Source organism: Delphinapterus leucas, chromosome 6, assembly GCF_059928025.1.
Source record: "Delphinapterus leucas isolate spDelLeu-1000000601 "Yukka" chromosome 6, BTC_Dleu_Yukka2, whole genome shotgun sequence".
Classification (NCBI taxonomy): Eukaryota; Metazoa; Chordata; class Mammalia; order Artiodactyla; family Monodontidae; genus Delphinapterus; species Delphinapterus leucas.
This window is the reverse complement of record NC_143134.1, coordinates 124,408,677-124,677,452: the sequence shown is the minus strand read 5'-3', so window position 1 is coordinate 124,677,452 and position 268,776 is coordinate 124,408,677. Positions and strand designations below refer to the sequence as shown.

Genomic DNA, 268,776 nt, shown 5'->3' with positions numbered 1-268,776 from the left:
ATGAGTTACTGGGGCGCATAGTGTTCCCCTGTACTCCGGCACATCCTGTGCTGTGACCGGCACGTGCGTTATCTCCTCAGGTGCCACATCGCGGTGGCCGGCCATGCGCTCTTGGGAGTGGCAGATGCTTCTGGGTCCATAGAGCTACTCCGCCTGGTGCGATCCGAGGTCAGTGACTGGGGCCAGGCTTAGTGGAGGGTGGAAGGAACCTGGATGGAGGGGGTTTGGGAGGGAGGCTGTGCTGATACAAACATTTTTCTAGGGTAGTTTCTGTTCAACGGTGAACTTTACCATAAAACATTCCAAGGTAGCACACGGTCTATTTTGAGTTATTGGGTTCTGTATCTAACTCCAAGGGGAGGACACCTTGTGTGTCATCAGCGGGGCTGTCAGTGGACCTGAAAGTCCTGTAAGGAAAGCCTGGGCCAGCATCCTGGGTTGATGGTGCTGGGGCTAAGAAGAGCAGCGCATTTACTGGGTAAAAGTGGTGTTTCTCATTGATAATCAGGGGAGCACGTGGTTCCTACATGTATTTTCCCAAGCATCTGACAGTGATCCTGTACCGTGCATTTGTAAAATGACCACGTGTTGGGGGAGGGAGGGGACAGGGAAGGCATATAGTGGGTTGAAGGAAACAGCCCACAAGACCGTGCCCTGTGTGTGGGGGGACCCACTCTAATGTAGGTGCTGCAAGTGGGACTGGAGCAGAGGTCCAGCTGGCCTTGCATTCACAGCACCTGAGGGCTTGTATAGCAAGGTCCTTGCTTCAGGCCAGCTGAGAGCAGCAGCCCTGTCTTAGGAAAGAGAGAAGAAATATCTGAGGAGGATATCTAGAACCAGAGCTGGAGGCAAGAACAGGTAAACCCAAGAGAGGATACAGCTGCTGGAACCCTGTTGATGGAGTTGAGCGCTGTCTAGGTTGCTTAGATAGTAAAACTTAGACCTCAGAAAAGAGAAACAGCATTTTAATGGCAAGCTGTGGCTTCTGAAAGAGAATCAGAGGAAAGTTCTCCTTATCTCTGTCCCTGGAGGCCTGGGCAGTGGGGAACCCGCACCAGCAGTGCTCCCTGGAGCCTGCAGTAGTCTCCAGGAGGGCTTGGACAGCGACGGGTCTGAGAAGCAGAGACCTGCTTCCCCTGGGGTCACATGTGTGGGAAAGTCCTCCTTCAGGTGTGAGTGCTTCTGGAGGGCCTGGGCCGTCTGCAGTGTCCTCAGGTTCTTTTTTTTTTTTTTTTTTTTTAATTTATTTTTTGGCTGCGTTGGGTCTTCGTTGCTGCGAGCGCGCTTCTCGTTGTGGTGGCTTGTCTTTATTGCAGAGCGAGGGCTTTAGGTGCGCAGGCTCAGTAGTTGTGGCGCACGGGCTTAGTTGCTCCACGGCATGTGGGATCTTCCCGGACCAGGGCTCGAACCTGTGTCCCTTGCATTGGCAGGTGGATTCTTAACCACTCTGCCACCAGGGAAGCCCCTGTCCTCAGGTTCTGCTGTGAGTGAGTGACTGACACACTTTGTTCACCGAGTAGATGAGGGAAGCATGGCATACCCAAGCCAGGAGAATAGTCTCCTCAGGGTTCCGGGGCTGTTCCTCTCTGATGGCGTTCTTTTCTCTCCAGCAGAACTCTCACACACTACAGCCGTTCTCCCACTTTGCCCTGGAAAAGCAGTGTCTGGCCTTGTCCTTGGACTGGTCCACTGGGAAAGCCGGAAGGTGAGGGCAGGGGTGACGGGCCTGAGTCTTTCCTCTGAGGGTCCCTTCGTATTTTCATGCAAGAGAGAAGGAAAGCCCCTTGTGCTAGCCTTGATTGCGGCTCCCCAAGCCTGGGAGAATCACTGCCAGTCCTCACCTAAAAAGAGTGTTTTCATCAGGGGAAGCTGACCCTGGTGTATTTTGACAAGCTACTGGCAGCTTCGGTCTCTGCCCAGGCAAGCCTCTTAAGAAGCGTATCCCCGTACCAGGTCCTGGAGAGCCTCTCTGTGACAGGTCTTGGGGCCATAAAGCGTCACTGGTTGGGAGCCAGAAGAGGTGATGAGTTTGGGTCAGTGGATGTATTTCAGCCAGATTTCCCCACTGCTTCCCTGTGTCCAGGGCCAGTGACCAGCCCTTGAAGATCATTGGCAGCGACTCCAGCGGGCAGCTCCATCTCCTGCAGGCGCACCAGGCAGGGCCAGGAATGCAGGCTGTGGGCACGTGGCAGGCCCATCACTTGGAGGCCTGGGTTGCTGCTTTCGATTACTGGCAGACGGAAGTCGTGTATTCAGGTCGGTACTCCTCCGCTGGGCGCCCCTCTCTGGAGATTTGCTGAGGAGGCACGGGCCAAGGGTGTGATTCTGGCCACGTTGGGATCTCAAAGACTGTTTTGGAGAGTCTGTTTTCTGGGGCAAAAGCTGTAGTTGGTGCTCACTTAGCTGCTCCTCGGAGAGTGAAGTGCAGTTTGCTGCAGGCACTGCAGGGTCTTGGGTGGCAGTGCCCCCGTGTTGGAGCCGCCCCCGGGAGCCGCCGCCCCCGCCCTCGCTCTGAGTGTTGGATGCTTCTTCTCACACTCGGAAATCCAGTCGGAACTCCTTGCTCTCCACCTGGTACTTTGGGTCCAGTAGTGACTTGTCATGCATTTCAGGCTTGTCTGTTCCCTTTTGGAGTAGTTGATCTTCCTAGGGAAAGGGAAGCGTGAGAGAGAGAGGGTTGACTTCCTGGTACTGAGAGCGGTGTGTATGCAGCGGGATGCTGACGTGGGAACGAGGTCGTTCAGGTCAGCTCCTTTCACGCTCACGGCAGGGGAGGGCATGGGTCTCTGAGAGAAGACAGAAGAGGAGCTGCTGAATTTGCAGAGGCAAGAAACCATCTGCACCCGTATCCCTTTCTGCGTCCAGTTGCTGGTACTGTTCTGAGCTCCAGGGCGAGACGGGGAGGCCAGGGCTGCAGGGCTGTGCTGCTGGCCTGTCAGGATGCTGGGCCCCCAGAAGCTCCTGCTGAGGCCCTGAGGGACAGCTGTGGTGCCCAGTCCAGGGAGCACATCAGCCTCGTCTTGGCCTCTCAGCGGTGTTCACATGCCCGACCCCTCGCTCCCCGCACATTCTTTTCCCTGGGTCATCAACACCATGCCATCTGGACTCTCCCCTTCTTTCTCTGGCTTCTCTTCCTTCTGCTTTGTGGGCTCCTTTCCCTCCGCACCAAAGGGTTCACCGTCCTCTGACCTCTGTGTGGATCTTCCTCTCGCTCCGCATTGCTGCTCTCCTGACTTCAGTTACTGTGTCTCTTCCACAAACACTGTGTTTAACCAGACCTTGTTTCCTGAGCTTTTCTGCATTGTCTTGCCAGCACTGCAGCGCTCATCACTCCGCGGGTCTCCAGCTGAGCCCCATACTCCCTGTGTTGCCCTGTCACATACCTGCGCCTGCCTGATGTCCCGGCCCCAGGACAAGGTCTGCTCACCCAAATCACACATCTGTGTCTGCTCACTGCTCCTCTGAGTCTGTGTCTTGTTGGTTTTCTCTTTTTCTTTTCAAAAATTAATCAATCAATTGATTAATTTTTTAGGCCACGCTGTGCAGCCTACGGGATCTTAATTCCCTGACCAGGGATCGAACCTGAGCCCGCTGCATTGGTAGCGTAGATTCTTAACCACTGGGCTGCCAGGGAAGTCCCGCTCATCCTGATTATGATTTTGTGTTTAATGCTTCTTTTCCCCTGAGAGAGGATCCTTTCTGGAGTTTTTGCTGTCACACCCTTGAACAGACTCAGGGAGAACGATAAAGATTTAATTTTTTGAGCTCTCATTTGTAGATTAGTTCTTCTATCTTGAGGCTTAGCTAATTCACAGCAAGGGTGTAGTAGGACAGTGATTTAATAATTCAACACCAATTCATTCATCCAACAAGCATCTACTGAGCACCTACTACGTGCCAAGCACTGTCCTAGGGGTTCAGGAGGCATCCGTGAGCAAGAGACAACAGTCCCTGCTTTCATCGCACTTCCGTCGCTTGTGGGGAGATGGACAGTGAACGCTAGGCATACTATGTGCTGCAGGTGGCACGGGCTTTGGGAAGAAGAAAGCTAGGACCGGCTGAGGGCATCAGGTGCTGCAAGCAGGTGCAGGTTGTCGCACTATAGAGACTGGTGTGTTCAGAGTAGCGAGTGGCCAGTACGGCCAGAATGACATGAGTGAGCAGTAGGATAGAGAAGGCAAGGTCAGGAGTCACAGAGACAGGGCACAGGGCCTTGCAGGCCGCAGGGGGGCCTTGGGCTTTTGCTCGGAGTAGAATGAAGCCATTGTAGGATATTGAACAGAGGAATGACATTTTCCGACTTACATTTTAAAATTTAAGAGGATCTGGGACTTCCCTGGTTAAGAACCTGCCTGCCGATGCAGGGGACACGGGTTCGAGCCCTGGTCCGGGAAGATCCCACATGCCGCAGAACAGCTAAGCCCGTGTGCCATAACTACTGAGCCCGTGCACCTAGAGCCCCTGCTCCGCAACAAGAGAGGCCACCACAATGAGAAGCCTGCGCACTGCAGTGAAGAGTAGCCCCCGCTCGCCGCAACTAGAGAAAGCCTGCACACAGCAATGAAGACCCAACGCAGCCAAAAAAATAATAATAATAATAAATAAATTTTTAAAATAAATTTAAAAAAAATTTAAGAGGATCCCTTCAGCTAATATGTTGAGTATAGATTGCAAGGGGGTGAGGGTATAGGCTGGAGACCTGCCATGCAGGTGAGGTATGAGTGACTCAGGCTAAGGTGGGAGCAGTGGAGAGGAGGAGAAGTGGGAAGACTGCTTGGTGTGTAGGTCGATCAATAGGATTTCCTGGTGGAGCAAATGTGGAGTGTGAGAGAAAGAGGAGAGACCGCTGTGTAAAGAAGCCACACCGGTTCTCTTCACAGGTTTGCCACAGAATGGCAGCTTGTATTTGAGACTCACACACAGGCTCAGTGCCTGGATGGACTGACTCTGCTGACCCACCTTGTCATAGATCATGTTCATCCCACATCCGTTTTGTCTGATATAGGGATTTGTAGTGTGCTCAGTAAGTACCTGTGGGTGGGTGGATGGATGGTGGATGGATGGTGGATGGATGGTGGATGGATGGTGGATGGGTGGGTGGATGGGTGGGTGGTGGATGGATGGGTGGTGGATGGGTGGGTGAATGGATGGTGGATGGGTGCGTGGGTGGTGGATGGGTGGGTGGGTGGTGGGTGGGTGGTGGATGGGTGGGTAGGTGGTGGATGGATGGTGGATGGGTGGGTGGGTGGGTGGATGGTGGATGGGTGGGTGGGTGGGTGGTAGATGATGGACGGATGGAGTTTCAGGCAGACGTGGTTGTTCTTTTGCTCCTTTTTGTCCTCTCTGTAGGTCTTCCTCTTCAGTGTTTCTTCCCTTTTCCCTCGAGATACCATGACATTCTATCTTGATGTTGCTTTTCTTCAAAGACTGGTTGTGGGTCAGAGCACCGGCTCCCTTGTTCTTTCTATCCTTTCAGTTTCCCCCAAACAAGCACAGGGCTCTTTTACTGTAAGGTTACAAAGGGCATTTCTCTTTAAAACACATGGCGGTGTGTCAAAGGTTCCAGAACCTTACAGAGCCTCCCTGTCTGATGCCTCCTGCACGCAGGTCTGTTCGGAGCACTTCGACGGGGCCACTCTGGTTCCTGGCATCAGGAGCCCGAAGGGTTGAGTCTTGTGTGACCTGGTCATTCTGCCCCCATAGGTCTGCCCTTTTCCTACGGGTGTAGCCTCTGTCTTTCCCTTCTTCCCTGCAGGTGTCTGAAGACACGGTTACAGCACAGGGGTGACTGTTTCTGGGGCTCCCCTGCCTGTGGCAGCCTGAAACCTGAGAAAAGCCACCCGTGGGAATTTCCTCACAGACATAAACCCAGTCCCTGAGAAACGGCCATCAGTGCCCTTCCTCATCAGTGGCTGTTTCTGTTTCCATGCAGGTGGGGACGACGGCCTTCTGAAAGGCTGGGACACCAGGACCCCTGGCACATCCGTGTTCACAAGCAGGAGGTACGTCACCGAGGGGCCAGTGCTCGGCGTGAGGGGCCAGCCCTCCCTGCCCGCAGGCGGAGCAGCGCTGCCGGGCTTCTGCTCAGGCTCACCCTTCGCTCTCAGACACTCCATGGGCGTGTGCAGCATCCAGAGCAGCCCCCATTGCGAGAACATCTTGGCCACGGGAAGGTGAGCCCCCTAGGGTCCGTGCACATGGGTTCCTCCTGCACCGTCGCTTCCTTCCCTCCTGTTGGCCACTGTGATGCTCGACTGGGCCAACTCTCCACCCAGAGCGCGGGCGTCGGGGTTTGGGAAAGGAACCGGGTCCTGGAGGGGAAGTGGGCCGGGTCTTCCGGGAGGTGACCCCTGCTGCCCCGGGGCCTTGCTTTCCTGCACGCTCTCTGCGGTCGATGGGTTTTAGCTACGACGAGCACGTTCTTCTCTGGGACACTCGGAGCATGAAGGAGCCGTTGGCGGACATGCCCGTGCAGGGCGGGGTGTGGAGGCTCAAGTGGCACCCTTTCCACTCCCACCTGCTCCTGGCAGCGTGTATGCATGGTGGCTTTACGATCTTCAGCTGCCAAAAGGCCATAGGTGAGTGGGGGGCCTGGGGCGGGGCTCCCAGTTTCCTGCCTCCTTTTGCTCCACCAAGCTCTTCTGCAGCCTCCACGCGTTCCCAGGGTCTCCCCCTAGGCCTTGCCATGATTTGTAAGTCTGCCGACTTCAGAATCTCGGTTTCAAGCCTGCTGCTCTCTAACCGTGGTTCTTCCCTGACCACCTCAATTATTTTGGTACCTTCTGCATTCAGCAGTCTGCTGGCCCTATCGGGACCTCTCCACCAGAGGTGTTAACCACTGGTTGCTTTCATAACCATCCTTGTCCCACCTTCTGCCAAGTCTTCCTGCTTGCGGACAGCGTAGGCTCCATGGCCTTGTGTTCCAAACATCGTTAAACTCTTCCCCTTGCTCCTTCCTCATACTCTCTGGGCAGAATCCCGCACTGGTAAGCCCCAGTCTGCTCATGCCTGAGCCACAGAACGTGGCTGGAGGGAAACAGCCACGCAGCGTGATCTCACCTCAAGTTTATGCTACTGTGGGTCCCTTGTCAGGCAAACCTTGACCTTTCTGTAGCCAGTGATTCTTCACTGTCAGGACTGTTCCACGTTTTCTTTTCTTAAACCCCCACCCCCTGCGCTCCCCGCCTCACGCATCCCTCGTGATCTCCCGTCCCCCTCCTCTGTACAAACAAGGGATTATAGGCGCCTCCCATCATGGTTCCAAGGTCAGTGTCCCCTGTACTGGCTGTTCTCAAGGGCTTCGTCTTCTGAATCTTCAGTCCTCCGTCTACTGCGTCATTTCTGTTTATCACATGAATGTGCTCTGACAGTTCTCGCTGTAAAACAAGTTGCAAACTTTCTTCTTTCTAAGCATAGGATTTACAGTGATCAGTTACCCTCTAGGCTCTGCTTTCACTGCATCCCATCAGTTGCTGTTTTTGCTTGCTTGTTTTTGTTTTTTTTTTAATTTTTTTTTTTTGGCTGCATTTGTTGCTGCGTGCGGCCTTTCTCTAGTTGCGGCAAGTGGGGGCTACCCTTCGTTGCAGTGCGCGGGCTTCTCATTGCGTTGGCTTCTCTTGTTGCGGAGCACAGGCTCTAGGCATGCAGGCTTCAGTAGTTGCAGCACGCGGGCTCAGTATTTGTGGCACATGGGCCCTAGGGTGCATGGGCTCAGTAGTTGTGGTGCATGGGCTCAAGAGCGCAGGCTCAGTAGTTGTGGCACATGGGCTTAGCTGCTCCACGGCATGTGGGATCTTCCCGGACCAGGGCTCGAACCCGGGTCCCCTGCACTGGCAGACGGATTCCCAACCACTGCACCACCAGGGAAGCCCTATTCCTGGCCTTGATAGGGTCCCTGCTGTTTCCCATTTGGTTTGATGATATATAAGGACTAATGTGTGTGCTTAGTATTCATCAATCCATGTTTTCATGAGTATTTTTTTAAATCAGGAATTGTTGATTTTTTTGTTAAATGCTTTTATAATATCTATTGAACTGTATTATTTTTCTCCTTATATATATTAATATGGTAAATTTTGTTTATGGATTTCCTAATATGGAATATATTCCTGGAGTAAATCCCACTTGCTTATGGTTTTGTTTTATTTTAGTTGTCAAAAACTTTCTTTGAGGTATAGTTGATTTACAGTATTTTGTTTTATGTATACAATATACTGGTTAACAGTTTTTAAAGGTTATATTCTGTTTATAGTTATTATAAAATATTGATTATATTCCCTGTGCTGTACAATATATCCTTTTCTTGTTTTTGTTTTGTTTTTTTGGCCATAGCATGTGGGATCTTAGTTTCTCAACCAGGGATCGAACCCATGCCCCCTGCAGTGGAAGCACAGAGTCCTTACCCACTGGACTGCCAGGGAAGTCCCTGTACAATGTATCCTTGTAGTGTATTTATTTTATACATAATAGTTTGTACCTTTAAATCCCCTACCTCTATCTTGCCCCTCCCCCCTCCCTCCCCTTACTGGTAACCACTAGTTTGTTCTCTACATCTGTTTCTTTTTTGTTATATTCACTAGTTGTTTTATAGTTTAGATTCTACATATAAGTGATATCATATAGTATTTGTTTTTCTTTGACCTATTTCACTAAGCATAATACCCTTCAGGTCCATCCATGTTGCAGATGGCAAAATTTCATTCTTTTTTATGGCTGAGTAATATTCCGCTGTATATATACATCACATCTTATTTATCCATTCATTTGTTGATGGACTCTAGGTTGCTTCCACATCTTGGCAGTTGTAAATAATGCTGCTGTGAGCATTGGGGTGCGTATATCTTTTTGAATTTTTTCATTTTCTTCAGATAGGTACCCAGCAGTGGCATTGCCAGATCATACAGTAGTTAGTTTTATTTTGTTTCTTGAGGAACCTCCATACTGTTTTCCACAGTGGCTGCACCAATTTACACTCCCACCAACAGTGTAGGAGGGTTCCCTTTTCTCCACATCCTCACTGACATTTGCTATTTGTGGTCTTTTGATGATGGCCATTCCGACAGGTGTGAGGTTATATCTCATTGGGGTTTTTATTGGCGTTTCTCTGATGATTGGTTATGTTGAGCGTCCTTCCACGTGCCTTTCGGCCATCTGTGTGTCTTTGGAAGGTGTGTTGTTTTTCCAGCGCGGTACTGGGCTCTGGCGGCACCTTACTGGGGACTTGCATTAACGTGCAAAGGAGACACAGACTTTCTTCTGTGCTATTTAGCAGCATTATGTTTGGTTCATGTGAGAATCAAAACCAAAAGTGTGAACATTTTTCTTCATTTTCTCTTGAACAATTTATATGCCATTTGGATTATCTTTTCATTCAAGATTTGGTAAAAAAAAAAAAAAATCTCCTGTGAGACTATCTGGGCCTGATATATTTTTGAATGATGGTTCTGTGTTAACTTTCTCTATATTTTTCTATGGAAGTTGGTTGTTTATGCTATATGTCTCTACTGGGGTCAATTTTGTTTTCTTTTTTCTTTTTTTTTTTTGGCCACGCCAGGCGGCATGCAGGATCTTCCACGCCCCCTGCAGTGGAAGTGTGAAGTCTTAACCACTGGACCACCAGGGAAGGCCTGGGGTCAATTTTGGTGAACCGTATTTTCCTAGGCAGCTATTCATTTCATCTACATTTTGAAATTTATTTGCCCAAAGATGTGTAAAGTTACTTTGATTTAAAAAAAAAAATTTCTTCTCTAATAGTTATTTCCCCTTTACCATGTTTTACTTTGTATACTTATGCAAGTATACAATATTTTTTATGTCTTTTTCCTTAATTAGGTTAGTTAGTAGCATGTATATTTTACTACTTTTAAAGAAGCAGGGTTTTACTTTTTTATTATAGTCTGGTGGTTTCTGTTCTCTACCTCATCAACCTCTCCTTTTATCTTTGTTGTTTCTCTCCTTGTGCCTCCTGTGTTCTTTTTCTAGCATTTTGAGTTGGGACTACAATTCACTTATCTTTATTACTTTGTATTGAGTGTTTTTATGTCTGAATTTTTCTCTGATTTAAGCACATTGTTAGGTTCTGATATGTAGTAATTTCACTTTCATTTTTATGAAGAAATTCTATGACTTGAGTTTGTATTTCCCCTTTTACCCAAGTGTGGTTTAGTAGAAGGTTCTAAAATTTGTAGGTGGAAGCAATTTTTCGTATTTTGACCACATTATTAAGTTTGTTTTATTGCGCTGTGATCAGAGTGTTGCTTGTACTGTTTCTACTTTATAGTACTTTTCGACTTCTTGTTGCCCAGTGTGGTAGTTCAGTTCATGCTACACATGCACCTGAGTAGTGGATGTGCTGTTGCTGTGTGGTGTTACTGTGTGGTAGGAAGGCTGCTGTGTCCACCTGGGCCACGAGCGGGTGCTGCCACTGGTTGGATGTACGGCTACAGTGCGCCTTTATTGTCCCAGTGACCCTCGCCTTCCGGTACCCCAGCGTGCACACCATGGAGCGGGAGGTCTCCTGGAAGCTTCCTTCGGTGGTGGTGCCAGGGTGCCTCTCTGCTCTCAGGGTAAGCTTGGTGTCCAGCTTCTCTGCTCTCAGGGTAAGCTTAGTGTCCAGCTCCTCTCTGGAGCCACCTCTGCTCAGGCAAAGCCCTGGGTTACGGAGGAGGATCTCCAGGGCCCTGGTTGTATCGTTGGTGTGTTTCCTGATGCCAGCTGCAGGCTTTCCGCATCACTGCTTATTCTAGTCGTGATTCAGATTCCGATCACAATTCAGAGTGCAGTGGCACTGATCCCTGCACTTGGGAGGTGGCAGTGGCATCCAGGCTAAGTGAAGACTGAATGGCCGGCCACTGGGCCTTCCGGCTGGTGACAGTTTTCTAAGCCCGCATCCCCAGCTCACTGGCCACTAGTTTTCTGAGGCTGCTCTTGCCAGCCTCGGCCTTGCCCTGGACCCTTGACCATCTCAGGTTTGGTGACACCTCATCATTTCTTTTTCTGGTTGCATATTACTTTCACACTTTCTCAGCCATGTTCTGTCCAGAATAAGGCCGGGCCTTTGCCCGTCCTGCCCTCTGTCTTCAGAGTTGCCATAGCAACTCACCATAAGGAAAGCTGCTCACGCTTCAACTCTTCAGTGAGTTACTCCCTTTCCAAGCTCAAGTCCAAACTCTCTAATGCAGCACGCCGAGCTCTGCATCACGGGACCCTTCTGACGTGTCGCCAGTTCCTGATGACACGTCAGCCACGTCCACTCGTGTGGTTCCTCACACACGCCAGGGTCTTTCCACCTCTGTGCTTTACACGTACTGTTCCCTTTATTTCTTCTCATACACCCCTTTCGCTCCGTTTGGCTCACTCGTTTGTCCTTTGCTTTTAAGTCTTAACGAGAAGCTTCTGCTGAGTCCTAAGGGTTCAGGTTTGGGTTCGGGTTAGGGTTAGCTCTGTAGGGTTATGGCACAGGTTAGGGTTAGGGTACAGGTTAGGTTATGGGTTAGGGTTAGGGTATGTGTTAGGGTTAGGGTATGGGTTAGGGTTAGGGTACACGTTAGGGTTAGCTCTGTAGGGTTAGGGTACGGGTTAGCTCTGTAGTGCAGGCTGACTCCTCTCTCAGGAACACAGAGTGCATTCCCTGCAGGATGATGGTCTGTGCTTCTCTGCTTGTCTGTCCGCGTCTTGATAGTCCTCTGCGTGACACACAGTGGTTGCTCTTGGCACATCGTCTCGCTTTGAGGGTGGGTAGGGCCAGGGTGGGGATGATGAGATCAACCCTGGGTAAGTTTCCCATGTCCTCCTGTCTCACTCCAGAGGAGAATCAGGAAGTGTTCCCAGTCACTCTGTCCTACACCTTGCCCAACTCGCTGGTGTATGGAGTCGACTGGTCCTGGCTCTACTTCCGCCGCTTGCCGCAGACCCATCCGTCATTCTGCTTGGGGTCCTCTCCTGGCAGCGACCCAGGAGCCAAAACAGCAGACCCAGTCTATACCCTCAAAGTTGCGGCCCAGTCGCCAGCACCCTGTTTTGAGCGTCTAGCTGATGCTGATGGAGAGGGTGGTACCAAACACCAGAGTGGAGGCAAGCTGAAGAGTCCTCTCCAGCCCTTTGCAGAGGAGAAGAGCGGCGGCCGGCTGCATGCCTCGGGGATCGAGATCTGTGACTGTGACCAGTACCTGGAGGCAGCCACCTCTGACGCCAGCCTTCTAGCCACTTGCTCCTTTTATGATCATGTTCTTCACCTCTGGAAGTGGGAGAACAGCTGAGCTAGGGAAGTTACTTGGTTTGACATCATAAAGACCATTTCCACCAATAAAACCAAGAGTATGTCTTTATCTTTTCTGAGAATGAAGTGTCCTCAGACCATCTCACTGAGATTCTGGCTGCATGCAGGTTTTCTGTATAGGGCTCAGTGCATCTCATGGAATCTCCAGGTAGGCAGTCAGAAAAGCTGCTGGCCTCTTAAATAAGCCTTATCTGCTGGGGCCCTTCAAAATGGTGATTCTGTGGCAGCAGGGGGCAGGGTGTGGGTGGGGCATGGTTCCCAGCTCTGTCTTGTCAGTTTCCTGTGTTTCTGACTTTCAGTTCTTCATACTTATTTAAGCAACTGTTTGTATTAACTAAAAGGAGTGGCTTTTTTTTCTTAAGCTACTTTAAAACACCAGAAGTAGTTTTATATGAACATTAAAAAAACTCATGTCATGGCACCAGAAGTGCTTGTATAGCCTCCTGTGCAGAGAAGCAAAAGGAAGTGTATAAACGTTCTGAGTTGCTTTAGCATGTCATAAACTTGAAATACGTTGTCACATGCTGAATTAGTCATACTTCCTCACTGCGGCTTCAGTAAACCAAGTAGCTTCCAAACCTGGACACGGTTTAACTCCAGAAACATAACTGGGTTTGTGACTGATCTGACTCCCACAGATCAGTTCCTCCTTGTCTCTCTGGAAGGAACAGATGTTGAAGTATAGGCCACTGTGGAATTTGTCAGCTCCTCAGCATCCACTAATAAATACAACAGATAGGTGTTCCGAGTTAGAAAACACAAACCTCTATCCTTTGCTTTCTTATTTTCTGATGGTACAACACTGTGTGCCAGTACAGGTCAGAATGTGTTAATGTTGAACCCTCCTCCAGAGTTTATTTTAGGATATTTCACTTAAGGGTCAGTTAAATATGAAACAGAATTAGAATCTGAGGGATTATGCACTGAAACAGGAAAACACAAGGAGGAAGGAGACTATAGATTACTAGGGAAATACGAGTTTGGCATCAACTTCCTGTGTGGTCTTATCTTTAGGTTTACCCCAAGGGGGGGCTGTCTCACCTGACTCCCCAAAATAAGCTGCTTTGGAACCCGTAAGTATTCTCATTGGTGGTTCCTTGGGGTGAATTTTGGGGGATGAATTAACCAGTGCTATCATGTGGCTGGATCTGCCTTGTGAATTCTCTTTCTCCTGCAAGCTAAGCCACGTGTTCTTGCCTACTTCCCAGAACCTGTTGGTTGGGGTTCTGGTTTGGCTGGAACCTCAGAACGTCGCCTCGGTCACTACGCCCTAGCCTGTTACGTGGCACACTTTCCTTTTCAAAATGACCAGCTGCTCCGAACAACACTGTAGGGTAGCCAAGGTCTTTAATAGAAGCGAAACGAGGGCAACGCCTCCCCACCCGCCACCCGGGAGCTAGGCTCAGCGAGGAGGATAGGTCGAAGTCCTCAGTCGCAGGCACACCCGACCGCCGCCGACGACGACTGCTCCTAGCGCGGGAAGTTCTTGGGGTACAGCTGGAAGAGCTTGCCTTCCTGCGTGGGCTCAAAGCCGTACTTGTCCAGGCGCTCAGGGTCGAAAGTCCCGGCCTTGAAGTCCTTCTCGATAGCAGGTGCCGCTGTCTCCAGAAAGAGCTGCTTGGCCGTCAGGGGAACGTCTGTGCCCTCCGGGGCGCGGTAGTTCACGTACGGCTTGAGCTTGAAGCCGGCCAGATCGGGGACCACCAGCTCCGGGACCATTTCCTTGACCTGCACGAGCTTGCCGTCGCGGCCCCGGAAGCCGATGCCCTTGGCGCCGCGGCTCTTGTAGAAGGTGCGCGGGCCCCGCTTGCTGGTCCATTTGCTCATTCGGTCGGCGCCCCGCACCAGGGCGCGAGCCGCCCCGCTCAGGAGGCCCATGCCGGGGCCCGAACGACGCGAACGCTCTCCGACTCCCGCGCACAGCCACGCGAACCCCGGCACCCCAGCGCTCCGCTTCCGGCGACCACTGCAGCTTCCGACACCCCCTGGCCCCCCGCGCCAGAGCAAGAGCAGCTCCGAATGGCTGCGACGCGTCCAATGTGCAGCCTTGGCCCTGCGGGGGGGCGGGACCTGTGGGGGCCTGGCCAATGCTCGGGGAGATCCCGCGTCCGGGCGGGCCGTCAGGAGCGCGGCCGTGGGGGGCGGAGCTTCGAGGCGCAGGGCCGGACGCCGTGAGTGCGGACGTTAGGGGCGGGGCTTCGGGAGGAGCGACGGGAGTACCGGGTGTCGGGGGCGGGGCGTCAGGGTGGAGTGACGGGAGGGCGGGCGTCGGGAGCGCGCGATCCTGGTGAGTCGCCGCCGAGCGCCCCGAAGTGGCAGGCCTGGGGGTCCGGTTCTGTGAGCAGAGGTAGCCATCCCCTCCCCCATGCATCGTCGGGACGTACACTGCCCCACAGGGCTGTCGCCGGCGACGCACCTCAACCCAACTGCCCCCAACCGGACGCCTCCCAACCCTACTGCCCCCAGCCACGACTGACCTCAACCCAACGCCCCTCATCTCGACGCCCCCCAACCCGACTGCCCTCAACCCCGACTGCCCCCAACCCCGATGCCCCTGCAGCTGAACGCCCCCCAACCTGACTGCCCTCAACCCGACGGCCCCATAATCACTGCTCTCCAGCCCTGCGCCCTAACTTCCACGCCCCCCTAACCACCATCTTCCTAACCTCGATGACCCCAACCGCGCCGCCCCCGGCCCCCCAGTTCTCCTGCGCTCTGTCTCCTTCCCTCCCGTCCCCTGCGCTGTGGAGCACGTGCAGCAGCTGAAGGCGGTTTGGTTGTGTAGCAGGTGCTGGGGGCTTGAGCTCTGTCGCCTGTAAGCCTGGGAGGCGTGGGGAGACCGCCCTGGTCAGGGCTGGGCCGCAGAGCTGGGGTCAAGGCGCTGCTGGTCCTTGAGGAGACATCTGAGAAGAAAGGGTTTCCCACGGGGCCGGCAGGGACCTTTGACCAGTGAGCAGATGCAGGTGACCCTGCACCTACCTTCTGCTCCCTGACTTCTCCCGGTGGGATTTCGGAAGACAACCCTCTCTTACTGTTGCCCTTCCAAGGGACCTGGGAGCCACAGGGTGAAGGCCCTAGACGGGGCTCCTCCCTGCGGCACAGAGGCCAGGTGAGCAGAGCTGGTCCTCAAGTTCACCACACCCCAGACCAAGACACCCACCTCCAGGGCTCAGCCGCACTGCGGGGGAAATCCTGTGCACAGGCCACTAGGGAGGGTCTGGCTCACAGCCTGTAGTGGCCACGCACCCCTCCCCAGGTGCTGGAAATCCCTGCTGCACTAGGCCTTTGCCCGGCTGCCCACACTGGCCCTTGACTGGCTGGGGGAGGAGCCCGGGACTTGGTTGCAGTTCTAGGTTCCTGGGCAGCCACGTGAGGGCTATTTACAAGAGGGAAGGGGCTCCGATTGCTTGTGAAAAGAGCTTCTCTCCATGGAGAACACAGTTTTTCATCAGGGTTTTCCTGTCAATAGAAACATAATTTAACGTGGGCAGGAACCTGGGGAAGGGCTGGGAGGCACTGCTTTGCACATGAGCATGAGGTGGTGGAACGTGTGCCCTCCTTGGAACCAGTCTCTCTTCTTTTGTTTCACTTTTAGCCATGGAGCAAGAGGGGGACGCCGGCCCAGAGGTGCAGAACCTGAGGATTCCAGTGAGGAATCAGCCTTAAAATTCCCAGTTATGGCCGCTTCTGGACAAGGAGAAAGGGTCCTTTTAACATCTGTCCCGCAGCAACTCCTTGAAGCCTGCTGCATGTGGGGGTGGTGTGTGGGGCCTGTTTTCCCCTTGTCAGGGCTGAGGCCCTCCCTCCTCTTCCCCAAGGTCACTCTTGTGAGTTCCTGCTTCCCCTTAGGAAGTCTGCTTGCTTTGTCTTAGGGCCTTTTACCCGTGGAACATATATATCCACATTACAAGGGCCTTTATCTCTAAACCAGAAATGTAGATGCATTAAAACAACCGTGAAAAGCTGGAAAGTCTGAGATGCCTAACCACAAGAGACTGTATAAATAGGCCTGGGGCATCCCCGTGACCCTTCCTGTGGACAGCCCTGGCTGCCCCCCAGGGGGTGGCTGAGCTCGGAGAGACACACTTAGGAGGAGGGTGCTCATCTGCTGCCTGGTGGATGTCGTCTTTAGCCAAGCACGCAGTCTGGGCCAGGGGGGCCTGGACGCCTCACTGTGAAGCAGAAGCTCCCACTGCTTCCATCTGCCTCCTGAGCTGAGTTCAAAGGGTTGAGCTTTCTGAATCACTTCCTTATTCTGTCTCGATGCGACATTCTGCTTTTGAAATGCTTTTCTGAGCGCGTTGATTTCCTTGGGTTTTCTGGCATCGATGCTGTGTGTGATCCTGGCTCTGAAGGATCAGGCAAGCTGCTTTAGTCCTTGGCACTTGTGTAGAAACTTGAAAGGATTAACAAGTCCCCCCACCACTCCCCCAAACCCATCCTGTTCCTGGCTGCTTGGAAGGAGGTATGTGGGTACCGGGAGGAATGGAGCGTAGCTACTTGTTTGGCTGGTTTCTTCAGCTTTGGGGGGAATCTGCCAGCATCCTGTGTATGGGCGGCCCCAGCCGTCTGCCCACTCACCATTCCACACTCACTGTTCTCTCTTTTTTAAAATTTATTTATTTATTTTTGGCTGCGTTGGGTCTTCATTGCTGTGCCCGGGCTTTCTCTAGTTGTGGCGAACAGGGGCTACTCTTCGTCGCGGTGCGTGGGATTCTCATTGTGGTGGTTTCTCTTGTTGCAGAGCACGGGCTCTAGGCGTGCGGGCTTCAGTAGTTGTGGCATGTGGGCTAAGTAGTTGTGACTCGCAGGCTTCAGTAGTTGTGGCACACGGGCTTAGTAGTTGTGGCTCACGGGCTCTAGAGCGCAGGCTCAGTAGCTGTGGTGCACTGGCTTAGTCGCTCTGCAGCATGTAGGATCTTCCTGGACCAGGGCTCAAACCCGTGTCCCCTGCACTGGCAGGCAGATTCTTAACCACTGCACCACCAGGGAAGTCCCTCACTGTTCTCTCTTACCTTCCTTTCTCTCTCCCTGGGGTCTGGGCTTCTGAAGCCCCTTGTTAACTCCCTCCCTGGGAGCCCTTCTCTGCTGTGAGCTGGTATTTAATGCTCTCAAAATACAGTTGGCTCCTTAGGGTTTCCCAGCACTGCTGCTGTGTGGGCTTCTGTCTGCCCCGAGGCCAGCAGCACGTGGTTCTGTTGGTGACGAGAGGGCACTGAGAGGTGGCCTTTGTACCCACTGTGGCCAGCCGGGCTTGCTCCTCTGGATTTGCATCCTGAGGAGCAGGAAAGCTGAGGATTTAGGATTCAGATGCGTTAATGATGCCTGGAGCATTTGTTGTCAACACAGCACAGCTGCTGGCCCTGCCCAGCCATGCTGTGGGTGGCGCTGCTCCAGAGCAAGTGGGCTCAGGGGACCTCAGCGTCCTGGAAGGTCGCTTCTTTCTGGAGGTCTCCAGGGCTGCTGACTTGTCCCTGACCCACAGCTCTGTTGTCACTCCCTGGGGAGCCAGGGCCGTGCCCATCCTGGCCCTTCCCGACTGCAGCCTTCCCCCCTAGGCGTGCTTCTACCTGGCCACCCTTCGGTCCTGGGGTCTGCAGCTGACGGAGCAGCATTCCCAGTCCACCAGGTGACCACCTCACTGCCCCCGGCTAATGGGCGGGCCCCAGAATCAGTGGCCTATTGCACCCTTGGCTGCCCTGGGTCCTTTGTGTCCAGCCTGTGTCTGGGCTTGGGAGGGGCCTCATGGCACCTTGCTGACGGGTGCTCTATCTGTGACCTCACCCAGCTAGCTGGTGGGTGTTGCAACTGAAATCCTCCTGGCCCTGGCCCTGGACCTCATTGGCATGACCATCTTTTTTTTTTTTCCTTGCGGTACACGGGCCTCTCACTGTTGTGGCCTCTCCCGTTGCGGAGCACAGGCTCCCGACGCGCAGGCTCAGCGGCCATGACTCACGGGCCCAGCCGCTCCGCGGCATGTGGGATCTTCCCGGACCGGGGCACGAACCCGTGTCCCCTGCATCGGCAGGCGGACTCTCAACCACTGTGCCACCAGGGAAGCCCGATGACCATTTTTTGTGTATAGAAGGGTTAACTGATTCCGTGAGTATCTTGCTTCAGACTTTAGCCCTAGGGGGATGGGGAGGAGGGCTTGAAAGGGTGGGGGAGGCTCGGGTGGTGGCTTTTGTTGGAAACTGCTGGCCTGTCCACGAGGCTGAGCTCGTCGGATCCATGCAATTCGAGTCTGTTCTGAACTTCCTTGGATCACATTTCCAAGAAGAGTGAAGTCCCGCTTCCTCTGCAAGGGTCTGTCGCAGCCCTGGGACGAGGTGCTGTGTCACTGGGGGCGGGGCGGGGCCAGGCAGGGGCAGGACAGCTCAGTGTGTACACGTGGCCGCCTCGCGGGTCCCAGCCGTGCTCAGGCAGTCCCTTGGCTCCCCTTGCAGGACAAGGGCAGCCCACTCCTCAGTACAGGTTCCAGAAGAGAGACAAAGCGATGCTATACGGCAGGAACATCATGAGGAAGGTAGCTCGCGCTGCAGGCCCAGGCCTCCTCCCCCTCAGAGGTGTCGGCACCGCAGGCCTGTGCCTGGGGGCTGTGCAGCGGCTCTGGGGCTCGGGGAGGGTCTGGGGAGGGCATGGCTGGGCGGAAGCATTTGGGAAGGAGGCCCCGTCACCCTGTGAGGTGGACGTGAACTGGAAGGGAGGACAGAAGCCCCCCGCCTGGAGCATCCCTGACGTGTGGCGGGCGGAGGTTCCTGGCTCCGGTGCTGAGATTGCTGGTCCAACCAGGATTTGGGGCCAGGCTCTGCGAGGGGGAAACGGCAAGGCCTCGCTTGCCAGTGTCAAGACCCACCTTGGGAGGAGCAGCCGCGTCCAGCCCGTCCAGCAGCCCGGCCCCTGCGCCCTTCTCCCCCTGAGGGCAGGAGGTCTCAGCAGACTGCCTGAGGCTGCCTGTGCTTCAAATGCACGCTTGAAGCGTTTGCTGGTATTTAAAAATATCTTCTCTTTGTTACTTTCCTCTAGTTACACAATCGATTCGTGTTCTTCGTGGGTAAGCTTGAGCTGTCGATGGGGAGTCACGTGGGTGTCCTCACGTGGCTCTTCCTCCTCAGTGTCAGGCGCTGTGGGAGGCCGGTCGGTTGGGGCTGCTCTGTCTGGCGGGCGGGCGGGCAGGCGCACAGGGACAGTGGGCGGGCCCCCCGCAGGCTCGTGCAGGGCCACGTGGAGTGACTCCCGGCAGGTCTCAAAGGCACTCAGGCGTGTGTGGTTGGGTGGGGGGCTGTCCACTGGTGACCCTGCCGAGGACTGGGCAGTGGCAAGCTGGACCTGGGCTAAGGACAGGAACGTGGTCCAGTGAGGCCAGGACGCCTGGGAGGGAAGGAGGGGTTGTGGTGACCGCCCACCGACAACCCCAGCTGGCACCGTGGGGCAGATGCAGCTCGGGAGCTAGGGGACAGCAGGGGGCAGTGGCTGCCCGAGGAGGCTGGCCGGTGCCCGGCTAGGAGCCGGGCCCTCCGCGCTCCCCGGCGCCGCTGTTTGGGGCAGTCCGGTGGGCCTCGACTGTGGGGGAGGGTGAAGAGCCTTCCAGACTGGGAGGACTGTGCAGGCACTCAGGTTGTTGTGTGTGCCAGCGTGACAGGTGTGGGGTGGAGAGCGTCAGCCTTCTAGGCAGAGAGGACGCAGGGCTGAGGACTCAGAGCTCTCAGAGCATGGGCTGTCTGGGGACATGGCCACGCGGTATCGCTATCATCAGCGCCAAGGATGGTTCCCTGTGTCCTGGGCAGGTGAGCAGGGTGGGGCCGGGCCGGGATGCTGGTGTCGGGCTGTGGGCAGGCCAGGTCCTGAGGGCTGGGACCGACCCTGAGGCTGAGAGCTGGATCCACCGGCTGCAGGGTCCAGACGTGGCCTCCCCCTTTCACTCTGCAGGTGACCACACTCCCCCACGCGCTTGTGGGGAACACAGCTGCCCCCCCGCAGTGGGTGATGAAGAGGACCAAGGTGCTATCTTTGGCCAAGAGGTACTGGGGGTGCCCTTCAGACTAGTCACGTCTCAGCTGCCCTCCCCAGTGGGCGCTGGGGAGGCCGCGGACGTTGCGCCGCCCGTGGCTTCCCTGCCATGGAGTTCACAGCGCAAACACCGTCTGCGTCTGAACCCCTTTGGGCTTCTGCTCCAGGTGCATGTCTCTCTGCTTTGTAGCATCCTGCGTTTCAAGAAGGAATACCCCACCCTGCAGCCAAAGGAGCCCCCGCCCTCCCTGCTGGAGGCCGACCTCACGGAGTTCGATGTGAAGAATTCTCACCTGCCGTCAGGAGTTTTGTACATGCTGAAAAATGTTCAGTAAGAGAGAAGTGGACACGGGAGGCCCGCCATGTGCCTGCGGCTGTGCCCCGGGGACTGGCTGTCACCTGGCCTCCGAGGTGTCCTTTCCCTGTGGCCACCGTTGGTTGTGGCGACAAAAATAATGAATAAACAACCTATAATAGGAATAAGAAGAGTTTTATTTGAGCCAAACTGAGGACTAGAGCCTGGAAGACAACCTCTCAGATAACTCTGAGGAACTTCCCCAGAGAAGCATAGTTTTTGGCAGTTTTATGTCTTGTCAGAACAAAGAACATTAAGCTAGTCAGGGATACATTCCTTCAAGGTTTCAAAAAAAACAGATCAGCAGGTACATGGTGAGTCAGTATGGCCTCGGCACCTGGGAAGGGAGTCTTATCGTTGAAGGAGAACGAGCATTGGCACCCTAGAAAGGGAGGCATTTAATCTTTATTTTTTACGTGGACGTTTTGTTGTTCTTGTTGTTGTTTAATATTTATCTATTTAATTTATTTGTTTTTGGCTGCGTTGGGTCTTTGTTGCTGCGTGCGGGCTTTCTCTAGTTGCAGTGAGCGGGGGCTGCTCTTCATTGCAGTGCGCGGGCTTCTCATTGCGGTGGCTTCTCTTGTTGCAGAGCACAGGCTCTAGGCGCACGGGCTTCAGTAGTTGTGGCACACAGGCTCAGTAGTTGTGGCTCGCTGGCTCTAGAGCGCAGGCTCAGTAGTTGTGGCGCACGGGCTTAGTTGCTCCGAGGCATGTGGGATCTTCCCGGACCAGGGCTCGAACCCGAGTCCGTGTCCCCTGCATCGGCAGGCGGACTCTCAACCACTGTGCCACCAGGGAAGCCCCGGATGTTCTTTACTTCTGGCCAATGTGTCCTTTAATAATTAAGCAGACGTACAATATGTGTTTGATCAGCCACAACAGGCTATTCTATCTAGTGAGCATGAAGTGGGAGTTAACTCATGTGTAAGCCAGAATGCCCGCCCCAGACCCCAACATGTGAACCCTGCTTTCATCAGTTGGGAAGTCTTCTTGCCATCGGTGCCCTCCCAGTGGTGAGTGGAGCCTCCTCGCCGGTTCTTTCATGTGTCTGTCTGCTTATCAGAGTGTTCACCTTCAGGGCGACATGGAGCGAGTGTGGGAAGCGTGTGGCTGGATGGAAAATTGCAAGTCTGGTTCCCCATTTCTCCCTGGAAGCCCCGACTCCTCTTTCCAGCGCTTCACTACCTGCCCTCGTTTATGCATCTGGTTCAAATTCATGCTCATGGCCTGAGAGTTCTCTGAGCTCATGGAACAGTAGCTGATGGAAATTCCTGAAGCTTAAGCTTCTGTCCTGCTGGTGCTTGTGCTATGGGCTCTGCAGCTCTTGAAAGCTCGCTCTGTGGTCTGGCCGGCAGGGACTGTGGCCTGTGTCCCTTCTCCCCTCCTTCCTGTAGGTGTCCCATGTGCACTGTTTCTTATAGGGTCCTGGGTCACTTTGAGAAGCCACTTATCCTGGAACTTTGCAAACACATGGTGTTTGTGTAGCTTCTGGAAGGGGAGTACGTCTTCCGGCCAGGGGAGCCAGATACCAGCATCTATTTAGTGCAGGACGGGCGGCTGGAGGTCTGCATCCAGGATTCGGTGAGAGCCCTTGGGTGGGGCAGGGCTGGGGTCTGTTGTGTTTTCACTTAGAGGTCTGCCCTCTTTAACATTTGTTAAGTTTTCCATTGAAAAGTTAGTACCAATTTTTATTTTATTATATTTTATTTTATGTAGGTAGGAGATTCATATTTTATTTCTCCAGTGGCATTTTTACAGTTGAATATAAATTAAAGGCCTGCTTGCCCACCAAAGCCAGGTTCTTTAGGTGGTTCAGTCAAAGAGGTAAGACCTCTGGCCGTGGCTCCCATGAGAAGCGTCCACTCCTTAGCCCAGGTTTTGGGATTTTGCCAGCCTTGAGTTCATCAATAATTTCTTCAGTATCCTTAGGTGTCAGATCCTCATAGTAGTTGTCATTTCTTTGAACCATTGGTGCATTTACACAGGCCCCTAAATATTCCATTTCTATAAGAGTGAAAAGTTTGTCAAGTGTAGTCTCCCTGACCTTTATTCCAAGCTTTTTCTGAGTGGCCTCCAGTATGCTGTCAGAGTTTCAAAGCATGCAAGGATAGTAGTGCAAACTTGAATATGATTCTTTCCAACCGGTTTTTGATTATACATTGTATAAAAAGCTGCTTCTTCATATATTCTCATTGGCGGTACTTGTAACTTTCTGCAGCCTTGTTCATAGCAGAGATGGGCAGCCATCCATTCTGCCTTTGGGCTGAATCCAGGACTGGAAGTACAGCTGCTGCTTTGTGCCCTTATGGGTAGTTTTTTTACAGTTGCCTCTATCCTCTTGTACTCTTCCAGTGTGAAATCAAGTGGAGTATCTGGATTATTCTCAGGAGTGTCTCTGTGCACAGATAAGCCTCCTCCAGCTCCATTTTGCACCACCGTCTTATGCAAATTTCCTTGTATGTCTTCTCCCCTGAGCGGCGAGGCCACCTGTGTAGGCCAGCACACCGCGGAGAGAAACGTGGTGAGCCAAACTATGGGCCTTCGGAGTGCAAAATTTAAATTTTTTGTTCTTTGGAGGAAAAGGCACATTGGACCACAGCTGCCCTTGACGCAGGTGTGTCAGCTTCTGCTGTACAGGGGCTGCGCGTGGTGGCTCACCTCGGCATTTCCCCAGACACATTGCAAGCACTTTTTAAAAATTAATTTATTTATTTATTTTTGGCTGTGTTGGATCTTTGTTGCTGTGCGTGGGCTTTCTCTAGTTGCAGCGAGCAGGGGCTACTCTTTGTTGCGGTGCGTGGGCTTCTCACTGCTGTGGCTTCTCTTGTTGCAGAGCACAGGCTCTAGGTGCGCAGGGTTCAGTAGTTGTGGCTCGCGGACTCTAGAGCGGAGGCTCAGTAGTTGTGGCGCACGGGCTTCGTTGCTCCGTGGCATGTGGGATCTTCCCGGACCAGGGCTCGAACCCGTGTCCCCTGCGTTGGCAGGCGGACTCTCAACCACTGCGCCACCAGGGAAGCCCACATCACAAGCATCTTGCCGTGTCTCTCCCACTGTCTTGGAACCCCTCAGTGGTTGGGTATTGATCTATGATGATCATTAGCACCCTTGCCTTATTTTTGGGTTTCAGGCTGTAAATAGTTTTAACTCTAAGAAAATAATTCAGCTGGAAGCTACCTCTTTGTTTCCTGCCTTTGTTGACTTATATGCTTGAGTCACAGTTGCCAGGGCCACCTATAGACCCGGACTCCTGAGGGCTTGTGGGTTTATTTGCCTGCTGGTGGGTGACGCAGCCTCCCACCGCAGACACAGTGAACCCTGGACTTCACAAGGTCGCCCCCACCCTGGCCACGTGAAGTTCCCGCCTGCCGGGCCCTGGGTGGGCCCTGACCTCGCACAGCTCCTGCATGGTCTTTGGGCTGCTAGACCACAGTGTCGTCAGGGTACAGGTCTCACGTGTGTCGCTTTGTCTGCGGGTGACCTGGTGGGACAATTAGAAAAGGCGTGGCTTTCGTCCAGTCTCCTCGGGGCGGAGCCTCCATGTCATCCACCTGGCAGGCCTTCACCAAGAGGGCCGGAGCCTTTGGGCCAGATGGAAGGGCTCCTGGACAGTGAGACCAGTGCCAGGTTTGAAGAAGCTCACAGCGGTTCCCTGGGTCACACTGAGGTGAAGTTCCCATACTAAATCACCAGCATCACATGGTTTTCTTTTTCTTTTAATCCAGTGGAAAAATATGTCAAAATGCTATTATTTATACTGGTGGCTAGGGTTTGCATTTCCCTAATGACTAAAGATGTTGAGCACCTTTTCATGTGTTCATTGGCCTGTTGTGAACCTTTTTCATTTGATGTAGAAATGATCACTTTCAAAAGCTTTGATTTAGAGCTATTGTTAATTTGTAATTGTGATAATTGTATCATTGTTGTGATATTTTAGAGATACGAGTTCAACTATTAATGGATAAAATGCTATGTTTGGGATTGTCTTCAAAATTTTGGGGGTATGTGTGTGAAATAAGATGGGTGGAGCTGGGTGATGGGAAGGGAGGGTCCACTGTACTCTTCTCTCTACTTTCGTGTATCTTTGAAATTTTCCATAATAAAATGTGGTTTGTAAAATTAGCTCCAGTTGGGCTTCCCTGGTGGCGCAGTGGTTGAGAGTCCACCTGCCGATGCAGGGGACACGGGTTCGTGCCCCAGTCTGGGAAGATCCCACGTGCCGCGGAGCGGCTGGGCCCGTGAGCCATGGCCGCTGAGCCTGCGCGTCCGGAGCCTATGCTCCGCAACGGGAGAGGCCACAGCGGTGAGAGGCCCGCGTACCGCAAAAAACAAACAAACAAACAAAATGAGCTCCAGTTAATAGTTTGATGCTAGATCAGTTGTATATAAACCAGACTTCTTTTCAGCTTCTGTTTTGGACCACTCTGCTCAAACTACGTCTTGTCTCACGTCCTAAAATTTGGACAGTTTCACTTGCATCTTCCATGGGTCTTTGACACCAGAGTCCTGGGGGTAAGAGAGGGTCTCCAAGTTAGCTTGCAGGTGGAGGGCTGGCTGGCAGGGGCTGGGGACACCGGTTGCTGTAGCATGAGGTCTCAGGGCCTGCTCTTTGCGTAGTCAGCCCAGAGCTGTCGGCTGTAGATGGCCAGGAAGTAGCCGGCAGCTGAGGCTTGCAGAGGCAGCGCCTGGTGTCGGAATCACCTCATCACTGCTTTCACCTTGCTCTCCGAGATACTTAGGGTTACTGAAGCTGACAGCGGCTTCTCTTTTCGAAAGTGATCCGTACTGCATGCAAGAGCCACAGAAGCAGGCTTCCTGTACAGTACATCCTCTCCCATCTTGCAAACTTTAGCAAATTAAAAAACTTTTAACTCACTTTACTTGTGCAAAAGCCCTTAAAAGTAAATTACAGGTATTTTGACATTCCAACCTTAGATACTTGAGTCTGCAACTCTAAAAATTTAGAATATAACCAAAATAGCATTATTATATTTAAAAGGTAATTCTTCCTGGATATCATGTAAAGCAGCCCATGTCCAGCGGGCCAGGCACTCAGCATCACGTGATGACCCTCGGCTCTGGGGAAGGCCCTCGTGGCCTGCCTGCGGGCAGTCGTGGCTTCCCGGTGCTGCCCCGTGTTTCCCGCCTGGGGATGAGAGGAGATGCCGTCCTGGGCAAGGTCCCAGGCCACGTGCCCCGCACCTGCCTGCAACCAGACAGCAGCCGCATCACCTTCCACTGCCTAGAGTGGTTTACAGCTGCGGCAGTCTTGACACCGTGGGTCTGAGGCAGCGGCCCCCAACCTTTCTGGTACCAGGGACTGGTTTCGTGGAAGGCAATTTTTCCATGGACTGGGGAGTTTTGGGGGGATGGTTCAGGCGGTAATGCGAGCACGGGGAGCGGCAGATGAAGCCTCACTTGCGCTAGCCCGCCGCTCACCTGCTGCTGTGTGGCCTGGCTCCTAACAGGCTGCGGACCGCTACTGGTCCGGGGGCTGGGGACCCCTGGTCTAAGGTGCTTGCTTGGCGTCATGGTTTAAAGTGTGTGGTTGAGGTCTCTGTTCTTTCTCTGCCCCCAGGTTGTGACTCGCTGATTCACCTCTTGGGCGAGAAGATCCTGGGCAGCCTCCAGCAGGGAACTGCGACGGCTGGGTGCCTGGGCCTGCAACCTGGGAGCCCCACCCACCCTGCTCAGAGCCCCGCCCAGAGCCTCTACTTAGGTTGAAACCCCCCTCACAGTGTTAGAACTTTTGCTTTCAGCCGTCAAACACGTTTAAAACTATTCCCTCATCCTGGTGTTCCAAGCTTCCTCCTGGTATCATTTCCCTTCTGTCTGAAGACGTTCCTTTAATAATAGTCCTTTTAGCGCAGGTCTGCTGGCTACAGATTCTCTTAATTTTCCTTCATCTAAGACTGTCTTTACTTCACCTTCTTCCTGAAGGATACTTTTTGCTGGATGTGCAATTCTGGCTTGACAGTCCTTTTATTTCAGCACTTTAAACATTTTGTACCACTTCCTTCTGGTCTTCGTTGCTTCTAATGAGAAATCCAGACATTCAAATTGTTCCCAAGTAGGTAGTGCATCATTTCTGTCTGGCTGTATTCGGGATTTTCCTTTGCCTTTACTGTTTGGAAATTTGATTTTGGAGTGCTTGACATGAATTTCTTTGGGTTTATCTTGTTTGGGGTTCGCTCATCTTGAATCTGTAGGTATATATATATTTTTTAACTAAATTTGGAAAGGTTTCATCCTTTATTTCTTCAGATAGTCTCTCAGCCCTGTATTCTTTCTCCTCTTCTGGAAATTCACAGAAGCAAATGTTAGACCTTTTGTTATTGTCCCAGTGTCTCTGGGACACTGTTCGTTTTTTAATCTTTTTTCTCCATCTGATGTTCAGATTGAGTACTTTCTTTCTTTTTTTTTTTTTTTTTTGCGGTACACGGGCCTCTCAGTGTTGTGGCCTCTCCCATTGCAGAGCAACAGGCTCCGGAAGCGCAGGCTCAGCGGCCATGGCTCATGGGCCCAGCCGCTCCGTGGCATGTGGGATCTTCCTGGACTGGGGCAGGAACCCGTGTCCCCTGCATCAGCAGGCAGACTCTCAACCACTGCGCCACCAGGGAAGCCCAAGTACTCTCTTTTGATATGTCTTCAAGCTCACTGGCTCTTTCCTCTGTCTTCTTGATTCTGCTCCTAAGGCCACCCAGAGAATTTTTAATTTCAGTTATTATATTTCTGCATTTGCTTCAAGACAGTCCATGACAGCTGTCTCTGTCTGGTTATGATCACTGCTTTATTGCCTCGTCAAGGACTTCCAAATTCTGTGGCATGTTGTCTTTTTTTTTTTAATTTATTTTTGGCCGCGTTGGGTCTTTGTTGCTGTGCGCTGGCTTTCTCTAGTTGAGGCAAGCGGGGGCTACTCTTCGTAGTGGTGTGCGGGCTTCTCATTGCAGTGGCTTCTCTTGTTGAGGAGCACGGGCTCTAGGTGTGCAGCTTCAGTAGTTGTGGCTTGCGGGCTCAGTAGTTGTGGCACACAGGCTCTAGAGCACAGGGTCAGTAGTTGTGGTGCACAGGCTTAGTTGCTCCGCAGCACGTGGGATCTTCCTGGACCAGGGCTCGAACCCATGTCCCCTGAGTTGGCACACGGATTCTTAACCACTGCGCCACCAGGGAAGCCCACATGTTGTCGTTTTTGTCTGTTAATTGTCTTCTCCTGTTCAAGTTGAGATTTTCCTGGCTCTTGGTATGCCTGGTAATTTTGGATTGCATCCTGTATTTCGAGTATTATGTTATGAGAGCCTGGTTCCCATTTAAATCTTCTATTTTTGCAGACTGTCAATGTGCTTATATTCACAGAGCATGTCCTGGCCCTCTTCCTTGGGCTGTGTTTGAATGTTAATTTAATTCTCAAGGCCTTTGCAGTACTGCTCTGGTCTGCTGTGCTTGTGTGCTACCCAGAGCCAGTGTGCAGCCTGGATGGTATGCCACACTGGATTCTGTTCTCAGAGCCTCTGCTGTGCGATCCTGGCCAGTTTCATGTATGGGCTGCTTGGGGGTGAAGCCAGGACTTCATACTAGATCTAGAGGACTCCCTTCTCCATCTCCCCTCTCTAGTGCAGGGAATGGAGAGCTGGGGGCTCCACCCCACTGTGTCTGTCGCCCCATGCAGGAACTTGGGGCCCTGGAAAGCCTCCCTGGAGGCAGCACCCAGTGCGGAGGGGGAGGCATGGACCCCACTTGGCTGTAGCTGGGACGGGGCAGTGGCACTGCTACCCTTGTGGCATTAGTAGCGTGGTCTTCCCACAAGTCCTGGCTCGTCTGCACTCCTCTTCACGCCCCTCTGGGTCTCCTGAGAACTGTGTCCAGAGCCTCCGTGTAACTGGTGGCAGCGGTTAGGTGCGATATGCCGGCTCCACCTCCTTCTTGGTCAGAACCAGAACCTTCCACGTGCCTTTCTTAAAGGCTAAAAGAAAACTGTCAGAAGCTGGCAATAGAATCCCCCTCTGGTTCTACCTCAGACGGAGGGTTCTAACGTCAGAGGTCACTGGGAAAGAGCGAGAGGAAGGGGATTCCCCACAGAGAAGCTGCCAGAAAACCGGTGAAAAGGGGCCCCCTGCTGCCTCGCATGCAGCTGCCAACTGGCTCACAGCCCTCACTTTCTTGCCCTGCCCCCAGGTTAGCTCTTAGGGGCCCCTCTCTCTGCCTTCTGCAGCCCCCTCTCTGGCTTCTGGGTCAGGCCTTGCAGGAACCCACGCTCTATGCCTCAGGACCCACCGCTCCTCCCCAGGGACGAGACCAGCAGACTCAGAAATGGATGCCCTTTCGGCGGAGCTGGACCCTCCTGCGTGGCCGGTGCCTGCACCTGGCACCTGGCCATGCCCTTCCTGGTCGGGAAGGTCTGTGCAGGAGCTGGGCTGGCACAGCGGCCAACCAGGGGGGCCAGGAAGAGAGCCCTCAATGTGTTGGGGCCCCAGAAGACTGGGGTCTGGCTGGGACGTGGGCGGCAGGAGGGGTGAGGCTGCCCGTTCAGCCACGTCCATGAAAACAGGAGGTGCCACTTGCCAAGCAGTAACTTTGTGTTGGGAATGAACTTCAGCCGGGGACGCTCGGACCGAGGCTGATGAGCTCGTGGGTCCACGTGCACGCTGCCTCCGTCCCTGCTGCTGTGGGGCTTCCTGGCCTCACGTCTAGAGAAGGGGAAGCCTGTGGCCTCAGGGACAGGCACCCCAGGACCCAGCCCTGACCAACCCTGGGTTGTATTGTGCCTCACCCCGGGGTCTGGAAACCCCACGCAGACGAGGTGGCAGAAGGATGTCGATCTCCTAAACCTCAGACTGTTTACTGTCTGGAGCAGTCAGTGGAAGAACTCCAGGAAGGGGGGCAGGTCAGAGGATGGGCCCTCCCCTGGCCAATCCTTTCGACTCTTTGCGTTTTCTCTGGGCCTCACGGCCTTCTCTGCATCCGTGCGTCCGTCTCCCCTTCAGCGGGCCGGTCCTGGTGTGTATGAAACGCAAGGGCGCCACAGTGTGGTTGGTAATTTCAGCGGGAAAGGCGGGGCTCTGGCTGTGGGGACTCGGGGCCGACCCCGGTGCCTGTTCCATCTGCCGAGGCCTCTCGTGCCTTGGTGTCACCTAGAAACATCCAGGGACACCGAGACTGTGCGAGTGGCAGCCCGATTCCTCAGGCCAACGCACGCCCCTGTGCTCTGCAGGTCACCAGTTTGGGCTACATGCTGTAGGGAGCAAGTGGGACTCGGGGAACCCTGCCAGCAACCTCTCCACAGTGGCCGTCATGCCCGTGTCAGAGGATGTGCCCCTCACCGCCTTCACCCTGGAGCTCAAGCATGCCCTTAGCGCCATTGGTAAGCCCTGCCCAAAGGCACCTGAGGTCCGGTTGGACCCCCTCCTCCTGCCTCTCATCCTTCCAGGTTCTCCTGAAAGAGCACTTAGTGTTGCTCGCAAGGCTAAACCCTGGGCAGGGGGTGGAGAGGGGTGCAGTGCTGGGGAGAGGACCGTCACAGTGAGACGGGCGCCTCTGGACAGTCTTGATGGGCAAACCCTATCTCACAGGAGCTGGTGTGAGTCACACCGCACTGCTCCTCCCAGCTGAACTCTGGGGCCTCCAGGGGCACAGAGAACCCTGAACCGCCCCCCGCCAGCGGGAGCCCATCTTGGGGTGTGAGCCTGGGGTGGGTGCATGCAGCTGCTCCACTACTCGGAGGGGACACCGCAATGGCTGGGGCAGCTGACTGGCCACGTGGAGAACACCCGCAGCTGGGGTCAGGCAGCTTAGGTCATGTTCCCAAGTTCCACGGCTGTTAAGTTTGGGGGCTCAAGAACAAGAAACTGAAATTCCTGAGAACCCTTAGAAATTCCCCAAATCATAAAGTATTCCATATTGTTAACACTTTATGTATATGTTTTTATAATTGTGAGCGACCATAGTAAGAGACAATAAGTCAATTTTCTGAGATAGGGCTATCCTAAAGGTTTCAGGGGTGTCTTCAAAAATGATATAACAATAGGTGCAATGAATGTTACATTACTATTATGGAACAATACGTTGTGACGAGTATGTATCTTAATATGGCGAAAACGTCCGCTATCTGAAACAGACACTTGATAGTAGAAGTCATTAAATAAATGCCAAATGAAAATGATTTATGAAATTGAAGATACTACTATAAATATTTAATATGTAAAAGTTATTCTCCAAGGGAAAATTTAAATCACAGAAAGCATTAATTTGGATTCATCTTGGTCTTTGTTTTATAACAAATATTCTGGATGTAGAAAACATCATACATTTTTCAGTGACGTCGGTCAGACTGTCCAGGGCGCACCCAAAAGATCTGCAGTTGCACAGTGGAGATGTGTTGATTCATAAAAGCTTATTCCCTTTTTTAAAAAACAAACAAACAAACAAACCTTTTATTTTGAAATAATTACAGATTCACAGGAAGTTGTAAAAATAGTAAAGCGAGAGCCACACACCACCCCCTGCCCCAGGTTGCAGCGCAGCATCCAGACCAGGAAGTTAGCGTCCGTGTGGTGCGCTGATGTGACATTCATGTGTGTCCACGCAAATTTCTATTTCTTCGAGGAACTGGGGATCTTGACAGGGATTGCACTGAACTGTTGGTGGCTTTGGGTGGCACTGACATCCTAGCAGTGTTAAGTGAAAGCAGGCATCCTGCCTCGTTCCTGATCTTAGGGGGAAGCTTTCAGTCCTTCGCCTTCAAGTAGGATGTTAGCGGTCAGTTCTTCATGTATGGCCTTCACTATGTTGAGGAGGTTTCTTTCTATTCATAATTTGTTGAGTGTTTATATCATAAAAAGATGTTGAATTTTGTCAGTGCTTTTTCTGCATCAGTTGAGATGATCATACTTCCCCCCCTTTGTTCTGTTAATGTGATTTATTACACTGATTGATATTCATATGCTGAGTCATTCTTGCATTCCAGGAGTAAATCCCACTCGGTGTGGTATGTAATCCTCTTAATACCCTGCTGAGTTTGGTCAGCTCCTGTTTCCTGAGGATTTTGCATTGTCAAAGGTGCTCGTCTGTAGTTTCTCCTGGCGTCTTGGTCCCACACAGACTTTGGTACTGGTGGGGCGGGGCGGTGCTGGCCCCATGGAATGAGTTAGGAAGTGTTCCCTCCGAGTCAATATTTTTGGAAGAGTTTGAGGAGGATTGGTGTTAATTTTTCTTTAAGTATTTGGTAAAATTCCCTAGTGAAGCCACCTCATGCAGGGCTTTTTTTTTTTTAAACTGGTTCAGTTTTCTTACTGGTTATAGGTCTATTCAGATGTCCTGTTTCTTCATGGTTCAGTCATGGTAGGTTGTGCGTTTCTAGGAATTTGTCCATTTCATCCAGATGATCCAGTTCGTTAGTATGCAGTTGCTCACTGTACTCTCTTGTATTACTTTTTATTTCTGTAAAATAGCTAATGTCCTACTGTTATTTCTGCATTTAGTAAGTTGAGTCTTTTCTCTTTTTTTCTTTATTCCTCTAGCTAAAGGTTTGCCAATTTTATTGATTCTTTCAAAGAACCAACTATTGGTTTCATCGATTTTCTGTTTTCCTATTTTATTTATCTCTGTTCTGATCTTTATTATTTCCTTATTTCTGCTAGCGCTGGGTTTAGTTTGAGATTCTTTTTCCGGTTACTTAAGGTACAAAGCCAGTTGTTGATCAGAGATCTTTCTTCTTCCTCAAAGGAGGCATGTGTAGCTGTAAACTTCCCTCCTAGCTATGCTTTCACTGTGTCCAGTACATCCAGGAATGTTGTTATTTTTGTTTTCATTTCTTTCAAGATATTTTCTCATTTCTCTTGTGATTTCTTTGACCCATTGGTTGTTTATGCATGTGTTGTTTAATTTCCATATATTTTTGAATTTTCCAGCTTCATACCATTGTGATCAGAAAAGATACTTTGTGTAAATCCAATTTTTAAAAAAATTTTTATCGGAGCATAGTGCTTTACAATGTTGTGTTAGTTTCCACTGTACAGCAAAGTGAATCAGATACATATATCCGCTCTTTTTTGGATTTCCTTCCCATTTAGGTCACCACAGAGCATTGAATGGCGTTCCCTTGCTATACAGTAGGTTCTCATTAGTTATCTATTTTATTTTATTTTTTTAAAGAAAGATTCCATTTTCTCTCATTTTTTTTTTAATTAATTATATTTTAATTTGGTTGCGCCAGATCTTAGTTGTGGCAGGCGGGCTCCTTAGTTGTGGCCTGAGGGCTCCTTAGTTGTGGCGTGCATGTGGGATCTAGTTTCCTGACCAGGGATTGAACCCAGGCCCCCTGCATTGGGAGCGTGGAGTCTTAACCACGGAGTCTAACCACTGCGCCATCAAGGAAGTCCCAGTTATCTATTTTATACACAGTATCAATAGTGTATATATATCAATCCCAATCTCCCAATTCATCCCACCCCCCGCACCCCCGCCTTGATATCCATATGTTTGTTCTCTACATCTGTAAATCCAATCTTTTTGGGGTTTTTTTAAGTCTTTATTGAATTTATTACAATATTGCTTCTGTTTTATGGTTTTGGCTTTTTAGCCCCAAGACATGTGGGATCTCATCTCCCTGACCAGGGATCGAACCCGCATCCCCTGCATTGCAAGGAGAAGTCTTAACCACTGGACCACCAGGGAAGTCCCTGGTGCATTTTGGTGAGTGTGCAGTGGTATCTTGTTTGGGCCTGAATTTGCATTTCCCAACAACTAAGAAGTTTGTTTGTTTACTGGCCATTGGGATACCTTCTTTCGCAAGTGCCTGTCAAGTTGCCCACCCTTTTTATTGGTTTGTTATCTTTTCCTTGTTGATGGGCAATCTGGATACAGTCGCTTTATTGGATGAAAGTGTTGCAGATATCTTTCCCTCTGTGGCTTGTTTTTTTTATTCTTTTAATGATATCTTTTGACAAACATAAGTTGTTAATTCTAATATAGACCAATTTATTTATCAATTTTTTCCTATATTGTTACTGCTTTTTGTGTTTTATTGAAGAAATTTCATGCTGCCCCCAAATCATGAAGAGGTTCTTCTAAAAACCTTAGGGTTTTACCTTGCGAGTTTACAGTTCATTGGAGATTGATTTTGGTGATGATACGAGGTAGAGTCAGGATTCCTTTTTCTATAGGATCTTCAGCTGCCCCAGAGCCCTCGCTTAGAAGGACTGGACTCTGCCCTGCAGTGCTCTTTTGCTGACAGTCAGGTGACCACATTTGTGAAGCGTGTTTTTAGAGTGAGGATCTAGGCCAATGGTCCTTTTCTTCCACCTGTGAAGGTGTCAGTCCACTTCCTCTGGCTTCCAGAGCTTGGGAGAGAGGCTGTGTGACAGCCAGGCTGGCAGTGACTATCCAGGCCAGATGCGCCCTGGAGCAGCAGCCGTGCCCCACGGAGCCGACACATAAGTGCCTAGGCGTCAGCCTGTGTCCACACACTGCCCTGGACCTGCCCATGGCCTGGGCCCTAAGCAGACCCTCCCAGGGACGGAATGGTCACCACAGTCCTGACTGCCTGGGGCTGCAGCCCGCACCTCGAGAGCCCAGAGCGCCACCTCCGGGGGGCTCCACACTTTCCCGAGGGCCTCCTCCGAGCCTTCCGAGTCCAGGCAGGCGGGCCCAGAGCAGGAGACGTGCCCTGAGGGCAGATAGAGCCCAGCCTGCGGTCCACTGAGGACCTCAGGGCTGCGCTCCGCTGTGTTCCTGCAGCCAGACACGGCCTGCCTGTCCCGCCTCGTCCTAGACGCCCAAGAGGCGGATGGGGTGAGCCACTGCAGTGCCCAGGAGTGCCGGCCCTCGCAGGCACGTGAGGCATCAGCCCCGAGAGGACGCCCTCTCTCTGTCAGACCCACGGGGGGTGACCAACTCGAGCTTGAAACTCTTCCCGGCCTGGCCTGACCTGGCCTGACCCCCAGAGCAGGACTGCAGCCCCCAGGGGGACCAGCGCCCTTTGCCCCGAGCCCCCAGAGGAGTTGCTTCCCCGCATCAACGGGCTTCTGCCATTTGAGTCAGAGCTGCACAGACGCACAGGTCAGTCCAGCACCCACATCACAGGGCACCACCCTGTGAAATGCACCCTTATGCTTGTGCCTCCAAGAAAGCAGGTGCTGCCAGTTAAACACAAGGCGGTGACTCTTGTCTCTCCCCTTCTGATTACAAGCCCTCAGAGAAGCGAGGGTGTAAGCGAGGGTGTAAGAAGGAAGCCATGGGGAAGAGCCCGGCCTCTCCTGCAGCAGCGGGACTTCTGCATCCTCGGGGCGGTCCAGCAGCCTTCCTGACACTGAGGGCCGCTGGCCTCTCAGCTTTTGTCCCTGCCCCTGGCGGCCCTCTCACATATTCTGACGCTGGCCGTCCTGGCTGAGAGCAACTGTGTCTGTGTGGACAGCAGCTCTAAGACCCTGTAGATGCAGGAAGCACGCTGATCCCTGGTGATAGACACTGGTGAACCGCACCTGACTGGAGCCCAGCCAGCCGGGCTGCCTTGGATTTGGGAGACTGCCTAATCTCACACCTTACAAGCTTGTGCTTCCCTGCCCCCACGCATACACAGTCTCAGTGCTGCAGAGATTCAACCCCTTCATGTGTAGAGGAGGAGACTGAGGTTCAGAGAGGCCGCCCCTCCCTGTACTTGCTGCAGCCCTTCCACCGCCACACCTGCAGCCTCACCTGCCCAGAGGGTCTGCTTCAGGGCCACAGGCACTTCCTCATGAGTGGTGAAAGGCTTATTGCTTTCCAGAAGAGCAAACTTCCAGGAGAAGGAAGGGCCTCGCTTGTCCTCCAGTGTGAGCTGCCGGCACAGTTTTCTGTATTTGGTGGTTGTGTTTTCAGGCCCTGCCCTGCTGCTGACCAGCGGCAACGTAAAACAGCGCCTTGGCTCTGCTGCTCTGGACAGGTACGCCGGCCTCTGTGTCGGAACAGCCTGGCCGAGCTTGGCTTCCTGCTCTCAGTGGGTCCCAGCCCGGCCTTGAAATGTGCCCCGGCGTCTGCACCCCTCTGTCTGTGCCTTCCAGTATCCACGAGCACCGGCTGTCCAGCTGGCTGAGGCAGCAGGAGGACATCCACCGGATCGTGCTCTACCAGGCGGACAGCACGCTCACACCCGGGACCCAGCGGTGTATCCGGCAGCCCGACTTCATCCTTATCGTGGGCCTGGGCGAGGTGAGCCGGCCTGCGTGAGTGGGGCAGTGGGCGGGGCCTCAGCAGGTGGGGTCCGTGGCCAGGGCTTGAGGGGAGGGGCCGGCCGGCTGCTGGGTTGGGCCAGGCAGTGGGCGTGGTCAAAGGGCTGCAGGCTGGGCAGGTCTTGGCGGGAGGGGGGCCCCACTCTCTCCTCCGACCCCTTGTTTCTCTCTTGTCCTCTGAATGAAGTATTTCAACAACTCAGGAAGGGATGGATAATAAGAGCAGACACCCAGGTATTTGCTCTACACATTTTGGAAACATTTTGTCGTGTTTACCTGTGATGGTGGTTTTAGCAGGGGCAGGCAGGTACCCCGAAGTGGCCAGTGGCCACTTTACAAGGCAGAGGCTCTTGTAAAGTCAGAGCCTCTGTCCGTGTTTCACGTTTTTACTATGTGTGTATATGGCACTGGTTTTTTTATATAAATAGTGCTCGAGTTTATACCATCTTGAAATTTCCTTTTTACTCAACACTTACACTTTTGAATTTTATCCATATTGTTTCACTCGTCTTATGGCTGTTTAGTTTCTATTTGTGAATGCCCCACCATCTGTCTCTTCTCAGCCAACGGACTGTGAAGTTACTTCACTACGCCCGTGTGCAGGGGTGTCTTCAGGGCACCACTGGAATTGCTGCCGAGCGGCAGAGGCTGTGTGTCTTCAGGTTCAGAGAGCTGCCAGACTGCACTCCTGTTGTGCACGTGATGTGGGCGAGGTCTGGGGCTCCATGCTCCCTGCTCTGCACTGTCAGTCCCCTGTGTTCCCAACTTCCTGGGTGTGAAGTGGAGTCTGTTGTCCCTTCGCTTTGTGTTCCCCACCTCCTTCCTCTGCCCCGTCGTCTGTTCTCATTTCACGCTTCCACCCCGGTCCTGGGACAGCTACAAACTCGTCATCTCCGATGTGGGTTCCTGTTCTTACCAGGAGTGATGCTCCCTTGTGGGGGAGTGTTTGCAAAAGAAGGTTGCAGTGTGTGCGCCGCCTCCTTTCCTGCAGGCCCCCGGAGCTCCCTCATGCCCCCGCACCCCCTGGGTCACAGCTTCACAGAGGAAGGGCCAAGCACGCCACAGCCGGGTCGGTCTTCAGAACCAGGGTACCATCCGCCAAGGCCAAGACCTGTGTTGGGCTGGGGCGTGAGGCGTGGTCCCGTCCAGCCTGGGACGTCTGTGGACAGCCCCGCGCTGGCCTTTGGCTCTGTCCTGCTCGAGCCTGTGGCCTCTGCTGGGCTGCCTGACGCGGGGCTCCGCTCTCCCTTAGCTGGAGCGGGTGCTGGAGAGCGCGGCTGTGCGTGCCCAGAAGCGCCGGGAGGACGGTCCTGTGCCGGCCCGCACTGTGCAGCGGCTCAACGTGGGGGCTGCTGCTCCGGCCACCTCCACCCCTGCTGCCCTCGCTGCGTCTTCCCAGGAGGAGCCTGCCCGAGCTGGTGAGGCCCGGGGCGGCTGGGGGCCCCGCCGACCTGCTTCGGGCCCTTTCCCTCTGACTCTGCTCTGAGCCCGCTGGCTCTGATGGGGGCGCTGGCTCTCCACGAGCTCTCCCGCTCCTGTGAACTCACACCTGCTTGAGCTTGGTCTTCGGATTCCCGGGGCCACAGGGTGGCACGCCCCCCGGATCGGGGAGCACCTACGGGGGGCCAGAACCCCAGAGCGAGGGGCCTGAGGTTCCCACCTCCAGCTGAGGCCTCGGAGAGCCCGGTGGCCTCAGGTTGGCACTGCTTCCTCCTTTGGACAGAAAAGCACACAAATCCTGAGGCGCCTCCTCCTCAGGGGTCCCCAGCCCTGGCGGCTGCGTGCGGGCCGTGGTGGGAGCGCAGGGGCCGCCGGCTGGCCACAGCCCACCCAGCCCCGCAGCTTGGTGGAGGCACCCTGCCAGCGGCGTCAGTGCCCAGGTGTCCAAGCCCCGAGCGCCCTCCACCTCGGGGCTGTGGGCTTCGGCTGGGCCCGTCGGTATGTGGCCCAGCTGCCCGCACTGCCCGCCCCACCCCAAGAGCCCTCCCAGGTGAGCCCGGGCGCCGAGGTGACGACTGGGTCGGGATCAGACCCACCGGCCGTGTCCAGGAGGAGCTTTGGGTCAGGAGTGGGGTATAACAGCCAGGCCACGTCGGGTGTGCGAACTCGGCCCGGCCCCCCGCGTCTGCCGGCCTCTCTCGCAGGTGGAGCCGTCCGAGCGGGTCTGCCAGAGGCCCCCGGACCGGCGCTCGGACTTCTCCGGCCTGGCGCGGGTGCTGACCGGCAACGCTGTCACCTTGGTACCCGGGGGAGGGGAGCCAGGTGAGTCCCGCCCCTTCCCGCGGGCCACGAGTCGGTACGTGTCCGCCTGCGCTGATCCTCCCCGGGCTGCGCTGGCGCACGTGTCCGGCAGTGTCTCCCACGGGCCGGTGTCCCCTCCCTCCACAAAGACAGTGGAAGAGAATGTATTTCTCGTTCCGATTGTCTCCTCTTCTGAAAACTACATTCTGACCCTTTGCCAGTCTTTCCACTGGGCTACGGGAGAGTTTCTTTCCATTTTAATGCACACTTTATGGAACAGTGATCTGCTCTGCTCGCGACCGTCGTGAAGCAGCCTTTAGTTTCTTGGGCTGGTGGGTTCCTTTAAGGACTTTTAACCCAAAGCACTTGTACCCCAAGTTGTCCTGACGCTTGCTGCCGTTCTCCTGACCTTGGTTAAAGAGAAAAATACACGTGGGGGCAGAAACGGAGGGGCAGGTGTGTGGTGAGGGTGTGACAGGCCAAGGGCCCCGGGTGAACCGGTCGGCGCGAGGAGGGGCAAGGCTGCACCTCCTGCAGCATCTGTGCTGGACCCCCGCCCCTCTGAGGGCCAGGTCCCAGGGCCAGGGGTGCCCTGTGGGGTGGATACACTCACACCCCTGGCCTCGGAGGACGTCAGGCCAGTCGCTGGGCTGGCGGGCTTGTGCCGCTTCCCCGGCACTGCAGCGAGGCTCCCTGAGTGCCAGGCCTGGGTGCCAGCCCTGCTTACCACGCTGGCCACCTGTCCCCAGGGCCTGACAGAGGAGCCTGGCTCGCCACCTGCCTTGGCCCGAGGATGTCCCTTCCAGAGGGAGCTGGAGTCACTGTGTGTGCACTCTGCAGAGTCGGGGCTGTGCTCGCACCCGGCCCCTCCACTCCTTGGCTAATCGTAGCTGGAGAGGGTCAGAGAAATGATGCAGGTGAGCCTCAAAACTGCTTGTCTGGCCGGATTCACGCTCCTTACTTCCCCACTGTTGGAGACTCGGAGGCTCCAAGTTCTCGCCTGAGACCCTTACAGCCAGGAAAGTGGGGTGGGCACGGGAGGGGCTGCCCTTCTGGAGACCCCGCCTCCTCACCCCCAGCCTCCTCACTGGCCTCCTGTGCCTTCAGCGCACGTTGTGGCCTCTCTCCGAGGGCTGCGCTGCAGGGGAGGGATCCCGCGGTCCGCAGGCAGCGGGCCGGGGTGGAACGCCTGCACGTGTTGACCCTGGCACCCTGAGTGCGGCCTGGCCTGGGTGGTGAAGTAATGAGTACCCTGCTCGTTTATTTTGGGTGATTTGGGGGCATCGTGTAGTGCCATGTTTTTACCTGAAAGCTGAGCCAGTGGGCCTAGAAAATCAGGTGATTTACCCAAAGTTGCCAGGATGGGGGTAGCACTCAGGCTGCTTTCTGCAGGGCTGGGACAGTGAGGTGCCCTGGAGCAGCTGGCTTGCAGCAGCGTTTTTAATGAAAATTTAGTTAAAGTAATACTTAGTTTAAAAGCCACGTGGCCATTCTGTAAGGCCGTATGGTATTTGTATAACACACAGCAGTCCTCTGCCCCACCAACAAATCCAGAGATATCCCACAGACAATATCCCATAGACAGTCCCTTCCAACTTTTCTTCAGCTGTTTCCTCATTTACGTTTCTTTTTTTTTTTATCGAAGCATAGTTGATTTACAATGTTGTATTGGTTTTAGGTGCGCGGGAAAGTGATTCAGTTTTTTGTGTGTGTGTGCGTGCGTGTGTGCGCCTGCGTGCGTGTGTGTGCATGTGCATGTGTGTATGTGTCTGTCTGTGTATATAGTGTACATATGTTGTTTTTCATATTCTTTTCCATTATGGGTTATTACAGGGTATTGAATATAGTGCCCTGTGCTATGCAGTAGGACCCTGTTGTTTATCTGTTTTTTCATTTTTTTCAGTTTTAGATGATTAAGTTCCTAACCGCCCCCATATATGCACAGGGTCCAAGTCTGTTTGTCTGTCTCTGTCTCGTATCCTCCATCTAGCCCCCTCCTCAGCACAGGATCCCAGTGTGGTCCCCTCCCTAGTCGGCCATTGCTCACTGTTTGCCTTACAGCGAGGTGGGTCTCTTTGGAGCTAAGCCTTACCCTACTGTACGTACGGCAGTGTCTCCCTCCTCAGAGTAATAATTGCTCAGTAGTTCACCGCAGGTGCTGCTGGAGACGCAGCCCCCTCAGTGTGCTCAGACCACCAAGCCATCTCTGCTGAACTCACTCTGGAGCGGCCTCCTCTCAGCTCTGCGGGTTGCTCCCCAGTCATGCTGCTGGGATGTTGCCTTGGAGTTTCCCTTCACCGTGATCCTGGGAACTGCCTTTGTCTCTCTCCTGTGTCCAGCTCCACTTCTGGATACCATGTCTTCCTCTTTCTTGATACATTCCTGATTTTGATAGAGTTCTCTTAAGTTTCCTTAAGAGAAGCTGCATGGGAGGGAAGAGTTTCAACGCCACGCTTAGCAGAAAGTTCCCTCATTCTGCTCTCACACTCGCATGACAGTTTGGTTATGAACTCTAGATGGAAGTACTTTTCCCTGAGAACTTTACGGTGTGGTTCCATCACCTTTTTAGCTTCCGGTATTGCTGCTCTGAAGTTCAGTGTCGTGTTCTTCACGAAGCCTGTTCCTTCTGGATCCTGTAGGAGACTCTCTTCACTCTTGTGTTTCTGGAGGTACTTGAGGATGTGCCTGGGTGTCTTTTCCCCCGTTAGGCTGGGCAGACTCCCAGTGGGCCCTTTCAAATTCGGAAATTCATCACCTTCAACCCTGGGAGTGTTGGATAAGGCCCACACCCGCTGGTCCCTGCTCCCTCTTCTGGATCACAATGCAGATGACCCCTCATCCTCTCGTGCTCCCATCTTTTCTTTTCTCTCCCAAGTTTCCATCTTTGTCTTTTTGTTCTACTTTCTGGGTGATTTTTCTCAGGTGTATCTTCTAATCGATCTTTTTCTGCTAAGATGTTTCTAACGTCTGAGTGCTTTCCGCAGTTTTTTTCTGTTTGTTCTAGAAGTGCAGTTTGAATTTCTCTGAGAATAATAATGCTTGCTCGCTCGGTTTTCCGTTCCGTTCCGTGCCGGCCTGTGTCGGCTTGGTCCCGTGAACTCCGTGTCTCTGAGGCTGTCTGTGTGCGCTGACCGCACCCGTGGCGTCGCCGCATGGGCCCCTGTGGGCCCCTGTATTCCTCCTCCTATCAACAGACACTTGGGTTATTTTCCGGGTTTGGTTACTGTGCACAAAACGGCTACAAGCATTCTTGTACAGATCTTTCCTGTGCACATATGTGCTCTTCTCTTGGGCTAATACCTAGGAGTGGAATTACCTGTCCACGGGGTAGTTGAACAGTTTTACACCCCCACTGGCAGTTTTGAGAGTTCGGGCTGCCCACATCTCTGTCGCCCCTGGTATCGTCCGGGATGTAAGTTGTGGCCACACCCCTGGTGGGAGGCCATGCCTCACTGTGAGTCTGATCTGCATCCCTGGACTCAGGTTCCAGGTGCCTCTTGGTCATCAGGTTCCACACGCCTCTCTCACAGGTGGCTTGCCCTCTACTATTTAGTTAGAGGAGTTATTTATATACTCTGAATACGAGTCTTTTTTTTAACTTTCTTTTTTTAAATTAATTAATTTTATTTTTGGCCGCGTTGGGTCTTCGTTGCTGCGCGCGGGCTTTCTCTAGTTGTGGTGGGTGGGGGCTACTCTTCGTTATGGTGCGTGGGCTTCTCATTGAGGTGGCTTCTCTTGTTGCAGAGCACGGGCTCTAGGCGCGCGGGTTTCAGTAGTTGTGGCACACGGGCTCAGTAGTTGTGGTGCACGGGCTTAGTTGCTCCACGGCATGTTGGATCTTCCCGGACCAGGACTCAAACTCGTGTCCCCTGCCTTGGCAGGCAGATTCTTAACCACTGTGCCACCAGGGAAGTCCCTGAATACAAGTCTTTTGCCAGATATATTTATTACTAATATTGTCTTCAGTCTTTGACTTTTGTTTTTGTTGTAATGGCATGTAATGGCATTTTTTGATGAGCACGTTTTAACTCTGATGAAGTGTGATTTCCCAGTTTTTTACAGTTTTTTAATTTCTGGTGCTCTGGGGGCTCTTGCCTAGGCTACATCTTCTCGAAGCTTGTACATCTGGGCCTGCAGTCCACCCACACTTGTTTGCTGTGAGTGGCGGGGTGTGAGGTGAGGGTATTCTACGTGGTTACCTAGTTGAAGACTTTCCCTCCCTGCTGAGCTGCTGAGGCGTCCGAGTCAAGCACCAGACACCTGCCCAGGTGGGAGCTGCACGGAGGCACGTGTTCTGTCCTAGCCACACCACTGCACTGTCTCTGTTACTCTAGCTTTATGGGAAAGCATCAGGCAGTGTAATTCCTTCAAATTCTTTTTCTTGAAGTTGTTTGGATTGTCCTAGGTCCTCTGCATTTCTGTGTAAATTTTAGAGTCAGCTAAGTATTTTATGGGTTTTTTTGCTATTGTAAATGGTATGTTTTTTTTTTTTAATAAATTTATTTATTTTGGCTGCGTTGGGTCTTCATTGCTGGGCACGGGCTTTCTCTAGTTGCGGCGAGCGGGGGCCACTCTTCATTGCGGTGTGCGGGCTTCTCATTGTGGTGGCCTCTCTTGTTGCAGAGCACGGGCTCTAGGCACGCGGGCTTCAGTAGTTGTGGCACGCGGGCTCAGTAGTTGTGGATCGTGGGCTCAGTAGTTGTGGCTCGCGGGCTCTAGAGTGCAGGCTCAGTAGTTGTGGCACACGGGCTTAGTTGCTCCACGGCATGTGGGATCTTCCCGGACCAGGGCTCGAACCAGTATCCCCTGCAATGGCAGGTGGATTCTTAACCACTGTGCCACCAGGGAAGCCCTAAATGGTATGTTTTAAATTTCATTTAAAATTGTTTGTTGCCAGTATGTAGAAATACAAATGATATTTGTAAATTGATGTCATGACTTACAACCTTGCTAAATTCACTTCTTCCAGTACCTTTTTTTGTAGTTTTTTTACATTTTGTTCTCCTGAGAATAAAGACAGTATTTCCTCTTTCTTTCCAAAATACATAAATGCCTTTGTTTCTTTTTCTTGCCTGTTGCACTGGTTAGAGCTTCCAGCACAGAGCTGAGCAGAGGTGGTGAGTGTTGGGGAAAGCATTCCCTTTAAGCGTTAAGTGCCATCTCTGCCATCTAGGCTCTTGGGTTTTGTAGATGCCCTTTATCAGACTGAGGAAGTTTCCTTCTATTCTTAGTTTGCCGAGTTTTTATCACGGGTGTTTGTTTTTTGGGTCTGTCGGATTGTGTGATTCTGCTCCTTTATCCTGTTAATATGGTGAATCACACTGAGTGATTTTAAAGTAACATCAAACATCACCTTCTTGGGATGGGCTCATCTGCCTGTGGCATGTGGCCCTGTTTCTGTGTCACCTGACCCCTTGGGTCTGAGCAAGGTGGGCCGTGCTTGTCCTTTCTGGAAATGTAGGCAGGTTTGTTTGCCGCCTTCAAAACTGAATTGGAAGGTGCTACTGCTTTCCCTGTTCTCTGGAAGGTTCCAGGTGGCTTGTGTTGTTTTTCCTCATATGTTTAGTACAGTTCACTAGTAAAACCATCCGGACATGAAATTTTGTGAGGATTTGAAAATTAAAGATTCAGTTGTTTTGATGGTTATTGAACTCTTCAGGTTTTCCACTTCTAGCGTTGGGTCTGGTAAGTTATGTTGGTCTAGGGATGTGTCCATTTTATCTGATTTTTCCTACTTAAGGCATGAAGCTCACACTAGCTTCTTACCTTTTTAATTGGAGCATCTGTCCAGATGTTCCCTTTCTCAGTCCTGATATTGGTTATTAAGACCTTCTGTCTCCCTCCTCCTCCCTCTTTCTCTCCCTCTCCGTCTCTGTCTCTTTCTCCCTCCCCCTCCACTCCTCGACGCTGTCTGCCTCTCTCTGTCCCCCGCTTTTTACTTTTATGGACCAGTCTTACCTGAATTCGTCCTTTCGAGGATCCTCTCTATAGTGTGTTTGTCTTCTGGTTCATTAATTTCTGCTCTTTATTTTTTCCTCAATTTTACTCTTTTGATTTAAACTGTTCTTTCTTTCCTAACTTACGGGCCAGCAGACATTGTCTGTGAAGGGCCAGATGGTAAGTCCGTGACCTCGGCAGCCAGTGCGGGGCAGGGGAGGTCAGCTCTATGTGTGCTGACCCTTTGGAGGCAACGTGCCTTTTTGTTCTCAGTCTGGTCTAAAGTTTTCTTCATCTTGAGTTTTCAACAATGTAGGAATTTTTTTTTTTAAATTTATGCTCAACATTTAGAACGCTCCTCGAACCCGAGGCTCAGTGTCGATCATCAGTTCTAGAACTTGGGTGTTGCTTCTGTCCACTTCCACTGTCTGTCCCTCCTCCTGGCTACAGTCACACGCTCTCTTCCGCTCATACATGCTATTTCTGGTTGTGTGGCGGACATCACACACGAACAGTGGCCAGAGTGGTCTCAGCCCGCGCTGCTTTCCGATGGTGGCTCGTCCGGCCCTGGGGGCTGCGCTGGGGGCCTCCACCTGCCTCCCCACCCGCCCAAGTCTGTTCAAAGCCTGTTGTTTCGGCTTCACAGCCTCCCAGACGCCAGCGGGTGGAGGAGGCTGAGTGCTGGCTGCCTCTCGAGAGCGTCCCACTCCCTCTCTGAGTTGGCATCTTTGCCCCTCTCTCCGTGGCGTGTGCACTGAGGGGTGGGGTGGAACGGGACGGCCGTCCCCGGGGTCCTGGCAGCCTGGCGGCGCTGACTGCCTGCTCCATCCTCCTGTTGGCGTAGAGGCTGTGCCCAGGTGGGCATCATCCAGGCCCTAACAGAGGGCAGCATCCCTGCGCACGTGCTCGGACGTCCACCAGGGCCTTCACAGGCGCCCTGTGCTCTGAGGAGTGGAACTACAGCCAGATACGGATCCGGGCCAAGCAGTGGGCTGAGGTGAGGGGCCCTGCAGGACCGGGGACGCAGGAGGGCATCGAGACGGACGTGGCTCTGCAGGGCTCTGGCCTCAGAGCATGGCTTGTTGGGGCAGGGAGGGCACAGAGAAGCAAGGGCGTCAGTGTTGTGGGATGGGCTCTGGTTCATGCCTGGTCTTGAGTTGTAAAGGTGACTGAGGAGAGGTTAGTGCACCCACAGTTCCCCGCATTTCCACGCCCACCCCACAGGGCCATGGGGGCACCAGTGCCGGTAGGCAGGCAGGGGGCAAGGCCTAGGTCGGGGCCCTTATTGGGGTTTCTGTGGGAAGGGCAAGGCGGGGCAGGGCACACAGCTTAAGATCTGCCTGTTCGAATAATTCCGGTGGGTTTCTGGGCATAGCTGCCTGGCTCCTGGCCCTGGGTGATTCAGGCTTGGGGTGTGCGTTAGACACAGGTAGTCGGGTGTGGGCTCTGGAAGGGCTGGGTGAGCCCAGGTCTGTCTCTCTCCCCCGGTGTGCGGGACCCCAAATGCCAGAGCATCAGGGACACAGAAAGTAAGAAATATATGTCGTTGGTACAGTTGGCCCTGCGGTGAACGGACGCCAGGGAACAGTCCAGGATCTGGGGACCCACCCGGGGCAGGCGGGCTGCAGTCTGCCCTTCTCAGGGCTCTGCTCGTTTTTTGTGGAGCAGAATGGAGCCCTGGCTGAAACCAAGAGTGGGCTCAGAAGTGTTGGCATTCTCATTTTTAAAAGAAAAGATGGGCCTCCTCTGAGCAGAAGCTCTCAGAGCAGGCCATCTGCCCGATCCACAGATCCCCAAGGCGCCCAGTCTCCCTGGGGGCTGCGGGCTGCTCGGCTCCGGTCACTAAGGACAGCCTCCGAGGGCAGTGGCCGCGGGGGACGGTGCTCTAGCCTCAGCAAGGGTCTGCGTGCAGGTCGGGCAGGGCTCTCCCACGGGTGTGGGAACAGCCAGGGGGCTTCGGGCGTCATGTCCTGCCACCCTGAGTTTGCGCTGGGCCAAGGGAGCCCACTGGGCAGCCACCCTGTGGGCCATGGGGGATGGACCTCCCAGGCTGCTCTGTGGTCCCACCCGTTGGCACGTGGAGGGGGCACGGTGGGGTGGCTGCGGTGCTGGGCAAGGGCCTCCTCGGGAGTGAGGGCCTTGCTGCCCGCAGAGGACACCGGGGATGTCCCAGGCTGTCCTGGTTCCCTGTCCTCCAGGGGCACGTGTGTGCCTTCTGCTCGTCCACGAGTCTCAGTGAGAGCGGCTGGGGGCGCGTGACTCACCCCCAGCTGGGGGCCCACGCCCACTTACAGCCCATCCCAGCGTCTGTCCACACAGAGGCAAGGAGGACCCTTCCTCTCCATCCCTGACCCCTGAGGAGTCAGGCATTCTTGGTCCTGTGCCCTGTGCTCACAGGTCTCACTGGCCCCCATCCTCACTGAGGAAGGATGGGCCTCGGTCCTACCAGAGATCATGGGGCTTTGGCAGTGAGGGCCCGTGGTAGGGCTGCTGCTTCCCAGGATCAGAGGGGTGGAGCGTCTGCCGCGGTGGAGTGTGAAGGCCAAGCCCAGGCCAGCCGGAGGGGCAGTGGTGGACGCTCAGCTGGCCCTGGTCCTGGATGGGCCTTGTCCCAGTGAGCCTTGAGCCGTCCCCGCTGAGCGGGCGGTGAGGGCCCAGCTGGCCAGGCCTGCCCGGGGTCAGCAGGCGTTCCTCTGGGACCTCCAGGCCCTGCCATTCAGGCCACAGTGTTTGCTCCCCACAGGCTTCTATTCGCAGAAAGCGCACGTGAGTGCCCAGGTCCCTGCTCCCTTCTCCTGACGCAGGCTCTTGGTGGTCCCTCGGGGTCGCCTGCTGCCGGTGCCCAGAGAGGGAGGCGGGGAGTGAGCCCCTTCTCCTCTGCAGAGGCCTCACACGTGCCCCCGTGTGCCACCCCCCAGGATGTGATGTCGATGGTAAAGACCATGCTGGACCTGACCTACCCCATCCCCTCCGTGTTCGTGTTCCCGGGGGCTGGCTTCAGCAGAAGCATCGGCAGTGTCTTCAAGGACAGGCAGATCGAGGTGCACCCCCTGGCAGGGACCACCTGGGGAGCCCCAGCAGAGCCCACGGCCTCAGCCTGCCTGGGTCTGGACACCCTGGGCCCACAGGGTCAAGGGCTGGCAGCCGGGGGTGGTTCCTCTGAGTCCCGTTCCCCTCACAGGACCTGTGGGTCCCCTACTTCACCATCACCACAGACATCACAGCCTCTGCCATGCGGGTCCACACAGATGGTGAGCACCTCCTCCCGGGGTGCAGGCTCCCCAGCGGGGAGGGGCGTTAAGGGGCCAGTTCCAGGCCAGGCCCAGGGAAGCCCCAGGATCTCCCAGAGGAGGCAAGAGGCTCGGGGAGATGTGAACAGAGATGACTGCTCTGGGCCTGAAGGCTGAAGAGTGCGCAGGGAGAGGTAGAGATGGGACGGGGGCAGAGGGGCAGACTGAGGGCCTACGTGGGTCACAGCTGCGTGTGGGTCGGAGCAGAATGCTGAGGAGAGAGCCCATCTGTGGGTGGGCGGCTGAGGCCCTTCTCCAGGCCAGAGTGTTTTGGGAGCCCCTTGAAAATGTGTCTGCTTAGAAGTGAGTGGGGTGGCAGGGCTGGCAGAAGCTCACGGCAAGGGGAGATGTGGGCAGGCCCAGAGCAAGCCCGGCCCCCCTGGGCTCCGTCTGAGGGGGAGGATGTCCAGGAAGGGTGTCATCTGCCCGGGCCTGGTGCTCTCTGCCGGAGGCCAGACGTGCAGGGCTCAGGACCTATGTCGGCGAGGCTCTGAGCCGAGGGTCCAGGGCAGGAACTCACCCTGGGCAGCGAAAGGCTCCTTTCCTCTCCCCCGATCCCTCTGGACCCCCTCCCAGGCTCACTGTGGAGGTACGTGCGTGCCAGCATGTCCCCGTCGGGCTACATGCCCCCGCTCTGCGACCCCAAAGATGGACACCTGCTGATGGACGGGGGCTACATCAACAACCTCCCAGGTACTGTGGCGGATGGGGGCGGCCGCCCAGCCCCGCCTCAGCCCCACCGCTCCTGCGCGCTGGGGGTTATAGGCGTGCGCACGCTCGGCGCTGCGTGCTCCCAGCAGATGGCTCTATTTGTCGGCTCAGCAGTGCTCAGAACCAGGCCAGGTAGAGGGGCCGGCCGCAATTAGGGCCCGTCTGTGCCCACAGTCAGAACTAACAGCCTGCAGGTGTCGGGTCTGCTGTGGGCAAGGCCCCTCCTGGGGCACACCTGTCACCTGTTGGACAGCTCTGTGCGCTTGGCCGATCCCCTCCGCAGGCCCAGGTGTGAGGGTGGAGAGGAGGCCCTCCCCACCCTCCAAACCCTCACCCCCGTCCCTCCACTCTCAGCGCCTCTCAGGCAGCTCTGCCCCCAGCCCTGGCTCCACCCCAACTTCCCCCAGCTCTGACCCGTCACCCCAGCCAGGCTCCCGCCTGGGGCTCTGCATACCTGTCCCCATTGGTGACCAGGCCACCTCCTCCCCAGCAGATGTGGCCAGGTCAATGGGGGCAAAGGTGGTGATTGCCATTGACATGGGCAGCCAGGATGAGACAGACCTCACCAACTACGGGGATGCGCTCTCCAGGTGGTGGCTGCTGTGGAAGCGCTGGAATCCCTTGGCCACGAAGGTCAAGGTGGGGGCCCAGCCCTGCCTACCCCAGCTGCTCCTCCCCACATCCTGGCGCCTGTGTCCCTGAGACCCTGAGATGGGCAGGGAGGGGGTGCACCTTCCAGGCTCTGGGTCCAGGAGGGTGGTGGTCGGTCACTCACCATCCCTGCCCCCCTGGGACCAGCCCTGGGAAAGGAGCCAGGCCTAAAGGCTCCACACACCCCAGGACCCCTGGCTGGGGCCCAGCCTCCCCCCAGGCCTAGCAGAAATTACCTCCCCTTGGGGGGAGGGAAGGGGAAGGAAGGGCCAGGGCAGGAGACTCAGTGGCTGTGCCCAGATGGAGGCCAGGGGCCACGCAGGGACAGGAGAGCCACACTCAGGGGCTGTGACACAGCAGGTGTTGAACATGGTGGAGATCCAGACGCGTCTGGCCTACGTGTGCTGCGTCCGGCAGCTGGAGATGAAGAGCAGCGACTACTGCGAGGACCTGCGCCCCCCCCCCAACAGCTACGGCACCCTGGACTTCAGCAAGTTCGACGAGATCTGCGTGAGTGTCCAGGCCGGCTGCCCCTCCCAGGCCTCCCTGCTCTCGCGTCCCGGTCACGGGGTTCCCGGTGTGTGTGCAGGAGGTGGGGTACCAGCACGGCCGGACAGTTTTTGACATCTGGGGTCGCAGTGGCGTGCTGGAGAACATGCTGCAGGATCAGTAGGGGACGAGCAAGGTGAAGGCGTGCGATGTGAGTGCCTGAGTTGGCACCCCTCCTTCCTCTTCCACTCCTGTGACCCGTCCTCTGCTGTCCAGTCCAAAAGAGAGGCAGGGCTCCCTGCAGCCAGCAGCACGTTGGCACACCCTCTCAACTGCTCAGGCCTGCAGGTTCCCCTGCCCTGCCCCAGGGGCCAGAAGACAAGGGCAAGGGCAGTGGCCCTGGGGGCTGTCTCTTGGCCTCTGCCCCCCTTTGACTCTCCACCCTTGAAGTGCTCACGTGGGAGAGGATGTCACTGTGGGTGGGGTCTGCTCAGGACTCTGCCTGTCATCCGTGCCCCACCGGCACTCCAGGGCTAGGACCACAGAGGGTCATAGAGAGCGTGGGGCTGGCTGCGGTCAGGGGCTTCGCCAGATGTCTCCTTCGCCTCTGCCCCCAATGTGCTCACCTGCCCCAACGCCTCCTTCATGGACCTCGCTGAGATCGTATCACGTATCGAGCCTGCCAAGGGGGCTGCAGCACGTGGTGAGTTGGACCCCGGGCCATATGCCCACACAGCTGAGGATGGTAGTGGCAATGTCCCCTCCTGACCCTTGACACTCTCAGTAAGCCACCCTGGCCACCAGGCTCCCTCTAGCAGCCCCTGGCCCCGGTAGGCTGCATATGGGGACCCATGCCAGCCCCTGCCCCTGCTCTCAAGAGGATACCTGCATGGCCCTGCTCTCTGCCCAGATGAGTCTGACCACCAGACCGAATACAAGGAGGTGCTGCTGGGCGGCCCCAGCCGACCTGGGCTCCGACTCAGTGAGCTGCCCGGACACCCTGTGCTCCCCAGCTGAGCTGCCAGCTCCAAGGGCTCCAAAGCAGGCCAGCTGCTCCCTCCCTGCTGCCCTCCTGGCTTGCCCCCACCTTGACCTTGACCGTGTGTGCGGTTTGCTTCCAGGAGGACAAGCCCTCGCTTTGGCATCGGCACTCCCGTCTGGCTTCCCCTGAACCATCCCAGGACTCCTCGTCCCCCCTGGCCCTCTGACCAAGATGGGTAGAGGTCTCTGCTCTGATGCACCCTGCAGCCAGCATCTCCTGTGGGTGGGTTTCAGAGAACCAGCTGGCACAGCTCCTGCAGCTCTTCCCCAGCCTGCCAGGGAGACCCTGGGGCCCTGGACCCTGGGGCCCAGGGCCCTGCCAGCCGGTGTTGGAGTGTCTGGGGCCTCTCTGCGCTGGCCGCTCCTGGTGGGGCACTGGGTCCTGGCATCCCCTGCACACACAGCAGTCCTGGGGGGCTGTGCCGGCCCCTGCGGGCCCCCTGAGGCCTCTGAGATGTCAGAGCCCCTGATGCTTCTGCTTAGCCTGTCAATAAAGGTAGATCTGATTGTGTGGGACATGTGGTCCCTGTGCCGAGGTCCCCCGGGGCAGGGGGCAGCACCAAGATGGGCAGCCCCACAGTCCTGAGGCTGCAGGGCGGAGTGGTCACCATGCGGGGACCCCAGGACCCCAAGCCAGGCAGGCAGGACACCCAAGGTCTGGGGTGCAGCTGGGATCACCCCAAACCAAGGATGAGGCCCTCCCGAGCTCTCAGGCATTGTTTCCATTCTGTACACACAAGAGTCTTCCCTAAGATGATGCCCACACCTTACTTTTCAGATCATTAAATAGCGCCAGGGGGGTCCTTTTGTACAAAAAAGGAGACCTGTCAGCTCTATGACTTTGGAGTCCACGATCCCTGCAGGTCTCGGAGCAGGGCACATGGGTCTGCGAGAGCAGGGAGACCCTTGACCGGAGGGCCCAGGACCCTGAGATCGGGGGACCGAAGGCCTCAGTTTCCCAGCTCCAGAGGCAGTTTTGAGAGGGCGGAGAGATGGTTGGTCCCGCCCCCTGCCGCCCAACCCGGCCCCCTGGCCCCCCGCCCCCCCACCTACTGCCGGCGTGGTGGGCGAGGGTTCAGCGTAGTCCTTTCTAGGCCCCGCCCGGCTCTGACGTTACAGTGGGCGGAGCCTTCCTCGCCCTGCCTTGGCTGTGGACGGCCCGGCCCCGGCCCTGACGTAACGGGGGCGGCCCCGCCGAGCCCCGCCCCTTCCCTGACGTCGCGGTGGGCGGAGCGCCACCCCCGGGCCTGGCAGTGCTGTTCGGTGCGGCGGGGCGCGCGGAGGGATCGGCGCGGCCATGCGGAAACCGAACCCGAGCCCGAGCCCGAGCCTGAGCCCGAGCCCGAGCCCGAGCCCGAGCCCGATCTCCGGCGCGGCGCGGCTCCCCCGACGGAGGCGACGGGCGCGGGGCGCGCTCTGAGGCCTGGGGATGCGCCGCCGCCTCGACCATGGGCGCCGTCGCCTCCCGGAGGAGGGCGCTGCGGAGCGAGGCCATGTCCTCGGTGGCGGCCAAAGTGCGGTGAGTGCGGCGGACCGATCGCCGGGGCCAGCGCCGCCCCCGCCCCCGCAGCGTGATCGCAGCCGGCGCCCCAACCCCACCTCCGTGCGGCTCCCTTCCCTGAGGCTGCGGTGGGCGAGCTGCACGACCTCACGACCCTCACACACACTGGGTGGCAGGGGCTGGATGGAAAGCAGACCTGGGCCCAGGTCTGGCCAAGGTGCACCGACACCCAAGGGTCCGCGACCTGCCAGCCCTGGGCATTCTGAGGTGGGATGGGAGTGCTTGCTGGGGGTGACCCCTGAGCCCTCCCTTGCTAGCGCCGAGGGCCTGGGTGGGGTGGGGACGCCAGGGTGGGTGGTGTGCACTGACGGCGCACCCCGCTGTCCACCCCTCAGAGCAGCCCGAGCGTTTGGCGAGTACCTGTCCCAGAGTCACCCCGAGAATCGAAACGGTGCAGGTAAGGGCACGTGAGGCAGTGCCGTGACGGGGTCCACCCACAGCCCCCCAACCTAGGCGAGAGGATGCTGTCTCCTGTCCAGGTCAGGCCCAGCCCCTGCGTACTGTGGGGTGTGAGCAGGCAGCTAGTGCCCTGCTGGGCTGGCTTCCTCACGCCCCCTGCCCCGCCTGGCCCAGAGCTCCAGGAGGAGCTCCGAGTCACTCATCACCATGGCACCCACCCAGCTTGGGCTGTTGGCATGGCAACAGGCCTCCTGGCACCCCCAGGACTGGCACCACTGTCTCTGGGGGCCAGCTGGTGGGGAGGAGGGGAGAAGTTGGCACTGGGCACATGGGCGTGGTGGCAGGCTGGGAGGTGGCCTGCTTGTTTCTGGGCCCCCCCCATCACCCACAGGTAGCACAGCCTGTCGCCCACACGCACGTAAGAGGGGCTTGGGGCCCCGATAGGCGTGAGACGTGAACCTCTAGGGGGAGTGCGCAGCTCAGAAATACCTCTTCTGAAGTCATCAGGGCCCACGGTTCGTTCAGCGGGCCAGGCACCCGCTGGGTATTCTCATTCCCTGCCTTCAGAACACCCGGAGACTGGGAGGGCAGGGCCAGCTGGCCGCAAGCTCACCTGGTGCCTCTCCCCCAGACCACCTGCTGGCTGACGCCTACTCTGGCCACGACGGGTCCCCCGAGATGCAGCCTGCCCCCCAGAACAAGCGCCGCCTCTCTCTCATTTCCAACGGCCGCTATGAGGGCAGCCTCCCGGAGGAGGCCGTCAGTGGGAAGCCGGCCGGCGAGGGCCCCCAGCCCCGTGTGTATACCATCTCCGGGGAGCCGGCCCTGCTCCCCAGCCCGGAGGCCGAGGCCATCGAGCTGGCTGTGGTGAAGGGGCGGCAGCAGCGGGAGCAGCACCCCCGCCACCATAGCCAGCCCCTGCGCACCAGCCCGGGCGGCAGTCGTGAGGACGTCAGCAGACCCTGCCAGAGCTGGGCGGGCAGCCGCCAGGGCTCCAGGGAATGTCCTGGATGTGCCCAGCTCGCCCCCAGTCCTTCCCCTCAGGCCTTTGGGCTGGACCAACCGCCTCTGCCTGAGGCCGCCAGCCGCCGCAAGAAGCTGGAGAGGATGTACAGCGTTGACCGTGTGTCTGGTGAGGGGGCTCGCTGGGGGCCTGGGCAGCTTCAGGCAGGATGCTGGTGCTGGGGTCGGCCAGCATCGAGCACTGTGAGGCTTGGGCAGAGCAGGGTGCCCAGGTCACGGCCTGCAGGTGGCGACCTGCCGCCACATCCCGTGCCCCACCTCAGGCCTCACGGTTGGCTTTAGCCTTGCCAGCACCAAGTCACCGGAGGAGTGCTTCCCCGAGGAGGGGGCCTGGGAGGGTCTTAAGGGTTGAGCAGGTAGAAAACCTGGCTGAACGGGAAGATCGGGCTGCCTCCAGGGAGTCCTGGGGAACAGTCCCTGCCCTGGGGCCTACTCACCAAGGGAGGCGCATGATTGCCTGGGGCCCAGCCAGCTAGTGGGGCTCGCCCCAGGATGGTCGAGCTGTGCCGGTGGCTGCGGAGCCCCGGAGGCCTGCTGTCGGCAAGAGGCCTCCCTGGGACATTCAAGTGGCCCCACGCTTCCTGGCTCTGAGGTTGTCATCTCCTGAGAGCAGAATTCTACCTAGCAGACCTGGCACGCCCTCTCAGGGCACCTCTTGGGCCTCCATATCAGCAACCCAGCTGGCCTCAGGGCACAGGCCTGGGGTGTGGGCAGTTCACCTCCACGACCTCATGTTCCTCTGATGCGCCCAGGCCAGGGGCTGGGACGGGGGTCAGGGAAGAGAGTAGAGCGACCCACTCTGTCTAGTGGCTGTAGGGGCCCTGGGAAGGGGCGGTCTCCACCTCGCCCTCCGAGAAGGGTCTGGGAGAGGGGAGGTCCAACCAAGTGGACGCCAGAGTGGGCCGCAGAGAAGGCCCTGGAGACCCCAAGGAGAGGCTGCAGCCATTGTCCCTGCCCTTCCCCTCCTGCTTAAATGGAGACAAAATCAATCCTTTCCCTGGGCACCCTGGAGGCAGGCTGTGCTCTCAAAAGAACACTCGTCAGCTGTGGGTAGCAGAGGGAGAGCCAAGCAAAGACAAGCGTCACCAAGCTGCTGAGCTGTTGTGCCTTGAAGAGCTGAGCGGACACCCAAGGCTGCTGGCCCTGCGCCGGCCTCCCGACCTGGGAGGCGGCTGGGGAGCCCTGGCGCTTCTCCTCCACCGTCTGTGGCAGAAGCATCCCCTTCCCCGACAGGGGGGTAAAGGCTTCAGGAACCCCTGAGCCAGCCTAGTCACTGCTCCTTTGGTCTCTTCCAGATGACATCCCCATCCGTACCTGGTTCCCCAAGGAAAACCTCTTCAGTTTCCAGACAGCAACCACAACTATGCAAGCGTGAGTCACGTCTGATGTGTGCCGGGCCCAGGCCGGGCGCCGTCTTCCTGGTGCTCAGGAATTACTGCCGGATCCTCTCCCGTCCTGAGCCCACCTGCCTCTGAGCCCACCTGCGTGGCTGCTTCTGAGCAGCCCCGTGTGCCGTGTACCGCCAGCTCTGCCTGAATGTGTCAGTCTGAAGGAAGGCAGGCCTGGCTGCTCTGAACGCCCACTGCCCCTCCCCTGCCCCATCCCTTCCCCACTGCCCTGTCCCTCAGTCCTCCAGTCCGTCCATCCTGTCCTGCGGGGACCTGGCTGGGGGCTGCAGCTGATGCAGTCAGCAGCAGAGGTGGTTCGCTGCCCTGTGTCACCCAGCTCCGCCTTCACACACGCACACGCCCCAAACAGCGGCCTACTTGTGTTTCATGTGTTGCAAGCGATCACAACTTAGTCCCCTGGGGGCGTGCTCTTGACCTTCGCACAGCTGGGTGTTCTGTCAGGGCTTCCTTTCAGGGAGGGACTCTGCTGCAGTGTCCCCGATACCGAAGAAGCTGCCTCCTGCGTATGCTACCCTGGGGAGCGCACCACCGCCCTTGGGCTGGATGGGGGCCGCTACCTTCGCTGCTTGACCCAGGGTCAGCAGGGCACAGTCAGGCCTCTGTGCAGCCTGACAAGGTCACAGCATCTGGTGGCCTGGGCCACGGTGACTTCCGCGTCTGCTGCCCTTGCAAGGGCTGGCCTGCGGCATAGCCGGCACCCTGCTGGTGCCTGTGTGCCTGTGAGGGATCCTCCAGGTCAATGACAAGAAAGGAACTAACTGAAGGGCGGTTGGGGGTCTGAGGGTCTCTGCTCACTGTGTCTTCTCTCTCACGCTGCCCCTTCCCGCCTCGACTCTAGCATCTCGTAAGTACCGTGTGGACCTCGAGCCTGAGGGCATGGCGGTTGTCCCTGGGGGACTCTCCCACCCCCAAGTAGGTTGGGGCAGGCCAGGGACCTGGGCCTTGACCATGAGGGCGTGCTGGGTCCCAGCGAGCGCCAAGGCTACAGCAGGGCCTGCGGAACTGGGCCGAGGACAGGGCGAGGCAGGCCAGGACCTTCTGCCTGGCCCAGCGCCCTGGATGCCCTGCTGGGCCCTGTGCTCGAGGCTCTGTCCCCACGTCTCTGTCCCTCTTGCCTGCGGCCAAGGGCAGTGCTGACTCGTGGCGGTTTCCCAGGGTGTTCAGGGGCTACGCGGAGAGGAAGCGCCGGAAACGGGAGAATGATTCCGCGTCTGTAATCCAGAGGTAGGGCCTGCCAGCCACTCGCCACCAGGGTCCGTCTCTTGTCTGTCCTGGTCTAGCCTGGGCCCACCCAGCTCAGCAGACCTGATGGGGGAAGGGCGGTGGCGAACACTGGCCTGGCCCTGCTCTGGGGACGCGGCAGGCAGGAAAGGTCAAGTGGCCTGAGCCCCTAGGCCTGTGTTTTGGGGGTACAGTGACAGCTGAACTGCAGCCAGCTGGCCCCCCTGTGCCTTCTTCTGGCCCTTGAAGCCCGGAGCAGTGGGGTCAGCAGCCAGGCTTACCCTCCCTAAACCCCACCCACCTCAGAGATGTGTCCAGGAAGCTTGTCTGTCCATCTTGGAAGTTGGGCTTTGGCAGGGCACAAAGTTTGGGGTGAAGGAGACCTGCTTCTGAGGTGGCCCAGGGACACAGCGGCAGGGGAGGGGGCAGCTGCCAGCCCCAAACCCACCTCACGCTTGGGGACAGTTGTGCTGCCCTGGCCACCGTGTGCAGGAAGCAGGAGCCCTTGACCACGGGGGTAGGGAGGCTCTCGGGGTTCAGAGTACCTGGGCGCAAGGAGAGAAGGGAAGCGTGGGCAGCGAAGGTGGGAGACCCGAGTGCACAGGGTCGCCTGCACAGGGTCGCCGAGGGAGCTGTCCTGGGAGGGGGTGGGGCTGCAGGAGGAGGCTGGCTTATCGTGCCTTTGTACTGGCAGCAAAGGGGGAGCCCGGGAGGAGTCTCAGGAGGAGAGGGACTGGGTGGGATTTGCCTGTGGGAGAGCTGGGGGCGCCGGGAGGGCAAGGGGCAATGTTGGGACGGTGGCCAGCAAGCAGTGGGGAGGGGAGCGCGTGGGACGGGGCGCCACCCTCGCGGCGCTCACCAGCCCCCGGTGCTTCCGCCCCCAGGAACTTCCGCAAACACCTGCGCATGGTCGGCAGCCGGCGGGTGAAGGCCCAGAGTAAGGCCCGGGAGCGGGGCGGGCGGGCGGGCGGGCGGGGGCGCGCTGTTCTTGGCCGGCTGGGGCTTTGCGTGCTGCTCTCTGCGCCTCAAAGGCCCGCGTCCCCAGGCCCCGCTGCAGCCCCGCGGGCACCTTCCCACTCCCAGGCTCCGCCCCAGGACAGGGCCCTGCCCCTGCACTCAGACTCCGCCCATGTCCACCTAGCACTGTCCTTGTCCGCCGTCGACCGTCCGCACTCCCCACTCCCGCCCCTCCCGCCGCAGTGGCGTCCTCCACTCTCCGGACCCCCTCACGGTCCCCACGTCCTCCCCAGCCAGCCCCTGTCCCTGTCCACCTCGTGTGGCTGCAGACCCCGCCCCTAACGGGTTCTGCTTTCGCTGCAGCGTTCGCCGAGCGGCGCGAGCGGAGCTTCAGCCGGTCCTGGAGCGACCCCACCCCCATGAAAGCCGACACCTCCCACGACTCCCGAGACAGTAGGTGCCCGGCGGCGCAGGCCAGCACACCTCTCCCAGAGGCTCCCCTAGGCCCCCAGTCCTGCGCTCCCACCCCGGGGGAGCAGCTAGGCTTCTGCGCCTTTGCTGAGCCTCAGTTTACCAGACTGAGGGGGGGCGCTCTGGCGCCTCCGATTTTCTGGGTAGGGGTAACTAAGGGCTGCGGCTCGCTGGCTGCCCTGGCCTGGTGCCGCCCTCATGCCCGAAGCCTGAGGAGCAGTGCCAGACTCCTCCTTGGCCCAGGCGACAGGCACGCCTGTCTGGAGCTGACCCTTGCCCTCCGGCTCCCACTGGCCTTGCACCAGGGTCCACCGCCTTCCAGCCGCCAGCCTTGCCAGGCTGCTGGGGTCCTCAGCTTGGCTCTCTCACCCACCCTGGGTTTCTCCCTGACCTGGAGGGCCCTCTGGGACATGGCTTGCTGGCTCTGGCCTCCACGCATCTCTGGGGGTTGCAGCCGGGACAGGAGGCGCTGCAGCTGACCCTCAGGCCCGGTGGCACATCCTGCCCTACAGGTAGTGACCTGCAGAGCTCGCATTGCACCTTGGGTGAGGCCTTTGAGGACCTGGACTGGGAGACGGAGAGGGGCCTGGAGGCTGTAGCCTGTGACACTGAGGGCTTCGTGCCACCCAAGGTCATGGTGAGGCCCCACACAGCTGTTGCAGGCTGCTCAGCAGTGGGGAGGGGGGTCTCAGGGGGGCTCCTGCTGCCCACTGGCTCCCAGGCGGCCAGGGCACTGAGTGGCCCTCTTGTTGTTTCCAGCTCATCTCCTCTAAAGTGCCCAAAGCTGAGTACATCCCCACCATCCTCCGCAGGGACGACCCCTCCATCATTCCCATCCTCTACGTGAGTGCCTGCCCAGCCCCCGTCGCGGTGTTGGGTGGGGGGTGCTGCCTGAAAAGGGCTCTGACGTGGGGCTGGCTTCCATCTGTCCCAGGACCACGAGCACGCCACCTTCGAGGACATTCTGGGTAAGTACTCTGCCCCCCCTGCCCTCTGGTCTGGAGGCTGCTGGGGGCGGCACTCACACCTCTGCCTCCTGCAGAGGAGATAGAGAAGAAGCTGAACGTCTACCACAAGGGGGCCAAAATCTGGAAGATGCTGATTTTCTGCCAGGTAGGGCTCAGCCCTTCCTGCCCAGGGGTGGGGGGTGGAGGGTGCCACCTCCCTGGGCATGCACGTTTGCATCTGCACGTGTTGAGGGCAGCGGTGGTTGGACACCGGTGCGCGGCCCCGTCTGCTAACTGCAGTCTCTCACAGGGCGGCCCAGGACACCTGTACTTGCTCAAGAACAAGGTGGCCACCTTTGCCAAAGTGGAGAAGGAAGAGGACATGATCCAGTGAGCTGGGGGGAGCTGGGAGGCTGGGGGGCTGGATGCAGCACCTGCTGGGGCACCGTGTCCCCGCAGTGCCTCCTGTGATGCCCCCTCACACCTGGGGGTCGGGCTGGAGGCCACCTGTGACCACCCCTCCCCCGCCAGCTTCTGGAAACGGTTGAGCCACTTGATGAGCAAAGTGAACCCGGAGCCGAACGTCATCCACGTCATGGGCTGCTACGTCCTGGGGAACCCCAACGGGGAGAAGGTATGGGGCCCAGACCCCAGACCTGTGAAGGGTTGATAGAACCCCCATTTCTCTCCAGATTCCCTTTCCCTTCTCATCCTCCCAGAGAAACCCCCATGCCTGGGCCTAACCAGCTGGGGGCGTCCTGTCCCCCACCCCCCATTGTCCTCATCCCTCCCTCTTCCCCTGCCCTGAGCTCATGGCCCACCCCCTCTTTTCAGCTGTTCCAGAACCTCAGGACCCTCATGACCCCTTACAGGGTCACCTTCGAGTCCCCCCTGGAGCTGTCAGCCCAAGGTGAGTTTGCCGGGCCGGCCCCCAGTTGTGGGGCGGGTTCCGGGGGGGTGGCCTGAGCCCCGGCCTCGCCCCCAGTTGTGGGGCGGGTTCCGGGGGCGTGGCCTGAGCCCCGGCCTCGCCCCTCCTGCCTCAGGGAAGCAGATGATCGAGACCTACTTTGACTTCCGGCTGTACCGCCTGTGGAAAAGCCGCCAGCACTCGAAGCTGCTGGACTTCGAGGACGTTCTGTGAGGGGCGGGCCCACCACCCGGCCGCTTCCTCGGACCAGCGATGGCGGCTGGGCCGCTGTGTGCTGCCCAGTACCGTGTGGGTCCTGGTCTTCACGGCCACTTCAGGGCACCCTCAGACGTCGCTCAGGTTCCCTCCCAGGGGTCTGGTCCTCAAGGCATCACGGGTCAAAGAGGTCCCAGCCCCCGCGCCTGGGAGGAGCCACCGCGGCCGGTGGATGTTGACCGGGTCTAGGTCTCGGCTGGAGGCTGCAGCTCTGGGGCGGTTCCTGTGCAGGGTCATGGAAATAAGTGCAATTTTCTACAACCTCTGAGACGATTCAGAGGGAAGCAGCATCACTGGTTAACTAGTTAAGTGCTACGTTACTAGTAACGGCGTAGTCCACCCGGCTCAGCGTGTGTTCAGGACCTTGTCTGCCCCAGCGCCCCAGCCCTGCCGTATCTGATCACCAGCACCAGGGCGGCCCGCCTGCCCGGCCTGGCTCCGTCCCTGGCCGAGTCCCTGATCGTCTGTGCTTGCACTGCTCTCGCCACCCCGCTTACCTGGCCTCGGCTGCGCCGGCTCGGCAGGGGTGCCTGGGCAGCAGCTGGGGGGCACACCTTCCTTTCTTTCAGAGCGGGCCCTGCCTGCTCCCCGGCCTCCCAGGCCCGCCCAGCTCCCTGCTGCTGTCCAGCTCAGCTTTTGGCGGCCGAGTTCTGAAGGCCTCTCCTAGTGCAGAGCCCTGGGGTCTTGGCGGGGCCTGCTGGGGCTGGGTCCTGGTGGGTGAGAACCCTGCTGCACTCCACGTAGGGGCCTGGACCCTGCAGCCGGGGCCTGAGAGCTGGGCAGCCGGTGTGCTGTGGGCTTGAAGCCTGGCCCGTGGCCCAGGGGGTGAGCTCTCTTGTACATAGCTGGGGCTCGGGGGCTGGCCCCCCTTTGCAGAGCCTGGTCACCTGGCTGTGCCCCCAGCCAAGGGGGGGCAGGGGCTGAAAAATGTACGACTTTCCTTAGAGTGACCATTAAATCTGATTCTCTGCTGCGGCTGCCGCGTGGGTCTCCTCTCCCAGCACCCACCGTCCACTGCCTCCCTGGGCCCAGAAGATTCTGGGCCCGCTGGTCTGAGGTTGTTGCTGTGGTGGCCGCCTGCACATCCTGGCCTGGAGCAAGGGGGCTGGAGCTGCTAGGCCTGCCCTGCCAAGGGCACACTCTGCGAGAGGTCTGGGGATGGGGCTCCCAGGGCTCCGGGGAAGTGTCTGGGAAAAGAGCAGGTCCTTGACACGGCTGCAGGATGTGGTCCTGCAGAGGACCAGGTGAGGTCGGGAGATGCGGGCAGAGACACTCTCCTCCTGTAGCCTCTGCCCCACTCCCGGGCACAGAGCGGAGGGCCATTCCCTCCCTCAGGCCATTCTCTGCATGTGGTCAGCAGTGTGGCCACAGGGGGAGGCTAGGAGGTGACCACAGGACCAGCTGGCCATCACTAGCCTTAGTCATCCCCAGATGTGCCCATTGCCACCACCCTCCCCTCCAGTGGCCAAGGTGCTTTGGGGTCCAGCCAGGCTTGGCTACCCTGGTGGCTCCTGGTCCAGTTGCCTGTGGGCAGATCAGCAGGTGCCAGATGGGTGCATCCAGGGCCACCAAGGGCTGGGGAGGGCGGGGGGCTGCCAGGGGATGGCATGGGTGAAGGCTGGGAGGCCTGGGGTTCTGGGGGCCTGGAGGCTGGCAGCCTGGCATCAGGGGGTGCTGCCAGGAGAATTCATGTCCGGAAGAAAGCCCACGCGGGCCACGAGGATAGCTCCCGGCGTGACCCATCTGCTCTCACCGTGTGCTTCGAAGGCACGATTACCGTGTGACCTGCAGGCCTGACCCCGGGACTGCCTGAAGCTTTGTTGCGTGGCCCTGCCCCTCCCCCAGACTCTGACGGGGGACCCTGTAGTCGAGGGACTGGGGCTGCGGAAGCAAGTGGGCTTGCCCCACAGTCTTCTGGGTCAGCTGCTGTGGGTAAGGGCTGGTGAGGTCCGCCTGTGGGAGGCTTGAGGTCTTGCATCTGGTTCACAAGGTTCCTTCCCTCACACCCCGTAACCACCAACCAGCGTGTTGGAGAAAAGACATGAAGCCCAGTACAAATGAGGAAGGCGTTTTGGGAAAAGAGCAAAACCGAGGGGAGGGGTGGCAGACTCGGAGGCAGGCTGGGTGGGGGCGGGGCAAGCTCAGGTCTCTGTGGCCTTCCCCGCACACCCAGCCAGCTGGGAAACCGGGGCAGCAGCCAGCGAGGGCTGGGGGAGGAGTATTGGCAACTAGTGTGCGAGGAAAAGGGTTAAGGTCCTTAGCATGCAAGGAGTTTTAATGTATTGACAAGAAAGAGACAAAAGCCAGCAGAGAAAAGTGAGTAAAGGGCTGAACTGACAACTCAGAGGAGAAAATCAAGTGGCCGATGAAAAGCCAGTGAAGGGAAAGAGGTGCTTGCTGCCTGTTTGTTTGGCAAAAATTTAAAGGGTATGAGTCACCCTGTGCTGGTGACTGTGTGGGGAGGAGATCATGTGAATTGCCATAGCCTTATTGGAAAACAGTCTGGCAATAGCTCTTAAAATATAACTGGTAAACACTGAACCAGCACCTCCCACTGGGGCCTTCTGCGTGGATGTCCATGTCCCACAGTTCATGCCATTAACTGGGGCAAGGCCAGATCATGTGGACAGCTATCCTGGAAGAGGCAGATTGTTTAAAAGGCTTGTTGAGGGAGAAGTATGGTTGGGCCTGCAAGAGGCCCGAATACTCTCTGTTTAAACTGATGAGGTCAAGCTCACAGTGATGAGGTGTGTTCCGCTCACCCACTGTGACACACACGCTTTTATAATGTCTGATGTCCAGTCCTCACCTCCTGGTGACAACGTGCACAGAGGTGGCCCCGGCCTGCCCTGTCTACCTGTGCTGCTCTCTCCAAGCCTTGCAGTGTGCACGCCCCAGCCTACGTGGCCAGGCTCACCCCCTCAACCCCAAACATCCACCCCCCGTTACCCCCTGCCCTGGATGTGTGCCCTAGAGGGACAGACCCCACCCTGGGGAAGACAGACTCAGGGCACATCTGCCTTGTCTAGAACCTTCCATCACCATTAGGACGAAACTCAGATCCACTGTTTGCCCTACTGTCCGGAAGGGACACGTTGTGCCTACAGCTCCTTTAGTAGGTCTGTGTGGGGGGAAGAGAGTCGCACTTGAATTCCCAGGGAGGGATCTCCAGAGACCAGGATTAGGAGGGAGATCATCAAAGCCACTGTGGAGGCACCCTCCTGCTGGTCCCACCCCACGCAGCTGTCACCCAGACAGGGCCAGGGTCTTTCTGGGGACCCCAGGAAGGCAGTCGTGGACTAGACATGCTGTATTCATTGGACATCGCTCAAGGGCCAGGAAGGGAGACCCTGGAGGGGGCTGGGAACTAGGGACCTGGAAAGGTCAGGAAAACCACCTGCAAAGGTGTTTATGAGCCCCTGGACCTGCTCCCAGGCCTGTGTGGACCTGACCCAACCAGCGCCCTCAACAGTGGGCCAGCCCATTCCCAGACCCACCACTGGGGGTGCAGCTAAAACCCCAGCATTCTCCATAGGATGGAGGCAAGACCCCAGTCTCACAGAGTGGTATTCAAAATACTAGAAACCAGAAGAACTATGGCACTTGCAGAACCATGAAGATCTTGACCAGCAGGTACAAGCCACCAGCAGGTACCAAGGATATAAAGACACAGGTGTTGAAATTATCTGACAAAGACTTGGTAGAGCTGTTGTAAAGATGCTCACATGAGCTGTTGATCTAAAATAATAAAACAGCCAGTTACTTTACCAGCAATATGGGTTTATTCGGGAACAGTAAAGAACTGGAATTCAGGACAAGCAGTCTAAGGTGAACCACAAGCAAGTGCAGAGAACAAGGGAGCAGAAACTCTTTTATGGAGGAGAAGGCGGGGTTGGGAGGGGCTGTTCTAAACAAAGTGTCAGTTGGAGGAAACGGAGTTCGCAGTGTGGTGGCTTTTCATTGGCTGAACTGTGATGGTCTCTCATTGGCTGGGCTGTTGCTGGGCGGGGAGAAAATCTTCCTTCCTCCTGCTGGGTAGTAAGTAGTAATCTTCCTGTTGGGCCTGCAATTGAGGCTGCACGGTAGGCCGTGGGTGCTCCCCCTTCTGGCCTCCTGTTAAATAAGGTTTCTGTTTATTAATTTTCACATTTCTCCTTTTTGATCAAGATTTTTCTCTGAAAGCATTGCTTATCAAAAATCAGTTTTTTGGGCTTCCCTGGTGGCGCAGTGATTGGGGGTCCGCCTGCTGATGCAGGGGACACGGGTTCGTGCCCCTGGTCCGGGAGGATCCCACGTGCCGCGGAGCGGCTGGGCCTGTGAGCCATGGCCGCTGAGCCTGCGCGTCCGGAGCCTGTGCTCCGCAACGGAAGAGGCCACAGCAGTGAGAGGCCCGCGTACCGCAACAACAGCAACAACAACAAAAAGATCAGTTTTTTATGGATTCAGTGATTTTTTGTCCATCATTGCCAGGGAGGACCTTTCCTGGGTACCGTGTCCCTCGTGGAAGGGAGAGTGCACAGATTGGAAACCTCTTGAGGTCACATTCACGTAACAAGGAGGGGTAGGAGGGAGATCTCAGGAATTTCCCATCTGAAGTCTGTGTCTTAGAATAGCGAATACAGCAAGGGAACAGTCAACGCAGAAAGAAATAAGCACTTTGAGAAGGCACAGTGCAGGAATAAACATGAAGCCGTAGCCGATAAATTTTCCCCCAAATAGCAAAACTTCAAGGACTTTTTATTTATTTATTAAAATTGAAGTATAGTTGATTGACAGTGTTGGGTTATCAAAGACTTATTCGTTTGAAACTAAATGTTTGTCAATAATACAGCCTGTAGGTTACAAATTTAGACCATGAATTTGGATAAGGATCCGGAGTCAGTTAATAGTCCAGATGAAAGAGAGAGACTAGTGTGAATTTGAAACCTAACAGGCCTGGTTCTGATATCTGGTCAGATGTCGTCTTCTTCAATTCGGGGAAATCTTTACTTTCAGGTCCCCAGTCGGCGTGCAGCTTCATTCAGGCATGAGTCACCTGAATCCAGGGGTCTATTCCTCAGAGTTTGACAGCACAAGGGTGGGTTAGCAGTGCCTGGTTCGGGCCTTTCCAGTGAGGGTGAGGGGGGTCCTTACTCATGGGTCTTTTTCAACAAAGTCTCTGGGTTGCAGGTGCAATGCTCAAGCTCTTCGTCTCCCGGGAGCGTGCTGTGAAAAGATCGCTCTTCCAGGGCATGATTATTTTCAACAGAAGCAATCAGGCCTCTATAATATTGAAGTATGACTCCGTTTACCAGCAGTGGATGAAAAGAGGCAGGTCTCAGGTGCATCCGAGGTCTGGTGACTGTCTCAGGGGTGAGAGTTTATGAGTTCCAAAGGGAGTGGTCTGAGATTTAGAAGGATAAATGGCAATGCTTTTGGCCACGGTAGTTGGAGAGTCTCTGTAAGTTTTGCCAGTCGGGTTTTAATAGTGCGATTAGTACATTCGAGTAACCCTGTGGATTGGGGATGGTAAGACAGTGAGAGTGTAAAACCGGCCAAACTCCAGACTAGTCGAAGTACCAGACTAGTAAAGGGGGTTCCCGGGTCACTGTGAAGGACTACCCAGGGAAGGGGATTAGGGATTACCCAGGGAAGGATAATCTTTTCTAACAAAATGTCAGCCTTGGAAGAAGCAGTGGCCTGTCTACAGGGGAAAACTCTGGTCCAGTGAGAAAACATACAGCTCATGACTAAACATGTTTGTATCTGTGAGGTGGGGAAGCTGTATGAAATCCATCTGCCGAACCTCCAGTGGTCCGTGAGGCAGTTCAGTGTCTGGGAGCAGTGCGAACGGGTTTCCCTGGATCGTGTTTTGTTTCTCGTGGAGGTGTTTTTGGCCCCACCGTGTGGCACGTGGGATCTTAGCTCCCCAACCAGGAATCGAACCCTCACCCCCTGCATTGGAAACGCGGAGTCCTAACCACCAGACTGCCAGGGAAGTCCCTGCCTGGATTGTATTTGGACAGGTGAGACAGGTGGGACAAGCCAGGTGGACACTTTCTGCAGCCTTATGAATGTTTCCCCACCGATGTTGGTTCGTGAAGGCTCTCATTTTGTCAGTGGACCTATGGTTTAATGCATGTCCAATAGTGAGAAGTGAGAACCTTAGAATTTCTGGTGGAGGCTGGATTGTTATTTGGCCCAAGCTAGAGTTCTTTTTATCGAACCAACAGTCACTAGATTTCCAATATTGTTTTTCCTTTTCTGGGGCCAATTGTTATGCATTTCTAGTCAATTTTTCCAGATTGTCGTCTTGGGGAGCATGCCTTTGGACCGTGAAAGAAGTGTGGCCATTGGTTCCTTTGAGAGCAGTGGTTTTGGAGGAAATATCGGTGACGTGGCTTCCTTTAGCCTCTGGGGGGTCGAGTGTGGAATGCCCAGGGATCTTAATAACCGTCAGGGCGGCCGCGAGAGTATGGTATCTGTTAGATTTGGACATAGGAGCCATTTTTAATCTTTTCCCCATTAGAGGTAAGGAACCTCGTTGTTTCCATCAGCATCCCAAGGTCTTGGGCTGCCCCAAAGACATACTGACGGTGTAAATATGGTGGTTTTGCCCTTGGCTGAAGCGCAAGCTGAGTGAGAGCATATAGTTCAGCCTGTTGGGCCAAAGTAGCCAAAAAGTAAAGGTGTTGCCTTGGTGACTTCGGAGGGGATGTAACAGCACACCCAGCACAGTGTTTACCGCTGTCATCTTCAACAGGAACCGTCAGTAAACCACGGGAAATCCGCCCTGGTTAGAGGAGCCCCCTGTAAAGCGGCATGGGGCATCAGCAGGTGATCTGTCAGTGTGAGGCAGTCATGAGGTTGTCAGAAAGGGAGAGAGCAGAACAGCAGTGGCAAGGTTGCTACAACGGGGAGAGCTGTGCGAGGAGCTGTTAGCAGGGTTTCATGGGAGGTGGGGTGACTAACTGGAAAGCGTTGAGTGTGTGAGAATTTGGGAGGCTTCTACCGCGTGGGGTGCAAAGGTGGTGAAAACTCTTTCTCTGGTGATGATTCTTTCTCTGGTGGCCTTGACTGGAAGGGCAGTGGCAGGAGTGGCTCTGAGACAAGGGGGTATCCCCATGCCACAAGTCCAGCTGTCGGCTGTAATACTCAATGGGTCAATGGCAGTCCCCGTGTTTTGGGGCAAGTATTCCAAGGGCGTTCCCATCCTTCTCATACACAAAGAGGCAAAAGAGAAGCTGATAATTAGGACGTCAAGGGCAGATGGTCTTGTTAAGCTTTTCTTCAAGGTCTCAAAGGCTGTGGCATCTTGATCTTCCCAAATAATAGTGTCAGTTTTGATCTTTTTTAATAGAGCATATAGGGCCTTTCCTGATGGTGCAGTGGATAAGACTCCGTGCTCCCAATGCAGGGGGCCCGGGTTCGATCCCTGGTCAGGGAACTAGATCCCACATGCATGCTGCAAGTAAGAGTTCACATGCCACAACTAAGGAGCCCGCCTGCCACAACTAAGACCCGGTGCAACCAAAAAAAAAAAAAAAAATAGAGCATATAGGGGCTGGGCCATAAGGGAGAAATTTGGAATCCAATTTCGACTGTAGCCAGCTAACCCAAGAAAAACCTCATAATTGGGGCTTAGTTTTAGATTTGGGGATGTTCAGGATGCCATAAAGAGTACACAAATCCAAGTGTCACCCTTGTTCCGAGATCATGTGCCCTAAATATCGATCCTGAGTTTGAGCAACTCAATTTTTCCTTGGAGACTTTATGTCCCTTTAAGGCCAAATGTTTTAACAGGTGGATGCTGTCTTCCTGTGAAGAGGTTTGAGGAAGCGAGCAGAGCAGCTTATCGTCTGTGTAATTGGCCCTTGAAGAACACGGGTGTTTGGGGCATCCACCCCCGTACAGCTGAAAATCCACGCGTAACTTTACAGTCAGCTCTCTGCATCTACGTTTCTGTCTCCATGGATTCAACCAACTGCCAGTTGCACAGTGCAGTAGTACTGTAGTATTTATTGGGAAAAAATGCATATAAATGGACCTGCTCAGTTCTAACCCATGTTGTTCAAAGGTCAACTGTATATCGTAGCAAAGTCAAGCCTGCAAAAAACTTTGTCATCCAAGTCAGCTTTCAAGATTTGTGGAAAGTAAGAGGGATTTTTGTAAAACCTGGGGCATTGCTGTCCAGGTATATTGTTATCCTTCCCAGGTGAAGGCAAAAAGGTACTGACTGGCTTTATCAACTGGAATGCTGAAGCATGCGCTGCATGGATCACCTATAGTGAAATTTTTGCTTTCAGTAGGAATGGATGCTAGTAGAGTATGGAGGTTAAGAACAACAGGGTGTCGAGGGGCAGCAACGTTGATTATTGCCTGCAGGTCCTGGACAGACCTCCATCCTCAGCCATTGGGCTTTCTCACAGGTTATATTTAATAGTATTACAGAGACTAGCACAAGGGGTAGTGAGGCTCTGAGCCTTGGAATCCTCTTACGGGCTTTATACCTTGAAGGGCTTCTTTCCTCCTAGGGTATTGATTAGTTCTGGAGAGAGGTTTCGAGGGACCTATTTGAGTGTCAATGGGAAGAGCACTGGGGATTTTGCCAATATCAGTTGGAGACGTTTTGCCCATAAGGAGGATGGTAGCTGACTCAGTAGGGACAAATGATCAGCGTCTCCCGAATCAGCTCCAGGACCGTCAGAGACAAAGCAAAGAGGGTCACTTAACTCACCTGGTTGGCTATTTTGACTGTTACTGTGAGATTCTAGAATTATTTCCCTTTTGGGAGAAAGAAATTCCAGCATATTTGCTGAGCTGCCTTGGCCCAATAACTGAATAGGGGTGGAGAGACTAAGGAGGGAAGTGTGGGTATCTCTCAGGGGCCTAAACGAAAAGGAACAGGTTCAGAGACAGGACCCTGTTGAGGTTCATCAGAGACCCCCACTATTTGGATCACTTTCGAGCTCCGAGGCAGGGGCTGCTTTACCGCCGTTGAACTGAGAGTGTGGCTCTGGTGCCAGAAGAGATTGATTCCCAATCTGGAGAGTTGTTTTTCTGAGCTGGTGAAGAGGGAGGGTTGGGAAGAACCCCTGTGGTTCCTCAGAGGCCCGTTGGTGGTGGTCAGGAGGGCGTTGGAAAGGCTGGTTAGAGGGCTGAAGACACTTGAAGCACTTACACTTGTGACAATCTTTTTCCCAAAGTCCTGGCTTTTTGCGATAATAGCAGGAACTAGGAGGGTTTGGGTTTTGTTTAGGGACCTTCATTTGCTGGAGTTGAAATTAATCTTTTTTTTTAAAAATTAATCTTTTAAGTGACTCATCTAGGGTGTGAGTGAGCTGATTTGCCAAATTAACTAAATCTGGAGTGGACATAGCTTCCCATTCCATCCTGGTCCTTTTGACTAAAAGGAAAGATCTTCATTCAGCCCATTAATAAACAGAGTTAAAGGCTACCCTAATGGACTCAACACCTGAAGGAAGACCAGGTTTTTTTTTTTTTAAACTATCTGAAGTTGATTGTGATAGTCATGAGCAGGTTCATCCGATTTTTGTGTGCAAGCCTGAATTTTGTTCACAACAACAGGCTAAGGACAGGCTACTATAATTGCTTGGGGGAGTCCTCCAGCAGGTGTTCTCGCCTCTTGCCAAAAGTTGGGGGTTGTTTCTCTAAATCCCTTTCAGGATGTTTCCATCAGGAAAGTTTCATCCAATGTTTGGCTTGACCCCCATCCGCAAGCATATAGATCTGGGGAAACCAGGCTGGTATGTTTGGATAATGATGTTAAATTCTTCGGCAAACCTGTGGGGTTCCTCACTGACTTTAGGACACTCTTTTAGGGCTCTCAATTTGGCCTTAGTCTAGGGAACATAAACTTGGGTTTTGTTGGAATCTTCAGAAGACTTAAGTTTAAAGGGGCAGGTCCTGAACTAATGGTTACCGGGGGGAAGGATGGGGGAGAAGGATAGATTGGGAGTTTGGGATTGACATGTACACACTGCTATATTTAAAATAGATAAACAACGAGGACCTACTGTATAGCACAGGGAACTCTTCTCAATGTTCTGTAATAACTTAAATGGGAAAAGAATTTGAAAATGAATAGATACATATATATGTATAACTGAATCACTTTGCTGTACACCTGAAACTAACACAACATTGTTAATCAACTGTGCTCCAATATAAAATAAAATTTTAAAGAATAAATAAAGAGGCAGATTCTAACAGGTTCAGAGGAGGAAGTTGGGAGAGGTTTAGGGAAGCACAGTGAGAGAATTAGAATGAGACAGCAGAGCGCAGAAGAAAAGAGGAAGATAGCGTGGGGGGGGGTGGGGGGGTGCTGAGCACAGGGGCTGCTTTGTCCAGAGACAGGGGATGGGGGCCAGGGGGAGAGTCCTCAGAAGCCATTTTTTCTTCAATTGTTTGTTTGCCTCAGTTAATTTAAAAATTGTATTTTGCTAAGTGGCAATTTCAGAATCTTGATAATGTTTAGAAGCCACAAAATACCAATCAAAATAGGAATCCCGGGCTTCCCTGGTGGCGCAGTGGTTGGGAGTCCGCCTGCCGATGCAGGGGACACGGGTTCGTGCCCCAGTCCGGGAAGATCCCACATGCCCCAGAGCGGCTGGGCCCGTGAGCCATGGCCGCTGAGCCTGTGCGTCCAGAGCCTGTGCTTCGCAACGGGAGAGGCCACAACAGTGAGAGGCCTGCATACCGCAAAAAAAAAAAAAAAAAAAGGAATCCCATTTAGCTTTGAAATTTTTTAGAGCCATGGCTGTCCAATTCATCTTTAAGAAAAGTAAGCTTGGAAAATTTAAAAGTTCCCCATAATGACCATCAGTGTTATAAATTACTTTGGGTTAAGTTGGTCCATTTAATTAGAAATGTGCATGAGAGGGAATTCTCTGGTAGTCCAGTGGTTAGGACTCTGTGCTCTCACTGCCAAGGGCCTGGGTTCAATCACTGGTCAGGGAACTAAAATCCCACAAGCCACACATGGTACGGCCAAAAAAAACCCCCCAAACCACAAACAGACAAAAAAAGAAATGTGCCTAAGGAAGGACCACAGTTTTTAAACATAAAACTGGTTGAAGGGGGTGGAGGGGGCACTGTCAAAACATTTAGATTGCTGGGATCCCTTTTCTTAGAGTTGTTTCTCTAGAGCAAAGGAAATAAATTTTTAAGCAGCACAGTTCCTATAGGAATAACCCAGGTCCAAAGGAACTGGACCAAAGGCTTAGCAGTGCAGTTTCAGTAGGAACAGCCGTATTTCAAGAGACAGGCCAAACAAGCACTCTCAGAAAGGACAAAGCCTGTAAAGAAAGGATGAAGTCTTCCAAAAAAAGCAGATCTCAAATAAAGCCTGGAGAGCCTCAAAACACAAAAAGAGTGGGGTTTGAACCCTGGAGAAAATTTAACCCTCAAACTCCAGGGTCAGCAAGGAAGTAGTGAGCTCAATAGGCTCTGCAAGTCCACAGCTGTTTGCTCACTGCCTTGGCATTCTTAGGGGTCTGCTCTGGATCCCTCTTCTGACACCAAGTAATGTTGACCTAAATCAATGAAACCATCAGTTATATTACCAGCAAAAACGGTTTATTTGAGAACAGCAAAGAATTGCAATTCAAGGTACACAATCTGTGGTGTACCACAGGTAAGTTAGGAGAACAAAGGAGAGGAACTTTCTTTTATAGAGGAGAAGGAGGAGTTGGGAGGGGCTGTTCTAAACAAAGAGTCCTTTGGAGGAAACTGGGAGTTGGACGTACAGTGACTTTTCATTGGCTGAGCTGTGCTGGTGAAGGAAAACTAAGAGAATTTGTAGGCAGCAGACCTGCTCTAAAGGGACAGTTAAGGGAAATTCTTCAGACAGAAATCAAATGATACCAGAAGGAAACTTGGAACACCAGGATTAAGGAAGAGCAACAGAAGTGATACATATCATAGACTATTCTCCTCTCAAGTTCTTTAAAATATGTTGGACAATGAAAGCAAAATTTACAGCATTGTCTAGGGGGGATTTCAATGTCAGTGTGATGTATAAGACAACTATAACGTGAAAGGTGGGGAGAAAAGAGACCAACGTGGTCTCCAACTGAAGTGGTAAATACTGATTACAAACAGACTGTAGAAAGTGATGTATGTATTTTGAATTCCCTAGAAAAACCAGTAAAATTTTATACAAAACAGATATAGTCAAAATCATAAGAGAAAAATTTTAATGGCATATGAAAAAAAATGTTCAAATAACACAAAAGAAGGCAGGAAAGGGGAAAGGAGGAATGAAGAAAAAAAAACACCAAAATAATAAAATGCTAGACCTAAATTCAAAGTACCGTTTTGAATTGAATTGCCAAATACCAATTGAATTAACAAATTCAAATTATCCATATTACACTAGGTGTAAATGGATTTCCCTCATAGCCTAAGAAAGTGCAAGGGTTTTAGGAACTGAGAACCAGAGACAGATGAAGACCAAATATATATTTCTCATTATAAATCACAATATCTAAATCTGTTTACAAGAAACTTACTTCAAATATAATGATAAAGTAGATTAAAGTAAAAGGATGAAAGATGATATGCCATGCAAATACTAATCAAAAGAAGACAGGAGTGAGTGGTTTTGTTAATATCACACAACATAAACTTTAGAGCAAAGCGGATTACCGGGGATAAAGAGGGACATTGCATATTGAAAAAAGGGACAATTCTTCAAGAAGCCATAGCAATTCTAAAGGTAGGCACCTGAAAACAGAGCTTTAATAGAAAAAATTTTGGAAGCAAAAATTGACAACTGAAAGTAGAAATAGACAAATCCACAATTACAGTTGGAGTCAGCAGTACTTCTCTCTCAGTAACAGATAAAACTAGTAGACAGAAGATCAGCAAGGATATAAAATAAGTGAACAATGCTATCAACCAACGGGACATAATGATGTTTACAGCACACTCCACACAACAGCAACAGAATGTATATTCTTCTCAAGTGCAGATGGAACATTCACCAAAATAAAGCATAGCTTGATCTGAAAAAACAAACCTTAGCAAATTTAAGATAATCAAAAACATACAAAGCATGTTGTCTGACTATAATAGAATTAGAGTAGAAATCAATATGAGAAAAATGTCAGGAAAATCTTTAATCACTTGGGAATTAAACACCACAATCCTAAATAATCCACGGATCAAAGAGGAAGTCTTAAGGGAAACTTAAAATATTTTGAACTGAATGAAATTAAAATACAGCATGTAAGAAACATGAGAGATGCAGCTAAAGCAGTGCTTAGAGGGAAAGTTATAGTACAAATGCTTACATTAGAAAAGAAGAAAGGTCTCAAGTCAATAATCTAAATTTCCATCTCAAGAAATTAGAAAATGATGAGCAATATAGACCCAAGTCATGCAGAAGAAGGGAAATAAATATAAGAGCAAAAATCAAAAGAATGTGGAAACCAAAAAACAATAGAAAAAAATTGTGAAAAAGCTGATTCTTTGGAATGATCAATAAAATTGATAAACCTCTAGCAACACTGGCAAAAAAAAAAAAAAAAGTGCAGACACAAATTACCAGTATCAGGAACGAAAGAGGTCTGTCACTACAGACATCACAAAAGGATAGGAAAGGAATGCTCTGAATAACTCTGTTGACATAAATTCAATAGCTGGAGTGCCATGGACCAAATCCTCAAAAGCCACAAGCTACCAAAATTCACTCAGCATGAACTAGATAGCCTGAATAGCCCTATTACTACTAAAGAAATTAAATCTATAGTTAAATATCTTCTGAAAAAGAAAGTCTCATAGTTTCACTGGCAAATTACACTAAACATTTAAAGAAGAAATACAAAGTCTACAAATCCCTTCCAGGAAATAAAAGGGGAAGGACAACTTCCCAACTCGTTTACCAGCCCAGCATCACCCCAGTACTGAAACCAGCACTAAAAAGAAAACAACAAACCCTTGTGAACATAGCTGCAAAAACCCTCAACAGATAGAATTATTCTTATTCTCTGAAGTAGTTCTGTTCTATGAAGTCACTGCAAACTCCAAGTTAGCCAACACCGAACCACTGCTCCCCAGGGGAGATAGAGGCTCAGGTTCCTGAAAGCACAAAAGCACAAAAAACATGGCACGAAACAGACCGTGAAAAGGATGCTTGTTTACAGCAAGAGCTGAAACAAGAAAGCAGTGTCACCTTGCTCAACCTCAGCTGAGGACGTGCACATCGAGTCATTCAAACTTTTTGCTGCTCAGCTCATGTCCACAGATGACCACGGAAGTGCTACAAGTATTGATTTGGGAATTACAAAACAATTTTGAGGTTAGTAAGCAAAATTGCAAATACAAAATCCACAAATAATGAGACCTGACTGTGTTAACAAATAAAATCCAGTGAGATATAAAGAAAACAATGCACCACAACCAAGTGAAGCTTATCCTGAGAATGTATGGCTGGTTCAGTATTTAGGAAAATCAGTCAGTGTATATCACCACACTGAGTGTCCAAAGAAGAAACATCACATGAACATATTAAAGGATGAAGACAAAGCACGTGACAAAATACAGCGCTCATTCGTGACGAAAACTCTAGCAAACTAGAGGGAACTTCCGCACCCTGACCAAGGGCACCGCGTAACACCTACAACTAACACCGTGCTTCATGGTGGACGACAATTCAGCCTGGGAACAAGGCTCAGGTGTGCAGTCATCACCATACTTCATGCACCTGGGAGTCTTTGCCAGGGCAGTAGGTGAGAAGGAAGAAGAGGCACACACGAGAGGAGGAGATGCCGCTGTCCTGTTTACAGACCACACGACTGTCTGCGTCAGAAACTCCAGGGAATCTACACAGGCTCCTGGGGCTAATAGGTGGGCTTAGCATGGTGGTGGGTACAAGGTCAACCACAAAGACCAATTGCATCTACTTACCACCAATGAACAATTGAAAACTGAATTTTTAAAAGTACCATTTACAATAGCTCCCCACAAAAATGAAATACCTAGGTATAAATCTAACAAAACATGTACTGGATCGTTGTTCTGAACACTAGAAAAATGCTGACGAAAAGAATTTTAAGACCTAAACACTAACTAGAGAGAAGAGAAATTGTGTTCAGGGATTGGAAGCCTCAAAATTGTAAAGATATCAATTCTCCACAAGCTGATTATATAACGCCAATAAAAGTTTCAGGAGAATTTTTTTGTACATAAAGAGGGGCTGACTATAAAATTTATATGGAAGTGCATAGGAACTAGAATAGCTAAAACAATTTTGAAAAAGAAGATTGAAGTTGGAGGACTCGTACTGCACAATATTAAGGTCTACTCTGTGGGGACTTCCCTGGCGGTGCAGTGGTTAGGAATCCGCCTGCCAATGTAGGAGACACGGGTTTGAGCCCTGGTCCGGGAAGATCCCACATGCCACAGAGCAACTAAGGCCGTGCACCACAACTACTGAGCCTGCGCTCTAGAGCCTGTGCTCGGCAACAAGAGAAGCCACCGCAAAGAGAAGCCCACGCACCACAACGAAGAGTGGCCCCCGCTCGCCGCAACTAGAGAAAGTCCGTGCGCAGCAATGAAGACCCAACACAGCCAAAAATGAATAAGTAAATAAATAAATTTATTTAAAAAAAAAAAAAAAAGACTTACTATATGGCTGCATAATCAAGACAGAATTGGGGACAGAATTCCAATAGAATGTCCAGAAATGAGCCCTCACAAATATGGCCAATCATACAGAGGTGCAGAGGGTTCCACAGAGAAAGGATGGTCCTTTCTTTTTTTAAAAACTAGTTAATTATTTTTTTGACTGCATTGGGTCTTCATTGCTGCGTACAGGCTTTTCTCTAGTTGTGGTGAGCAGGGGCTACTCTTCGCTGCAGTGTGTGGGCTTCTCATTGCGGTGGCTTCTCTTGCTGTGGAGCACGGGCTCTAGGCGCATGGGCTTCTGTAGCTGTGGCACGTGGGCTCAGTAGCTGTGGCTCGCGGACTTAGTTGCTCCGAGGCATGTGGGATCCTCCCGGACCAGGGCTCGAACCCGTGTCCCCTGCGTTGGCAGGCAGATTCTCAACCACTGGGCCACCAGGGAAGCCCCCATCCTTTTTTTTTTTTTTAATTTTATTGAAGTATAGTTGATTTACAATGTTGTGTTAATTTCTCCTGCACAGCAAAGTGACTCAGTTATGTACACACACGCACACACACACACACATTCTCTTTCACATTCTTTTCTGTGATGGTTTATCACAGGATATTGAATAGAGTTCCTTGTGTTATGCAGTAGGACCTTGTTGTTTATCCATCTTGTATATAATAGTTTGCATCTGCTAACCCCAAACTCCCATTCCTTCCCTTCCCTACTCCCCCTCCCCCTTGGCAACTGCAAGTCTGTTCTCTATGTCTGTGAGCCAGTCTCTGTTTCATAGATAGGTTGGTTTGTATCATATTTTAGATTCCACATGTAAGTGATATCATACGGTGTTTGTCTTTCTCTTTCTGACTTACTTCGCTCAGTATGATAATCTCTAGGTCCAACCATGTTGCTGCCAAGGGCATTATTTCCTTCTTTTTTGATGGCTGAGTCATATTCCATTGTATATATGTACCACATCTTCTTTGGAAAGGATGGTCTTTTCAACACCCAGTGCCGGTGCCTTGGCCGTCCACATGCAGAGGAGGTGGACTTGACCAAGCCACACATCTTACAAAGAATAATTCAAAATGCTTCATAGATCAAGTTACATCATGAAACTAAGAGACTTGAGGAGAAAGAATTCTTCAGGACCAGGGGTTAGGCAAAAAGTTCTTAGTAACAACACAAAAAGACCATCCACAAAAAAACACACGGATAAATTTGGCTTCATCAAGAATTTTAAAATTTGCTCTGTGAAATACACTGTTCAGGTAAGATACGGACTGAGAGAAAATACTTGCAAATCTCATCCAGGAGAAGGGGCTGCACCTAGAATATATAAAGAATTCTCCAAACTCAGCAGGAATAAGTCAAACAATCCAACCAAAAGATGTGCCACGTGACCAGAGAGGACACACGTGTGCAAAAAGTGCGTGGGGAGGCTCTCGGCATCCTCAGCCCTTGGTGCAAACTGAAGCCACAGGGAGGCTGGACCGGCATCGGCCAGACCGGCTGAAATGGAAAGTTGTGACGCGGACACTGGAAGGACGCAGAGAGACCGGCTCTCTCACGCTAGAGAACATCTGCGCAGTTTTGCATCGAGTTAAACCCAGCAGTCTGTCTCCGGGGTGGGAGCGAAAGCACAGGTCCGGCGAAGCCTCGTGCATGAATGTCCACGGCAGCTTTTCACAGTCGGAGAGCGGGAACCCCGATGCCTCCAGCACCGGGGGTTCAGCAAACGGTTCATCAGAGCAGCCGGTCTCCACGTGGGCATGGGGGAGATGCTGGGCCTCAGGTCTCAAGCTGAGGGGAAGAAGCCAGGCTCAATTCATCTCTGAGACCCCCTCCCGAGGACAAAACCTCAGCGAGGAGAGCCAGTGGGGTGGGGGGGCCGGGGCTGGGCTGGGCGGTTCTGGTTGCGGTGGCCGGGGTCACACAAATAGACCCGTGTGCACAAAAAGGGGCAATTTCACCGCACGCCTGCTAACCACCAAACCACTTGACTGGGGCTGACTCTCGCCCGCCTCATGGGACCACAGCTGGCCCTGACTCCGGGCCTTTGCTCTGGCCGAGCCCTCGGCCTTGGGCCCTTTCCAGTCACCTGACTCCGCTGACCTGCCCCTCGCCTGAGCACTGGCACCGTCCTCCCGCTGGGGAAGGGCGGGGTCGGAGGGCAAAGTCTGAGCAGCCTCGGAGGGGACCACCCTGGGCGGGGCTGGTGACCCCAGGTGGGGGCAGGCAGCAGCGGCTCGTCACCTGCCTGACAGCGGACCCGGACTCAGGGGAGCGGTGACCAGCGTCGGGTGGCAGGCAGAGGCGGGACGGCACCTGGCAGGTGCCTGAGAGGCGACAGACGGGCCAGCTTCCACGCTGCTGCCACTGCTTACCCACCAGCCCAGGTGAGGGGCCGTCTTGGTCTGGGGGTGCTGACCGGTCCTGAGGGCGTGCTCTGTGTGGAGTCTACCCAGCTTCTCTGCCCACCCACTGGGGGCTCAGGCTGGGGGCTCAGGGTGCTACACGCCCTGGAGGGGTGTTTGAGGGGGGATACCGGTGTCCCTGGCCCTGCCTGTAACTGGTCTGTCTCTGTGAGTGGCCTGTGGCCAGTGTGCGTTTGGGGACACAGGCTGGGTCCCGTCCGGCCTGGCCTGGCGGCGGCTCGAGCAGATCACCCGTCCTCTCTGAGCCTCGCTCTTCCCTCCTTAAAATGGGATCATGACGCAGACGGGCCGCCTGGAGCCCAGGGCCCTGCATTCGCCCTGAGAGGCGGACGCCCCCTGGGAACAGCCGCATTCCTGCGGGGATACTGATGCCGCACAAAGTCCATGAGCCTCAAAGCTCTGCAGGCCTCAGACCATTTCCTTTGGACAGTGGTGGCAACTGGCCCGAGGTCCCTGGTGACCTCGTGTGCGTGGGTCCCCGCTCAGGGACGTTTGGGGGCTGGAGAGGGCCCTGCAGAGGCCTCAGTCACTGAGCTGGTGCCGTGGCCCGGTGCAAACCACATTCCTGGGTCAGCCTGGGCCGGCTGCGAGGGATCGTCATGGGGCCAAGTGAAAAGGTTCAGATCAGAGTAGCCCGAGGTTGGGTTTTTAAACAGAAACCAGATGAATCTGTTCAGAACCCCTCAGCCTTCAGGTCCTTCAGTAGAGAAACCGTGCTTCCCGGGACTCGCTGACCTGCTTGGCAGCAATTAGACATCCAGGCAGTCGGTCAGCTGTCCCCACCGAGTTCAGGCCTGACCCCAGGACTCTTAGAAAACTGTCCTGGGAGAGGCCTGGGGTGAGGGCTGCAGGTAGGTGGGAGAGGTGGGGCCCTGGGTTCCCGGAGTTCACTGTGGATCTGGGGCTCCTTATCCTGCGGGGGACGGGAGAGGAGCTGGGGTCCTGGGAGGGTGCGGGCAGTGGGGCTGGCAGATCACACGGGGGTGGCTCCGCTGGGCCCCGGCGTGGCACTAGAAAGGGGGTCTCCGGGACCTCCTCATTGCTGTGGGTTGCAGCCTAGCCTGTCGCCAGACAGGGCGTCCCGGTGCCCGGCCCCTACCGGCCCCTGTGGCGCTGTGACACCACGCGTAGCCCGGCTCTCCGGCGTGGTCTGTAGTCCTGCCCGTCGACCCAGCCGCGGTGGGCTGTCTGAGCCCCGGGGAGGGTGCTTACTGCTGCCAACCCCACAGGTGCCAGTACCGCCCCCATGGGGCTGACATGGAGGGAACGGGCCTTCACAGCCCTGCTGGGGGCTGCAGCGGTCTCAGGCCTCACCACGCTCATTCTCTTCCTGGTGGAGGCCACCAACGTCCTCCTGCCCGCAGACACCAAGGTGTGCCCCCAGACCTCGCCCAGGGGAGGCTGGGCTGGGCCGTGGCGGCCCCTACGCCCTCCTGACCCTGGTATCACTCCCAGTTCGGGATCGTGTTCGACGCTGGGTCCTCCCACACGTCACTCTTGGTGTATCAGTGGCCGGCAAACAAGGAGAATGACACAGGTGTGGTCAGCCAGGCCCTGGCCTGCCGGGCGAAAGGTCAGTGGGCAGTTCCATCAGCGGTGGACGGGTGCTGGGAGCTGCCAGCCGCTGCCCGGCTGGGGTTCCCAGCTGGGTGGAGGTTTGGGAAGTGGCACAGGCTGGAGCTGGGCAGTAGCAAATCAGCCTAAAGAAAAGGGGCTCAGAGAGGTTCAGTGAGTTGCCCCAGGGGGCCCAGCCGGTCAGTGGGAGCCAGGCCAGGGCTCTGGATCTGTCCTGCCTGAGCCCGCAGAGACCCGAAACAAACCCTTCCAGCTCCTGGGGCTCCAGACGTGGCATCCCTCCAACCTCTCCCTCGGACTTCACGTGGCCTCTCCCCTGTGTGTCTCAAATCTCCCTCTTCTGTCTCTTGTAAGGATGCCAGTGGTTGGTTTCAGGGCCCACCTGGGGAATCCAGGGTGATCTCATCTTAAGATCCTTAACTTAATGACATCTGCAAAGACCCTTTTTCCAGATACGGTCCCATCCGCAGGCTCCGAGGGTCATGATGCATCTTTGGGGGCTGCTTTTCAGCTCAGCTTCCTTCGGGGCCTGGAGCCTCGTCCTGTGGTGTTGTGTTTCAGGGCCTGGCATCTCTTCCTACGCCTCTGACCCTGCACAGGCTGGCGAGAGCCTGCAGGGCTGCCTGGAGGAGGCGCTGGCACTGATCCCAAAGGCCAAGCATCAGCAAACGCCCATGTTCCTGGGGGCCACAGGTGGCATGAGGCTGCTCAGGTGCGGGGGCTGGCGTGGGCCCGCACACGTCCCTGGGGTGCAGTGTGAGAGCTGTGGTCCCTGCTCAGGCGGGATGGAGGAGGGGTGGCTTCTGCCAGCTCCAGCGGCCTGTCTTCTCCGCGCAGCCGGAAGAACAGCTCTCAGGCGGAGGACGTCTTCGCAGCGGTCAGCCAGGCCCTGAGCCGGTCTCCCGTGGCCTTCTGGGGCGCTGAGCTCCTGGCTGGGCAGGACGAAGGGGCCTTAGGTTGGGTCACCATCAACTACGTCCTGGGCCTGCTGGTGCAGGTGCCACAGACGGCCCCAGGGTCGGAGGGGCACCCGGGGGGGTCATCGTGGCCGGCCCCAGGGTGGGAGGGGCACTCGGGGGGGTCATCGCAGCCCCAGGACTCAGTGCCCCCTGTCTGTGGTCAGTACTCCTTCTCTGGAGAATGGATCCAGCCTCTGGAGGGGACGTTGGTGGGCGCCCTGGACATGGGTGGGGCCTCCACCCAGATCACCTTTGTGCCTGGAGGCCCCATCCTGGACACCACCACCCAGGCCACCTTCCGCCTCTATGGCACAGAACACAGCGTCTACACCCACAGCTACCTCTGCTTCGGGCACGACCAGATGCTGAACCGGCTCCTGGCCGGGCTGGTGCAGGTGGGCTGCTCTGCGGGGAGGGCGGGGCGCCCTGCCAGGCGGGTGCTCAGAGGTGCCCCCACCCTCCCCGCAGAGCAGCCCGAGCCTCCTGGTGCGTCACCCCTGCTACCACAGCGGCTACCGGGGCACGCTGGCCCTGGCCCCCCTGTACGGGTCGCCCTGCGTCCAGGCCGCAGCCCCCCGAGACCTCGGCCAGAACCTCACTGTGGAGGGGACGGGGAACCCCGGGGCCTGTGTCGCCGCCATCCGGGGTCTCTTCAACTTCTCCAGCTGCGACGGCCGAGGAGACTGCGCCTTCGACAGGGTCTACCAGCCCCCCGTGCGGGGACAGTTCTACGTGAGCCCCCGCGGCCTGCCCTCGGGGCCAAGCTTCCCCTCGGGGCCCCCGACCCCAGGGGGACCTTGGGGAGCCTGGGACCCCAGGTGGGGTGGGGTGGGGCGGGGCGGGGCGGAACCTGGCTCATCCTGGGCCCCCCGCCTTGCGCCCTGCCCGGGCACTTCACCCCCCTCCCCCAGGCCTTCTCCAACTTCTACCACACCTTCCACTTCCTGAACCTCACCTCCAGGCCGCCGCTGGCCACGGCCAATGCCACCATCTGGGAGTTCTGCCAGAGGCCCTGGAAGCTGGTGGGTGGATGCGGGCCGCCCGCCCCCCACCTGGGCCCCAGCTCCCTGGGCTGCAGACTCCACCGAGCGGGGACCCCGTCCCAGGCAGTGTGGCCGGGGGGCTGGGGAGCTCCAGGCAGGAGACTCAGGGGCACGCCTCGGAGGGGGGCCAGCCTTGGGGGCCCAGGAGGCCAGGAGGCCTCATGGGGCTCCTGGCCTCCCGGGCCCCCAGGTGGAGGCGAGCTCGCCCGGGCAGGACGGCCAGCTGCGCGACTACTGTGCCTCGGGCCTGTACATCCTCACGCTCCTGCTCGAGGGCTACGGGTTCAGCCAGGAGACCTGGGGCGGCATCGAGTTCCGCAAGCAGGTGACGGCTCAGGGCGAGAGCGGGTTGGGGCTTCGGACCGCTGCCCGCAGCCTGACCGGCCGTGTGGCCCGCAGGCCGGTGGCACCGACATCGGCTGGACGCTGGGCTACATGCTGAACCTGACCGGCCTGATCCCAGCCGAGGCGCCCGCCCAGTGGCGGGCACAGAGCTATGGCGTCTGGGTGGCCGGAGTCGTCTTTTTGGTGCTGACCCTCACGGCCATTCTCGGGGCCACTGTGGTGCAGCTCTGGCTCCGGGACTAGGCTGGCTGCCACCTGGTGCTGGAAGGCAGAGGCCTGAGCTGGCCAGAGCCTTCCTGAGCCCCAACCCCAAAGGCTCGCCCTGTGGGCTCTGGCCCCACGGTCACATGGCCCCCTTTTGCCGTTGGGGTCATTCTGGCCACGGAGGCTGTGCCGTGGCCCCGACCATGGCCTTCAGGTGCCAGCGCCCCAGCGGGTTTCCCATGTTGCACGAGGGCTGGGCCATCGCGACCCCTGCAGCCCTCAGGGCTGTGTGACTGCAGACCTACGGGTTCAGGGCCAGGCCAAGCCTGGGAGTAGGGGTGACTGCTGGAGGTAGAGGGGGCCCGGCTCTTTGGGAGGGGCCGGCAGCGGGCCCTGGCCTCTCCAGGAGCTGGCAGAGCCAGTGTACAGGCGCTGTGGGCTTTTCCCAGAGCGGCCAGCCCACACCCTCAGAAGCCTCAGTCAGGTCCCCTCAGTGGCCAAGCCCAGAAGACGGACCACACCTTGGTGGGGGCAGATCGCCTTTATTAAACCCTCCTTGCCACGGACTTCTTAGCGCCAAGCTCCTCATGTGCGCCGGCCGGCCGGGACCACGAAGCACTTGGGGAAAATCCCGACGCGGCCGTCACAGTGGCCCTCCAGCCACGCCTGGTCCACTGCAGGGGGCGTCAGGGCATCACCACACCTGCTCGCAGACACCGCGTCTGCCCCGGGGCCCCGGCAGGGCGATGGGGGGCGGGGGCAGTGCCAGCTCTACCTTCGCACAAGACGTCCACCGTGTCTCCGGGCTGCAGGGCCAGGTCCTCGGGCCCCTGGGCAGAGTAGCCGTGCCGGGCCACCACCTGGTAGAGGACAGGCCGGCCGCCCACTCCCTGCGGCAGCGGGGAGGGCTGTAGGGTAAGCTCGGAACGGAGAGAAGGGCTGGACATCCCCGCCCCGGGCCGCCTCCTGCCCCGGCTCACCTGGCACCGTAGCCGCAGCTCCCCAGAGCCGGCAGCCGCGCCCCGCCAGGCCCTCTGCAGTGCCTCCTCCCCGGTGAGGGGCACCCAGCCCCTGCTGTCACTAGGGTCTCGGTAACTGCAAAGAGATGCCTCAGAGTGGGCAGCGCGGGCAGGGGCTTTAGGGAGGGTGCTGACCTCTGACCTCAAAAGCCTCTCCCAGGGCCGGGACTAATAGGTGCTCAGCTTGGAGCCCTCCCACCCGGCTTTCCAGCTCACCTGAGCTGCCCACTCTGGGCCTGGGGAGGGAGGGCCTGGCTCATCAGGGCCCGCAGGCTGGACAGGTCAGCTCCTCTTGGGGCCCTCAGGGCCAGGGTGAAGGTACACTGCACTGTGAAGGTCACCAAGGACTCGGGGCCCCCTGCAGCCACACCCTGGGTCCAAGCAGAAAGGTGGTTGGTCTCCAAGGACCCAGATCTGTGTGCCCAGGACTGCCAGGGTGGGCTTCAGGCCAGGGGGCAGGGCAGGGACCGAGAGGGTGGGAGGGGGCTGGGGCTCTGGACTTGTGAGGCTTCTTTAGCTGGGGTCCCTAGAGGCATTCGGAGGATGGGGTCTGGCCTTGGAGCCCCACATCCCTGGGGGGTGGAGGGTGACATGAGAGCCAGTGCCTCTTACCCCAGCGCCTGCAGGATCCTCAGAGGAGCCAGGGCCCGGCCCCCCAGCCACCACCAGCCCTGCGGAGCGGGGAGGCGTCAGGGACTCCGGTGGCTACCGACCCCCAGAGTAGAACATGTCGGAGTAGAGGGGATGCTAGCACCACAGGCAGCCCCAAGGCCACCAGGTTCCTCCGGAGGACAAAGGGGCTGCTCCCAGCCCCGCCCAGATACCTGCCTGGGGCTCCCTCCACAAAGTGCCCTCCCACTACCGGCTGCTCAGGGCGCCTCACCTGGAGGGACCCACTGGCCAACTTGCTCCACGTGAGGCTTCTGCAAGGAAAGCCACAGGCTGGGGCTCTGCCGGGCCGGGGTGGGGTTGAGGCCGGGGTGGGGCCCTGAGGGTAGAGGTAGCTTTCCCTGGGCCTGGAGCTCGTCGGGGGCGGTGCCCAGACACTGTCCAAGCAGAGCCAGTGGTGAGGAGCATGGCCTGCAAGACAGCCTGGCCAGGCAGGAAGCCACAAATCTAACGGCATTGGAGGTGAATCCGGGGCATGAACCAGGTCCCTATAGGCCTGGAGACTACAGACAGGCCACCTTGCACTCTGGGCACCAATCCGTCTTCCCCTGGCCCACCAGGAGGTGGCAGCTCCAGCTGGGGTTCCCGGTGACCCTGGGGGCTGGGGACCGAAGCCAGGGACCCGCTGGACTTCACCCTGTGTTGGGACCCTAAGCAGTGGGTGTGCTGAGGGGCGGCAGAAACCCCCGAGGGCCCCAGTCCTGGCCACACCGACCAGCTGACTCAGATGCTGATTTCAGGTGGGATCTGAAAGTTGGACTAAGTTTGTAAACGGAGTGTTTAGATTCTTATCAGACTTGTCAGCTGTTTAAAGCAATTAGGGAGCTGCTGCCCACTGTCAGGAGGGTCAAGTGCTCGAACACCCAGTGTGTGAACTTAGGGCCACGGGGTTTCGTCAAGCACCGCTGTGACGGATGGCTTTCAAGGGCACCAACTGTCCACCGAGTTGGCTGGGCATCAGTGAAAGAGGAAGTGAAGTGACCGTCTCGTCTCAAACTGAGTCCTTTCATAAACTGAATGTAAAAGTTAACCACCTTCTCTGTGCTGGGCGGCCTCCCGGCACACCTGCCCAGCACACCTGCCCAGGAGAACCCTGTGCCCCTCCCTTCCTCGGCCTCACCCAGTGCCTGGGGCATCTCGGAGAGTCCCATGTCCAAGAAGGAAGGCCGGGGGCCCCAGCTGAGGGGTGGGAGCCTCATGGCTATGATGCACGGGCTGCAGGCCTCTCCCGGGCCCAGGGTGGGGAGCAGACACCCAGGCTCCTGTCTATGCACATGTGAGCAGCAGTGTGTCCCTGACCCATGGCGTCCGGTCACTGTGGCTGGCTCCCGCCAAGTCCCTGGGCTGCCTGAGGAAGCCAAATCTCCATCCCCCAGCAGGTGATGAGGCCACCTGCCCTGCCCTGAGACCCTTGCAGGGCCCAGCTGTGGCTGGTCCTGAAGCTCAGCCTGGGGCAGGGGTCCTCCAAATACTATGGCCCCTGCCTGCCCTGCCCGGGCTCACCCACCTGCTCATCATTGGTGACCAGTGTGCTATGGTCAGCCCGCCCAGCCTGGCCAGAGGTGACCTCCATCTCCGCATCAAGGGGCGTCCTGGGGCCACAGCGGGTACCAGGTCTGGAGGGGCCTGTGTCACGGGCCCTGGAGGGAAGGGGGAGGGGTCCTCGTTCTCAGGTCTCACCCAGCCAGCACAGAGGTCGAGGTCCTCCATGAAAGGTGGGCCTAGGAGAGCCCTGAGCTGGAAACAAACAGCACCCCAGTCGGACCACCACCTGTGAGGCTGCATCTGGCGGGGCCGGCAGGGCTGCTCCCGTCGGCCTGCAGCCCAGCCTGCACCCCACCCCGGTGCCTCTGGTGCCCACCCCCAGGCCTGAGCAGAGCTTCAGTGAGGGGCAGGCAGGCTCTTTCCTCAGGAGCAGAACAGGCTCAGGACAAACGGGGGCACAGGGAGGGCTGAGCAAGGCGGGACCCCTCGCCCTGCACCGGGGCTCCAGCCAGTCCAGAAAGGGGACACAGCCACCTGGCCCCTGGCCCAGAGTGGCCACACTGGGCCTGCAAAGGGGCTTTGCCGACAGGGGAAGAAGAGTGGGGGGCCACGGCCCCTTCCTACCGTTCGGCAGCCCCAGGCCTGGCTTCACCACGCGCGTAGAGAGCCTGTGGGCACACAGTGACCCCCTCCTCAGGATGCAGACCCCACGGAGCGTCGGGGGCTGGGGGGCAAGGCTGCACAGTTTTCACTGGCTCTCTCCCGGGATGGGACGCCCCCCACGTTTAGATCAGAAGGACGTTGAGAAGCCCGCGGGGAGGGTTTAAGGCATCCTTAAGAGTAATGGGTCTAGAAGGCCCCACCTGCAAAACGTCAGAGGAGAAGTCAGGTGGCTGGAAGGCTGCCCACCCACCTGTGGCTGCTGAGGCCGGGCATCCCCGTGCGGGCCATCAGGGATGGCGGAGGCCACCACCTGCGGAGGGACAGCAAGGGGCCGGCCGAGTCAGGGGTGCCCAGCCCTCGCTGCCCATTCTGAACCCCGAAGTCTCCCATCTGCCCGGGGGGTGCTGCCCAAGCCTGGCCCAAAGACGTTGGATCACGTGGTGGGGGCAGGGAGGTGGGAAGAATATGTTTGAAGAAGGAAAACATCTGTGCTGATCATTTTAACTTATTTTTTGTACAACCTTTAAAATATTCTTGTTTCTTAGAAGCAGTCATCTCCTGTGATAACAGGACTCCAAGTTGATGGATTAATGCAGCTCAGAGCCCCCTCCTCCACGCAGCCCTCCAGCAAAGACGCACGGCACCTAGCCCTCGGGTGACCGGGGGGGTGTCAGGCCTGGCTGACGGCCACCAGCTGGAAAGCAGAGTGCATCTTCCTTTGTGCACAGGGAGCCTCCTTTCCCACCTTTGGGGCGAGCTGCTCCCTGTCATGCTGTGACTTTGCTGCCCTGCCCTGACCCAGGGTGGGCAGAGATGGCCCAGGCCAGCCTGCCTCGGGCCTCCCCAGGGTCTTGCTCTCTGAGGCAGAGATGTAGGGAGGACACAGAAACACAAAACCCAGGAGATGCTGAGGCCAGAAGAGCGAGTCGAAGGCGGAGGTAGGCAGGGCCGGCACCACCTTGGGGGTCCTCAGCAGCTTCTGCTGGGCTCCACTGCCAGGTTCCAAGATCCAGATCTGTGAGCCCCATTTGGAAACACTGCTGCCCACCCCAGGAGCCTTGTGTCCTCTGTCCACCCACCAAGGCCTCGATGACCCCGGGTGTCCCCGTGAACTCAGCCTGGAAGCTCGGGACACGGTGTGAGCTCAGCAGGGGCCTGGCTGCCCGCCGCTCTGCGGCCTGCTGGGTGCTGCTGGCCCCTGAGCCCCTGGGGCCTGAGAAGCGAGAAGCTACCCCTCCCTTACCTTGGCCTTGCCCAAGAAATCCACAGGCTCCAGGTGCTCCAGGTGCCGCCTGTGCGGCCGGAAGACCTCACCCCTGGGGACCTGCCGAGGCTGCAGGGGGGCCTGTTTCTGGAGGGGGGTCCGGACAATGCAGACCTGAGCACTGGGCCAGGCCTGAGGCTGCAGGAGCCTCAAAGCGGAAGGGACGGCTTGGCCCTGTCACCTACTTCCCATAGCCCATGGGAAGTCCAGCCCACACCTGGGCACATAGGCTGCCTCCCTCCAGAAGTTTCTTCAGTCAGTCTTGGGGGCCGGACAGATGTGAGCCCCAAACTGCAGGCTATGGGCCGGGCAAGCCACCTGAGTCAGCTTAGGAGTCTGGCTCTGCTTACCTGCCCTCACCTGCCCCTCACCTACCCCCACCTTTCCCCTCACCTTCCCCCTCACCTCCCCTCACCTGCCCCCCACCTGCCCCCTCACATGCCCCTCACCTGCCCCCTCCCCTCCCCTCCCCTGCCCACCTGCCCCCACACCTCCCCTCACCTGCCCCTCACCTGCCCCTCACCTGCCCCCTCACCTGCCCCCCGCCTGCCCCCTCACCTCCCCTCACCTGCCCCCCACCTGCCCCCTCACCTCTCCTCACCTGCCCCCCACCTGCCCCCTCACCTCTCCTCACCTCCCCTCACCTGCCCCTCACCTCCCCCACCTGCCCCTCATCTGCCCCCTCACCTCCCCCCTCACCTGCCCCTCACCTGCCCTCACCTTCCCCCTCACCTGCCCCCTCACCTGCCCCTCACCTGCCTCCTCACCTCCCCTCACCTTCCCCCTCACCTGCCCCCTCACCTCCCCTCACCTGCCCCTCACCTACTCCCTCACCTACCCCTCACCTGCACTTGGCCCAGGGCGATGTCCAGGTCATCGCGGGCCCCTTCCGGCCCCTTGGTGATGGCTTCCTCTAGGCTGTGGGTGGCCTCTGCCCAGAGCCCCAGCTGGCTCTGCACTGCAGCCACGCTGAAGAGCACCTGAGAGTGAGGCGGGGGTGACGGCAGGTCCAGGACGCCCCCCAGCCCCACCCCCACCAGCTCTGCCCCCAGCCCCACCGCCTGGTCCCACACCTGGCTCTGCCCCGGGGCCGGCTCTGCCCCGCAGGCCTCATTCCCCAGACCCCCAGCCGGAGCGGATCAGCCCTCCCTGCTTCTCTGCTCTGAATGTCAGGCGGACCTCCCATCTCTGGAAGCAGCCTCTCGGCCTTCGCAGCCCCGTCCTGCACTTGGCCTGACCCCCTCCTCCCCGTGCTGCCCTGCTTACTGAACCCCCAGGAGTCTGGGGTGCTGTCTGAGGAAGGCCTCTCTCCGCCCGCCCCTCCCTCCGTGTGGAAGGACGTTTTGGGCTGGATGTGTTGGGAAACAGCAGCAAGTGGCCACGCTCCCGGGAGCCGAGGGCAGAGGGTGCGGATCACTCACCCGCGGCAGCCTCTGTCCCCGCAGTCCGCGGGGACACCGCGCTCCCAGAGCCGCTGTCACATGGCCTGCTGGGGTCACGGCCGGCCGACTCCCACAGCCCGCCTTGCACACAGTGCCCTGGGCCGGGGCCACCCCGGCGGGACGTCCCCCGCGGCTGGCTTACTGGGACACGGGTGGTTCCCAGGGGCTCTGAGGCAGCACGTTTCTGGGAGCGCATGGGCGCTCCTCCTAAGCCCCTCCATCAGTGCCCACCCCGCCCCAGGAGGCCAGGAACGGCGCCAAGCGAGAACCCCAGGGCGGGGATGCCAGGGGCCCACAGCCAGGCCTGCTTCGGCCCAGCCCCTGCCCAGCCTGTCACCTCTCGCTGACCTCTGACCCTCCCCTGCACCCCCCAGTGGGATTTGGGGGCCCCTCTGGCCAGAGGGAGCACCTGAGTCAACACGGCCCCAGCTGTGACAGTGACAAGACAGCGGGACCCAGAGGATGGGGTCTTCAGGACGAGCGGCCTGGAAGGACCACCTGGGCCGCCTGCCCACAGACAGCACCCCCAGCGCCCAGCCGCGTCCCGCTCCCCGCACGCCCACCTCCCAGGCCTGCAGCTTGAACCGCAGGCCCAGCTGGGTGTAGTCGATGGCGGCGTTGCCCCTCAGCTGTGCCAGGGTCCGCTGGAAGTCGGACAGGGCCTCCCGGAACCTGTGGGCGGCAGGGGAGCCTGGCGTGGAGCCCCTCAGCCGCCAGAGGGCAGGGGGCGGAGCTTCGCCCAGCCCCACGCTGCCCCAGCTCCTGCTGCAGTGGTGGAGGCCGTGGTGGTCACCCATGTCTCAACACAGGGGGTCCACACACAGACGGGCTGAGCAGCACGTGGGGCTCCAGCTCTGTCCTCTGGGCGCCTCGCTCCCCTGCCCGTACCCCAGACCCTCTCCCAAACCTCGGTGTGCAGAGTGCCCTGGGCGTGTCCTGCCTGCTTCTCGGGCCCCACCCCACGGGCCTCCCCATGCAGAGCCCCGCTGGAAGCTCCCCAGCCCCCACCAGAATCCCCATCGCCCCCAGGAAGGCTCCTGGGTCGATGAGAAGAGGAGGTCTCCCCCAGAGCCCACCTGCCCCCAGTGGGACCTTCTGTGGGGGCCGGGCCTGTCCTGCAGCCCGGATCCCTTCTCTGGGAAGGGCCCGGCGCCGAGGGCCGGGTGGCTAGGGAGGACCCCCATCACTTCCATGTCCTGGGACGCACCACTCCTCCAGCCCTGCCCTCGGTTTCCACGTGGGCAGAACGGGCATAATCGTGCTGTCCCGGCTACAGCAGGGATGTAGGAGCGAAGGAGGGGAAGCCGGCACAAGCACTCTGTGATCCCCTGAACCCCGTAAAGAGCCTGGGTCACGGTGTGGCCCTACGCTGCTTCTGCCGCCACACGACCACAGCATCCTGTTCCTGGGCTCCCCTGGGGCCACCCAGGGGGGGTGAGTAAGAGGAGATGACCCGTGGGCAGAGAGGAACACAGGAAAGGGCTCTGCAGAGCCAAAGGGCCATCAGACAAATAACAGGGCACTTCTGTGCTCACCTCCCCAGCTGGAAGTTGGCCACTCCTCGCTGGAAGAAGCCGACAGCCATGCAGGCATCCTTGGTCACTGCCTGGTCAAATGCCTGGGGACAAAAATGCCCATGGAACACCCAGGTCTGTAACCCCGTCACTCCTGTGTCACAGATGCGGTCCAGGCGGATGCCCAGCAATGGATCAAGGAATCGTGTTGGCCCCCATCATGGCCACCTGCAGGAGAAGGTCTCCCGCGCCCACCCAGGGGGCCTCTGAGTCTGAGGCTGGGCGCACACGTCACGGCCACAACCCAAAGCCGCCTGGGCTCCCAAGGTGCCCTGCGATGCACTCAGGGGCAGTTCGGTGGCAGCACAAACCAACCTGTTTACCATGAGGACAAGGAAACATTCCATCGCGTTAATAATAGTTACCTTCGGGGGAGGGAGTTATACAAGGTTTTTGTCTTTTTTAAATCCTAGTTTTGGTAGTTCGTACAAATTGACGCACTTCTCATCTATTAGAATCAGAAAGAGCAAAAACACAAAAGTCTTAACATGTGTGTAAAACACAGCTCTTCCCGAAACTAGACTCAGAAATGACATCATCAGTTCCCAAGGAGGACAGCAGCCACCAGTTAAACACAAGCAAGAGGGGGCATACAGCAGCTATCAAGTTAAATCCAGGCACCTGGATCGGTGTCATGGCCAAGTGGGGGGCTTGTTGAAGTGAGTTTGACCCGAGGTTGAGGGTCCGCACACAGTACTGATGTGGCCCCTCAGCACTAGGGAAACCCGTTTGTTGTCCTGCCACACAGAGCAGCGAAATCGAAGCTTCCGTAGGGCAACAGATTGCATTCCCAGCTACACCCTTCTCACCCTGTCCAGGTCCTCGGAGACAACCAGTTTTATTAATTGTAGCCGTTCCATCTGCTTTTAAAAAAATTTCCAAAAAACATGCCTCTGCTACTCCGTCTGCGGTTAGGGTGGAGGAGAATTTAACACTCACACCCCTCTGCGCAGAACTTTTGTCCCCTCCCTCTGGTTAAATCACAGTTTAGAGGAAGTGGTGACTGGATTGGCCTCACACTGCTGATTCCATGGTGTCCGGTGATCGCACCCCCCTTGTTGGATAACATTTTAACACTGACATTGCTGCTGAGATAACTGTAGATTCATACACAGATGTGAAGAATGACAGGGTAGGTCCCTTGAACACGTTTTCGGCAGCTGTCACTGATGGCCTGAACAACGCGGGCACCTGGCTCTTTCCGAGGGGGATTCGGTGTGCTCCTGGCTTTTTGTTGTCACCCGTGAAACGTGCACCACCGTAATAAACCTGGGGGCTTGAAGGGCAGAGAGTGGCCTTGCCGGCCCCTCGGCGGAGGCACGTGTGTGTGTGTGCGCCCATGTGTACCCCCAGCTCTTGGTTCTGCTTTGGGGAGTGGGTGGGAGACAGGTGAGCGCTCAGATCTGGGGTTTGGGCAGCAACCAGAGACCTTATCTCCTGGTCATCACCACAGGTGTCTGCAGAAGGCCCAGCCCAAACCCTACACCCTGGGTGCCCCTTCCCAGCCCCATCCAGCTTCGAGCCTGTTTGCGGGTATGTTAGCACCTCGGCCAAGAGCACCTGAGCCAGTGTTCATCCCGGCCGTTCCCCAAAACTGCAGAGCCTGGCACATGGTCACCACACAGTGGAGGCAGTGCCAGAGCCCTGCACCCCCATCCCGGCCCTGACTCAGCTCCGCTGGGGTCCCCTGCCCACACAGGCCTCCCCTGCTTAGGTGTTCACTGAGGCGGACCTGGGGAGACATCCTCAGGTGGCCATCAGGGAGGAAGGGCAGGGGTCCTGGGCTCACCCCTGCAGCTGGGACTTTATCCCACCCCTCATCGACCCCCCCAGGGCCAGAGGGCAGCGTCCCCCAGGGGTGGGGTATCTGCGACCAACCCCGGGGGTGCAGGCTGTCGGGCCCCTGGCTCACCCGCAGCGCGGCTTCCGGGTCCCCGGCTAGCAGGTGCACGCAGCCCACGTTGAAGCTCATCCTGGCGGGCGGCTCCGGGACGCTCGAGAAGAGGCGCAGGGCGTAGTCCCAGTCCCCACGCGCCACGGCCTGCGCGCCCCGGTGCCAGTCGCGCACCAGGTCCCCGAGCGAGGGCATGACGACGTGAACACCAGCCCGGCCCCGGCGGAAGTCGGAGATTCCTGGCCGGAGCGCGGCGGGCGCGGCTGGCGGCGTTGGGGGTCCAGTCACGGGTCCGGCGGGGTGGCTGGGGGCCGAGGACCGCGGAGCAGGGGCCCCGGGATCCGGAGACCGGCGTGGGGCTGCGGGGGCCCTCTGAGGAGGACGGGAGGGTCGGGGACCGACACCGGCGCCAGGTACTCGGTGAGGGGCGGGGCGGGCCGGGGAACGCCAGGTGGGCCAGGCCTCCTGAGGCCCACGGCGCCCCCTGGCGGCAGAGCGGCCCCACCCCGTCAGCCCCGCCCCCGGACTGACCACGCCCCCAAACGGTGTCCTGGAGGCTCTCCCAAGCCGGCCCCGCCCCACCGGCCTGACCAAGACCCTAGCCTGCCTCCCGGCTCCTCCCCGGACCCAGCCCCGCCCCTCCGGACTAACCGCGCCCCCAAACAGAGGCCCGGCTCCTCCCCCCGAGTCAACCCCGCCCCTCTGGACTTCCGCCTGGAGGTCCTCCTGCTCGCGCTTCCCGGCCCGCCGCCCACAGGTCGCCAGGCCTCGTCGGCCTTGGTGCGCTGGGGAAAGCCGTCCGGGCCCGCTGCCGACGCCGTGGCCGCGGCCGGGCCAAGGTTCCGGGAGGACCCCGCTGACTCAGGTAAGCGACCCCGGGGCGCGGGCCGAGCGTGCGAGGGGCGGGGGCTGTGGAGCACGTCCTGGGCCGTGCACTGGCCACAGTTGGTGCCCCTGGGGCCTCCCGCGCCCGCGGCCGGTGCTGGGCATGGGCATAGCTGGGAGGGTTCCGGGGGTGGGTCACTCTGGCTGGGCACAGCCAGTCTAGGACCCTGGGTCGGAGCCGGAGGGTAGGCCCGAGGCTCACGTGAGGAAGCAAGTCGTGGTCCTCCCCAGCGACCCTCTCGGGACGTCCGTCAGGGCGTCCTTCCGCCCAGGGAGACCCTTCCACTCTCCGTCGTTCCCTCAGCCGGCAGGCTGGTCCAGCCCCCACCTCCCGTGGCTGGCACTGCCCCTGTGTGGGCAGGTGGGCCCCACGTGGTGCGGCCCGGGAGACCCTGGACGCCAAGCATAGAGCCCCTGTGTACCCCGCCCCCCCCAAGTCTCTGGTTGACCTTAAAGATAAAACAGCCAGTTATTTTATCAGCAAAATGGGTTTATTCAGGAACAGCAGAGAATTACAACTCAGGACAAGAGGGCTACAGCGAAAACTATAGGCAAGACCAGCTAATAAAGGAGAGAAATGTTACTTGACAGAGAAAAAGGAGGAAGTTGGGAGGGGCCGCTTGCAAGGAGAGCCCATTGGAGGAAACGGGGTTCAGGGTGGTGACGCTTCCCATTGGCTGGGCTGCCGCCGGCGGGGAGAAAACCTGCCTTTTCCTCTGGGTCGATGTGAGGTACATGTCTGCCTGTTTGGGGTCTGCAGACACGATGAGTGGTGGTGTGTGAGAGCTCCCCCTTCCAGCCTTCCCGACTCCATTTTAATGAGGTTCCCTTCATTCAGTTTCACACCGTGAACACCAGAAGGTCCTCCTTCCTCCTTCACGGAGAAAGAAGAAGCCTCTAGAGACGGTGCCCCTGCAGATGGAGTGAGGTGGTGCCTGCCCACAGGGTCCTGGGGCTCCATCCCCAGGAGAGGCCGGGAGCCGCTCCTTAAAGTCGGGGGACCCCTACAGGTGCCTGGACCTCTCCCTTCTCAGCACACGCCCCACGGACACCCCTATTTATGTCTTATTTGCTGCCATGATCTTAGCACCTGTGTTAGGTTTTTTCAGAGAGAGTGATTGTTTTTTAAGGAATTAGGTCACGCACTAGTGGGAGCTGGCAAGTCCAGAATTTTCAGCCCGGGGGTGGGCGCGGGCGGTGACAGGCTGGAGACCCAGGGAAGAGTCTAGAGGCAGACATCCCTGTTCCTCAGGGGACCTCAGTCTTTTCTCTTAAGGCCTTCAACTGATTGGACAAGGCCCACCCACATCATGGAGAGTCTCTGCTTTACCAGTGTTGTTCTGTCTACTGACTTCAAGGTTAATTTCATCTGAAAAATACTTTCACAGCAACACGTGACTGTACTTGACCAAATATCTGGGCACCATGGCCTTGTCGCGTTGACCCATAAAATTAACCATCACAGCACCCAACCCTAGAAACACTCCCGTAGATGGGCTCTGCCCTTTTCCGTACTCGGGAGAGCACCCTCCAGGGTCCAGGGGAGGCTTGTGTCTCGGGAGATGTCGGAGCCCGGAGCCCAGCAGTAACACAGAGACCCAACTGCCTCTGACGCTGGACTCCTCCTTCCTCAGTTGGGCCTGTGACTCTGCTCAGTTATGGCTGAGTCTCCTCCCTGTGTGGCCCTGGGCCAGCTCCCTGTGCCTTACCTGTGCAGGCTTCTTTACCTGAGGACCAGGGACGGTGAGGACGACCCAGCAGGGCTGCTGTGAGAAGGGCCTGCCATGATGCTTGAGAAGTGCTCAAAAGGTGTCCTGGGCCGCTGTGCCCCCGAGGACCCTGCTTCCTCACCAGTGTGGGCTCTGAGGTTCCCAAACTGCTGGCCTGGAGGTGGGCAGGGCCCGCACCACACACATGCTCCCTCCTCCCCGAATTCCCGTGTGGACGCTCCCTTCCTCTGACCAGACCTCCCACCCCCCAGCCTCCCCGCAGCCCTGCCCGGTCCAGCCTCAGGATTCCTGCCTCCCTCGCAGCCCCAGAAGGTCCCTGAGCTCAGCTGCCCCCTCCCACCGGCCCACCTGGGGCTCTCCGTCGCTGCAGCCCTCACCCCCACCCCGTCCGTCCTTGCAGCTCACGCCCTCCCCCTGACGAGCCCCGCCCACCGGGGGGCCTCTGGTCCCCGGTCCCTTTGTCCGGGCTGGAGGAGCTTGGCCACCGACTGGTCTCTGTCCCCCTTGACCGTGAGCCTCAGGGGGGGTCACGCGGGCCCCGTGCGGGCACTTGCTCCTCCCCCGGCCCAGCTCCTTCCTCATCCTCTCCTCGGGCCCCACCTCTGCCCCATCCTGCCTCCCAGCCCAGGACCCCCTGGCTCCCAGAGGAAAAGCGGCAGCTGGAAGGTGGTCCCCGCCTCCTCCCTGGGAACGCGCCCGTTCCCGCGGGGCCCACCTGGGCCTGGCGCTGCCCCCTCCTCATCCCCACGTGTCTTCCTGGGGTGCTCCCTCTAGGTATAATTTCCCCCCTCGAAACAGATGTTTGTCTTCGCATCTTGAACAAAACGCTCCCCTCCTGCGCCCACACCATTTCTTTGTTCCCCTTTGCAGCAAGACTCCTTGAAAGGATTGCCAGTACTCAGCGTCTCTGTTACCTTTGCTGGGTGCTTTTTAGAAACTACGGTATGATTCACATATCATAAAGTTCATTTTTAAAGTGTACGATTCAGTGTTTTTGTCACATTGACAGAGTTGTGCCGCCATCGCCACTAACTCATCCCCCACTGCAGTCACTCCCTGTCACGCCTCCCCCAGCCCCGGGCAACCGGTGGTCCAGTCTCTGTGGATTTGCCTCTTTTGGACAATTCATATAAGTGGAATCATAACGCATTTGATCTGTGTCTGGCTTCTCTCCCTTGGCATCATGGTTTGGAGGATCATTCACGTTGTAGCATGTGTCAGTTCTTCAGTCCTTTTAAGGCAGAATCACATGCTGTTGTGTGGATGGACCGATTTTGTTGGTCCGCTGATGGGCATTAGGGTTTTGCTTCCAGTGTTTGGCTCTTGTGAATCACACTTGTGTGCACGTGTTTGTGTGGCCGTGTGTTTTCCATTCTCTTGGGAGCCGGGTCAGGTGGTCACCGTGTGTAGCTTTTTGACTGTTTTCCCATCGTGTTTTTTACTCTGAATCCTGCTCCAGGCGGCCTTCCCACCAGGGTTCCACCCAAGCACTTGTCAGGGTCTCTGGTGGCTTCCTTGCGGCTCGTCCGCCTGTCGGTGCCTGGCCGGCCCTGCCTCTGTGCACTCGCCACCCGGGGTCCCGTTGTTTGAATTACTCTCTGGGTGTTGTGTGTGCCCACTACTCTTCAACTTTTCTATTTCCATAATAAAAAGATGAAAAAGTACCGTCCCTGTGCCCACCAGTGTACACGGATCACTATTGCGGCTCTGCTCCTAATAGCCCAGAACTGGAAACAGCCTAGATGCCCTTCAGGGGGCGCTGGCCAAACAGACTGCGTCCACACTGAGGGAGCCCACTCAGCAAAAAGGATGAGCCCTGGGCACACACAGCAACTTGTGCGCACCTCAAGGGAGTGTGCCGAGTGAACACAGACCTGGAAAGGCCAGACTGTGTGGTTCCATCTATGCAACTTGCTTGAAATGACAAATGATGTGAATGGTGATCAGATCAGCGTCCTCAGGAGTCACTAACAGATCAGCGACTTGGGGCAGCTGTGAAGGCAACAGGAGGGCTCCATGGGGCTGGAGCGTTCTGGTTTTCCACTGAATCAACACAAGGTCCTGGTTGTGATTTGGGGTATATGTGTATGGGTATACGGGACACCTATTATTATTTCTTACAAGTATATGTATATCTACAGTTATCTCAAAATAAAATGTTTAATTTTTTAAAATCCTTAAGAAGATTTCAATTACAAGTTTTTCTATTTTACAGATAGCTTGAAAATTGGAGTGATTAAATGACCTCTAAGATTCTTCCAGCTCTAAGATTCAGTACTTTAGAGGTTGTTTAGAAAAACTTCCTTGTATCTGAGCTAAAATCTATTGCCCAGGGGACTTCCCCGGTGGTCCAGTGGTAAAGAATCCGCCTTCCAATACAGGGGACACAGGTTCGAGCCCTGGTGGGGGAACTAAGATCCCACGTGCTGTGGAGCAACTAAGCCCGTGCGCCACAACTACTGAGCCCGTGCACCACAACTACTGAGCTTGTACGGCCACAACTACAGAGTCCATGGACCACAACTAGAGAGAGAAAACCCACACGCCACAACTAGAGAGAAGCCTGCGCGCCACAAGGAAGACCCCACGTGGCCAAAAATATAAATAAATAAACTCTATTCCCCAGTAGCTGTGGAGGTGCCTGGGGCGGCTGTGGCCCAGAGAGCCCCAAGCCAGCCTTGGTCAGGACACTGGCCGCTGCCGCAGGTGAGAACTTCCCAGGATCCTCCTTCGTGGGGGTGGGGCTGCTGAGATTGGTAGGATCCCGTGATTCGTAAATCAGTAGAGGCCGGCACAGGGGCCGTGTCCTGAGTGAGGACAAGACTCAGTGGCCAGCTTGGCGCTGGAACTTACTTCCAGAAGAGTTCAGTAACTGGTTGGTTCTGGAGCACAGATGTCAATCAGATGGGCAGGAGCTGGGTACTTGGGAATTGGTTTTCGCCCAGTACAAAGAATTTTTGTCTTCTTTTTAAACAATGGGCACGTCCAAGAAAAAACAAAGTGCCACGTAAGATTTTCCCTCAGGAAATAAAAACAGGCTCAGATGCGATAGGGGCACTTGGTGTCCGAGGCCAGCCGTGTGGGTCTGGGTCCCCCCGGGCTGTGTCCATCGCACAAGGCCACGGAGAGCCTCCCAACTCAGAGCTCGGTGATCACGCTTCTCCCCAGGGCTCAGCCGGGGCACTGGGTGGGTCATCAGACCCACCGCTTCAGGTGTTTACAGGCTGCCAACGTGAACACGTTTGCCAAGGACCCTGCCCCCGCCCCCACCAAGAGGTCTTAAAGAAGAAAAGTGCGAATGACAAGGAAGGGCGGCCTTCGGACAAGGGCCCCTCCAGCCAGGGCAGCCCACACTCCAGGGAAGCCACGCACACAGCAAGTGGTTCCAGGTGAATCTCCCTGGAGGGTCAGAGTTGAAAGGAGGATGTAAAACAGGAGACTTTCAGTTCTGTCCTGTAGGATCCCGTGGCAAAGGGCTGCATCCTACGGGGGGCTGGGTGTCTGGGTGCATCGGACCTGGAAGCACCTGGGCACCCGTCTCTGCTTTCGCGGACGGGGACCCCCTGCGGTTTCAGACCAGAGACTGTGCTGCTGGTCCCTGAGCTAATGTCCACTCGCAGCCCCCTGCACGGCTCCCGGCGTCCTGCCCCGGGACGGCTACCCTGCAGGCCGGGGCCTGTCCCTGAGCAAGGGGAAGCCAGACGCTAGAAACTTCGAGCAGACCGGCAGCGACGAGCCTGTAATACAGAACCAGAGCTTGTGAAGGAGAGCTCATCGCGTGGAGTAATCGCCGGAGCCAGCGAGCGCTGCGGCTCCCAAACCCCAGGGGTGAGGGCCAGTCCGGGGGGCTTCCACCTTCCAAGGAAGGAGGGCCAGCCGGAGGGAAGAGGGACGTCTGGGCTATCACGACAAAAGGCAGGTCCAAGAAGCCTGCGTTTAACCAGAAGGCATTCATCTGCAGTGGGGAAGGAAACCATGCCCCCGAAGTCAAAACCAAGAAACAAAAGGCAGTAGAGGGAGTTAATAAAGAGAAAAGCTTGGAAGGAAATCATGCCATTTGCAGCAACATGGATGGACCTAGAGATGATCCGCGAAGTGAAGTAAGTCAGGCAGAGAGGCGAGTATCATGTGGTCTCACTTATATGTGGAATCTGAAGGATGCAAATGAACTTACTTACAAAACAGAAACAGACTCACAGACACAGAAAACAAACTTGTGTTTACCAAAGGGGGAAGGTGGGGGGAGGGGTAAATTAGGGGTTTCGGATTAACATATACACACTACTGTATTTAAGATAGATAAGCAACAAGGCCCTACTGTATAGCACAGGGAACTATATTCAATGTCTTATGATAACCTGTAATAGAAGAGAATCTGAAAAAATATATATATATAACTCAAAAAAAGGAGAAAGCTTAATTAAATAATTAAATCAGGAGGTACAAAACCAAAAACCAGTTCTTTGTGTTTTTGTTTTGTTTTGTTTTGGCACACCAAGCGGCTTGTGGGATCTTAGTTCCCTGACCAAGGATCCATCCCAGGCCCTCGGCAGTGAAAGCAACGAGTCCTAACCACTGGACCGCCAGGGAATTCCCCAAAATCTAGTTCTTTGAAAAGACCAATGAACTAAACTTTTGATAAAACTAATTAAGGGAAAACAAAAGAGAAGTAAAAACTTGCTGAACGTTCATGAAAGGTGAGAACCACACACGTAAACAAGATTTACACCGAACGCCCTGATGTTATGGTAATAAATGTGAAAACCTCCTCAAGAAATCAAGGCCTCCTATCAGAACGGGCCTGGGGGAAGCAGGAGACTGGAGCAGGCAATGAGCAGAGAGCAGATGGACTCAGAAGTTCCCGCCGTCTGGGACGTGGGCCCCCGGGCTCCCCACCAGTCCTGGCTGCAGCCCCAGGACCCTGAGTCAGGACCACTGGCCGCCGCTTGAGACAGCACATGTGTCTGGTGGTCACGGACAGCCAGCGACTCAAGCGGCCGGCTCTGCAGCTCAGACCCCCGGGCATCCGGGTGGGCGGGTGGCTGGCATCCCCTGTAACTTAAGATTCCATATAGTTTATTTTAACTTTTAAGAATAACATCTGTGGTTTGATTTCTTTTTCATGAATACAAAGCAGAGTGTGTTCATTGTATAATATTTAGAAAACGCAAAAAGTAAAAGAGAAAACCCAGAGGACTGGCGGGTGCCCCCCGGTGCCGAGTGGGTTGAGGCCCACGGGCCTTTGTCCCGACATGGCCGCTTTGGTGACACACAGCTTCGTGACACACTGGAAGGATTTGTCCCCGTGACATTAAATATTTAATGTAAAATGTGGTTTTTAAGTAGCCATTCGTCATTCCTCCGATTTCTACCTCGTTTTTGGTCGTCAGGAGGCCCTCAGTCAGAGCAGGCAGGGAGCAGGAAAGCCCACCCGAATGGCGGTGACCCCTGACCTCTACCCCCTGCCCCCACTGCAGTCTGGCACCCAGTGAGAACGGGTCCCGAAGAGCCTTCTGGCCGAGACTCCCAGGGCTGGTTCCTTTGTGCTGCAGGAGAAACGCGACTCAGTGTGACACCGTCGCAGTGACCCTTGGTGTTTAAAGTTGGCGACCTTAATTTTTAAAGAAAGGAACAATCGTTAAGTCAAATCAGTAAGTTAAAAATCACACCTCTGGCATGGAGGGACTAAGAGATCGACCAGTGTTGGCAAGAACTCGGGGGGGTGGGGGGTAGCGTCCTGAGGCAGCTACCCTGGAAGAGTCCGCGGGTTCCCCGAGAGTTAAACACCAGCCACGTCCGGCCCGGCGCTCCCTGCCCACAGGCGTGCCCGCGGCCGGGTCCACACCATGGCACGTTACCCAGCTGAGATGCTGCAGCGTGGATGAACCTCGATAATGTCGTGCTTAGTGGAAGGAGCCAGACAAGAAAGGACGTGTATTACGGCTCCGTGTGCACGAAGCGTCCTAAACAGGCAAAGCCACAGGGACAGGAGCAGGGTCATGGGTGCAGGAGGGCGGGGGGCCAGGGTGGGTGACTGCTGGCGGGGATGGGCGATCTTTTGGGGTGATGACAGGCTCTGGATTAGGGGTGATGGTTACACATGCCTGAATATACTAGAAACACTGAATTGTATACTTTAAAAGGTTCAATCCCATGGTATGTGAATTACACCTCAATAAAGCTTTAAAAAAATCACTGAGATGATCGCACAGAAGTTTAATTCAGTTTGAATGGCTTTCGAGTTAGCACTGTTATTTAACTGAAGCGGCCTGAGTGGCCACATCTGCAGGGCCCAGGCTTTGCACCCCCATGTCTCTGGGGATCCTGGGTGGCTCTGCGTTTGGGACCGGGGGCAGCAGGGTATGTCTCCCCGTAGCTGTTGTGGGGAGTGGCAGCTGGGGGTCCGGTGTCCCCTCGTCCTGCCCCGAGGGCCCGGGATTGCAGTGGAGAGGTGTCCGGCCGCCTGCAGGGCCGCTCTCCTATGTGGTCAGCTGCTTTTCTCAGTCAAGACCAGTGTGTCCAGCAGAAATACGTGAGCCACACGTGTGGTTTTAAATTTTCTATAAAAAGAAAGGCGAAATTAACTTTAGTGATATATTTTATTTAACCCTGGCATACGCAACATGTTACTATTCCGACACGTACTGGATACACAGAAGTCAGTACTGAGACCCTTTCTGCTGTCGCCCCGTGTGCGTTCTGCGCTTACAGCACGTGGGGAAATGGGGCCGGGAGGCCGCCCTTATCACCCTCCACCACCCCACCTGCCCCACGATGGAGGGCAGAGGGCATACCTGGGGGGACACGCAGCCAGCGCTCCCATAGTTGTGGAAAACGACACAGAAAAATGACAAAGGAAGCATGATCTGGCGCCCAAACCAGAATGCTGCTGACCTCTCTAACGGTCGCGCCGTCACTCCCCGTGGTGCTGAGAGAATGCATCGTGTTCTGTGCTCTCCTGGGCCAGGTGGGCAGATGGACAGATGGACGGGAGGCATGGGCCTGGGCCAGCAATGTGATTCTTTGTGGGGTCCTTCAGCTCTCCTTTCTGGGCTGTTTGAAGGGCAGCTTCGGGTCAGGAACAGTGAATCGTCCACTCCTCGCTGCCCTTCCCACGTCCTCTGGGCTCCCGCAGGGTCTCAGGCTTTGCCGCCCCTGCCCCGCCCGCTCACAACGCTGCTTTGAGAAGGGGCGACCGGCCTGAAGAACGTGCCCCCAGCCCAGCTCATGACCAAGCTGGGCTCCTGCCTGGCTTGGCCTCCTTTGGACCTGAGGGGTCTCTGGGCACAGTCGGGCCGGGTGGGGGGACGTGCCCACGAGCACCCACTCTGTACTCCCCTTCTGCTTCTCAGTGGGGCTGGGCTGTGGTGGACGTGGGGGCACTCTGTCTGGAGGCGGCAGCATCCCTGGGAGGGTGGCCCTGCTGAGGTGTCCTCTTTCCCCTACTGGGCCTGCTGGATCCCCTTGGGCCTGGCTGAGGGGGGCCATCCAGGAGGCATCTGCGTTGGGCCAGGTTGGTCAGTGTGCCAAGCAGGAGGCTGGTGGACATGGGGCAGGCACATCTGGGGACCCTGATCACCCCAGAACCTGTAGCAGGCCAGGCCATCTCCCAGGTAGCTCTTAGGTAGGTTGCTAAGTAGCTCTCAGGTAGGGTCCCAGGTAGCTCTCAGGTAGGGTCCCAGGTAGGTTTACAGGTAGGCTTTTAGGTAGACGCCCGGGAGGCTCCCAGGTAGGTCCCAGCCCTCAGGAGGAGGCAATCCGACCTGCAAGGTGTGTCTCTCTGGGAACTCCCCTGCACCCTTCCTTGGGTTTGAGTCTGTTTCTAGGTGGGTTTGCTGCTGGGCTGGGGGCTTCCTGCTCAGGTAGGGAGTGGAGCTGGGGAAGCAGGAGCCTCTGGGGTGAGTGGAGATCTGGTTGTGTGCCAGGGCTCCTTGCAGGGATTTGGCTCAGCTTAGCCCCTTTCAGCAAAAGTCACAACGCTAAACAAGTTGTATTTGGTGACTCTGATTTAAAGAAAGTTTGAAAACTGCCAGGTGGCGCTCACCGCGGGGCCTCCGGGAACTCCTGTCCCTGGGAAGGCCTGTTTGCCTCGGCACGCGCCGCAGACCCAGCACCACGATTCCGGCTAAAGACCATTTGGGCTCCAGGCAGACTTTTTTCATTTTAAAGTGAGGTCAATTTTTAAAGTCTGCAGTGGGGTGAACTTGAACTTGGTCGTTGTCAGCAGTTTTCAGTCTCAGAAGCACATTGGCCTTAGTTGCTGCGGCTCGTTGTAGATTGATTTCAGATTCCAGGGCTCAGGGACAGACCAGAGCTGAGTTTCGATGGCCTCAGTCCTTTCCCAAGGAGGGTCTGGCTCTGTCCACCTGACCTGGGGCCGGCCTGAGACCCCAGCCAATCACCTGCCTCCGAGTGGCCAGGCGCTGGCCACTGTGCCCCTGAGAGAAAGGGGGAAAGTGTTGCCAACAGGGAGGTGGAAACCCGCCTGCAGCAGGGCTTGAGATTGCAGGGATTTCCCCTAATGGAGAGGATTAGAGAAAAACACCCTCCCGTAAAAGAGCCAGTGGTCATTTGCTCCCTTCCTGGGCTGACCAGCAAAGTGGACGGCTGCAGCGGGAAGGAGGCCATCAGGGCGGTGAGCTCAGGGACAGCAACCCGAGCGGCCCGGGTAGAAAGAGCCTGACCGCCAGGGAGTGGGCGCACTGCTGGGCTGGGGCTCCTCCTGCGGGGGCCTGACGCAGCAGGGTGGGCAGGACGTTCACCCCGCAGAAATAAAGTCTCCGCCTTCTCAAGGAGGAACGTCCCTCAGGCCGCCCTGTGCTGGGAGGAACGAGGAGGGCAGGAGACCCTTTCAGAAGCCCCCGGCGCCCTTTGGGGTTTATTTAAACAACCCAATTGCTCTTAACCCCTCACGTGGGAGGTGGGTGCTTGGCCCCGTGTTCTCGGTTGGGAGACGGGAAAGGGTGCCGAGCCAGAACGCTGCACCCGGCAGAGCCCCGGCCCCTACCCCGGCCTTGCGTAGGGATGCAGGCCCCAGCCCCGCCAGGAGCTCGCTGGCCCGGCGTTCGCTGCTTGTTTGGCGGGCTGGCTGGTGGTTGGATGGATCTGGATACGGCTGTGTGCCGCGAATGGCCAGGGGCTCCAGAGGCGGCCAGCAACGGTGTTGACCCCGTGGAGCCAGCCCAGCAGGACGAGCGCTCAGCCTTGCTGAGGCCTCAGTGATGCTGTGAGCTGACCCCACGGGGACTGGGCCTGGGTGAGGCCTGACTGTTGGGCTGAAGGACAGGAAGACAGGGGAAGAAACAGGCCGGGCTCCCGGCACCTCCCCGGGGAGGGGCCCACAGGGCCTGGGCCATTTGCAGCTCCCCCTGTTGGGAACCCTCCGCCGGCCCAAGGGTCACCCCCTGCCCCGGCCAGATGGGCCCCGGAGAGGCGGGGGGTGGTCACGGAGGCCCGTCAGCGGGCCGTGGAGTTGGACCACCCCTCAGCGCCCACTGCTGCTCTGGGACCCCCAGCAAAGGGCCCACAGAAGAGGGACAGACATTGGACCCGTCAGAGACTGTGACCGGGCGGGCTTCGCGGGACAGCGGCCATGAGGGGCGTGAGTGGCACCTCTGCTTCGTGCGGGACAATCACGCAGGGACAGTGCTCCTCCCTTCGGAGTGCCCTGGCTGGGGCCTTGGTGTGGACGGGACAGCTGCGGTCACGCGCCCTGGGACAGCACCGCCAGCAGAAGGGCCCAGAGACCAGCTCGGGGTGCTGCACTCCCTTTCCTGGCGGGAACTCGGCAGCTGGGAGGACGGTGCGCCCCACCGGCCACCCAAAGAGGGTGTGCGGTGGGGATGGGTCTCTGTTTAGAGACACAGCCTCCTGGAGTGGCAGGCCCCCCCGGGGTTGGGTCAGACTTGGGGTGGGAGGTGGGAAGGACCATCTGGGGTTAGGTCCCGGCAAGGGGCAGGGTGCCTGTGCACAGGGGCCGGATTACCTGCCCCACTCGAGGTCCATTAAAATGACAGTAAAGACATTAGGAAAACCAAAAGTGCTTGAAGGCAGAGAGGAGGGAAGAGGGGCGCAGGCTGGGAAAGCAGAGCCCACGGCTGAGGGCTGGCCGAGCCTGGCTGCAGAGCCAGGGAGGCTCCAGGCTGGAAACAGGGCCTTGGGGAGGTCTGCGTGGGTGGGGACTGAGACCCTAGGTGGGGAAGGGAGGATTCCTTCCCTACAGACAGACAGACTGGTCTTCCAGGCCCCTGTTACCCACACTGACGTCCAGGAGGACGTTTCCCAGGACTGAAGGACATGAGCACGCCTAGGGCGTCCTGCCCCATCCGTCTGTCCTGCTGACACCTGGATGCTGGTCAGGCGTCAGGTGGTTCAGAGCTCTCAGCACCAACGTCAGCAGCTGGAAGGACCGTCACCATCACATACCTGGGGACGGCCTCTCACCTGCAGCCCGTGCACAGCCAGCCTTCCAGCCGAGGCTTAGTGCCCAGCGAAGACATTTCCAGACAAACAAAGACCGGCCAAATGCCCCTCCCTTGAGTTCTTCTCACGAAACTCGTGGAGAATGTGTTCCTCTAGCACCAGGAGGAAAACTGAGAAACATGAAGGCTTACAAATCAGGAAGTGCCGGATGCACCAGGAGAGAAGATGGGGAGGGAGTCCTAGTGCAGCAGCTGTGCCGCTGGGCTAGAGAGCAGCCATCCGGATTGAGACGGGCGGGCGGAGGCTCGAGAAGGGGTGTCTCTGGGAGCAAGTGGCAGACTTCCAGGCTTGTCTGAACATCCTGGGGAGGTGTTAGGATGCTGTCAGAGTCCTGTTAATGATGGCCTTGCAGGAAATCCAGCAGGGAAGAAGTCGCGTTATTTTTTCTTTAATCTTTCCCCCCGTTCTTTAGATAGGATAATTTCTGTTGATCTGTCTTCAGACTCACTGACTCTGTAATCTGCCGTCTCCAGTCTGCGGCCAAGCCCAGTCAGTGGGTTTTGCATTTCAGTTATTATACTTTTTATTGTAGAACTGCCATTTAGTTCTCTTATGTAGTTTCATGTAATTTCCATTTGTACCTCTTTGTTTACTCATTTAAGACCATATTTCCCTTTAACTTTTTGAACATGTTTTTCACTCATTCTTTGAACAGTTACAATAGTTGTGTTAAAGTCTTTGCTAAATTCAGTCTCTGAGCTGCCTTGGAGTTGCTTTCCATTATGTGCTGTTCTGTATTTCTCTCCCCTTGAGTGTGGGTCATATTTTCCTCTTATTTGCAGGCCTTGTGACTTTTATATTATGTACTGAACATTGTAAATGTTACACTGTAGAGACTGGATTGTTACCTTCCGCTGAAGAATGTTGACCTTTGTTCTAGTGAACAGTTCATTTCTAGCTGATTACCTTGAACTGGGGGGCACGGCTTGACATTTTGTTAGGGTGGATCTTTATCTTGGTGGGACTCAACATACAGAGTGTTCCATGGATTTTTTTATTTCTTTTTTTTACTGGCTGCATTGGGTCTTCGTTGCCGCGCGGGGGCTTTCTCTAGTTGCGGCGAGCGGGGGCTACCCTTCCTTGCAGTGCGTGGGCTTCTCATCGCGGTGGCTTCTCTTGTTGCGGAGCACGGGCTTTAGGCACGCAGGTTTCAGTAGTTATGGCATGTGGGCTCAGTAGTTGTGGCGTGCAGGCTCAGTAGTTGTGGCACACGAGCTTAGTTGGCTCCGTGGCATGTGGGATCTTCCCGGAGCAGGGCTCGAACCCGTGCTCCCTGCATTGGCAGGCAGATTCTTAACCACTGTGCCACCAGGGAAGCCCTGTTCCATGGATTTTATTGGGGCTTGGTTTTAGATTTTGGCAGAGTTGGTCTGGGGCAGGGCTAACTCGCCACCGTCGCTGGGCTGGAGCCCAGAGTGTGCAGCATTGCTTGACTGTTAGTGCCCCTGTCGAACTCTCGGCCTGGGGACAGCTGCCTCTGAGAGCCCTGGGGATCCTGCATTGCTCACCTGCACTTCTGGCCCTGAATGACCCCTCCAGCTGGTGCCCTGGCTCGCAGATGCGCGGCCTCCTTCTCCACCGGAGGGATGCTCTGCTCACCAGGTTCCGGGTCATGATCTTAGCTGGGAGGTCGCCCCCAGCTGGGAGCCGGCCCATCCCTGGGCCCCCCAGCCTGGGCATCACCCGTCGTGCACAGCCTATTGTCCAGAAGTCGGCCGCCTAAAACGTGTCTGGTGGACGTTGTCTGCAGTGGGAGGGCCGGCCCGACACCAGTCAGTCTGCATGGCCACAGCACAAGTTTGGAGCAAACTGAACAAGGCAGGAAAGTTTCCGGAGTTCACCCAGCTCAGCCCTGCTCTGCTCCTGTCTCCTGCAGATAGCATGTCAGCAGAAGACGCTCGGAGAGCTGTTTCGGGGCTGTCGGGGTTTGGGGGGCTGGGGCATGACAGTGAATTCTCACCTTGAGCTTGGTCGGTCAGGTGTAAGACTGGACACTCAGGAAGCAACCGTATCAGCGTGTTAGTGAGAAATGTGAATGTAAATGTCCAAAAGAATAGCTAAAAGCGTGTGGGAGTTGGGGAGGAGAAAGCCCCAAGGGCTCTCCCCTCCAGGCCTGTGTCAGGACTCAGGTTTACACAGGAGATGCCGTGTGTGTCACCGTGACATAAATCACACTGCAAATGAGGAAAAACTAGACCATCTCCGTAAATGTGGAAAAGTGTCTTGTATAAAATACACATTGGCAGGACCCTGTTGGCCGCCCGGGAATGGTACCACTTTGTTGCCAGCCTGGATGATTTGGAGCTGGGTGTGCCCGTGTGGGCTGGCTCAGGGGTCCTCATGGTGGGTCCACCCCTGAGGTTAGTGCTAAGTGTCCTGGGTCCAGCCGAGGAAGCCGAGGCCACCTGAGCCCCCCCGCCCCAACCCCAAGCACAGAAGTGGGCCCTGCGTGGCTGCCTGTCAGGGCCCGTTCCCTTCTGTGTGGAACCTGCAGCCTAACTGTCCCTCTCCACTGGTCCCTTGAGCAGCTCCCTGCCTTCCCCTGAGGATGGACGCCGGAGACCCCGCCGGAGAGCCTGCTACTGGTGACACTGCTGGTGACCCAGCTGGTGGTGAGTGTGTCCCCATGGGTGAGTCTGCACCCCGCACGGCCCAGGTCCAGCCTGGCTGCACTTGTCAGGGCTGGGCATGGGGTGGGTGTGGGGGGGGTCTGTGTACAGGTGCATGCTTGTGCACCGGGCGGGGACCCCAGGTGGGAGGCGTCCAGGCGATGTGGCTTTCTGGGGGCCTGGGACGTGTGGAGCGGCCTCAGTTGTGGACAGGAGCAGGCAGGTGGCTGCTACCACGGCCTTCCTGTCCTGAGGGCCGCGGGCGGGCACCTCCCTTTGCCCTGGGAAATGTGGCCTCGTGGTCCTGCAGTGGACCGCCTCCTGGCCACTTGCTTCATGTCTGACACCAAGGGTTGGCCATGACTGGACGGACACTTTAGGGGGCCCACACTGAAGTGTGGGTAAAGCTGGGTGCAGGGGGCTGGTGGGAACGGCGGGGTTCTCTCTGGAGCCTGGCTCTGCGCCCCACACTAAGTGCGGACACAAGGCATCTTATCAGTCCTGCCAAGAAGGAGAGAGGACGAGGGGGCTGGGAGGTGTCTGAAGAGTGAGGACCCCCAGACTGGCACTTCCAGCTTGGGAGCCCCGGGATCCCACATGGTCCCTGGCCCCAAGAGAGCGGAGGCTCTGCCTTCCGTTTCTCCTCCGGGAGCCCCGAACTCCTCGCGGTGGTGTCTGTGGGCTCCGAGAGGCTTTCTTTCTGAGTGTCTCCTGCGTTTGGTGAGTGTTGTGGGCAGGGCAGACGTGGGGTCACGTGAAGCCTGATCTCGCCCCACCAAGGACAGGTGGTGACGTGGAAGAGGAGACCAAGGCTGGAGAAGGAGGAGCTCCTCCCAGGCCGGGATCGGGTGTCCGGTTGGAGAGTGGGGCGCCCCTCCCTGATGGCCCCTGGCATCCTGGGGGGCCGTCCCTGTGCCGGGCTGGGGTCCTCTGGTGGGCACAGGGGTGGGAGGGAGAGCCCCCAGTAAGTAAGCAAAGTGTTGCCCCTTCTTGCAGGTGGTGGGGAACCTGGGGCCTCTTCCCAACCTCTGCTCACCCACCCCAGGGTCCTGAGAGGCTTGTGGAGTCGACCCCCATCTCCTGTGGGGTCCTCCGCAGGTGCACACAGCCTGCTCCAAGCAGAGTCTCCAGGGGGATGCCCAGGCACCCTCAGCCGCCCACAATGGGCTCGTTTTCTGCTCAAAATTCCCCAGACCTTCAGACCGTGCTTTTCCCCACCTGTCCCCAACGTGCAGAGTCTTCAGGACCTGACACCACCCTGCTATGACTGGGGATCAGACACAGCCCCTGGCCTGCTGTGAGTGACCGCAGGCCAGGGAAGCCCTCTTCAGTGGGCATCTCTCCACCAGGGTCTGGGTACCTCCCCCAGGGTGCTTCTGGCGCCTCTGCTGGTTTTGCCAAGAGCAGGACCCTCCTCACCTGCAGCCCCCGGACTCTGACACCCGAGGCCCCAGGGCCTCGGCTTGTCCTGGACCATCTGGATGCCACCCTCCCCCGCCTGTCCTGATGCTGGGGGCAAGAGGGGAAGGGACAGGCCGGGGAAGACCTGTGGCCCTTCCCTCCCGTCCTCCCCTCTCCTGGGAACAAGAAAACATTCCCCAACTGAGAAGTCAACTGGGCTCAAAAATTGGTTTTCTCCTGAAATCTTGGCCTTTGGATGAGCAAGTGTAGCTGAATCAGAAAAGCTGCGGGCTGAAGTCCAGCAGGTCCCAGGATCTCGGGCAGCAGTGGATCCCCCTTCCTTGGGAAATTCGAAAGTCAGGCAGACAGAGCTGAATCACTTCTCAGCATGGAGGGAGGGGCAGGCGCGACCCGCCAGGAAGCCCCGTCCCTGCCCCGCCACCCCTCACAGGCTCGTGCAGTACCCGGAACCTCCAGGCCTGGCCCTCCCTGTGTTAGGGCTGGGGTGGGGGGTCCCCCAGCCCTTGGGGCTGTGGAACCATCCTTGGGCTGTGACCTGAGGGAGGCTGTGAAAACAGGCGACACAGCACCCACCTTCCTGGCTGTGTGACCATGGGCAAGTTACATACCTTTCTGTTTCCTTACCTGAGAAAAATAGTTGTTGCCCTATACTTAGCTCCATCTGTGAATGAAAGACTGCCGGCGTGTGGGCTGTGGAGGCGTTAGCTGTGATCCTCTTTAGTCTTTGACCCAGTGGAATTTATTTTGCTGTGAGAGGTGAGGAATGGGTCCAGTCCATCCTGGAGGACCACTGGGACACCCAGCAACACTGAGCTCCCCATGTGTGGAGTCTCCCCGGCTTTCTGCTCTGTTCACCTGCTGCCTCACGCTATTTGGTGGCGGTGGTTTTATGACCTGCTGCATCCGGCAGGACTAAACCTCTCGTTGCTTCTCTCTCGTTTCTTGTTTATTTTCCATATAGACGTCAGAATAGCTTGCTTGCTTCTACAGAAATCCGTTGCTGTTTTTACTAGATTTCATTACATTTATGGTTGGCCAAAGAGGCATCTGACACCATCTCATCCCAGTATCAGGCAGGACTGGGGGCTCACAACGCCTTCCCACAAGGTGGGGTCTGCTTCTGCCCTTGAGTGGTGCTTCCCGAGGCCTTGCCCTGGGAGCCGGGCTCGGGTGTGTGCCTGAGGCCCTGGGGAGGAGCCCGTCTAAATTCCTGACCCACAGAATCTGGGATCGTGAGAGAAGAACCACTTGTTTGGGGCCCGTTGCCTTTCTCTCTATTCTTCTGTCTTCAGCAGTGCTTTTTTTTTTTTTTTTAATTTATTTATGTATTTTTGGCTGTGCTGGGTCTTCATTGCTGCGTGCGGGCTTTCTCTAGTTGCGGCGAGCGGGGGTTACTCTTCTCTGTGGTGCACGGGCTTCTCATTGTGGTGGCTTCTCTTGTTGCGGAGCATGGGCTCCAGGCGCACAGGCTTCAGTAGTAGCAGCACGCGGGCTCCGTAGTTGTGGATCGCGGGCTCTAGAGTGCAGGCTCAGTCGTTGTGGCGCACGGGCTTAGGTGCTCTGCGGCATGTGGGATCTTCCCGGACCAGGGCCCGAACCCGTGTTCCCTGCATTGGGACTGGATTCTTAACCCCTGCGCCACCAGGGAAGTCCCAAAGTTTGATTCTTGAGCTTGAGTTTCAGTGTCCTCTGGACGCACTGCTGCCCGCCCGCCCTCACCCACGTGCTCCTGGGGCGGTGTCAGGGGGCAGGTACCAGGCCAGAGGCCACCTGCCCTGCCGCCCCTGACCTGCCGTCTGGCCACCCCTGGCCAGCAGGTCCAGGATATCAGGGTGGCCCAGTCCCGGGCCCAGGGTGGGGAGGTGGCAGCGGTGGCCAGGCTGCAGCCACGGCTGATGTCCACCCTGTGTACAGAAGGCCCCCGTGCCCGCCCTCCTAGCTCAGCCCGGCCTCCTGTGGTGCATCCCTGTGTCAAGGGAGTGGGACTGGCCCACTCTCGGCTGGCAGGGTGGCCCCAGGCCGGGCATCCCGTGCTCGATGAGTCCTCCTTGTGCCGGCCTTTGGTGCCTGCTGCACTCAGGCCCGGGCCCACATTCACACCGGCCCCGGGGCCCCTCCAGCTCCAACTTGGGCTTCCCGGGTGTCTGCCCATGGCCACGGAAGCTGGTGACCTTGTCTGCGCGTGCAAGTCTGGCCTTGGCACGTCCAGCAGTCACTATAGAGTGTCCCTCAAGGCCTGGGCCACGGCCTTGAACAGGGCCAACATGGTCACCGCCGGGAGCTGGCAGCATCGGGAGGGGACAGACAGCAAACCCGCATCCCACGTGCAGTGTCAGGTGAGGGGGCCAGGCCGGCGGGTCAGCGGTGCTTGGGCAGCGGCTTGAAGGCCGAGGGTGTGAGTGACCGAGGGTGCAGCCTGGCCTGTGGCTTGGACCCAAAAGGGCACTGGGCCTGGGGGAGCCGTGAACAGAGAGCAGCCTGGCCCAGCCTGACCCTGTCAGACTTTCCTCGCACTGGGCGTGGTCTGCAGGGCCCGGTGGGGAAGAGGGAGACCTTTGGCTGGCGCCTGCTAGACCCTTTCTTTTGGTAGGAATTCTTGACTTAACCGTGTCCCGAGGTCATCAAGGTATTGTGCAGGTGCCCTGCAGAGGCTCTGTTGATCTGTCTTCACAGTGAGACCTACAGCCCCTGGTGGGTTTTCTGTAGTGTGAGATGGGGGTGACATCCCAGTGTTTTCAATAAGGTTATACCGTTTCCCACACTGGCCGCACACCCTGGCCCATGCAGGCCCAGTTCCGGCTCCAAGTCCCCCCTCCCTGGGCCACGCGCTCAGCCTTAAGCCCTGTGGCTCTGGTCTGGGTGGGGCGGTCCTCTGGTTTCCCTGTGGTTAAGGTAGTCCCCCCGCACCCGCGCACACTGCTACTGTTTGGGCTAGAGTGCGGGGTCTGCTGATTAATTCGGGGAGAATTGACAACTTTGCATATTACTGATTGTACGGTATAGCCCGTCCTGAATCAGGTCTTTTAATTTTGTTCTCAGTGACGTTTTTTTTTTAATTTATTTATTTTTGGCTGTGTTGGGTCTTCGTCACTGCACGCGGGCTTTCTCTAGTTGCGGCGAGCGGGGGCTCCTCTTTGTTGCGATGTGCGGGCTTCTCATCGCGGTGGCTTCTCTTGTTGCGGAGCACGGGCTCTAGGCGCGCGGGCTTCAGTAGTTGTGGCTTGCGGGCTCAGTACTTGTGGCTTGTGGGCTCAGTAGTTGTGGCATACGAGCTCAGCAGTTGTGGCTCGCAGGCTCTAGAGCACAGGCTCAGTAGTTTAGGCGCACGGGCTTAGTTGCTCCGCAGCATGTGGGATCTTCCCAGACCAGGGCTCGAACCCGTGTCCCCTGCACTGGCAGGCGGGTTCTTAACCACTGTGCCACCAGGGAAGCCCCTCTCAGTGACATTTTATATTTTTTGCATGAACTTCTTTTGTTACATTTATCCCAAGAAATTTGAAATTTCTTATGTTACTGTACCTGATATTTTTTAAATGTACATTTCTGTCTGTCGCTAGTATGGAGGGAACAGTGGACTTTTTTTTTTTTTGGCCGCACCAAAGTGGCTTGAGGGATCTTAGTTCCCCAACCAGGGATTGAACCCGGGCCCCCTGCAATGGAAGTGCAGAGCCCTAACCACTGGACCACCAGGGAAGCCCCAACAATGGATTTCTTAATACTGGCCTTGTGTTCACCATCCATGCTGAAATAAGTCCATTGAGTAATTCTAATACTTGTCTTTAGATTCTTCATTGCTTTCTAAAAACATGAATCATTTGTTCAGTGCATAACGACGTTTTGGGGTATTGTTTTTACTTTTAAAGACTTTATTTTTTAGAGCAGTTTTCGGTTCACAGCAAAATGGAGAAGAACGTGGAGATTTCCCATCTACCCCTGCCCCTCCCACACGCACCACCTCCCCCATTATCACCATCCCCACCAGATGGGGCACTTGTGACGAGTGAGGGATCTGCCTGGACACGCCATCATCACCCGAATTCTGTAGTCTACCTTGGGGCTCACTCCCGGCGTTGTGCGTTCTGGGGGCTTGGACGGTGCAGAGTGGCGTGTTATCTGCCGCTGAAGGTTCACAGAGTCGTTTCACTGCCCTGAACGCCCCACGCTCTCCTGTTCATCCTCCCTCCCCCAAGCCCCCGGCAACTCCTCATCTTCATACTGACCCCGTAGCTCTGCCTTTTCCAGAGCGTCAGAGTTGGAATCATACTACGAACGTAGTCTGCAGCCTTTCCCGATTGGCTTCTCTCACTTAGTAATTGGCATTTAAGTTTCCTCCCTGTCTTTTCATGGCTTGATGGCTCATGTCTTTTTAGTGCTGAATAATATTCCATTGTCTGGAGGGACCAGAGTTTATTGGTCAGAGTGCTGATGCTTTTATTTTTTCCTTTCTAAGTTCTGTGGCCTTAATTTTTCCCTCTTGCTGCTCTGCACCGGCGTCGAATACACAGTGGGCATCCTCCTGGTGTTTGCGTCTTAGGGGAAAGCTTTCAGCATTGAGTTCTGTGTTCGCTGAGGGTTTTTTATAGGTGCCTTTTGTCTGGCTAAGGAAGTTCCTTCTCTTCTAGTTTGCTGAGTTATTTCTTAAATTATAACTAGAACTCTCCCTTAAGAGATGCTTGTTCTGCCTCTATTGAGAGCATCATGTGACTTCCGTCCTTTATTTCACTAGCGAACCAGGCTGATGGACCTTCAGTTGTCCAGCCAGCCTTGCTTTCTGGGACGGACCCTCCTGTGGTGTACACGGGCGTCTCTCCCGGGTCCCTGAGCCCGTGTGCTCGGGGGCTGTCCCCCAGGGTGTGGCTCAGGTCCCCAGCCTTTCCCTCCATCCCGCCTCCTGCATGGAGCCAGCAGGTTGCTGTCGTCCCCCTGATTCTTGGGTAGGTTCGCAGGTGAAGCCACCTGGGCTCCTGATCCCCCAGATTTGGCCGGGAGAGTCTGTTAGTGGCCTCCCCTGCCCCAGTGTGTGCACTGATGGTCAGGTCCTGACTCTGACGCCTGACCCCGACCCACACCATGTGAGGGCATGGCTGGGGTCCTGACCCCTGACCCTGACCCCCACCATATGCGAGGTGTGGCCGAGGTCCTGGCTAAGTGCCAGGGGCTTCTCCCACCCCTGGGCTGGGGTCGGGGACACACCGGGAGCCCAGACCCCCCTTGGCTGCTTTCCTTCCGGTCCTCCCTGGGCTCTGGGCCTTGGCGCCTGCTGGTTCTGAACAAAAGGGCCAGAAGGCTAAGACTCCGCGCTCCCAATGCAGGGGGCCCGGGTTCGATCCCTGGTCAGGGAGCTAGATCCCGCATGCATGCCGCAACTAAGACCCGGCGCAGCCAGGTAAATAAATACATACATACAGTGTGGTCATTCAGCTTAAAAAAAAAAAAAGAACCGGAAGGTTTGTCTGTAATTTCTCAGCGGGGCTGGAAAGGTTACAGCGCCTGGGCCTTTGAAGCAGAACTTGCAAGGCAAGGAGGGGCTGGGCCTCAAGCCTCGGGCTGCCAGGGAGCGGGGGTGGGGGAGTGGGTTAGGCCAGGGAGGTGCTGCTGAGGCTGGCAGGGCTGCAGTGAGGCGCTGGGGAGGAGGGAGCCCCGCCTGGAGTGCAGGGAGCGTGAGGCCCAGGGGCGGGCCCGCAGCCAGGGGGCGCTGGTGGCCATGGGCACCTCGGAGCTGGGTCCCTGGTCCCCTGGCCTCAGAAACAGCTTTCTTTCCCAAGCCAAGAGCTGGCAGCAGCGACCTTTCCAGGCCAGCCAGCTCTCCTTGGCACTGGCCTTGGATCTCGCCTGAGGGCGCCGGCCCTTTTCCAGCAGGAGGGTGACCCCGACCTCCCCTGTCCCGGCCAGCACTGGGCTGAGTGGCACCTGTGTCATGACTCCATGCCCCGTTCTGCAGCAGGGACAGCGGCTTCAGGGAGCAGCGGCCATGGGGGTGGGGAAGCTTTGGGGAGTGGCCAGCCTGCATGGGGCTCACCCGGGGCTGGGACAGGGCGGAGGGGAGACGGGGGAGACAGAGGCCGGAACCACCGCGGGGCCTCGGCAGGGGCCAGAGGCCAGACATGGTGGGCGGTGGATGGGTTTGTGGGCGGCATACCCCGCTGGGCGGGCCTTGCCCGTGGGGGGCCAGGTCAGTACTGCCGACTTAGCCCCGGCGGCCGACGCCCCTTCCCCACTCACACGGCCACTCTGAACCCATCGCGGCTTAAATCTGAGGCCAGGCTCCCTGAGCTGTCAGGGGAAGCCCACCCCGGTGGGCACTGCGGGAAGCAGCCCTGCTGGGTGGCCGGGCCACGGTCCTGGGGAAGGGGCAGAGAGGGCACAAGGGGCCGTGGGCGCTGGGCGGCATCTGCGGGAGCCCCCAGGCCTCGGCTCCCACCTGCCCCTCAGCCCCTCCTCGGCCCTTGTCTTGTCCCTTCAGGCCGGGACCCGCTGCTGTTCCTGCAAACTCTGCAGACGCTGTGGTCCACTCGGGAGCTGGGACAGGTGAGTACTCGGGGTGTGGGCACCGGGCCGCCAGCCTCGGCAGGCTGCCGTGTCCAAATGTTCTGGGGGGTGCATGGGATTGGAGCCGTGGGACAAGGCCTGCTGGACGCTCAGAGCAGGCAGGGAGGGCCTGTGCCCACCACCAGCTTCCGGGCAGTGCGGGGCACCTGCCGGGCCTCGCCCGCTGCCCCCTCTCCCAGAGGGGCAGCAGGACAGCCCGCCTGGACAGCGGGGGGGATGCGTGTGGTCCGGCGGGAGGAGCTCTGGCGGGGAGGCTGCCAGGGTCTTCCACGGCCACTTGGGGGTCCTGCAGTGGCAGCTGCCACTGCCCAGACAGTGTCCCGCCGTGACCTGTGCCAGGAGGACAACTCTGCCTCGTGGCCCCCGGGGGTGGTGCAGTTACTGGCCCTCGGCCGCTCCTTCTCTGCACTTTGCTCCCTTGAGGCATCGAAAGGGCGAGGGAGGCTGCCCTGGCTCCTGGGGAGGACGGGCCCACGCGTGGCTGGAGGGAGAGGGCCACATCCTCTAGTGCCAGCCTGGCCTCCAGCTGCCCGCCGAGGGTGGGCAGGGCACCCAGACCTGGGGCAGGCTGGTCGGGCAGGCGTCCGGAGCAGGTAAACTCCAGGCTTCCACAGCGCTTCGTGGTGGAGGAGGGCCAGCAGCCGGCCTCCTCTCTGGACAGGCCTGGGCTCCCCGCACGGCTGGGCAGATAACGGCCCATCCACTGCCTGCGCTTAGGCCTGAAAGCAGCCATCTCTAGCCATCAGCTGGAGAATCCAGAGTTTTTGCAAAAGCCAAACGTTTTTTGATTTTCCAGTTTCGTGCCCTGTGGCTTGAGGGTGAGACTCAGGCAACAGGGCTGTGGTGCTGTCCAGCCTTCCAGTTGGGAGCGGGCTCATTGCGAGGTGGTATCCTCTGCCCTGGTGTCACGGTGAGCCGGCTTTTGAGCTCGGCTCGACCCTCCATCCCTGTTCACTGAAGGCAGGAGCCAGAGGCCTACAGAGCCTGAGGATGAGCCGGGCGCTGCCCCGGGGGCGGCGGGGCGCGGGTGGGGGGCCTGCAAATGAAGCCTGGGGGCTGTCTCCCTAATGGTTGTTCCTGGGCAGAGTGTCTGTCTCTGGATTTATTTCTCTGGGAAGCGTCCGCTTCCTCCACGTCACCACGGTTTCGGCCGGAGGTCCCTCCCGGTTCCTGACCCCCACGTCTCCCGGCAGCGCTGCCCCTCCCCCGGCCTTGTGCCTCTTTCCCGGGGCTGATCTCAGCCTTCAGGTAGCCGGACGCCCAAGGCATCGGTTTCCAGGAGTCTTGGTTTCCGATGCTGCATTTAACGCCGCACCTTCCCCCCGAGTTCTGTTCGTCACCAGTTTGATGTGTAGGGGTCCATCGTCCTTCCTGTTTTCTGATTTTCGCTGTGTCTCCTTCGACTAACCTGTTGTTCATTTCCAGAGAAACACAGGGCTGTGTCTTGATGTCGGTTAGCTGTTTGTTTCTGGCTGTGAAGGAGCCCGGTCCATCTGTTTTGGTTTTTGCACAGGACAGGCTTGTTTTGTGGTTAGTTATATAAACACTCTGAGTTCCCTACTTGGCGAAAGCTCCCGCCTGGAGGGGACGCACGTTTGCTCACCAGAGCTTGTCCCGGGTTCCTGTGAGCAGCCGGCACCACGCTGTGCAGTGTCCAAGCTCGGACGTGTGTGATAACCAAGGGGCCAGCAGCTGGAGATGCGGTGGCTCAAGCCCTGAGGACGAGGGTGCAGATGAGCCAGAGTGTCCTGGGGGCCAAGAGAGCAGCAGAGGGACCCAGGGGGCGGCCGCATGAGAGCAGCTGGAGCCCAGCAGAGCACGTGGAGTTTTCAGGGACTGGACAGGACAGGGAATCTGGAGATGAAGGGGAGGCCAGAGGGCAGGAGGGAAGGAGAGAGGAGGTCAGCCAGGGTCTCAGAGCCAGGGGTCCGGAGGATCGTCGACATGGACGCTGAGCCCACCACGCCAAGGGCAGGGGTAGCACGGGAGGGCGACACGGGGCCAGACGTAAACCCCTGGGGCCCAACCCTGGTGCGTGAGTTCCACCCCAGGGCTGCAGCTACCGCTCAGGGCCACTTGCGTCTTATTCTTTACTTATTTATTGATTATTGTTTTCTTTTATAATTCTAGACATATTTGTATTCTATTTTCATCCCCAAACCGATATCTTACTGTTCTTTACTCTTAGAGCTTTGATCACCCTGCTTGCGGTCACCACTCATGGTGAATTGTTCCTTGTGTGTCCTGTTGTTTTTCATTGTGAGCTCACCTTAGTGCAGCTTTTTCCCTCTGGTGGCTGAGGGCCAGGTCCCCAGGGCCGTCCCCAGGACCAACCTCCTGAGCACACGTGGAAATAAATCCAAATCCAAAGGCCAGAGCTGGGTCCTTCTAGACCTTTCCTTTTCCCAAGCAAGGGGTGTGGTGCTGATGGAGACCCCGCCCCCTCCTCGGGCAATGCTGGACGGTGGCCCCCAGGCTCTGTGGGAACCGCAGCCCCCTGCTGGTGCCCTTCAGACCCCTGAGAGGTGTGTGTGGCCTTGCCTATCCATCCTGGAGGGTGACAGCTGTCCTCAGGGTCTGTTTGAGGCCATCTCAGGTGAGTTCCAACAGCCACAGCGAGGGCAGCCCCTTCCAGAGAGCCCTTGGGTGCGAGGGCTTCGGCCCCCTGAGCTCACACTTGACGCCTGCAGGTCCACCCTGGGCCGGACCCCAGCAGGTCCTCGGTCAAGGGAGCTGCAGTGACCTGAACCACTGGAGCGGGCAGGGCGTGGCGGGCTGGCCGTGCACAGGGCCCTGCTGGTCACGCAGAGGACGCCCAGCTGCTCTAGAGACGGTGGTGAGATGCATGTTGTCCCCCTGGACGTGGGTGTTGGGGACACACCTGTTCTTGTCTCTGTCTTGCAGCTCTTACGTGTCCCCCAGAGCTTCCCAGCACAGGAGGTAGAAAAGTAAACAAAAGGCATTTTTCAGTTGGGGTTTTTTCCTTTTTTCTGTCTCCTGTTGCTTGCTGGGCCCTGCTGACCTGTCACCATCTCTGAAGGGCCAGCGCCATGTCCCATGCGTGCCACGCGGGTGGTCAGGGCACAGAGGAGCTCCGCCCAGGGTCTGGCCTGGGGAGCAAGCCCCAGCCTTTGCAGGACCATTGGCCTGGACGGTCCCTGTGCCCGGCCTGGGTGCAGCAGACCAGGAAGGTGTGGGCGGCTCCGTGTGGGTGGGGGAGGCCAGCAGGAGGACTCACCACAGCGAGGCCTTGTGTCTCCACAGCTCCGGGAGGAAGCCCAGAGGGGATTCGCCACCCTGGAGGACCCGCTCGCCGCCCTCCTGGACATGCTGGACAGCAGCCGGGGCTGGCGGGGGAAGGGCCCCTCCCTGGAGGCCTGGGTCGCCCGTGAGCTGAAGCGCTGCTTGCAGGCACAGCTGTGCCCGGGGCCGGCCCGGGTGAGCCCTGCCCGCGGCCCACAGCCTGCCCCTTCCCAGCCCGTCCCGGCCTCGGCACGGGGTTCCCACGCGCACCTGGCCTGTGGAGGTCGCCCACGGTGGTCGGGGGCTCTCGGCCTCCCGAGAGCCACACGCCGGGCCGACCTCGGCTCCCTTGCCTGTGCCCCTGCCAGCCAGCCCCTGCTCACCCACAGCATCCATCCACTGGCTCTGGGCTGCCAGGTGCTGGCCGCACGGGGCCTGCCCAAGCACCAACCCCCCACCCGCATCAGGCCCCGCGACTCCGGTTGCCGCCTCCACTGAAGCTGGGTCTGGGGCCTCCAGGGCAGCCCAGGGCTGAAGCAGCTGCAGGCCCGTGCGGTCAAGCTCCTTGCCGAGAGCCCCCCCGGCCTCGTGGAGCCGCTGGTCAGCATCTTCCAGCTGCAGGATGCAGACCGGAGCCCCCTTCTGGCTCACGTCCACCGGCTGCACCAGGAGGGCAAGTTCAAAGAAGTGAGTGAGACCCTCCCTGTGGCTCTGGGCCTCTCGTCCACGGGCTGGGCCTCCACGTGGGTCAGCGGGGTGGGAAGGAGCCAGGCTGGGGCTCGAGGCGCCGAGCCCAGAAGTGTCCCCTCTGCCCTCCAGCGTGGGGGGCCTTGCAGGGGGCCTCATGTCTGGTGTGCAGGCTTTTGGGGACCAGCTGCCCTGGGGACCATGTCAGGTTCGTGCCTGGCGTGGCAGCCCTGGGAGCCCCTCGCGCTGACCGACTGAGAAAGAGGCTGGGTACAGCCGCCCACACCCTGCCTGGTCTGCACCACGCTCAGGGCCCTTCCTCCCCAGGTGCCCGCCGGCCTCTCCCCCTCGGTCAGCGGCGTGGGGACGCCCAGCTCTGGCCCAGAAGCCCGCGTGGCTGCGGCCCAGCTCCCTTTGTTAACTCCCAGAATTGCTCTCCGGGGGGCTGAGAAGTGCAGGTGTGGGAGAAGCTAGCCGCAGTCTCTGTGCCCCGGGCCCAGATCGGACCCGGGGCCCGCTTCTGTCTTCTCCTGCCCCAGCCCAGACTCACCCAAAGGTCACTTGGTCCTGTGCTGGCCTGGCCTGGGGGCGGGGGAGCCGAGGCCCCTTGGGGCCCAGCTGCTGCTCCATGAGGACAGACCCTCCCTGCGTGGGGGGCCCTGAAGCCACCACCACGCCAGGCCGGGGGACTGGCCACTGTGCTCTAGTCCTGGTCGGTAACAGAGCACGTGGCCGGGCATCTGTAGGCTGCGCTCGGCCTGCCGGACCTGTCGTGCGGCCCTGCCCCAGAGCCGGGGGCCACACTCTGGGTGGTGCCCACCCCTGCCTGTTTGCTGGGTCCCTCGGACTGGGTCGGGCCAGTGGTGGTGACCCTGTGAGGGTCTGCGTCCCGAGGGCCCTGCTGGCTCCCACCCCAGGGACCGGCCCCGGCACACCTGTGGTTTTCAGAAGATCGGTTGTGGGGCATCGTGCCGGCTTGGGGCGCAGACTCTCAGCCACGTCAGTCAGGAGTCCCCAGCGTGTGCGACGCATGTGGGTTGGGGGCCGCCCGAGGGGGAGGGCGTTTTGCTCCCTTGTCGTGGGCAGGGCTGGGCCAGGAGCGCAAACGTGGGGCTTAGTGGCTGCAGGTCTCTGGGTGGGAACTGGGGGCTTTGGGAAGCTTGGTGGGTTTGCTGAGTGTCCTTCGTGAGCAGCAGCGGTCCTCGTTGAAGCCTAGAAGGTTCTGAAATGCAGAGGGAGCTCTGGGGTCCTGGCCCAGTGTTCACGGCGGATGACCCGTCTGCGGCTGAGGTCGGGAGCGGCGGGGCCCACGGGCGAACAGCAAGGGGACGCTGTCAGCGAAGCTCTGAGCTGTGCTGCAGGCGCAGGGGGCCCGGGGCTCCGCGCACCCCGAGATGCGAGACACGCGATGCCCTTGCAGGGCAGGGGAGGTGGGGCAGCCCTGGGCGCCCGGCTCAGAGGTGCCCTCTCCCTGGGTGGTGAGTCCAGCACCCAGGGCCCAGAGGCTCCCTCCGGGCTCACCTCCCCCGCTGCCTCGTGGGGCCCAAAGGTTCTGGTGCCAGGGTGCCAACAGGTGTGGGGTGCGGCCGGCACCCAGGCGGGTCCCAGGCCCACCCCACACGGGGCCCTCTTCCCGGTGAGGAGGCCCGTCAGAACGGAGGTGTGCGGCCCAGGCCCAGGTGGAGGATATGCTGCGCGGCCACGATGGCGGCGCAGGGACCGGGCGCCCGGCTGCTCGGGGCTTGGCCGGGGCTGAACGGGCGCCGAGGCAGAAGGCGGGCTGGTGTGTCGCGTCTCCTGTTACGCTCAGGCCTTTCAAAGAGCGTCTGGGCGGCCGAATGCGCCTCCCTCGCGCTCTGAGGCAAGACTTGCACACAAAGGGGGCTCTTGTCCCGCACAGGCCCCTCGTGCGAAGAAAGGCCATTGTCCCCGAGCGGGGCGGCCCGGCAGGCAGTGCACGCTCCAGTGCCCACCGCCGCGCCGCCGAGGGGCCGCCTTCAGGCCTGTCCGCTCGGATTAGCGGGGACTCACGACTTAATGCGCTGCGATATTTCATGTCGAGGGCGGCGGCCGGCCCCAGCCGCGTGAATGCCTGCTTTTGTCTGCTGCATTATTTTATTTACATTTTTTAAACAGCTTATCAAGGTAAAAAGATAGCTTTGCTTTAAAGAAAAAAAAAAAAAAAAAGCCCCTTGGCTCCAGGCCCACGCTGAGCCGCCGAGGATGGAAGGCCCGTCCCGGGGCCCGGCTGCCGGGTCTGGGCACCTGCCCAGCCCCCCTGCTGGCCGAGCGGGCAGTCGGGCGTCCGTGCAGGGCTCTTCCCGCTGCCACCGCCCCAGCCCCTCTGGTCTTCTTAGTTACTTTCCCCCAAAGCGGCAGCTCTGGGGTCCGTCTGGTCAGAGGTCCCTGCAGCCCCGCCCTGACCCGGCCGCAGGGCAGCCCTCTTCTCGGTGGCTGGCTCTCAGCCTCCTGGGTGGAGGTCAGGGAGGCCCGCAAGGTGCCAGGTGGGCCCAGCCCTGGGCAGGGTCCATCTGCAGGTCCCGGCCACTACCCTCCTCCCATTGGGCCTGCTTCCCGGCCTGGATCTGGAGCCAGTTGCAGGCACCTGGGCCAGGAGGCGATCTTCCTGCATCCGCGGGACCCCCCACGTGGCCACGTGACCGGTGGTAAGCCGTGGGCAGCCTGGCCTGCTGGCCCCTCAGCAGAAGCTCAGACTGAGAAGTGACCAGAATCCAGTTCTCAGCCAGGCCCAATAGATCCAAGGTGGAGTCCAGGCCCGGGGCTTCCTAGAGGAGGTTCTGCTGCCAGGTAACCGTGGCCGCCCCCGATGGAGTTAGGGCGCCCTCCCGTGGCCGGGTGAGGCCAAACGGTCCCCCTCCTCGTCTTGTGCTCCCCCCAGCCTCCAGGCTACAGAGCTCCCCAGGGCTGCGGGGGCAGGATGAGGGCACTTCCCAGACTGTCCCTGGGGGTGTCCATGGCCTTCCATCCCTGGATGCTCTGGCCACACCCCTCAGTGTCCACGCAGGCTGCCTGGCCAAAAGAGGGCAGCCTGGGTGCACAGAGGCTCCAGCCTGGCCTGGATAGAGGCTGGCTGCCCTGGAGGAAGCAGGCAGAGAGAAGGGGACCCAAACCCTCTGACAGTGTCGTCCTGTGGCCAGGGCTGTGCACCCCTCACGGGGAGGGGGGCGGGGGGGGGCCTGTTGAGGAGCTGGATCCTCAGACGATGGAGGGCGACAGCCCAGCAGAGTGGTGAGAAGCAAGGGGCTCACCTCGCTGCCCCCTCCCCTCCCCACTCCCAGGTCACTGCCCAGGGCCTGATCTGGGGGGTGGGAGGGTCCCAGGCCCCAGTCGTCCCTCCCACGGCCCCTTCTCCAACCGTGGCATGGCCCGATCAAGCCCAGGTCCAGATGTTGGCCCTTCAGTAGCCTGGAAGCCAGGCAAGGGTCCAGCAGATGCAGGACACTGGGGACGGGGTTCTGACCACCCCAGGTTCTGAATAAAGTGTGTGAGGCCGCCAGTGTGTGCACTCTGGCCTTCTTGGATGAGGGTCCGGATCTCCCTCAAATTCTCGGGGGTTTCCCATCCAGAAGAGGTCAGTGCCATCCTGTGAGGCTGGAGTGGTGCCCAGGAAGGCCCCCACGTGGTGGCACCTGCACCCCGCCCGCAGCCCTGGGCCCCTCCCCCAAGCCCTGCACCCTCTCCTCAACCCTGGCTCCTTCCCTGGCCCCGCCCCAGCCCCTCCCCCATTTCTGCTTTATCCCCCTCGCCCAAGCCCTGCACCCCCCTTCCCCTGGCCCTGGGCCCCCTGGGGCCTGGCCGAGGCTGAGCTCCTGGACACCGGCCAGGCCGCGGGGCGCCGGGTCAGTGCCGCGCAGGGAGAGGCCCCCCAGCCCCGCGCCCCCGCCGCGCGGTCCAGGCCTCCACCGGAGCAGCCTTTCCCAGGCCGCTATTTTGGGCCTTCTGTGAGCTGCAGGGGGCGGGGCCGGGCTGCCTGGCTAGTTATTTTTGCTCATAATGGGAGCACGATGTATGGAAATTATTAATAGCAGAGCGGCCTGCGCTACGTGCGGGCGCCCAGGGCCGCGCCGTTTCCTCTGCTGAGTCGGGGGAGGGTCACGCGCCCCGTGTAGGGCAGGCCGCCCAGCGTGCCCACTGCCCCATATGAGGGGCTGCCTGGGGGGGTGGGGGGATTCAGAGCCTCTTGCTCTGTGGCTCCTGGGGCAGCTCTCTGCATGCCCCCAATGCACGACCACGCCGGTCCCGCTGCCATGGACCTGGAGCGAGCCTGCCCCATCCGACGACTCCTAGTCACTGGGGCACGTGGTGTGGCTTGTGGAAAGGGTTCAGAGGCCTGAAGGAGCCCCGCGTGTCAGGGCCGCCGCAGTCCCTCGGGCCTCCCGGGCGCACAGAGTGCCCTCGCTGTGGGCACTGTGAATGGTGGGAGGGGATGCTCCCGGGAGGAGTGGGGCAGCAAGAGCAGACGTGGGGAGAGCGGTGTGCACCGTGTCCAGGCCCCATGGCTAGGTGATTGGGGCTTCTGTCCCTCCCTCTGCGTCCTCCACCCTCTCGTCGGCAAGCCAGGACCCAGGCCACCTGGCTCAGCTCGCACTTTGCGGCCCCGACCAGGCCGCACCCCAGTCTGGAGGGCACAGGGGTCGTTCCGCCCACCCCACCGCGTGCGGGGCCTGGCTCAGCACAGGGGGGCTTGTAGGCCGGAGCACTGCCTGGTTTCCGGCCGCTTGGCTGGGGGCCACATGGCTGGAACTGGACCGGCCCCGTGGCTGTGCCTGCAGCGACTGGGCGGTGACGGGGTGGGAGTGGGGGCTGCAGAAGGGCGGGAGCCCCTACCTGTGGCACCTCCTGTCCCCCCCAGGCCCAGTGTCATCCGGTCCCTCTGTTTCCCAGGCCATCGTGCTGGGCGCAAAGCTGCGGCTGCAGGCAGATCTTGATGTTGAGAAGGTAAGGATCATTCTCATGCAAACTGCGTAGCTTCCAGCTCCAGGGCTCCAGAAACATGGTGTAGGGAGGGTCCCTCCCACTGAGCCCTGAGCTTTGCTCCCCACACGGCTGGGCCCAGGGCGCTGGAGGGCAGGGGTCACATGTGAAGGGTCCAGGACTAGGGGAAGGGAGGGGCCAGCAAGGGCCTGTGCGTGGTCAGCAGGCATTGGTGTAACGTGCTCAGAAAGTGGCCGATCGCCAGGAGCTCACCAGGCATTCCGTCTCTGCTCTGGGGTGGCTGGAAGGGTTCTCAGGAATGGGGGCTCCCACAAGGACCGCCCACCTGGAGCCCTGGTTTAGCAGATGGGCCTCCGTCCAATCTGGGCTCCAGACAGCCTGCCCTATGTGACCACCTGGGGGAGGGGAAGGCAGGTGAGGAGGGGTCTTCCACAGGGGCCACTGGGAGGGGGCTTTGTCGAGACCTGGTTCTTTCAAGGGGAGTGGCCCGTATGTCCCAGTGCCCAACACCACGGCCAGGGGCTCCCTTGTGGCCTCCCTGAGGGCTCAGGCAGTTTGGGGGTCTTGTGAGCTTGCGCCAGGCCACGTGCTGGTGCCGTCTTGCCCGTGACGGGCATTTCTCGGCCAGCAGGGCCATGGCCGGTAGTTGGTCGCCATCCTGCCCACCCCACCCTGCTCGGTGAAGACAAGGGGACAATGGGGCCCCTCCAGGAGCCCCCTTGTGTCTTGGAGCCTCTCATCCTTCCCGATGGAGATGGGGTGACCACAGAGCCCCCCAGGGACGGGGCCCAGGGAGCGGCGGGGCCTGTGTGTGTGTGTGCAGGGGCCCGAGCATGGGGCGCAGGCCGTGAGCCGGGCGTGGGGCTTCGCGAGGTCCTCAGACACTTGGTTGGGCCCCCAAGCTCCCCGGGGGAGGCAAGTTGCATGGACCAGCCTCCAGGCCCCTTGGTTCTGATGCTCTGGCCACTCCCTGCACTGGGCTGGAAGTGAGTCCGGGGTCTTGGGTGCGGTGGAGCTGCGGCCTGAAGGTGTGTTTCCCCGTAGATGTGCATCCCCCTGCTCCTCCAGGACAAGGCAGACCTTGTGGAACGCTACGTGGATGGCTTTCCCGACCTCCAGCGGAGGCTGCTGGCCCTCATGGACTCCTGGTGCCAGCCCGGCTTTGACATCAGAGTCGTCGCCAGGTGAACCCCACGGGGGCCCGGGGTGGGGTGGGGGCAGGGACTTGGCAGGGGCAGTAGGCACGTGGGAAAGTCACCCCACACCGCCTCTCCAGGTGAGCCCCGGCCAGGTGGGCAAGAGACCTGCTTCAGGAGCCAGGAGGCCGGGTTTAATGCTCTGAGACGAGCACAAATAATTCTCCACGGGGACTCCTTCCTTACGCAGTTCTGCAAGTCATATCTCTTATCCATTCACTGGTTCCTTCGTTTCTTCCTTCATGTAATAAATGTTTGTGGAGCGCCTGCTGTGAACCCTGTCCCAGCAGTTACAGAGAAGAGGCAGCATGCCAACAGGGAGCCCACGTGTGTGCGTGTGCGTGTGACCCCAGGGCGTCCCCTGAGCATGGGCATCTGGAAGGAGAAGGGCTTCCTCCCACCTCCCTGGGGTGGCTGAGGGGAAGTGCACTGCGACTGCCAAGGCTCCTTGGCCACCTGTCCCTCAGCAGGCAGCGGGGCTGGGCGCCCTGTCCGTGCGCCCTGCAGCCCGGACCCTCTCACTTGAGAGTCAGGCCTTGGGCTCTGGCGGCAGGCCTCCCTGGACCCTCCCTCCCCTGGAGCTGGGTGTTTTCCTCGTCCCTAAAATGGGACTAATTCTGTCTCAAAGGGCTGTCGTGACTTCACACCCTACGAAGTGAACAAAGCAGCAGGCCAGGCACACGTTGTGTTGCTGCCACTGCTTTTATTATGCACTAAAAAGGAGAGAGAAATATAGGTGGAGCAGTACGGACGGGGAAGGGGGGAGACACACGGGTGGAGAGTGGGGGGCCCGTGAGTTCGATTTAACACGGATATTTAATGGTTTTTTTAAATGTCCTCATGCTGTGCTCTGAAAGGGCTCAGAAGCGATGACCTCCCGTAGCGGTGAGCACACCTAGCAACCAGATCTTGGTTTCTAGATGCCATTCTCCACTCAAAGGAACAAAGGCTCCTTGGGGAGTAGACTGAGAATGGAAACAATAATAGAGCATAAAAATACCTTGGATTTTTAAAAATGCACGAGTCGGGGCTTCCCTGGTGGCGCAGTGGTTGAGAATCCGCCTGCCAATGCAGGGGACACGGGTTTGAGCCCTGGTCAGAGAAGATCCCACGTGCCGCAGAGCAACTCACCCCGTGCGCCACAACTACTGAGCCTGTGCTCCAGAGCCTGCGAGCCACAACTACTGAGCCCATGTGCCACAACTACTGAGGCCCGCGTGCCTAGAGCTCCGTGCTGTGCAACAAGAGAAGCCCGTGCACCATAACGAAGAGTAGCCCCTGCTCACTGCAACTAAAGAAAGCCTGTGTGCAGCAACGAAGACCCAACGCAGCCATAAATAAATAAATAAATATTTTTAAAAATGCATGAGTCTGGAGTGATGCTCAAAGGCAGGGAGCAAAACTCTTTTACAGGGTATGTCAGCTAATAAATGGAAAGGAATGATAAAGTTAGAAATCACCATTTTGTAACTTCCAATAAAATAATTGATTTAGGCACAGATCATAAAGAGATGCTAAGAAAGAAAGAGATAAATACAAATTACCCATATCAGGAATGAAAAGTAGAACGTCACTACAGACCTTACAGACTTTAAAATGGTAATAAACGTTGTTTACAACTTGATGCAAATACATTTAACAGTTTAGATGTAACAGACCAAATTCTTGCAAAACACAACTTACAAAACTGAAAAAATAGAAAATTTGAATAGTCCTACATCTATTAAATAAATTGCATCTGTAGTTTAAAACTTTACCACAAAGAAAACTATGGATTTAGATGGCTTCACAAGTGAATTCCTTCAAGTGTTTAAGGAAGAGATCGTACCAATCTTACACAAATTCTTCCAGAGAATGTAAAAAGAAAGAGCACATCCCAACTTTTTTTTCTTTTTTTTGGCTGCGTTGGGTCTTCGTTGCTGCACAGGGGCTTTCTCTAGTTGCAGCGAGTGGGGGCTACTCTTCATTGCAGTGTGCAGGCTTCTCATTGCGGTGGCTTCTCTTATTGCAGAGCACAGGCTCTAGGCATGCGGGCTTCAGTAGTTGAGGCACGTGGGCTCGGTGGTTGTGGCACATGGGCTCTAGGTGTGCAGGCTTCAGTGGTTGCAGCACGTGGGCTCAGTAGTTGCGGCTTGCGGGCTCTAGGGCGCAGGCTCAGTAGTTGTGGCACGCGGGCTTAGTTGCCCCGAGGCCTGTGGGATCTTCCCGGACCAGGGATGGAACACATGTCCCCTTCATTGGCAGGCGGATTCGTAACCACTGGACCACCAGGGAAGTCCCCAACTTGTTTTATTCAGCTAGTTTAAGGCTTGATACCAAAACTCGAAAAAGACATTAGGAGAAAGGAAAATTAAAGTGCAGTGTATCTCATGAACATAGGTGCAAAAATACTAAACAAAATATTAGCAATCAAATCAACTAATATATTAAAGAGTTAAGAAAATGAGAAGACAAGCTCAAAGTGCGAGAAAATATTAGCAAAGACACATCTGATAAAGGACTGTTATCCAAAACATAGAAAGTTACCTTAAAACTCAGCAGTAGGAAAACAAACAACCATGGGCTTCCCTGGTGGCGCAGTGGTTAAGAATCTGCCTGCCAATGCAAGGGACACAGGTTTGAGCCCTGGTCCGGGAAGATCCCACGTGCTGCGGAGCAACTAAGCCCATGCACCACAACCACTGAGCCTGCGCTCTAGAGCCCACGAGCCACAACTACTGAGCCCGTGAGCCACAACTACTGAAGTTGCACACATAGAGCCTGTGCTCCACAACAAGAGAAACCACCCCAGTGAGAAGCCCGCGCACCGCAACAAAGAGTAGCCCCCATTCCCGGCAACTGGAGAAAGCCCGTGCGCAGTAACGAAAACCCAACGCAGACAAAAATAAATAAATTAAATAAATTTTTTTAGAAAAGAAAGCAAACCAACAACCTGATTTTAAAAACGGACCAAAGATCCAGATACCTCAGCAGAGAAGATACACGAATGACAGATAAGCACATGAAAGGATGCTCTACATCGTATGTCCTCGGGGAAATGCAAATTAAAACGAGATATCATGACACCCCTATTAGAATGGACAGAATCCAGAACACTGACATCGCCAAATGCTGGCGAGGATGTGAAGCAACAAGAACTCTCGTCACTGCTGGTGGGAATACGAAGTGCTACAGCCACTTTGAAGGACAGTCTAGTGCTTTCTTACAAAACTAAACACATTCTTGCCATGTGACCAAGCCATCGCACCACTTGGTATTTACCCAAAGACATTGAAAACCTCTGTCCACACAAAAACCTGCACTTGAGTGTTTACAGCAACTCTATTTATAGTTGCCGAAACTTGGAAGGAACCAAGATGTCCTCCAGTAGTTGGATGGATAAATAAACTGTGGTCCATCCAGACAATGGAATATTATTCAGAGCTAGAAAGACATGAGCCATCAAGCCGTGAAAAGACAGGGAGGAAACTTAGATGCAAATTACAAAGTGAGAGAAGCCAATCTGAAAAGGCTACTGCTGTGAGATTCCAGCTATATGACATTCTGGAAAAGGCCAAGCTATAGAGACAATAAAAGGATCAGGGATTATGGGGAGGGAGGAACGACTAGGAGAGCACCGAGGATTCTTAGGGCAATGAAACTACTCTGTATGTCACTGTAATCGTGGGTACCTAGGCATCTGTCAAAGCGCATAGAATGTACGACACCAAGAGTGGCCCCAAGGTAAACCATGGACTGTGTGTGGGTGAGGATGACGTGTCCAGGTGGGTTGATCACTGTGACAAGTGGACCATCTGGTGGGGATGCTGACAGTGTGTGTCATGGTCTGCTCAGCTTTGCTGTGAACCTAAAACTGCCCTAAAAAAAGTAAACTCGATTTTTTCAAAAGTTTATACACCATGATCTAGTGGGATTATTTAAGGAACGCGAGGTTGGTAAAACATTTAAAAATCCATCGGCATTCACCCTGTCAACAGATTAGATAACAAAACTATGTAAGCATCTCAACGTATATAAAAATTATAAAATTCAAACCTTATTTATGATAAAAACTCTCAGCAAACTACAAATATAAGGAAACTTCCTTTATCTGATAAAGGATAGTACTGAAAAGAAAACTACAGCAAGCATCATTTTTCTCTAAGTTTTCTTAAAGTATGATTACTATATAATGAACTCTGTGTTCGGAGTGTGTAATTTTGTAACTTTTGATGTATGTATGTGTCCACGAAACCATCACCACAATCCAGGTGCTGAGCACAACCCCCCCCCACCCCCCACCACCCCCTGAGGACCGCTGATCTGCTTTGTGTTACTGTAGATTCCTTTTCATTTTCTAGTACATTATGTAAGTGGAGTTATGTCGTCTGGCTTCTGTCCCCCAGCACAATTATTCTGAGATTCATCCACGTTATTTCATTTCTTAGTGCTGAGTGGTGTTGCCGTGTGTAGCTGCACTATGGTTTGCTTATCCATTCACTCATCGATGGATATTTGGGTGTTTCCAGGTTTTGTCTGTTACACACACCGCTGCTGTGAACATTCGTGCCCAAGGCTTTGCGTGGACGTATGTCTTCATTTCTCTTGGGTGAACACCCTGGAGTGTGATGCCTGGGTCATGTGACGCGTGTGGATTAATTTTTTGAGAAACCATCAAACTTTTCCAGGGCGGCTGCACGTTTCCCATTCCCTCCAGCAGCAGGCGAGAATCGCCAGCCCCACATCCTCGCTGGCCCACGGCCTGGTCAGCCTGTAACGTCCGCGGTTCTAATGGGCATGGAGTGGTATCTTTTTGTGCTTTTGATTTGCAGTCCCTAATGACTAAGGGTGTGAAGTGTATTTTCATTTGCTTATTTGCCATCTGTGTGTCTTCTTTGGTGAATTAGCTGCTCCATCTTTTACACTTTTTTTTTAAAAAAATATTTTATTTATTTATTTAATTTGGCTGCACCGGTCTTATTTGTGGCAGGCGGGCGCCTTAGTTGTGGCATGCAAACTCTTAGTTGCGGCATGCATGTGGGATCTAGTTCCCTGACCAGGAATCGAACCCAGGCCCCCTGCATTGGGAGCTCGCAGTTTAACCACTGCACCACCAGGGAAGTCCCTACACACTTTTTAATTAGGTTGACTGTTTTCATTACTGAGTTTTGAGAGATTTAGAAATATAATCTGGGTTAAAGGCCCTTAACAGACATGTTATTTGCAGACGTTTCACCCTGTGGTGCAGCTTCTCATTCTTTTAATGATCTTTCAAAGAACAAAAGTTCTTAATTTGTTGAAGTCCAGTTTATAAATTAAAAAAATTTTTGCGTCATGCTTTTAGTATCATAGCTAAGAAATCTTTGCCTAACTCTAGGGCACAAACATTTTCTCCTGTTTACTTCTAGAAGTTTTATAATTTTAGGTTTTACATTTCAATCTATGGCCCATTTTTGGAGAATTTTCATATGGGGTGCTAGGTGTGGATTGAAGTTTTTTTGTTTTTTTTTTTAACAGCTGATGTCTAATTGTTCCAGCAGCATTTGTTGTAAAAGACTGTCCTTTCCCACAGAGTTGACTTTGTGCCTCTGTCAGGTGTCCATATATGTGTGGGTCTCTCTGTCCTCTTCTGCTCTGTCTGTGGCACATGTTCTGACCGCCGTAGCCTCACAGCAAGTCCTGAGTCAGACAGGGTTAGCCCTCCAATGCTGTTCTTCTGTGTCAAAGTTGTTTTTAATTATTCTGGGCCCTTTGCACTTGTATATGAATTTTAGAATCAATTTGACGATTTCTATCCCCCAGAAAAGCCCCCTGCGCAGGGGAACACAGCCAGGGCTCTGAGACCTCTGGCCAGTCTATCTGGAGCTTAGAGGAAGCAGAAAATCACTTAAAAACAAACACGAAAGCTGTAATTGAGGCCTGTAGAGAGTTTCTGTGTCTGAAATAAACAGAGCTATACAGAGGGCGCCTTTGGAATACAGAACAGACTTGTCAGTTAAAAACGTGATGGCAGAATGAAAGTCTCAATAAAAGGTTTGGAAGATAAACTTGAAGATATCTTCCCAATGTCATACAAAATAAATGAACAAAGAAGGAAAAGCAGAGAGGAAAGTTTTTTTTTAAAAAAATGGCAGATTCTGTCAAGAAGACCCAACATCCAAATAATGGGAATTCCAGAAAGAAAGAAGGGAAAACATGGAGGAATTCACTCCAGACCCAGTCCTGGGTGGATGGAGAGAGACCCACACTGAGGACCAGGACCCTAAACCCTCAGAAAGAGCAGGAGTCAGACCGGTTCCAGGAGCAGTGCCGGCGCAGGCTTCAGCCCAGCCAGACGCAGTCCAGTGTGAGGCCTAGGGCACCGTCTCCAGGTCCACGCCTCGCCCCTGGGAGGCGCCTGCAGAGCCACTTTGCCCTGGCCTAGGGACAGGAGAGGTGCAGGGCCACCAGGACAGTGATGGACAGGGGTCTGGGAGCAGCCAGTGGCGGGGAGAGGGGCGCAGGGTGATGTGGGCTCTGTCCACAGGACAGGAGGCTAAGGAAGCAATCAGACCAGCAAGGATTAACCCGCAGAGAAGAGGAGGCTGTGGCTTAGCCGCCAGTCATATTTGCACCATCGTGATATTGTAGAAGCTGCTTGTGCCCAATTAACTGGAACCGTGGGTGCTGTTGTTTGGGGAGAGGAGCCTTCTGTGGTGAGACATCGTACAAAACACCTAAAACTGAATCATCGAGAGGCCACAATACAAAGTGGTTCTTGGAAACATGGGGCAAACGTAGACCACCTCAAAATTGTCGTGCGGGTGACTGGCGGCAGGAGGGGCGTACTGACGTGCTGCCTTTCTCTGAGCCTTGTAAGAAGACTTGGCTTTTGAACTGTGCACGTGTATGACATTGATGAAAGGTAAAATCTTGAGATGCGTTAATCGAGAGAAAGCGTTGCTGGGCATGAGCCGTGTCTCTCTCCTGCAGAAGGTACCCGCAGACGACCTTGAGGCTGGAGAGGCTGAGCCCCAGAGCGCTGGGTCGGCAGGTCCTGCGGCTGCTGGAGCAGCATGGCCTGGACCCTGGTGAGTGGGGCCCCCACGCCCTGCGCTGGGGCAGGTGCCAGGCTGGTGCCGCCGGGGGTTCAGGCGGACCAGGGTCTACCGACCCCCAGCTCCCTTCCCGTCTCCTCCCTGCTTCCCCTCAGCACCTGCCCACCTGGGGTGCCCCTGGGAGTCTGGGCCCCGTGGGTGAGGACCACCGAGGCTGCGCCTACACCGTGCTCCCTGCCCCCTCCCCCTTGGTGATCACGGGCACCCTCTCAGAGGAGCAGTCTTACTGACAGTGTTTTATAGCTTCACTGTATGAGATTGTGGAAATTCTTCTCACTTCCTGGCCCGTGAGAGTGTTGATCAGGAACGGATGTGGAATTCTATCAAATACTCTTTTTGCACCTGTTGGGCGGATGCTATGCTTTTCCCCCTTTGGTCTGTCTGTGGGGTGGATTAGGTTGATTGACTATATAACGTTAAATGAATCTTGGATCCCTGCCATGGCCCCGTCTCTGCCGGGTTGTGTTGCCACTTACGTAGACTGCTAGGTCTCGTTTGCCAACTGAAGCTGGATTCAGACTTCGCCTTCCTGAAATGTCTGTTTCTGGCTTTGTGTACGAGGTTAAGCTGGCCTCTGAACACGCAGTGGATGACGGCCTGTCCTTTCTTTTCACTGAGGGTGTTTGTCTAAGATTGGAATTCTTTCTTCCTGAGAAGTTGAGGGGAAATGGCCTGTGAACCTGGATTGCTTTTCACTGTGGAAACATGACTATTGATTTGTCAGCTGTGGGGGGTTTTTTCAGGGAGTTTGTCTGTTTCACTTACGGTTCCAAAGGTCCTGTCATAAGGTATTCCTAAGACTCCTTCTTTTTTATGGCTGAGTAATGTTCCATTTTATATTTACACCTCAGCTTCTTTGTCCACTCATCTGTCGATGACACTCAGGTTGTTTCCATGTCCGGGCTGTTGTGGATAATGCTGCAGTGAATGTAGGGGTGCAGGTATCTCTTTGAGAGAGTGATTTCATAGACTCTGAATACCTACACAGAAGTGGAATTGCTGGATTGTATGGTAGTTCCATTTTTAATTTTTTGAGGAACCTCTACAGTGTTTTCCAGAGTGGCTGCAATGATTTACGTTCCCACCAGCAATGTCCTAAGGTTCCCTTTTCTCCACATCCTCGCCAGCATTTGTTATTTGTTGGTTTTTGGATGACGGCCATTCTGACAGGTGTGAGGTGATGTCTCATTGTGGTTTTGATTTGCATTTCCCTGATTAGTGATGTTGAGCATCTTTTCATGTGCCTGTTGGCCATCTGTGTGTCTTCTTTGGGAAGACATCTCTTCAGTTCCCCTGCCTATTATTAGTATTATTATTTTTTTGTGGTACGCAGGCCTCTTACTGTTGTGGCCTCTCCCGTTGCGGAGCACAGGCTCAGCGGCCATGGCTCACGGGCCCAGCCGCTCCGTGGCATGTGGGATCCTCCCAGACCGTGGCACGAACCCGTGTCCCCTGCATCGGCAGGCGGACTCTCAACCACTGCACCACCAGGGAAGCCCTCCCCTGCCTACTTTTTAATTCAGATTATTTGGGGGTTTTTGCTACTAAGTTTTATGAGTTCTTTATATATTTTGGATATTAACCCCTTATCTGTACGTGGTTTGGAAACATTTTCTCCCACTCCGAAGGTTGCCCTTTCATTTTGTTGATCGTTCCCTTGCTGTGCAGGTTTTGTTTGATGTCGCACATATGTTGATTTTTGCTTTCATTGCCCTGCTTTTGGTTTTTTGATCCTGTCTGTTGTATGCCCTGCTCATCCCACTAAACTGAATCTTTCCCTTCTTTCTTCCTGAATATATTCCCCAAGTTTCAATATGTATTATTTTTATTTTTGTCCAGCTCAAGACACTTTAAATTCCTATTATAATTTTTTTTTTTTACCCATGAACTAACTAGAAGTATGTTTCATTTCTTTTTTTGTTTGTTTTCTTGGTTGTGCTGGCTCCTTAGTTGCTGCATATGGGCTCCTTAGTTGAGGCTCGAGAGCTCCTTAGTTGCGGCATGGCAGACTCCTTAGTTGTGGCATGCAAACTCTTAGTTGTGGCGTGCATGTGGGATCTAGTTCCCTGACCAGAGATCGAACCCAGGCCCCCTGCATTGGGGGTGAGGAGTCTTAACCACTGCACCACCAGGGAAGTCCCTAGAAGTGTGTTTTTAATTTCCAAGCTATGACATTTTTGGTTATCTTTCTGGTATGGTCTGTTAATCTCATTGTGATCAGGGACCATGGTTGGTATGATGTCAGTCCTTTGACTGGGTTGAAATGTGTTGTTGGGAAGAGATCTAACTTCTCCCCTCTGAAAGTAATCTCTCTTTTTCTCTGGATACCTTTAGACTCTTCTCTTTGTCTTTGGTGTTCTGCAGTTTCACTGTGAGGAGCCTAGTTATAGATTTCTTTTTATTTGTCTTGCTTGGGATTTATTGGGCTTTTGAATCTGTGGATCTGTGTCTTCAACCTGCTCTGGAATTTTTTCGGTCATTACCTCTTTCGGATATTGTCTCCTTCCCCTGTCTTCCCTCTGTTCTCTTCCTGGGACTCTGAATGAGTCCCCGTATCTTCCATGTATTTTACCTTTCTTACATACTTTTCATCCATTTTCTTCCGGATATTGTCTCCTTCCCCTGTCTTCCCTCTGTTCTCTTCCTGGGACTCTGAATGAGTCCCCGTATCTTCCATGTATTTTACCTTTCTTACATACTTTTCATCCCTTTTCTTCCGTGTTGTCTAATCCTGGTAACTGCTTCTGCTGTCTTTTTCACTTTACTAGTTCTCTCTTCATCTGTATCCAACGTACTATGAAATCCATCCACTATTTCTATTTCGATTGTTATGTTTTCAGCCCTAGAATTTATAGTTTGGTTCTTTTTCAGATCTGCTGTTTCCCTTTGTATGCCTTCCCGTTGCCTGAAGACATTTCTGATTTTGTTTTTTCTGTCTCTGAGTACCGTGCTCCTGGCTGTGTTATGGTCTGTATCTAAACTTCAGCACTGTCTCTGGTCCTCGTCTGGTTTGTCTGCCTTGCTTACTTGCAGGCTAACTTTGCACCTGCCAACCTTGAGAAATCATCTGATGTAGCTGCCTGCCTCCAGAAAGGAATTTATATATTTATTTATTTTTGGCTGCGTTGGGTCATCGTTGTTGCGCACAGACTTTCTCTAGTTGCAGCAAGCCAGGGCTACTCTTCATTGCAGTGTGTGGGCTTCTTGTGGTAGCTTCTCTTGTTGCGGAGCACGGGGCTCTAGGTGCACAGGCTTCAGTAGTTGTGGTGCGCGGGCTGCAGTAGTTGTGGCACACAGGCTCTAGAGCGCAGGCTGAGTAGTTGTGGCACATGGGCTCAGTAGTTGTGGCGTGCAGACTCAGTAGTTGTGGCACACGGGCTTAGTTGCTCTGCGGCATGTGGGATCTTCCTGGATCAGGGCATAAACCCGTGTCCCCTGCATTGGCAGGCGGATTCTTAACCACTGCGCCACCAGGGAAGTCCCCACTGACAGGTTTTGATTCAGCCTCTCTGGAGGCACCACGTGCGCAGAAGGGAGAAGCAGGAGGGGTGGGACCACCCAGGCCAGCGGCGCAGGTGCATCAGGGCCCTGGGAGCCAGGGCCACGGGCTGCACTGGCGGTGGGGGTGGGGGGTTGGCACTCCACCTGAGACATAGCAGCCCACCTCAGAGGCCTGGCTGGGCAGGAAGGAGCCAGTACCCCTCAGGCTGCTGATTAAAACCCAGAGGGTGAGTTCTAGACTCAGGAGCTCTGAGGAAGGTCCCAGCGACACAGACCGCTGGGGGGTGCTGGGCTCTGAGGGGCCTGGAAGACTGGACTGCAGTGCCACCACCCTGCAGTTGGGGACCTGGCCCTGAGCTGAAGCCAAGCGAGTGGGCTGGAGGGACCCCTGACCCAGGCACAGGGGCCTCCAGGCTCACCTGCACACCTGCCCTGGGCACCAGTCAGGGAGCTCTGGGAGCGTTGCCCCATGGGAACATGAGGTGGGGACATCCAGGCCCCGGCTGCCAGGGCCTCCCGCAAGGCTGGTGGTGGTTGGTTGAGGCAGGGCCCCGCCCACCCAGGACCAGGACCAGAGCCTCGAGGGCCGGGGAGGGAGGTGGGCAGGAGGCCCACAGAGCCAGGCATGATGGGAGGGCTGTCGGGGGGGCAGCTCACCATCCAGCAGCCCTGTCACACCTTTCTTTGACTTCAGGGGCCACGTCATGGCCATGGTGGGCCAGGCCTGGCGCCAGAGCAGCCTTTGGCGGCCTCAGGCTGGCCTTAGCTGCGTGCTTCCCAGGACAGGGCGTGCCCGCCTGGGGAGGGTCCATCCCACCCAACAGGTCTCGGCTGGCCCGAGGCTGGAGCAGTTGAGTGCCCGGAGCCCGCGGGACAGGTGGGGCCTTCCCTGCTGATCGTGCGGAGGGCCAGGAGTGCGGACAGGAGGGCAGCGGCAGGTTCTTCCCGTGGGGCCTCGGCCGGCAGCCCTGCTGGGGAGATAGGTTCCACCAGGCCCCCTCCCGGGTATATGCGCTGCAAGGCCCCTTCTGTAGCCCCCCAGCTGGCTCCGGGGGCCTGTCCCAGCCAGGAGGCCTCACGGTGGCAGGGCTGCCTCTTCTCAGTAGACCTGGCAGTTCCTAATTTCAGACAACACAGGCCAGCGTTTCCAACGTCCTAAAAACTGCCCCCCCAGAGGGAGGGGCACCAACGCCCCCCATGGTCCTCGCTGGGCATCCGCCATTGCAGCGTGGGCCTCCACGTGGACTGACCCCATGCCCTTCTTGGGAGGACAGAGTCAGACACGATGCAGGGTAGGGCCCGCTCACCCCTCAGCCCTGAGCTCCCCCAGCCCGCCCTCCCCGGGCCTGGGTCCCGGTGGAGGCCCCAGTGTCTGGGCAGAGTCAGCAGGGCACGTTTGGGTTGCGTTTCCAGTTGGCAGCGTCTGGCAGGTGGCTGGGCCTGACCCACCTGCACCTTTTCCTTTATGTTTGGGTTTGGATGAACCATCAGTGCAGACTGCGGCCTGAGTGCCTTCTGTCGATGCGATACTGTACCCATAGGATTTTGACAAAGTATCTCATTGGCAAAATGATGCATAGCATTGTAGAAACGTCAGGAAAGCTGGTGTCTGTCTGTCTCCATCCGAGTGAGACTTGCTTCTGCAGCAGGTTTGACACCTTTGTCTCTGTCCTGAGTGTCGCCTCCTGCCCTGAGTAACTTGTTCATCCGTCCCTCCCTCCCTGCTGCAGTCTCGTCCAGGCTCCCGAGCGGCCTGTGGGGCACGTCCGTGGATCTGGAGCCCTCTCATCTTGCGTCCCTGCCTCGGCAGGAAGCGGGAGGGAAGGCTGAGGGGCAGCTGGCAGGACCCGGCCCCTGGGCAGCCCTGACCTCTGTGTGCTCGGACAGCGTCCTTGTAGCCAGGGTGCTCCCTGTGCTGGCTGTGCGGTCCTGGCTGGGGCGGCCGCACCACTCGAGAGCATGGGGTCCTGGCCAGGGTCCGGGGAAGGCCGGGCCCCCACTGGGAGGTGCAGGTGGGCAGGCTCTGTGGTCAGTATCCCCCCCGGACCACCAGGCTGCAAGGACAGCTGGCCCCAGGAGGGAGGAACAGCAGCGGGTGGGTGGACAGCGGGTGGTGGACAGAGGGTGCGTGGACAGCGGGTGAGTGGACAGTGGATGGTGGACAGCGGGTGGTGGACAGAGAGTGCGTGGACAGCGGGTGGGTGGACAGCGGGTGCCCTTCCCAGGCCCCCCTGGGCTCTGAACAGAATATGAAGGTGAGGCCAACAGGTGAGCATAGTTTGTGAACACATGAGCAAGACCACCCCTTCCTCGAGAAACTCACGTTCTGGGGGGGCCAGGAAGCAAAGGCACCAGCTGCCTGGAGACAAGACAGGAAGACCCTGAGAGGTGGGCGTCCAGGAGACCCAAAGGGAGGATGGGCCCGGCAGGTGTGGGCGGAGGGCGCATGGAGGGCTCTGGGGTGCTGCATGGGGGCGGGGCACCCTCCTTCAGGGCTGGGAGGGCCGCTCTGATGCAGGTGGAATGGAGGCTGTCCGTGGGGCGGGGGGGGGGGGGGTGGGCAGAGGGGAGGGGGAAGACAGGCAGAGCCACACAAGCCCCGACCCCTGCCCCATCCCGTACTCACTCCATCCCAGCCCTGCCCAGAGCCCACCCTCTCTTTCAGACCTGTGTCCCAACGTCGTTAACCAGCAGCGCCTGGCCGCCCTGCGGTATCTGTGCTACAAGCGGCTGGTAGAGGTGTGTGGACTGGGGCCCGGGGTGGAGAGGGGCTCCAAGCAAGGCCCGCTGCTGTGCTCCTGGGGCTGCCGCTAGAAAGGCTTGCGCTGGTGTCCACTTTTGCAGAGAAGCGTATCTCGGGAGAGCTGGGCCGAGCATGTGCAGGTGAGTTCAGAGGGTCCCAGTGTGCAAGGCCCCCCCCCTCCCCACCGTGGGGCAGGGTCAGAGCGGCCGGGGGTCCAGGATCCTCCTTCACCACTTGTGAACAGAGCTCTCAGGCGCTGGATGAGGAGAGGTTCACCAAGAGGAAATTCTAGACCATCCTCAGGCGCTCTGCTTGCCACGGCTCTGGGCCCCGAGGCCTGGTGAGCCTGAAGACCCCGAGAAAGAGACAGGTGCCCCTTGGGGTGATGTGGGGACACGGAGGGCCAGACTGCGACCCCATGAGGATAGTGGCGTGGACAGTGTCGTCCTGCAGCCTCTGTCCTCAGGCCAGAGCTGGAGTGGGGGTCATCGCAGGTATAGAGCTATCCCCAGCCCCAGGTGAATTGGCCTGGGAGAAGGGTGGGCTCTTGGGGGTCCCGGGTGCCGTGTGCATAGGAGTTCTGCAGTGGTCAGTGGAATGGAGGGGGGGGGGTCCCCTCCCTCCTGAGCGCACATGCAGGGCCTGGTGCCTGCGCGGCATCCAGTGGAGGGCAGTGCCGAGCCGCCCCCGGAGTGACCGGGCAGGGGTGGTGAGTCACCGGAGAGGAACGCGGACCCCCAGGCAAGGCCCGGAAGGCCGGTCCCTCCTGGGTGCCAAGGCCGAGCCGTCCGGAAGGGCAGCGGACATCCTGAAGAATGTGAGGGGCTTCCACGTATTGTCCACGTGGGAACCCGCGGCCTGCGGGAAACGGACGGCCTGAGGCTGCTGGGGACAGAGCCGTGTGGGGAGGTGGCCCCGCCTGCCGGCCAGCAGGAGCTCCTCAGGAGGGTGGGGCCCACAGCGACCTGTGACCTCGCAGACACGGACACCCCACCCCCGTCGGGACCCCTGTGGGCCACGTGGGCCTCTTGCGCCCACACCGGGCCTTGCCTCCCTGAGGGCACAGTGGGTGCAGGGGTGTTCCGTGGCCTCACCCTCCCCGGCACCGTGGCCGCCCAGGGGCAGGGGTGAGGAGGTGCAGAGGGGAGATGCTGGTGGTGAGGGCCGGGGCAGACCGTGCTCAGGGAGGCGGTGCGGGTCCCAGGCCCGGGAGCAGGCCATTGAGCAGAGCCGCGGTGTTGGGCGGGAGCTCGTGCGTGCGGAGAAAGGCTGAGGCGGAGTGGGTAGCAGGATGGGCCGTGGGCTCAGGATGGCGACCCTTCACTCTGACACGTCCAGGCCCCTCAGCACCTTGGTTCAAGCCAGCTCGGTCACCATGGAGCCTCAGTCATAGGAACTGCTGGTCTTCAGAGGACAGCCACCTGCTTATGAAGGGCTCAGGGCGGGTCTGGGGGGGGGGGCTCAGGACGAGGTCTGAGTCGGGGTCAGGGCCGGGTCCGAGGGGTGGAGAGATCAGGGCTGGGTCTGGCGGGGGGGGGCGGTGTCCGAGGCGGGGAGGCAAGGCCAGTCTGAGGGGCAGATCTGGGTCTGGGGGCTGCCTGGATGGGCCCGAGCCCTTGGGGCAGACCAGGCGAGCAGCCCATACCCCGTCCCCAGGGCCTGGCCGGGCAGGACCAGTGGCTACAGGAGCAGCTGCTGCAGCTGCTGGCATCTCACGACGACGCGGCCCTGGTCGCCCAGTGTGCCCTGGACCTCCTGCTGCCCGAGGAGCGACTCCCGGCCTCGGTGGCCGCAGAGCTCCGCCAACTCAGGATTCAGGAGAGGTGAGCGTCCCCAGGCTCAGAGGCCCACAAGGAGGACGCCCTTGGGCCCCCGCCCTCGAAAGTGGCCATAAGTCATACGTGCTGGTGGCTTGGGAATTAGAAGCGCGGGAGAGCCGAGCAGGGGCGCAGGCAGAATGCAGACACACAGCAGGAGGCAGGCGGGTCAGCCCCTTGGGTGCTAGCGAGACCCCATGGCCAGATCCCTCAGCCGGCCAGATACTCCCAGGGGCCTGAGGACCCGGCCGCCTGCAGTCTGCGAGGGCAGAGGCGTGGGGAGCAGACTGCGTAGACCCCGGCCCACGCACGGGCCCTGAGCACTCCCCTGCCCCAGGGTCCAGGCCGGGCTGTGCTGTGGGGTGCCCTGGTGGGGATGGTGCTGCAGCTCTGCTCCTCCCCAGGACAGCTGAGGCCCCTCTGGAGGACGGGAAGGACGATTACTACCAGCTGCCCATCCCCAGGGAGCACCTCCACTTCCTGGCCTCGTGGGAGGACCTGGCCAGGCACCAGGAGGAGCTCCTGCAGGTGGGTGCCTGACTCCCGCAGGCAGCCGGCTTCGGGGGCTGCTCACCAAGGCCTCCTGGGGCTCTGTCCACACCGGGCACTCTGGCTTAAGGACTCCGGGCCTGAGTCCTGAGCATCGGTGTGGCGCTTGACTCCTTGTGTGGGCACTCGCAGGGCCGGTCCAGCTCTCCCCACAGAGGCCGCCTCCCCTGGACATCAGCCCTCAGGCGGCCAGGCAGGTTGGCGTGTCCTCCTCCCGGTCTTTGGCTGTGCCGTTCACGCCAGCCCCTCTGTCTGCAGCCCGGCCAGGTGGTCGGCATGGACCTGGAGTGGAGGCCCTCGTTCGGAGCCGGGGGCCGGCCCCGGGCGTCGCTCATGCAGGTGGCCGTGGAGGGCCGCGTGTTCCTGCTGGACCTGCCCCGGCTCTCAAGTCCAGCAGGAGGGCAGGCGCCCCAGGCCTTCTTCCGGCTGGTGTCCCGGCTGCTCACGGACCCCTCCATCACCAAGCTGGGTGAGCGCAGCCCCCGGCCCCGCGCCACAGCCCTGCCTGCCCAGGGGAGGGTGTCAGGGTGAGGCCAGGGCCCCTTCCTTGGGTGCCCATCACAGCGACGGCCCCCACCCACAGGTTATGGGTTGGCGGGGGACCTGCGGAGCTTGGGTGCCTCCTGCCCGGCCCTGGCCCAGGCCGAGAAGCAGCTGCGGGGCAGCGTGGACCTGCTGCAGGTGCACAGGCAGGTCAGCGCTGGGGGGATGCTGGGGGTGGGGGGCTCCCTGCTGTGCTCAGCCGCCTGCACAGCGATACCGGGGCAGGGGTCTCACCTCAGGCTGGTGGGGTGTCTGTGGGCCGGGACTTGGCCTCGGCCTCTCTATGCCTTCTGGGCTGGCCCCGGCCCTGCTCCCTGGCCACAGGTCACCAGGGACCCGGGGCACAGGGTCCCCCAGGGAGGCCGTGTCACCACACGTCCCCACGCTTCCCCAGAACCAGCCCGGCTCTGCCTACCACCCCCCACCCCAGGAGCTCTCAGCACACACCCTTGGGGCTGAAGGCGTTGGCCCGAGCTGACCAGTGGGCGGGTAACCACAGCCCCGAGACCTTGACACAGCCTGCCTTGGCCGCTAGCGCTCTCCTCCTGCGGCCCTGTCCGCCATGGAGGACACAGGGCCTGCCCCAGGGCTCCTCGTGGGGCAGCCAAGGCACGTGCGGTGGCCGTCCTCCCTCTGGGGCGGGCCCCTCACCCCCAAGGGGTGCTGTCTTACAGATGCGGGCAGCAGACAGGCCAGCCCCAGGTGTGGATGGGGCCGCAGGGCCACGGGGCCTCAGCCTCCTGGTGCAGCAGGTGCTGGGCAAGCCCCTGGACAAGATGCAGCAGCTTTCCAACTGGGACCGGCGGCCGCTGTGTGAGGGGCAGCTGGTCTACGCAGGTGGGCGCCCCCCGCACCCCTGCCCCGCACCCCCGATTGTCCCCACGCTGGAGGCTGAGGCTGACCTTGCCTGTCCCAGCCGCTGATGCCTACTGCCTGCTGGAGGTGTACTGGGCTCTGTGCAGAGAGCCTGCGCGCTTCCACCTGTCGGGGGACCTGGCCAGGAGCCTGAGGCTGGGACGCGGTGAGAGAGCGGGGCCTGGGGAGCTGCCGCCCCTTCAGAAGGCCTTGACCTCGCCCCAGCAGGTAGGCGAAGCCCTCCAGGACTCCTTTATCACAATTCCTACGGGGAGATCCCTGTCCTTAGAACTGGGACCTTACAGGGTTGGAGACCGGTGTGGGTGTGGGGTGTCGGGGAGAGCCGTCCAGAGGGCTTGTGTCCCGCACGCTGGACCCTCTGCCGGGAAGGAAGGAGAGCAGAGCCGCGGGTTAGCTTCCTAAAGGAGGAGGGGTCTCAACGGTCTCCTGACACCAGGTCTGGCGTGCCCCCTGCCAAGGTCTAGGGCAGCCTCTGGCCGTGTCCCCGTGTGCCCCAGGGACCCAGGCCCTGCTCCAGCGTGCACACGACCACCCCCCCAGGAGAGGTGTGCCGGCTCCCCTTGGGGCCCAGCTTTTCTGCTGTTTTCTGCACTGAGTACATGTTGCTCAGGACGAGCTGCCCTCACGGCCCTTGGGACCCTCGCTCCCCACCGGGTCCAGGGTGGGCCAGACGGGCCACGGCTGCTGAGCGGGGCTGTGTTGCAGGTGCCCGCGGGTGAGGACGCGGCCCCTGAGGTCCCGGCCAGGGCCTTCCGCGTGGTGTGTGACAGCATGCTGCAGGGGCTGGCGCGGAGACTCCGCTGTCTGGGCATCGATGTGCTGGTGCTGGCCACGGGCGAGGACCACCGCAGGGCCGCCGAGGTGAGCAGGCCTCCCGCGTCCGCTGGCAGAGGGGGCAGTGTCTGGGGTGGCCGCAGGGCCCCAGCTGCATGGACCCCCACGCCACTGGGGCAGAGGGCGGGGCCCCCCTGGATGCCGGGGTGGAGACATTTATGACTCCAGCACCTGTGGTCTGCAGGCCTGGAGCCCTTGAGGATCCTTTGGGGGGTGGCCTGACACAGGCAGACTCAGGGTAGTCCTGGCCCCCTCACTGTCTTTTGGCCCCTGCAAATGCTGTGTGCCCGTGAGGCCCTCCCCTCCTCCGAGAAGCAGGTGCTCACAACACCGCTGGAGGCACAAACCCCCCAGGGCCCTGCAGAAACCCCAGCAGGGCTCTCAGAATCCAGGGGTTAGAACATGGCTGGTAAGCGTTTTCTACCAGGTTTCCTGAGATGTGATTTACGCACCACACGATTTACAGTGTACAATTGTACATTCCCAGAGCTGTGCAGCCATCACCACAGTCAATCTTAAACCACTTTCTTCACCCGTGAAGTTGTCCCCCGCGCCCCCTCCCCAGCGCCTGGCGGCCTGGCTTCGGTCTCCGGGGAGCCGCCTGCTGCGGACACTGCATGTCAATGGACTCGTGCACGTGGCCTTTCGGGCCTGGCTTCTTTCACAAGCGTGATGTTTTCCGGGCTCAGCTATGTTGTAGCATCTGTCAGCGCTTCACTCCTTTTTACTACCAAATAACGTTCCATCGGATGGACCGCAGTGGATCCATCCACCCGGCCGCTGATAGACGCTCGGGCTGTTTCCACCCTCGTCTGCTGTGACTCGTGCAGCTGTGAAAGAGCAGAGGAGGCCGGGCCACAACTTGGACTTTTAATATGTGGTTTCTTTTATGAATTTGAACACATTCTTCTGGAAGGGGTCCCCAGGCTCACCAGGTGGGTGGCCGGAGCACAGAGCTGGCCAGGGGCCCTGCGACTGCAGAGCTGTGGCACGTCGCCAGCAGTGGCCCTTCCCTCCACACTCCACACTGCCAGCCGGGTCCTCCCAGCAGCCCCCACCCCCAGTAATGAGGAAGCTGGGGCCAGAAGAGCAGAGGGGATCTGCCCGGGGCTGCAGGGGGAAGCCGGGAGCCTCCCGTGCTGGCCCCACGTCTGTGCGAGGATGTCCACTCTCCCCAGCCCTGGCCCCTCACAGCCGTCTCTTCCAGTCACCTGGTCCTGGTGCCCAGGGGAGGAGGATGTGGTCGTGCCTAGGGTGGCTCTGGACGCCGTCCCTGTCGGAAACCCCTCTGTCCCCAACCAGGGTTGTTTCTAGCTTATGGGGGCAAGACGAGGACAGCCAGCCTGGCATCTCGAGGACCGCAGACCAGGCGTCAGTGGTCACGGGACCCAGGGAGGAGGGGCCTTCCCAACTGGCCCCGAGAGTACCCCGGTCTCCAGCAGACGGAAGGCAGGGTTTGGCCCCTAGTCTGCACCTGCACTCCCACGTTACCCTCTGAAGTTTTACATGATGCGGCCCAAGGGAGTTGCAGGTGTGATTTACTTGTCAGCTGACCTCAAAGGGGCCGCCCCGGAGGGAGGACCTTGGATTATATGGGTGGAGCTAGCGTCATCGCGTGAGCCCTTGACGGCAGAAACGGAAGGCAATTCAGACTAAAGCACAGGAAGGCTGCGGCGTGGGCCTCAGGGCGAGGAGGCGGACCTCCATCCAGCAGCCCCCGGACTGGATCCTGCGGCACCGAAGGAGCCTGGAAGTGGGTTCGTCACCAGAGCCGGGCCGCCGGGACCAGAGCACCGGGGGTCCTGTGCGTGAGCCCCTGGGGCCCGCCCGCTCCCACCCCACAGAGCTGAGTGTGAGTTCATGCTCAAGTGGCTGTGGCCACGTTAGAAAATCAGTATATCTGGGAGCCAGGGGTGCAGCGCTGCTGCGATGATGCCTCAGACGCGGGAGATGGAGCAGCCGGAGAGGCTGGGGAAGTGCTGGGGTCGCGACGGCCCAGACGGAGCAGAGTGGGCAGCCGAGCAGGGGGTGGACTGGAGCTAGGGGTTCAGACCTCCAGCCATCGCAGATGTTCAGAACATCGCAGCCCGTGAGGCCATGGGCCCAGGGCCCTCCCAAGGGGTGTGAGAGGGGGACCGAGGTGCTTATTCCTGGGGTTGGAGCTGCAGCTCGAGCCCCTGCGTTACAGACGGACTTTACCCACGTCTCCCGTGAGGCTTTTAACTTGTCCCCTCAGCCTTGTGGTCGGAGGTCCCAGGGCCTCGTCCTCAGTGCCCACCCTGCGGGGGTGGGACGGTTTACTGCCACCCGCGAGTGGTGCTCGGGGCAGCATTCTGGGCCAGGGGCGACTGCGCACTTCTCACACCTGTGATGGTCTTGGGTGCGGCTGGAGCCCTGAGGGCATCTTCCGGGTAGGACGTCTCTAGCCGTGGGAGCTGCTGTGTCCCTTTGGCCGTTTACATTTTTTCTTCCGTGGATCTTTCCCAATCACGCGTTTCCCCGTCCAGACCCCCCGAGTGGATGAACTGGCTGTTCGGTATAGAAGGGCTACACTGTGGGTTTTGACTCCTATGATGAGCGCTGTTAACACTCAAACATTTTTTAAAGAAAGGCAGCGCTGCTGGTGAGGGAAGGGAGGAGGGTCCTGCCACGCGGGGCAGAGGCCCGGCGCTATGTCCACGCTTGCGGGCAGTAGACCTTTCAAGGATGAGCCGGGGCGCCAGCCAAGCCGCACTGAGGTGCACCCTGGGCCTCCTGCTGCTTGGGCTCAAGTGTGAGAGGACGGAGTCCGCTGAGCGAAGAGCCGTCGGCAAAGAGGAGCTGGGGCGTGATGTCTGGGGAGGTTCTCAGCCCGTCTGGATGGAGGAAGATGCCAGCGTTCAGTGGTGGCTTCCCCGGGCGTGGCCTGAGCAGAAGCTGGGGGGCACATGGCCAGGCCGGGCAGCCACCCTGGCAGGAGCCAGACTGGGGGAGCAAGTGCACGCACGGACAGTGGCGCAGAGTCTGCCCCAACGGAGCCCCCGCCGCCGCCTTCGTCCTCGGCTGGCTCCTTGCAGTAGGTCTCTGTGTGCCTCCAGGCGGTCCTGCTGCTCTGGGGACCCCGACGGATACAGACGTGGGGAGAGAAGTGCGTCCAGAAGAGTCTCCAGGAAGTGATTTCTGAGCAGTTCTGGGGTCTCTGGGACTGATCTGCTAATCCGGTAGACTTAGGGCACTGAGGACCGGCCTGCAGGGGTAAAGAGGCCACTGGTGGGCCATGCTGTGATGTGGCCAAGCTCCTTGGAACATGGCTGGGGTTCCCCGTGGAGGCCCTACAGAAGGAGAGCCCAAGGGGCTGGCCAGTGGCCGGGAGGGCCCAGGAGGAAGCCCCTCAGTCCTGGGGCCGCGGTGCTGAGGCAGCTCAGAACCACACCCGGGGCTCCATCCCGTGAGCCGCTGGATGACAACACACAGGTTACACTCGCGGTCGCTGCTTCACCGTCCATTTTGCCAGTCTCGTCGGCAGGAAGTCGCATCTCGCTGCACTTTCGCTCGCCCTCCTCCGAATATCAGTGAAGCTGAGCATCCTTCCACACGCTCGTTCGCTGCTTGTGCCCCTGTCCTGTGAGGTGCCCCGGTCAGAAAGTAGCAGGCCTGACCCTGGGCTGGGAAGGCCCGCTGGCACAGATGGTCCGGCCGGTAAACAGCTGATGGAAAACTTGCCCCGAATGGTGGGAGGGGCTCATTGTGCCCCAGCTGTCCAGACAGTGTGGTCTGCCTAGACGCCTGCTTCCCTTCCAGGTTGCAGAGGGTGCCTGGGTGACTGAACCGCAGCGCACACCATGGGTGCTGAGTCACTAATGCATCTGCCCGGTGACGCGTGTTGCGGTGGCCGGCGCAGGGGGGACTCAGCACAGGCCGACTCCACCAGGCAGGCTCCGGGGCTTGAGTGGTTTCCTCTGTGCTTTGCCCAGGTGCTTTCCGTAAGCTGGTTCTGCTTTCTGTCCTTCCCTGATGGTGTGCTGAGTCCTTCCAGCGAATCCCCGGACCTGTGGATGGTGTGGGGACCCTGCTGCCGCTCCGTCCTCCTCCCTCTGGCCTCAGTTCATCTTGGCATCTGCAGGGGGAGCCCCACCTCGCTCTCCCTCCGCCTCCACCTTCCCGTGGTGGTCTGGAAACAGCCCCTCCGTGGGCTTTGCTTGGATCTCGTTGACACTGTGAGCCAGGGTGGGGACAGTGACATGTCATCACGTCGAGTCCTCTGTGCGTGAGTGTTGGTCTCGCTCTTCTGCGAGGGTTCCACGCACGTTTTGTAAGCTCTCCACGAAGCCCTGCCACGTCTGTGAGGTTTCACCCCAGGAACCTTCTGCTTTGTTGCCACGACGCGCGGTGCTGCTTGCTTTTCTGCGGATACACAGAACTGCAGTGGACCTTTAGTTCTTAGTTGGCTGAGCGTTGATCCTACATCTGGAAACCTTGCAAAAGTCTCCTAAATTCTACTGAATTGACTCAGTTCTTGGGGTTCTCTTTGTGGACATATCTTCTGCAAACAGGTTGGTTTCATTCCTTCCTCTCCAGTCTGTGTGGGTCTCTTTCTTTCCCTTATCCTGTCCCAGTGGTCGAGGCCTCCAAGGTGCAGTTGACTAGGTGGTGACCGTGGCCGTCTGTCTCAGTTCTGACTTGACAGGGAATGTTCCTCCGTGAACCACGGTGGTTGCCAGGCCCCCACACCAGGCTGGGGAGGCTCCCCGGGTGCCATATCCGCGGCACATTTCATCATGAAAGAAGCTGAATCCTACCTGATGCTTTCTCTGCAGCCATTGAGAGCATCCCTGTGACCTGTGCACGTGACGAACCTTTTCAGTCTGGACCCAGCCTAGCCAGCATGTCACGCTGCTGGGTCTGCCTCCAGGACCGTGTCTGACACAGAACTTCTCTTCCTCACCATCTTCTCTTCCACCTCATAAACAAGCTGGGAGTTTTTCCTCCTCTCTGCTTTCTGCTGCTTTGAGTAACATGTAGATTATCCTCTCAAACATTGGCCAACTTCCTGCAAGGCCTCCTCAGCCTGGTGTTTCAGGGGGGAGGCGTTTCCAGGAGTCTCTGATTCTTTCTTATTTAATAATTTTAGGACTACTTAGTTGTCTGCATCTTCTTGAGTCACTTGGTAGTCCGTACCTCTTTCTGGATGTGCCCATTTCACAGAGTGTTTCACATACGTGGTGGTGTCCGGCTCCTCTGTGAAAGCTCCGTGGTACCTGCAGGTGGTCAGCTTCATTCTGATTGCTGCTCACTCGTGCTCCCCCTCTTTCCTGATCACACAGAGGTTTGTCAATTTACTAAGTCTTTTCAAATAACTAGTATTTGGCTTTGTTGATCCTTTCTATTTCATTCTTGTGTTTTTTGTCTCATTAATTTCTCTTCTTATCTTTACAGTTTCCTTCCTTTTGCTTGCTTGGGGTTATTTCCAAGCGGAGTGTTTAGCTCTTTAATTTTCAGCCTTTTAAATTTTATGATGTAAACATTCAAGGCAATAAATTTTTCTTGAAGTACGTTTTCGCTGCATTCCATCCGTTTTGATATGTAGTATTTTCATTACTTTTTAGTTCTAATAATTTTTGAGCGTCTGTTATAATTACTTATTTGACTTGAGTTCTTTGAAAGGCTGTTTTTCAGTTTCAGAAAGCTTGGGGTTTGGGAGCTTTTTAGTTATCTTTTAAAAATCAATTTCTAACCTATTTGAATTGTAGCCTGTATACTGCTGATTTAGATATCTGTGAAGACTTGCTTCGTAGTCAAGCAGACGATCCTTTTTATAAATGTTCCATGTGGACTTTAAAAGGCCACAGTCTCCTCCAGCCATGTTCATTTCCCTCTCTTGCTCTCACACGCTCAATAGGTCAAGCTTACTTAATGTTTGCTCAAGTCTTGTGTATCTTGTTTGGTTGTTTTTCTGCCTGCTTCTATCAAAGACCTCGACAGTGGGTTCACCAAGTTCTCCTTGTAGTCATGTCAGTATCTGCTTAATATGTTTTAAAGTTGTTATTAGGAGCACATGCATACAACTTTTAGAATTCTTATATCTTCCTGTTGAGTGAAATCTTTTACAATTATGAGGTGAACCTCTTTGGCTCTAGTACTGCTCTTTGCAGTAAAGTCTATTTGAACTAATATTAATACCATTTCTCCAGCATTCTTTGGTTAGTATTTGTATATCCTTTTCTCACCCTTTTGCTTTCAACCTTTCTTTGCTCTTATTAGGTGTATTACTGTACTTAAAAACTGCTTCTAGATGGATTTTTAAAAATCTAGTCTGACAGTCTTTGCTTTTCAACCAATTTAATCCAAACCAAGTTTAATCCATTTACATTTATTGTAATTACTGATATAATCTGTGTTTAGTTGTACTATATAACTTGTGCTTTCTATTTCTCCTACTTCTTCTGATCTTTTTTCCCTTTATTTCTTATATTTTTTGTCTTTTTCATCCTTGTTTCTATTTTTTTCCTCTATTAGTTTGAAAGTTATAAATTCTATTTCTGTTCTTTTAGTGATTGGCCTAGAAATTTTAACATTTATTTCTGAGTTGACAATGTCTAAAGTTAAAATTAATCCAGGGATTTTAGGTCAATTTAGCTTTCTTGCCTGCTTTCCATTTTACCTGCTATTATTTTCCAGTATTTTTAACACATTGTGGTTTTACTTAGTTCTAAAAATTAGACATCATTAAATCTGTTTTATGTATTCTGTCCCTTTTCGAGTTTATGATGTATGGACAGCCACATGCACTCCAAGAAAAAGCAGGCTCTTTTTCACTAAAAGAACTTCCTTTGCTATGACCTTTCATTGGGGCCATTTTTCCCTGAAAACTCTGTTTCCTCTCTCTTCTGAAAAAGAATGTTGCGGGGTTTATAGCTATAGCTTGACAGAACTCCGATAAGAGTCCACTGTCTCTTGCACCTGTCATTGCTGTTGGGACGTCTGCCTTCCGTTCTTGTCACTCCTGGTTTTACTCTCGACTGCCCTTTTGTTTGGGTCTTTCCTCATATTTACTTCAGTTGTGTGTGTTTGTTTTTAATTTTTTATTAATCACATAGATATATATTTGTTACCACTACGAAGTAACCACTTGCTTTTGCTTTTTTTTTAATTGTGGTAAAATATACATAACATAAAATTGATCATTTTAACCATATTTAAGTGTACAATTCAGTGGCATTAAGTGCATTCACAATGTGTGCAACCATCACCACTGTCTATATCCAGAACTTTTTCATCATCTCAAACAAAAACTCTATATGCATTAAGCAATCATTCTCCTTTTCCCCCTCCCACAGCCCCTGGTAACTACTGTTTTACTTTCTGTCTCTATGAATTTGACTCCTCTAGGGACCTCATGTAAGTGGAATCACATAATGTTTGTCCTTTTGTGTCTGGCTTATTTCAGTGAGCATACTGTTCTCAAAGTCCATCCATGCTGTAGTACATGTCAGCATTTACTTCCTTTTTGAAGCTGAATAAATTCCATTGTACATTGGGTGTATGTATGTGTGCGCGTGTATTTGTTTTTGTCATCTGATGGTGGACACTTGGGTTGTTTCCACCTTTTTGGCTATTGTGAATAGTGCTACTACTATGTACCTTGAGGTACAAGCATCTGTTCAGGTTTCTGCTTTCAGTTCCTTTGGATCTATACCCAGAAGTGGAATTGCTGGATCATATGGTAATTCTGTGTTTAATTTTTTGAGAAACTGCAACACTGTTTCACACAGCAGCCATATCATTTTACATTCCCACCAGCATCTCATGAGAGCTCCCAATCACTGTACATCCTCATCAACACTTACTTTCCTTTATAAAAATAAAATAAAAGCGATCCTAATGGGTGTGAAGTGGTGTCTCCTTGTGGTTTGACTCGCGTTTCCCTGATGACATGATGTTGAGCATCTTTACATGTGCATATTGGCCATTTGTGTGTCTTTTGAGAAACGTCTTTTCAGGTCCCTTCCTTGCCCTTTTTTTTTTTTTGCGGTGTGCGGGCCTCTCACTGTTGTGGCCTCTTCCGCTGCAGAGCACAGGCTCCAGACGCGCAGGCTCAGCAGCCATGGCTCACGGGCCCAGCCGCTCCGCAGCATATGGGATCCTCCTGGACCGGGGCACGAACCCGCATCCCCTGCGTCGGCAGGCGGACTCTCTACCACTGCGCCACCAGGGAAGCCCACCCATCTGTTTTATGTTACAATTCACACACAGATATTTCAGAATAACAATGTTGATGTTATTATCACCAACAATAGTATTACTGCCAGGTATTTTTCATTTTGGGTCTGTAGCCCTAGAGATACATGGTCGATTCACTGTGGCTTCGTGTCATCTGGCATGTTTCTCTCTTTGTAGTTCACTTGTTTCATTTTTGGGTTTTTAGAGATTGCTTTTTAAATTTAATTTTGTTTGCAATTCTGTGAAGTGTCTGCACAATTCTGAGACCAAATCTATAACAGGAGGGTATGCCCGGCCTCAGGCTGTGGGAATCTGGTGGCCACTCAGGTGCCAGGCGGAGACAGCTCTGGGGCATGGGGGGGGGGGCTGGCGAAAGGGGGGCAAAAGAAGCCCCAGCCCCAGGAGCTGGCCTGACACCCTCACCTGCCAGTTTTTCCTCCCGCCCAGGTTGCCAGGCAGGAGGGGAGGGTCATCCTGACCTCAGGGCTGCCGTACCACAAGGTGAGGACCCCACAGATGACTCACATCTGAGCCTCGACTTCCTGAGCCGCCCACACCTCAGGGTCTGCTTGCCGTGGGGCCAGGGGGTGGGGGGGCTGAGTGGCACCACTGCCCCACCCTGGGCAGAGCGGAGGCTCTTGGCCTGGAGCTGGGAAGGCGGGGCCTGGGTGGGCTCTGGGTTCTGGCCCACCGCTCGACGGTTGCATGTGTCCACAGCTCCGGGCCCAGGTTGGGGCTGGGCGCTGCCTCTCGGTGGACTGCTCCCTCAAGGCCCGGCAGCAAGCCACGGCCGTGATCAGGCATTTCAACGTGCGTGTCACCCACTCGGACATCTTCAGCCGCTGCCAGGTGGGTGCTGCGTGCCCCTTGCTGGCCCTGGGCCAGTGTGGAAGCCCCAGGCTCTGACAGGTGAGGCCCGCGAGGCCCTGGCGGTGGCGGGATGGCCTTGGCGTTTCTGCTCATGTGAGCAGTGGCCACTGCCTGGTCTGTGCGTTTTCTCCTCTCCGCCACCCCCAGACGCCCATGCCCACGGCATGGGGGAGCTTGGCTGGGGGGGGGCGGTCACTGTCGTCTGTGGCTAAGAGGTGGCAGAGCGTCGGGGCCCGCGTGGCCGAGGTGGGTAGCTGAGAGTGAAAGGGCAGCTCAGGGCGGGCGTCTGCTCAGGGTTGGGAATGTCCTCCTGGCCCAGGGCTGGCCTCCCACTGGGCTTCTGGAGGGAATACAGAGAACCCACCAAAGTGCATCTGTCTGGGGCGGATCCCATTTTCCGAGGGCAAGGTCCAGAGCCATGGATTGCTGCTGGGTCCCCCCTGACGGCTAGAAAGGTCTGGCTGAGGAAATCCCCAGGTCGGGGCAGCCGTACCCAAGGTTAAGATCCGTGAGGAGTCTGGGGACTGGGCGCCAGGGAGGGGGCACCCCTCCCCTCCCCTGCTGGCCTGGGTGCCCTGTCGTGAGCTGTGCAGCTGAGGGAGGCGATGCGGCCTTTGGGCCCGGCCCTGCCGGGCTGGGTATGGCTGCCCTCGGCGTTGGGGTCTGCACGGGTGCGGCAGGCAGGAAGGGCCGGGGCCGGTCCCCGTGCAGGGTGCTGGCTCTTCCCAGAATGTTCTGGAGTTCAGGCCATGACGATGTTGCATTGGGAGCGGCTCCCGAAGCTCAGCTGTTTGGTGGCAGCTCAGCCTGGCTTCCCCCATCCGGGTACACGTGGAGGCCGGCGGGGCCCCGCACTTCTGCACAGTCCCCCAGGCCAGCGCCCAGCAGAGTGGGAGGGAGGGAGGAGGGAGGGAAGCCCCTGTTTTCAGGTCCTTGGACCCCCACCGCCTGGCCTGGGGTGCAGTCTGTGCAGAAGCTGGGCCCCTGCCCCGCCAGGACGGACGGTGGCCAAGCCGGGTGGCGGGAAGTGCTTCCCCTTGGGCTGGAGCTCGGGAGGACGGTACCGGGTCCCTGCTCAAGGCTGCAAGTGTTGTAAAGACCCCAGGACGTCAGGCGAGGCCTGGGGGGGGGGGCGGCATTTTCCTGAGCTTTTCAGAGCCTCTGCTGGTGTCTTCTTGAGAAAACGGAAATTGGGTAGCCAGGAGAAAAACCCCACTCGCACTGCAGGCCACTGGCTGGGGAGTGCCTGAGCCTTCAGACCTGCGAAGGCCAGGCGCAGAGGGCGGCCGCTGCCCTTCGCGGGAAGAGCATCCAGGGCCCCGCTGCCCTCACCCCACGTGTGCCCTGCCTCTTGGCCCCGCCGCTGCCCTGCCCCGGCGTGGGCCCCGTGGGGGGACGTGGAGCTGGTGCAAAGGCAAGAGACAGAGCCGCACCCTGGCGGGGCCAGCCAGTGCCCCCGGGAGACAGGAGACAGTCCCGAGGGGGCAGCGGGGCCCCCGGAGGCCGCAGCAGGCGGAACAGATTTGCAGCATTCTAACCGCAGGGCAGGGAGGCAGGAGACCTGGAGCAGGTGGTGCACCTGCCCAGGTAAGGGGTGGCGGCAGCTTGTGGCGGAGGGGGGGCGGGGGGGGGGCGCAAAGGCGAGGCACAGAAGATCCAGGATACGATTCAAGGGCGTGGCTGGGATCCTAGGTTTTAGGCTGAGCCCCTGGCCGGCGGCCCGGCAGGTGCTGGGTCTGGGCTCTCGGGAATCTGGTCTGGAGGGCGCGCCGGGGTACACCAAGCTCTTGGGGCGGGGGGAAAGGGCTTACTGCCCAGCTGGGGCCCTGCCCAGCGCTGTCCTTCTGTGGTAGATGTGCATGCGTTACACACGTGCCCAGCTGGTGAGGAGGACAGAGACAGGGTCCACGGCTCGGGGCCCAGAAGCAGAAGGTGGCCACACCAGTGGCCACACGGGGCTGCTGGGAGTGGGGCGGGGCGCCAGGCACAGACCTGTGTGTGCGACCACACGAGTGGCAGGTGGGAGCCCAGGTGTGAGGCTGGGCAGCAGCGCCCAGTGGGCCTTAGTCGGGAAGGGGGTCCCAGGGCCTCTGAGGCCCATGGCTGTCCGGCAGCCTCCAGCGGGGCTCAGCTCCAGAGCGAGGTAGGTTGGGTGTGCCCCAGGGCAGGACCCTCCCTGGGTGGCAGACAGCTGTTTGGGGACATCTACATCTGTGCACAAGGACCCCAAAAGGCCGGCATGGCAGGGCCAGGCGGGCAGAGAAGGGGGTCCCTGAGAAGCTCGGATTTCTGAATTTGAGCCCAGCCTCGCTCACCACAGAAGCATCCGGGGCAGGATGGGAGGACCCAGCTGGCTCTGGGTTAGTGGACTGGTTCCCACCGTGGTCTTCAGGCCGTGGAGCTGGTCACGGTGAGCAGAGGAGTCTCACTGCCGACTTGCAGCAGTGTCTGCACCCGGGCTGGGCACCTCGGGCCATGCTCCCCCTCGCCTGCCCCCAGAGCCCCTTGGCCACAGTGCTCGCGGCCTCCCCTCAGGAACTCAGCCTGAGCAGCGGCCGGGAACGGCTGCCCGCCCAGCGCCAGAGCGGTGCTGTCCTCGGGGCCGGCCCAGTGGCCCTCTCGCAGGTGGACCCCAAGAAGCCCAGAAAAGGGGCTGCACAGATGCCCCGAGGTGATGGCCTGAGGCCCAGTGACCAGTAGCTCCTTGCGGCTGCAGACCCTGCTCTGCACTGAGAGGCCACAGCCAGGGCCAGGGTGGCTCCTAAGCCCATCTGGACATCAAAGGGCACTGGCCGCCAGCCAGCAGGGAGCAGCACGCTTAGGACTGACCCAGAGAGCGCCTCCGTGCTGTGCTCAGCCGGCAGGGTCCTGTCCTGCGCCCCCGAGGGCCCGAGCACCCTGGACGCTGGCTCAGAGCCTCTGCTGCCCCTGCCCAGGCCAGAGCTGGTCGCCTCCCTGGAGAGCTCCCGCCGCCAGGCTGAGTTTCCATTTTCTTTTCCTTCCTTCTGCTATTTTGGTGCTGTTCCCAGAGGGAAAACCCACTTGACACACGAAGCGTTCCCAGAGCCTGCCCGACCACTCTCGGGGCTGCTCGTCGGGGTGCGAGGCCAGGGCAAGTGAGGCTGGAGGGACTGTGTGCCCGGCCACGTGGGGGAGGCCCCTGTCACAGGGAGGTGGCCCGCCCGCCCACCCCGGGGCCCAGTGGGCTAGGGGCAGTGGGTCTCTCGTAGAGGGCAGGGTCCTGGCCCACGAAGTTGGCGACTTGGGCCTGGGACTGTCCATCGGGAACGTCCGCCAAGAGGACATTCCCAGTGCTGTCCACCATGGGAAAGGATCTTATCAAAGAAATTTGAGTTTAAAAAAAACCCTAAGCAGGAGCCCAGGCGTGGCCAGGCATAACGTCTATTTTTCTGTCCCTCCGGCCCCCTCTGCTGTGGTGCGGATTGGGCCGTGGCCCCAGTGATGTCAGCCCTTAGAAGTGGGCCCCAGGAGGGGAGAGGCCACTGCAGGATGACAGTCACCCCACCTCAGGGAGCTCTCAGCAGAGCCGGCTCAGGGGTCTCCAGGAAGGGGAGGGTGATGGGCGGGGAGCCTGCAGTTACGGGAGGCTGGGCCTCGGGGACAGGCTTACAGACCCCCCCGCGGGAGACCCCAGGGCTGGGCAGGGGTCCTGAGAGGGCGGAGGAGGCCGCCCAGGCTGATCTCTGGCACGGAAATGGGTGTGGGCAGAGGGCTCTTGGGGGAATGCGAGGGGAACCCCGGGCCAGTGGCCCCCCAGCGCACACACCCACAATTTGGGGGCCTGCAGTGGTGGGGGCCCTGGAGCCCTCCCAGACCCAGGGGCCGGCCGGGGCGCCCATGCCCAGCCTGTCCCCGAGCACGGAGACCCTCCCTATACCCTGATGGCCAACTGCAGATGCAGGAACAGACAGGAAGAGGCGCAGCGGCCACTGACCCCGCCCCTCCCCGGCCTTTGTGCTACGTGGCCCCCAGCCCCGTTCCCACACTCGGTGCCCCCAGGGTCACGCAGGCACAGAGGCTGCAGAAGGAGCGGCCCCTACCCTGCACAGGCAGAGACCCTGGGCGGCTGGCTCCTGTCACAGGCCTCGGGGGTGGCGGGAGCTACCAGACAGGTTTCATCAGGGGTTGAGGCCCAGCATGCCCCAAGACTCAGGATGCCAGCCGGGTGTCGGCCCCATCGGCAAGCTCAGCGTAGCCCCCCGGAGGTGACAGCAGGGTGGGCCCAGCTGATGGCCCCAGGAAGCCCTCCCCCCAGCCTGCAGGGCCTTCCTCTCGGTCCCACCCCTCCCCTCTGGGTCTCCTCCAGAGCCCAGCCTTGGTTCCCACCAGATGGCTCTTGGGGGAACTGAGGACCTGGATCGCACGGGCCTGGGGACCCCTGCTCCCGGTGGCCCACTTCTTTAGGAAGGATCCTGGGCTGGCGTGACAGCCGTACCCACACCCACGCACGGACGCAGGGCTGCCTGGTCACCAGCCGTCTGGTAGTCTGCCACCATGCCTGCCCCACGTGGGACTCTCATCCTCCCGCAGGGCTACCAGGGGCCCCCATGCGGTCCGAGATGTGTGCTGAGGCCCTGGGAACAGCCTGGGCCAGGGGACCTGCTGGTCAGCACCCGGGGAGGTCGGGTGTGTGAGTCCCCAGCCCAGCTCCCACCAGGCGCCCATCCAGGCACCCGGCTCCTTGCTCCTTTTGTGTCTGTCTGCGGGGAAGGTGCCCCGGGGCCCGGCGGTCAGGGCCACTCCCCTCGGGACCCTGGTCCTCACCGTGTGCTTCTAAGAGGTGCTCCCATGTGCAGTCTGGGGGCCCCCCCAGGATGTACCTCCTGGATGTTGACGGATGTTCACTTCTTAAAAGGGCCGAGATGCTTCAAGTCAGAATGCAGAGGACGCAGACACCTGACAGAGGACAGGCGTGTAGCCCAGACAGGTCACAGTGCAGGGTGGGACGGCGGGCACACTGGTGCACAGACACACAGGATGGAGGGAAGAGTCCACAGCCACGGCCAAGACGCTGGCCCCAAGCCAGGCTGGTGTGACATGGCCTCAGGGGGAGCTAGTGCAGGCCAGAGATGACAGGCCTCTTGGAGCTGGAGGGAGGGGCAAAGACCATGTGGGCACCCTCGGCTCTGTGCTCTCAGGCCCAAAGTCAGTAAGACACCTTGGGCCGCAAGAGGACACCCAAAACACAAAGTCTGGGGTCTCCCATCCTGCTGCTCTGTGCCCTCCTGGCCCACGTCAGTGCCACTCTCTGAGCCCCAGCCACGGAGCCAGCAGGAGCCACTGGCCAGAGGTGTCAGGCCAGCTCTAAACCCGCCGCTCAGTGGGCTCGAAAGAAAGGGGAGGGAGGGCGGGGCGCAGATGACCTGCCTTCTGAGCGAGGGGCAGGCGATGCCAGCCAGGCCCGTGGGGTGGGTGGGGGAGGGCACCCATCTCAGTCCGAGGGTCCTGTGGCCAGGGCTGGGGCTGGCGGAAGGGCAGAAGGCGCACCCTCCCCCAGATGTCTGACATCACAGCCCACGAGCTAAATCACATGAAATGCAGACTTCAGGGTCCGTAGATAAGGTTTTGTTGGCAGCAGCCCTGCCTGTGTGTTCGTTCACACACTGCCCACAGCTGCTTTCGCAGAAACCAAGCAGCCCTTCCAGGAAAGCCCCCGCCCCCCACCCCGCTGCTGGGGTCGGTGGCAGGGATGACTGGGCCCAGGGGCCAGGCTGGCATCTAGCAGGGGAGGTGGTCTCTTCTTCCTTTTGAGTACTGCCAGCTCCAAAGCCAGGGGGCCTGGCCCAGGATAGCGGGCCTAGCTTCTGCAGACCCTCTGTCCCCTGAGCCCCGGATGCAGCAGGCAGGACAGGTTCACCAGCCTTGGGGTCAGGGGCTAGAGGCAGCCAGCCCCTCAGGGCTGCAGATGGAGGAGGCCCCAGGGAGCTGTGGATTGGGTCTGGGGAGGGTCCTCAGGGTGACAGAGTAGGGCCTGCCAGGCAGTGACTACTCCATCTGTGTCCGAACAGGGCAGGGGCCTTTGGGTCGATGGGCAGTGCAGTGGGTGCCCTGTGGGTGGGCAAGCAGCAGGAGCAGGCATGTGTCACCCCCACTCCCACCCGGCCACCTGCCCCTCCCCAGCCGCACAGGTCAGACCGGCTGGGGTGTGGGGGCACCCCCTTCCCAGCCCCTCCCAGGCAGCCCCACTCTCCGCCCACCCGCCACCCTGAGCGGGACCACTGTGGGTGGAGCTTTGCTGAGACCCCATCATCGGGTACATCTGGGACCAGCACAGACCCCGAAGGTCTCCACAGGGGACCAGCGTGGCAGGTGGATACCTGGGCAGGTGGGGGCCTAGGTGTGCCCCCAGCCAGCCAGGGGTAGGGCAGGGCCTCGGGAGAAGGAACGGTGCTCTCCTCCTTGGAGCTGGGGGAGTGGCGGGGGAGAGTGCAGTGCGGGGGGCCCCTGGGAAGTGGGGGGCTGATCTGGGTAGGGACTGCTTCTTCCTCCCCCCATCTCGGCAGACGCACTGCACCAGGCGCAGGTGGCAGTAGAAGAGGGGGCCCTCTCCTGCTTGGCCTGATTCAGTGGCCCTGGAAGGTGCAGGAAGGGGGAAGGGCCAGGGGACGCCCGCCCTTGGGCTCAGCCCCGCGCCCACCCCTCCACACTGCCAGCGCCCTGACTCGTTCCAGCCTGCTGTCCACACCGGTCCCTCCTGACCGCACCGGACCCCACATCACACCCCAGCTCCTGCAGCACCTGAGCCTGCAAGCCCCAGTTTATATGTCACCTCCTCCAGGAAGTCCTCCAGGCCCCCAGCCCAATCCTGGGAATACCACCACCCTTTAGAGAAGTACTTTGGAGCCCCCCTCTCCTTGGGCTGAGAGCACGGGGGCAGGACTGTCCCCTGGCCCCCTGTTCAGGCCTGATGTGAGTGGGTGACAGACTCCAGGCTGCAGGGCTGCCACCTGCTGTCTGAGGGCCCAGCTCCACTTGTCGGTGGGAGGAGGACAACCAGGGCTGCCCCCAGCCCGTACCGCATCGGCCCCTCCCCGACTTCCCCAGCCTGCCACCCCTCTCTCCGCCGGCTGGCGCCCGCCCCCTCCCACACGGCCCTGGGCAGCCGAGGTCCTCCGCCCCCGCCCCCGCCGGCGCGGGAAGGCTGGCGGGCGGGCGGCCGTTTGCTTTTGAATCTGGGCCGGGCGCCCTGAGTGGCCCTTTCAAAGGCCGGCGGGGGCGGGGGCCGTTCCCAGGCGCGCCCCGCCCTCCGCGCCGCCCCTCCTCCCGCTTTCCCACGCGCCCGCCGCCGGCGGTTCTCACGGCCCGCGCCCCTCCCCCGTCTGGGAACGGCTCGCGCCTGCCGCGCTGGGGGTGCCCAGGAGCCCCGGGAAGGGGGCGCCTCCCGGGCTCATCGGGGACGGTGGAGGGGTATGGCCACCTGGGGGGGGGGCTTCGGGACCGCTGGGAGGGAGCTGTGTGCCGCCTGGGGGTGTCCTCGAGGGAGGGGTGCTATGTGCTCGCAGTGGGGTGCTCAGGGGACACAGGGGAGGTGTACGTGCCGCCTTGGAGGGTGCTGGGGCTGTGGCGGTGTGGACGGTGGGGGGAGGGGGAAAACCAGCTAGTGGGGATAATTGGGGGCCACGGGAGGGGGCTGTGTGCTGCCCAGCGTCTTGCCACGGAGTGGGGGTGTGTGCTGCCCAGCGTCTTGCCAGGGATGGGCGCCAAGGGGGATGTGCTGCCTAGGGGGAGGTGCTGAGGGGCCAAAGGGGATGGGGAGCCACCCCAGGGCCTGGGTCCAGAGGGCATCCTCTGGCCCAGATTCTGTTTGATTTAACCCAGGGCACGTGGCTACCCACCCACCCTCACCTCACAGAGAGAGCTAGGGGGTCCTGGCCATGCCTGCCTGGGGACAGTGTGCACTGCCCCTCGTTGGGGTCTCCCTGCCGTGGGAGCACGTCCGGGGCCTCCTGTGCAGCTCTCTCACTCTCTCTGTTCCTTCTATGAGCCTGGGAGGGCTGGGTGCTGGACTTGGGAAATGCAAGGACAGACCCTGATAAGTGCGAACTTCAGAGCAGAATCCCATGTTTTATCTGAAATTCACATAGTGGTCCGCGTTCTCCCTGGCCCCCTGGAGGGGGGCTGTGACTGTCTTGTGTCAGAGTCCAGGATGCGATGAGAAGGGGGGGACTTGGCCACCTGTCCAGGCCCAGTGGCTCACACCCCTCTGTCTGCCTCAGTGGACACTGGCCCCGACCCATCCAAGTGAGCTGGACATGGGGTCTCGTTCTGATTGGCTTTAGATGGCCTAAGCTGGACTGTCAGTCCGGCTGTCGCCGTGCAGCGGGGTCTGCACGTCCAGGTCCTAAGTGGGCCCTGGGCCGGGGCTGGCACAGTTGGAAGGAGAAGGGGGTGAAGGCTTGAGAGGACCAAGGTACACAGGGCAGGGGGTGACCAATTCCCAGGCCATAGGCCTGCCGGCCCCGGAGAGCCTGAGGGAGGGGCTCAGACCCTCCCCTGTGTCCCTAACCGGGGTGGCCCTAGCCGGGCAGTGCCCCTCAGTCAGGCCTTGTGTCGTCCAGACTGCGTCCCGGACACCATGCTTATCTTTCTGCCAGGGGCACGTGGCTTTCCTCCCATTGTCCCAGATGCCACTGTCCCCTCCCCATCTGCTGGGAGAGGTGGACTCTCCCGGTCAGGACTCCTCCCACCCCAGGAACACACCTCCGGACCTCCACCCCCACCCCCCACCCCCCGTGCGGGGCACTGCAGGCTGCAGGGCGAGCACTCAAAGGCACATCCACTCACGCAGGCCCCTTGTCCTCACGTGACATGCCGGGTCACACAGGCTCCGTGTTCACACGCCTGACTCACGCCCACACGTGGACACACTCAGCTGCCCCAAAGCTGGTGCCCTTGCACCCCGAGGACCTGGGTGCTTCTGAGCCACACGCCTGCGGAGTGCCAGTGCACACGCGTGTGCCCGGACCTGGCGCTGTCAGGGTCTGTCACACACTGCAGGCCCCAGCACCCGTGGCCCCTGACCCCCCAGGGTGCCGACAGCGCCAGAGGCCCATCCCCCGCTCTGTCTGCGGAGACATTGTCCCGGCCCCACAAAGGGGATGGACCGTGGCCTGGTGGGGGAGGGGCCGGGCCTGTGGGAACTGACCTTCCTGGGCCTGGGGGCAGGGCGGGCACAGAGCGGGGCCCCTGCAGGGCTGCCATCCTAGGTCTCCAGCAGTGGGGATAGAGGGCCGCAAGCCTGCTTCACAGGTCAGAAGAGCACTGGCTGGGATTTTAAACCTTCCCAGGCAGGCCCCATCTCAACCGCACACCTCCCCGGGGGCCTGGGGCCTGGTCCTGCTGCCCCAGCTTGTGCCCCTGGCTGGCAGGTGGGGGGGTTGGACCCTGCAAGTGCCTGGGGTCTCGGCTGTGACGGGAGGGGCCACAGTTCTCCCAGACCCCAACCCAGTGCCAGGGCCAGCAGGGCCTTCCTGGGCCAGGCCAGCTTGTCTTGAAGGAGGCTCACAGCCCCACCCCCCAGGCACTTGGGGGGCAGCTGACCCAGGACCCCTCGAAGTGCCGCCGGACAGCGTGGGGGAGTGAGGTGCGGAGCAGCCACCTAAGTGCTTCCTCCGCGAGGTGTCAGGCCCGCCCCCAGGCTGGGGGTCTTTCACACCAGCCCTTTGTCCCTGGCCCTGCACCATTTGTTGGGGGCAGCTCTGGGGGGTCATGGTGCACAAGGCAGCCCTGGGAGGCCTCTGGACCCACTGGTCTCAGGACCTCAGGCAAGGTGGGGCAGGGGGTGGCGCTTGGCAGGGACCAAATGGGCCATAGGGCCCTGGGAACTGACACTGGTGCCCTGCAGCTCCTCTGGCACGAGTAGGAGACACTTGCCGAGTGTAGGTGTGTACGGGAAGGTGCCAGAGACCCCGCCACCCCACGCTGGCTTTCCTCGCCCAGTGGCCGCGCGGGGATGATGTTTATTTTCTTCTGCTCTTCTATGCTTTGCTGTAAATTTGCTCTAAGTGAGCGAGAAATGGGCCACTACTCTAGAGCGTGTCACAGCTCCTCAGCCCAAGCCCCCTTCCGCCCTGCCTGTGGGACCTCCTGGGGCCTGGGTACCAGACTGACCGTACCTCACATCCCACTGGGTGGTGGGCCTGGCCTGCCAGGGAGCATGGTCAGGCCGGCTGCTGGCTGGGCAGGGAGCCTTGCCCAGGTCCTGCTCAGAACTGGGTCCCTCCACTAGGCTCCCAGCCTGGAAAGGCCACTTCCTGCCGCCCTGTCCCCTAGGGACCGCTGGTCCTCTCTCACGCCCTGTGCCCTGGCAGCCCCTGGTGAGGCCCATCTCCCACCGCGCCCCCCTCAGCACCCCACTCGGGGAGGCCCGGGGCTGATGGGGGTCCAAGAGTGTTTATAAGCAGTTCGCACGGCGCTGCTCTCAGCCCTGGCAGGGGCTGGTGGGCTCTGGGCAGGAGTGTGTGCGAGGCCCCTCCCACCGCACTCTGTGGCCCAGTCCAGCCTGCCTGTGACAGCCCTCTCCCCACTCCCGACACCGGTGCACCAGCCGTCCACTACCTGGTGGCACAGCGGACACCACGGACCACGGCAAGTGTGCGTCCACGGCTGGTGGGAGCAGACGTGCCTGGGGACACACAGTTCAGGACAGACCTCGTGACCTCGCCCCTGCTCAGCTCTGGCTGCGCTGGTGACAGTCACTCCCCGGGGAGAGTGATGGGTGGGGGTGGGATTCCTGGGCTCAGAGCTGAGAGCTGGCCTTTTCATGGGCATGGCTCCCAGCACCTGGGAACCGACTCCTCAGCCCTCCAGCTTCCCCCTCCCCAAGTCCCAGTCTTAGAGGAACGGAGGGTGCCAGCTCGCACACCCGCCAAGCCCAGCGAAGGGCTGGGGGTGCCTCCCAGGAAAGTGGCCTTTCCTGCCCTCCTTGGGCCTGGGGGAAGGGAACAGGCCGTAGAGGGCGGGCCACCAGACCTGGCCTGCCTGGCTTTGGGTCCCGGACCACCACCAGTTCCCTGGGCCAGTCCCGGCTGGCAGCCCAGCCCCGGAGAGGCAGCCTCACACCCTGGGGTTGGGCGTCACGGTGGACGTTGGCCCCAAGCACCCTTGGAAGCTGTGGCAACCAGGCATGCAGGTGGACCCCTGGGACAGGGGAGCCAGGAACCTTCCCAGCCCCTCCTGCCCGACTCACCTGGCCCCTCCCACCCAGCCAGGCTCTGGGGGTGGAGGCCCGCCCTGCCCCCAGGCTCCCAGGCTGGATGGGGGCAAGGAGACTGGGCGGGACCAACAAGACCACACTGTCCACCCGTCCAGGGAGCCCACGGCCCCCAACTGGCATCTGCCCAGATCTGCTGGCATCCGAGGCTGGGGTCTGCACACCCCCTGCAGGAAGTGGACCTGGCTCAGACACCACCTGCACGCACCCCCTCGGCTGGGGGCTGGCGGGGTAAGGACCCTGCCAGGTGTGGGGTCCTGGCCAGCCAAAGTGTGACCGTGAGCAAGCTACTCAGCCCTTCAGAGGCCCCTTCTCCACAATGGGAGGTCAGGGGCTCCGTCCCCCTTTGCGTGGGGAGGGTGATGGGTGTGCGCTCAGCTCCGAGCCCCACAAGGGCAGGGCCGCGGCCACCCACAGCAGGTGGTGAGGCAAGCGTTGCTAGGCCGTGAGGTGGACAGGAGATGGACAGGGAAGCCCTGGGTGCCAGGCCCTCCTACAGATGGGGACCACAGGACTGGGGGTGGGCAGGTGGCCCAGAACCGGCTTTTCCAGCCGGGAGTGGGGGTGGGGGCCAGGGTGGCAGCAAGACCCGACAGTGGGCAGCGGCCGTGGGAAAACTAGCACCGGTGCTTCCCGAGGGTGGGGCCGGCCCTCACGGACAACAGCACCGGGCGTTTGTCTGCGCAGTGACTCAGCGTGAGCTGGCGGCCCCGCCCAGGCGTGCACACCGCTGGTCCTGGGAAGGCTGGCGGACCCCTTGCTGAGGACCCCACCCCACCCTCCTCCCGCTGAGTCGTCCCTCCCACACCTGCTGGTGCTGTCCCCTCGGGTGGCCTGGACAGGGAGAGCCTGGGCCTCTGTGGCAGGCAGCCCAGGGCAGCGGCCGGAGGCTAGACGGCCCGCCTTTTCTCAGCTTCTTCCCCAGCTGGGCCTGGAGTGACCACGGGCCTGACCTGCAGCCTGGGCTCTGCCCTCACTCCTGCCCCAAGAGCCCCTGGACCTGCAACCAGGAGGGCAAAGCCCACAGCGGTCTCCCTGTGCCGGAGGCCAGCCCAGAGTCTGGCCGCAGTCGGTGGGGGGAGGCCCCCAGAGAGGCCCAGGGGAGGGTCCTGCGTGAGGATCAGCCCCGCCCCCCCAGCCCCCCAGCAGAGGCGGCCCCGTCCTCTGGCGCCTGCCCAGCCCCCTGCCACCCCGGGCTGTGATGCTGGAGGCCAAGCAGTGAGGCCACAGGTAAAGCAGGCTCCGTGATGAAAGGCTGTGGGAAGAGGGTGTGGGGGGGGCAGGGCAGGAGCCCTCTCCGCGCCCCAAGCCCGTGGCTCCAGGAGCCCGTGGCCACCGCCTACTACCCACCCCAGGCGCTCTGTCGTCCAGGGCACTGACAGGGCTCACCAGGTGAGGAGGGGGCCCGGAGCTGTCGCTTGAGCACCCATCACGGCCCCTCCTCCCCGTGGACAGGCTCAACCCCCCTCCCGTGACAGGATACCTGCATGTACCCGCCTGGGAGCTGGGTTTCAGCGGGCGCCTGGGCCCCCCACCCCATCTTCTTGCCTCGCTCTGGGAATCCTATGTCCAGACCTGACACCCCGCCAGGCAGTGGTTGTCATGGAGCAGCCCCAGGGTGGCCACATTGCAAGGGCAGGATGGGCCCCACAAGCCCCACCCCACCCTCGGGGACAGTAAGGTCGGTGCGGCTGAGCCTGCTACGTGTCCTCGACCCGGACTCTGCGTGGAAGCGAAAATGGCTTTGCTCCTCTGCCCCTCACACACTCGGTGCCCAGGAGCCGCCAGACCATGCCAGCCCCTGGCGCAGGGCAGGCAGCAGGAGTCATCAAGAAGCGTGGATGGGCTTCCTTGGTGGCACGGTGGTTGAGAGTCCGCCTGCCGATGCAGGGGACACGGGTTTGTGCCCCGGTCCGGGAAGATCCCACATGCTGCAGAGAGGCTGGGCCCGTGAGCCATGGCCGCTGAGCCTGTGCGTCCGGAGCCTGTGCTCCGCAACAGGAGAGGCCACAACAGTGAGAGACCCGCGTACCGCAAAAAAAAAAAAAAAAAAAAGCGTGGACACTGAAATGGCCCTGGCATGCCCCAAAATGGGCTGAGGGGTCAGAGCAGCTCTAGGGCCACCCACCCTGACCCTTTGATGCTGGGCCTGCGTCCCCCACCAATGTTGAACCATCTCAGGGGGCCCAGGTTTGGCTCTGGATTTGGGGAGGACAGCTGGGTGATGGTAGAGGCCTCTAGCGTCTTAGGACTTAGAAGAGCCTGCCCAGGGCCCACTTGGAGCCCATGCAGTCAGGGAGGGCTCCCAGGAGGTGGTGCGCCCCATGGTCTTGCAAGAAGAGGAAGGGAGGTGTCGTGCGTCTCTGTGAAACCCCCTGGGCAGATCCAGAGCTGCAAGGAACACAGGGCTGGGGCTGGAGGGACAGAGAGCACCTCCACAGACTCAGCACCTCCTCCGTCCCTAGGCTTGCAACTGTCACCAGTACCTGAAGGTCTCCAAGGACGTAATGAAGCAGCTTGTGTGGCTCAGCGGCCACCCAGAAGGCCCTAGCGGTACAGGTGAGTGTGCCTCGCTCAGGAGAGGGCTCCGTGGAGTCTGTGGGCAGTGGCCCAGCTGCTGGGTGCTCCCAGGGCTAACCTCCAGGGACGGCCAGGGAGGTGCCGGTGCCAGGGTGGGGGTGTGGGGGTGGACAGTGTCCAGGGCCGGGACGAGGGTCGCGGCCTCTGTTCCCCTCTGTGTGGTGTGCAGGCCACTGGTCCAGGAGACCGGGAAGCTCCAGCACTCAGGGCCCCCGGGATAGTGTCCCCCACTTTCTCTGCAGTGGGCCCTGCTTAGTCACCCCGCCCCATACGTGGAGCGCACCCGCACACGGACGCATACGTGTATCTTGCACATGAAGACACACACACACGCTCACTGGCACATGTGCTCTCACACGTGTGCCCGTGCACACTCGGTCACGTGCGCACACAGATGAACGCACACGGGCAGAGCGCACACGTTCACCTGCGTACACTTGCATCGCTGGCCTTGCCAAGTAGCAGTCTGAACGTAGGTGAGCCTGGGTGCACAGGAAGGAGGGCGAGCCCCGCTGTCCGCCCCCACCAGGGCAGGTCCTATTCAGGGGCCCGGCCTCAGTTTCCTTCCATGGAGGGCGGGATGGGGTGGCTACAGAGGGCATCTTGGGGCAGCCGAAGGGGTAAGCTTGAGGCCAGGGTGCCTCCAGGCCCCTCTGCACAGCTGGTGTTCCTCCAGCTGTCTTCTCACTGTCCTTCCCGCCTCCCTCGGAGATTTGGGGCCACCCAAGTAGTGGTTGAGCTGTCACGACGGCCTGTGTCCGGCCCTGTGCAGCTCTCAGCTCTCCACAGCATGGCCAGGATGTGCTGGAGGCTGGGGGGAGGGGCAGGGCACAAGCAGCGCCCCCCACAGGGCCCCCCCGGGTTCCAGCCCCGCCGAGCCCCCGACACTCCACCCAGAGGCTCACACTTGTCCTGGGCAGCACCCTCACGAGCTGGCAGGTAAGGGCTGGGGCCAGACAGGCTGTGGCGGAGCAGGGAGGCCAGACGGAGGTCATGGCCTCGCTGGGCTCCACGGGGGCGACAGGGCTGGTGTGGGCGCCTCATCCATTCAGATCTGGCTGCAGTTAATCTGGAACCATCTGCAAAGAAATGTTTGCCAAGCAAATTACGAGGGTCAACGGGCCTGGGGGACGCTTCTCCCACCTGCTGGCCAGGGCTCCTCGGCCGTCGCCGCCTCCATCCCGCACTGGCCCCTGGCTGCTGCCGGCCTGGCCGTCACACCGTGCCCTCGGTGCGGGTGGGGCCCTCCCGCAGGGTCAGGAGGAGGCCGCCTCCCAGGGTCTCTCCCACACCCTGAGCTCCAGCGGTCCCTTGGGCCCCTGCCCGCCCACCAACCTGGTGCTGGCTGGCTGCGAAACTCCCTCCTTGGCAGTGGGCTTATCTGCTCATCGCCACCGACGGGCCGCCCCCACCCCACCCTGCCCGCCGGTTCTCAGGCCCCCAAGTGCCCTAATCGGCCGATCTTACGCCCAGAACATGGTTCCCAGGGACCTTTGAGCCCCAAGAACCTCCCAAGGTGTGAGTTCCCATGGGAGGGGACTGGGCTGGCGCCAAGCTTCTTGGTCCCCTGCCCTTTGCCCTCTCTGCTGGGTGTGGGGGAAAGGCTGGGCACTTCAAGGTGCCCTGTGGGCGCTGGGGCTGCCAGTCTATCCTTAGAACAGACCCTGACATCCTTGATTGACAGGTGACAAGGCCGCCCAAATCGAGGATGAACGGGAGACAGGTGAGCCCTGGGAGCACCCACCAAGGATACAAGGGGCCCTGGCATCTGGACCCACCCCAGGATGGGGCAGAGGGGACCACTCTGAGGGGATGGTCCCTGTGCCCTGGGGGGTTGGGGGGCAGTGTCAGGGAGGGCTGGGAAGAGAGAGGGGTCAGTCACCTGTGATCCAGAGGTCCCTGGGTAGGGGAGGCAGGGTGGGGAGGTGGCTAGGGAAACGGAAGGAGGGGCCCCTGGAGAGAGTGGGGTGGGGGCCGCATGCCTAAGGGCGGGGGCTCAGGGTGGCTGCTCCACCTGTCCAGGCTCAGCCCCAGAGGAGGCCCCTGGGGGCTGCACCTACGAGCCCTCTTGCCGCTGGCTGGAGGAGGAGGACCTGCAGAGCCGCGTGCCGGCTACACTGGGCGACGGCACCCGACTGCAGCTGTCGGGGGTCCCGGCAGGCGTGCTGCGGAGGCCGGGGCTGCGGCATTTCTACTGCTGCACGGGCTGCGGCAAAGTCTTCTGGGAGGGCTCCCACCTGGGCCGAGTCGCCGAGAACTTCCGAGAGGTTCTGGAAGGTGTCCCCGGCTCCCACGAGCCGAGCAGAGCCCCCAGCCCAGCCAGCAGCCCCTCCTGAGGACTGGGCCCACGGCCCCGTGGCCTGCGTCACTCCTGGGGGCCCAGGCAGCCGGCAATAAAGTGGAAAAGCTGCACGGGTGGTGGTCGTGGACTCCCGCTGCTGGGTACCGTCTCACCCCATAGCCCTGAGCGCACTCAGTCCCTCGCAGCCGTCCCGGGAAGACGGAGCTTTCCTCACGGGCAGGAGGCTTGGACCCTGAGCCAAGAACTGCCCAGCGCTCAGCAAGGAGGCATTCGGGAGGCATGCCTGGAGGAGGAAACGGCCTGGGCAGAGGCCCGAGGGCCGCACCGGGGGTCTCCCCAAGTCTGCTGGCGCTCAGCGGGGCTGGAGGGGTGCAGGACGGGTGGCTGGGCCCCATGTGCTGTGTGGTCCACCCACCTTGCTGTGGCGGCACGTGCCGGCCCCTGCACCACTCGCTCCCCGCAGTGGGCTCAGGGCCCAGCCGGGCTGCCCTCGAGACCCTCCTGGCACTTCAGACTCCAGCGAGCGCGGATGGGGGTCCTTCCTAGGCAACAGGCCCCAGCTGGGCCATGTCCCCACAGGGCCTCTTTCCTTCACGCAGGCTCAGGGCTGGGTGGCCTCCTCGCGTGAGCGAGACCAGCAGTCAGCACCGTGTTGGAGGGCCCTGAGTACATGTGCGTTTGAGCCTCCATCCTCCCAACGGCAGGAAGTAGCTGCTGCCGCCCCCACTCCCAAGGGAAACTAAGGCTCAGAGCCAGTGCCAACACCCAGAGGGCCCACAGGGCCGGGTGGTGGAGCCGCGTCGGGGCTCCTGCGAGCAGAGGGCCTGGGCACAGACCCGTCTTGCCCTCGCCTGCCTCCTCCTGGCTCACCCCCAGGAATGCGCACCCACCCCGGCTCACATCCCTTTCCTGTCCTTCCTGCCCCGGGGCGGAAACCAGCTCAGATTCGCTGAGGAGCCAGGCGGAAGCCTCGGAGTGGCGGGGCCTGGGGGCGGGGGAGGGTGCCGCCTCTCCCCAGGGCGGGGCACACCTGCAGGCCCGCGGGGCACGGACGGTGCCATGCCGGCCTCTGCCCCATCCCTCTGTTCCTGACCACACAAGGGTGGCCAATGCCTCTGAGCCCCCCAGGGTGCAGCCCCCTGCTGGGTGCCCGGCACTGACCCACTCAGCTCCCCAGCAACCCAGGGGCCTGCTGGGCCAGGGCGTCGCCCCACAGATGGAGAGAGGAAGGCCATCCCAGGGACGTGGGCTGCGTGCGAGGGCCAGCTCTGCCACTGAGCCAAAGGGGCGGGCAGGGGCGCCAGGGTGAGCGGGCGCCCACCAGGGTGGGGACCCTCTGCGCTGGGGTGCTGCTTCCAAGAGCGGGACCTCCAGCCGCACGTCCTGTCCTGGGACGGCAGCCCCGTCCACACTCCTTCCCACCGTAGGGTTAAGAGGAAGCAGCCGGGGGTGCCGGCCCCGCTCCCCAGCCCAGCTGCATCCTGGAGACTCTTCTGTGACCCGAGGCCCTGGTGTCGCAGCCGGCCCTGGACAGGCAGAGGCCGGAGCCAGGGAGAGGCCAGGACCACAGGCTCAGGGAGACGAGGCCCGTGTCCTTCCAGGCCTGCCAGGCAGGTCCGGCTCCAGCTCCACTCTGCCCTTCCCCCTGCGCAGCCCTCTAGGGAGAGGAGAGGACAGCTGACTGGGACCTGGTCCTCACGCCACGCCCGCCCCATCCAGCTGGGCTTCCCGCCTCCCCACCCCTCTGCTGCCCAGACTGGCTGCGTCTGTCCAGGGACCCTCCGGGCTCACTCGCTCCCTGCCAGCCCATCCTAGGCCCCAGCCCCCACCCTGGTCCTGGCCCATCGGGAAGTGCCTTCCTTGCCCCGTGACCGCTTCAGGCCCCTTTCTGGGCTAGGGGTCAGACGCCAGGCCGACAGGGTGGGCTGTGGCCCCGGTGCCAGGCCTGCCGCTGCAGCGATTGTCTGCTGCAGTTCCTGCCCCGGGCGTCCTTCCTCGGCTCAGGCCGCCGCTGGCCCGGGGCTGAGTGTTTGTTATTTGATCTCTATCCTCTCGGCCCTTCTACCAGGTGTCTGGGCTGCTGGGAAGAAACACTCTCCTCTTTCCCACGCTCCCCGACACATTTTAATGAATTAGCTGGAAGCCCCGCCCCCACTGCCCGCCTGCCTGCTCACCCTCCCACCCCTGCCGAGCGCTTTAAGGTGGCCACGGGCCTCGGCCCAGCTCTGGCCATCGCCCCTTCCACACTGTCCTCTCCCGGCCGCCCCTCCCAGACCTTCCCAGCCTTGGGGAAGGTCCCCAGAAGGAGGACCCCAGAAGGGGTCCCCAGAAGGAGGTGCGAGCCCTCTCCAGCCCTGGACTCCATCCCACCATGGCCTTCCAGGGTGTCACCCCTGGGCCAGCTCCCAGGAGGACAGGGGTCCAGCCTTGCAGTCAGGGTTGGGTCTGTCCCCCCAGATCCAGGTTAAGGGCTTCTCCCTCAGAGCCAGTGAGCCCCCTGCCTGTTTGTGGAAGTGACCACACCACCAAGGAATGCCACGCACATGGGAGGGGCTTCTCTGAGCCCCAGGACTGGGTCTGCAGGGATGAGCCTCCTCCCCCCGCAAGGCATTTGGAACAAACGTCCTCCTTTTGGACATGTCCTTCAGCAAACATGGGCAAGTGCTTCCTGGAGCCCGTGCCCCACATGTCCCTCTCCCTGTCCTGTCCTTGAACAGGGCAGCTCCTGGCACATGGGGCGTGGACCAGAGCGACCCCGAGAAAAATTACCCTCAGCCGCGGTGGAGCAGAAGCCACGGGCCTTCCATCGGCTCCCCGTGGACAGGTGGACAGGGTGGCCATCACCCCAGCCCCACAAACGAGCAGCGCGTTGAGGGGGAGGCCCAGGTGGTAGCCGGGGCTACACCTGTCTGACCCATGCTGCGAAGCAAGGGTGGGGCAGGCAGCGACCTCAGGCTACGCTCCTGTGGCCACTCCAGCCGCACCATCCCTGCCAGGGGCACCGAGCTGAGGATTTCATGGCTCGAGGTGGCGGCCGCAAGTTCCCACACTGAGCTCACAGGGGCCCTTTGTCTGACGCCCGCCAGGGGTGTCAATGGGACTTTTCTCCCAGGCTCTGCTCCCGGACCCAGTGGGGTCTCCAGATGCTCTTCTCCAGGCCAGGGGGCCTCAGCCCACCTGGGCTGGGGCTTCTCTGTGAACCTACCACCTTCTGGGGACAGCCCTGGGCACAGCCAGGCCCTGGCGGATACACAAAAACCACAGACGTGACTGGAAGGAGGTCCTGCCCTAGACATGTCCTCAGAGCTCCCTCCCCTCCATGCTGCTCCAGGGAGCGGCAGGCAGGGGCGGGTTGCCCAACAGGTCATGGCCTTGCACGGGGTCACACCTCCCCACTCCAAGGGTCCCTGCCCAGAGGTGAACGTGGGCCTGGGTGCACAGAGCCCAGGACAGCCTCAGCTGGGCCTCCCTCTGAGCCATGACTTGACTCTGGTGCCGGGGAGGTGGTCAGTTCAGCAGCCACTAATCCAGGCCCCCTTACTGCGCCCAGCGACACGTCCCCACAGGATGAGTGGGGCAAAGGAGGGGCTCCCAATAGGGGCACCCACGGCCAGGCCAAGCACAGCCCCGGGCTTACCCACCTGCATAGTGGAGAGCTCCTGGGGGTGGGGATGGGGGGTTAGGTCTGAGCAGAGCAGCTGGACCACCAGCCTCAGGAAGAGAAGAGCTAAGCAAGGGGCTCGGGCGGCCCTCCCTGGCCACTGGAAGGACCCCGAGGGAGTCAGCCAGGGTCAGGCCTGAGGTCTTGCCCAGTGTTTCCTTCGGTTTGGCTGCAACTCCTCCCAGGTCACGGAGCAAGGTGAGGGCTCACCCTGTGAGTCTCGAGGCCTGGGGGGCATGGGGCAGACACCCACCGAGCTCATCCCCAAACAAGGCCTAACAGGGTGGTCTTCCCGGCCGAGGCCCTGAGCTGCCTCCCCGGGAATTCCCAGCAGCCTCTGAAACAATCCCAGTGCCTGCCCCAGGCCTACTGCTCCGAGATTCATTCCTCCTTAATTTCCAACGACCACGGCAGAGCTCTAGACTGTTAAATCCTATCGAGGAAATGGGGCCGCAGTGTTGGAGTGTCAATAAAAGATGCGTTTACTGTTTGGAAATGAGTCATTTCAGAGTTCTCTTTCAGAGCAGCATTGGCACTTTGCCTGGGGCTGCTCACCTGGCCAGGCCTTACCGGTCCCGTTCGTGCTGATGGGGGTGGCCCAGGAGAGCGCGGCAGGCCCCCACTGAGGAGCCCCACTGCCAAACCGCCCCCAGCCCTGGGCCTCCGCACCTACAGACCTGCTTCTTCTCCGGGCAGGGCGGAAGCCTCAGGGCCTGGCCCCTCATGCCCGTCAAGTTAGGGAGCAAACTCGGGGTGACCCGGGCCACCAGGGGCGCCGTCCTCGAGCGGGAGGGCCCCGCGTGGCTGAGGTCACACGCCCGAGCTCTTCGTGGGGGTGTCAGCCTCGTGGAAATGCGTCCCGCGGACCGGGCTTGGCGGGTCTCGTCACCGCGAGCGCCCGGGGTGCTGGGAACGCTGAGGGTCCGTGGCCAGCGCTCCAGGAGAGCAGAGTGAGACCCGGGATCTCTACCCAGGCCCCCCGAGTCTGAAATGCCCGCGAAGACCCACCCAGGGGAGGCCGCCCTCGGGTCCCCTCGGGGTCGCGCTCGGCCCTGGGCCGGGCCTGATCTGTCCTCACAGGGAGCTTGGAATTCCCCGGGTGGCCGGAGGGAGAGTGGGCGGGACGACGGTAGAGACGCGGACTCTCCCCCCCACCACACACACACACACACACACACACACACACACACACACACACACACACACACACACACACACACACACACACACACACACACACACACACACACACACACACACACACACACACACACACGGCCACCTGGCTCCCGGCCCCGTGCGGCCGGCGACCAGCGCCCCCTGCCGCGCTGCACAAACCCCCGACACGCCCCCGACACGCCCCGCCCCGGCACCGCCCCCACGCGGGCGCCGCCCAATCGGCGGGCCGCCGGCGCGCGCGTCACGGGCGCCCTATTGTTATGCAAATATAAAGGAGGTAAAAGTCGCCCAGGCGCGGCGGGCGGGTGGGCGAGTGCAGCGGCGCGTGGGGAGGCGCGTGGGGGCCGCGTGGGAGCCGCAGCCGGAGCGAGCAAGGACCGGGAGCGCGCGGCGCCGCCGCCCCGGCCCGGCCGGCCCCGCGAGCGCAGCGCCCGCCCCGGTCGCCCGCCCGCCGGGCGCGGCTGGATGTGGCGGGGGTCCCGCGGCGGCGGCCCCTGGCCCCCATTGCCCGGAGCGCCTAGCGGCGGCGTGCGGGGCCCAGGGGCGCCGCGCCCTCCATGCGCCGCGGCGCGCCCCGAGGCAGCCGGGGGCCCGCGCCGAAGCCGCCGCCCGCGCTGAGCCCCGGCCCGGCCTGCGGTCAGCGCCCGGCGGCAGCATGAGCCAGGCCGAGCTGTCCACCTGCTCGGCGCCGCAGACGCAGCGCATCTTCCAGGAGGCCGTGCGCAAGGGCAACACGCAGGAACTGCAGTCGCTGCTGCAGAACATGACCAACTGCGAGTTCAACGTGAACTCGTTCGGGCCCGAGGGCCAGACGGCGCTGCACCAGTCGGTCATCGACGGCAACCTGGAGCTCGTGAAGCTGCTGGTCAAGTTCGGCGCCGACATCCGCCTGGCCAACCGCGACGGCTGGAGCGCGCTGCACATCGCCGCGTTCGGCGGCCACCAGGACATCGTGCTCTATCTCATCACCAAGGCCAAGTACGCGGGCAGCGGCCGGTGATGCCGGCCCGGACCCCGACCCGCGCGCGGGCCCCGCGCGTGTCCTCCCTGCTGTACCTTCCCTCCAACTACCTCGGTGTGCGCCCGGCCCTCGGCGCCCGCGGCCACCACAAGTCCGGCGCGCAAGTCGGTGCCCACGGGAGCCGCGCCCGCCCACCCGCGGCCCGGGGTCGGCGACCCCCGCGGCCGCCGGGGACCGGCCGGAGCGCTTCCCACGGCCCCGCCCGCCGCCGCGCGGGTGGGGGCAGGGCGCGGGCTCCAGCCCCTTTGAAATTTGAGTCTCGCTACCAGCAAGTTCGGAATCCCGAGACACCGGATCCTCCGCTCAAAATGTTCTCCTGAAGGTGGAAGGACCCGTGGCCGACGCGCGACGGAGACGACGCTCTGCTCTTCCCGGGCTTCTAAACTATTTATCACGTGTGTGCATATTTGTGGGTGATGTTTGTGCGCCTGAGTTTTCTGTTTGGAAAATATTTCGCGTGGTCAATGTGGTTATGGGGGGGAAGATGCATTTTTTTTTTCTAGTCTTAAAACTAAAAACTTGAGTCTGTCATTTCTTGGTTGCACTGAAATACCGCCCAGCCTGCTGGTTTCCCCGTGCTGCTCCGTCTCCCTCCGGCTTCTCTCCCTCACCTCTCTCCCCTCCTCCCCGCCCTCCCTTTCCTCCTCTCTCTCACACTCACACACACAATTCCGCGTGAGTTTTGGAAGCCCCCGGCCTCCCTCCGCCTTGTCCGGTGAGAGGCCACCATCCCCCAAGCCTGCCGGTTTGCAAAGCTTCCGCGGGAGCCTGGGTGCTCGGGTGTGGCGGTGATGGGGGGGGTGGGGGTGGGGATCAAGCCTTTTCTAGTGAGTTCTATTATAGTTAACAGTCGATTGCACACTTTTTTAAAAAAAGTAAATGGATTTGCCACGATTAAATGTCATAACATTTATGACAGAATATAAAATATTAACATATTTTAAGCCAAGTTTTAGGTGTATTTTTTGAATCTTGGTTATAGACCCAATTTTAAAGGGCGTTGTATCCAGCGTTGTGAAGGCAACTGTACCCATATTTATATTTTTATAAAATGCCTATAAGACTGTGAATCTCTTGTGCTAATTGCTGAGTGAGCTGAAGGGCCGCTTTGCCCCTCTTCAGCCTCCCGGAGCTTCAAGGACCCGATTCGAATCCGAAAATCCTGCCACGGGGGAGGGGCCGCCGGGAGGGGCCGCGCGAGGACCTAGGACGGAGGCGGTGCTTCTGCGTCACTTTCTGTCCCGAAAGGCGCCCTTCCTGGTTTCAGAGGTTCCAATTTTCTATGCAACCCCACACCCCTTGTTGTTTTGATCCTGAGAAATAAAAGGGAGGCTGAATTATTCAAATTTAAATGAGGCTTCCCCTGGGTAGAAGTGCTGCTGACCCTTCGTGCAAAAATGGGGAGCACTTGAGGACACAGGTGGGTGGAGGCCCTTTGTGCGTGGCTGGTCAGATTTGGGCAGTCATCTGTGGCTTTTTATAAAACTTTGTGTGAGAAGAATATATTGATAATGTCAGTGAAACAAGCAGACGTTGAAACTGAGGCACAGATTACTCCAAAAGGAGTTTTTCTGTATATTTTTTCTAGATGCAAATACCTTTTTTAATTATGTTAATTAATGTTAAGACTTTCTAGGCTTACATGGAAGCTGTGTATGGGTCCCGGTGTGATCACTTTTAACTGGATGAAGTCTGCAGCACATTCCTGAGTGTACGATATAGACTTGTAGCCCAGCGTGAAAAATTTATAAATAAATTTTTCATTGATCTTTTTATATTAAAAAAAAGTTTGTTGGTTCTTCTTGGGCTTGGCACCGGGACGAGGGTCAGGCTGCAACATGCTGTTTGCGGGTGACGGCTGTGCAGCGCTTGGCTTGTTTCCACCTGAAGACAGAGCCTGGTAAGCTGCCTCTTGGCTCAGCTCAAAGGCACCGCAGTGGCCACGCACAGGACTTGTGAGGGCCCGCCTGCCTGCTTCCAGCCGTGGGAGTGGGGCACCTGAGGGCGCCCAGAACCACTTCCTCTGCTCCCTGGCAAAGGCCTCCACGTGGAAAGTTCTACTTGAAGCTCTTCCCGCCCTTCCCCCTCCCAAAGCCAGCCTGAGATGCCAAGGGTCTTAGGAGGGATCAGGCCCCCCTTAGGAGGGATCAGGCCCCTCTAGCTCCCTGCTACTGTGGGTTTCTGCTGGACCACCTGCTGCACAGAAAGGGTATCTTTTAAATTTTGGGGAACTTCTGTTGAGTAAAAGGCCCCTTCCTCTGCTCCGGTCCCTGGTGGTGCCTGGGAGATGAGGCAGCCACTCCCCCAGAGCACAGACCCCGAGTTCAACTCTGGGTCCACCCCGGAAGCTTGCATGGGAGGGGGTGCAGGGGAGGACATCCCCCAGGGGCAAGAGTAGCCTGCCCAGAGGAGACGGAGAGCCAGTGGGCCAAGGAAGTTCTAACTTTACTGGGACTCGAGAGTTACAAGATAACTTTCTCCTGTAAAGCTTCCAGAGCCCCCTGTGAGAAGCCTGAGGGTGGCAGCTTCCCCTCAGGGGGGTGCAGCTACAGTTTGTCCCAAGACAGGAAGACAGACGCATTGCCCTTACCCTGTTCCTACTTTGCATCTCCAGCTCTGTTCTGCCCTGAGGATTTTCCGAGTGAATTTTCAGTTGGTTACACAAGCATTTACTGACCCCCAGCTGGCCCACTAGATGGACCAGCTCCCTCGTTAGATGTCACAGAGGTGAGTGGAATATTCGATGCACATGAGGCCCCAGGGGAAGGCCTGACCTGAGGCTTCAGGGGGAGCGGCCGAGGGTGCTGGGGGTGCCTGGCCCCGAAGGAGGAGGTGCTGAACTTGGACGCTGTTGGGGTATAAGGCCTGGGCACTACCCGGACCCCAGGTGGGCCGGACCTCGTCTCCACTTCCCACCCCAGGCACTCGCGCAGGAGAGGGGGTCAAAGCTATAAACAAATGAGCAGAGGGTGCAGGCTCCCACTCCGGGACCCCTGTCATCTGGGAGTCCCCACCACCCCGCCTCAGGCAGGTCTTCAGGGGTGGGAACAGCTCTTCAAGCCTTTTTGTGGCCAGGGCGAGAAAGAAGGCGCAGCTGACGCTCCCCGGGGCTGGGCCTCTGGGAACCCCTGGAGTGGCTGCCATGGAGAAAGCAGACAGACCAAATGGGCAAGGGCAGGGCCCGCCCCACTCCCCCCCACCTCCCACCCCCCGGCCAGGAGTGTTGGCAGCTCCTGTCCAACTGTCCATCTCTCTGACCTGACCCTGGCCGGACGCAGGAAGTGTTTACTGTTGGAAGGGATGCCAGAGGGAGACCAGGAAATGCAGGAAAATGGTCAGCCAGAAAGAGTGATGTCCAAAGCCAGCAGGCGTGGGAGCCAGGACACAGCCGGCCAGAGCGAAGGGCCAAAGCGACGGGTTCGGAGGAGGAGAGGGAAGGGGCTGCCTTCCGGGCTCTGTCCCTCAAAGGCCCTGGCTCAGCACAGGGAGGCACAGCCCCGGTCGCACACAGGCACAGGGACGCGGCCCTGCAGCTCTGACCTTCGGAAGGCCAAGTACTTCCTGACGTCGCAGTGGAGCCTGCGGAGAGGAGGCCGGCGTCCACCCGGGCCTTGAGGACAGGAAAGGAGGCGCTGCGTGCAACTGGGAAACAAAGCCTGAGGCCGCGGAGCCTGCGGGTGCAGGCCCTGGGAAGTCTGGGAATCACCGACGTCTCCTCTCCTCCCGAGGCCTCCAGCGCAGCCCCTCCCGGGGCTCCGGGGTCTCGGGGAGGCCGCCCTCCCCCACCACTCCGCCTCGGCAGGCCTGGGCTCCCCGCTCGTCGCCAACACGCCCCTCCCTCTGCCCGGCGCATTCTTCTGCTTGGCTGTACGTCGGACTGTCCCTCGGCGCGTCCGTCTGTCGGTCTTTCTTCTCTCGCCCCCTCCAAAGCCGCGGGCCCCATTCATCCTCGAGGCCTCTGCCCTTTCCTGCGAGCGGGTTCCGCTCGGCGAGCAGCTGCTATGCTAATGAGAAGGGGGTGGGGGGCGGCGGGGGATCGGCGGGGGAGGGGGGACGAGGTGGGGGCACCCGCAGGGGGAAACCAGCGTCGGGAGGCCGGGGGCTCGGCAGTGGGGGCCCGACCGAGAGAGGGGAGGGACGGGCGCTCACAGAGGCCCGATCTCTGCATTCAGAACCGGCGGGGGCCACTCGCGGGCGCTGGGAAAGGGCGCCGCCCCCGCCGCCCCCGCCGCCCCCGCCCCGCGCACCCACTCGCCGAGCGAGGGGTGCGAGGAGTAGAGACCAGCTGTCATCTCTGTTCTGGGGTCGCGGCCTGGAGGGCGGCTCGTTCCGGAGGCCGCCCACCCCCCTCCCCGCCCACCAGACGCCGCTGCGCGTGGGGCTTGGGTGCGCCCCGCGCGGGCTGGGGGTCTGAGCCGGAGACGGAGGGCCGGACACCCCCGCAGCCCCCCGGCCTGGGTGATTGGACGCTGGGGCGGGCGCGTGCTGCCCCCCTCCCGGAGGCGGCGCCCGAAGACCCCGGGCCTCGGCGAGACGGGGGAGGGGCGGAGGCGGCCCGAGCTGGACACGGGGACCCTGACCGCCGCCCACCCGGCGTCCTAGGGGCGACGAGGGGTGAGGACGAGGGCCCCCGAAACATGGCTCTCGGAGCCCGGGACGCCCCCCTCCCCGCCTTGGGCGGGACTCCCACGAACGGGCACGGCGAGCAGCGCCCGATGGCAGGGTTCGGACCCGGGCGAGGACGCCAGCCCAGAACCGCGCGGTGCGGGCTGTGCTGCCACCCTGCGGATGCAGCGAGCACTGCGCCCTGGGGCCCGGGGGCCCGGGCGGCGAGACCCCCCGCCCGCCCTTCGCTGAGCGCAGGCGCCCGCACCCCCCACCCCCGCCGCCGCCTGCTGCGGACCCCGGCCTACTGGTGGCGCCGCCCCGCACCACCCTCGCGTGCCTGGAGCCCGCGACCTCGTCTCCTGAAAGGTGGCCGGGGCCCTTGGGGGGTCGGCCGCGGGGCGCCGGGGCCGCGGCGCGACGGGTTGGGGTTAGGGAGCCGAAGGCCTTTCGGATGGGGGCGCTCGGGCCCAGCTGGGGCCGAGAAACTGGGTCCGCTTCACGCGGTGGCCGTCCCGTGCGAGGCGGGGCGAAGGTGCGCGCTGCGCAGAGGAAAGCGCCGGAAAGGCTGAGAGCAAGTCAGGTGGGCCCAGGCCTCACTCGGGCGACCACGGGAGAGAACGTCCAGCAGAGCCTGGTCGGTCTAGGCTACAGTGACAGCACCGGCAATCTGTGGGGCTTGGGGGAGGGGGCAGGGCCAGAACTGGGGTCACCTTGCGGAAGGGCGGCCACAGAGGCCCGCTGCCCGGCAGGAGGGCCCTGGAGCAGGGTGGGCGTGTCCCTGGAAGGGGCAGCTGTGTTGAACCTGTTGAGTGACATTAAACATGCACAACGTAGGAGCCGTGAGCTGAGTTTTATTCCGGATCTTACCGAGGACTGTAGCCTGGGAGACAGCTTCTCAGTAGCTCTGAGGGGCTGCTCTGAAGAGGTGGGGGAGCGGCCAGGATCTGTGTGGTCTGGGCCAGGGGGTGTGTGCAGTCAAGCACACATCTCGGTAGAAGGTAACTGCTAGTCACGGGGAAGGGGTATTTCCATGAATGATTTTAGCCCTTTTTTTCTGTGTATGGAAAGAGGCAGGAATCCGGGTTCATTAACATTTTTCCTGGAATCTATCTAACTCTCTAAGGGGCCTGTTTTTCCAAAGCACAGAGAGCCTCATCCCGTCTTTCCCCCGAACCCCTTTCAGGGTGCACTGTCGGTCGGCGACTGCAGTGGCCAATGACTTAAGGTCTTTGTAGAGCTGGCCAGTGGGCCACATTCTTGGTTTTACAACCCATAGTGGCTCCTGGCTTCTGCAGGCCCCGGAAGTAGAACCAAACCAGGGCCTGGGGAAGTGACCCCATCACGGTCCTCATGGAGCGATTGGCCGTGGTGCAGTATTCTCCCATTTGGTCAAAAGGGGAAGGGAGGACATTTCAGGGCCCTGGAGTCACAAAGAGTGGATGGTCAGCAGGACACGGGATGTGTCACAGCCCTGTGGACATGGCCGCCACGTGAGTCACTTCAAGACACAGACCACGTCTGTCAGAACCATCAGGGCCAGCAGTGGGGTGCTTCCAGATCACCCCACAGAGCCTGGAGCCTCAGCAGAGGGTGGCGGGCAAGGCTCTGATGGTCAGGTGAGGCTGGCATTGGAATTGCAGAGTCTGCCAGCAGTCTCCCCACCCCATCCCCCATTCCACAGGAAGTGTCTGTGTTGGGCATAAGCAAGGAAAGGACTTCTCTCTGTCTGAACTCTTGCCCGGCTCAGAGGTGGGGCCTGGATACCAGGTTTACCCCCAGTACGTGTCCCCCCGGTGGATAAAATCCACCTCTGCCTCCTCGTTGGTACCCTATGGACAAGAACCCCCAAGGGAGCCCAACCCAAATTGTCCCATAAACTTTCCAGAGACATATGACAATATACAGAACAGTAGCCTGTAAACAAGATGGAATGTATTTCTCATCACTGAAGTTAGAACAGGTGGTCCAGGGCTGGTGTGTGGCATTAGGATACAGGCTTTCTGTTGGGTGGACCTTTCATTCACATGGCTCAAAATGGCACCCCATGTCCAGCCATCAAGTCTACATTCCAGCCAACAGTGAGGAGGAAGAGGTGAACTAGGGCCTGGGCCCCCTCCTTCCAGGACACTTCCTAGAAGTCTGTTTTTGCCAAATCTACTCACATCCCATTGGCTGAAACATAGCCACATGCCCAACCTCATTGCAAGGGAGGCTGGGAAATGTAGTCTTTATTCAGTGATGTGCCCAGCTTAAAATGGGGCCATAGACGAAGAAGAGCTGCAGATTTGGGAGTGGTCTGTCCCTGCCCAGGTGACGGCAGCATCCAGGCCGTGTGGTCAGGCAGAGTTGTCTGTGTCTTATGCTCTGCCTTGTTTTCCGTGACGGGAATACACTCTACACTCTAACGCTAGAGGTTTGTGCTGAAGAACTTTCTAAGGATTAAAACTGTCCAGCAATGGACTGAAAAGAATGAAAAGCGGAAGCACTCCTGGGTGCTTGTTTGCGCTGAGATTCACACCTCCCAGGCCTGACCGATTATACGTGCACAGCCCCACGAGAAGCACGAGGGGGGAGCACAGCCCGTCTGTGTAGGCATGGGTCCAGCAGACATGCTGCTGTACCCTAGGAGCCCCAGAGCCATTCTCCATGGGAAACGATGCTGCAGGTTAGGTGAACAAGGCCCTGCCGTGTGGCCGTCAGGAAACGGAGGGCCCAGGAAGCACTTGGGACATCCCTGCTCCCTGCACGAGGCGAGAGCAGGACTCGGTACAGAGGAGAGCCAGCCTTTGCCCCTCTGCTCCCCGTTCCCTGTTCTCCAACCTCCCTCTCCCTTATCTCGGAGCAAAGTAATAAGTAACCCAGGACTTGGAATTCTCAAGGTTATTTTGTCAATAAAGTTCTCCTTCTCAGGTGTCCCAAGATGTCTTTTGGGGCATGGCTTCTTTTCGTTTTAATCAAGGTCGAAAGAAAATCATTAGGTTTATCATTCATATTCCTAAAAATCAACTTTACTGCAGTATAATTTATATACAATAAAATGCAGCCATTTAGAGTGCGATGAGTACGGACTGGTGTGTATGCCCACAGAACCTACACCATAACCAAAGCGTACAACATTTCCATCAGCCCCCAAAGTTCTTCCACACCCCGACTCAGCTGGCTCCTCTCGCCCCCCAGTCCCGGGTCACCGCCGACCACTTCTATCGCCACAGGTCATAGGATTATCTATAAAAGGACTGGTGTGGTTTGTACTTCCTGGCTTTCTGGCCCTCAGTGCCAGACTCACCCATGTTGTTGCAGTAACTTTGTGGGGGAGGGGTAGGTCTCTTTTTTTCTGTTTTTTTTTTTTTCCCCACTAGAAAAATCTGGCTGGTACCACACAAAACACAAGATAGCTTCCACTGGTAGTTTTTCAGTCGACAGAATTATCCTCAGTAAATGTGCTGGCAGCACACGGCACCTCAGAGAGCCCAGGGGAAGGGGAGCACAGGCCCACCCCTTACCTTTCCAAAACACTCCATTCCCTTCTCCTGGGCACTGATCCTTAAGGACTGGGACTCTGACCCCAGAGTGTCTTTAGAAAATCATCTTACCAAATTAACGTTTAGAAAATGAAACTTTAGGGACTTCCCTGGTGGTGCAGTGGTTAAGAATCCGCCTGCCAATGCAGGGGACCGGGTTCGAGCCCTGGTCCGGGAAGATCCCACATGCCGTGGAGCAACTAAGCCCATGCGCCACAACTACTGAGCCTGCGCTCTAGAGCCCGCAAGCCACAACTACTGATCCTGCGTGCCACAACTACTGAAGCCCATGCGCCACAACTACTGAAGCCCGTGTGCCTAGAGCCTGTGCTCCGCAACAAGAGAAGCCACTGCAGTGAGAAGCCCGCACACCGCAACGAAGACTAGCCCCTGCTCGCCGCAACTAGAGAAAGCCCATGTGCAGCAACGAAGACACAACGCAGCCAAAAATAAATAAATAAATTTATAGGAAAAGAAAAAATAGAGTTTCCACATAACGTAGCATATGTATTACTCTTTTCCAAGCTTAGGTGTACGCCCAAGAGATATTAAAACATACATCCAGGGACTTCCCTGGTGGTCCAGTGCAAGGGGCCTGGGTTCTATCCCTGGTCGGGGAACTAGATCCCACATGCAGGCCACAACTAAGAGCCTGCATACCGCAACTAAAGATTCCTCATGCCACAACTTAACATGCTGCAACGAAGATCCCACGTGCTGCAACTAAGACCCAGCACAGCCAAACTAAATAAATAGATATTTTAAAAAAATACATCCACACAAAAAACTGCATGCAGGGACTTCCCTGGCGGTCCAGTGGTTAAGACTTCACCTTCCACCGGAGGGGGCATGGGTTCCATCCCTGGTCAGGGAACTAAGATCCTGCATGCTGCACAGTGCGGCCAAAAAACAAAAAAGTGGCTTCCAAATTTCATAGCAACATTATTCATAATAGCCAGAAAGTAGTAACAACCCAAATGTCCATCAGCTGACGGAGATATAAACAAAATATGGGATATATATGCAATAGAATATTATTCAGCCATAAAAAGGAATGAAATACCGATATTACTTGAAAATTAACCTTGAATATATTATGTTAAGTAAAAGCTGCCGGACACAAAGGGACAAATATTGTATATGATCCAGTTAGGAGCTGCCTAGGGCTGGGGGTGGGCTTGGTAAGAATAATGGGCAAGCACAGGGTTTCCTTCTGATGTGACAGAAATGTTCTAAAATTAGATTATAGAGATGTTTGCACAACTTTGTGAATGTACTAAACCCACTGAATTGTGCCCACTGTACGGTAAGTGAATTGTATCTCAATTTTTGAAAGCTCTTTAAAATAAAAATAGGTTTTTATAACTATGTAGTTATATCTGCAATTTGTAATGCAGATTTTAACAAGCACAGAGAAGAGCTAAAAAGGGCACTTGAGGCTTCCCTGGTGGCGCAGTCGTTGAGAGTCTGCCTGCCGATGCAGGGGACATGGGTTCGTGCCCCGGTCCGGGAAGATCCCACATGCCACGGAGCGGCTGGGCCCGTGAGCCATGGCCGCTGAGCCTGCGCGTCCGGAGCCTGTGCTCCGCAACAGGAGAGGCCACAACGGTGAGAGGCCCGCGTACCGCAAAAACAAACAAACAAAAGAAAGGCACTTGGTCCCTTCCTGCCATGGGTCTGGGACTCAGAATGTCACCTTGGAACTAAAAGCTACAGCACACAGTGGACATCAGGACACGGAGCATATGGCGTTTCCACAGTCTGGACATCTTGTGGAGTGACGCATATACCCCAGTGATGCAAAACTCTTCCAGCTGGAACCACCTTTGAGACACACTGGAACGTTAGTCCCATAACTTTACAACTTGAAATGCCCGAATGTGTCATCAGACTCGTCCTGAGTGACTTTGGATTATTTCAAAACCTGCAAAACGTCTTCACAGGAGGATGACTTCTGACCATGAAGGATATTCAGAAGAATGGTTCACTGGTTCTGAGGTTAATTCCGAAAAAAGTTCCAAGCATCTTGTACATTCCTGGGAAAAGTGTTCCTACAACGTTCTGTCAACTACAAATTGGCGCTCGCCATTGTCACTTGCCAGCTGCCTCTACAAGGAGTAACTCACGTGCGGCTGCAGCTGCTAACTGGCAACACCCCCTGAAGAGCTGAACTGAGGCACTCTGGGCTCTGGGTAACACTGGCAGAACAGGTCTTCCGATAGATGGATATTTTCAGGAGACAAGTTTATGAGCCCAGTTCTTGTATCTCCTCGTATCTAGACAAGCACTCAAATCCTTCATGGCGACGTCTGCTCCTCATGACTGGCAGTGACATGCACGAGACGAGCAGAAACCTTCTACAAAAAATATGTGCTTGATTGCATGTACCCCCCCTTCACCCAAATCACATCTATACTGACCTTCCTCCCTGCCTCTGTGGAGCAGTTTCTCAGAGCGATCTGGGATGCTGTCTCCCGGGTTGCAGCCCTCATTTTGCCCCAAATAAAACTCAAATCGCAACTCTCACGTTGTGCATTTTTTTAAGTCGACAGTTCCCATCACTTCTAGAAAAAACTTAAGGAACCCTATAGCCACCCAGTCACCTCCACAGGCGAGAGAGTGGAGAATACCAGCTCAGACGCCAGGCAGTCCCCAGGCGCTGGGAAGTCTGCCATTCCTCTCCTCTTGAGCATCTTGTGGCAGGAAAGCTGCAAAAGGTGACTGACAAGACCCAGAGCAACATGTGGTGGGCGGGGCTTGCAGCTGAAGCTCCGGAAGTTTGAGGCCGGCGAGGGACCTGGCTGTTGGTGGCGTCTCTTCCCAAACTGTACTGACCCCTACTGGAAGCACTGAGAACTTTTGCCCATGAAGGCCTGAAGCTGCCCCACTGATAATTGCAGTTCTTCTATAACCATTGCCATACAATCTAAGACCTTCCTCTGGTTCTGTAATCTTTTATGGTAGTCAGGATTTGTGTGAAGAACTTCACACTGGGAAGATCGAGATATGTCATAGGTTCCACTTCAATCTCCGTCATTTTGCCTTCGATTGATTCTTGTACCGTGTAATAAGATGCATCCATTCTCATAGTGCAGCAAGAGCTGGCCCCAAGTCTGGCATTCTACGGAAAACTTTGCTGTGCAATCCTTCATCTCAGCCGCTGGTGTTTCCAGAGGCAAGTCTGAGGCTTCTCCTTTGGATCTTCAGAATATTTTTGTAGACTTCCATCACTTTCTACTGGCTGCAAACATTTCAACTCTTCAGGAAGAGAAGGTGCTTAGGTTCTAAAACTTTCAAGACTGAAAATAATGGGGTTTTGTAATAAAGAATTGCAAGACAAAAAATAACCAAATGGAAAAATCTGGAGTTAAAAAGCACAACAGGGCTTCCCTGGTGGTGCAGTGGTTAAGAATCCGCCCACCAATTCAGGGCACACAGGTTCGATCCCTGGTCCGGGAAGATCCCACATGCCACGGAGCAACTAAGCCTGCGCGCCACAACTATTGAGCCTGCGCTCAGAGCCCGCGAGCCACAACTACTGAAGCCTGCACACCTAGAGCCTGTGCTCCGCAACAAGAGAAGCCACCGTGATGAGATGCCCGTGCACTGCAACGTAGTCGTCCCTGCTCGCCACAACTAGAGAAAGCCCGCGCGCAGCAACGAAGACCCAACGCAGCCAAAAATAAAATAAAGAAATAAATTTATATTTAAAAAAGCTCAACAAATGAAATTAAAAATCCACAAGATTCTGGTCCTAGAGCAACTGGACATCCACATGCAAAAAAATTAATCTGGGGGAGTGGGATGAATTGGGAGATTGCGACTGACATATATACACTACTATGTATAAAATAGATAACTAATGAGAACCTACTGTATAACGCAGGGAAGTCTACTCAATGCTCTGTGGTAACCTAAATGGGAAGGAAATCTAAAAATCTAAAAAAGAGGGGATACATTTATATGTATGACTGATTCACTTTGTTGTACAGCAAGAAACTAACACAGCATTATAAAGCAACTATACACCGTGCCCCGGTCTGGGAAGATCCCACATGCCGCGGAGCCTAGTTAGCCCCTACAGTCTCGTAAACTGATTCTAGAAACAATTTCCTTAAAATATATCTCCCACTGATTTTTTTTCCTCTGGTCGAACCCTAACTGACACAGGGGTCAAAGCAAAAGTTAATGAGGAAACGATAGTCTTTTCAAAACATGCTGCTGGGACACTTGGATATTGACGTGTAAAAAGATTAATTTAGACCTTCATGTCACAGCATGTACAAAAATTAGTACAAAAATGGTTCATAGACCTGAATGTAACAGCTAAAAACATAAAACCATTTAGAATAACACATAGAATAGGACTTCCCTGGTGGTGCAGTGCTTAAGAATCTGCCTGCCAATGCCACGGACACAGGTTCGAGCCCTGGTCTGGGAAGGTCCCACATGCCGCGGAGCAATTAAGCCAGTGCGCCACAACTACTGAGTCCGTGCTCTGGAGCCTGCAAGCCACAACTACTGAGCCTGGGTACCACAACTACTGAGATCTCGCTCTAGAGCCTGCGAGCCACACTACTGAGCCGCGCGCCTAGAGCCCGTGCTCCACAACAAGAGCAGCCACCGCAGTGAGAAGCCCGTGCACCGCAACGAAGAGTAGACCCCGCTCACCGCAACCAGAGAAACCCCACGCACAGCAACAAAGACCCAATGCAGCCAAAGATAAATAAATAAATAGATTTATTTTTTAAAAAACTTAGAAAAACCTTTACGACCCCGGATTAAGCAGAGTTCTTAGATACAACATCAAAGGCATGATCCATTCCAGAAAAAAGAAATTTGACTTCATAAAAATTAAAAACTAAAAAAAAAACACAACATTTTGCACTTCAAAAGACTTTTTTTTTTTTTGCGGTACGCGGGCCTCTCACCGTTGTGGCCTGTCTCGTTGCGGAGCACAGGCTCCGGACGCGCAGGCTCAGTGGCCATGGCTCACGGGCCCAGCCGCTCCGCAGTACGTGGGATCCTCCCGGACCGGGGCACGAACCCGTGTCCCCTGCATCGGCAGGCGGACTCTCTACTACTGCGCCACCAGGGAAGCCCCAAAAGACATGTTTAAGGGAATTATACTCACTATCTTATAATCACCCACAATGGAAGAGAATGTAAAAAAAGAATACACACACACACATATATAATTGAATCACTTTTTTGTACATCTGAAACTAACGTAACATTGTAAATCAACTATATTTCAATAAAAATATTTAAAAAACAAGAAATACATTTTAAAATTATGAACATTAAAAACAACCTACAGGCTGGGAGAAAATATATATTTGCATATCATATATCTGATAAAACACTTATAGCCCAAACATATAAAGATCAACTCAATAATAAGACAAACAACCCGAATAATAGAAATGACTGATAAGCACATGGAAAAATGCCCAGCACCGTGAGTTATTAGGGAAATGCAAAGTAAAACCACACATTAGTATCGCTGTAATAAAACGACTGTTAGTAACAGGTTTTGGCAGAGATGTGCGGAAGCTGTGACCCTCATCGCTGCTGGTGGAATGAAGAATGGTGCCGCCACTTTGGAAAACAGTTCGGCAGATTCTTTAAAAATTAAACAAAAAAAAAATCTTTTTGTATGACTCAACAATTCCACTCCTTGTTATTGATTCAGGATAAATAAAAACACATGTCCATACAAAGAAATTTTTGGCAAATGTTCCTTGCACCATTTATGCGTAAGAGCAAAAAAATGGAAACAATCCAAATGTCCACTGACTGGTGAATGAGTAAACGAAATGTCTTTGATCCATTTAATGGAAAACTATTTAGCAATAGAAAGAAAGACACCAACTGCCGATATGTCCTAGGGCATGGCATGGGTGAGCCTCAAAAACGTGCTAAGTGAAAGAAGTCAGATGCGAAAAGCTACAAAAGATTCCATTTGTATGAAATGCTTTTTTATTTTTTTAAGTTATTTTTTTTGATGTGGACCATTTTTAAAGTCTTTATTGAATTTGTTACAATATTGCTTCTGTTTTATGGGTTTTTTTTGATTTTTGGCTGCGAGGCATGTGGGTTCTTAGCTCCCCAACCAGGGATCAAACCCTTAATCCTTGCATTGGAAGACGCAGTCTTGACCTCTGGACCTCCAGGGAAGTCCCCTGAAATGCTTTTTTAAAAAGGCAAACCTATAGAGGCAGAAAGAGGATTAGTGGTTGTCTGAGAAACGGGTAGGAACAGGGATTCATGGAAAACGAGCAGGATGGATTTTTCTGGATGATGGAAATATTCTAAACCTGAATTATGGTGATATTTGCACAGTTCTGCAAATTTACTAAAAATCAATAAATTAGCGGGACTTCCCTGGTGGTACAGTGGTTAAGAATCCGCCTGCCAAAGCAGGGGACACGGGTTTGAGCCCTGGTCCAGGAAGATCCCACATGCCGCGGAGCAACTAAGCCCGTGCGCCACAACTACTGAAGCCCTCCGGCCTAGAGTCCGTGCTCTGCAACAAGAGAAAGCCACTGCAATGAGAAGCCTGCGCACCGCAAGGAAGAGTAGTCCCCGTTCAAGGCAAATAGAGAAAGCCCGCGCACAGCAATGAAGACCCAACCCAGCCATAAATAAATAAATAAATAAAAATTAAAAAATAAAAAATAGAAATAAATTGTCCACTTAAAACGAGTATATTTTGTGGTATGGAAGTGATACCTCAATCAAGCTCTTTTTAAAAAAAATAAACAAGAAAGCTACAACATAAAAAACAAACTAAACCAGACTGGTTAGGGTTATAAATTTAGGTGGTTGAAGTATGATGAATACAAGGTGGTAGGGACTTCCCTGGTGGTCCACTGGTTAAGACTCCGTGCTCCCAATGCAGGGGGACTGAGTTCGATCCCTGCTCAGGGAACTAGATCCCACATGCCGCAACTAAAAATCCTGCATGCCACAATGAAGATCCCGAGTACCACAACAAAGACCCAGTGCAACCAAACAAATAAATATTAAAAACAAAAAACACCAAGGTGGTAATTTTCTTGAATTTTGGGTGGTTATCGCGTGGGGCAGGGGAGAGGCACCAGGGAGGGGTGGGGGTGGGAGCCAGTGAGTAGAGGGGAGGCTAGGGGGCTCCTAGGAGACTGACCACGTCCTGTTTCTTGACCTGGATGGTGAGCACATGAGTGCTTGCTTTACAGTAAAACTTTTTTATTTCTGTATTTATTTATATATATATATTTATATATATCATATATATTATATATATTATTTATATATATTATATATATATATATTTTTTATTTATATATATATTTTTGCCACACCACATGGCTTGCAGGATCTTATTTCCCCTACCAGGGATTGAACCTGAGCCACGGCAGTGAAAACACCGAGTCCGCTGGACTGCCAGGGAATTCCCATAAAACTTTAAATATATATTTTGCTTTATGCATGTTTCTTGACATATGTTATATTACACAATAGTAACCCTTTACAATACCAACCAAAAAATGTATTGTTTCTGGGAATAAATCTAACAAAAACGAGGAAGACCTGTCTACAGCAAGTTACAAACTTTACTGAAAAGCACTAAATCAGCCCTGAATAAGTGTGTGGCAGGGCAAAGGGATCATTATTCCCCAAATTGATTTGTAGAGTCAATGCAAATCTGATCAAATCCTAAAAGGTTTTTCAAAGAATTTCACAAAATCAAATTAAAAACAAGCCCAAGAAGAGCCACGTGACTCTTCAAGAATAATGATATCCTGCTAGCTGTTATGGCTTCTGCAGACTTATAAAGCCGTAACTATCAGGACAGCATGATCTTGGCCCAGGGAAAACAAACTGATCCACAAAAGGCAATAGAGAGCCCAGAACAGTCCACAGGCACATACACAACCTGGAACACTGATTATAGAGCATCTGAAGGAACTAGTTCATAAATAAATCAATAAAATAAAATATCAAAATCAATATAAATGAAATACAATAATAATATCTCATATGCAGGGTTGAAACAAAGGGACAGAGTTAAAGTACTTGGACAAGAATGGTCCTTAGGTTGGAGAGGGCTAAATGGGAGCCCATGTGATGGAAAGTCCCTTCACTGCTCCAGTGAGGGTATAAGATGTGTTAGATTAGGTGTTCGTGGTATAACTGCCAACCAATTAAGGAGAAAAATGGAACACTGGGCATTGGAGGGTACCAGTACAAAAAGAAGTGAGAAATAAGAAAAAAGAAGCATAGAAAAAACTGGACAACTAAAAGGCACAAAATAAAGTCACAAGAAGAAGTTTAAGTTGTGGAATTAATTATAGAACCCTCAGTTAAAGTTGGAGTCAGGACGGGCCTGTAGGGAGCTCTCTCCACGAATATGCACGTCAATTACCCCAAACAGGAAGAGATTTCCGCCTACATCTTGGACAGGAAGGTGCCTCTACTTACCATCAGTCAGGAGGAAGGAAACTTCCCTCCACCCAAGACAGCCCAGCCAATCAGAGACTGCAGGGGCCCAGTCAATGGGAAGACTCCATTGAATCCCAGTTCCTCCAATGGAATCTTTGGTTATCACAGCCCCTCCCTACTCCTCCTTTTCCCTATAAAAGCAAGTTCCCCCTCCTTGTTCTCTGGATTTGGCTTTTTTGTCTGCCATAGTTTCCACATCCCAAATTGCAATTCCTCTGCTATTCCTGAATAAGCTTGCTTTTGCTGGTAAAATAACTGGCTACCATTTACTAAAGTTGATATATTTATATGGTGTCAGAAGTGGGATCTGAAGGAGGCGAACCCCAAGAGATGACAGGCCCTGGAATGAAGCGAGGTACCCACACTGTGAGCCCTTCATGCTCATCACTTCCCTGAGTCTCTTCTTGTAGTCCAAACTGCTTCTTTGCGTTTTGAGTTCTCTGGCTTTTTTCGGGATCTGGAAAGGCTTTGTCCTTTCAGGGGAGAGGTTTCATCCTTTCTGGTTCAAGGTTTCGCCCTTGGTGAATACTCAATTGTCTTCTGGAGTGTGCAAGAGTGAGGGGGATCGAGCTAACTGGAATCGAATAATTTGCTTTATTCCTTTTGGAATCTGGGCTAGGACTCCAGCAACTTTCTTGGGTTTCCAGGAGAACTTAAGGAAAAGGGATCCTGGTCATCTATGCGCTCTGAGGGCAGCCCTCCCTCAGGGACTCTGAAAGGTTCATGTTTGAAAGCTATGGACCCTGACATGCTCATTTCTTTTTCCCCTGACATGCTCATTTTTAACTAAGTGGGCTGAACCAACTAAAAGTAATCCAGAATTATCATGGCCATTACAGGGAACTTTCAATCTTCCCAAACTTGTTTTTCTTAAGATTAAATTGGAGAACTGTGGTTCTAAAATTTTATTTTATTTAATTTATTATTTTTTAAATTAATTTATTTACTTTTGGCTGTGTTGGGTCTTCGTTGCTGCGTGGGCTTTCTCTAGTTACGGCGAGGGGGGCTACTCTTCCTTGCGGTGTGCAGGCTTCTCATTGCAGTGGCTTCTCTTGTTGCAGAGCATGGGCTCTAGGCGCACGGGCTTCAGCAGTTGTGGCATGCAGGCTCAGTAGTTGTGGCGCATGGGCTTAGTTGCTCCGTGGCATGTGCGATCTTCCCAGACCAGGGATCAAACCCGTGTCCCCTGCATTGGCAGGCGGATTTTTAACCACTTTGCCACCAGGGAAGTCCCATGTGGTTCTAAAATTAAATAAGAAGAATGGGATATTTATTTTCCTTGGTACCTGGAAGCTTGAAAATGTGCACCGAAGTCTAAAATTGCCTCTTTGCAAGATACCATTTCTAAATTGGCCAAAACAACTAAAAAACTTGAAAAGAACAAAACAGTTTCTGAAGCCTTGTGTTCCTTGAGTTCCCCTCCCCTAACTTCTTTGTCTCTGGCACCATCTTGTGTGTCTTCTCCGCCCCCTTTGTCTCAGACTCCGCCCCCTTTGTTTCTTCCTCTCCCCTCCCCTGTGAAAACCTGCCCCTTTAAAATCAGACCCTCAGGGGGACTTCTCTGGCGGTCCAGTGGTTGAGGCTTCACCTTCCAATGCAGGGGGTGCAGGTTCAATATGTGGGCAGGTAGCTAAGATCCCACATGCCTCGAGACCAAAAAACCAAAACATAAAACAGAAGCAGTATTGTAACAAATTCAATAAAGACTTCAAAAGTGGTTCACATCAAAAAAAAAACTTTAATAAAAAATAAATAAAAATAAAATAAAATTGAACCCTGTTAGGGTCCAAATGCTTAACCCCTAATTATAGTTTTTAAGTTAACTGGAGCAGGACTCCCCTGGTGGCACAGTGGCTAAGAATCCGCCTGTCAGTGCAGGGGACACAGGTTTGAGCCCTGGTCAGGGAAGATCCCACCTGCCACGGAGCAACTAAGCCCATGCGCCACAACTACTGAAGCCCGTGTGCCTAGAGCCCGTGCTCCGCAACGAGAAGCCACCACAATGAGAAGCCTGTGCACTGCAACGAAGACCCAATGCATCCAAAAATAAATAAATTGAAATAAATAAATTTATAAAAAAATAAAAATCAGTAGTGTACTTAGGTAAAACTAAAACAATTTTCTTTCATTTACTAAGAGGACAAGGTTTTCTTGGAATATTGGTCTGCTTCTCGTGGGAGATTATGAATTTTTCTTTACCATTTTTTAAAGTAAACTGCTTAGAAAGCAAAGATTTGTGTTTTAACAAAATTATTTCCTGTGCTTACATTGTCTTATTCAGGACTTTCATTACTAAAGAAAACTGAGTCTTCTCAATATTTTTTATTTATTTATTTTTGGCTGCATTGGGTCTTCGTCGCTGCACGCGGGCTTTCTCTAGTTGCGGCAAGTGGGGACTACTCTTCGTTGTGGTGCGCTGGCTTCTCATTGCAGTGGCTTCTCTTGTCGCGGAGCATGGGCTCTAGGCTCACGGGCTTCAGTAGTTGTGGCTCGCAGGGTCTAGAGCGCAGGCTCAGTAGTTGTGGCTCACGGGCTCTAGAGCGCAGGCTCAGTAGTTATGGTGCACGGGCTTAGTTGCTCTGCGTCATGTGGGATCTTCCCGGACCAGAGCTCAAAGCCGTGTCCCCTGGATTGGCAGGCGTATTCTTAACCACTGCGCCACCAGGGAAGTCCTCTTCTCAATATTAAAAGAGCTAAAAAAATTTAAAAATAAATAAATAAATAAAAGAGCTAAGTTTTGCTTACAACTATGTAACCTCTTGTATTTGCCTTTGAAATCTTTTATTGTTACTTTGGTCAGACAGAAAATTAAGTATCATTTCATAATGATCTGTGGTCCTGTTTGGTCAAATGTCCAAAACCTTTTGTTACTTTTGACAAACTTACCCCAAATCATGTTATAAATGAAGTCTTGCTGACCTTACACTAACTGGGCTCTTCCAGAGGGCCCCTGGAGAATCTCAAAGGATTTGTCTCTCACCTGGTAAAATGCTGAACTATTCAGGCTTATTTGATGAGCTAGATTACATGGGAAGCTTGTAATAGGCTCCTAAATAAGAAGGAATACAGAACCTTTTAACCTTATAGTTGTATAGGTACATATTAACATGTGCTCAAAATCATATGAAATTGCTAAATTCTGAGATGTCCTGATATAATGTTATTGGTCATGATTTTTGTTTTGTTTCTGTTTTTTGGGTCTTTTTGGTCATGCTGCACGGCTTGCAGGATCTTAGTTACCCGGGCCCCAGCAGCGGAAGCGCCAAGCCCTAACCACCGGACCACCAGGGAATTTCCAACCGCTCACCATTTTAAACATATGTCAAAAAGATAAGCTGATCCCCTTGCCACTCCCATTATAATGAATTCTCATCAGATTTTTAATAATGGGCATTTTCAAGTCTTTCTGTCATTATAGTTACTGCATTACTCTGATGCTTCTCCAAATGTGTTCCTCTTTAAAGAGATTCACGGAAAGGACTCTGACGGGTACTCTGAAACAGTTTTCTTTCTTATAACTCTAAGATCATACGACTGAACTGTGTAAGAATTTCTAAAACTCTAATGGAAAACCAATTGCTTTAATGTTTTGCTTTCCAGACATAACGGATCCCCTTTTCTCCTCTCCTTTAAGCTGTCTATAACTTAAAACAATTTGGTAAAGTGTACCTTGGCATCAAAGGTTGAAGCATTTACATTTTCTCCCTACCTGGTCCCTCAAGAGTTCTGAAACTCTCATTAAGTATCTTTGTTTTTCATGACAGTGGACGTATGTGCACACGTTCAATGGAGTCTGTTGTCCCTGAACAGGACACCCAAAGCACGTGGTTGCTGCTTCTTTGATCCGAGCTGAGAAAGGGAGAAATACTTCTGCATTGTAAAGGCCTCATTGCTTCTACTGAAAATAACCAGTTGGGCAATTCCCTGGCGGTCCAGTGGTTAGGACTCCGTGCTCTCACTGCCGAGAGCCCAGGTTCGATCCCTGGTGGGGGAACTAAGATCGTGCAAGCCACATGGTGTGGTCAAAAAAAAAAAAGAAGTTTAAGAAAATAGTTAGGATTAACATATACACACTACTATACATAAAATAGACAACCAACTCAATATTTTATAATAACCTATAAGGGAAAAGAATCTGAAAAAGAACATATATGTGTGTGTGTGTGTAACGAATCACTTTGCTGTCCACCTGAAACTAACATAACATTGTATATCAACTATACTTCAATTAAATTTTAAAAAACTAAGAAAGAAAATCACCAAGCTCTGGCAGAGCACTCCTTTTGCAGCGCACTCCCGGAAGACCAAGACCCCGAATGTCACAGCCCACAGCCTGGAGATTCTGGGTACTGGAAAAGGCACCTCCAAAAGGATCCTCTCCAGCCTCGCCGGCAGGGCCCCATCAAATCCTGTTGACTAACGCTTGTGCCACCGAACTCCAGAGAGGGGACTCCTGGGTTCAGTGTCACATGTAAAGGAGGCACCAAATCCCAACTGGACCTGTACACTCTCTGGCAACCTGAAGATAATGTCCATTAGGACCCGGAGCAGAGGACATCTGAGGCCAACAGCTTTCCCAAAACGTCTGGACCAGGCCTATATACCTTTACTTCAATACGGTCCCTCACCCTGTTCCTCCCTCCCTTCTATGGAAGGACAACACCCTCATTCGTATCTCCCCGTCCCTGAAGAAAGGGGGAAGCCTCTCTGATTGCTCGATTTGCCATTGGAATCCTCAGCTGGCCCAGCATAGCAATGGCCTCTTGGTTCAGCCTATAAGTAATTTCACTGGGGTTCCAGATGCTGCTGTCTGTCCAAATTGTTCTGCAGGCCCATTTTATAGAGTTAGGGAGCTAAGCCCACCTAAATGTATTCCTTGCTTCAATTTGACCCAACCCTGGCATAGGAAAACAAGATCTTTTGAACATCTGCATGAAAGTTCAACGGAGCTGGCAATGCAAGTTGAGTCATCTGTAAACTTGCTGACATATCCATACATCTAGGTAACTTCCCGTTGTGTAACAACAAAATTTCCGAGCCTTGGCTAAGTAATGCCAGTGCCTCTGCACTAATGAAGGAACCCATAGATTCCATCACTCGTGTGGAGGCTTTATGTGCGCCCCTTGGTTTCACCTTCATATGTGGAAGTTTGGGGGATGGCCTTTATGCTTGGGCAGCCCATTGTCTTGATGGCTGGAGAACACAGGACGGTGTGCCCTGCTGTATTCACTGTCCTGTTCTCCTGACGTACCTGAACAGAAGCCTCACGTTGATCCGTCCCATTAAACCTCTATAACTGCCTTAAGCAAGAAATTCCAGCAGGCGTAAGAGATTCTGCCTTTACCTCTGCAGGGAGAGCTTTCCTCCCACCGACGGGAATGAGCACCAATGGACATATGATGAGGAATCGCTCCCCGACACTAGGAGAGTTATAGCCACTCCGGAGCCAAAGCAGCCTCAGCTCAGTGATGGCCACTTAACTCGTCAGCCGAGGTGGTGTCAGGTAACCATGGGCCTGCGATTACCTGCTTGCTGAGCAAGGGGGCGTCTGCAGCAGCAAACCCCTCTTGCTGCAAGTGGGTAAATGCCCCTGGGGAAGCAGAGACCCAATGCCATAAAACTAAAGAGCAAGCGCATTGGCTAGAGCAACGTCACCGGACAACCCGCTGTCTCTTCGGTGTATTCAGCTGGATACCTGCAGGTCTGGCTCCTGGTTTAGAAGCATCGTGCAAACTGGTCATCCCTCGCAGCCCCCAGGGAGCCCTGGAGCTGGGAGGAATCCAGCCTTTCCCGGCAGGACGTGCCCCCTCCCCACCCTTCCCATCGGCGCCCAGGGGCTGCGTGCCAGCTTGGCAGGTCAGTCGCTTCCCTGTGCCGGAACAGGCTCCTCTCCCTGACAAACCTCAGCCCATCCAGGTCTGCAGCCGACCACCATGACCACCACGAAAAGAATGGATGGCGGCGAGGCGGCTGTGACCATGCGGGACCCCCAGGGATGGGGCGTCTGACAGGGTCTCTAGAGACACCAGCCCCCGTGGTCCTGGAGGTTCTGGGAGGGCAGGGGTCGGGCTGAGCTCGGCGGTGGGGGCCTAGAGCTCCTGGCACAGTCCACACTGGCGGGGCCTCCACCCTGACCAGCCCTCCCCTCGGCCCCTAGCTGTGCTCCTGTCCCTCCCACCTCCCAGGCCGCGCCCTCCTCCCGGGTGGGTGGGGCCGTGCTGACCCGCGCGCCCACCACGAGACAGCACTGAAACTGCCTCGCCCCCCTTGGGAGCCCAGCCCAGGAGGGGCCCCAAGGCTCACCCGCCCCAGGCAGCCGGCGCGGTTCCTGCAGTCCCGCTCGGGGAGACACGAGCCTGCGGAGCCAGGGCTGCGGAGAAGCCAGGATGGCAAGCGTGAGGCCCCAGCCCAGGCCTGGGAAGCAGTGGACCTCTGAGGTCTGAGGGATCCCTACTCAGAGGCCTCCCCCGAGTTCAGCACCCTGGAGCAGGTTGGTGGGCAGCGCAGGGGGATCCAGGAAGTCAGGGCCCCCGACTTGGACCCACCTCCTGCTGCTGTCACCCTGAGAGAGCCCCCTTTCTGGACCACTTAGGGGATATTCCACTGGACCAGTTCATTGGGTGGAGCCCCCCACCCAGCCCTTTGCCTCCCAGGGAGCTCCTGGGCCCAAGAGGCCATGAGAAGTCCAGGCAGACCCACGGGATTCTGGCAGTGGTGAAGCATCCGGAACTTTAGGCCCCCGGGGTGAGCAGGTGTGTGTGTGGGAATGTGTGTTCGGCTGCTGCGGGCACCCGAAAGACTGCTGGTCACATGCGACTTTGCAGGGGACCAGCTGTGTGTCCCTGGGGGTCTGCTCACGCTCTCTGCCGTCATCTATCCTCTGTCCCACGGAGACAGACCTACCCACTCCCGGGGAGCCAGCCCTGTGGGACATACTGGCGCTGAAGAATGCAGGCTGGATTAAGGACCCAGCAGGTGGCAGACTGGGGCTCTGAGGGAGGTTGGAATTGGCCGAGGAGCTCAGAGCTGACCCAGCCCCACCGGTCCCCCCAGGTCCCAGTGTGAACCGGCGGAGGGCCATGGACAGATTTATTCGAGGCTTAGAGGCCTGGGGCAAATCCACAGGGTCCCCTCCCTCCAACTGCCCCTGTCAAACCAACGTCCCGTCGTGCCAGTGGGCGTCCACTGCGTCCGGTGGCACCTGCGCTACAAGAGGTTCACCGTGGCCACCACCTGCTTGCAGCCAGTGACGGCGAACTCGCGGCCAGCCACGCGGTAGTAACTCAGCTGCGCGGCCAGGAGCTCGGCGCGGGCCTGCTCCGGGAAGAAGCCCTCCCCGGCCATCTCGTCCCGAAAGCAGTTGACCACGTCCCCCTTGTCCAGCAGCAGGAAGGGCACGATAGTCGCGACCTGCCACAGCGGGTGCTCGCGGACCAGGAGCGCCCTCAGGCTGGCGCGCAGCTCCTCCTCGGCCTGTGCCGCCACCGCCGCGGCCCCGGCCCCGTGGGCGCCGTCTGCGCGCAGGGCCAGCGCGCGGGACGCGTTCTGCAGCACGAAGCGCGTGACCTCCGCGCCGCCATTGCCGCTGAGGAGCACGTAGATGGCATTGTGGAAGTGGTGCGAGCGCTGCGGCTGCAGGAAGCCGTGCAGCTCGTCCAGCAGCGCCGGCGGCAGGAGCTCCACGTCGTCCAGAACCAGGAGCGGGGTCTTCTCCTCCGCCTCGGCCCGCGCCACGACGTCGGCCACGCGCCGCGCCAGCTCCTGGCGGCAGTCCTCCGCGGCGCGCGGCTCGGGGCAGTGGTGCCGCACGTGGTACTGCAGCACGAGCGCGCCGTCCTCAAGCACCGCGCGGAAGTGGCGCGCCAGCAGGCGGCCCACATGGCTCTTGCCCACGCCGCTGGGCCCGTGCAGCGCCAGGAGCAGCGGGCGGCTGTGCACGTGCGTGGCCAGGTAGTCCCGCAGCAGCGCCACGATGCGCTCCACGGCCGCCGGCTGGCCGAACACGGCACGCTGCAGCGCCTTCTCCAGCCCGTCAAGGTCATAGCGCTGCGAGTTATCGTCCAGGTTCTCGATGGCGTTGAGCACCTGGAAGCCCACGATGGCCACGAGCAACAACAGGCAACGCTGCGCGCGGCTCCGGCGCTCCACGCGCGGCCGGTACTTGCGCGACGTCTCGGGGTAGAGCACCACGCGGCGGCGCCGGCGCTTCTTTCGCGGCGGCCTCGAGGACAGCTCCGCCGGGCCGTCGAAGGTGAAGAACTGAGGCTGCTCCGGGTGCGCGCGCGGCGCCCGGGGCTCGGAGTCCGGCCTCACGGCCGTAGGCGGGAGGCACCGCTTGCGCAGGAGGCGCACGCAGCGGCGCAGGCGGACCACGGCGCGCACGGGCGCGATCACGCTCGGGCCGGGGGCGACGTGGTCCGCTGCCGCGGGCTCCGGAGTGGGCTGGCCGCGGTCCATGGCGCAGGGGCGGCGCTTGGCATGCAGGTCACCCTCCCTGCAACAGGAAGACGGGGAGGGTCTCCAGACTTCCGCCCGGCCGACTGGGACCCTCCCCCGAGATCTCAGCCCCACCCACCCCCGCGAGGCCCCCCGGAGTGCGGCCCGCTGCCCCGAGGCCAGGGCCTGGCACGGGCCTCGCCCCTCTGACCAGGAAGCGGCTCCCCGCCGAGCCCCAATGCAAATCTCTCGGATCCTCGCATAAACAGCCTCCGGCCTTGAGGAAGTGGCTGCGGGGGGGGTGGGGGCGGGGGCGCATTTTATCGGGCGGCCGCCGCCCGGGCTTCTTCCTGGAGGAGGAGTCGGAGTCGGTGCCAACCTGCCGCCAATTAGGGGTGGAGCAGGGTCAAGGCCGGACCCCGCCCCTGACGCAGCTCGACTGCCGGGCGCCGGGGGCCCTCCGGTCCCTAGAGGGGGGCGTGGGAAGCAGAGGCCCAAGCATCCCCAGAGTTCAGAGATGCCCCTCCCCCACGAACACTTGGTGGTAGGGGGGGCGGTCTGGCCGTTACTTCTGCTTTCCAGAATGGGCCCCTGTCCCCAAGCTGAGCCCAGGCCTCCCAGCATCGCTCTAGTGGGCACACTAATGGAGTTGGGGGCAGGGAGCCCCCTAGAGGCGGGTGGGGGTGGGGTGAAAAGAGAGACAGAAAGACAAGACCCGGAGAAGGAGAGATGAAGCCACTGAGACAGCTGGAGAAAGGTGGGGTGGATGCCCCCGGCCCTCCCCGGTACCTGCAGCTGCGTCAGCTCAGGCTCTCGCTGGCCCGCCCCCAGCCCCCCAGGGCGGGCCCCCAGCCCACGCCAGAGGCTGGGGCCTGCGACGCAGGAAGCTGAATGTGCTGGCTTCCTGGCGGGGGTCGGGGTGGGGTCAGGGGCCTCACTGGGTCAGCTCAGGCTCAGAGGGGCAGCGACACCTCCTCCGGAGCGGAGGAAGCTCTGGGGAGGTTTCCGCTTCTTTGCAAAGGAAGTGAGTCAGGGGTGTGGCGCGGACGGGACTCAGGCTGGACGGAGGCACCAGAGGGGGAGGCCTGGCTGACTCGCCCAGGTACCCCGGCCGGTTGGTCACCTACCTTAAAGCCGTCCCAGCCCTCCTGACTCAGCCCAGGCCTAGGACACCCGGTGAGGCCGAGGGCAATGCCTCCCCTGGGGTCCCACGTGCCTTTGCTCCTCAGCCTGCCCTCCACAGGACCCCCACCTCCCCAGGGACATCTGCGCCTGACCACCCCCCGCCCCCCGCAGGGCCCACAGCGAGGGGGATAGGCGTGTCCAGGCTGCCGGTTAGCAGAGGCGGAGCGGGCGGGCAGGGTCCTCCCCCAGCTGGGGTCCTCCAACCCTCTCCCCTCTTCACCCCGCCCAAGCCCAATCTGGGTGCTCACAGAGTAGGGCTCGTTTCCTTTTCCTCCCCCTCTTCCACCAGGTCCCGGGCTCCACAGCGCTCCCCCCCTCCGCCTCCCCCTTTATCTTCCCCTGTACCCCGGCCTAGAGCACCCCCTCAGGACAGGGCAGGAAGTTCTAGAATGGGAGAAAAAACCCCACACATGACTGAGGGCCCTGGTCGGAAGGCAAATTTAGAAAGAACTTGGGCCCAGAGTTGGCAGATGGAGACTCTGGGCCCTTCCCCGCCACCAGCTTCAAGTGGCCCTGCCCCCACCCCCGTTCCCATCTCTGTGGAGACTGGCCTATCTGGATGACCCTCCCCTCTGGAGCGGGTCTGCTAACCAGTAATGCCCCCAGACCAGTCCTGGCCCCGAGCTCAACTGTGTCCTGCGGGCGCTGGCAGTCCTGAGCCCCCCATCCTCCAGCCTCCCTGTCCCTCATCCTCCACACTTCTGCCCACACGGGTCCCTCTGCCGAGCGTGCCATCCCTCCCCACTTCCTAGCTTCCCTCCACCTCCCTGTCCAACCTGCATCAGGGAGAAGTCACTCATGGGCTTGGGGGTTCCCGTCCTCCCCAGAATATGGGGCTCCTGCCTGTCCACGTGTGTCCGATGCCCTCTGGCAGGATCACTGAGAAACCACTGCTTCTCCGCTTCCTCCTCTCCAGCTGCGGGCCTGGCTCCCTGAGACCCGCTGCCCCTCTCTGTGCTGGGCCAGGTGCTTAGGGACCCCTCGGGCCTCACCCACCATGTGGCCCCTGCCCAGGCCTTCCTGGAACCAGGACGGAAGGATATCTGTCCAGGTCTCTGCTGGTGCCCCACGGCCCCGGTATGAGGGTGGGGTCCTTTGGCGTCTTCAGGCTTTCTACAGTCTCCCAGCTTCTTCTGACACAGAACCCCAGGGGGCCCTGACAGGCAGACGCAGGAACAGGTGCCCAGGGGTGGGGGCGGGGCGCTGGCTGGCGGCTGCTTCCGCCAGATGCTGGTCCCAAACCTGCTGGGCTCCAGAGCCCCAGCACTGGGTGAGGTGGGGGCCTGGACGTGGGGTGTGGCAGGAGTCAAGAAAGTCATGCCTCAGAGGGCCTGCCCCCAGCGGGGTCAAGGGTGAGCCTGAGCCCTGCACTAAGGCCCGCCTCCTCTGTACTTTCTCCCCCATCTCCAGGGGTGAAGGGGGCCCCACCTGTCCCTACCCTTCAGGACCGAGCCCACCACACCCGTATGATGCCCTCCCACCCCTCCCTCCAGCCCGTGCCCTGTCCAGCCCTGTCCCCAGCCCCGAATTCAGGTCCACAACTTCAACCTGGTCTCTGCAGACCCCTCACCTCGCTGCCCACCCACGACCCCTCCACCAGCCCAGTGTGGGCTCAGGTTCCCAAACTGCTGGCCTGGAGGTGGGCAGGGCCCGCACCACACACATGCTCCCTCCTCCCCGAATTCCCGTGTGGACGCTCCCTTCCTCTGACCAGACCTCCCACCCCCCAGCCTCCCCGCAGCCCTGCCCGGTCCAGCCTCAGGATTCCCGCCTCCCTCGCAGCCCCAGAGGGTCCCTGAGCTCAGCTGCCCCCTCCCACCGGCCCACCTGGGGCTCTCCATCGCTGCAGCCCTCACCCCCACCCCGTCCGTCCTTGCAGCTCACGCCCTCCCCTGACGAGCCCCACCCACCGGGGGCCTCTGGTCCCCGGTCCCTTCGTCCGGGCTGGAGGAGCTTGGCCTCGCCGACTGGTCTCTGTCCCCCTTGACCGTGAGCCTCAGGGGGGTCACGCGGGCCCCGTGCGGGCACTTGCTCCTCCCCCGGCCCAGCTCCTTCCTCATCCTCGCCTCGGGCCCCACCTCTGCCCCATCCTGCCTCCCAGCCCAGGACCCCCTGGGTCCCAGAGGAAAAGCGGCAGCTGGAAGGTGGTCCTCGCCTCCTCCCTGGGAACGCGCCTGCTCCCGCGGGGCCCACCTGGTCCTGGCGCTGCCCCCTACCCCACTCAGTGACACCCCAGCCGTCCCCCGAAGCCCCATCCACTTTTCATCCCTTGTCACTCCCATCAGCGCACGAACACCGGGCTCCTCCCGACTGCTGACGCCCACACCCCCGGGTCTTTGCTTTCCTCAGTCACCATCTCTACCAATGCCTCCCCGACACCTGCAGAGCCGCACCTGTCAAGGTCACAGTGACCTCCACACAGCCTGCCCCTCGGCAACCTGTCAGCACTGGTGATGGGCACTGAGGCCCACCCAGGGCTGACCGTGTCGAGTCTTTTGGCCCCGAGTGCAGCCAGGCCCAGGCCTCACCATCCACAGTTGCTGTCCCGGACGGGGCTGGGCATCCAAGCTGTGCCCACGGAGAAAGGCGCCAGGAAAGTGCTGGCCAGCCTGCACTGCAACCAACCCTGGGCGCTCACAGAAACAGCTCGTCTGCTGGATTTACCAAAACGCCTTTTATTTACAAAAGTGAAAGTCTCACTATGAACAGCAGCAGACCCTCACCTGGCCGAGGACGCTGCTCGGAGGGTAAATCGAGGCAGCAGGGGAGCCTGGGCTTTCCTCCCCCATGTGCTACACGGGACTGTCAACAGGGGAGGAGCTCCTTGGAGAGCTGGGCTCCACCTGCAGACCCCTGCCCCCAGCAAACTCCGCGGTTCTGCCAATCGGGCGCCAACCCTGATGGCCCGCCCTCTTCCCCTCAGGCCTCGGACCCTGCCCCACCCCCCACCCCCACCCCCCGCCCCTTGGAAAACGGGTGTCCTTTTCCTAATGCCAACTACTGCCTGTCTGCCTGACAGCAGTGGAAACCCACACGCGAGGAGGAACAAGCAAGCAGCTTTCCACGGCGTGGGAGTGCAAGGGGCCAGATGGGGGGCAGCAGACCTGCAGCAGGCCTGTGCTCCAGGGAGCCACGCGGGTCCCATTCACGCAGGAGGCACACACCTCCCAGGACCAAGTTCCAGGGGAGGCTGAGGTGCAGAGCACAGGTGCCCTGCCCACAGGACGGTCCCCGGGGTCTCCGCTCAGCCCACCCCCAGTCCCAGGAACAGTCAGTCCACCTCCAGGAGAGACGGGCTCCTGCTCTCACAGGCACAGGGGAGCCTCTTCCCCTGGCTGACCAGGGCCGCGACCCCACCGGGGGCCCTGCCCACCCCTGAGCAGCCCCAGGCGGAGCCTCAGAGTACAGCTGGGGCGGGCACGCTGGGGAGGGGCAGCTCCAGGGCTGGGGTCTCTGTGGCCTGGGCCGGGCTGGGCTTCCTCCGGTCCAGCTGCTCCAGCTTCTCACCGAGCTGGGAATACAGCTCCTTCACCGCCTCTCCACTCTGTGGGGGGAAGCGCGTGGCTTTGGGGCAGGCCCAGAGCGTGTGCACACAGATCTCTCTCCTCTCTCCCTCTCCCATTCTGTCTCTCTCTCTCTCTCTCTCTCTCACACACACACGTATGCACGCACGCACGCACGCACACGCACGCCAGCCAGCCGGGGCAGGGCAGGGCAGGGGAGGGCACCCACCTGGCCCGTGGGCTCCAGCGCCTTCTGCAGGGCCTCCAGCTTGGATGGGGCCACCCGGTGGTGCAGGTGGAGGAGGAGCCGCAGCACGTGCCGCTGCACATTCTCCTTCCTGGAAGAGGCCGCGCTGGGCTGCAGGCGGCTGCAGAGCTGCCCTCCCACCCCCTCCCCAGCTGTGCCCGGCGCCCCCGACTGAGATGTGGACTGAGAGGACGGGCACCTCGGGGAGGCGGTGAGGAGAAAGCCGTCGAAGAGGCTGCTGCAGAAGTCCTCCAGGGCAAACTCGTCCGCCAACAGCGCCAGGTTGCCCGTAAGCAGGTGCAGGAAGATGTCCCCAAACGCCAGATCGCTGAAGGTCTCCACTGCAAGCACAGCAGGCGTCGCACAGCTCGCCCAACACCCACCTCCCCGACCCGGGCCTGAGGGCCAGAACCTGGGCCTGGACAGGGGAAGCAGACGGTGGGGGCGGGGCTCCAGAGCAAGGGTGGGGAGGGGACGAGAGCCCGTCACGGGTGGCTCTGCCCAGCGGCCAAGGGGCTTAGGATGAAGTGGACTCCAGCAGAGGGAAAGCTGAACGGGCCGGTAGCGAGAGGAGACACAGAAGTGCCGAGGGCTGGCCCGGCAGGCCTACCGGACCACGGGCTCTAGAGGAGAGAGAACAGAGCAAACGGGCCTTCTTTTTTTGAAGCCACGGCCATCAAACCTCAGAAGAGAGAGATGGCAAGAGTAACTACCAACCGATCGCAGCGATCACCGGCAACACCACCGAGCGCACGCGGGCAGGCACAGCAGCTGAGACAGAAACGCCGACGCGACCCCAGCCACCGAGCCCCTAACGCGGCGGGAGACGCGACCCCACCGGACACACGCGGGGTGCACTCCTGCTGCACAGCTGACCGGGGACTCGGCTGGCCTCGCGGCCTGTTACAGGACACTCGGGCGAGCACACGGTCACTGCACCAAGGGACGCTGCCAGCAGAGTCCCGACCGGGGAACAAACGCCCTGGTTCCCCCAGCAAACCCCACGTAGCCCTACAGACCACAAGACCTGAGAGTCAGCCGGCGAAGCCAGGTGAAGGGAAGCCCTTGTTTGACTCCTGACTTGCACAGACCATCCGCACAAAAATGTTATATGACAACTGGGGCAACGTGGCCACCGTCGGGACCTGGACCCCAACCAACCACGTGTCAAGGTCGTGGTTTTTAAGAGTCTGTCTTCTGTAGAGACACCTGCTGCATCGTGCCAAGCCAGTCTGCCGGGTTTACGTACAGACCGCTGAGGGACGGGGCGGCGGCCACCCGCGGAGCCCCGTGCAGGTGGGCGATGGGCACCGGCCTTCACAATCCTGTACTCTTTACTTGGGTTTCATCAAAAACTCCCACCGAAAAAAGTTTAAAAATAAAGAACTTTAAAAACCAACATTCTTTCTTACTAGAACCTACCAGTTACACCAAAGAACGAGATCGCTCTCCCTGAACGTGATTGAAGACCTGCACCCCAGCCCCCCAGGCGGCAGCTCGTGGCTGGGAGACACTGATGCTCCCGCCTCGCAGGACATCCTGTGTCTACAGACACGATTAAACAAGAAAGATACAGAAGTTCAAAAGTGAGTAGAAAGAATGAGGCAAATCCAAGCTCCTTATGACTGTGCTCCTGGAAGCCCCCGAAACAGACAGACAAGCTGTCGCCCCTGAGATCGCCACATGCTGACCCAGAAGCCTGTGAACGCGCCACCTGAGGGGCACCGGGCCCCGAGACGGAAGATGGTCCTGCACGCCCCGGGTGGCCCACGCTGATCGCGGGTCCTTGGAAGAGGAAGGCGGGAGGCGGGAGTCAAAGCCAGAGACAGGAGGACGGGAGAAGCTGGACAGATGAACTGAAGGGGCCAGGAGCCAAGGACGCGGCTCCCAGAAGCTGGAGGAGACAAGAAGGGGCTTCTCCCTGGAGCCCCAGGAGAAGCCAGCCCTGCCCACACCTGACTCCAGCCCTGGGAGACTCACTGCAGACTTCTGACCCCCAGAACCGTAAGAATAAGTTCCTGTTGATCAGTTAGGTGGTGGCTGGGTAGAAACTAATACCCACAATGGGCCGCTTCCCCCACATGGAAAAGTCGGGAAACAGCATGCACCCCCGTCAGACAGCGGAGCGTGAGATCCTCCCCGGGAAGCCGCAATGCCTCAGACGGGACCAGGACCGGGCCAGCAGAGGCCCCGGGCCTGTCGTGCGTGGCGGGCCGGCCGGGCGCTCCCTTACCCTTGAAGGAGTCCACTCAGATCCCTCCCACGTCTTCCTGCCTTGTACCCCGCACCCCAGGCAGAGCAAGACTCCCGGGGGAAGCGGCCTCTTCACCACCGCGGAGGGGGGGCTCTCTCAATGGTCTGAGGACTTGAGGGGCTCCACACCTCTCGCCCCTTAGGAAAAGATTAAGGTGGCTCTTTGCAAACATGGGCTGCGGCGAGAGCCGAGGGCGTCTGTGAGAGGACACGGCTGGGCCCCGCCTCCCACGTGACTCACCGAGACCCGGGAGCAGGCGCAGGAGCGCGTTCTTGTTCCTCTGCTTGGTGATGTGCAGCACGTAGTACAGCCCCACCTCGCAGGCCACGCGCTGCTCCTGCAGGAACCTGCGCCCGAGCACCGTCAGCCCCGAGGGAGCCCGAGGGGAAGGCCCTCCCGCCCAGTGCCCGCAGCCCGTACTTGGTGAAAGTCTCTGGCAGCGCGCTCGGGTACGAGACCGGGGCCTTCTCCTCGGCCGGGAGCTTCTGATCCACGTTGAAGGCGTGGTCGTCCACCACAAAGGACATGAGCGTGGGCAGGAACCTGGTAACCAGCTCCACCTCCTGGGGCAGAGGCCCGAGAGCTGTCCTGCACCGTCCCTGCCCCTCGGCCCCCTTCCTCCGTTCATCCTCCCGGACGTGGGCCTGGGGCCCGTCCTCCTCCCCACCTCCCCAAACCCCACCCCACAGCCCCTTGAGAAGGCAGCGGGAAGGAGCCCGCCTGACCCTGTTACCATCTTGGGTTCCTTGAAGACCTGGCTGTCGATCATGTCCCATGCCCCCTGGCCCAGCGCCAGCAGCCGGAGCAGCAGGAGGAGATCCGGGCTGTCCTGCAGGGAGATGCAGGCCTTGGCCGTGCTCACCTGAGCTTCCCGCCCGGACCGCACTCAGCCAGGGGCTCTGGCTGCACGTGCCCTCCACCTGGCGGGTATGTGTGCTCTCCCCACACCCACATGTCCCCCAGAAGGCAGCATGTGGCCAGCCGGGTGCACTCACCCTGGGCAGCAGCTCCTGGCCCACCAGCTCCTGCAGGTGCCTGACTGTGCTCAGCGACAAGGTGTTGATGGCGAAGGGATCACACAGGATCATGGACAGGTCCCTGTGAGGACGTGCCCGCGGCATCAGTGAGGGGCGCTCCCAGCCCACCAAGCCACTGACCCGAGGAGACGGCCCTTCGGCGTGGACAATGGCCACGCCGCCCAGGACCGCCTTCCACAAGCTTGTGGTTCGTAACTTGCCCTTAACTTACTTAACAAACTGAAGCATCAAATGGTTTTTTAAAGAATTAAGGTCCAGTCCTGGTTGAGAACCTGACCCGGACTCCATAAATTCAATCAGGTTCCCACAGAGACAATTCCAGGAACGAGGAGCTGAGACAGGAGGCCAGGCGGAGCCCACCCAGAGAGTGCCCTGCCGGGAGCCAGACCCCCCCACCTCCGGGTGCGGCGGGCCTCTCAGCTCACAGGCAGGCCCCACGTGGCTGCAGACACCAGAGCCCCAGCCCGGGCGCCCAGCTCGCCTGGGACGGCGATGGCCTCACCCCAGCAGCCGAGCCTCTCAGCCGTGGGCACGGGCGCCAACCAGTCCTCCTAAAATGTACTGGAAGAGACAGCCGCTCCCGACTGCGGCCACAGCACGCTCGTCCGGACGCCCGTGGACAGGACCCGGCACAAGGCCGACCCTCACCCCAGGACCTGCTCCTGCCCCTTCTTCACTCCGTCAAGGAAGCCCTGCAGCTCCCGGGCCCTCTTGCTGTCCACGAAGCGCTCTCGGATGCAAGCGTCCAGGCACCATGTGAACTGCGGGGAGGAGGCGTGGTCAGGACTCAGCCAGAGACCGCAGCCTCCAGGCAGCACGCGCCGCCTGAGCTTTCCTGAGCCTTGGGCGAACGTCGGGACCCCCATCTCGAGTCGCCGAGGCGTGGCTTGCCCCCAGGAATGGGACAGCACGGAGGAAACAGGCCCAAGTGCCCACATCCCCACAGGCCAGGTGGTGCAAGAAAAGGCAAAGTGGGCGTTTTGTTCTGAAATGGGCTCCTCCAGGGCCCCCACTGTGCGGGGTGGGGGGCAGTGCCAGCTCAGAGCGTGACACTGCGAAGCCCCTGGGAAGGGACGCCGTCTGGGGCCGCCCGGCACCTATGCCAGGACAAGGGCAGTGCAGAAAGCCCTGTTCCTGAACACAGAGCTCACAAGTGAGCAGCCCCCGAGGGCTCTGGGGCAGGGGAGGGCCAGAGGCCCCGGAAGGACTGGAGGGGGCGGGGCGCAGCTGGCTCTGGGTCAGACGTCCAGGGGACATCACGGTCCCCCAGCCGGGTGGGCAGAGGTGGCACAGGGGCTAGGGCGGAGCCCACGTGCCTGGACCGCCACATCCAAGGGGAGGGGAAAGAGAAGCCGAGGGGGAGAGCAGCGAGGGCGGGGCGGGTGCCCACCTTGTGGCAGGGGTCCACGGAGCAGATGTCGCCGACGTCCAGGTCGTGCAGGGACATGAGCAGCTCGGCGCGCAGTGTGCAGTAGTGCACGTTGCGGGTGCGCAGGAAGAGCGTGCGCAGGAACTGCAGGACCATGTCGTACAGCTTCACGTTGCGGCCCACCATCCGGGTCAGCCTCTGCACCACCTGCCGGGACACCGGGCAGGCCTCGCACACGCCACGACCCTGTGGCGCTAAGCTTCCTCTCTCACAAAACATCAAGTTGTGCTGGGTGGCGACGTTTCTTGTCTTTAAGGAAGCGAACCCGTCACGCCCTGCGGCTCCTCTGAGAGGCCGTCAGCCCGGGTCCCAGACTCCACCAGAGTCGGTGGGCGGGGCAGCCGGTGGCGTGGGGGACGCGGGCGCAGATGAGGGTGGGCGGCACCGCCACGCTCAGCGTCTGCTCAAGGCCCTGCCGCAGCCACCCCACTCCCGCCTTCTCCCGGCGGCGGCCGCCGCCACCCCCCTCCGCACCCTGCCCCTATTTGGGAGGCTCCTGCCAAGGCGGCAGCCAACAGGAGAGGGCCCCGGTTGGGGCACACTGGCCGTAAGGATGCACGGGGCCACCTGGGGTGACAGACACCAAGGCAGCCCAACAGGCTGCATGCAGCAAGTGGGGAGGTCAGCAGGGACGGCAGCCCACCTTAGGGCCCCTGCCGAGGACCCACCAGCAGGCCTTGGTACCCCGACAAGTGGGGCAGGCATAGAACATCACCCGAGTCTCGGCACCGACGTACCGACACCTCTAACACGGAGACAGGCGCGCACTCCAGCCTGACCACGGCCTGGCCTGCTGGGCACAGAACCACAGCCCCAAGGCCTAACCCACCCGAGGACGGCGGGGCAACGTGTCACCTGCCACCGCGCTCTCCCTTTACACTGGCAGGACTCCAAGGCGGACCCTTGGCCTGGAGGGGAGAGTGAAGAAGGGGCAGGACCACGGCCCAAGGCCAGGCTCCCCCAAACGAAAGGGGAGGCAACGCAGGCAGGGCTCTGACACACTCAGCGGCCTGTCCAGGAAGTGGTGCTGCAAGCACCAGCCCAACATCTGAGAGAAAACATTAGGTGAGGCCCTACCTCAGGCCACACACACAAAACCCCAGGTGAGAAGGCTGGCGGTGAAAGAACACGGCGAAACCTCAAACGCTCCTCGGCCAACGTTTGGCCTCGTACCATCACCTCCCTCCCAGGTTGAGGGGTCATCCCGGAGCCGGGCCAGGGACCCCCACCTCACCAGGAAAGGTCAAAGTGTCCACGGTGGCCTCCAGCCCCGCCCCACCCCCCCAACGCTCTGTGGCGCCCCCCCCACCCCGTCCCCCGTCTCCACAGCCTTCCTCTACCCCCGGAGCTCTCAGGGACCAAAATGTGACACCTACTGCATAGGGTCCGCCCCACATGAGCCTGCAGTACCCCCAGGCAGGTGCCCCAGTACCCCAGGGGTCACTGAAGGGTCCAGGGGCCAGGGCAGTGAGTCAGCACCCTAAAAGCATTTGTTGGGCTTCCCTGGTGACGCAGCAGTTAAGAATCCGCCTGCCAACGCAGGAGACCCGGGTTCGAGCCCTGGTCCAGGAAGATCCCACACGCCGCAGAGCAACTAAGCCCGTGCGCCACAACTACTGAGCTTCCGCTCCTAGAGCCCACGAGCCACAACTACGGAGCCCGTGTACCACAAATACTGAAGCCTGTGCGCCTATAGCCCGTGCTCTGCAACAATAGAAACCACGACAATGAGAAGCCTGCACACAGCGACGAAAAGTAGCCCCCGCTCATCACAACTAGAGAAAACCTGCGCACAGCAACGAAAACCTAACAGGGCCATAAATAAATAAATACATTTATTTAAAAAAAAAAAAAAAAAAGCATTTGTTGAAGCAAGGAATGAATCAAACACAGAAACAGAGAAAAACTCCCAGGGCTGAAAGAAGACACAGAGAGCTTAGCTGAAGAGGCCGGCTAAGCTGCCGCGCTCAAAGTACGCAGAAAAGACCAAAGAGACCCACACCCAGGAGCAGTGCTGCAATGCCCCTTGCCAGCCCCACATCCGAGCCCAGCCTTCTAGAAGCAGACAAGCCGGGCTTCACGGGGGAGGCCCTGCACACATTCCCGCCCCGCCTCACCTCGCCCTGGCGTCTGGTCTTGGGGGAAGGGCTGAAGAAGTTGTGCAGGACAGAGAGCTCCGTGCTGAAGAGCGCGCTCTCCTTTTCCACGATGTACTGTTTCAGCAGCGGGGAGACCTCGTCGCCAAAGAGCGCCTGGTTGTCCTGCCAGATCTGCCGCTTCACCTCCACGGCGCAGGCCCGGTACAGCTCCTTGTCGGCCATCACCAGCTTCAGTTTCTTCTCAGGAACCTACGTGACCCCGGAGCCCACCTGTGAGCAGCACCTGTGCCCCAGGGGTCTCCCTCAAGACAAGCCGGCAGGCCTCAGCCCCCCACAGCAGAGGCCACAGCCAGCCCAGCCCCAACTGACAGCGGCACCCGTGACTGGCCCCCCAGGCTCTGACGGGGCAGGAGCTGTGCTGCCCACAAACAGCTTTTTCCCAGAAAGGGCGCCACGCTCCAGAGCTTGTGCCAAGGTTCAGTCAATGCGCGGCTCGGCTCAGGGAGAAGCCAGCGTGGGGAACGTGCTCCGGAGCTGCTGTTCCTGAGGCAGGCAGCTCAGGAAACCTCCCCAGGGCAAGCTGGTCCTGCGGCTGTTACCTTGGGCAAGTGTTTCATGACGCACATCACCACTGGCTGCAGAGATGGCATCTTCACCAGAGAAAAGCTCTTCTCCAGAAGGTCCTCGAGTTTCTTGTACCTGGAAGGACTCTCAGCACTGAGGGAGCAGCCCAGGACCAAGTCGGAAGCAGCTCCCTGCCTGTCCCCAGACCGGTGGGTGATGTGCACAGGCGGCCCCTTTTTCAGTAGGGATGTGTAGCCACCGGGGCACATTCAGTTCCCGAGCTGGGGAGGGGGCCGCCCATCTCACCGCCCACTTACCTCTCCTCGGCCTTCCCCTCTGTGGCAATGGCTGACACGCGCTCCAGCAGCTTGTCCCGAAGCTCATCAAACACTGACTGGTGGAATTCCAGTCGGGGCGTCCCATGCAGGTCCAAGAAGGGCAAGGCCGACTGCAGGGAGGGCAGCAGCACGCCATTTTCTGTCTAAAGAAGCGGAGCTCGATTTGACTCTTCGGGCGACAAGAGAAACCTCAGCCACAGCCCCGTCTGGCCAGGCACTCCGGATGCCCTGAGTACACAAGGAGGCAGGGACAAGGATGTTCCCAGCCGCGCTGGCTGTAACTGCAAAAATTGGAAACCACTCAGATATCCGTCGACGTAGTCTCAACTCAGGACACTTGGTTCCTCCAGCCCGGGAAAAAGACGCAGCGATCGGGAGGAAGAGAAATCTGCCCGCTTTCCCACGCGACCTCGCCCCACGCCGGACTCACACCCAGACGCTCGGCCTCTCCACCCGGCCCCTCCTCCACCTGGCTCCACCTGGAACTGCTCGATGGCTTTGAGCGGCTCGGTGCAGTTGGTCAGCGTCTCCTTCAGGTCCTCGCCGTTGGCCACGCCCAGGTCCTGCAGCCCCGCGAACATGGCCGACGCCCCGGCCCCAATCCGGCTCGGCGCCCCATCTCCTCCGCGCTCCCCGGGCACCGCCGCGCTCGCCGCAGGCCCCGCAGCTGTCCGCTCGCCCGGGCCTCGGGGGCCGCCCGAGCTCCGCTCCCCGGCGCCCTCCAGCTCGGCCAGATTCCGCCCGCAGCGCGGATCCCCTCGGACCGCAGCCGCCCACTTCCGCCCCGCACAGGAGCCGGGTCCGCCCGCCAACCGGCTCCCCGGAAACGCCGCCGCCGCCCCGCAGAGGTTCCCGGCAACTGCGCCGCGGCCCTCGCCTGGCGGAGACGGAGCGCGAAGGCGGTGCCAGGACGACGCACAGGGCGTCGAGGAAGCCCCGCCCCGCCCACCCGGGCCCCGCCCTCCTGCGCGACCCCGCCCAGCCTCGCGGCGCTTGCAGCCGTTTACCGGCAAAGGAGAACAGGGTTGGCGCGGAGGGAGGGCGGAGTGCCGCGGGGCGCCTTGGGGAGGGGGCACCGGAGGAGGGGGATGGAGCACAGGGGGCGGGGTGCCACGGCCTGCTTCAGGAGATTCATAGCTGCTTTTTTAAACAAGAGCGTTTTAATAATCATGAAAAATATTGTTGCTGACCTCACAGCGCCCACCAGGTGCACGACCCTCTCTCATCCTGGAACTTGGTTTCTTCCTTGTCCAACCCGGCGAAGCTCACACCGTAGTGTTGTCACAAAGACCAAAACCTAAGTGTGGGAACTTCCTTGGTGGCGCAGCGGTTAAGAATCCGCCTACCAATGCGTGGGACACGGGTTCAAGCCCTGGTCCGGGTAGATCCCACGTGCTGCGGAGCAACGAAGCCCATGCGCCATAACTACTGAGCCCTCGGTGCCACAACTACTGAAGCCCGCACGCCTAGAGCCCGTGCTCTGCAACAAGAGAAGCCACGGCAATGAGAAGCCCGCGCACCGCAACCAAGAGTAGCCGCCCCCCTCCGCCCCGCTCACCGCAACTAGAGAAAGCCCGTGCGCAGCAACGAAGACCCAATGCAACCAAAAGTAAATAAATAAATTTACTTAAAAAAAAAAAACAAAAAAACTAAGTTTGCCTCAAATAGGGAGTGCCTAGCAGAGACCTGGACACGCAGTGACAGAGTGACAAAGGATGGCTGTCCTCTTGTCACCTTGAGCATCTATCCCCCTTGCTAACCAAAAGTGTTAGGCCCTCAGGCTGAGGTCCAGCCCAACTCGCTGCACATGTGAGCCCTGGATTCCATGGTGTCCCTCATCTCTTGCAGTGCAAGATGCCCATACAGTGCCTGCAGCAGTCACTGCCTGCCCTGCACCCTCCGTGGGCTCTCCACTGCCAAGCATGCAAGCCCCCGGACCCAGCACGCGGCCCTCTGCAGCTTTTCCATCCCTCCAGCTCACCTCCTTCTAAACCAACAGCCCGGGGTCTTCCCAAGCTTGGCCACACCAAACATCACACCCTCTCCCTTTTCATGTGCCTTGGCTTCTGAGGTTTGCTCTGCCATGAATTCCCTTCCTGCTGCCCAGCAAACTCATCCTTGAAAGCCCCCTCCGGAAAGCCCTCCCTCCTCAGCCCAGCTCAAGGGATTGCTGCATCCTTCCTGCTGGTCCCACTCCTGGCTTTGAGACCTAGGGATTGCTTGTGGTGCAGCTGAGAGGAGGGCTCCTGGTCCTCCCACGCTGGGCCAGACTCCCAAGGCCAGAGTGCCCCAGGTCTGTCTCTGCTGCCCGCTGCCTGAGCTGGTCAGCCCAGGGCTCAGTGCCAACAGTCTGCAGTCCCACTGCTCTGATTCCCGAGGGTGCTGGGGCTTGACCCCCAGCTGGTTCAGCCCTGGAGGAGGTCACAGGTGCACGACGCTCAGACTCACTTGTCCTCGGCTTCCCTGCGGAAAGGGATGACGCCAACACCACGGGAGCAGCTCTTGGGTGGTGACTGTTTGAAGGGGTTGAGCTTAGAGGAGACAGAGAAGGGGGCCTGGCCCAGGGCTTGGGTGACACAGGGAGGACCCCTGGGGAAATTGGTGCAGAGACAGGAGCCACCACAAGCTGCAGGTGAGGCCCCTGCAGGGAGGCAGCCTTGGGGCCGACCCCTGGGTAGGAGGGCGGGTCCATGGTGACAAGGAGTCCAGTGGCCAGGCTGCTGCTGTGGGCAGGGGCCGGGCCGCACAGTGAAGCCTGGGGAGTCTATCGGCTGCAGCTTGGCCTGCACGGCCCCGTGTGAGTTCACAGGGTCTTTGGGCAGGTGCGGGAAGAAGGGGGGCCGGGCCCTAACGACCTGTTCCTCTGGGCCCTACCTGGTGGCCGGGCAGGCTGACCTTACCTCAAGACTGCCCCCCGCCTCCACTGCAACGGTCAGTTCCTCGGCTCGGCAAGCAGCCTGATCCTTGGGTAGACTGGCAGCCGGACCCTCTCCTGGATGGCATGGCTGGATGGGGGTGTCCCACACTGCCCACAGGGCTCCCTCCCACCCTGCCCCAGGCCACCCCCCCCCAGAGGAGACAGCACTGAAGGGGAAGTGAAGGGGGATCCCTGGCCAGAGAAAGCCGGACATGACAGGTTAGCTGCAGGCCACATCTGCAGCTCAGCTCACCAGGCAAGGCCACCAAGCACAGCACAGAATTCGGAAGAACCGACAGCATCTCTACATAACAAGGGGGGTGGGCAGGTGGGGCTCCAGGCTGGGCTCCAGGCTGGGTCCACAGGTCAGAGGGGCTGGCCGGCCCGGAGGGTGGATCACGGGTGCCCAGAGGGTCAGAAGGCCAGGCTGGGGGCACTGAGTTCCAGGGGGAGGCCCGGGAAGGCCCTCAGGCCCGGAAGGCCAGGGATTCATGTGCTAACTGGGTGGGCCAGCTGCACCCACTGGACTCGAGAGCGCGCAGAAGGGGCCGGTGTCGTGGCACTTGGGCCTCCGCAAGCCTTGGATGGCCACCCCCGTGTGCGGAGGGGAGGTGAGAGTTGTAGTAGTCCTCCACGCCATAGGCAGCCGGGCCCAGGGTACAGGCTGCAGAGGGAAGGTGGGCGCAGTTACCGCGCCCGCCCCCTCTGCCCGGTGCCCACCTCCCCCCCGCCCCCGCCCACCTCCTTACAGGAGCCCACCCAGGAGGCCAGCAGGGGCGCGCGGCTCACGCAGAAAGCAGGCGGGCGGGGGCCCGGCAGGCGGCACCCGGGAGGGATGTCGTAGGCGATGGAGCTAACCCCGTCGACAGAGGGGCCTGCAGGAGGGGCTGGGCCCGCGGCCCTGCACCCCAGGCCTGCAGCATCCCCAAGTGGGCTTGGGCCTCGGGGGGGCCTGGAGCAAGGCGACCCCCGAAGCTGAAGGCCGGGCAGGCGGGCGGGCCGGGCGGCTGGTAGTCGGCGGGTGAGGGCCACTGCAGGTCAAAGTCGCCGCAGGCCCCTCCCTCGGGGGCCCCGCCCCCACCCCCACCCCAGGACCCGCCGGGCAAACCTGCTCCCGGTTGAAGTCGTTCTGGGTGACGGGGCTTTCGCTCGGGAACCACACGGTCTGCCACGCCCTGCAGCCACCACCCTCTGCGGTGGGGGCAGCGTCATGGGGGCGCTGGTGGCCGGGGTCCCACTCCGGGGGTGAGGGCGGACAGTGGGGGCTTTCGGGGAGGGCGCACGCCACGGGTGGGGTGCATGCGAGCCGATGGTGAAGAGTGGGGCAGTGGGGAGGACTCTCACGCCGAAGCATCTGGCACCCGGTACCTGGTGGGGCCCGGGACGCCCAGATCGGTCACGCCGGGAGGGCGTCGCTCCAGCCCTGGCGGGAAGCAAGCTCTGGGCCTGGGTCCTCCAGGCGGGCCTCCACCAACCGGCCTGCCTCCGCAGACCGGCCCGGGGCTGGGGGTCCAGAGCCCTCACTCACACAGTTCCCTCAGGTTGTGGGCGCAGGTGGGCGGGCTTCCTGGAGGGGCCCGTTAGCATCCTGAGGCCTGCCTGGAGCTCTTGCACCCCTGGGGGCCACCATGCCCCCAGCCAATAGCCACCCTACGCCAGCTGCCCGCCCCCCAGCCCGCCCAGCGCCCTGGGAAGTTACTGGGAAGTCACAAGTGGCTTCTGCTTCAGGGGGCCATGGGTCCAGTGTTCGCCTCCATTGATGTGAAAATTTGCCAGGAATTTCACCTGCCTTCTGGTCAAAATTCATTGTCAGGGTCTCTGGCTCCCTCCCCCAGGGACATCTCGGGGCTCTGTGACCTCGCTGGCTGGTCATGGGCCCCACCCTGTTGCCGGGAACTCCCTGGGGAAGCAGCCCTGGAGGTGCCCTTCCCCTGACCTGCCAGGTGGCCAGGCAGGTCAGCTGTGGCCAGGAGGCCCTCAGCCGCCCCACGCCCGTGACTCCTGGCTCGGCCATCTTTCCTCCCTTCCCCGCTTTCTTGCCCCAACCCTTCCCCTCTCCTGGACTCTGGGGTCTCCTGGGGGGCTGGGGTCCACTCTAGTAGGGCTTCGGGGAGGACTGAGGCCCTGGCAGAGGGTGGAGAAGGGGGCAGGGGCCAGGGGGCGCCTAGCTGTGCAGGGCCAGCTGAAGGAGGCGTGGGGGTAGGGGGCAGGGTCCAGGGAGACTCCCTAGCGCAGGAGGAGCCCCCGCGGAAAACCCAGCCCTCGGAAAAGTGGAGCAACAGTGGTTGGCTCTGAGTGGACCGTGCCCACCCCAGAGGCAGGCCTGGCGGCCCAGGTGGGGCTGAGGTGGGGAGGCCGGTCTTCTTGGGGGCACAGAGGCTGGAGGGTATCACAAACGGCTGGGGCTGCTGAGGCTGCTGAGGCTGAAACGCAAAGGAATGACAATGACGAGGCCGGCTGAGCGAGAGTCCATCTGCACACCGGGCCCTGCGGCGCCCTCCAGAGCTGACCAGCCAACCAGCTCAGCCCTGGCCTTGGCCTCATCCAGGTGGGGCCCGGCCAAGAACGTCTCCTCCTCCGCACCCCCGTCTCTTCCTCTCCAGAGCCCTCCCATCTGACGCTGACCCTGCCTGGCCTCGGGAGGTGCTCCAGATGGACAGGCAGACAGATAGAGACTTCCTTGAGGAAACACACCTTTGATCGGGGCGGGGGGCTCCCAGTCTGTGCTCCGGGGCCCTTCCCGTGGTTCGTGGTGTTCTCTGAGGGCATAATCACCCACAGATGCAGGTATAGCTTGTCAGAGCCCTTGTCACTGGGCGTGAGCAGCTGGGAGTTCTCCCTATAACAAATACTGCCATCCGCCATGGCGGATGACGTGCACGCCTGTCTTCAGCTAAACATGGATCATTTCCTCAGGACAGACGCACCAAGTGGAAGCGGTGGGTCAAAGCCTGTGCAGCCTTTGTGCTCCCAAATTAGAGGCGGTCCTCATGCTGGCAAAGGAGCGTCAGGAACTGCAGCATCAGCGTTTCATCAGCATTCGTTTGACAGAGGCTCTGCCCTCGTTGACTATAGGCACATTTCACATGTATTTTTCTGTTGGGGTGTTAATTTTTCATAGGTTTGTTTTGTAAGGTTGTTTCCACTGATATCACGTCTGCACATAACACTTGCTGCAAACTTTTTCCCCAGTTGGTCGTCTGCCTTTTAGTATTGTTTATACTGTTTTTTTGACACGTATTTGAACCTGCTAATCTTGCCTTTATGATATTTTTCTTCGTTTTTATGGTTAGAAAGTCCTCCGTACACACACACACACACACACAGATCAGGATTTCTTTAAAATGGAAAATAGTGCCCAGCTCCAGGGGAAAGACCCTCCAGGACAGAGTCCCAGCAGCTCCCCGGCTCAGGAACCTTGTGGCAATGCCTCCAAAGCGCCCAGGGCCTTGCATCTGAGGAGGGGGCTTGGGGTGGGGCTCCCTTAGCCTCACCCTGGGAGGCTGCCCTTCAGTTGGCTACTGGCCCCCTGCGAGTAGCAAGCGTTCAAACCCAACCCTGCCTCTCACTACCTAGCAGGACCGACTGGGCTGCAATTACAGTCCCCGTTTTCCAAGCTCTAGGTCTGTCCTCAGTGAGACGCCTCCCCGGGCCTCCGGAAAGCGGGAGTGCTCACAGGGTATGGGAAGGGGCCCGGCCCAGGTGCTGCCCAACAATGCCGGGCCTCTTCACAATGGTTGCCAGGCAACAAGGACTCCTCTCTGGATGGAGCCAGGTGCAGGCACGAGAGGGGCTGAAGGCAGCCCAGGCAGAGCTGAGGCGCGATGACAGCTACTCAGAAGCACAACCTCTTCCCGCCGGAACCTCACTACATCCCTGGGTAAGCGCTGGAGCCCTGCGGGGAGGCTGGGGTCCCCGAGGATGGGGGAGCAAGGCCGGGGCCTAAGGGCTGAAGGTTGCTCGGCTGTGAGGGGGGCCCCAGAGCTGGGTCTCCAGGAAGCTGAGGCCAGAGGGTGAGGCCCTTGCGCAGGAGCCTGGGGACCCGGAAGGCCAGGGAAATGGGGGTGAGGCCGAGGGCCGGAGGGGCCAGGCGGGAGGGCTGGGGTGGGCTCGAGAGGGCCCGGCCGACCTGCCCTGCTGGAGCAGCCGTCTCAGGTGGCCAGCACGTCTGTCGAGAGCAGAAACTGGGGACAGCGCGACAGCTGGGGAGGACAGCTGGGGAGGCTGGCCTCTCCTTCCATAGAGCACTCCGCGCTTTAAAGAGGAGATGAACTGGGGATTCCCTGGCGGTCCAGTGGTTAGGACTCTGCACTTCCACCGCAGGGGGCACGGGTTCGATTCCTGGTTGGGGAATTAAGTTCCTGCATGCCGAGCAGCCGAAAAAAAAAAAAATTAAAAACATAAAGAGGAGAGGAGCATGTGGAATAAACTGATGGGCACCGATGCCAGGCCACCTTGCTAGGTGTCCCGCATGCCAACAACAGAAACGGGGGACTTCCCTGGCCGTCCAGTGTTTAAGACTCTGAGCTTCCACTGCAAGGGCCACGGGTGGGATCCTGGTCAGGGAACTAAGATCCTGCGTGCTGTGCAGCACAACCCAATAAATAAGAATAGAAACAGGCCTCCAGAGTGTGTGTGCACACCAACACACACTCAGACCACGTACAAGGAAAAGGCTGGGAAGAACCAGACCCAACTCTGATGACACTGCAGAGGCTCTCACCTTCAGCCCCAGCCTCGCGCAGCTGACTGACAAACCTGCATTCTCGGGCAGTTCCTAAGAGGAAAGCAACGCACCCCCCTTGGGCGTTACACAGGCCCCGGGCAGCAGTGGACGCCCTCAGGGCTTAGCCATGGCGCCCACACCACTTCCCCACGGGCCTCAGTGACGCTCAGCTCAAGTGTCACCTCCCGCCAGCCTCCCGGGTGGCCACCATCCGGGCCCAATGCCCACCATACCTTCCTGGCGGGACCGACTCGTGTACAATGGGCTGCCCTGTGTCTCAGACCACCCCTGCAATGCTTTCGGGGGGCAGAGCTCCCCGTTGCCTCATCTTTAAGACCCTTGCTGTTGGAAGATGGCTGGGTGGATGGGACCCTGATGGTGGTGATGACAGAGCTCCCCTTCCGTGGGCCAGCCCTGTTCTCAGTGCTTGGCCTGTGCTGCCCATTCAAGCCCCAAGAGCCCCGGACGGCAGGTGCTGCTGTGACCCCATTCTGTAGGCGGGTCGCGGATCTTGCCTGTGGCCAGTAGGCTGGGTCCACACCGGCTCCTCTCTCCTCCACAGCTATGCCGGCTTCTACCCGCAGCTGCGCTACCAGGTGGGGAACACCTATGGGCGCACCACGGCGCAGCTGCTCACGGACGCCAGCGTGCCGAAGAGCCCGTGCTCCGTGCTGTCCCCCATAGCCAAGCCCAAGTCCATCGAGGACTTCAGCGAGTCCAAGCCACCGTTTACGCCCTGCCGCGAACTGACAGAGCCCCGCGTCTCCCAGTACACCAGTTAAGCCGCTGCCCGCCCACCAGCCCTGTAGCCCCGGGGACGCCCCCATGCCCGCTGTGGCTCAAGGCTGCCCTGTCCATACAGGTCTGAAGCCCTACAAAAACTGTGAGATCCTGGGCCGGTTCCCACCCCAGGAGGTGGATGCCCAGGGGCCGCCGGGAGGAGAGAATGTATCCAGGCAAGTCCCACTGCCTGCAGGCTTCACGCCCTACCCCCCCTACCCTCCCTGCCCACCGGGCAGGAAGGGGGACTCCAGGGACCTTGGACACCCGGGCCTGCGGTTGGCATTAGGGGAAGAGGCCTGGATGAGCGCCACCCCTGCCCGTGAGGCCCCCACGCAGTACCAGGTAACTGAGAGACGCACTGGGAGCACTGGGATCAAGCCTCACCACAGCCAGAGCCCGGTGGGGGCTGGGGTGCTGACTTGCCCCTCCCCATTCCAGCTGTGCCCCTGCAGGAGGGAAGAGTGCCCGGCCCCAGCCCACCAGCGGGAGACACTACATGTGGGCAGCTTCCACAGGCCGCCCCAGATGGACCACCCCGACCTGATCCAGCGCAAGGCCATCTCAGGTGGGTGCCTGGGGCCTGGGCACGACACGCACCCGCAAGGCTCCAAGGGCCCAGGCAGGACCTGGGGAGAGCAAGTGAGGCTGCCCAAGGGCCCTCCCCGAGACTGGGAGCTCCTGCTGACCCATTCCTGTCTGTTTAGGGGGAGAGAGGAGCCCAGACAGACTTCCCTAACCCCCCGGGAGCAGGTGCGAATGCCCAGGCGGGGGGGGGGGGGGGGGGGGAGATGGGCATGATTGGGAGCAGGGCCCTGGCTCCTCCTTCCCCAGGTTATGCTGGCTTTGTCCCTCGGTTTGCCTGGGTGATAGGGATGAATTTTCGCGATGGGGTCGCACAGGCCACGGATGAGTTTGACAAGAGCCAGGTATGTGGACACCATCCCTGGGCGAGCACAGAGATCTCCACGCTCTGGCTTCCCTGGAGGGAGGGGACTCTGCCTGGCCCAAAGAGGCTGCTCCCCCTCCGCCCGCCCCTGCCCCCCGAACGTCTTTCTGACTAGGTCTTGGCTCTCTGCCCCGGAGTGTTGGGGACAGACGGGAAAAGACCCTCAGCCACTCATTCCCAGGAGAATGTCAGCCTTGCACCCACCGGGACATTCTGCTCACTGGTTACCAGTTGGGGGCGGCAGCACATGCCAACGCCTGCCTGTTTCCACAGTTCCTGCTCAGAAATCCCTTCCGTGCCCCGGGCGAGAGGCTGCCCAGAATGCAGTGGCCTAGCAACACCATCTACAGGAGCCAAGGCCTGATACCTTTCTACATGGGGTTCATACCAGGTGAGTGCAGTAAGCTCCCTGCCCCCATCCCAGACAAGGTCACGGTGACAGGTCACCGTGGGGAGGCGTCCGGGGCTGGGCCCCCTTACCCGTGCTGAACCTCAGGCAGAAGGCCAGCTGTGTGACCACACGATTCCCTTGGGGCAGGACTACCCAATGTCCCCTCTTCCCCAGTGTACAACGGTTTCACAGCCCTGACACTAAAAGTCAGACACAGGCCAGCTGCCTACAGACCATGCTGGCCTTCTAGAGGTTTCCTGTGCACAGGCCAGACCCGCCTTCAGGAGGCAGGGGCCCAGGGCAGCCCCAAGCTCCCAGGAGTCTGCGTGTTCGCAGGCCGAGCCGACCCCTCCAGCAGCCACTCGCGTGCTCACCCTGCGCATGTGGCGAGCCCGCTCAGCTGCAGTGGTGCCCCTCGCAGCCATGCAGGACAACTACGCACTGACGTTTGGCAACAGCACCCGCAAGGCCTGTCGGAAGGAACTAGAGAGGCGCAGCCAGACACTATGAAAACGCTTTAATGGTGGTATCTGTACAGCATGTGATGTCAAGACAAGAAGAACAAACACACACACAGAAAGACGGCGCTATCAGAGAACAGGCTGAGTGAATAAAGAGTTCCCACAGCTCCCACGCCTCACCCGGTACCGCAGCCCTAGGCCACCTCCTCCTCGGCCTCCTCCTCAAACTCCCCCTCCTCCTCGGCCGTGGCGTCCTGGTACTGCTGGTACTCGGACACCAGGTCGTTCATGTTGCTCTCGGCCTCGGTGAACTCCATCTCGTCCATGCCCTCGCCCGTGTACCAGTGCAGGAAGGCCTTGCGGCGGAACATGGCCGTGAACTGCTCCGAGATGCGCTTGAACAGTTCCTGGATGGCCGTGCTGTTGCCGATGAAGGTGGCAGACATTTTTAGCCCCCGGGGTGGGATGTCACAAACAGCCGTTTTCACGTTGTTGGGGATCCACTCGACGAAGTAGCTGCTGTTCTTGTTCTGCACGTTGAGCATCTGCTCGTCCACCTCCTTCATGGACATGCGGCCCCGGAACACGGCGGCCACGGTCAGGTAGCGGCCGTGGCGCGGGTCGCAGGCCGCCATCATGTTCTTGGCGTCGAACATCTGCTGGGTGAGCTCGGGCACCGTCAGCGCGCGGTACTGCTGGCTGCCCCGGCTGGTCAGCGGCGCGAAGCCGGGCATGAAGAAGTGCAGGCGCGGGAAGGGGACCATATTGACAGCCAGCTTTCGCAGGTCAGCGTTGAGCTGGCCTGGGAAGCGCAGGCAGGTGGTGACCCCACTCATGGTGGCCGACACCAGGTGGTTCAGGTCCCCGTAGGTGGGCGTGGTCAGCTTCAGGGTACGGAAGCAGATGTCGTAGAGAGCCTCGTTATCGATGCAGTAGGTCTCGTCCGTGTTCTCCACCAGCTGGTGCACGGACAGCGTGGCGTTGTAGGGCTCCACCACGGTGTCCGACACCTTGGGCGAGGGCACCACGCTGAAGGTGTTCATGATGCGGTCGGGGTACTCCTCGCGGATCTTGCTGATAAGCAGGGTGCCCATCCCGGACCCCGTGCCGCCGCCCAGCGAGTGGGTCAGCTGGAAGCCCTGCAGGCAGTCGCAGCTCTCCGCTTCCTTCCTCACAACATCCAGCACCGAGTCCACCAGCTCCGCACCTTCTGTGTAGTGCCCCTTGGCCCAGTTGTTCCCGGCACCGCTCTGACCTGCAAAGGAGAGCAGCCGGTCGCTCTTCGGCCAGGCATGTGGTCACCACCGGTCACCCGTGCCAAAAGGCCAGATGACACGGCGTGAGGTGACACACGCCCCCCCACCCCGCAGGTACAGCAGGTGGACCCCCAGACGGATAAGGTAACGACGTACCCGATTAAAAATAAAGAGTTCAAGCTAAAGTAGTTGAACGACAAGCCAGCTGCTCCCACGGGCAGCCTCCGCCAATTCCCAAGGGCAGAGGAACTGCCACCGCCTCTGACTCAGCCTGCACAGCTAGCAGATTACATCTGCCTGCTCCTTCCGTGCGTGCGGACAGCTGGGCCTTCCCCCCAAAGCCGCTTTAGGACAGGGGATTGAGTGACTCGAGAAGAAAGGAGAGTGTCCTTGAACCCCGCTTCTACGGGGAGTGTAAAGTGAATCAGGACTTCGGCTCTGCGGTCCTAAAAGTGACGACCTTGGGCACCCCTTGACCTATGAGGCACCCTGGCTATCAAGCCACCCCCCAGCCCGACCTGCAGCTCACCGAAGACGAAGTTGTCCGGCCTGAATATCTGCCCGAAGGGCCCCGAGCGCACGGAGTCCATGGTGCCCGGCTCCAGATCCACGAGCACGGCGCGGGGCACGTACTTGCCACCTGGGGGGCGGGAGAGCGTCAGCGACGGGAGGGCCGCGGGGCGGCAGAGGGGTGGGGAAAGGGCGCGGGGGTCTCACCCGTGGCCTCGTTGTAGTACACGTTGATCCGCTCCAGCTGCAGGTCGCTGTCCCCGTGGTAGGTGCCGGTAGGATCGATGCCATGCTCATCGCTGATCACCTCCCAAAACTGCGGGAGACGCGAGCGGGCCGGGCTGGGGCTGAGTCACGCCTGAGGTGCCCGGAGCCGGCCCCGCCCCGGACGGCGCGGCCCTCCCCTCCCCCGCCGCCGCCGCTGGGCCGTCCCCAAGGGCCCTCGCTGCCGCCCCCGCCCCGACTCCGGTTCGGGCGCCGCGCGGGGCCGCAATGCGGGGCCGCCGCCGCCCGCCCGCTGCCGCCATCTTTCCCGCCGCCCGCTCGCCCCGCCCGGAAGACCTGCGCCGGCCCCGACTACCCCGCTCACCTTTGCGCCGATTTGGTTGCCGCACTGGCCGGCCTGCAGGTGCACTATCTCCCTCATGGCGTCGGCGGCGTCGGCGGCGTCGGCGGCGGCAGCAGCAGTTGCAGATCAGAAGCGAGAGCCGAAGAGCTGGCGCGCAGAGTGCTACAACTGACTCGCCGCCGGTGCTTATATAGCCGCCGCGCCCGCCCCCGCCAGCCTCGTATTGGGTTTCCAGAGCGAGGCTAGCAAGCGTCCTCATTTGATTGGGTGCAGCTCCGTCAATCAATCCGCCTAACGCCCGCCTTCCCAACGCCTTTGGCCCTTTATTGGTCCGCCGCGGCCCCTGCTCTCCCTATCAAAATACCCCCCTTCGCTCTGCGGTGCTCTGTCCATTGGGTGTTTCAAATGATTGATTTGTTCTTTCATTGGTTGGCTCCGGAGAGCACGCCGACAGGCCGGCGCTATTGGCTACGCTGGGCCAGCGTCCTGGTAACCGCCGCAGTGCCGCGGGGACCCACGCGGGCTGGGGCGCGGGCTCGGGAGGGGCCAAGCGGGGAGGGCGGGGGAGGGCCGGCCCGAGGCCCGGGGAAGGTAGGCGGGGCGCGCCCCGTGGGCGAGCGCTTAAGCCCGGGCCCGCCTTGCGCCCTGTCGAGGGCGGCCGAGCGCAGGTTGCGGGGTCTCCGAGCCGAGGAGGGGCGCGGAGCCGTTCATAGCAGAGACATACGGGGCTCAGGTGCCAAGGGGCGGCGGGGCGGGTGTGTCGGTGGAGTCGGGCCCTCCCCCCAGAGCGGCGGAGGCCTTGTGGCTCCCTGCTCCCCTCCTTGGTCCGCACCCGTCGCGGGCAGGTGGGGGAGCACGTGGGGCCGCTGCGCCGGGCCCGGGGAGAGGGGGCAGAGGAGGGGAGAAGTGGGCCCGGTGGGGCGGGGAGGGGAGAGGAGGGCAGGGCAGGGCGGGAAGGGGCCCTGCCTGGCAGCGGCTTGTTGTGGAGACTGCGCTGGCCCTGCGCCCGTTGCCTTGAGGCCTTGGCCCCAGGAGAGAACAGAACTGCGTGGAGACGAGGGCAGCGCCCAGGCCTCTGGGCAACCACGGACCAGTACACCTGGGTGGACAAATGTTTTTACTCGTCCTTGATTTTTGTTTGGGTGGAAGAAAAATTTATGAAGGAAAAACAGTTAAATTACACGTGGTCACACCTTTAATCGATCCTTTTACAAACAGTACACTTGCATTATATTTGCATAACATTTAAGAAACCAGGAATTACGACCTTGGGTCTGCCCTGGACAACCTCCATTGCCGTGGCCACTGGGTCCTCTCTAGATTTTGGTTTTCTCAGTGCGGTTCTTACCCTCCTTTGCTCACCAACCCAAGGGTGTTGGGGTCAATACCTGTTTATTTCTACCTAAAGAGAATGTGCTTCCTTCTTCACCGTGTAATACATGACACTACGGTATCAGAGTATACTGCAGCGTTAGGACACGTTATGCTATACTTAATGTGTGGATGGAATTGTTGGGGCAAGCAGCATGCTGGCATAGAGATTAGCCTTTGCATCCCCTGAGAGTGGTCTGCAGCTGCAGTCCTGACCTGGAGGGTGAGTCAGAATGTCAAACTGCTGGTCAGTCCCCTCCTCCATGCCAGTCCAGGAAGGTGGGCCCGGCTTCTGCTGGCCACAGGTAGTGGCATGTGGGGTGTGCAGGGTCACTGCCTGGCATCCGGGGTTCTCACGGTGCCCTGCAAAGTGGCTTAGCTGCCCAAGCAGCAGCCTGCAAGGCCCTGGCCCTGCAGCAGGGAGGCTCTGGGGCCTGGTAGCATTGAGTTGTCACAAACCCACAAACTGGTGAGCAAGGGAGAAGCTCAGATTTTCCTCCAAGCGAGCCAGTGAGCAGTGCTCTTTGAGATGTTTGTCAAAGCCTTCTCTCCTTGCCCCCCACCCTTGGCTGAGATCCCCGCTGGCAAAGGTCCCTGTTTCCTGTGACCAGTGCACACAGGGCTGGGAGTTCGGCATGGCCCCCCTACTTTAGAGGTAACAAAATAGAGGTTGTGTCTCCCACCCAGGTGTGAGCCCCAGAGCCCCCCGTGGCACCAGGTTGTCCGCCTTGCCCTCCCAAAGTGAACACTGGGAACAAGACAGCAGGAAGCTCCCCGTGGCCCTCGGCCAAGGACCACAGTTGCCACTGCTGCCCAGGGCTGGCGGGGGTAAGCCCTGCAGGTCCCCACCCTCAGCCAAGGGTGTTCCTGCTGCAGGGTGGAGAGGTTGGGCTGGGGGGCCGGTCTGGGCCCAGTGCAGCTCTGTGGCCCAGCGGGACGCAGGGCAGAGTGGGCAGGGGCTGTGGGAGTGCTAGGCGCCTGGCCCTCCTGCCCCAGCCTGCAGCTGTCGGAGGCATCCACAACGACAGCTCTGTTTACCGGTGGCCATGGTCCCAGCGGGAGGGTGCGTTACCGCCAGGCAGGAGCAGCAGGCAGACAGTCGTTCACGGCCTCAAAGGACCCAGCAGTCAGCCTTTGTGGGCGGCCTCACCCGCCCCCGGAAGGAGAGGTGCATGGGGTACTTTCTTCCCCTCTCACTGCCTTCCCACCATGGGGAGGGGGAGCTGCCCCCTCCATGTCCCCAGGGAAGCAGCCAGGCCCAGTCCCTCCTCAGGGGACTTCCATGGGAGTGAGGTTGATGTCAGAACCACAAGTGTGTCCTGAGGTTACAAAAGTGGGGGGAAGCCAAAAGGGGGTAATGAGCCTGCCCCAGGGGTCTTGTTCCCATGAGGCCCCTATGGCTCTCAGAACGTGTGACTAGCTCCTTCCGAGGCCAGGGTGAGCCCCAGGCTCAGGAGACCCAGGAGCGTGTTGGGGGGGACAGGAGACCTGGAGGGGCTGAGAGGGACTAGGGGACACGGAGTGGGGCGGAGAGACCTGAGAAGTGAAAGGACATGATCCCGGACAATAATTGGTCCTGGGGTCTCCTGGTCTCATCTTCCTGACGATTCACACCTGTCCCCCCGGGTTTGGTTAGGCAAACGTGGGGGCCAGGGAAGGAAGGTGCCCCCATCAGGGTAGCATCCACGGACCGGGAGGCGGTGACTGGCCGCAGCAGCTAACGGGGCAAACCAGACCCCGAGCGGCCCGCAGGTCTGCGCGTGCGCGCCCCTCTCCGTGCGCGACTTGTGCCGGGACACGTGATCCGCCAATGCCCTCCTCTCAGGGCGGAGGCATGAGGTCGGGCTGGGGTTGTGGGCAGCCCCGGGCTGGAGGGGTGTCTGGTTACCGCCCGGCCGCCAGACAAAAGCGGTCCTGTGTGGAAACCCGCTGAGCAGCGGGGAGGAGCAGGGGGCGGGCGGGGGCGGGCGGGGGCGGCCCCCTCCCGCACGCTCCACCCCCAGGTGGGCACCTGGCCCAGAGGCCATCGACCGCCTCGCGGCCGAGGTGTTTCGCGTAGGTGGGGGCCTCCAGATGCGAGCGGCGCCGGGCGTCGCGGGCAGGACCCACTTCCTGGGGTGAGGGGCACTGAGCACCCCCTTTGCCCAGGCCGGCAGGGTAGCGCCCCTGGCGGCCGGCCTAGGCCGGCGGACCCGGGAAACCGCGCACTGGCTCGCCTGCCCCGCGCTCCGCCCCACCCCCCCCGCCACCGCCCACAGCCCCGCGCCCGCCCACTCCCCTCCCCGCAGGGCCTCCCCCCCGCCCCGCCCCACTCCGGCCACGCGGCACCCCGCAGCCCCGTGCTTTGCAGCGCGTGCGCCACGCTCTGCGAAAACAGAGATAGAGGCAGAACGGGGACGGAGAGGAGTAGGGCGCCTTGGGGCCACCCGGTCCTGCTTGTCCCCTCCCCACTCCCCGACGCACCTGCGGAACTCGGGGCCCTGCCGCGGCCACGTGACGTCCTCCAGTCCGACCGCCGACAGGGGGCTGGACGGCGCAGGAGCTGCCCGCGCGCGTCCTCCGCGGCGGCGGTGCGTGGGAGCCGGTCGCCCTTTCCCTCCTGTACCCACAGGGAAGGCCCCGGCCGCTTCCAGCCTCCCTGGACCCTGAGCTTCTTGCTGCGGGAAGTCTCTACGCTCTGGATTGGCCACTACTTAGGGCCTTCTGTCCCCAGTGGCCGCGGAGAGAAACAGAGTCACAGCTTGGGCCTCGGGGATCAGCTGTGTTGCCGCACCTCCGGGGAAGGCCAGCTCCCACGAGGGCTCAGTGCGGGCCCCTGGTGTCCGCTGGGGGCAGCAACGGCGCTGCCCCACTCCCAGCTCCCTATGGAGGCGGGTGGGGCCCTGCCCACGCAGCCTGGGGTTGGGGAGAGAAGACCACCCACAGCTGGGTACAGGCTTGTTTATTTGCAAAGAAGGTGATGCAGGTGATGCAGATGTCCGCAGCCACTAGGATCCCTCAGGGCACCCAGAGGTCAACGGGGGTGGGGACGTCCGCTCTTCACAACTGCTGGGAGGCCAGGACCTCGGGGTTCTCATAGCAGTGGGCCTCCTTGGCCGCAGCCTGAGGGGGGCTGCAGGCCTTGCAGGGGCAGCAGCGGCTCACCAGGCGGTCCCAGGGCTCCAGAGAACGGAGCCACAGGGGCAGCCAGGCCCAGGAGCGCAGGCGGCGGGGCAGCCAGGCTGGCCGGTGCCGCTGCAGGACGGCGACCAGGATGATGAGGAGTACCAGCACAAGCAGGGGCCCCCCAACTGCAGCCAGCACTGTACTCCCCGCCAGGGAGAGCCCGCAGGCGGCCAGCGGCAGCAGCAAGAAGCTGAGCAGCAGGTAGGCGACGGCCACCCAGCGGTAGCGGGCAGTCAGGTCCCCAAAGCGCTTGGCCAGTGGGATGGGCAGCCGGAGGACGGGCACCACGTACCACAACAGGATGCCAGCCAGGTTGAAGAAGAAGTGGATGAGGGCGACCTGGAGGGAGGGAGGGCAGGCAGGGTTCAGGAGCCTGGGCTCTGTGGTACGGGGTCCCCTGGGCTCCCCAGGACGCCTGCGCCTCCCTTTCTTGGCAGAAAGGGCACTAAGCCCAAAGGCAGTTTGGGGCCCCGCTTGTTAGCCGAGACGGCAGCCTGGGAGGGCAAATTCTGGCCAGCTGTGTTGGGCCCGCTCTTCCTGCACCCCCCAACACTTTGAGGGTCGGGGCCCTAGTACGGCATCCCCATGTGGTAACTGCATCTGTGATGACCCCGTGGATTCGACCTTCCCCTGAGCTGGCTTAGCTTGCCAACGCGTCGTTCACGGTGACCCCGCTCATGTCATCCCTGAGCGGGTTTGGCCACCCAGCCCTGGGCTCTGGCCTGGCTCCTGTGAGGAGGAGTTGCAGGGCCACACGTGGAGAGAACACAACTCCCTCCAGGGGTTGCTGAAGAAGTCGAGGAGTCGGTGTGGTGGGTGCAGTCCGGAGGGCTTCCTGGAGGGGGTGGATCAGGGCCCTGCACTGGGAGGTTCCAAATGGACAAAGAGCCAAGGCAAGAGAGCAGGTGGGAGTCGGGGAGGGCTGGGGTTCATCTCTTCTTGTGGGCAGCAGCCCAGCAAGATCCAGGCTTTCAGGAGCTGCACCTGTTAGGGTGCTGGGACAGAAGCAGTGGAGCACAGGGGATGATCTGGAGAGAATCCGCAGGACTGAATGGGACTGGGCGTGGGGTGTGCAGCTGGGGGAGGCGTCCCGGAGGCAGAGTTGTGACCGGCCAAGGGTGCACGGAGGAAGACGGTGAGTCGTCCACGTAGGGGCCTGTGGGGTTTAGGTGCCTGGGGGTGGGGGACATCCTAGAGGCGTTGGCATAGAGGGGCTTGAGGCCCCCGAGGGCCGGGAGGCCTCAAAGGGACACAGCCAGCAGTATGCAGTGGTCCCTCAGGAGAGGTTGGGGGAGCTGCCAGCTGGAAGGGAGGAGAAGGCACCCTGGGACTACAGGATCCTAGAAATGATAAGGCTGCAGGGGAAGAGAAGAAGGCCTGGGACTCTGAGAAATGCCCACAGGGCCCCTGGGGTCCCGGAAGACGAGGAGGCTGCAGGTTTGAGCAGGCAGCCAGAGGTGGGGCCCAGGAGAGCTGGAGCCTGAGGCCCCAGGGCAGGCCTGCCGCCTCCAGCCCACAGGGCTGGACAGGAGGGGGCTGAGCCTGAGCGCAAGCCCCAGGCCTGTGTTGGGAGTGGGAGGGGCTTGGGGGCAGGGGAGGGGTGCGGGAGGGTGGTACCTGGACGGCGCTGATCAGCATATCCGAAGGGCTGGCCAGGGCAGCCAGCAGGGCCGTGGTGGTGGTGCCGATGTTGGAGCCCAGGAAGAGGGGGTACGCCCGCTCCAGGCTGATTACCCGGACCCCTGGGGGAGCCAGGGGTCATCATGGGCCCCGCACCCCCTGCCCCCTCGGTCAGGTGCCACCTGTTGTGCTCACCCATGAGCGGCACGATGGCTGCAGTGAAGACGCTGCTGCTCTGGAGTGCGAAGGTCAGGCCGGCCCCCACGAGGATGGCCAGATAGCCGCTGAGCCAGCCGAATGGGGAGGGGAAGTCTGCGGAGGGGGAGCCGGTCACCCCCAGTCGGGCCTCCTTGCCGCCACCCTCACCGCCTCCCCAAGGCCCACCAGCGTTGACGACGGTGCTCACGGCCTGGCCCACGCGGCCCCGCAGAGTGGAGCTGAGCAGCTTGACGATGAGGGCGAGGCAGGCACAGAGCATGAGCAGGGAGGCAGCCAGCAGGATGAAGCCCACGGCCAGGTCCGCGAGCGCTGTGCCCTCGAACAGGTGGCGGCCTGGTGGCAGGGCAGGGGTGGGTGAGCTGCGGCCAGCGCGCGGGGTGGGCGGGGGTTGGGGCGGGCGCCGGGCCTCACAGGGAAGCTGCTCCTCGGTGGCAGAGCTGTTCCTCGCAGGGCAGGGGCCCCCAGTGGCCGCCGCACAGGTGCTGCTGTTACCTGCGGTCTGGGGAGGCAAGGCGGGTTGGGCTCAGGACAGGCTCAGAGTAGCCAGGACCGGCTAATTCAGTGGGTCGGAGTTCAGGGGTCCAAGGCACCTCACCGTCTGCGCCTCGGTGCCACACCATCGCTTAATGAGGCTACTGTTGGTAGCGTTGCCTGTGCCGCTGCCCGTAATGACATCAGCGTCCAGCTGGGGGACAGAGGAGTCTGGGTCTGGTGTTGGACTCCCCGGGGGCTCAGAGGACCACAGCCCGGCCCAGTGTGCTCTCTCTTCCCCCAGCCGACGACGCCCTGCCCACATCTGCCTCAGCTGTCTGTCGCCACCTCCCCAAGAAACCCCTCCCCGCCACGCCTGGCGTGTGGGTCCTGCCGGAAGCAGCGGCTGGCCTCACCTGCACGATGAGGCGTGTGAGCGGCCGTGTCAGCACCTTGAGGATGTCAGGTGCGTGCCCCCCGGGCTGCAGGCTGGCAGCGCCCAGGGCCAGTGCGCTGAGCCTCTCCAGGGGGGCCGCAGCGCTCTCCAGCGGCAGCAGGGTCAGCGCCGTGAGCCAGTTGAAGATGCCGTGCACGGCTGAGCCGCCGAAGGCCCTGAGGCCACACGGATTTGGGTGGTCGGAAGCCTCAGCCGCAGCCCCTGCCCTCCCCCGCACCTCACTCACCTCCGAAACGCGTCCCGGTCCCCCGACTGTGCCATCGAGACCAGGGTGCTGGTGATGGATGTGCCCACGTTGACGCCCATGATGACGGGCACAGATGCCCTCACGGTCAGCACTGTAGGGGTGCTGCATCAGCCTCTCGCCCCTCACCCCGCCACCACCATCCTGGGGGAGGGGAGGGGGGCACTCACGCTTGGAGGCCACCATGCTGACCACGATGGAGGAGGACGTGCTGGAGCTCTGCACGAGGACCGTGCCCAGCACGCCGATGACCAGTCCAGCCACAGGGTTGGACAGCACCACGTTGTCCTTGAAGATGTCTCCAGCTACTTTGCCTACGCCCGGGAGACAGGTGCCCTGAGGCTGGGGAGGGTTGGCTGGCTGCCCCACCCCCAGCCACCTAGCTGGTCACTCACTGCCTAGCAGCTGGAAGGCAGAGCTGAGGATGTCCAGGGAGCAGATGAAGAGGTAGAGGCTGCCCAGGAGCCCACAGACCTTGAGGAAGCCAGCAGCCCCCTGGAGCACCCTGCCGGCCATGCTGAGCTCTGAGGACAGAGGGCAGGGCTGTCCTCAGCCAGTCCCCACCCTGCCCCCGCCCCGGCTCCCCTTCCAGGCCCCTTCCTCTTCTCCCCACTCCCAGCACAGGGCCAGGGTCCCTCTCCTCTGTTCCTTTGCAGAGTGGCCAAGCAGACAGCCCCTTAGGGCCTCCGGGGAGCCTCACTGCCCGCAGGAGGGAGGAGGGAGGGCAGGTGGGCAGGCAGGCCGTTGAACTGAGGGACCAGGGTGCCCTGGCGGTGGTCTGCGTGGCGGGTTTCCATGGGGCCCGTTGGGGCAAACCCCCTCCTTGCTCTCTCTCCCCAAGAACCCTCTCACGCTCACACCCTGGCAAGTCCGAGCCTCGTTTGTCCAGTTACCCAGCATCTCCAGACCTACCTTTCCAGGACTGGCCAGTGTCCTTTAGCTGAGGGAGGGCCCAGGGGTCCACATCCCCGTCTTCCAAGATGGGGGCAGAACCGGAGGTCCCTGCAGGGGTCAGGGTCAGGTAGGGCCAGGAACCTAGCTGTTTCCTGGACACCTTTAAGTGGCGCCCGAAGGGGTTGGGGGGATTGCGGCACAGGAGCTTGGGGTGAGGGACAAGAATGGGAAGGAGGGGGGCCCCTAACTGTTCCGGCCCCTGGGCTCTCCTGGGGACGGATGGGCTGGAGCCCCTCTCCCAGCTTCCCCAGAGCAATGGGTCAGAGGCCAGGTGGGTGGGCAGGGAGGCAGGCCGAGGCTCCGGGACCCTGGGGCTCCTGGTACCTGCATTTCCCAGCCTCTGGTCCACCAGGCCAACTGTGTCCAGAGTGGCAGGAGGGTCCTGGGCGCAGGTGAGGGAACTCGGCATGGATTTTGGGCAGGGACAGGCCCAGGCCCAAATCTAGATCTGCTGGGGGGAAGGGCAGTTCAGACACAGCTCCTCCCCCTGCCCGCCAGGTCTTGGGGTCCCCTGGCCTGAGACCTCACCGCTGTCCTCCCTTCTCACCCGCCGTTGGCCTTGGTGACTGCCCCCTTCCTCTGTCTGCAGGGAGATGGCTATAGTGATCTCAAGTGGCTGTCAGGTGTGCCCAGTCCAGTTTGGGGGGACCGAGTTGAGGGAACCCTGGCTCCGTTGCTGGTCCTGGCTGGAAGAAGGCCTGGTGGGTGGCCTAGGGTGCTGGGGTGTGGCCTGAAGTGGTCGGGAGCCGGGGACTCGGGGACCTCTCCTATCAGGTGTCACAGCGACCACTGCAGCCGGTCGCGGCTTAGACTCTGGTATTTGGTACCAAATGGCAACATCTCCGCTTGATAAGGGCCCCACCTCCAGTGACGGGGGGCAGGACAGGGGGCTTGGTCGCCCCCACCCCACCTCAAGGCTCCCTCCTCAGCCTGCTGGGTCTGGAGCCCCCATCGAGTCGCCTACCTCAGCTCCCAGTGCCCAAGGCCCGGGAGCTGGGGAGCCTGCTGCCACCCCTCCCTCCTGCTGCCCCCAAGCTGCTCTCTCACCCTCAGCTCCTGGGGGGGGGGGCGCCTAAGCCCTGGAGGTCCCCCCGCCCTGACCCCAGTGTCCTGGGTCCCCACCTGGCTCTAGAAGCTCCTACCTGTGTGGGTAGTGAGGGGCACCTTCGGGGAGGAGACACAGGCCAGGAGCAGCTGCAGGTCAAAGATCTGGGTGCACACATGACCTGCCGTGTGCTGAGCCCCATTAATGTTTACCCAGGAGCCGAGGCCCCTGAGGGGTACCATTGCAGTCCCGGTACCTGCCTTGTCCAGGCCCCACTGTCACTCAGGGGTGTTGCGGGGCTGGGCAGGGGGTCCTTAGTGCTGGACTTCCACGAATGGATGACTTGGTGACATGCCAGATGCTGCCTGCTGCCTGCCCAAAGCAGGGCAGCGTGCTGGGGCTCTGACTGGCCAGCCTGGGGACCCCTTGGGAAGCTCTACGGACCTCACTGTGGTTTTCCTGCCCAGGTCCGATAGCCAGAGGGAAGCCCTTTGCACCAGGTAGGCGGGGAGGGCAACAGCCCCTGAGGTCATCCAGTTCAGGCCTGGGCTTGGGGCAGGGCTGGGCCTGGCAGAGCTCCCTGCAGGCTCAGCCCCAGTGCTGGGCAGCAATGGTCACGGTCACGGGTGTCATGCCTTCATCTGCAAGGGAGAGGGCAGGCGAGGCCCCTCCCCCAGGCCACGTTGCTGCCCAGCGCACTGCCCAAGCTCACCTGGACCAGGAGACTCGGCCCATCCTGTTCTCTCTCCAGCTGAGCCCTGACCGGCCCCCTTGCTCGTGGAGTGCTTCTTATTGGGGTCAGTCCCCTTACTGCTCCTGGGATGTGGGGAGGAAGAGCTGTCCGGCTTGGGCCGGCCCCTCCCCGTCCGTCAGGCCTGGTCTTCCTGGCCCCCTGCTTGCTGCCCACCGGTCGCTGGTGCAGGGGGACTTTGTCCCCGGGAGGGAGGAGGTTTCTGAGTGTCCTCTCAGCACATTCTCTTGTCCGTCCCTGCTACCCGCTGCCCGGCGCGGGCCCCACGGTCCCTCCCAGGGCCTCCTTCCTGTGCGGGGGTGGGGATGCTGCAGCCCAATTGGTGGGGTCTGCGTCCACTGTCTCCAGCACATGCTCTGGTCCCTCTGAAGGGTCTGTCTGGTGGCCACGGGGAGGCAGAAGGAAGCTGAGGGCCTGGCATGGGAGCGTCTGTCCTGAGCAGCCCCTCAGGCAGGTCCCCCACCCTGGGCCTGGACCTCCTTGGACACCTGTGGCAGCAGTGACTGTGCCTGCGGAGGACCCTCCCCAAACAGCTCCCGACACAGCGGGAGCTCAGTGAGCAGACGAACATCGCAGGGCTGCCTCACAGGCCAGGGGTGAAGGGAGAGCCCCTCCCTCCCTCCGGGCTCACGCCTCTGGGCCGTTCTGTAGAGGAGGGGAGACCTGCTCCAGCAGGACCGGGAACAGCCTCTGCCGGGCCCTGCCGCTCCGGCCTGCAGCCCAGTCCCCGGGGTCTGGTCCCCAGACCCTTTCAGGAGCCACCCTCTGAGCTGGGTCTGGACCCGGGCTGGACTTGCAGGTGACTCTGACAGCAGCACCCCTCCCCTGCACACAGACCAGTGCGGGGCCTGGGAATCCTGGCTGGGATTCCAGCACCTGCAGGGGCTTACGGTACTGTGGGCACAGCTCGCGACCTTAGGTTGTGGCCCCGGGGTGAACACGCAGAGTGGCCCCCGGGACGCTCTGCCACCAGGCTGTTCTGGGCGGACGTGCTGCTGACCGGCCGGGGCTCAGGCCTCGGGGCTGCCTGGGGGGTCCCAGCAGAGGCCGCTGCAGCCCCAGAAGCAGCATCTGGGCTGGGGGAAGTGGGGCTGGGGGCCCAAGGCAGGCCAAAGCCTGGCCGGCTGCTGAGTAATGGCGGTGCTGCCTTTGAGGGGCGTGGGGGGCTGGGGTTCTGTGCGAGGCGGCTCCCGCTCGGCCCTGACGGCCAGGAAGGCAGCCAGGTCGAGGTCCAGCATGGCCACCCCTCCGCGGGGCGTGGGTGTGCTCTGGCGGCACTGCGGGCAGGGGATCCAGCGCTGCTCGTGGGCTGGCGTGTCCAGCCGCCGCACGCACGCCTGGCAGAAGGTGTGACCGCAGTAGAGGCGGCGGGGTAGGTGCCCAGTGAGGTCATAGGCTGAGTAGCAGATGACGCAGTCACCTCGCTGGGGCCCAGCGGCTGTGCCCTCTTCGGAGGCCCGGGGACCCTCTGGCGGCAGCATCCTGGGGGAGGCATGCAGGGGGGTTGCAGCCTACCCATCCCAGGCTGCCCGTGCTTGTCCTGCATGGTTGGGGCCTCAGCACCAGAAGCCCCACCGGAGGACAGGAGCCCAGGCCTCTGCAGACACGGGAGGGTGGGTGGTGGCCAGTGGGCCTGGTGGACACCAGGCTCTGGGCACAGCCTGGGTCCCTGTGACTGCTGCTGGGCAGCATCCTGCCCTGCTCTCTGGTCTCCCTCTGTGGCTCTCGTGTGCCATCCCAGGCCCGAACCCACCCCAGCCTGCCTGAGCCCCAGGCCTCTCTTACCTGTATCCGCTCTGCTGGGTGGCTATGTCCAGCCAGAGGGTGGCTGGGCGTAGGGGGGACCCAGGGCGCCCTGCGGCTCCTTCCTTGGGGCTCGCGTTACTGGCCTACCACGGACCAGTCAGCAGGGAGGCAGGTGGTGGCTGTGGGCAGGCGTGGGCTCCCCTTTCAGCCACAAAGAGCTTGCAACTGGATCCACCGACACCACCAACTCATCAGGAGATAAGGGCCCCCCCCACTCTGCCTGCCCCGCCCCCTTCATGCGCAGACCCAGCTCCACTAACCCCTCACCCAGGCCTGGCTTTGCCACTCAACTTTGCCCATCTTCCCACTTCGTCCACCCAGACCTGTGCCCAGCCCACCCGCACTCATACTCCACCCCCACCTCATGATGGGAAAGCTTTTTGGCTTTGACCTGGGTGATGCCTATTCTTCAGCTCTTAGTTCAAGCGTCACCTCCTCCAGGAAGCCTGCCAGGACCCCCACCAGCTCAGAGCTCTGAGGGGTCCTTCTGCTCTGTGGCTCAAGCACAGTCACAGTGTGTGTGTGTCCATGTTGATTTGTCCTATTGCCTTTGTCTCTGTCTGGGCTAGGCCTGTCATGTTCCCATCACAAGCCAGCCCCATAAGGCTCCAAGGAGGCCCTCAAGCACAGGAGTGGAGATCCCCACTCATACAGAGACCACCCAGAAACTCTCTGAGGTGCAGGGCACCGTGGGCAGCTCCGGATGCCCTCCTCAGAGGCCACCTCCCCCTGGCCTCTGCCTGGTCAAAGCTCTGGGGCCAGCCCAGTGACATAGCAGAATGGGGTGTGTTGGGAAGGGTGGGTTGAGGTCAGGACCCCAGAACCCTCTCCGTCCTGCTAGAGGAAGCCAGGCCCAGAGGGTCCCCTCCTTACTCCTGCCATCCCGGCAGGCCCCCGCCTCCTGGGCTGGTCAGACGGGTGTTTGGTGGCTGGCCCAGGTGGGGTCATCTTCCTGTGCGGGCCAGTCATGGGGCAGGGCCGGGAGCCTGAGCCCCGTGGAGTCAGGCCACTGACACGCCTGCCCACGCCCAGGGACCAGTCCTGCCGTGTGGCCAGTCACCAGGGGTCGGGGGGAAGGCTGGCACCAGGACACGTCCATCCTGCGGGGCCAGCTTGGCCTCCTCCGGCTCTCTCTGCCTGGTCCCGGAAACATCAGTGTGCCCAGTACCGGCCTCGCTGCTCAGTCTTCACACGGGCATCCCGGCCTCACCCCTGTGCCAAACGGCTCAGCTCCCCACATGCCCCCGACGCAGGTGCGCTGCTCTGCTGGACAAGTGGGGGACGGGTGGCCCAGCGCCTTCTCTGCCCACCTCCACGAAGCCCAGGCCCCAGAGGCAGGACAGCGGGGAGAAGCACACGGCAGATGTTCAGGAATTGGATGTTCTGTGGGAGACCAGGAAAACACCCTGGCCGAGGCAGGGCAGTGAGTCACGGGTGGGCAGGCTCGGTGCTGGTCACCTGGGCTCCCACTCCTGGAAACCTGCCCGCGCTGGTGCCACCCAACGCTGCGCTGCCAGCACAGTCCTCCTCCTGGAGGCTTCTCTCGGGCTCCACTCCTGGTTCCAGGCCCAGCATGCTCCTGCTGTGTGACCCGCAGACTCTCCTGTCTCCCGTGCTCACCCTCGGCCCCAGGGAATGCAGGGCAGCTCAAACCCAGGCCCGACCAGCCTTCCTGTCCAGCCTCTGGGCCAACCTGAGAGTGCAGAGCAGGTTAGGTTGTCATGAGGCTGCCCCACCCCGGAATGTCCCATAGCGGCTGGCAGCCTGTGGTGGTCTCTAGCCTGGGACCCTCCCGAAGCGGGTAGCAGCAAAGAAGAGGGGCCGGGACGAAGCTCGCTCTGCTTTATTGCCTGGCCCTGGGCCTTGAAGAGGTGGTCAAGGGTGTCCCGGGGGCTACCATTATGGCTAGCGCCCAGGGCTCTGTTTCAGGGGCGGGGGCTGAGCTGTCAGCCTTCTCGGTGGGTAGGTGCTGCTGTCCAAGGTGGGGAGCAGCCAACACCCATGACAACAGGCCAGTGGCTGTTCCAACTGTCCAGGCACTGCTGTGGCCACCTGAGCAGAGGCCCGGGCTTGCCGTGTGGGGGCGCCCCGCAGCAGGCCCTGCGGCCCAGGGGCCAGGCTAGGAAATGACACAGCACCAGCAGTGATGGGCAGTGTTGCCGCCACACCCCATCGGCGGCAGGCCAGCGTAGGTCAGTCCTGCCTGGCGCTGCCCACTGCCATAGGGGGTGCAGGGCTGCTGCCAGGCCTGCTGGCCCTGGATGGAGGCAGCCCCCTTGGCACCCTTGGGTCCTGGGGCCTCCTCGGTAGGCTCCAGGGTGCAGGACCCCACGGGCAGGGGCTGAGACTCCAAGGAGGATGGAGCCGCCTCCAGCTGCTGCCCCAGCTTGGGCCGCAGGTGAGCCCTCGGGATGCTGACATGGGCATACGGGTCCTTGACGAGCATCTCAGGGGGGTCCATGGCTTGGCCTGGCAGGGGTGGGCAGAGGAGGCAAAATCAGCTCAGTGGAGGGGAACCCAAGAAAAGCCAGGCTGTGGAAGCGCCTGAGTGTGTGTGTGAGGCCTGTGTGTCAGTGCGCGTGCAAGGTAGTGGAGAGTAAGGAGAGTGAGGGCCAGTGTCTCCTAGCTGCCCCCAGGTGTCCCCTGCCCTCCCTGAGAGACAGGGCCCTGTGACGGAGCTGGGAGCGGGGTGGGGGGCTGGGATATGCAGCTAAGCTGGTCCTACAGGGGGTGCGGAAGCCCCTCAGCCCAGGACCCACCTGAAGTGGTGACGGCAGCAAGCTGTCTTGTTCTCTGGGCCAGGTCCCAGTGCCTGTGAGCTGAGCGACTGGCAGCTGCCTTTTCCCTCCTGGGGAGGGGCGGGGCTCAAAGATGGGGTTCCCAGGATCCCAGGAGGCCCCAGCTCCTGGAGCACAGCGGCCACCCACCGTTCCTTTTTTGGATGGGTGTTGACTGCAGCCTGGCCTCCCAGGGACATTGCCAGCCTGGGTGATTCAGCCTCAACGCATCTGGGGCATGTCCTGGCCCTCCAGGGACCTGCAGCTCACCAGAAGGCAGGACAGGAGGCGAGTCTGGGGTCAGGCCTGCAGGTGGTCTGGGGGCCCAGCCATTACTCACACGTCTCAGAGCCTCTGCTTCGAAGCAGAGAGCAGAGGTCCTCACTGTGACCCAAGCCTCTACCCCGCAGGCAGAGACCAAGATGTTTGCGAACACACGGCTTGGAGGTTTGCTGGTTTTTTTAACTGATAAGAAATGCTTGGTTTACACACCTTTGCTGATAAAACTTACTTATCTTACGATTGGCGACATGGGCTTCATACACAAGTGACGTTTCTAGCTCATTTCTTAAACTAGTTTCCCTCTGGTTGGTGGCCTCGTGGGCCACAAGCCCCCGATCCCTCAGCGTCCCCATCCTTGGCCCTTGCATCCCCTCCATCTGTGAGGGGGCACATAGCACCTGCCGTACAGGGTCGCTGTATGTGGGGGGGTGGATGTGAGCACTGGGGTCTTGGGTTTGGGCCTGGCACGGTGAGCTCCGCTTGGGGCAACCGGGACAGTAGGGTGCGGCCTGGACACGCACCCCTAGTCCTTGGCGCTCGGAGTGCACCCCCAGGAAGGGCGGGATCAAATCAGACACGGCACAGAGGCCAGCTGACCAGAGTGGCCTGCACGGGGCCGGTCAGACCGGTCCGGACATGAGTCGTACCGATGCGGCACCAGACGTAGGGGCAATTAGGCCCAAAGACCGGGAAGTTCGGAGGCGGACAACAGAGGTCCAGTGCGCAGGCGTCAGAAGCCCCGCCCACAGCCCCTACAGATTCTGCCCCTTGCCGAGAGGAGGCTGGCGCATGCGCAAAACAGGACTGACAGGGTGGGGGTGGAGGTGCGCCCGGTGGGAACTATATTCCCCAGAAGCCTCTGCGCTCAAGGGTCTTCCTAAACACCAGGTTCGGGGTCAGCTGGCCTCATCTGTCCAGGACCCGGCTTGGGCTGCACCATCTCTGAGCCGCCCGGCTCGGGAGGCGTGGGTTTGGGCGGGCTCTGGGCGGGAGCCTTGCACTGGGTGGACTTTACCTCCAGGGGCGGGGCCTCGGGTAAGGGGTGGGGCCTAGTGGCCGGTACCACCTTGGGTGCGCGCCTAGGGAGTTGGTGGGGAGATGAGCAAAGCCCTTGCCTAGACTGGACCCCCAGTCCTCCCCTGGCCGGGGCTGCCGCAGGTACTCTGCCTTCGCGCCAGGGCCCCATAAGCACCCCGCTGCCCCTCCCACGGGGCACCTGCACACTAGCACACATGCTCTCGCTGAATGGGGGAGGGCACAGAGGCGCAGGCACTAGCCTGAGATGGCAAAGAGCGGCAAAGTCAAGGCCTATGGGCCAGGGGTGCCTCTGCAGTCTGTTTTGCCCGCGTGGGGCCCTTTATCAGGAGCGCCGACCTTTCCGGGCTCTTTTGCCTGCAGGACTTGGGGCTAGGTGTATAGCCAGGTGCAGTCTGGCCTGTACAGAGCAGAGGAGCTGTGGCCAGAAGGGGCTGGGACTGTCCAGGGTTAGGTGCATGGCCCAGTGCTGATCAAAGGAGTGCCAGCATGCCATGTGGTGGCCCTGGCAGGTTAGGGAAAGGCTCTCTGGAGGCCCATGCAGCCCTGGTCCCTTGCCCTGTATTTGTCAGCATGTCCTCTGTCTTCCCTCTCACCTGAGAGCTCCTCACAGGCAGAGGGCGTATCCCGGGGGGGTGGCAAGGAAGCCTGGCCTGAGGAAGAAGCAGAAAGAAATGGAGCCTCTGTGCTGGGTGCGGTCAGGTTAGCACACAACTCTGTGGCAACGGGACACGTGCTGACCTGCTGGGATGCCAGAAAGGGCCACCTCACCCTGTGTAGGTGCGTGTCCTCCCTGAGCTGCCCCATGGCAGCCTGTCCAGCTGTCTGTTTGACCTTCCACCTACCCCTCACACCACCCATCTGTCCAACTGTCCTGTCCTTGGAGCATTCTCCCAACTACCGGTCCTCCCTCCATTCACTCCTCTGATTGTGGCTTGCCTGCCCCTGATCACCCTCTTCTGTCACATCGCGGTCTTTGAAACAGCCTGCTGCACCTGTGAGCCAGAAAACCCTGGAGGCATTCCCACTGGGGGCCGAGTGGAAGGACAAGCAGAGACCCTGACTCTGGCGGGGACACAAGGCAGTCCCATGGTGGGGTCCTGGGAACCAGCTTTCATGGGACCACCCCTGGGCTCTCTCCTCCCCTTCCTCCCTCTGGCACTGTGAGAGCTCAAAGCAGGCTTTCCCTTCCAGAATTGAGGCGGGGGGCTTAACTAGGACCCAGGCTCAGCCAGGCGGGGACGGGGGAAGGGGAGGCAGGAGGGGGGACGCCGCGGAGATCCTGACCCCCACGCGGCCCGCGCGGGGAGGAGGAGGGCGACCCCGAGAGCGGGCGCCAGGCCCGCGGCGGATCGAGGGGCGGCAGAGAGACTGGCCCCGCCCCGCGGACCCCGCGCGGGTCCCTAGACGGGGGGGGGGGGGGTGGCGCTGCGGGCGCGGGCGGGCGCCGCGCGCACTGCGGTCCCCGCGCCTCCGCCGCAGAGCGCGCCACGCTCGGCACGCACCTGCCGCCGCCGCCGCCGCCGCGCCGAGCCGAGCCCCGCGCTCCACGCCCCCGGGAGCCGCCGCGGCCCGGCCATCGCCCGAGGTCGCCGCCAGAGCCGCCGGAGCCACCGGGCCAAGGCGCGGGCGCCGCATCCAGGCCTGCCTTTGAGACAACCTCTGCGGCGGCGGCGGCGCGCGGCCCGGCCGGGGACGCCAGGCTGGGGCAGGTGAGTGCGGGCGGGGCGGGACAGCGCGGGGTCGCCGCTCGCCGGCCTCCACTCCTAGGCGGAGGTCGGGCCTCGGGAACGGGGACAGGGGAGGGGGCTGGGTTCCGAGTCTGGCGAGGGTAAGGGTCAGAGGTCGGGCACCCTTTTGTGCAGGGTGAGGGTGAGGGTGAGGGTGAGGGTGAGGGTGAGGGTGAGGGTGGGCCCGGGCGCTGCGCTCACGCTGTCTCTCACCTGCAGCTCGGGCCCGGTGAAGGCCTCTCCTCTGCTCCCGCCGCGGCCGCTGCCGCCGCCGCCGCCGCCGCCGCCGAGCTTGCAGCCCGGGTCCTTCCGCAGCCAGGGCTCAGGCTAGCTGCCTTCCCTGGGTGCCCTGTCCTGGAGCCATGGGGCCCACCTAGCCCCTGCCTGCCCGGATGTCCCGGCCCCGGGACGGCTGATCTCGGCTGCAGGGGGACACCCCCCAACGCCCCCTCGCCAGCCTCAGCAGCCAGAGACCCTGGGTGAGCCCCTGGGCCCGACCTCCAGCCCAGGGCAGTCTCCCACACCCCCCTGCCCCTGTTCCTCTCCTCCTCCCCCGCTCCTTCCTCCTCCTCCTCGGACTGGACCTGAGAAGCCACTGTGGCCACTGGGGGGGGCCCTTCCCCCCAAGCTCTTGCCAGCCTCCCCCAGGAGTCCACAGGGCATCCAGGGTCCCCACCAGGCCTGGCGGGACCAGGATGCTGCCCCCTCTCCTCCCCCCCGGCCCCACCCAACTCCCCCACCCACCCGAACACCCAGTCTGACTGGAGACAGCTGGATGCCGGCTGACCCTGGGCCCGAGGCGGGCAGTGGCTGGCCGAGCTTCCTCATGTCCTGCCTGAAGGGCCCCCATGTCATCCTCAAGATGGAGGCCATGAAGATGGTCCACCCTGAGAAGTTCCCCGAGCTGCAGGCGGCCGCCCCCTGCTTCCCACCTGCACCCCGGCCCACCCCCGCTCTGGCACCCAAGAGAGCCTGGCCCTCAGACACAGAGATCATCGTCAACCAGGCCTGTGGGGGGGACATGCCTGCCTTGGAAGGGGCGCCCTGCACCCCGCCACTCCCACGTCGGCCCCGCAAGGGCAGCGCGGAGCTGGGCTTCCCCCGAGTGGCGCCGGCGGACGAGGTCATCGTGAATCAGTACGTGATTCGGCCTGGCCCTGCGGCCTCAGGGGCCTCCACGGCAGCGGCAGCGGCTGCAGGAGAGCCTCTGGAGTGCCCCACCTGCGGGCACACGTACAACGTCACGCAGCGGCGGCCCCGCGTGCTGTCCTGCCTGCACTCTGTGTGTGAGCAGTGCTTGCAGATTCTCTACGAGTCTTGCCCCAAGTACAAGTTCATCTCCTGTCCCACCTGCCGCCGCGAGACTGTGCTCTTCACTGACTACGGCCTGGCTGCGCTGGCCGTCAACACGTCCATCTTGAGCCGCCTGCCACCTGAGGCACTGACCGCTCCGTCCGGTGGCCAGTGGGGGGGCGAGCCTGAGGGCAGCTGCTACCAGACCTTCCGGCAGTACTGCGGGGCCGCGTGCACCTGCCACGTGCGGAACCCGCTGTCTGCCTGCTCCATCATGTAGCGCCCGCCCGCCCGCCCGCCTGCCCGCCACCGCCCACCGGTCCTCGCTCGCTGCTTCTTCAGGGATCTGGCCCTGCCCTGTTGCCCACTGACCCCTTGCCCACCACAGCTTCTGGCCCCCACCCACGTGGCACTGTCGCTGCAGCCAACCTTGCCATTAAAACTCTGCCAAAGTTTGCACCTCGTTCCCTGGACTGAAGCCTAGGCCTGCGCACAGGCCTGGGCCAGGGTGGGCACGCAGGGCTGCAGCCCTGACAGGGTCCAGGCTGGAGCAGCCAGAGGAAGGCCCAGTGCTGTTTGGGGTCAACCTGGTCTGCTCGCTGGGGGCCGGTCTGGTCCAGGCACGCTGCCCAGGAGGGCTGGGCCTGACACTCATGTGTGTGTGTGTGTGTGTGTGTGTGTATGTGTGTGTGTGAGAGAGAACGCCCCACACCTCTATGCGGAGCCAGCCTCTGTGTGTGTGTGTGTGTGTGTATGTGTGTGTGTGTGTGAGAGAGAGAACGCCCCACACCTCTATGCGGAGCCAGCCTCTGTGTGTGTGTGAGAGAGAACGCCCCACACCTCTATGCGGAGCCAGCCTCTGTGTGTGTGTGTGTGTGAACGCCCCACACCTCTATGCGGAGCCAGCCTCCTGTATGTGCCAGGCGGGACTGTGGGGGCAGGTGTGCAAAGCAGGCCCAGCTGGGCAAAGGGAGGACGCTTCCTCTGCACTGGCCGCTGGATGTGAGTGCAGCCAACGGGGGGACAAGTCAGTCCAGCTGGCCCCTGGTGCCTACCTGATCCTCTGAGGTTATGTGAGAATGGCCTTGGGGCCAGCCTGGGCTGGGGTTGGGACAAAGGCTGGCCGCAGTCACGATCAGGTATGAGGACCGGAGGAGGGTCTCCTGTCTGGCACTAGAACGACCTGGATTTGGAGAAGGAACTTTGTCGCCTGGTTGGTGAAGGCAGGGTAAAGATGACAGCAATGTAGCCACAACAGTGTCAGTAGCAGCTACCGTTTATTACCGAGAGCCATCTCGCGCGCTGGGCACAGGGCTCAGCATGTCACCAACGCGCCCAGGAGGTGGTGCTGTGATGGCGCCTGTCCTTCAGATAAAGGCCCCGGCTCCCCAAAGGGAGGTCACAGAGGAGGCAGGGGCAGAACTGGGGCCCAGCTTGGTGCTGTGCGTCTCCAGGGCCTGGTTGGGCCCACGTCCCTTGAAGCTGAGGGGCGTGTGCTGACCCTCCGGCTGTTCAGGGTCGCCACTTGGATCCTGACTGGCCAGGTGAGCAGGCCCTCTGTGGGCTGGGCCTGTGCGGCAGGAGCCCTCCCCTCGGCTACCCTGACCTTCAGGGAACACACGCTGGGCCTTATCTGGAACGTGGGCAGGTGGGGGGCCTGCAGCCCCGGCCCAGGGCTCCGCCCACTCCAAGGACTCGACTCCCTGCCAAGCCTGTGTTCACTTTCGTGTCCATTGCACCCGTCCCGTCCCGCTCCTGCAGGCAGGCCAGGCGGGAGGGCGGAGACAGCCCAGCAGCAGTGTGGGGCCTGTCCATCGAGGGGCCCTTGGGGCCCTTGTCACAGACCTCCTCCAGTGCTGTCCTGGGCATCGGTGGCTCATGTCCGGGCAGCAGGGCAGTCTGGAGTCCCTGGCTGCGTCAGATGCTGAACACAGGCTCCTGGGTGGCCCTGCCCGGGTGCTGGGTCTTGGTTGAAGGCTAGTGCCCCGGTCACCCTTGGGTCCTTCAGCCTGGTCATCGGGCCTCAGGGCAAGGTGCTCCCAAGGCCACATGGCACCAAGGCTCGGGCCAGTCTGGGCCTCCTGTCCGCTGGCGGCCATGGCTGTCCCAGACCCAGGCGGTGCTGGTGGCGGCCGTGATGGGCTCTGCTTAGCGGCGGGAGCTGTCCAGCAGCACGAAGAGCAGCCCCAGCAGCGCGAGTGGAGCGAAGATGAGCAGCAGCCCCAGCAGCTCGAGGGCCAGCAGCCCCAGCAGTGCCAGGCGGCGGGCGCAGGGCCCCCGTTCCCGCAGGGCCCAGAGCCGGGAGCCCAGGCAGGGCGGGCAGGGCAGAAAGGGCAGGCAGCCTCGGCTGCCCACAGGCCCCGGCAGGAAGCGCAGCTGGTAGCGGCGCTCTAGGGAGGCCCAGGGCCCGGGGCCCCGGCGGGGCGGCATGGGGAGGGCGGTGGGCGCAGGGCGCTGGGGCCCATCGGCTTGGAGCAGCTCCTCCTGCAGCCGGCAGATCGCCCACTCGAGCGTGGGTGTTTTCTGGCGACACAGCGGGCAGCACACCTGGCCCAGGTCAGCACTGGGGGCTGCACCCAGCAGCCGGTGCAGGCAGCCCGCACACAGGCCGTGGCCGCAGTTCAGCAGGGTGAGGCGGTGCTCCCCGGGCCCGTAGGCCTCAGTGCAGATGGGGCACTCCTCATCCTCGTTCTCTGTGGGCCAGGCCCAGGGGCGGGCCGAGGCTGCGGCCCCCAGCAGGGGCTCACTGTCTGGAGTCCTGGCACCCTGGGGGCTCCCAAGGGCCCCGCTGTCTGACCCATTATCTACCAGCACTTGGCGCAGAGGGTCCAGGTGCTCAGGGCCCAGGGAGGCCAAAGGCAGACTGGTGAGCCCAGAGCTGAGGTCAGCAGGGCCATGAGTGGGGGCCCCAGGGCACAGTTCAGGGGCGGTGCCTCCAGCGCAGGGGTCAGGATGGGTGGGTGGGGACCCCAGGGCGGCGACGGGGCAGGCCGGGGCTGTGAAGGTCAGTGTGGCCCTCCGGGGCTGGGGCTCGGCCTGGCACTGACCTTGCAGCGACTGCCTCCTCCTCCTGGCTCCAGGCCCCACTCAGAGTAAACTTCACTCGGGCCCCAACAGCCGTGCCAGCTGCGGGCAGCTCCTGGGCCCAGCGTGCCGTCCCGTCCCCAAGAGGCTCTGCCAGGCCCAGCCGCAGCGATCCCTGTGTCAGCCAGCTGTATTCTAGGCGGCGGCGCTGTGGGCAGGCCAGCCTAACTCCTCCAGCAGGAATTCCACTCCCGGGGTGGGGACACAGCGCACACGTCCCTCCCCCACCAGCCTGGGCCCCGCCCCTCCCCTCCCACCCGAGACCCCGCCCCCTCCCTCCCAGGGCCCTGGGCTGCTCTGCCCTGGGCTGGGAGGGGACGGTCAACGCCAGCCTTGCCCGGTGCCTCTCCAGGCCTCCCCCTACTGGGCCATCAGGGCCAGGGCAGAGCTTGTACAAGGAGGGCAAACAGCTGGCACCCACCGCGTGAGAATTGGGCACCGAGGTGTGGGGCTGAGCAATGGTGCCCTCGCGCCCAGCAGGGCGGGCTATTCCATCACCAGCAGGGCGGGTGAGCTGTGGGCCCACCCACCACCTGAGAAGCACTATGGCACAAGGAAGAGCAGGTAAGAAGCGGCCGCCCAGAGCCCATCCTTTATTGCTCAGGCTGTACGGTGTGGGCTGCCTGGGGGTCTCCTCCCGCTGCTCGGGGTCTGTGCAGGAAGGAGAGCTGACTGTCCTCCCAGCTGGGACTGGACAGGGAGAGAGGTAACAATGGTCTCCAGAGAGCAGCAGTCAGAGTGGCCGTGGCCAACAGCAGGACGGCTCCTCAGGCCCACGTCTCGGTCTGGAAACGCAGGGTCCGCTGGAGCCTGGCGAGGTAGGCGGCCGCGGTGGGGCCGGAGAGCCCGCCCTCCTCCTGGAAGATGGACGTGAGGGCGTCCGACACATCAGCTGGCATGTACTTGGCGTTGCTGGAGGGAAAGGCAGGCTAGGGCTCAGCACGGTCGGAGTCCCCAGGGGACTGGTCCCCCGCCACGACCTGCGTCCGGGCTCACCCCGCCAGGTAGAAGTGAGCGCCCCGGAGATCCAGCAGTCCCCACACCAGCGGCCCGAGCTCCCGGAGCCGGTGCTGCACATACACCTTCTGCTCCTGCAGGGCGAGGGGACGGGGTGAGTCTGCGCCCCCCAGCGTCCCTCCCCGCCCCCCCACACCCACCTGCTCCCGGGAGAAGGCTGTGACGAGAGTCAGGCAGCCCCGCGTCTGCAGCTCCTTCCACTCGGCCTCCCAGTAGAAGTCCTGGTCCCGCTGGCGGCAGCCGAAGAACAAGACGTTTCCTGGGGAAGCGCGGGGGCCTTGAGCCAGGACTTGGGCCCTTGAGGTTCAGCCCGGCCGCCACCCCGCCTGAGACTCTGTGCTCACCGGTCTCACCCTGGGCCACTCGCTCCTGGATGGCCGCTCGGAAGGGGGCCACACCAGTGCCTGGCCCCACCATGATCACAGGCGTGTCTGGTGTCTTTGGGAACGTCAGGCCCCCGGACCGCACCCACAGGGGCACCCAAACAGGTCCTATCGCGGGAGGGAGGCAGCGTGAAGAAGCTCGGAGGCCCAGGGCCCTAGCCCGGGACTGGCTGTGGTACACGTGGGGGAACGGGGCCTGCGCACGGCCCCCCGCCCCAGGGAGCCAGGGTCACCTTGCCCAGGGTCCAGAGACGCCAGCCAGTTGGAACAGAGGCCCCGGCGGGGCTCCTTGAGGCGTGTCTGGTACTGCACCACTGCCACGAGAATCTGCAGCCTCGAGGGATGGGCCTGGGGGAGGGGACAGTGGGTACCCTGCCCTGCTTCAGGCTCCAGCCGCTTCACCCGGCTGGGTCCCAGTGGCCGGTGAGGGTTGGGGAAGGCCCAGAGCCCTCACGCAGGGCCCCGCTGCCCACCCTGGTGGCCCCGGCCCTGGCTGCCCCGAGGCCGGCCCCTCACCAGCAGAGAAGAGGCAATGGAGAAGGCCCGTGGCCGGATCAGGGGGATGAGGTCCAACAGGTAGTCCGGGGGGATGGCGCCAGCCGTGTGTGGGAAGTCGCACAGCACCTGGCGGAGACAGCCTCAGAAGGGCTGCGGCTGGAACGGCCACACACGCCCACCCGCCCGCCAGCCCCTGCCCGCACCTCCAGGACCGTCCTGCGGGGCCGGGTGCAGTACTCGCACAGCTCCTCCTGGCCCTGGGCCGAGCTGAACTCCAGCAGCTTCTCCCGCTCGAGCTCATGGCAGGAGAGGTAGGCCAAGAGCTCAAAGAAGGAGCGGCGGGGGACGCTGGTGATGTCCAGGTACTGGGACACGAGGCGCTGAATGGAGCAGGGCTGGGGCAGCCGTGTGGGGCAGGGGACACCTGCAGTGGGGAACGGGAGGCTATGGGGGGCTGGGGACGCGGGTGGGGGCGCAGTGCACGGTGGCAGCAGTGGCGGCTGGGGCTCACCTGGCTCCCGGGGCTGCAGCGTGAAGTGCTGGTCGGGGTCCAGGCCCAGTGCCTGACAGAACTGCTGGACATGGCTGGCCGTGTTCTCGGGCTGTATCAGCACCACGTCGCCGGCCACAAAGCTGTGGGGGACACCCAGGACTCTGGGGGACTTCAGAGGAAGGAAACAAGCGGCCAGGGAGGGCGGGGGGGGGGTCCTTGGTCCCCCCTCCCTGGCCGCCGTCTCTCTTCTCTTCCCCACTGAGTGCCCGCTTTGGAAGAGGACCTGCTGAACCCCAGACCACGGTCCCCACTGCTGCGGCCGTGCCCCCCACGGGTCCCCAGGACCAGCCCTCACCTGACCCCAGAGCCCGTGATGTCGAACTCAATCAGCCGAACATCCTGGAAGTGTGAGGGGCCGGTGACCCTCTGATTGGTGACCATGGGTGCCAGGAAGGGCTGTAGCTCTGAAGGGGGTCCCTGAGGGTCTGTCCCGGCCACACACAGCTCCTCAGAGCACGTGCTAGGGACCTCCTGGAGGAACTTCAGGGTGAACTTGGAGGGCCAGCTGTGAAGGGGGAAGACACTTGTCGGACCACTGGCCAGCCTGGACGAGCGGCCTGCTGCGCCTGCAGGCGCCGCCCCAAGGCCACACTTACGGGATTCCAGGCGGGCTCAGGCCGAGGTCAAGGGGCAAAGGGTGCGGCCCCAGCACCTTCTCCCACAGGTCGTGCAGCCAGGGGTCGATGGTGGCGTCGGGCCTGCAGAGAGCACGTGCACCCTGGTCTGGGGACCCCGCTCCCGGCTGGGCCTGCAGGAGGGTGCTCCGCCCCCCACTCACCCCAGCTCGTGCTGGTCATCGCCCAGGCACACGGGCAGGAGGGCGCTGCCCCCGAGCTGCAGCAGCCGTCGGTGCAGCTTCTTGGCCACAAAGTTGAACCTACGGAGAGACGGAGGCTGGCGCTGACCTGGGCCCCAGGCGGGGGCAGGAGGGAAGCACCCAGCTGGCTGCGCAGGGTGGAGGGTCCCAAGTCTTCCTGGGGTCACTTCGCTGCTCCCTGAAGGGCAGCTCCTCGCGGAGCCACTGTCAACGGAAGGGTCTCTCACCCCTCCTGTGGGCGCGCCCACCAGCAGGAATGGATGTCTACGTTACGCACTGAACAGAGCCCCTAAGCCCCCGTAGGCAAGGATAACTATGCCACCCATTTTCTGTCCTTTTCGCCTGGACGGCTGCAGGCCTCATGCTGCGTCCGGCTCTGGAGGTGTCTGTACCCAGCGACCCCTCCCTCAGCTCCTGTGCTGCACAGCTACGGTTTTAATATCTTGGGAACCTAACGCCATGCATACCCTTGAACACAAAGCCCTCTGTACTTCCCCAAAAAATAACGCAGAGCGATAGCATTCTCTGCTTAGGACATGGCTACGTTGTGAAAACGTTGAAAGAAAAAAAGCAGAGGCAGGCAGTCCCATGGCCACGTCCAGGGAAGTGCTGGCTTCAGGGTGGCTCCCAGGGGCTGGGGTCTTTTGTGCCTGCCGCCTGTTCGCAGCTCACTGTTCTATGTGCTCTTCGCAAGCCCAAATGTCTCACGAAAGGCTTTTTATGAAAGTGGGGGAAGAGCAAGGTAGGCCTTTGTTGCCCTACGTCACACGGTGACAGGTGACGCTGGTTCAGACCTCGGACGTCCGGCTCCAAACATCACCTCCTGCCCTGGAAGGTGCCTTGGGCGTGACCCCAGCCTGGCACCCACCTTGCCGCCCTGCCCACTTCCTGCATGGATCTGGCCTGCCCTCCGAGCCCTGGGGCCTCTGGCCATGGAGGAAGTGCCCGCCAGAGAGTATCTGTGGGACGAGGACGCATGGCCAGGGCCACATCCCGAAGTGGGAGCCCTGGGGGGCCGGGACACCTTGTGCTTGACCCCAAAGACAGTCTCTGCAGGCCAGCAGCCTGCCCACCCTTACTCACTTGGCGTAAGATGAGTCCCCAAGGCCCAGGACAGCAAAGTCCATCTGACAGAGGGAGGTCGATGGCAGGTTCCTCCGGAAGATGAACCTCCAGAAGCTCTACAGCAGGAGAGACCGAGCCCGAGTCCCTCTCCTTCCGACTGCAGGGCCACCCGCTGGGCAGCCCGTGCAGCAGCACATCCCGTTCCACTCCCTGCCCTGGCCTCGCTGCAGGCCGACAGAGGTGCTTTAAACAAAGCTCCCCTTCACCTTTGGCCACTGGTGACCTGAGCCCTGAGACACTGCCCTCTGGGTACGGTCCAGGTTTCGCCTCACAGCCCACCTCCCTTCTGCTTTGTACCTGGCCAGACAGAGGCCCCCTGGGGTGGAGGGGTCCTGGGCCTGTCGGGGCACAATTCTGCCTACTGGCCCTGGACTGCTCCCTGGAGTTCTCAAGACTTTCCTGCATGGGCCACCGCTGGGGACCATGCCTGCTCTGCCTCCTGAGACCCCCTGCTCATTCCTGCTTAGACCTTGTCTCAGGCAGGCTGTGGAGCCCCCCAGGGTGCTTCCTGAGAAAGGGTCCAGAGAAGATGCAATTCCCACGGCTTATGTCTGAAAATGCCTGGCCTCCCCTCACACTGCCTGGTAGACAACAGGGCACACTTTACATGAAATCGTCTTCCCCGAGAGCCTGAAGCTTTGCTCTGAGCTGGTCCAACCGGGTGATCGCTGCCGAGAAGCCAGCGTCGCTCTGTGCCCTGCTCTGTCCCTCGCTAGACACCTGGCCACTCTGCGCCCAACAGCTGAAACCCGCACGAGACGTGTGTCAGTGGGAGCCCTGTTCACACCCCACGGGCCCTTCCTGGGCACATGGTGGGCTCGCGGGCTGGAGACTCGTCCTTCAGTCTTGTTGCTTCCCTTGGTAATTCCCTCACCACTCTTCCCGTTTCGAGGCTACTGGAATAATCTCGGAATTCTGATATTATCTTTCTTGTTTCCTATCTCGTTATATTCTCTCGGAGGATTTCTCAATGTTATCTTCTGATCTGGTATCATTTTAAGCAGTGTTTCCTCATCCGTAGCTCTGCCCAGGTTTTGCATTTCTGTCCCAAGGGTGCCAAGCTCTCCCTTCTCACAGATGGAACCCTGGCTGCTCTGCCCCTGCTCCGCCGGGTTCCGCTTGTGCTTCTCTTGGTCACTGTCCTTCACGGGGTCTTTCCTTGAGAGCGTGGTCATTCTTTCTGCTCTATGTGTACTTAAGAATCTGATAGAGGGGGATTCTCTGGTGGCGCAATGGCTAAGAATCCACCTGCCAGGGCTTCCCTGGTGGCGCAGTGGTTGAGAATCCGCCTGCCAATGCAGGGGACACGGGTCAAGCCCTGGTCCGGGAAGATCCCACGTGCCGCGGAGCGATGAAGACCGTGCGCCACAACTACTGAACCTGTGCTCTAGAGCCCGCGTGCCACAACTACTGAAGCCCGTGTGCCTAGAGCCCATGCTCCGCAACAAGAGAAGCCACCGCGACGAGTAGCCCCCGCTCGACACAACTAGAGAAAGCCCGCACGCAGCAACGGAGACCCAATGCGGCCAAAAAATAAACAAATAAATAAATTTATTAAAAAAAAAAAGCGCTGATAGAAAACCCCAAGTTCGCGCCTGTCACCAGTGGGGCAAGGCCCTGGCTGCCTGGGAGGGCACACCTGGCCAGTGTCCTCAGAGGACCGTGACAAGGAGGCTGGGCTCTTCCTGTTTAGTGTGCAGCCGGTCCCGGGGCCCCTGGTCTGAGCCTCTCAAAGGAGCCTCCAGTCCGTGCTATGTTGGGAGGGTCCCATCCTGACCACTTCTGTAGGGTGTCCATCCCGGCACTCTGCCCTCCTTTATCCACCCTCGTCCCAGTGTCACTGTCACCACCTTCATGCTGTTGTATTCCGACGTGAAGTCTGTACCTCTGCCAGCGGACCTGATGGAGGTCTTCATCGCCTCCCCCGCCCCACCCTGCGTCTCTGGCATCCACCATCCTCCTGCCTTTGGTCTTCCAGACTTGCCTCCTCTCCTGTGCGTGCTCCTGTGTGGGCTCTCCCACAGCATCCCCACTCCAACCCAGTTCTTCAACCTTCTGCCTCCTTTCCCCCACCAACATTTAAACAGGGCTGCGTTTCTCCGTCTCACGAGTATCCTCTTTTTAACCCCTTAGCCCCACTCAGAGCAATAAGCCTTTTCGAATTGTTTCGTGTACAGACGTTCCTCAAGGCTTCTCTCCCCGAGATCACCAGCAGTCCCTTTGCTGATAAACCCCAGCAATGCCTCTCGGGCCTCATCCTACTTCATCTCCCTGCAGCTCTGAGTGCCGGAGACCATCCTCTGGAAACAGTCAACTCTCTGCCCTTGACCTTGGAGATGGTGTGCTCCCTCTTCTTGCTGCTGGGGCCACTTTCCCGCCCCTCACAGGCTTTTCTCCACCTTCCACGCCCTTCGTGCTTAGGGCAGCTGCCCTGGGGGAGGGAGGCGCTCCCTTTCTCTCGCCTCCACATTCTGGTCACTGTGACATCCACCTCCACCCCGGATCCTCACCGGGGCTCCAGACCAGCTGCGCGTCTCCACCCGGGTGATGTCCAGGCACCTCACCCTCCCTATTCTCTTGCTTCTGTGCCTGGAACCACCATCCATCCTACTACCTGAGCCCAATTTCCTGTCTTGATTCCACCTTCTTTCTCATCTTTGAGATATGATTACACATTCGATCAACTCTACCTTAACATCTCTGGAGTGGGTCCACGTTCCTCTACTCTGCCACCATCCTGGCTCAAGCCACCAGGCTCTTGGCTGCGCTGTGCGCCGCCCCCGCCCCGCATTGTCCCTGCTCTCCTGCAGCCTGTTCCCCCTGCAGACAAGTGCTAGTTTTGCTAGAATATGAACGTGACCACGTCGTCCCATGGGTTCCATGGCCCTTTGTTTCAAGTCCATCTGCCTCCCTGTGACTGCTGGGCTTCTTGGGATCTGACCTGGCTGCCTGCCCCCTTCTCCTCTCCAACCCCGACCATCCTGAACTGCTTTCTGCTCATCCCAGAGGCTGGGCTGTTTTTCTCCTCTGCAGAGGCTGCTCCCTCTTTCCTGGTGCCTGGCTAGCCCCCACTTATCCTTCAGGACTTAGCCTATACGGCTTTCTTCCAGAAAGCTCTCCCTGAACTCCCAGAATGAGCTAGACAGCCCTTATTAATGCTCCCATAACATCTGGCACTTTCCCTGGAAGCATGCATTTCCTGGCATAGTAACTACCCATTCAACTCTTTCACTTTTGCTGTATTTTGAGCTCTGAAAGGGTAGAAACGTGACTACTGGGTTCATAGCCAGATTCCCAGCACTAGATTATGCTCGGAATACAGTGTGTGCTCAAAAGACGGTCAAAGAATCGAAGAATGTTCCCTGAAGGTCAGTTTTGAAATACACACAAGACCCATAACAGATTTATATATAGTCCTGGAAAAACATGAAAAGCTAAAGTGGTAGCCTGTGAAGAGTTTATTAAGATGGACAACCAGAGCCCCCAGCTCCACCTAACGCTCTCCTCCCAAATCCATGGCTGACGTGCAGCAGATATAGTAGGGCAAGTATTTATTGTGCTTCTCAAGACTTTCCAGGCAATGAAAATGGGGTGAGGGCCGAAGGCAGGGATCTGAGCTCCTAGGCACAGTAAGCCACTTCAGGTCAGCCTTACCTTCATGTTGTCCGGGGGCTCTCCTTGGCCTGTAGTTGCACAAACAAATATCACCAGGGGCTCATTTATCAGATTCACCTCAACAAAAAGACACATATGTAAGGCCTCGGGCTGTAATGACCAGGCATCCTCCCAGCAGCCTGGCTCCGTCTCCTTCACTCAGAGAGATGGGGTAAATGTGCTTAACACCCGCGAACGGCTGGCCTGCCTTCTCTCTTTCAGGGTCCACCCTCCTACCTCACCCCCTCCTCCATGTGCTAAGCTGGCCGCTGTTCCCAAGCTTTCTCGGCCCCTAAATCTGCCGTAACGGAAGGGCCCGCTCTCAGACAAAACGCGGCGCCCTAGGGTCAAGGGCTCTGGGGGCCGGCACCCCAAGCCTGCTGGGTCTCCCCGCCGAGGCCCAGGGAGCCCTCACCACGGGGTAGGAGTCCAGGGCCTGCACCCGGCAGCCAACCTCCCTGCGCCGGGCCTCGCGGCTCAGCCTCTCCGACACATCTTCGGCTGTGCCTGTCTGGCTGCCGAAGAGCACCAGAAGCCGCGTGTTCGGCATCGGGGTGCGCCCCGGGGTCCCCTGCATTCAGAAACTGGACCGGCAGGGAGCTCCCGCTGGCCCGGGCGCCCGGGATCGGCTCGGACTTCCGACTTCCGGCGTCGGCCGGAAGTGATGCCCTTGGGCCGCGCCCGGCGGGGCATGGCGTCCGAACAAGGCGGTCGTCGGCTGGCGGCCAGTGCTGGGTCCCGGGCGGGGGCCGGGGGATTGGCTGCGTACCGGGGCCGAGGGCCGGGGCAGGCGGGGTCAATTTCTGCCTCTCGCTGGCCGCGGCGGCGACGGCGGCAGGCGCCAGCGAGGCCCGTGGGGAGTGGCGGCGCAGCCTGGCGGGTGGGACCATCGGCCGGGCCCTGGCCCGCGCTCAACCGGCGCGATGCTTTTCTCGCTCCGGGAGCTGGTGCAGTGGCTGGGCTTCGCTACCTTCGAGATCTTCGTGCACCTGTTGGCTCTGCTGGTGTTTTGCGTGCTGCTGGCCCTGCGTGTGGACGGCCTGGCTCCCGGCCTCTCCTGGTGGAACGTGTTCGTGCCCTTCTTCGCCGCTGACGGGCTCAGCACCTACTTCACCACTATCGTCTCCGTGCGCCTCTTCCAGGATGGAGAGAAGCGGCTGGCTGTGCTCCGCCTTTTCTGGGTCCTCACGGTTCTTGGCCTGAAGTTCGTCTTCGAGATGTTGTTGTGCCAGAAGCTGGTGGAGCAGACTCGGGAGCTCTGGTTTGGCCTGATCACGTCTCCGGTCTTCATTCTCCTGCAGCTGCTCATGATCCGTGCCTGCCGGGTCAACTAGCCTCGCAGAAGATAAGCTAGAATGCGGGACCCCAGGCTGAGGTCCCACTTCGCCGCACCAGAGAAGTCTGGGTCTGAAGGCCAGCTTGTGCCCTGCTGGGTGCCCAGCTTTCTATCAGTCATCTCTGAAATGGTTCCCTCAGCAGGGCCAGAAAGAACAGCCTTGATTCTTAAAATGTATTCCCTCTTATTTCATCCTTTGAATAGCTAATCTTGAATTGAGATCCTGAGAAGGATCCTGAGAAGGCCAGACAGTCCTGAACTCTTCTGACAGTTGGAAACTGCATATAAGTAAAATGTCCTGATGGGCTCTGAGTATTTTCATGGATCCTGGGAAAGTACCCACTGTGCAAAGGCTGCAAAGCTGGACTCGGGATCTCCCCTGGCCAGCAGTGCTGACCTGAGAGCTTACTGCCCCATCCCCCCAGACAAGACTTCCTTAGATGCTTGAGCTCTAAAAAGTGTAAACCAGCTTGTGTCTCCTCCCCAGTTGCACTGGGGAGGATGGCTCTTTCTTCATTCCAGCCCAGGCAGACAGGAGTATGTCGAATAAGCATGATCGGGACCCTATCTGGATATCTGTCGCCTGAGAAAAGAACTTGCTTTCAACGCGCTGCTTGTCTTCTTATCCCAGCAGATTGCAGTGTCACGACTTTTCCACCACCTCATGGCCGGCACTGTTAGTGCACCTGAGACCTTTAGGCCGCCCTAAGGGACCAGAGAGAGGAACAGGTGCTCTGACGCGCATAGCCATTGAGACCTACACGTGGGAAGTTTGCAGATGGTCTCAGGCCACGCCTGTTGGCCTAAGGGCTTTGGTTTGATGCCAGTCAGGTGCCAAATGAGAACATTTGCTGAGATAAAAATAAAATAAGAGAATGTTTTGCTGAAATGCACAGTGGTTGCCTGACCTTTTGAGGGTGAAATGAGATGAATGCTGAGACACTCCCTGCTGTGTGGTGTAGCTGGTTACAGAGCTGAGGTTGTAAGGGGGGGTGCTGGAACTTGGCTAGAGCGTACTGGGTGGATGGGGGCCAGTTCCCTTGGAGAATCCCTGCTTCCTGCCTAGGGAGCCAGGGTGAAGACAACCCAGGTGGACCAGTGTTGAGGACCTACCAAGCAGTTTGTGTGACATCAGAGTCTTTGTGGGCCTTGCTGATCTGCAGAGCAGGGGTCAGCAGTCTGTGGCTTGGGGTCTGTTTCTGTGCTGCGTATCAGCTAAGAATAACTTTTCCATTTTCAAAGGGTTGTAAGAACGAAGAAGAATGTGACAGAAAGTGAATGTGGCCTGCAGTGTACAGGGTCTCTCAGTCTTGGCACAGTTGGCCTTTTGGGTCGGATCACTGCTGTGTGTGCAGAGGGAGAAGCCGTTCTGAGCATTGTAGAGTGTTTAGCGGCATCCCTGGCCTCCACTCACTAGATGCCAATAGCACCCCTCACTTGTGACAACCACAAGTGTCTCCAGACATTGCCAGGTCTCCTGGAGGACAAAACTGTCCCTGGTAAGAACCACTGGGCCAAAATATTTACTGTATGGCGCTTTACAGAACATGTCTTTGGACCCTTGTTCTAGTGAAGCAGCTTCATGACTCCTGTCCTGGGATGGATGCTGCATGGCCTGAACCATTGATATGCTTGAGTTGGAGGCTGGTGTAGTTTGTGCCACAGCTACAAAAATGTCTCCTACCCAGGATTGGCATAACTTGTGTCAAAGCCAGGTACAAGCTGACCGTTGGGAGCGGGTTTCCTTTTCATGTTATTCTTAGTTTGTGTGTTTTGTTGCTCCCCTGTTGTGTTTTGGTAGTTCAGGATTAGGTAATCCTGTCGGCATAGATGTGATGGGCATAAGAAGGCTTAGCTTCCTTCGGAGAGGTGATTTGAGCAGAGTCCTGAAGGAACACTTGACCTCTGGAAGGCCGTAATCCAGTTTCTTTTCTCCAGCTGAATAAACAGGGCTGTTAAAGTACCGTTAACGCAGTGGTAGCTGCAGACTGCCATGGGATCCAGAAGCTGCGAAGGGCCCTGGGTTGAAACCTGCCCCTGGTCTCTGCAGAGCCCCAGGCGCTCTTGGAGCCTGGTCCCTGACAGGTTAGTGGTGTGGGACTCAGTAGTGTCATTTTTGAACATCTGCTGACTGTAGGGCAGGTGATGGAAAGGCAGGTAACATTTGTCCTTGCCTGTGCCCACCAATTTCCCCTTCTCTCCTTGGCTCCCACAGGCCTGAAAGATTGTGGTGGGCACTGTGCAGCCCTCCACGGAGAGAGAACTTCCTCACGGCAAGTAGGCAGAGAAGCTGTGCCCTCAGGGTTAGCCTTGGGATGGGGCCGGTTCAGCGGCTGAATGGAATACACGCCCTGGCTTTTGTGGCTCAGCGTTGGAGAGTTGTGGGCCTGCTTGTGTGCGAGGAGAGAGTCCCCTGCCTCTGTGCCTGCTCACAGCTTCCGCACTCCCGTCCGTGTTTGCTGGGCCCTGGATGACAAAGTGCGGGTAGAGAGTTTCCACCACCTGTCTGAGCCACAGAGTGGATTCGGGGGGCCGGCAAAAGCTAGGGATTCCTGAGAAACCGGTTCCTCGGCACTGGTTGGGGCTCCAGCATTGGCATCTCCGTTAAGGCCCGTAGGGGACCGAGGACCGCAGGTGGGCAGTCCCTGGACCCGGAGGGTCCTGGACCGGGAGGCAAGAGGCTGAGGATGGCGTGCAGCCGGCACACCGCCCACGGGAGCGGGACAGTCTTCCGGTCCCGGGTTGGCCCTGCCTCCACCGTGCTTTCCGCGGGGGTAACAGGCGGGCAGAGTGCTGGCACGACGAGGAGGAACCAAACCCGGCCAAGGTCATACGCGACCTGGGGCCCAGGGGTCCGACCCGCCCACCGGCCAGGATCCACTCCCTCCGGGCTCCGCCCCGCGGGCGCGGCGGGCCAAGGGAGCAGAGGCGGAAGTGGGGGCCTCCACGGAGCGGCGTGAGGCGTCGCGGGCGTGTCCAAGGGGGCCTCCCCAATGGGGACCGGCTCCAGCGATGGTCGCTGCTCCACTGAGGCCCGCGGGAAGGCGGGGTCGGGGAGAGTGTGCTCCAATCAGCACGGCTGGCCATCCTCCCTCCCATAGGTGAGGCTGCCGGGCGCGGGGCGGGTCTGAATAGGCCTCCCCCAATGGGCGGCGGTCAGGGGGGCGTGGCCGCGGCGCGAAGGCCGGCGGCGGGCGGCGGCCGCAGTTCCCGGCGCGCGCTGGCTCCGGCGGCCGCTCCGCAGCATGGCAGGCCTGGGGCGGCCGAGCCCGGCGCCCCGCGCCACGATGCCCGCCTGGAAGCGAGAGATCCTGGAGCGGAAGCGGGCCAAGCTGGCGGCCTTGGGCGGGGGCGCGGCGCCGGGCGCTGGGGCGGGCGCGGAGGAACCCGCGGGGCCGGCGGCCGAGCCGCTGGTGCTGGCCGAGAGCCTGGGCCCGCTGCGCGAGAACCCGTTCATGCGGCTCGAGTCGGAGCGGCGGCACGGGGCGCGGCGCGGCGGGGGCGCCGGCGCGGCGGGGCCGGGGACGCGGCCCGCGCAACATCTGCTGGAGCTGTACCGCTGCGTGCCCGGCGTGCGCACCATCCGCGCCGACAACATCCTCATTATCGAGTCGGCGCCCGGCTTCCCTCCCTCTCCCGTCCCCGGCCCCGGGCCGGGCCCGGCTGCCCGCATCCGCGCCGCCGAGGTGCTCGTGTACGAGGCGCCGCCGCCTCCCGGCCGCGTTAGCCGCCTGCTCCAGAAGTTCGACCCGCCGGCCGCGCCGCGCCGCCGTGGGAGCCCGGAACGCGGCCGCCCCGTGCCGCCGCCCTCCCCGGGTCCGGCCCTGGTCCCGCGCGTGGGCGAGCGCGCCGCCTGCTTCCAGCCCGAGCCCGAGCGCTGCGGCGCAGGCCCCGGCCCCGGGCCCCGGCGCAGCGACTTCCTGCACAAGACCGGCAGCAACTCCTTCACTGTACATCCACGGGGCCTGCGCCGCAGCGCGGGCACTCGCCCACTCCCCAACGGGCCCGCGGCCCCCGAGCGCCGGGCCGGCGCTGCCAACGGCCTCACGGGCTCCGCGCCTGGGCCGGGCGAGTGGAAGCCAAAGGTGGAGTCGGGGGAGGCCCCCGCCCACCCTCTCCCCAGCCCCGGAACCCCCAGTGCCACTCTAGCCGCGCCCCCGGCATTGCCCACGCTCAGCCCTGCTAGTGCCACTCCCAGCCAGCGCCAGTGGGTCTCCGCGGCCACCAGCGCCAACGACTCCTTCGAGATACTGCCGGCCTCCAAGCCAGACATGGACACGATCCCTGCCGGGGACCTCCAGGCCCGGGCTCTGGCCAGCCTTCGCATGAACTCTCGAAACTCTTTCGTGTTCATCCCCAAGCGCAAGACCTCCGGGGCCCCTCCTGCGGAAGAGAGGCAGTCCGTGGGGCCTCCAGAGGGAGAAGTTGGCTGGGCCTCCCAGCACCAGGAGCGTGAAGCCCAGCAGGTGCCTGGAGCAGATGGTGTGTTTGCCGGTGGGAGGAGCCCCTCGGGGGTCGAGGAGGGAGGCAGCCCCATGCCAGGCACTGCCCTCGTGGACTGGACCGTTAGGTGGCAGAGGCTGTCTTCACCACCCCCGTCCCCACTGGTCGCCACTGAAGCTGAGCCTGCCCAGGGCTTTGGGGTTCCTGGCTTGACCAAGAATGGCAGGGAGCCTGGGAGGCCAGGGCTGCCCGTCACCTTCATTGATGAGGTGGACTCTGAGGACGAGGTTCCCCAAGAAGCCAAACTGCCCTACCCCGGGGCTGGTGTGCCTCCCCAGTACCACCCGCATCCCACCGGGCCTGGGCACCTGTCAGAGCCTCAGCACCGAGGTGGCAACACCTTCACGGTGGTGCCCAAGAGGAAGCCAGGGGCCCTGCAGGCCAACGGGGAGGCTAGGCCGAGGGAAGCTGAGGAAGAGGGGCCGGGCAGCCTTTCGGAGCCCCCTGCTGCCTTGGGGACCTCAGTGAAGAAGCGCTACCCCACTGTGCATGAGATTGAGGTGATTGGTGGCTACCTGGCCCTGCAGAAGTCCTGTCTCACCAAGGCCGGCTCTTCAAGAAAGAAGGTCAGTGGTGGCGAGTCACAGAGCTGTGGGTATAGCATGTGCCTTGTTCCCAGGACACCTCCTGACCTGGGTGTGGGATGGCTTCTACGTGGACCAGAGGAGAGCTGGAGCTGGGTGGCTGTGTAAGCTCCAGGAGAGGTCAAGCTGTGGGGGAAGCCCTGGCCTGGGTTCCAGCAGAACCCTAATGACCCTGGGGCTGCGGGGACGGCTTGCCTGCTCTGTACCTTGAAAGGCTGGTGGGGAGGGTCAGTCCAGCCAGGGCTTCGTCTGCTTGTTGGTTCTCGGGGCTCTGTCTGGAATTGCCTGGGCAGGACTGTCCCTTTGTAGGTCCCGCTGTTGGCTACACCCCGGCCTGGCTTTGAAGGGTGGCCTGGCATGTTCTTCTGGAGTTCTGGCCTATGCACGTAGCAGGTGCCAGGATGGAAGTGGAAAGGGACAGGAGACCTTTGATTTGGGTGGAGTCGGATACCTACTGTCAGCTCTCCAGAAGGCATTCTGGCCTGGAGCTTCGCAGGACTTGGCTTCGTGCGAGTGTCTGTTGAGCTCCTAGTGTGTGGCAGGCCTGGTCTGAGCCTGGGGTGTGATGCTGGGGAGCGATGAAGACGCTCCCCTCACTGGGGAGGAGAGACTGAGGATGGAGAGAGACCCAGGTGCAGGGCCAGGAGCCTCTTGGAGCCTCACTCTCCTGGCAGGGCTGCTTGGTGGCCTGGAACCCTCTGGGCCCAAGGAGACGTTCCTCAGATTCTTCCTGGTCATTCTAGCACCTAGCACCTGTGTCTGGCCCTGGGGCAAATTCCAAGGCCATCCCCACATGACTCCAATCAGCAGGCTCGCTGGGCGGACGCACCCTCCTGGAACCGCTTCTCTTTTGGCTGCTGGTGTCTCGGCTCCTCCCTGAGGCCACCTCTGCCCCAGCCTCAGTTTCCGTGGGGCCCTGGGGGACGGTGATGTGCCGTGCGTCACTGGAGCCCCCTTACCCACTGTCCCGCTGGCGCTAACTAGATGCGGCGTCTCCTCTCTGTTGGCTTCCTTTGATTTCCTGCCTCGGGGTTGGCCTTGGCACTGCCCTTCCTCCCTGCATCATCCTCTTCTTCTCCAGTGAGGGCATCGGCCCTCCTGCCAGCTCCATCTGCCCGGCCAGGCATCCACACCCGTCCCCCGCAGCGCTTCTGGTGCGCCCCGAACCCCCGCCTGTCCTGCTCGTCTGACCTTGCCTCACCCTCTGCTCGGTGCTGTGGTCATCCGGTAGCCGTGGTCACCAGCCCAACCCCCATGCTTGCCCTCCCCACCTTGTCTGCTCCTCCTCCTGCTTCCTGACCCTTGACCCCAGCTGCTCTGGGAGGCGTCCTTTCCCATGCTAGCCTGGGGCGGTGGAGGTGACAGAAGCCTCCTGCTTTGTAGACAGAGGATACTGAGGCCGGTGGAGATCATGGAGATCAGGGAGCTCGTGGGGTGGGACCCAAGTGTGATCCCCTGTCCTAACCCGGCTGCCCTTATACTGGGAGCCTGGCTGCAGCCCGGAGCCTGGTCATTCTGTCCCCAGCTGGGGGCAGAGCCGTGGGGGTCACTTGGGGCTTGGTTGGAGTGAGAAGGGCACGGTGGGGGCCTGAGGGCCTCTCGAGGCAGGAACAAGTGATGGGAGGGAAGCAGGCCCCGGGCCAGCCTGGCCCCCGTCTCTGTGCCAGCCTGAGGGGTTGGGGGTCCAGATGGATGGTTCCTGGCATAGCCGAGTGGCCTGGCTGGGGCCGTGCCAGAGCAGCACGACCTGCTGGGGGTGATCTGCCTGAGCATGCGCTAGCTGCCCTGTCCAGGAAGAGCCAGGACGCCTATCGGGTGGGACGGAGGCATGGGGCTGCCCAGCCCTTCAGAATGACCTTGGGCTACCCCTGGCTTTATCCACCCCGTCGTCCCACTTGCCTGCTGCCCCTGGGCCTTGTCCTTGCCCAGCCTACTCCAGCCGGCCTGTGGTTTCTATCACTGTCCTGCTCCCCCCACCCCGCGTTCCAGGGACGTGGTGGCCTGGAGGCCAGCAGGACCTTGGGGACCTCCCAGGGCAGGGGTCCTGGTCCCTTTTGCAGGGGGCAGGTGAGGTGCAGCTCTTGATGGCGTGGAGCCTGCCCCCGGGTTGCCACCTCTCCGGTGCAGGGTGTTGTGCTCTCACCTGGCCTTGGAGGGCGGCAGCCCTGCTCTGGGTAGTGGGCGCCCAGCCGGCCGGGCACGCGTCCCCACTTAGTTACCTCTTGGTGGAATCACAGATGCCCTCTCTCTCCGTCCCTTGCTGGCCCAGCCGACCGCTGCAGGCCGTCGCGGCCACACCCCCTCTCGCCCCCACCCCCAGGCTGTCCCGGTGGGTGGGGCCGGCCTGCAGCTCAGCACACCTGCCTCCCAGGGGGTCGGCGCTGTGGGCCTCTCCCCTTTGTGAGGTGCCAGCTGGCTGGGCTCCTACCTGTCTGGCAGCTCCTTCCCCTCCCCTTTGCCCTCCTCACTTTCTAACCCGCTGATCCCCTGCCCAGCCTGAGCGTGCCACGTCCCCACGCCCTCACCCTCGCCTGCGGTGTAGCAGTCACCCTCACCCCGACCGCTCGGGTCCTCAGATCCGAGGCGCCGCTGCCCTGGGGGCTTCTCCACCCGCTCCTCTGCTGGCGGGCGCGGCCTCTCCTTTCATCCGCTCTCCCCGCAGGCGCCGCCCCCAGTGGTCTTTTTGGACCCCGGGGACCACTGGAACAGGCCTGGACCCTCCTCCACTCAGCTTCCCCACTGGTGGGGGCGGGGGAAGGCTGCCCTTGATGCCCAGCAGGCGTCCCACCTGGGCAGCTGTGGGAACTTCTGGGGGGCCGTGTGTGGCCCCCGGAGCTCGGGCTGAGTGGGGGATGGCACGTGCTGGGGAGTGTGGCATGGGGCGGGTGCTCACCCCAGACCAGGGCGGCTGGAACCCAGCTCCCAGCCCAGACTGCAGGGTGGACACCCTTCAGTAACCCGAGCTGGGCGTGCCGGGCAGGGTGGGGTGAGGGGAACAAAGGGCTCTCTCCCCGTGAGCAGCGGGAAGTGGGCCGAGCCAGGACTCACCTGCCGGCTGCACAGCGCAGCGGGCAAAGTCCCTGAGCCCGGTGAGCAGGCGTGTGCAAGTGGCAGCCCCTGGCTGTGCCCCCCGCGGTTCCGTCTGCCCGGGGTCTGGAGGCTGCCCCCGCCGCCCGGGCATTAGGAGTCACGTGGGGTCCTGTGACCCACAGACCCGCACTCACGAGGAGCCTGGAGACTGAAGGCGAGGTGGGACGTGACCGGAGCCTCGGGCCCCAGCTGGGCGCCGACAGGCCTGTGAGCCCCGCCCCTGCCTGGCCCGGCTGTGCCAGGCTCCGGGCCTGCTTGCACCCAGCCCCCTCGGTCTCCCCGCTCAGAGCTGGTCATGCGGACTAATGAGGGCGTGCTGCTCGGCTGGGCCCTGGCAACTGGCCCTTCCCTGTCTTCAGTGGTGGGGGATGGGCCTAGAGGGCTCAGGGTCATCAGGGACAATGCCACGTACCCAGGAGCACCGTTCACTGCGGGGCCCAGCATTGGGCCCCTGTGCTGGCAGCCCCATTCTGCCTTGGCCTCCTCCTGGGGTCTCTGGCCCCAGGTCTCAGGGAGCCAGTCTTGGGGGGCCCAGGTGACTCCATCCCCATAGGGGCCACAGGATCACCCCACACAGCTGCCCAGGTGGGATGCCCTGAGTCAAGGGCAGCCCCCAGCCCAGGGCAGGCCCCCTGCCAGTGGGGAAGCTGAGTGGAGGAGGGTCCAGGCCTGCTCCAGTGGTCCCTGGGCAGTGGGCGGGCACCTGTGGGCTCTGGTGATTACCCCGTGCCAGGCCTCTGCTCTGTTTGGCCTCCGGGGGTGGGGGCGGGGGCAGCTGGATGTCCGGGTGGGGCCCATGCGGGGACAGTCACGAACATCTCCATCCTGGTTTGATCCATCTTTGGTGGCCGTCTGCCCGTCTGCTTGCGTCCCTGACTGCTTGTCTGTGTGTACGACCGGGGCGAGGGCAGCAGTGACAGGGCTTGCGACCTGCCCAGCAAGTGCCTGTGTGGGCCGTGCTGAGATGCGCAAGTCCAGAAGCTCGGGGGGCGGGCGGGGATGCCCACGGCTGTGCGGGGCTGTGTGTGACCGTGGGGTGGTGGGAGGAGCGCATTGCGCTCCTCTCTGGACACTGGCTCGGCAGGGCAATGCCTCCTACTCCTGGCCGGCCCTGCACATGTTACCCTGAGGCTGGGGTCCCTCTGCTGCCCAGGGCTGCAAGCCCGGCCCTTCTGCGAGGCCCCTCCCCGTCCTGCTGTCCCCAGGCCCCAAGGTTCTCTGCCTGGGGGCCCGACTCCCGCCCCTGGCTCTTTCCAGGGGAAGAGGAGGAACTTGAGCTGGCTGCGGTGTCCTGTGCCCTGGAGTTTAATATTTCGAGCTCCAGCAGGGCTGCTCCCATCTGCTGCAGGCGGGCAGCTCTCGTATTCATTACCGCCCTGCCAGGCCCGGCCGAGCCCTGCCGAGAAGGCCTTGGGGGACGTGCGACTCTTGTGGGGAGCCTAGTCCCGGGTCTCGGAGGGTGAGGATCCTGACCCCCAGTGCCCAAGTCCTTCTACCAGTGCCTGTCCCATAGCCCCTCAGAACTGGCAGCCTAGTCTGGCCTCTGAGGCCTTTGGGAAAGATTTGCCGCGCATGAAATTCTGGAGCCTGCAGAGGGGGCACGGTGGACGTGGGCCATGTGGGCAGTCCGAGTGGGAGGAGAGGGTCGCTGACCCCCACGCGGTGCAGCCTCGGGCTACCTACCTCTGACTCAGTCTGCGAAGTGGGTGATAGCACTTGGTGCCACTTTCCCGGGGCTGGCACGTGGCAGCCGCCCGGCTTCCATGCGGGACCTTGGGGGCCTGGCTTTGGGTGTGCCGGGCCCTTGCCCAACAGTGGTGGTCCGTGCCGAGCTGGGTGGGCAGGAGCATCCGGGTGCCTGGCGAGCTGGGATGTGAACTTAGCCCTGGAGAGAGGCACCGGCCAACAGGAGGGGCTGCTGGAGGTGTAGATGTGGGCTCCCCAAGTGCAGCCTCACCTGGACCTTGCTCCTGCCGGGGAGCCTCTGGCTGGGAGATGTGGCTGGTGGTGCCCTGCTCCCCTGAGAAGGCAGACCTGCAACCCTGGGAACTGCCTTAGAGGCTTCTGGAGACCCTGAGGCTTTGGGCTTCTGGTGCTGGCTGGGGTCTGGCCCTTGGGAGGGGTGGGTCACTTGGGATGCGGTGATCCTGGGGTGGGGAGGGGATGGGTGAGGCCTGGGCTGCAGGTGTTTGGACATCCTGAGCCTGCAGGGTCCAGGTGGAGGGGACTTCTCTGATGAGGGGCAGCCCCCCACTTCTCAGAACCTTTGAAGGGCCAACGGAGTGTTCGGCTCTTGCGCTGGTCTGACACCCGCGCTGTACCCGCTCGGTCCCGCTGGAGGAGCCCTGTGGCTGGGCACAGCACTTTCACTGGCGTGCCTCCTGCCCTAGATGAAGATCTCCTTCAACGACAAGAGTCTGCAGACTACGTTTGAGTACCCCCCCGAGAGCTCCCTGCAGGAGGAAGAGGCAGAGGCCGAGAAGGGGAGAGACGAAGAGGAGGAGAGCGAGGAGGGGGAGGGGGAGGAGGAGGCATCCGGCTCAGACCCGGCAGCGGCTGCGGCGGAGAAGCCCTTCACGCTCTTCCTGCCCCGAGCCACGTTCGTGAACAGCGTGGGCCCCGAGAGCCCTCGGCTGCCGGACGGCAGCTCCGGTGAGTGCCCGCCTGTGGGGATGGGCAGCCCAGGGGGTGGCCCGGGCCACATGATCATGCAGCCGCACGTCCACCGGTGTGCCTGTTGGCCCGCAGGCCTGTCCAGCTACACTCCGAAGCACTCCATGGCCTTCAGCAAGTGGCAGGAGCGGGCGCTGGAGCATGTGCCGAGCACAGAGGAGCCCCAGTCCAAGGAGGTCATGGTGAGCGGGGTGGGGCAGGCGGGCGGACACCCAGGGAAGCGGGGCGTGGCGGGGGGTGGGCGTGGTGCTCCAACGCCTGGACAAGCCCCGTCGACCGCCTCTGTGTCCCTCTCTCAGCTCACCCCTGCCGGTCAGAATGACCTCGCGGACTTCCGAAGCGAGCCAGCCCTCTACTTCTGAGCCCCGCCCTAGCAGGATGACGAAGGCTGAGCCCCAGGTGCCCGGGAACTGCACCCCTTCTGCCCCACCAGGCCTGCCCTCCCACATCCCGCTCTCCCTCCCTGGGGCCTCCCAAGTAGGCCGGTACTCGAGGCCTGAGCCTGGGGCACCCGGGACTCACTCGACCCCGGCTCGGGGGCACTGCCTGTGGGGGAGGGACGGTGTCCTGCTGTACGCCACGCCCAGCGGCTGTCGGGTGCGTCTGGGGTGGGGGCTGATGGGACCCTGACACCACCCCCAGCCCACACTCCCCACGTCAGCCACTCCGTTTCTGATGAACGGCAAGTCTTTTCCCGCCTCTGATGACAGACCAATAAACAGCCCTGGATGAGGCCGCCTCTACCTTCCTTGCGTGGTCCTCGGCTGGAAAAAGGGGGAGCGGGGCTCAGGTCTGCAGGGCTATGCTGAGGCACTGGCAGCTGGGAGGCAGCCACCCACCCAGGGTGTGATGCAGGCCCAGCTTGGGTTTCTGTGCCCGGGGGAGGCAGTCCCGGCTGACACCCCACACTGCACAGCCCTGGTGCCCCAGGCTCTTTCCCCACCCCTGTGGCCCTAGTTGCCCTGCTTCTCCTCCCAGCCATCCCCTTGGCTGGGAGAGGGACTTCCCTGTGCCTACCCTGTGAGCACCCCCAGTCTCTGGGGCTCCCCTTGCCTCCCAGAAGCGGCTCAGTGGGAGCTATGGTGGGAGGTGGGACGCCAGGTAAGCTCTCTGGGGTCTGGAACTCTCTGTGGGCCCGGGTGGTTGCTGCAGCTGTCGGGTCCGAAGTGGTTTCCCTGAAGGGCCAGAGCCTGGGGGTGGATGAAGTGCAGGGCAGGTGGTGGGCAGAGCCTCAGGGATCTTGCCTCCTGTTTGGATTGGAAGGTTCCCTGACCCACAAGGGCCTGCAGGAATGCTGTGGCAGGCAGACCACTCCCCTGGGGTAACGTCAGCAGGGAGGTCTGATAGATCTGGAAAAGTGACAGAAGACAGAGCTGCCCACTAGGGAGCGGCTCCCGGCTGGGCTGACTGCCTGTGCCGAGACAGGCTGTTCACAATCCTGGCATCAGATGCAAGTCTTTTCCTCTTGGAGCATCAAGCCCACGGGAAATGCCACCTGGCCAGGCTTGGGAGGGAGGAGGGCATTTTCTTGGGAATGGTGGGCCCAAGTTTCTGCAGACCTTCTCAACCAACACATGCTTCCTAAACCCCCTATCCCCCACGGACAGCAATTGCAGGGACCCCATGGGGGCTGACAGGCCAAGGCAGGTGGACCCATGGAGGACTCGGGATGG

General features: G+C 59.3%; 21 protein-coding genes and 1 pseudogene across 48 annotated transcripts in view; 10 read left to right on the top strand and 12 right to left on the bottom strand.

Annotated features, from left to right (window-relative positions):
- Positions 1–12,797, top strand: part of DPH7 (diphthamide biosynthesis 7) — a 14,782-nt gene extending 1,985 nt beyond the window's left edge. Inside the window, exons 3-9 of one of the 7 annotated variants that reach the window (XM_089914077.1) lie at positions 81–168; positions 1,611–1,705; positions 2,084–2,256; positions 5,933–6,002; positions 6,108–6,173; positions 6,406–6,578; positions 11,806–12,797. In XM_089914077.1, coding sequence (XP_089770203.1) covers positions 81–168; positions 1,611–1,705; positions 2,084–2,256; positions 5,933–6,002; positions 6,108–6,173; positions 6,406–6,578; positions 11,806–12,257 — 1,117 coding nt within the window. In that variant the 3' untranslated portion in view covers positions 12,258–12,797. The other 6 variants (XM_089914078.1, XM_022578015.2, XM_089914076.1 and 3 more) reach the window with 6 other exon arrangements.
- An 810-nt stretch (positions 12,798–13,607) lies between these two features.
- On the bottom strand, positions 13,608–14,309 carry MRPL41 (mitochondrial ribosomal protein L41). Its single transcript, XM_022578018.3, has one exon. The coding sequence runs from the start codon at positions 14,153–14,155 to the stop codon at positions 13,748–13,750; it is 408 nt and encodes a 135-aa protein (XP_022433726.1). The 5' UTR covers positions 14,156–14,309; the 3' UTR covers positions 13,608–13,747.
- A 1,946-nt stretch (positions 14,310–16,255) lies between these two features.
- Positions 16,256–51,209, top strand: PNPLA7 (patatin like domain 7, lysophospholipase). The gene is given in 28 exon segments (XM_089912667.1): positions 16,256–17,906; positions 18,066–18,151; positions 18,724–18,803; positions 20,207–20,298; positions 20,478–20,618; positions 22,064–22,268; positions 26,067–26,298; positions 29,848–29,997; positions 35,490–35,553; positions 35,672–35,833; positions 36,716–36,737; positions 37,092–37,188; positions 37,191–37,232; positions 37,235–37,257; positions 37,984–38,095; positions 44,855–44,926; positions 44,929–45,014; positions 46,936–47,058; positions 47,199–47,268; positions 47,884–48,000; positions 48,509–48,657; positions 49,030–49,179; positions 49,259–49,367; positions 49,775–49,861; positions 50,069–50,108; positions 50,110–50,140; positions 50,280–50,351; positions 50,353–51,209. Coding segments are annotated over 28 exon segments (2,952 nt in total). The 5' UTR covers positions 16,256–17,595; the 3' UTR covers positions 50,380–51,209.
- Positions 51,210–51,531: 322 nt separating this feature from the next.
- NSMF (NMDA receptor synaptonuclear signaling and neuronal migration factor) lies at positions 51,532–60,345 on the top strand. Of its 6 annotated transcripts, none has more exons than XM_022578020.3 (15): positions 51,532–51,718; positions 52,096–52,157; positions 52,791–53,291; positions 54,478–54,553; positions 55,747–55,815; positions 56,697–56,749; positions 57,133–57,222; positions 57,753–57,877; positions 58,000–58,083; positions 58,175–58,208; positions 58,283–58,353; positions 58,498–58,577; positions 58,719–58,821; positions 59,022–59,097; positions 59,231–60,345. In XM_022578020.3, exons 1-15 carry the CDS (start codon positions 51,648–51,650, stop codon positions 59,326–59,328), a joined length of 1,593 nt encoding a protein of 530 aa, XP_022433728.1. In that variant the 5' UTR covers positions 51,532–51,647; the 3' UTR covers positions 59,329–60,345. The 6 variants fall into 6 exon arrangements, with proteins under 6 accessions (XP_022433728.1, XP_089770200.1, XP_022433730.1 ...); XM_089914074.1 differs by having other exon boundaries at positions 57,133–57,226; positions 57,757–57,877; XM_022578022.3 differs by lacking the exon at positions 55,747–55,815.
- Positions 60,346–74,925: 14,580 nt separating this feature from the next.
- On the bottom strand, positions 74,926–92,137 carry NOXA1 (NADPH oxidase activator 1). The gene is given in 16 exon segments (XM_089914083.1): positions 74,926–79,928; positions 80,911–82,221; positions 82,323–82,642; positions 82,783–82,937; positions 83,179–83,237; positions 83,450–83,516; positions 83,612–83,758; positions 83,760–83,835; positions 83,837–83,953; positions 85,345–85,388; positions 85,634–85,693; positions 86,627–86,734; positions 87,493–87,627; positions 88,653–88,761; positions 89,625–89,707; positions 91,576–92,137. Coding segments are annotated over 15 exon segments (1,746 nt in total). The 5' UTR covers positions 91,753–92,137; the 3' UTR covers positions 74,926–79,928; positions 80,911–82,132.
- Positions 77,407–83,016, top strand: ENTPD8 (ectonucleoside triphosphate diphosphohydrolase 8). The gene is given in 8 exon segments (XM_089914084.1): positions 77,407–78,793; positions 78,877–78,994; positions 79,558–79,708; positions 79,834–80,350; positions 80,424–80,825; positions 80,828–80,977; positions 81,189–81,323; positions 81,398–83,016. Coding segments are annotated over 8 exon segments (1,788 nt in total). The 5' UTR covers positions 77,407–78,667; the 3' UTR covers positions 81,587–83,016.
- Positions 91,757–168,554, top strand: EXD3 (exonuclease 3'-5' domain containing 3). Of its 8 annotated transcripts, none has more exons than XM_089914067.1 (22): positions 91,757–92,422; positions 107,183–107,266; positions 115,149–115,213; positions 118,499–118,672; positions 118,997–119,164; positions 124,070–124,123; positions 125,165–125,304; positions 132,271–132,365; positions 138,559–138,632; positions 138,738–138,776; positions 140,293–140,459; positions 140,858–140,981; positions 141,261–141,471; positions 141,586–141,695; positions 142,220–142,382; positions 142,462–142,628; positions 143,127–143,282; positions 151,902–151,955; positions 152,172–152,303; positions 166,023–166,116; positions 167,822–167,860; positions 168,160–168,554. In XM_089914067.1, exons 2-22 carry the CDS (start codon positions 107,203–107,205, stop codon positions 168,471–168,473), a joined length of 2,604 nt encoding a protein of 867 aa, XP_089770193.1. In that variant the 5' UTR covers positions 91,757–92,422; positions 107,183–107,202; the 3' UTR covers positions 168,474–168,554. The 8 variants fall into 8 exon arrangements, with proteins under 8 accessions (XP_089770193.1, XP_022433764.2, XP_089770194.1 ...); XM_022578056.2 differs by having other exon boundaries at positions 91,759–92,422; positions 132,268–132,365; XM_089914068.1 differs by lacking the exon at positions 138,738–138,776 and having other exon boundaries at positions 91,759–92,422; positions 132,268–132,365.
- Positions 168,555–173,608: 5,054 nt separating this feature from the next.
- Positions 173,609–177,423, top strand: NRARP (NOTCH regulated ankyrin repeat protein). Its single transcript, XM_022578062.2, has one exon. The coding sequence runs from the start codon at positions 173,935–173,937 to the stop codon at positions 174,277–174,279; it is 345 nt and encodes a 114-aa protein (XP_022433770.1). The 5' UTR covers positions 173,609–173,934; the 3' UTR covers positions 174,280–177,423.
- Positions 177,424–180,334: 2,911 nt separating this feature from the next.
- Positions 180,335–196,199, bottom strand: LOC111176936 (kinetochore-associated protein DSN1 homolog pseudogene; annotated as a pseudogene).
- A 1,789-nt stretch (positions 196,200–197,988) lies between these two features.
- TOR4A (torsin family 4 member A) lies at positions 197,989–201,938 on the bottom strand. Of its 2 annotated transcripts, none has more exons than XM_022578064.3 (2): positions 201,534–201,938; positions 197,989–199,410 (listed from the first exon to the last, which is right to left on the bottom strand). In XM_022578064.3, exons 1-2 carry the CDS (start codon positions 201,854–201,856, stop codon positions 198,123–198,125), a joined length of 1,611 nt encoding a protein of 536 aa, XP_022433772.2. In that variant the 5' UTR covers positions 201,857–201,938; the 3' UTR covers positions 197,989–198,122. The 2 variants fall into 2 exon arrangements, with proteins under 2 accessions (XP_022433772.2, XP_022433773.1); XM_022578065.2 differs by lacking the exon at positions 201,534–201,938 and adding an exon at positions 200,142–200,808.
- Positions 201,939–203,534: 1,596 nt separating this feature from the next.
- NELFB (negative elongation factor complex member B) lies at positions 203,535–212,834 on the bottom strand. 2 transcript variants are annotated; one of them, XM_022578067.3, is made up of 13 exons: positions 212,488–212,832; positions 211,988–212,151; positions 211,706–211,805; positions 211,125–211,355; positions 208,969–209,154; positions 208,227–208,339; positions 207,537–207,639; positions 207,275–207,370; positions 206,962–207,104; positions 206,782–206,888; positions 204,487–204,628; positions 204,270–204,378; positions 203,535–204,081 (listed from the first exon to the last, which is right to left on the bottom strand). In XM_022578067.3, the coding sequence occupies exons 1-13, from the start codon at positions 212,587–212,589 to the stop codon at positions 203,935–203,937; spliced, it is 1,743 nt and encodes a 580-aa protein (XP_022433775.1). In that variant the 5' UTR covers positions 212,590–212,832; the 3' UTR covers positions 203,535–203,934. The 2 variants fall into 2 exon arrangements, with proteins under 2 accessions (XP_022433775.1, XP_089770188.1); XM_089914062.1 differs by having other exon boundaries at positions 204,270–204,628; positions 212,488–212,834.
- A 1,309-nt stretch (positions 212,835–214,143) lies between these two features.
- Positions 214,144–218,245, bottom strand: STPG3 (sperm-tail PG-rich repeat containing 3). Its single transcript, XM_089914064.1, is given in 9 exon segments — positions 214,144–215,523; positions 215,525–215,589; positions 215,675–215,770; positions 215,773–215,956; positions 216,034–216,116; positions 216,211–216,348; positions 216,454–216,484; positions 216,486–216,710; positions 216,712–218,245. Coding segments are annotated over 9 exon segments (1,152 nt in total). The 5' UTR covers positions 216,940–218,245; the 3' UTR covers positions 214,144–215,421.
- Positions 218,246–218,675: 430 nt separating this feature from the next.
- CIMIP2A (ciliary microtubule inner protein 2A) lies at positions 218,676–222,875 on the top strand. Its single transcript, XM_089914066.1, has 6 exons — positions 218,676–218,805; positions 220,214–220,428; positions 220,514–220,999; positions 221,266–221,360; positions 221,654–221,771; positions 222,193–222,875. Exons 1-6 carry the CDS (start codon positions 218,750–218,752, stop codon positions 222,279–222,281), a joined length of 1,059 nt encoding a protein of 352 aa, XP_089770192.1. The 5' UTR covers positions 218,676–218,749; the 3' UTR covers positions 222,282–222,875.
- Positions 222,274–224,741, bottom strand: TUBB4B (tubulin beta 4B class IVb). 2 transcript variants are annotated; one of them, XM_022578068.3, is made up of 4 exons: positions 224,588–224,741; positions 224,206–224,314; positions 224,018–224,128; positions 222,274–223,487 (listed from the first exon to the last, which is right to left on the bottom strand). In XM_022578068.3, exons 1-4 carry the CDS (start codon positions 224,642–224,644, stop codon positions 222,427–222,429), a joined length of 1,338 nt encoding a protein of 445 aa, XP_022433776.1. In that variant the 5' UTR covers positions 224,645–224,741; the 3' UTR covers positions 222,274–222,426. The 2 variants fall into 2 exon arrangements, with proteins under 2 accessions (XP_022433776.1, XP_089770189.1); XM_089914063.1 differs by having other exon boundaries at positions 222,274–223,512; positions 224,588–224,713.
- Positions 224,742–228,757: 4,016 nt separating this feature from the next.
- On the bottom strand, positions 228,758–234,081 carry SLC34A3 (solute carrier family 34 member 3). Its single transcript, XM_089914060.1, is given in 11 exon segments — positions 228,758–229,441; positions 230,720–230,844; positions 230,918–231,440; positions 231,537–231,626; positions 231,829–232,024; positions 232,096–232,207; positions 232,284–232,427; positions 232,509–232,637; positions 233,026–233,125; positions 233,127–233,167; positions 233,392–234,081. Coding segments are annotated over 11 exon segments (2,010 nt in total). The 5' UTR covers positions 233,477–234,081; the 3' UTR covers positions 228,758–228,976.
- Positions 234,082–235,119: 1,038 nt separating this feature from the next.
- RNF224 (ring finger protein 224) lies at positions 235,120–236,430 on the bottom strand. Its single transcript, XM_089914059.1, has one exon. It carries the CDS (start codon positions 236,342–236,344, stop codon positions 235,874–235,876), a length of 471 nt encoding a protein of 156 aa, XP_089770185.1. The 5' UTR covers positions 236,345–236,430; the 3' UTR covers positions 235,120–235,873.
- Positions 236,431–236,585: 155 nt separating this feature from the next.
- CYSRT1 (cysteine rich tail 1) lies at positions 236,586–243,107 on the bottom strand. The gene is made up of 2 exons (XM_030761546.2): positions 239,429–243,107; positions 236,586–239,138 (listed from the first exon to the last, which is right to left on the bottom strand). Exon 2 carries the CDS (start codon positions 239,128–239,130, stop codon positions 238,789–238,791), a length of 342 nt encoding a protein of 113 aa, XP_030617406.1. The 5' UTR covers positions 239,131–239,138; positions 239,429–243,107; the 3' UTR covers positions 236,586–238,788.
- Positions 242,533–244,487, top strand: RNF208 (ring finger protein 208). The gene has a single exon (XM_022577950.2). It carries the CDS (start codon positions 243,269–243,271, stop codon positions 244,064–244,066), a length of 798 nt encoding a protein of 265 aa, XP_022433658.1. The 5' UTR covers positions 242,533–243,268; the 3' UTR covers positions 244,067–244,487.
- Positions 244,488–245,046: 559 nt separating this feature from the next.
- RNF229 (ring finger protein 229) lies at positions 245,047–247,460 on the bottom strand. Its single transcript, XM_089912666.1, is given in 4 exon segments — positions 245,047–246,772; positions 246,774–246,904; positions 246,906–247,034; positions 247,401–247,460. Coding segments are annotated over 4 exon segments (1,158 nt in total). The 3' UTR covers positions 245,047–245,934.
- NDOR1 (NADPH dependent diflavin oxidoreductase 1) lies at positions 247,436–255,977 on the bottom strand. Of its 7 annotated transcripts, none has more exons than XM_022578074.3 (14): positions 255,333–255,977; positions 254,918–254,946; positions 251,222–251,319; positions 250,100–250,198; positions 249,918–250,019; positions 249,617–249,826; positions 249,280–249,401; positions 248,972–249,192; positions 248,787–248,894; positions 248,504–248,618; positions 248,232–248,378; positions 248,028–248,146; positions 247,867–247,961; positions 247,436–247,782 (listed from the first exon to the last, which is right to left on the bottom strand). In XM_022578074.3, exons 1-14 carry the CDS (start codon positions 255,805–255,807, stop codon positions 247,638–247,640), a joined length of 2,085 nt encoding a protein of 694 aa, XP_022433782.2. In that variant the 5' UTR covers positions 255,808–255,977; the 3' UTR covers positions 247,436–247,637. The 7 variants fall into 7 exon arrangements, with proteins under 7 accessions (XP_022433782.2, XP_022433784.2, XP_089770180.1 ...); XM_022578076.2 differs by having other exon boundaries at positions 254,918–254,995; positions 255,333–255,564; XM_089914054.1 differs by lacking the exon at positions 248,232–248,378.
- On the top strand, positions 255,639–257,142 carry TMEM203 (transmembrane protein 203). Its single transcript, XM_022578078.2, has one exon. It carries the CDS (start codon positions 255,841–255,843, stop codon positions 256,249–256,251), a length of 411 nt encoding a protein of 136 aa, XP_022433786.1. The 5' UTR covers positions 255,639–255,840; the 3' UTR covers positions 256,252–257,142.
- Positions 257,143–259,443: 2,301 nt separating this feature from the next.
- On the top strand, positions 259,444–267,835 carry TPRN (taperin). Its single transcript, XM_022578073.3, has 4 exons — positions 259,444–261,322; positions 266,821–267,082; positions 267,179–267,285; positions 267,403–267,835. Exons 1-4 carry the CDS (start codon positions 259,499–259,501, stop codon positions 267,463–267,465), a joined length of 2,256 nt encoding a protein of 751 aa, XP_022433781.1. The 5' UTR covers positions 259,444–259,498; the 3' UTR covers positions 267,466–267,835.
- The last annotated feature ends 941 nt before the right edge of the window (positions 267,836–268,776 follow it).

Excerpts from the sequence above, each read along its gene's own strand:
- NSMF (XM_022578020.3), top strand. The coding sequence starts at position 51,648 with ATGGGCGCCGTCGCCTCCCGGAGGAGGGCGCTGCGGAGCGAGGCCATG. Across the intron at positions 54,554-55,746 it reads GCAACCACAACTATGCAAGC|GGTGTTCAGGGGCTACGCGG; the intron begins GTGAGTCACGTC and ends GCGGTTTCCCAG. Across the intron at positions 58,822-59,021 it reads GGAACCCCAACGGGGAGAAG|CTGTTCCAGAACCTCAGGAC; the intron begins GTATGGGGCCCA and ends CCCTCTTTTCAG.
- NRARP (XM_022578062.2), top strand. The coding sequence starts at position 173,935 with ATGAGCCAGGCCGAGCTGTCCACCTGCTCGGCGCCGCAGACGCAGCGC.
- MRPL41 (XM_022578018.3), bottom strand. The coding sequence starts at position 14,155 with ATGGGCCTCCTGAGCGGGGCGGCTCGCGCCCTGGTGCGGGGCGCCGAC.
- NDOR1 (XM_022578074.3), bottom strand. The coding sequence starts at position 255,807 with ATGGTCCCACCCGCCAGGCTGCGCCGCCACTCCCCACGGGCCTCGCTG. Across the intron at positions 248,895-248,971 it reads CCCGCAGGACGGTCCTGGAG|GTGCTGTGCGACTTCCCACA; the intron begins GTGCGGGCAGGG and ends TGTCTCCGCCAG. Across the intron at positions 247,962-248,027 it reads CAGCCTTCTCCCGGGAGCAG|GAGCAGAAGGTGTATGTGCA; the intron begins GTGGGTGTGGGG and ends CTCGCCCTGCAG.
- RNF208 (XM_022577950.2), top strand. The coding sequence starts at position 243,269 with ATGCCGGCTGACCCTGGGCCCGAGGCGGGCAGTGGCTGGCCGAGCTTC.
- CIMIP2A (XM_089914066.1), top strand. The coding sequence starts at position 218,750 with ATGACAGCTACTCAGAAGCACAACCTCTTCCCGCCGGAACCTCACTAC. Across the intron at positions 218,806-220,213 it reads GAACCTCACTACATCCCTGG|CTATGCCGGCTTCTACCCGC; the intron begins GTAAGCGCTGGA and ends TCTCCTCCACAG. Across the intron at positions 221,361-221,653 it reads ATGAGTTTGACAAGAGCCAG|TTCCTGCTCAGAAATCCCTT; the intron begins GTATGTGGACAC and ends CTGTTTCCACAG.
- TUBB4B (XM_022578068.3), bottom strand. The coding sequence starts at position 224,644 with ATGAGGGAGATAGTGCACCTGCAGGCCGGCCAGTGCGGCAACCAAATC. Across the intron at positions 224,129-224,205 it reads GTACTACAACGAGGCCACGG|GTGGCAAGTACGTGCCCCGC; the intron begins GTGAGACCCCCG and ends CCCGCCCCCCAG. Across the intron at positions 223,488-224,017 it reads GCCGGACAACTTCGTCTTCG|GTCAGAGCGGTGCCGGGAAC; the intron begins GTGAGCTGCAGG and ends TCTCCTTTGCAG.
- TPRN (XM_022578073.3), top strand. The coding sequence starts at position 259,499 with ATGGCAGGCCTGGGGCGGCCGAGCCCGGCGCCCCGCGCCACGATGCCC. Across the intron at positions 261,323-266,820 it reads CCGGCTCTTCAAGAAAGAAG|ATGAAGATCTCCTTCAACGA; the intron begins GTCAGTGGTGGC and ends CTCCTGCCCTAG. Across the intron at positions 267,083-267,178 it reads GCTGCCGGACGGCAGCTCCG|GCCTGTCCAGCTACACTCCG; the intron begins GTGAGTGCCCGC and ends GTTGGCCCGCAG.
- EXD3 (XM_022578052.3), top strand. The coding sequence starts at position 117,662 with ATGGAGACCCCGCCCCCTCCTCGGGCAATGCTGGACGGTGGCCCCCAG. Across the intron at positions 125,305-132,267 it reads GACATCAGAGTCGTCGCCAG|AAGGTACCCGCAGACGACCT; the intron begins GTGAACCCCACG and ends TCTCTCCTGCAG. Across the intron at positions 138,633-138,737 it reads GCTACAAGCGGCTGGTAGAG|AGAAGCGTATCTCGGGAGAG; the intron begins GTGTGTGGACTG and ends CCACTTTTGCAG.
- TOR4A (XM_022578064.3), bottom strand. The coding sequence starts at position 201,856 with ATGACTTTCTTGACTCCTGCCACACCCCACGTCCAGGCCCCCACCTCA. Across the intron at positions 199,411-201,533 it reads GCCTGGGCAGGGGCCACATG|GGAGGGTGACCTGCATGCCA; the intron begins GTGGGTGAGGCC and ends TTCCTGTTGCAG.
- RNF224 (XM_089914059.1), bottom strand. The coding sequence starts at position 236,344 with ATGCTGCCGCCAGAGGGTCCCCGGGCCTCCGAAGAGGGCACAGCCGCT.
- TMEM203 (XM_022578078.2), top strand. The coding sequence starts at position 255,841 with ATGCTTTTCTCGCTCCGGGAGCTGGTGCAGTGGCTGGGCTTCGCTACC.
- CYSRT1 (XM_030761546.2), bottom strand. The coding sequence starts at position 239,130 with ATGGACCCCCCTGAGATGCTCGTCAAGGACCCGTATGCCCATGTCAGC.
- NELFB (XM_089914062.1), bottom strand. The coding sequence starts at position 212,589 with ATGTTCGCGGGGCTGCAGGACCTGGGCGTGGCCAACGGCGAGGACCTG. Across the intron at positions 208,340-208,968 it reads CCGTGGACCCCTGCCACAAG|TTCACATGGTGCCTGGACGC; the intron begins GTGGGCACCCGC and ends TCCTCCCCGCAG. Across the intron at positions 207,371-207,536 it reads GCCAGGAGCTGCTGCCCAGG|GACAGCCCGGATCTCCTCCT; the intron begins GTGAGTGCACCC and ends ATCTCCCTGCAG.